Source organism: Argiope bruennichi, chromosome 6 (genome assembly GCF_947563725.1).
Source record: "Argiope bruennichi chromosome 6, qqArgBrue1.1, whole genome shotgun sequence".
Classification (NCBI taxonomy): domain Eukaryota; kingdom Metazoa; phylum Arthropoda; class Arachnida; order Araneae; family Araneidae; genus Argiope; species Argiope bruennichi.
The window spans coordinates 130,218,731-130,507,088 of NC_079156.1; the positions used below are offsets into that span (position 1 = coordinate 130,218,731).

General features: G+C 30.6%; 6 protein-coding genes across 7 annotated transcripts; 2 read left to right on the forward strand and 4 right to left on the reverse strand.

Moving 5' to 3' along the window:
* Positions 1-12,174: 12,174 nt before the first annotated feature.
* LOC129972350 (U6 snRNA-associated Sm-like protein LSm6) lies at positions 12,175-17,717 on the forward strand. The gene is made up of 4 exons (XM_056086459.1): positions 12,175-12,303; positions 13,145-13,255; positions 15,279-15,392; positions 17,594-17,717. Exons 2-4 carry the CDS (start codon positions 13,165-13,167, stop codon positions 17,626-17,628), a joined length of 240 nt encoding a protein of 79 aa, XP_055942434.1. The 5' UTR covers positions 12,175-12,303; positions 13,145-13,164; the 3' UTR covers positions 17,629-17,717.
* A 3,837-nt stretch (positions 17,718-21,554) lies between these two features.
* LOC129971507 (glutamate receptor 2-like) lies at positions 21,555-87,341 on the reverse strand. Its single transcript, XM_056085336.1, has 15 exons — positions 87,200-87,341; positions 77,823-77,966; positions 74,873-75,112; positions 73,554-73,777; positions 71,355-71,507; positions 64,706-64,870; positions 61,800-61,907; positions 58,254-58,361; positions 55,880-56,059; positions 54,003-54,367; positions 46,175-46,328; positions 29,841-29,909; positions 28,263-28,507; positions 24,438-24,558; positions 21,555-21,804 (listed from the first exon to the last, which is right to left on the reverse strand). Exons 1-15 carry the CDS (start codon positions 87,273-87,275, stop codon positions 21,670-21,672), a joined length of 2,487 nt encoding a protein of 828 aa, XP_055941311.1. The 5' UTR covers positions 87,276-87,341; the 3' UTR covers positions 21,555-21,669.
* A 1,283-nt stretch (positions 87,342-88,624) lies between these two features.
* On the reverse strand, positions 88,625-94,535 carry LOC129972181 (prefoldin subunit 5-like). Its single transcript, XM_056086210.1, has 5 exons — positions 94,391-94,535; positions 92,756-92,890; positions 91,438-91,512; positions 90,495-90,600; positions 88,625-88,999 (listed from the first exon to the last, which is right to left on the reverse strand). The coding sequence occupies exons 1-5, from the start codon at positions 94,472-94,474 to the stop codon at positions 88,920-88,922; spliced, it is 480 nt and encodes a 159-aa protein (XP_055942185.1). The 5' UTR covers positions 94,475-94,535; the 3' UTR covers positions 88,625-88,919.
* Positions 94,536-102,113: 7,578 nt separating this feature from the next.
* Positions 102,114-201,361, reverse strand: LOC129971207 (poly(rC)-binding protein 3-like). Its single transcript, XM_056084782.1, has 12 exons — positions 201,234-201,361; positions 142,020-142,143; positions 139,226-139,249; positions 139,096-139,128; positions 133,123-133,239; positions 132,902-133,030; positions 131,535-131,663; positions 131,276-131,395; positions 127,326-127,410; positions 119,713-119,854; positions 116,667-116,786; positions 102,114-111,565 (listed from the first exon to the last, which is right to left on the reverse strand). The coding sequence occupies exons 2-12, from the start codon at positions 142,137-142,139 to the stop codon at positions 111,337-111,339; spliced, it is 1,248 nt and encodes a 415-aa protein (XP_055940757.1). The 5' UTR covers positions 142,140-142,143; positions 201,234-201,361; the 3' UTR covers positions 102,114-111,336.
* On the reverse strand, positions 168,128-169,126 carry LOC129972063 (uncharacterized). The gene is made up of 2 exons (XM_056086044.1): positions 168,634-169,126; positions 168,128-168,579 (listed from the first exon to the last, which is right to left on the reverse strand). Exons 1-2 carry the CDS (start codon positions 169,124-169,126, stop codon positions 168,128-168,130), a joined length of 945 nt encoding a protein of 314 aa, XP_055942019.1.
* A 1,415-nt stretch (positions 201,362-202,776) lies between the features above and the next one.
* LOC129972234 (uncharacterized) lies at positions 202,777-226,801 on the forward strand. 2 transcript variants are annotated; one of them, XM_056086281.1, is made up of 6 exons: positions 202,777-203,079; positions 211,515-212,784; positions 212,904-213,011; positions 216,088-216,292; positions 219,609-219,805; positions 221,478-226,801. In XM_056086281.1, the coding sequence occupies exons 2-6, from the start codon at positions 211,522-211,524 to the stop codon at positions 223,674-223,676; spliced, it is 3,972 nt and encodes a 1,323-aa protein (XP_055942256.1). In that variant the 5' UTR covers positions 202,777-203,079; positions 211,515-211,521; the 3' UTR covers positions 223,677-226,801. The 2 variants fall into 2 exon arrangements, with proteins under 2 accessions (XP_055942256.1, XP_055942255.1); XM_056086280.1 differs by having other exon boundaries at positions 202,779-203,079; positions 212,904-213,146.
* The last annotated feature ends 61,557 nt before the right edge of the window (positions 226,802-288,358 follow it).

Consider the following 288,358-nt stretch of genomic DNA (forward strand, 5'->3'; position numbering starts at 1 on the left):
TATCGCCCTTGAGATCATTTAGCCAACACATAAGCACCTCTAAAACCAGTCGTTATCAATCACCTCATGCCTAGCCAGTGCAGTGGTGGCATTCCATGCCATTATATTTTTTATCTCATCGATTTGAGTCAGTAATTCATGAGCAATTTCACGTCAGCTTCACTCTAATCACCTCAATAAAAGAGTGAGCCACAAACTCCTCCCCCACCCCCATTCACTTCTTCCAAACCTTTCCTGCCTCCTCTTCACGCACATTATAAATGACGAGCAGGAAATTCATATTAATTAGATATCCAACCTTCCCCTCCAGTTCATGCCCTTTCTGACAAATTTCTATATTGATGATCAGTTTGCGAGTGCCGCCAATCCATTGGCGTGGCGTAGAGTGAACGAGATTAGCCGGCATAAAGTCTTTGAGATTCCCTTTAGTTATCTGCTGATAATGTGCTAAGATATGGGACATCCATCCATTATGGATGAAGACCTTGGTGGCCTGGTGGTAAGGTCTCGGCTTCGTAACCGGAGGGTTTCAGGTTTGAGACCCAATTCCACCAAAGAACCGTCATGTAAGCGGGTTTGCTACACGTTAAATTCGACGGAGTTAAACGTCCTCCCACTGGTGTGGTGTGGAAGTTTAGAAAGGGGGTGCCAGTTCAGGTGCTGTCCTCGTCATCTAACCGTGGCTCAAAATGACGAAGTCCGTCCCAAAATAGCCCTAGTGCTGCTTTAAAACGAGACATTAATAAAATTAAACTGAACCATTATGGATGAGGTCATATCATGAGATTATTTGTCAGAAGACAACGCAGCGCATCCGATATGTTTCGATTAATTACTGAATAACTTTTAAACCTCTTGATGGAATAATTTCCTAATAGTATAAAAAATTTATTTTTGAAATGAATTTCTCTCTACATCTAAAAAATCTAATCTCGAATCTAAAAAATTCCTGAATTGTATAAGAATGTTCACAGAATTTTAGACAGATTCCTTATAGGAATAGTTCTCATGATACAATTTTGGAAAAACTTCGGTAGATCTTCACCAAGAACCATAAACTACCTTTATTTCCAAAACTATTCTTATTCCCACATAACGAACCTCCGCTGGGCACCTCTTAATTGAGGATGAGAAGCTTCCGGCTTAGTGGTTTGTTCTCGTACCCTGATTAGTACAGAAAAAGGTGGAGGTCTGCCTTATCCCATCGATGACAAGATGTACTTCCCAAGGGAAGGGTTGTACCGTGGTCGGTGATGGCCATTAGGATGGTCGGTGTAGTAAGTTTGTGATTGTTAGTATTTTATTATTCCCACATAACATGCATCGAATATTATAGTGTAGCTCTCTATTCCTGCTACACTTTGTAATATTTTCTTGGATACGATGTTCATATTAATATTGAATTGTCCTTGAAGACGTAATCGTGTACCTTTGGTTCATCAAGAAATTTTTAGTCTAAATGTATTGATATTACGTTTCTGTTATCAATAAACTGCAAAAAGACAAACCTTTGCCTTCAAGTTGTTTAAAAACCAGGCACCAATCTTCATTATTAAATTAATTATTGCGAATTACGAAATCATTAATTTTCAACATCCCTAGATGAATTTGGTTCAACATTTTGTAAGTATACAAATTTTAGATACTAAATCTATGCACCAAATTTTATCCATCTAGCTCTCTTTGATTTATAATTATCGTGTTAACTTATATTTGAACAACCGAACAAATAGATTTCCTTTGAATGTATTTCGTTAAAAATTTATGGAAAAGAAACAAATGAGATGTAAAGGCCTTATACCGAATTTCACCCCCCCCCAGTGTTCTGAAATGTGTATCACTGATATCTGAGATTCTTACTAGAACTAGCTTTCTCTTTATGATGCATGTAAATAAGTTGAATTTTATGCATCCCATGTATATGAAGTAAAACATTCTGTTATTTCATGTCTGCTAATAATGAAAGTGAAAATGTGTCTACCTTGTACTGGCACTTTGAAGGGAGGAACATTGCACCTAGATCTGTAATATTAGATCCTTCATTTCACGCATACATTTTAATTTTCCTCCAATTTATATTTTTTTATTCATTACGCAACAAAGGTGATATTTTAAATAGTTATATTTTCTACTAGTGGCCACTGGCAACCAGCTGGTTTGCCTGGAATATTAGTTATATTTAATTTCAGAAAAATAGCTTAGGTATAATTTCATGTTCATGGTTCCGCCAAATTGTTTGATATCTAAGCCATGTTATTTTACTTGTCTTACTATTTTTTCTAAAGGGAGTTTGCCCCATGAAATCATGGCGCTATTAAAAAACATAACTATCCGGTTCATCTAATTTTTAAATTTCAGGATTTTGCAACCACTTTTTCATTTAACATGTAAACTACATAGGAGCCGGCGTACTGGCATAGGGGTAGCGCGTCTTCCCCGTGATCTGGGCGTCCCGGTTTGGGCATGGTTGTTCTATCTGTGTGATGTGTGAATGTTCCCTCTTGTAAAAAGGGGTTGTGCAAGCGAATGAGTGATGCGTGAGTAGCCAAGTCGTGCTCTTGGCCCTAGTTAGCGCTACTATAAAAACAAGAGACGCTCCCCCTCCGGCTTAAATCGCTATCTTCTTAAGAGCGGGCTTGACCGTGGCAAGTGCCATAAGAAACAACAACAAACTACATTGATCAATGACAAAATTCTTCTTCCTTTGCTATCAACAATGGGTGAAAATCACGTGATTAAGTCTTGATGAAATAATAAAAATTATTTGAATTTTGGGGTAACAATGCAATTTATTGTTTTAAATAGACAAAAAAAAATATTTTTAAAAATTTCCAAAATTCAACAAAAACTCACATGATTATTAGATTGAAGCCATAATAAAAGGAAATTTTTTAAATTTTAAATCGATGCCAAATTTATTATCCTCAAATAATGGTTTTGGAAGCTATCGCGTAAAAATTCCAAATATTTGCTTAATTTGTAATTAATTGAAATTCTAATTAAAATTTTTTTAAAAATCGTTTAGAGGTGCACTTTTTATTTTCCAAGATAAACGTGTACTGAATTTGGTAGCTGTAGTTTAAATAATATAGCCTATAGAATATTAACACACACACACACACACACACACACACACACACACACACACACACACACACACACACACACACACACACACACACCTACTGTTATTAGTATAGATGGTAACTGTTTGGTAGCCAAATAATACGATGCTTCTATCAAATGAATCAGCCACAAAGGACGTTTAATAAGAAACATATATTGTTGTTCCTCAGCAACATTGCACAATCGGTTCTTTTTCCAGATGCCCACAGAATTGAAACTACGTGAAAAAGAAACATTGTTTTTTTTTACTATGAATATTAAAACCTAAACCAGCGGAAATGGACTCCTTGTATTTCCCCTTATACTTTCCAATGAATGTACCCGCCTACCATTAGCGAACTATAATTACGAAAAAAGGCTTAATGGCGTGAGATCTTTTGGCGATTAATCGTTGAGATGTATTTAATACTCATGCACCAGAAATTCGAATGTGTATTTTGGATCCCTTCTTTCAGACAGAAACCAAAATTTGACGCGGAACAATAGTTGTATCACAAGATCACATATCAAATTTCATATATTTAAATCATTAAGTTTTAGAGTTGTTGCATTTACATGTGTATAAAAGTGCTGACAGACAGACGGCCAAACTTGATATTATTTATACTTAAGATGTTAAATATGTGTGATGCAAACCAAATTCGGAACCAAACCAAATTTCATCCATCTGGCTGTATTCGTTTTTTAGTTATCATGTTTACTAATATTCGATATCCGGAAAGACAGACTTCCTTTGAATTAATCTCGTTCAAAGTTTGATAGAAATTAATAATTTTTTTTCAAAAAGCATGTAACAAATTTTAGCCATCCTAGCTGAAGGCGTTTTCGAGTTATTGACAAGAAAAGATAATTCCCAAAATGTTTTTTTCGGATTCAAGAAGGTCTAAAAGGTTCTAATTTTGACGATTACAATATTTTCAATTTGAAGAATCAAAGTTGTAACTAAAAATATAATAAACATTTTGTTTAGTTATTTGTCTGTTGTTTGTTTTCGTCAACGAAATTATCGTCTACGAATTGCCAATCCTTCACCGTTAATTAATAAGTATCCTATTGTATTATAATTGTATTGTAATTATATATTATCTTGAAATATTATAGTAATAATCTTCAAAGGTAAAACCTATTATTGTACAAATAAAATACAAAAAAGCAATTCACAAAACATAAATGTAAACTAATGACACAAATAGGCAGAAAATATGATGTTTGCAAAACTAAAAATATATATTCAAATAAACAAGCAAACAAAAAAGAATTACTAAAGAAAAATATAATCGAAATGCACTAACCTTGCAGCAGTTCACTAAATAAATCATATTAAACGTAACAGTGCTGTATGAGATATTTTTGCTCCTAGAAACTTTAATTACAATATTGCATCATTGTGATACAAATACCCAGCATTGCAAACTTGCAGATTATGGAGCATTTTTCGTTAAGAAGTTAATGGGTTATAGTCAGTGTAGAATTCTATTTGTAATCCAAAAACCCATACTTCAATTTTTTTTTTTTTTTTTTTTTTTTTTTAACGAGCAAACGTTGGCAAAAGCTTCTTTTTCAACGATGGACCATGATTATTGACTTTCCATTAATTTTTGGCTGGCATAGGCAAAAGGATAGAATTTTTTATCAACCCCTTTAGAGAGACATACAATTACGCCTATGGTTTATCAAGCATTGGTGTATACAGAGAAGGAACTACAGTCAAATCTCTCTTCAGCTAATTAAATGTCGACTCGTACTCTTTAGTCCAGGGTATATCATCCGGAATACTCTTCTCTGCTCATTCCATGAGAGGATACACAAGTTCTATGTAGTTAGGAATATACTCTCAATAGTAGTTGCAAAAATCAAGTACACTAAGTAGTTCCTTTTTGGTTTTGCGTTGTAGTATGTAGTAGTCAATGGCTTCAATTTTAACTGGATCAGATTGATGTCAAACCAAATTAATAACATGGTCCAAATAATTTATTTGTGTTTTCAGAAACGAGCGCATCTTTAAATTAACTGTGAATTTCCATCCTTGCAGTTTTCAAAAAATAGTTTATAGATGAAACATGTTCATCCCGTTATCTGAATACACAGCAATGTCATCAATGTAAGCAAGGGAAAATTCTCTATATTGTAACAAGGATTTGTTAATCACTCACTGAAATTTTGCTGAGGAATTCTTCAAACCAAAACTCATTACCTTGAAATATTGCTGAAGATGAATCTTGAAAGAGATGTCAGCTCTTTGCACTCTGGGTCCGCAATTATGGTCCAATAGCCTTTTAATAAATCTAAAATATAGAGGATTTTCGTCTTGCTAATTGATTGATTTAAGTCAATTGCTTCTTCCATTGGGAAGTAATAAGAGATGGTATCATTATTTAATAATCTATAGTTTACGCACAGACGCATACAACCATCTTTTTTCTTCAAGCAAATGATGGGAAAAGTGCAGCATCGCTCTCCTCAGTAAGATCTAGAGTTGAAAGTTCATCTCTTTGTCCATCCTCTTTAATTTTCAATGTTTCAGGAATATGATACAGAAAAGTTTTTTTTTCTTTCTAAATTAGGCTTAGATGTATACAATGAGCATCAAAGTTAGCAATTTCACCTCATCTGTGAATAGCTCACTAAATGTAGACAATAACATGCACAGCTCGGTTTTCTGCTTCTCATCTAAGTGACTCTCATCTATTTTTTATGCACATCTCATCTATTTTTTATGCAAATGTTGGGAGTCAGATTGATCCCGAAATGTTGATCTTCCTCGAAGATAACTTCAACAGTCAAAGAACGAGGGTAGTATTTCCGTAATTTGTATACGTGCACATGTTAAAAGTATCATCAGCTAACTTCACTTTGTACAAATGAGGAGGATGGCATTGGACTTTCCTCACCATGACCACTTCATCTAGCATAGAAAAAGCCAGGTATTAACAAAACCACACTTTATCCAATGTCAAAAGTTCGTACCGATGATCGTTTGTTAAAACTGTAGCTGTACGATTTTAGCTTATCAGCTGCAATTAAGAAAGGACTCTCGGCAGTTTGTTCCATTCTGATTTTTATTTCTTGTAAATAGTCTGTTATAGCTGATTGGATAACTTTTGTAGGTAAGTGGATTTCAACTGCTCGCGAAAACTTTGGAATGGCCAAAGGTCCTGGAGCATATCTCTAGTATAGTAATTTAAAAAGTGACGTCCCAGTAATGATATTTGGCACCTCGCGATAAGCGAACAATAAAAACGTAATTGCAAGTCCCCATTTCCCGAATCTTCTCTAGCGATATGGTGCAGTACATCTTTTAACACTGCACTCCACCTCTCGACGAAGCCATTACTGGCTTTATGGTTAGAGCAAGAAAATCTAGGACAACCCTTTTAACAAATTCTTGGGTCAGAGCAGATTTAAAATTGATTCCTTAGTCATTAGCTAAGATGCTTGGAATACCAGTCCGAGAAAATATTTCGAAGAGGTGTTGCTTCAGATTACCTATACTATTTGATCCATCAGGCACAGAATGTACTTATGTCCACGGTCAGATGGAGGTTAAATTGGAACTTTCAAATCTACGCTTACAGTTTCAAAAGGGAGTTCAAAGCGAGCAGCTGTATTGTTGGAAGCCATGTCATTTAAGTTTCTTTCCTCAGCAGACAATCCAAGCATGTTTGGACAAAATCAGAAACATTGCAAGACATGTTAGGCCATTAAAAATTATACCTAATACTTGCTTTTGTTTTTTCTTAATCCCATATGACTTCCGAATATTGACTCATGCGCAAGTTTTAAGTCTGTTCCCACCCTGCTCCATGGCAATACTAATTGACATATGGGCTCATTAAGTAGATAAATGAATCCCTCAATTACTGTAAATTTTCTGATTTGTTACTTCAGTTGTTCTCTAACAGTCACTAATGATAAATATTCTTTATGCTATTTTTTTAATAATCAGGTTCGAATAAAAATTTGAAGCGTTTGAATAATTTATCCCTTCATTCAATTAAAGAATGATTTTCATTTCTATCGTTATCAAACGAGAATTCCTACAGACAATTATTTTTTTTTCTGACGCCATTTTCAAAACTTTTTACTTATGTAATATGCAAGCATACTCCTTTATTTCAATTTGGCCAGAAGTTTTATTGATTGCGCATAAAGGTTCGTATTATGATGGTAGAAGTAAAGCATCTACATTTAATTTATCTGTGACTTCTATCGTGCATTCGAGCGAGTGATTCAACGTTATTTTATTTGGAAGAGTTATAGCAGTTCTTTAGAATCTCGCTTCCACTTTATCTCCAAACATTGACGTCAATAATATTTTGCTGAAATCTGAGTCAGTTCTGATTCAGCAATATAGAATTTGTTACAATAAAAAAAATAAAAAAAAATTGAACACCAAAATTCAAAATGGAATCGACTTCTTCCCCCCCCCCTACGTCATTCTTAACATTCGTTAACAGATGAATATGAGCATCTAGTTTTAAGTAATCAGATTTGAACTTAATGATGACAGTTTTAGTTTTGGCATCCAATTTGGAATATTTTTTATTGCAATTCCGGGCCAAATAGATTTCTTTACACAAATGTAACATTCTGACTATTTTGTTCCTTTTTCATCCTTCGAATTTAATTTTGATTCGTCCCAGCTGAAGTGGGGAGGAATATACTTGGTTTCTTTTGCAATTAATATGCATTTGAACTACGCGTAAGGAAATTATCTATTTTTCGACGCTAAGAATAAATCCCATTCTTTTTTTAGAGCTCATGGGCTAAACCATTTTTGTTCTTGCTTAATATTTGTGTGAGTAGTGGTTTCCTGGTCAAGTAATTAATACAACTTATAAACTAACAATTAATTCATTTAAATCATTGACATCACGTAACTTAACAGTATTGCTCCTACTAGTTCAGTTTTGACAACCTGAGGCCACGGGCATTAAATTATTCCGAGGCCCCTTTTTAGGTAAATTGTATAGATGAGTAAAGAGAAACTTATTTGCGCTTTTCGATCCATCTTTATGCTTATTTTATTTATGTGATATTCATGAATTCAATAAAATTACTACCCTTTATCTTCATTTTTTAAATTCTAATTTTCGATAATATAAAATGATAACGTGACAGTGATTTATTTCTTTCTTTGTATATTTCCTAAATGGGATGTACATTACAGTATCCAAGCATTCAAATTTTGAAACTGAAAAATTATTCTTGAAAAATACATTTTAATTTTTATTTATTTAAATTTTTAAACAGGCAATTTATTCAATTAGAAAAACGGTTCATAAATCCCTACCTTTTTCAAGAATTATAACGGTTTTTATTATAAGCCGATAATTGTTAAGGGAAAATATTTCTATTTATATTCCTTTCTAACTGGAATAAACAGTGCCCACGTTCTTGCTGATATCAAATAATATTAACAAAATATATGAACAAGTGTTTTTGTTATATTGGTATTTTAAAAAGTTGTCGAATGCCACTGTTTTTGGAATGGTTTATTGTTCTGGGGGTTTTCTGTCGTTTTATTTTCCAAGCTTATTTCCCCCTACTTTCGCTGAAATCTTTTCATTTTCATTCAATTTATTTCTTTCGTTCATCATTAACTTTTGTTTTAGGGTTAAAAAAACTGTGTGAGAGCCTACAATGAAAAAAAAAAAAACACCCCTTTAACTCAGCAATGCGATATAAATTTAGAGCCCTCCCTTCTAGCCCTTCTAGATCTCGAGTCACTAGTCGACCGTCTCCAACGCCTGTGTGGAAAACCGCCACTGCATCAATCGCTAATCGCAAAGCAAATTAAACGCAAATTTTGTTTAGCAAATATTTTGTTTTCTGGAAATCTTGCAAACAAGCCAAAGGGGTTGGTTCAATTTCTCGTAATGTGGTATTTTACTTTTCGGTAATCTTTCACATAATCGTCTTTAATATAGATAAGAATATTAATCGCTTTTTCCAGTAATAAGTTAAGCACAATTCCTCCTTTAAACTTATTTGGAACGTTTTTCCATATTAAAAGTCCTTTCTAATGAAGAGGAAAAAAATGTATCCCAACCTTCTGCTTTTCTCAGAATCACAAGCATTAGAGTGCAAAAACCATGAATAAAGTTTTCAATGCAGTAATTATTCACATTCTCAGAAGTGCTTCTAAAAATTGAAGTCGATTCGCTAGCTACTTTCCTTTCTGTAAGTTAATCTAGTTCTTTTTCGAGTTACGTTCTTTCTAAACCTATTCTTTCTTCTACTAACTGAGATTCTGAATCTAATTTTACTTGCTCAAAATTCGTCTTTTTCTAATTTTTTTCTTTTAATTCCAACTGATCTTATTGTTCTTCTTTTTGCTTTCTCACTTTTATTATCGAGTTCACAAAATCTTCGGCACTATCTGGATCTTTTTTACAGACTTCGCTATCTAAACTAGCATCCTTTAACTCAGTCACTTTCATATCCAGAGTTATCATCTCTCCGATTTCTTCAGTGCTAAGTCTTTCTTCTTTTCTCGCATAAGACAGCATAATCCCTAACTATAATTTATTTTTCACTCAAATAAGTTTAATCACACAATGCTTTGAGAATGTCCAAACAATATACTATACAAAAGGAAAGTTGCCTTTCTCCAATTAATATTTCCAGGTAATCCTTCTGGCCGACTTCTTTGATAATCCTTATTCACATCAATCAAATTCTATCAAGCTACGCAACTTTAACATTCATGTTTGTGAAAACAAGTTTCTAGTAAATTCTCTGATTTCACAACATACAATGGGTAGAAAAAGTTTCCGAACGCAGCTATGACTTTTAATGAAAGTTGAAATTGACACAAAATACTTTGTAATGAAAATTTTAAAATTGTTTTAACACTATTTTATTTGTTATTTATGAACAAATACAGAGAAAATTAAATACGTAAGTTGAAAGGGGGAAAAAAAACACTAATAAAGAACAAAAAATGTTTCCTTGTGGTATCTACCTAGTGCCTGAAAGTTTTTTTCATGCTGAACAACTTACATTTAATGAACGGCAGGCTCCCCCTTTGACCTTTATCATTTCTCTCAAGTGATGCTCACCAGTTTTTTTTAAAAATTTATTTCTGGAAGAAATATTGCTCTATATGTCCTGATTGGCCCTTTCGAATTCAACCTTGTTCTTTGTGCCTTTTTAGTTTACGGATGATTTCTTCCCTTAAATGTTAGATAACATTTAAATCGGAAGACTGGAGAGGGTTATGAAGTTGATGTTTAATATAATCGAGGCACCACTCTTAACAAATCTTGGAGGTATGCTGAGGATTGTTGTACTGTCGAAACGTAAAGACAGTTTCAAGAGAAAGTTATTCTGTACTGGTTGAAACGTGTTGTTTTAGAATGTCAAGATACATGTACCTATCTGTAGGAGAGGATTAGAGCCTACTATGATGCAAGATTTATCTTCAAATTCTTCCAGCAATTTTGTTTTCGATGCTTCAGTATTAAGTAGTTCATCTTTGGATTCGATGGCGCATCTGAAGTTTCCGAAATAATCCGGAATGCTATACAGGAGTAAAATGATTAGATCATCGACGATTTCGAACTGCCTTTCTTTCAGCTTTCCAAGCGTTAAAAAAACTCTTTTAGGTGATTTTACTTCGTTTCCATGACGGTCAACTTTCGAAGCAATAGTTGCTTTAATAAATATGTCTTTTTAGCAGGACTTTGGATTCAAAGAAAGCTTATTGAAGACATCAGTTGACGTGGTACAGGGTTTGACAATACACAGTTCACTAGGTTGGTAGACAGAATAACGTCTACGCGACCTTTTAGATCAGCCAAAGTTTATTTTTCTAATGATGTAATGACCTCAGTCGTGGCTGTTTTCTCAGGCTTTACTTTCCGATGACATAATCCCAATGGTCGTTCTTAATAAGAACTTCAATATGAAGCTTTCAGGTATCGAAGTCGTCCTTAGTCAGTTTCTCGATGGCTGTTAATTGAGCCCTTTTGTAGCTGCTGACAGCTCAGGAATCGGAAGCGCGTGTCCCACAATTTCCTTTTTGTTTAGTGTGCCGTCTTCCGATCACTGCTTTCATTTTGCAATTTGAGTTACTCTTGGGTCCATAACCATTGTTAAAGATTAGCACATCGAGCATTGCAAAACATCAAAAGCATTTATTTATACAGCGCATACACGATCTTATTAGCACAATATATTGTCCGAATATCTCCACGATATTATTCGACATTCTAAATGTTGGCCAATATTGTTGAGATATTGTAACAATGTTCTTCGGCATTACATTAAAAGATTAACTAGGAAGAAGAAAGATTAGTAACAACATCTAACTTCAATGTAATCAGTGTGAAATATAAGTGACTAAAGCTGTTAACTCCAGCAACAGCACCGAAAGGATTTTCAATCGTATAGAATACATGCAACTTAAATATATTATATGTGGTGCATACGCGCCACCTGCAATAGATAGGTCTATTTTATCACTCGGAGGTGACGGTATATACAGCTTTGGTAGTTTATGCAATGAGAGATTATATTTTAAGATAAAAGGTGATTAAGAAGGAGAGAATAAGCCTTGATATCTAACAAAAATTTAATATGATCATCTGGATATTTGAGTGCATATAAACATTTCCATATCTTCTCAGAAAGAAATTGGACATTAATGGCGGTTGTTTACTTTTTTTGATTCACAAGACAAGACATTATTTTGAAATGATAAAATGAAATATAATCATCGGGAAACACCAAAACCATTCAATATCCATCAGAGACATAATTAAAATGATAAATTTAACATTTTAATGTGGAATTCTTACCGTTATACTGGGATGCATAAGAAAATCGTATTCAGCTGTCAGCAAGATTAGTGAACATTCTAAACATTCTTACATTCTAAAAAATTAAATTACAAAGTGTAATAATTTTAAAAAAATTGTATTTTTAATATTTTTTAAAAATAAGTATTAACGAAATAATTTTTGCGATATACAATAAAGTTGTTAAATAAAAATTATTTAAAGAGTATTAAAAAGTATCAAATAAATCTCATTTGCAAATTACCGACAACCGTAACTGTTTTTCGTTTTGGCAATTTAAAACTGATGATATATTTATTTTGAAATTAAGTTTAATGTAAGCTTTGATCAGATTTATAAGTTAACAATTGAAATACGCTATCGTCTTAGTTAGGTAAGCAAAGTGTTATTTAAGTATTATGTGTATTTGCTTTTTAAAATGAAATAAAATTCTTTTTCATTTTTCTAAGTTACTATATGTGTGTTTTTATGCTTGTAATTTCATAGGTTATTGGCAATAAATTATACTTAACTTCATCATTCTGTAAGATTTTAAGATATATGTCAGTGTAGTATAATTCTGTTTTATCTTGGAGAGTTTTACTTGATTTATGTCGTGGTTTTGATTTTTCTCCCATGTAATAATTATTCTGGAAGTTGTCTTAACTTTTGTTTTGTTTGTTTGAACACAGAAAAGGCGTCTAATTATTATATATTACACCTGTTATATCCTTTCTCCTTGTTGGAAAAATGTGGTTAATCTGTTTTCAAAATATAGTTCCTTCACCTTGCATTTTTTTATTTTTTTTATTTTCAAGATCTAGAAACAGGTTTTATAATTATCATAAAATACTAGTTATGATTTTTGTCTAGTTGCCAATTTCTTAGAATATATGAGAATATAATCTCATCAATTTATTTTGATGTTTTTTTTTTGTGGGTTTTTTTTTCAGTTGAAAAAGAAGTTAAACAATAATTAAAATTGTTGTGACTTTATAACTTATTAAAATAATTTACATTCTGTATTATATTTATTTTCATAAAATGTTTGCTTTTTAATGTTTCACTTATTTGTATTATTTGTCAATAAAACCTTTTATTCTTAGTTGAAATTCCATTAAAAGTATTATATAATTCAATTTGGGGTATTTGATAAATAACAAAAATATTAATAATATTATAAGAAAAAAATTACATTTTGTTTCTAATTTAAAACCCCATTAAATTCCTTACAGATTCTTAAGAAATCTGAAACATGAGTCGTCGACAAACTCCTATTGATTTTTTGAAACAAATCATTGGGCGTCCGGTTGTTGTGAAGTTGAATTCAGGAGTCGATTATCGAGGTGACTATTTCAGTTTTCATTCTGTTTTAATTACTATTTCAGTTTAGTTATATTTTTATATCTATATGATTCGATCATGAAAAGTTATAGTTGCATTTAAAAGGTTATTAAAGCTTAAAAATTTTGTATAATTAAATGACCCTAGTGAAAATCGAAGTTACGGATTTGGAGTATGATAGAGGTTCTGTTTCTAATGTACATATTTAGCATACACTTCCATATTTTTCGATATTTCTGATTAAAGATCAAAATTGCATTTTATATAGCATAGTGCAAATAGAACAAATTAAAGTTGTTTGCTATTGTAATATTTGACTTACTTAGAAATCAACTTTTTCTGAACTTTTTCCCACTTGCAACTATATTTTTATTTATAACATATTATATCAACCATCGATTAAGAAAATTTTCCTATAATGACTATAATTAAAAAGCAGAATATAAGTTTCTTGCTATTAAACAAACAGAAAAAATGTATTAATTCTAGTGAAAACATGTTTTGAAAATTTCAATGAGATGATTCAGATGTATACAAATGTATAGTTCATTTTACTGATGGATTTGTCAAATAAAGTTATCATGATTTAAAAATTCGTTATGAGTTTTATTGAGATCAAGATGTCAAAATATTAAAAATAATTTTCAATCTTTATCTTTATGGAGCATTGATATATTACAAATAAGAGACAGCAAAAGCATAACTTGAAAAGCAAATTAAGTTTTCTGTTTAGAATTTTGGGCTGAAAATTAATTTTTTCATAGTAGGCAGCATATCTGCAAACTAATTGGAATTTATTTGGAAAATACTGCATATGTATGGGCCAGTGTAGATACTGTACCTTAAAGTCATTAGGGCTCCATCATTTCCAAGAAATTAACCTTATCTTAAAAATTCTTAAGGTTGTTTTTCACTTTTATTTTATTATCTAAAAATTTGTGACATGCCACCGAGATTTGTGAGTAGATATCCAAAGGTTTTTGGATATCTACTCATAAAATTTATATTCTAATGATATGAAAAGCAGAAGCATGACTTATTATTTTGCTGATATCTGTAATTAAAATAATATTTAAGTATTTCATTCTCCGTTAGAATTTTGAAAACAGTCTTACAAAACATGTAATTCAGCTTAGTTGATGTTTCATAATGTGCATGGCTGCTCAGGGTTGTACATTTTTTTCTTTGTTAAATTTAATTGCCCAAAAATATACATAAGAATTTGAGTTCATGAATTTAAAGTTATAAATTTATTAAATAGCTAATTATTAATAACTGAATAAAAATTTATATAAATAAATAAAAATTTTAAAATAAAATTTAACTATTAAGTAAGTATAATTAAAATAATTTAAAACCCCAATAAACCATAAAGAAAAATTCGAATGAAATGCACCAAGTTGGTGTCACATTGGCATGTCAGCCATTAGTTAAAAGTTACCGAAAGCGGGTTGTACCTGGGGCAATCAGGAGAGAAAATGGCAAGCAAGTGGTATGCTCAAATAATGGTTCAAAGGGTTAATTTATTAGTAAAAGTAAATTTTATCTGAACAGAATGCAGAAGTTAATATTAAATACTTGTTGCTTGGTACTGGCAAATTTATTAACTTTTATAATTGTATATTTAGCCTAATTTGGCTTATTTGTATGTTGTGATATTCTAAAAAGTTGAGCAGTAGACTGTATATAGAGTATTGTGTGAGTAAAAATGGGAAAAAAAAAGTTTCTTAGTAAGATAAATATTTGCAGTCGGTAAAAGCATATAATGAGGTAAAGTTTGAAAACATTTTTCAAAAATACCTAAAAATTTCTTAAAATATTAAACTATTAAAAGGAAGTAGAATTTATATTTATTATTTGTATTCTAGAGTTTTTTAAATGTATAAATAAAAAAGAATTGGAAGTATATATATATATATTCACTCTTTATTTTCAAGTGCTGAAAAATGATTAACAATTCTTTTTTAAATTGTAAAAGTATAACCAATTGTTATGGATTTGTGGTAAAGTTTAGCATTTTTGCAGGTGTATTAGCTTGTCTAGATGGATACATGAATATTGCCTTGGAGCAAACAGAAGAGTATGTCAATGGACAACTGAAGAATAAATATGGTGATGCCTTTATCAGAGGAAATAATGGTAGGTACTCCTGACTTCTTGCTGAAATCATTTTGCTATTAGATTAATGCCTTCTTTTCCTACAGCTTGACTGCAATTATCATTAAGAGTCCCATATACAGAAAAAAAAAAGCAAATGTCAATGAAAGCATCTACTATTGATGGAGGGTATCTAAGGCTTATTATCTAAGGAACTGGCTTAAAGTTTTGATTGACAAGCTGAATAACACTCAACAAGAAGTAGCTCTTGGTCTCCAAAGATATAGCAGTGAGGGATTGTGACTTTTGTAAGGACAACTTGACCCACCAAATGTCCGAAAATAAAATTTGCCCGTATTCTTCGAAGAGGTCTTCCGAAAAGTGAATTTTCTTTAATTTGAACACCATGGGGGGGTGGAACATTGTGCCATCCATACTTGTTTAGAAAAGATACTTATTGAGATAGATGCTTTATATTTTTGCTGCACAAAAGTTAGTAGAATATAGAACCCATCACTATGATTAATTATTGAAGCAATTCTATTTATAGGTGTTTAATTGCTCTTTATAATTCTGTTAATTATTATTAGAGGGTCCTGTAATTTAATATAACAGGTGTAAGTGAATAATTAATTATTTATAGCTTTTTATTTGACACAACTTTAGTTAATTTCAATTATAATTGTGTTTATTAATTTTTCAGTTCTGGTGGATCAGTCAAGGTCTGTGTATCAGAAAAATTTAAGACCTCAGATTTATCTCTTAAGAATGGGCTCAATCTTTCCACTCAATAATTTCGCTATTGACAGCGAATTTCAATAAAATGTTCTTGATTTTCTGAATTTTATAAATGAATTATTTATTTAAAAATGTACTAAATAAATTTAATTTGTAGAGAAAATAAAAACAAAAAATTCAATTTTGCTCCATATCTATGTAAATTGACTTGATGTCTGTGCATAGCTAAGATGTTTCTGATTTCTGCTCGATTTTCCCAAAGAAGAAAATATCCAACAATTATATTAAATATCATTTGTACTATATTAAAAAGGGTAGATAAATATAGTTCTGAAAATGATGTTCGGACGAATTCTGTTCCTCAAGGAAACATTCTTCTAAACATGGAATATTGCCAAACATATGAGCAAATCAGTTAAATGAATAAATAATGAAATAAATTGCAAAATGCATATGCTCTGATCTCCTAGTTTTTGAAATTTTTAAAGTGTTAATTAAATGATTATTTCTAAATTTATATTTATTTATTTATTGGATATTGCTTATACCGCCATTCATATGCTTAGCAAAGATTCCATATTGTACAGTAGGAATATCTCAAACTGAAGATTCTTCTTGGATTTGTAATGATTTTTTTTACTTAATTACAATAATAATAAGTAGTAGTAGTTATTAGATTTAATTGTTAATTAGCTTCTAAAACATTCTTTTCCCATATTTTGCAATATGTATAATATGGTCATCTATATTTAACGAAGAATAAGAGTAAATTGAGTGCAAGCCATGCTGTCTGTGACATCCAAGATGAGTCAGGATAGTTCTGCATTTTGTCTATTTTTATTAATTGGTATTTAGTTTAAATTTTTTAAAAAGTGTGTTTTTGAAAATTATCATGCAAAATTCTAAAGTCTTTTGGTAATGCACATTCCCACCCTCTAAAGTATATATGTGCAAGTTTGGTATCTCTAGAATTATTTTTTCAGTTCCTAATAATGTCTAAATATAAGAGAGGAATAAGAATTTGATTTGTGAGCCAATAAAGTTATTGGAATGTCTGAATTTTGTAAATATTTGCCGATATTTTGAAGCTTTCAAAAACTGATAACCTTTGCTCTGTTTAAAACCTATATTTATTAAAATAATAGTTTTTATCAAAAAATTATTTCATTACAATTTTAATGAGGTTATATTTATACAATAAACATATTCTGAGTCTATTAGGAATATTCACTAGCATTTTGCAGTACATACTCTACCATCTGTTGTTGATGTCAGTAACTTAACTTTCCGAGTGAGTCTCATTACAATTTATAATTTTATTGAATTTGCAGTTTTTTATCTGGTTAAGAAAAATCAAAATAATTTTATAATTTTTGTCATTTTGAAATGTTGTGTATTATGAACATCTGATATTCAGACTATTTTTGACATCAATTTAACTTTTATATAAATGTATGTTCTTTATTTATTCCTATTATTTATTAAGATTTTTTTTGTCTTTTCAGTTCTGTATATCAGTACACAGAAAAGGAGGGTGTAATACGAGGAAAGAATGTCTTGTAAAAACATTTCTCATTTTGTAAAAAGCACTTCTCATGAAAATAAATCACTTTTTCTATCTTGAAAAAATGTTCTCAGTCTAATTAATAATCATAATTGTTGCAAATAAATTCATAACTGTTGGAAATAAAATCATGTTTATAATTGTTGCAAATAAAATCATGCAGGAGATATTACCAACCAAAATAATATTGTATAAAGAATAATTAATAAAGGACAAAATAGAATTCGAATATTTTGTAAGACACATTAACGTTACGAAATGAATATCAGTTTATTGTTCTTGATATTACAAAGCTAAATTTAATGATTTCTAGGCATTTTTTTTTTTTTTTTTCAGGATGCTGAAACAGTTATTTTAAGATACTGTTTAAAATTTTCAATCGTTTTTTTCAACTAATACAGCCTTGTCTTATCATTTGTTAATATCCTGCATAGATAGTCTAAAAACGTTTTTTTTATTCATCTATGTATGCATGGTATTAGAGATATATTTCCATATCGTTTATATTTCTATTTGAAAAAATGATGTTAAGAATTATGTTTTATGTATTGGTACAAATTGTAAAGCATAAAATTTAATATAGTCCGCAATCATATTACTAATATTTAATAAATGTTTTACTGCAGATTAACATTGTGATAAAAAAAAAAAGTCCACTCTGCTGTGACATTATGTAATGGTTATCTTAGGTGACCAAAATTGGCTGAATTATGACAATTTGAATACCACTCTGTTTGATCAATTCATTGAATCTATCAATTGATGTACATTAGTCATTTAAGACAACTGGTAATTGGTCTAAAGCATTGAAATGCACTTCATATTTTTGTCACATTTGGTAGCTGAAAAATGGATTTTTTTTTAGTGTTGTTTGAAATGTTAGTGCCAAACATGTATTACTAAATAGGACTACATAAACATTTAAGTTCTGTAATTTTTTTCTGTAGTATATTTATTGACTCATACAACATAAAATAAAATTCTTTGGTATTTTGAGTATTATTCCAATTGAAAGCATATGAATATGTTTAAAAATGTTAAAATTAATTAACTGTATACTCAACATCATTTTGTTTTTCTTCTCCCTAATATTGCTTTTGAGTGCATCTTTTGAATTCACTTTAATATGCACTTGAAGAAAAAATTGTGAAAATTGTTACACTGAATAACACAATGTGGACATACTTGTCATCTGACATTATATAATGATGAACATTATTTTGCTGTTTATGATGAAATATTTCAAGCTCTAATATTTTTAGATAAGAATGTATCCTTTATATTTTTTTGCTGTTAGAAGTTGCTAAAGAAATGTTTTTTGCATTATTTACTATCAGTGGAATCCATTTATATAATGTCATGAAAATATTGCAACAAATGTAATTGTACATGTCTTTTGATCTTGCAACCATGTTTCACTTTGTATGGCACAGTGATCTGTTCTTTCAATGCTTCATGGATCCCAAGGAATCTGGAGGTGAGGTCAATAGAAATGGTTTCATCTCAGTCTAGAAAAATACTGATAGTATGGAGGAAATATATTCCTTTCTTACTTTCCCTGCTTAATGTTACTAAAATAGTAATAATTTAAGATGTGCACTAAAAGTCCTTTCTGAAAAGTATTTAATAATGCTTGTGTAATTTTACGTTTATATTTGTGTAAATTGGATTCTTTATCTTATTGTAACTAGTAAAAGAAAAAAAAAAAAAAAAAATCTGAAGTATGTATATTATGAAATTTAAAAGAGATCCAAATTAGAATGCAAAGCTAAGAAGAAATCCTCTTTTTGAAAGGCATGGCTTTGAAGTCTGTTAGAAAAAAATATAGCACAATATATAATAAAAATCTATGAAATGAAGTAAATTTTTTTAAAATGAATATCAGGCATAAAAAAGGAATCCTGTGTCATATTAACTAAATTCGCTAATAATGGAAGGTATTAAAATACCAGACAAACCACTTAACAAAAACAACAAAAGAAATTCAAACAATTTTAAAGAGGCAGTACTGTACATTTCCGCGTATCCGGCCTAATGTGGCAGAAGGGCAGGCCGGAGTGCCATGAAGTCATTTCTTTGCCTACCGCTCTAGAAGATAAAGTTTTTATACAAAAACTTACTGTTATAATACTTATTTTCTCACTTTCTCTTAAGTGTTCATGCCACAAAAATAAAACTTCCTCGACTCCTTTATGCTTACCTTTCAGCATGATTTTTCTTACTTTTATTCCATTTCCATTAGCTTGTGCAACAAACCTCTTTTTCAATTTCTGCACCCCCCCCCCTTTCCGGCCTCCACTATACTTTTCCCAACTACTAACTTCGAAGCTATATTTTTTTTATTGTTACACCAGAATCCCGTCCCTGTATAGCGTATAATTTCTCCTTCACAGTCGCTACAACTTTCTTTCGTTTATCATCCATTTTGAAATCTTCACTGTAATAGACTTTTAAAAAAAAAGCGTTAAGCATATGCCAAGAGCAATTTACGAATACTGTGCAGTTATAATCAGGAATAGCAACAATTGAGGTCCGTTGCACACTGACGAAACAATGAACAACGAGCAGAACGCTGCTCTTTTCCTATCATAACTTGTATTTTGCGCGCGACACGTACGAGGATCGTAGCATACTCCCGCTTCCAATGTCTTGGCAATGTTGCCAATGCAAGGCTTTTCTTCATTTAATTACAATCAAAGAAAACTAAGCCGGATATTCGGGAGTGTACTGTATTTTAAAGAGTAATTGCTGCGTCTGCATGCTTAGAAGAAAGAAGTGTTTATACTACGAAATAAAAGCGGAAATGGAAATTTTACTTAGGAATTACTATCCAAAGATAGAATTTTTTCCCCCCCCTCACAACTTTAACATTGGCAAAAGAACGCGATTAAATAAAATGATGAAGGGGGAAAAAAAATGTTTGAATTCTCACAACACTAAAAAATATTGTTATAAATTGTCTAGAAAATTAATTTAAAAATTTATTGCAATTAGAAAAAAAAAAAAAAAGTACGAAGACTGGTATGACCGAATATATATAAAAATATATCGATTCCTTGATTAAAAATAATTTTACTTTATGGTATCATAATATATTGAATTTTTATAAATTGTTTCCTTTTCTGTTTTGTGGATATTGTTTACTAATGGTACATGTCGTATAATTCTCATTTCTTTAAAAATAATCTTGGATAATCTATTTAAAAATAATCTTGGATGTAATCCATCTTTTTTTATACATATAAAAAAAATTAAATACTTGGTAAATAAATGAATAATTATGAAATAATCGTTTAATACTCAATTTATCATTACCATTCGATACATGAGATTCCGTTTTTCATGCACTTAACTTGAAATTGTAGAAATAATCGTTTGCAAATAGAAACCATTTGTCGAATATGTGGGACATATCCCTAACGAAGTATTGCAGCATCGTTCATGAGCACATACTCTGTGCTCCTGGTTTTTCAAAAAATAGACGATTCTGCGCAACAAAAATCAGGAAATAGTTTTCTTTACTAATCATCCATTTATTCACATCGAGCCACTCCTTATTTTTATACAATTTCCGATAAGCAATTCCATACAACGGCTACGAATATTTCTTAAAGGCAATAAAAATTATTTTCTTCTTAAACTTCTAATTTCAGAAGAAACTCGCTTGGTTTCCGCGTGATCGTTAAAATAAATTTGCTCTGCTTTTCCTCGCAAACTACTGATCGCTCACACTCCACGTGAACGTCTACTTTTCTTGACTATTGGAGATGGAATTTTTAGTGTTATTTAGAATATATTGTGGAGTTTAAAATAAAGAAGAATTAGGTCTAAAGCAGTGATGAATATTTTCAAGAACTAATTTATTTATTTTAAGTTATGAAGAAGTAGCGATTAGCAAATAATGGAAAGAAATAAAAAGAATTTATTTTTATATAAATACTACTAATATACTACACATGTTTCGTACAAGTATGAAAAACAATCAGTATAATATTTCAGTCTCTATGGATGTCTCTGTCACTTGATAGACAATCTGCTGCTGGCGATGTAGTATTCGACGAAGGCTGTGCCAACGGATATCACGGCGAGCGCCATCAGGATGAAGAACACGCCGGATACCTCGTGCAAATTCATCGACTGGCTGTAAACTTTCTGCAAATGGAAGATTAGTATTGCATTAAATTGTAATATTATAAATTTACGAATCTTAAAAACCATTTAGTAATTCGTTTTTATTCTCATTTATATGCTTTGACTCCGGATTTTCGCATTCGTAAACCAGACCCAATGAGATAACCATTTGCCATTGTCCCGTTGGGGTCATGTGATGTTCCTGAGGTAGACGTGACCTTCCCTTGCTCGCAAGTTGTGAATGCTGCTTTATGTGAATGCTGCTTTACAAAAGCTGCGCAGCGCGATGGAATATGATGATACTGAATATCAGGTGGGATATTCTGCCCCATGTCAATCGTGCCTAGTTTCCACATTCAATTTTAGCACAGCTTGAATTCACGCTATTTGCATGCGTGGAAAGGGTTTTCTTTTGTAGTTTTAGTTATATTAAGCGTCCCATTTAAAAGCAACACTATGGCTATTTTGGGACGGATCTCGTCATTTTGAACCGCGGTCGGATAACGTGGACGACACCTGAGCTAGCATCCTCTCTCAAATCACACCAGCGGGAGGACGTTTGGTCCTGATGGATTTAACGTGCACCAGACCCGCTTACACGACTCTTCTTTGGTGGACCAGGACTGTTTTACCACCAGTGCACTGGTTGAAGGAGAGTAGGAGATGAAAGGGGCGGGCAGCTGACGTCATCGTAGATGAGACTAAGGTTACGGATTGGCGTAAGCTGAGCATGCAAACGGATTCACGTAAAAGTGAGTTTGACTCAAAGCAATACGAACATGTCTCATCTATTTATGCTCCTCTCAATCCCAATAAAACTTTTCAATGAATTAAAGTGAAAACCTTTCCCATTCTTGTAGAAAGAGAAAATACTGTCATTGTCAAAAAACTCGGCACTTGATGAATCTTTCCGCTATATATCTCCTGGAGTATTATTAAACACATTTTTAGAATTATTCTCTCTGTATATGAATATCATAACTAAAAAATGTATTGAATTGAATAGATATAAAAATTTAATGTGTGGTTCTAATGGCAAATTCTCTCTGTCTGTTTTCGCGGACACGATAAACTGACCAACACAAAGATCTAGATAAATGAAACTTAATACATAGATTTATCATCAGAAACCTCGATATGTATTAAATTTCTGACGAAATCCGCCAATGAGGTGATCATCTATCAATCTGTATATTTGCGTTTATAAATGGAGTAATCTACAAACGACTTCGAAAAATAAAATTTCAAAAGCTGTGTTAAGACAAAAATAGTAGATTTGTATTAAAATTTGGATCCAATCGCTCGAAAGGAAGAAGTCTAAAATGCGCATTCTGTTTTCTTTATTAAACTGCAAAACACAAAACGCAGCATATTGTATCGCTAGCAGGGAATCGAAAACTTCCACTTGCGGAGTTTGCCGTGACATTTGAGAGTTTATCCTTTCTTTCTTCTCAAGTTATACGTTAGGGAATGCAAACTCTTCTAAGAAGAACTAAAAAGATATTTTATTTAAATATACAACAATAACATACTATAATAATAATACTGCATGGCATTAATTTCATATAACTACTGTATTCAATGTATAAATTGATTTTTTATGTTTATTTATTTTTATGTTTTTTGTGAAAGTAACGGTTAAATTGATTATTAAGTTTGACCTGCTATTTATGCTGATTTGTTACATTTGTTTTCATCCCATCTGTCCTTTCTGTTTTCGAAGAATAACCCAAATACCTACCACTACAATGAACTCAAGTTGACAACATGTAGGAAGTATCAAGTTGCATCACCAGTTGATGGCGTAGTATATAATGTTACGAATTTGTAGTATTATTTCCTTGTGCAGTAAGTCTGTTAATAAGGAAGATAGTTTTACAGATATAGTAATAGCAATTGAATGGATGCCGAGATAACGACCATTGGCCCTTGGTGATCATTTGACAACAAAAATGAAACACCCAGAATATTTTAGAATCTTGGCAACAGCTGAATTAGGACTCGAGTTCAGGTATTTCTTCTGGAATATTCAATGGCCAATCACGGATGCCACAAACACCTTAGAAATAAAGTCGTAATAGTAGACGAGGCGAGATAACTGAGTAGTGAAGCGAAGTCTTTCTTTGAAATATTGATATTCTGCAAGCTCTCTCTGAGCGCTTTGTGCTGTTATGATTATTTATAAACAATTTGCTACTGTTTTGTGTAGCCTTTGTTTGAGCGTCATTACATCAGTATCATTTTCTGTGTAGAATAAAACATTGTTATTTGTTATTAAGCCTGTTGTATTTTTCGCGAATTTTTTCCTTAAAAATATTTTTATGCGACTGGAGACCTGAACACTGAAGAGACATAAAGACTGAAGAGAAGAAGACAATAAAACAAATAATAGAAGACACATAAGATTAAACCCCTCTAATTCAAATGTGAAAAGCCATTTCACAAATATTGATTATTAATTTTCAATTTTTTTTAAGTATGTCAAATAGTTATTGAAATATCAGTATAATTTTTAAGACTAATAGTTATTAGGGCGAAACGATTTTAAATACTTTTCCATTACTGACACTTTCACTTGCGTTTGGCTACAGTTTCATGGACATACAAATAATTTTCACAGTTTTTGTTAGTTCCAGAGAAGTAAAAATTCTCACCGGCAAAATGTTCATATTGGGATCCTCGCACTGATCTGTATAGTTGTGCCACCACTTCTCGTACAGTTCCCTCAGAGTCCCATTTTCCGTTAAGGTGAGCACTCCATGGTCCACAATATCTCTAAAGATGTCAGTGATTTAAAAAAGAATATTTTAAATAAGCTAGTAAAAAAAAATGCTCATATATTTGTTGTGAAAGTGTGTCAAATGCAAATGAGACCAAATAAGCGAGTTCTTCTTTTATATGAACCATTCTACAATCTATATATATAAAACGCTAAAGTACATGACACAGAAATCCAGCTTATTACTAATTGTCGAATGTCAACAGTCAAACACAAAACATCATTCGAATTGCAGACTGCTTCATTCATTGAACAGTTTTACAACTGTATTGAATCAAACGCTTCGTTTAGCTAATTAATGGAGATGTAGAATATTATTAGAAGTGTTCCGGAGATAGTTGGCCATGTCACCAAAGAGGACGTTCAGTCAGTGGAAAGAAGATATAAGAGAAATCAAGAAATAGGCTTCAAACAAAAAGTTTATTCAAGGGCAAAAATAGTCTTAAGAATAGTTGCTAGATAAGTAAACATATTAAGACTTAAGATTAATGTACGATTTCTCGTCAAGCACGTCAAAATCGCGCCAATCGTCCAAAAACTTTCTAAAAGTCTGAAAATTTGGATGTATACCAAAGCGGCTTTTCAAGTTGCAATACAAAAATTTTCACGATTATATTTGGCGAGAAATCTCTCAAAATTTTTTCAATTTTGTTGTTCGTATATTAATCTTAAATCTAGCCATAATTGTTGTGATTTGCTTTCTTATCTTTTAAAATAATTATCTTATGAAAACGATTTCCGTATTAAGAATTTAAAGATTACATTTTTAATTATATAAATTACATTTGTGTACAATTTTTCATTTAACTTTAATACTATTTTTTAATTTAATTTTATACTCTATCCGAAACAATGTTTTTAAATGCTATGCTGGAATTCAAGCTCTCCATCAAAAGATACAAGCACATGCTTTTGCCAATAATAAAATCAGTAGTAGAATTTCCACTTTCGCTTTCGTGATATATACACTTTTTCATTTGCAGTAAACTATTTTAATTGAATACTTTATTTGAAGACTTTAGTCGCATCAAATTACTAGGTGAAAGGTTTTTTAAAGAAGTGCATCTCATATTAATAATTAATAGTCTAAAAACTCAATAATTTTGGCAAACAAACTGTAGCCAAAAGCGACTAGTTTATAGAAAACACAGTTACACATTATAAAAAAATTGTAAATTTGTTTCTCCTCTCCTCGATGCTTGCCATTTCGGCTCTGCTACTGTTTTTATAGGCCGATGTCTTCATGATAAATTTTCAAAATTAACCAAAGACGAATTTCTGGAATTCTGGATCTAAAAGGAAAGATCTTATTTCCTTTTATAGGTGTAATAATCGCTCTCAATATAGGGTAATTGGTAAAGTCCTTTAAAGCTTCTTTAAATTTAAAATGGAATTCCATATAGCCAGGGAAATAACGTATACCTACAGTCAAGTGATTATGCTGAATTTATTGAAAAAGGCTGCAGCTCTGAATTCATCTTCCAAATTTGACAACACCCTCTGCAAACATCGGTATTGATGTTGCAGCGATGTTTTCTGATGCAAATTTTAGCTTTTTTTTTCTTGAATATACTAAAAACCCCTCAGTTTTCACACTACACATTTATAAAAGATTATAAAATTCCCTACATTTTCAAGCTTCTATTTTTCTTCAAGTTTTAATATACATTACATTAATAAGGGTTTTAAACTATTTTTTCGTTTTCAGTAGTTTACAACCACCTGGATCATCAAATTGACATGTTACCTGCATGAAAAAAAAACTTTTAATAATGCGCTTTCACTTAAAAAAATTCTTAGTTGAAACATCATTTGTTATTTTTTTTATTAATTTTTAACAGTTTCCCATAACTTTCAGACTCCTTATATTTTGGCAATTTTCATCTACTAAACGTCGTTTGGGACCTTATGTTGTCTGGTGATTTTTTATCCTCTTGATGCCTACTATCACCTCTCTGAGTTTGTCGGTCGAATTCTGCAACACCCTGTATAATAAGTCGCACTTCATTAAATCATACATTACGGTGAGAGAACTTGACGTCAAACTGATTCGACTTCCCGTTGGGCACACACGTTTCATTCATAAACACCTTTTGTTTGGTGAACGGTGCCCAACTTGCACATCATGTCAAATCATATTTTAATAGAATGCCCTATTTTTAATAGCCATTGACTGCGTTATTTCGGAACGTTCTACTTAAACGTCCGTAACTTGGTAGGAGAAAATCTTCACACGAACATTTTTAAATTTTTAAAAGAAAGGGTTTTTACGTCTTATCTAATTTTATCATTTTTAATGAAAATTTTATTTCTTTATAATACTTGATATTTCTACTGTTCACAGCTTTTCTACATGTAGCTTTAAATATCTTTACTTTTTTTAAATTTCATTTTTACCATATGTTTGTCGCAGTATGGCCAACCTGGCTGTTGTGCCATAAACCTCAAACTCAAAACTCAAAATCTTGGTTTCATAGGTGCTTTTTCAGTGTTTTTCAAAAATATAACTATTTTAGAGCGTTTTTCAAAAATTAATCCCGTACGTAATCACCTTAATTTAAAAGTTGCAAAGGAATGGAATTTCATGGAATGAAAAGGAATGGAACTTCATGCTGACCAATTTAAATTATTCGGAGAATTTTTTTTTTTTTTTTTGTCGTGTCTTTTTTATTTATACATAGTATAAAATGAAGTCCCTTGAAAGCGTCTGTATATTTAAAAGAAAAAAACTAGAGAAATACTTAATTTTTATTGGAGATATTTGTACCATTTTGTAGGGCATTTATTGAGAAAGGTTTTATGTATGTATGTATGTAAGGTGTATTGAAGTCATATCAAAATAAAAAAAAAGAGTTTTGTCATTGCAATTTTAATTATTTTCCGATTTCGGCATGCGTGAACAGCAATATTTGCTTTGCACTTATCCATGCGTGTCCGGAAACTTCAAACTGCGCATGCGCAAATAGCAGTAACTGTGGTATGCATGTACGATACATTTCTTTGTTTACGTCTGATTTTAAACAGCGATTCAAAACTCATTATACAAAAAAAAAAAGGAAATCCAACCTTGGACGGTGCACATTAAATGCCAAAAAGCCTCGTTTGTTGAGCGATAATGAAAATGTAGAGGAAAGAAAGATTTGTTTAGCGAATATCGGAGAAAGAATGTCCACACTTAGGGAAAGAGAGTCTTCTGTTGAGCGAAGTAACCGTCTCTCTTTAAATCACACTGCAATTGAATTACAGAGGCAGAGTGAATTTCGTGAGGAGCGAAGTGATCGCCCAGCCACTATAGTTTGCAAAAGAATATTATGAAGCAAGCTGAATTTTATTTTCATATTAGATTATACAGAGTTGATAAACAAGTGTGGAACCTTGGGTACAATGACTTATTTGTATATATTTTAAATTTTGAAACAGCTTTTCTATTGTATAGTTTTAGTAAATTGTTTTATCTATGAAAATATCATATTTTTACCTTTTTAACAGTCTAAATATTTCTGAGTGCGTGCTATAAAATGTATTTTGTAGTTATTTTTGATAATTTCTAAATATAATGTTTGACGTTGCGTGACATGCCCATGTCATATCGGGTGGAGGCTAGACTTCAGTTTAAAGCTAATTTTTCCTCTTGGATGTTATGCCACGGGCAACGCTGTGCAGGTACTGCTAATATATATATATATAATGGACAACTTACTTATATGGAGAATTCTTGGCGAGAGCCGGAGCAAACGTTCGTGTGGTGAAGTATCCGGGCGTGGCAAGTATGTCGCAAGGCGGGCGGTTGGCCATGTATTCGCTAGTCACTGATTCTGTCACGAAAGCGTATCTACCGCCAGAGTTCCGCACTTTCTCCACCCCCTCCAGAATGGTCTTGGACATCACATCCGGATGATCTTGCAGATAGCGGCCCAAGTCCCGATACCAGCTGACGTTCGAATTCTGCAGGTGGGAATAACGTATTCATGAAAAGATATTCTTCAATCAGAAACTGTGTACAAATGTACAAACATTATGTACTTTCTGGAACATAATTTCTGGTAATATTTTTTTATATTTAAATTAAGTCGGTTATGAAAGATTTCCAAATAAAATTAATAAAGCTGTATTAATACCAAATTTTGTAGGTTTATGGGGGTGGACCTCAATGGCGACCGAGAGAGTGTCTTTTAAGGAACCATCTTTGTAGCCGACCATCTCTAAGGCACATTTTAATTACAAGCAATTCGCAGTTAACTCCGGCTGAAGTGCACTTGCGTTTGCTATTTAATGACAATGTTTGCTGACGATTGATCGATTCTTGATGACTTGAGGAGTCTCTCTTCATAAAGGAAAAAAAAGTTTAGCAATCTTCTGGATGTTCTGACGTTCCTCTCCCTTGAAGACATGATGTATCTATTTGAAATAACGAGATACTGTATACAGTTGTGAGAAAGCAGATGTGTAACAATTGACCAGACATAATGGCTCTCCTAGTCAAAAGGATCCGCATCTGGAGGTTCATATGCACTTAACTATGTGTAGAAAAGCGGGAGACATTACATCTAGTATGAATGCCTTTAAGCACGTGAGAGAAAAGGGGAATGTTATACTATAATTTTGAACCGTGGTCAGATAAAGCTATGGCACACAAATTGTAATCTTTTCTCCAATCTTCGACGCTAGCGAAAAGGGATTTGGCTCTCTGTGTCAGATTTAGAGTGCCTTGGTGAAGTATTAGATAATTTAAAACCTGTTCGTTCGCTCAACGGATTAAAAAAAAACAATAAGCGTGCCAATAGTATATAAATGAACTGTTAAGGGATAATTACTGATAAGCAACAATTAATGAATTTATTAATAATTATTTTTGAAATAAATTACTGATAGTTCCGTGATAAGTCTTTTCCATTTTTTTCCTTGATGTGATTAAAATATAATTCATTTTATCCAATTAGGTTATTCTTATCAATCGTTTAATGTTATCTGAATTCTTTCATCCGAAAGTATTACATGAAGTGGAACTACTGCACGTGTTAAATTTATTAAGTCTGTTTTCTAGGTCTATTGAGTAGAATTTTGTAATATTCGCAGTATGATTTGAGACGATAATGATAAAATTAATAATGACGTAATAGAGTATGTATTCTAAAATTACTGTCAGGTTTAAAAAAAAAAAGATTGACGTGCAGTTAAAAAAGTTTTTCCGTGTTTAATGAGATACTGCTTAAAATGTAATCTTTTCTTCATGTTTCTTTTATACGAATTTATAAAGACAGAATTTTTAGAAACTTACCACAAAGAAAGCCATCGACGAACCCCCTCTGACGACACCAATGGCCGGCGCACCTTTCTGCAGAAGATCCTGAAAAATGGTAAATACGAGATTTTAAAAAAACAGCAGGAGTGGCCCCCCTCTAAAACATTCTCCCATACTCTCTCATAAACCAGAGAACGAGTTACATGGCATTGGCGTACAATAGTTACGAAATATTATGTATGATCTGAGCATTAAAAATAAAAATCTGCGTAAAATTTATACTAAAACTATCTAAGATCAAATTGTCTCCATGTATCTTCTCAAATGGAATGGATTGTTTAACCAGTCGTAGTAGTCTCCCCTAAACTTTCTCGCATACTCTCACGTGAAGGTGTTATCTCAGAGAATGCCTCTCATGCCATGGGCATACAATAGTTACGAAATGTTTCTTTTCTCGTATGAATTTAGCACTTTTACTGAATGTATAGTGTGGTCCGTGTCTAGTTTTTTGGCGCTTAATCCCTGGCATGCGGTAAATAGTATATAAACATTGAAATTGTGTTTCAGATGCGTTTTACCCAACCGAATGAAGCAAAAATTTAATATAAAACTGCATTTGCAGTCACAAAAACCCATATTAAATTTAATTATTTGTGTCATTGCATTTTTGAATGGTCGCGTTTACTTATTTCTGACAGATAGTCAACTATAGTTGGATTTGATTCAAAATTTCATTATCTACATTACAGATATTAAATCCGAGTACTGAATTTCATCATTTTAGCTTTTTTTTTTAGCTTTAGCTATTTTAGCTTTCTTTGTTATGGTATTTTCTTATATTTGAACAGCCGGACAGACACTCTTTTTATAAATAGAATTTACTCAAAATTTGATAGAAATTTGCAAACTTGGTATAAAGACTATAGGACATTTTCCAAAATTGTGCTTTTCCCATTTTTTAAGGGGGAGGTCTAAAACGAGGAGCTTCGTCGAAAATCTCGAGTTGGAATTTTTCGACGATTGCTATATTTTCTCTATATTACGTATACGAGAAAATAAAAGTGAGTGGTTTGGCCTTATTTACTCACTTGCAAGAATTTTTTTCTTGTTATTAAATACTTTATGTTAAAGTGGATTTAAATAATTATGGTGATATTTTATCAAGAAGTTCAATTTTAATGTACGATTTCACATTCATTTCGTTATTCCAGAATTGATTGTTAAAATTTTCCAGTTTAAATTAATATTAAAATGACCACGATTAATAGTGGCAACTGTATAATTGAAGCTGACGTAGCAAAAATCGTCTTGCAGAATGTCATGGTCTTACGACGCATCATCGACGAGAATGACTTGTTTTCGACGAATAGAAGAGTCGAAAATACGAAGAATTTTGGTTTAGTTATATTAACGTACCGTTTTAAAGCAACACTAGGACTATTTTGGGCGGACCTCGTAATTTTGAGCCACAGTCAGATGACGAGGACGACACCTGAGCGGGTACCCCCCTCTCCACACCAGCGGGAGGACGTTTGATCATGACGGATTTAGCGTGCAACGGACCGCCTTACACGACGGTTTTTCGGTGGAATCGGGTCTCGAACCTGAAACCCTCCGGTTCCGAGGCCGAGACCTTACCACCAGGCCACCGCGGCCCCTGAAAATATGAAGAAGTACCAGTTCTATTAAGTGTTCGAATGGGATGGGCGATCGATTTAAGAATCATAGGAACAGTTTGTTGGGTATCCGTAACCGTCCCTTTTCGTTAGAAATAGGGACCTGATCTAGTTGGATTTCAGTCCTTTTGATTATGAATTCAATCCAGAGATGAGAGATTATTCTCATGCCACTAACTTTTTCAAAGATTGTTTATCAGTAGACCGGTCCATCCGAACCTCCACAGAATTGATAAGACTTAAAAGTACACTAGACTTTGAAATAAGCAAAAATGGACGAAAGCATGAAATTTTATTTTTATCGTTTCACCACTTAAATATACGTTTATATTCAACTAAAATACTGCTAAAAACTATATTGTCCAATAAAATGAATATTTGAAAGGCCTAGAAAAAAACCCATTCTAATGACTTTTCGCAAAATAATATTGTAATAAGATTTCAATATCTTTGAAATGTTCCAAAAGTCTTGATTTTTGAGGACATTAAATAGAATTAATAATAAAGATTTCAATTAAACATTAAGAGAAAATAAGGTATACATTTGATATTTCGAAATTTTTTAGGTATTTAAAAAAATCGCTTTTAGATCAGAAAAAAAATATAATTCTGCTGAAAGTTCAGGAAGTAAAAATATTTCTAAAAAATTAGTATTTAATTCGAATTATAAAATCATAGACTGTTTTGCTCCAAATAAATTTATATTGTTTAATAAGTGAAAATAATGGAAAAAGTAAAACGTTTAAGTACCCTGGAATAGTTTGAAATTTTCGAAAAATATACATCTTTAAATTTTTAAAAATAATATATTTCGTTTTAAAAAGTTTTTTTCAAAAGAAATTTGACGTAATCATATTTTAATACAAAAGCTTAAAGAATTTCATAACTTGAAGTGAATAATTCGCAGAAGTGGTTAATAGAGTCCATTATTATATTCTTAATGTATTTTATGATATCTCTGTCGTTGGAAAAGCGTTTGGCACAACACTGTTGATTCCATCGGAGGCAGTAACTGCTCATCAGAGCTGCTGAGCTACAACATACCCTGAACTTATTTTCACTTTCTCGTATGCATAGAGGAAGTATTATAATTATCAAAATTTAAAAACTCGAACTGGACATTCGAACGAATCTCCAAGTTTCAGACTTCATTTCGAAAAACACATTTTTGGAAAAAATGTCTGTCTGCGACAAAGATAACTGAAAAATGCATTGATCTAGATGGATGAAATTTGGTATACGATCTTTATACCAAATTTGTAGATTTCTATCAAATTTTGAGCAAAATTCCTTTACAGGAAGCCTGTCGGTCTAGCTCTTCGAATGTTCTTTAACACGATAACAACAAAACGAAAAGAGCTAGACAGATAAAATTCGAAACACTGAATTAACATCTGTAGTCTAGATAAATTTCATGAGCCAAAATCTAGATAATAGTCTAGATAAATGAGCCAAATCCAACAAGGGATTAACCGTCTGCTGGCCTGTACTTTCAGAATCATGTAAACCTGAAAATTCAAATTCAAAAATTCAATTAAGTCAAAAAATGACTTAACTATATCAAATTCGCTATTCGATTTTGTGATTGCAATTGTAGTTCTGTGTCAATTTTTTTTTCTTCAATCAACTGGGAAAAACGCATTTAAAACACTAATTCGATTTTCGGATACTATTAATCGCATGCCAGGAGCCAGGAATTTATCGCCAAATAACTCGCCAAGGATCACACGATAGATTCAGTAGAAATGCTAAATTCACACCAAAAGTTAATATTTCGTAACTGTTGTGCACCAATGCTATGGAAGACATTTTCTTGCATGACAAGTTTATTAGAGAATATGCAAGAAAGTTTTATGGAGACCACTCCCATTCATTTAAAAACTTATTAATGGGGCAGATATTAAAATAAAAATTTTTAATCGACCTTCTTGCGACCTTCTTTTAACCTAGAGGTCCTAGGTAGCTGTATTGTCTGCTGGTTGGAAATCCGCCACTAAATAGATCGATGTAAGGTATATAAAATAGAATGAATTAAATACTTGTCAACATTTGAGGATACAAATTATTTTTCTGACAGGAATTTTTGTATTATGACCAAGTTATGTATTACAGATTTAATTACAATATTTCTCAACCAACAATTCCAGCGAACCAAATGGTTACAAAAGTCAGCAACTTTGATGTATTGTATCCTTTTAAATGATTAAAATCTGTTTAATGTATTTTTATAAGAATAAGCTAAAATAAGTAGTAATAGATCACAAGTTAATATAATACACCTATCAGGACATTTTAAATAACAAATAGTTTATATAAATAAGTTTTTATTTCTCATATCTTTCGCAAGTCTGTATAAATACACTTAATAAAAAAGAATTTTCAATTTTCTTAAAATGCGATACAATATTTCGAGAAATATTAGTTTCATTATTTATTTCATAAATATAAATTACTATTATAAATGAATGTCATAAAATTAATTTCCATATAAAATCTCCAATTCAATAACAAATAATTACAAAAATCGAAATTTTAATTTATTATGAGAATGAAAAAATTAATATTTATTATATTGAATTGATTTTTACGTAGAAATTCAGTTCTTTAGATACTGCTGAATTCGTCCTGAAAATTTTTAAATAATAAAACTTATAATAATTTATAATGAAAATAAACAATTCTTAATAATTAATAATGCAAATAAATAATTCATAATTGTTAATAATAAACATTTAAAAAATAATATTATTGGTGACTTAACAAAAATCTTGAACACATATTCTTTAATAGACGATCAGACCTTGAGAATTCTACTTTCCGCTAGGTTCAGCAAATTTTAAACGATAACGATAAAACTGTTTTATCGTCTCAGATAACAGCTGCTATCTCCTAATAATATTTCAATTCACACACACACACACACACACACACACACACAAAAAAAAAAAAAATAGAAACACTTTGGCCATAAGTAATTGTTTTAATAATCAAATTAAATTTTAATTAATTATTATTATTTTGATGTAGTAGTATTTCAGCACTTAACGCTAAGGAATAAGTGGTAAGAAGTTTTTTACCAAATTTTTGGATAAAACAAAAACTTAGATGATTCGTTTTCCTGTCTCAATCAATACTTAAGTGTCTTTATCTGTTAATGAATTATTAATAAATCAAATTAATTTTATTTAATAATCTAAATGAATTTCGATTGCAAAAATATTTTTACAAACTATAACAAGAAAAGAAATGGTCCATCAAAGAGTTACGTAATTTTAAATTTCTGATACAAAAATAATACCTTGAAAAACATAAGTTGGCATGTCTTCGTTATTGTATTAAAATATCATGATTCGAAAAGATCTACAGCAAAACAAAAGAAATTTTGATATAAAAGTTGACACCGCCAGTGACGTGTGGCATTTTTTTTTGCATTAATAAAATGTTCTAGAAAATTTGATGTACGACAGTTTGATAATACAATACCAATAAGATAAACCCAAGCTTATTTCTTTTTTATCGCGGACTAAAATATATCAGTGAATAAAAATTGTTATAAAATTGCTTAAAGTAGTATTTTTGAGGCAGCGTATTTCAGCATAATTTGGAATTACAAAAATTGCAAAACAAAACAAAACATAAAATTCTCCTTTTCAAAGCGCTAAATTAAATATCTGAAATCTTGTTTAAGTTATTTTATTTATATAGCTAAAATAGATTTATGATATAACAAATGAATCAAAAGAATTCTTAAACAATATTAATAATCTCGATAAAAAAAGTATCTTAACTCTTTTTTGAATCATAATATTTAGGAAATTTCCATCATAATATTTTGTGAACAAAAAATTGTACTCAAAATAGGTGTCATGGAAATTGGTTGTTACTGGCAACTTTTTTCACGACTACCGCGTAATAAGGAACGTAGCTGTCAAAAAATATCACAATCATTATAAAGGGAACTTGTCATTCCGCTGTTTGTTGTGGCTGGAAAAAATGCGCGATTTCTTGAATATATTTTATAATTAATCTGAGATTTCTTTGCTAATAAAAGAGATAACGAGTGATGAAATTTAGAAAAGAGGGACATTGTACTGATTTTGTACTGATCTTAACATGTAAATTTGCATGATGATTGATATTTCCATCATAATGTTTTTTAATTATTTCCTTTATATATTTATATTAGGATTTTTTTAAAATTTTTTCCTTTAATCTAAAGCATGAATTATATCACCCTGATTTATTTCACAAAAAAAAGAGAAAAAAAATCATACAAAGAAGGGTTAAGAAGATAGAAAATTGAAGGCATCATCTTTAAACAAACAAAAAAAAAAAAGATTTTGTTTTAATCAATGAAATTCTTACCTCTTTCTCCCTAATTTAATTAATTGTGTTAATGTAGTATAGATTCTGCTTCATTTCCTTTTATTTTCATCTTATATTTATTTTCAAAAAATAACAATATATTCAATAAATATGAGCATCTATTTCAAATTTGGCATAATTTTATCATTAATACATTTCTAATAATTTTATCATAAATAATTATCATAACCTTTCTGTTGACATTTTATTGATTTTAAAAAAGTCAACATAGTTTTACAGCTCAATTTTGTTTCCTATCCGAAAGGTCCAATTTCTGCAATAATCCTACAAGTTCATGACCAATAAATTTATGTTTGTTTATTGCAGCCACTTGCAGCAAAGTGAGACCTGCACGGTTGCGTGCGCTTGTTACGGCTAAAAGATTGCTTATGCCCAATGACTTTAACACTGTAGTAACATCAGGATTTCCTTCCTGAAAGCCTGAAAACAACCTGTGTGTCACATTCAACAAGTCGCAAACGGACCGTGAACTTGATAGCTGAATGGGTGTTTCACCATCTTTATTTTCAATGTCATAAGAAGCACCAAACTTGAGCAAACATTTCACCATATCCACGTTATTATTCTTCGCTGCAACGTGCAATGCCGAGTTGCCTTTCTCCGTTGTTTTAGCATTGAGAAAGTCACTCAAGTCTTTGAGCGCCACCGATTTTAACAAGATCTCTGCGATATCAATTTGTCCTTTAGATACCGCTATGTGAAGAGGTGTGTTTCCTTTTAAGGAAAAGCATATGGGGTTACATCCAACATCTAACAGTTCTTGCACAGCACGTTTTGCAGAATTATTAACAGCAAAGTGTAAGAGACTGTAACCATTCCTATCCTTGACATTGATCAGCTCTGCTTGATCAGCTATATTCATTTCGTTTCCCTTTTTCGCATTTTTAAATAAGTTCTTTACTGAAATAAGCAGATTTCTCATCCGGCTATCGGTAGCTAGAGTTAGAGGAGTTTCACCTACCAAACTTTTAGCATCATACATAACGCCTTTTTTTAGTAAATATTTAGCTATATCAATGGAACCATTCAAAGCAGCATAATGTAGAGGGCTTCTGCCTTTAGAATCAACCACGTTGACATCCGCATTTTTCTCAATTAACTTAAAGACTGTATTCCAATCACCTTTTTGCACAGCTGCATGAAGATTTACTGAATTGCTTCCACTTGCCAGCGGAACCCATCCTAAAGCCTCTAATGTAGTCTTCACTTCTATAGTTGAATAATGGTTAGGACCAAAGACATTGTAAAATCCGCTGTAGACATCTTGAAAAATGTTAACAGCTTCTTCGAGTCTTCTTTGTCTAAGATAAATCGATCCGATATGGTGTTTTACCCTCAATGTTTCATTGTGCTTTTCGCCCAGCGAATTTTTGTAAGCTTCGTATACATCGTAGGATATTTCCAAAGCTTCATCATATCTCTCCAGATTAATCAAAGCGGCAATTATATTTCCCCGAGTACATAAGATTTCAAGATGATTGTCTGCGTAAACTTTCTTTAATTTCACTTCTACATTTTCCAGTGTCTTTAATGCTTCATCGTAATCGCCTTTATTCAGCAGTACGAGGCCGATATTTCTTTCTGCTCTCAAAGTATCAGGATGGAGTATTCCAAGATATTCCTCACCTTCAAATAGAGCTTCCTTTGAATGTTTCAGCGCCTTATTGTATTTTTTGACTCATAAATGCCAATGCTAAGTTACATCGGGTAGCTATACCATATTTATCATCTGGTGTTAAAACTTTCCTCTTTTGTACGAGCACTTCTTCCAAGATACTGATCGCTTCCGAATGTCGCCCCATGTCATTTAAAAGAGTGCCGTAATCATTCCATGCCGTTAAAACGCCGCTTTCAAAAGTCTCCAGAACAGTTGTATCACCAATCAGTTCTTGATACACAAGCAGCGCGTCTTCATATTTCGACAATTCACACAACTGCCGAGCGCGCGAAATTAAGCATTCTGTTATTTCCTTTTTTGTGGAATACTTGAGGTCCTTTTCATAGAGTTCTTTTGAAACTTTTTCTGCTTCGCCAAGTTTACCTTTTTTTTCCAGCACTAATGCCAAAGTATGTTGCATGGCAAGAGTTTCGGTATGCCCCTGGCCTAAAATCCTTTCCAAGAATTTCAGGGCGGTTTTTGCGAACTCAAAAGCCTCTTCAAGTCTGCTTTGCCTCTGCAAAGTTAACACAACGAGATTCGGCAACGAAGCCGATAATTCCACGAGATCAGGAAATTCTCGGATGTATGATAGGAGAGACAGAGCATGATCGACGTAGTTGAGGTGAGTTTCGTGGTGTCCAATCAGGTGGTATTTCATCAGAACAAAAGCTGCCATCAGAATTTGTCTCTCTTTGCCACTCCGTTTCAAGAATGCTCTAATTTCTTTTTGTATCGTTTTCTTAACACCGAACGTATCTTTACTGTAAGACTCTATAAGAGATTTCTGTTTCAGTAACTGAATCGAGTCTTCCGTTTCTTCGGTGGTAGCGACAATATCTAAAAACATGTCCAGATGTATGACTTCAGTAGATGAAAAATAGGCCGACATGTGCAATATCTGCAAAGCTTTACTGCCATTTCTTTTCTCTCGGATCTCTTCAATCGCTTGATGAATTTCTTCACTCATCTCTTCTTTGCAAAATGTTATGCCGCCTGCACGGATCCAGACTCCAACTCTCCGTCTGCTTGTAGTCCAGGGCACATCAACTGCCAGACCTTAACTACTCAGGAAGGAGATAGCCTCCAGTTCGAAGTGGGAGTTCCAAATATTTACAAATCGTAAAGCTTCCAAATATAAAATGTGCAACTTATTGCGAGGAATGAAAGATTACAGCTGAGAAGAGACGAAAACGGAATAGAAACGGATAAGAAACCAATTGTTGTCTGATAACATTGACAGATAAAAAAATTAATCGGTAAAAAAAAAAGAAAAAGAAGAAAAGACAGAAAAAAAAGCCTCACATTAGAATTCAATTATGCAAAGTCACTATCTATAAAATGAATTACAGAAGCTGATTCCGTATAGTATTACAATAAATTGAAATAAATGCATCTGTGGAGGAATCCTATTGTTTACCATTATTTAAAGGAACACATAGAAATCTCGGAATTAAAAAAGAATCTGAAAGTTGAAAATAATGACTTAAATGTAGTACTGATGGTACCAGGTAATATTCAAACTCTGAAGGATATGATGTTGAAAATTGTCAGTTTTTTAGAAACTGTTTGAAAGTGTTTGGATTTCTGTTGTTGTGAAACGAGAATTAGGAGAAATATTTTGAATTTCGCGGAGATTTACTTTAAGTGATAGCCTCTTCATTGTTTAATAAGAAGATAGGTGAACGGGAAGATGAGGAGGAAAGTCAGTGATTGACCACTTTGTGGCTTGGGGCCAATTACCTCGAAGAGGATGTAGGTTTGGTGAATCGGTTATGGACCGACAACGCTAAAGACAGCAGTCGACCACAACAAATCTGGTCGATACTGCTACATTCAGTGGTGGCGGGCTGGTCGGTTGTACACAAGAAGAAGAAGTATTACAACAAATCTAGAGGGAATGATTTCCCTTCAACTTTCGTGTATACTTTTGCGTTTGTATTTATATAGAAAAGGAAGATAGGTATATATATACATTTCTTTACTTTAAGCAACTACTTCCAAAATTTCATCTAAATAGATTATTCTGACTATACTTCAAATTTCATTTAATTCGCTCCTACTTTTCTGCTTTCTGATATATGTACTATAGAGGAAGTATTAAAAAAAAATTCGAACTCGAGATTTTGACGGATCTTTACGTTTTAGACCTGCGTTCAAAAAACATATTTTTGGAAAACATCCATCTGTTTGTAATAAAGATAACTCAAAAATGCTTAAAACTAGATGAATGAAATTGTGTATACTTTTTGTATACCAAATTTATAGATTTCTATCAAATTTTGTGCAAAATCCGACCAAATGAGGTTTGTCTGTACAGTTGTTCGAGTACAAGTCAAAACAATAACTGCAAAATGAGAAAAGCTAGATAAAAAAAAATTGCTACACAGATTTAACATCTGTATTGTAGTTACCGATCAAAGTTTGAGCCGAATTCATTAAGGTGTTGACTGTCTGTACTTTCAGAAACATGTAAATGAGATAAATCAAAAATGCAATGACACAAATAATTAAATTTAGTATGGGTTTTTGTGACTGCAAGTGCAGTTTTATATTAAATTTTTGTTTCATTCGGTAGGGTAAAAGGCATGTGAAACACAATTTCAATGTTTATATACTATTTACCGCATGCCAGGGATTAAGCGACAAAAAAACTAGACACGGACCACACTATACATTCAGTAAAAGTGCTAAATTCATACGAAAAAAGAAACATTTCGTAACTATTGTGTGCCCATGTCACGAGAGGCGTTCTCTGAGATAACACCTTTATGAGAGAGTATGCGAGAAAGTTTAGGGGAGACTACTACGACTGGTTAAACAATCCATTCCATTTGAGAAGATACATGGAGACAATTTAATCTTAGATAGTTTTAGTATACATTTTACGCAGATTTTTATTTATAATGCTCAAATCATACACTGAAAGTTATTCCTCTGATTTGGGGATTTATCTATCTATTATTACGTGCTTTCGAATTGTGTTTTTATCGATTTCACATGCAAATAAATAGATACAGCGATTCACAGTCTACTCATTGACGGGTTTTGTTTGCAATTAAACACATATTAACAATTCTAAGAGTGAAATAATTTACTAAATCTCCTTTAACTGCACTACATAAATGAGTTTATCATTCTCATTTTGGAAGAAATGCGTTTGTTGTAATAATCTTTCTTGGAAAAATTGGAATGAAAAATTTTATAAAGTGTCTTACGGTTGCAATGGAAGCAATATAGTCTAAAAAACTTATGTTAAATGAAAATTGTTATATTATTTGCATTATTTTTAATAAAAAAAATAGTCTTTTGAAAATATTTCAAAATTTTAAATACCTTAAGGTGAAAATTTAAATGTTGTTTTTTCTAAATTTCATTTAAGATTAGTCTGTCGGCATCTGAAACGACAGAATATGGCATTTTACAAATAATGAAAAAAGTGTTCCATTATATTCAGAGAAAATCTTTAGCATTTCTCCAGAAGTTTAGCCTCCAACACTCGAAATGTCTCATATAGCCAAGGCCGAGCAACAACAAAGCTCCATAAAGCTTTCCTAATGCACTTTTGCATGTAGGAACACGTTTATTAATACGAAGAGACAAACAACAAATACAAAAGACAGCAAAACACAGCAACGAAATTAGAACAAACAGCACAAGTAGTAATCGTTAGTAAACAACAACCACAGCACACAAAATGGCCAGACAGCAAGAGGAGGGAATGTTCGTAGTTAATCTCTACGATTTCTCCAAACGCCTGTAGTTCTCCATTGTCTCCTCGCTTTAGCTGCATACAACTGCCGACTCACTACTGCGCGAATGGCTTCCCCTCACGCGATTTGATGCTGCTTCTACAATAAATATCAGGACTCGGAGCGCAGCACAGTTCAGCAATCACTTGAGCTCCTGACTTGATCCTTCAGCAAACGCTTGTGCTTCGTTGGACTGATTAAACTAAACTTCGCTGGAATGATTATAGACATACGACACTAAATACAGGACTGTCTTGGGCTTGAACTGCCAACCTTTTATAGTTTTCGGAGCAGGGCAGAGAAGGTTTTCAACAACCAAATATATCTCAGCTCCTATTGGTTCTATCGCCAAAATTATTAAAGTTTCTAGTATCATCTTTTTTGTCGCCGAATTCGTCGCTAAGTCGCTGAGTTTGTCGCCAAGAAGAGGGTGACTGATCCGGTATCCAATAGAGTTGATCGTTAAGCGACCTTTCCTACAATGGGACAAACTGTGCTAGGAAGCCACATTGCAAATTCGTAACAATAGTGACATTGTGAAGAATCGATAAGAGTCTTTATATATACAATTGAAAATCCGTTTGTGTGTGTGTGTGCCTGACATAATTCTGCACTCCTTGATGGATTCGAAAGAAATTTGGTGTACATATTCTTTGAAAAATCCTTGCTGAGTGAACATCTCCTGTTCAAGATTCAATCACGTGCTAAATTTCGGTAATCCTGGTCCTACGGTTCGCTCTATAGAGCATTCTGCGAGATTTTTCATTATGCATGTGGAATGATGGAACTTACAAATAGTATAAAAGACTATAAATATCGTCACGGAATCATCTGCAACCAGCGGAAGTGGTCTCACTGAATCTTTGTCGCATACTCTTCCATAAAGAGTCCTCTCTTCTCTTCTAAAGAGGATAAAGAGGAAGGTGGGGGGGGGATAAGAGGAATATTTCTTCCTGTTACCCCCCCCCCACACACACACTCCGTGTAAAATTGTGGACCTTGGGTAAGGCTCCGAATACCTTGCAAGGTATTAGTGAACGATAGTTTCGAAATACAGATCCTTAACGTGACTAGCATTTTACTAAATCTATCGATCCCCCAGGAGGGCACCTCCTAATTGAGGATGAGAAGCTTCCGGCATGGGGGTTGGTTCTTGCCACCCTGATGGGTATGAAAGAAGGTGGGGGTCTGGCTTCTCCCATCAATGACGGGACATTTTTTCCAAAGGAAGGTCTTGTGCCGTAGCCGGTGATGGTCCTTAGGACTCAACCACAATTCACATTATTCAGTGTGCCTCAGGGCCTAATATATATATATATATATATATATATATATATATATATAAAGTTTTTTTGCCAGCCGATTGATATCAAAATGTGTCCTATATTTATAATCGCAAGGTAGCATACTCGAAGCCAGACAGACAGGCTTCCGGATTTCGTTCAAAATGTTACAGACATCTGCAAATTTCGTTATAAATCCATATACCAAATTTTATCTGTGTAGCTCAAAATGTGTTGAGATTTACATATATACAGACAGACAAACACCAAAAATATGTTTTTCTGGAGAAATTTTTTTGGCGATAACAATATTCCTTCTGTACCTCCTATACGAATACGAGGAAGTAAAAGTTTATAAACGAATGATGAGCTTCTTCGAACTTACTTTTGACTTTTTTTTTTAATATTTTCAAATGATAATGAAAACTTTCTTCACTTAGATATGAGCGTGGAAGAAATATATTTATTGTTATAAGTATTAACTAATGGTTGTTTATTTCTAGTTGTTGTCATTCACCTGATTTCCTATGCTGAATTCTAACATTTTATTTAAATTATTTTTCGTACAAAATTCCACTGATTAAGTGTTTAGCTGCGTTTTATCTTTTTTATCCTGATACATTATCGTGTATCTTTACGTCTTTTACACGGCTTTTATTCTTTGTATAACTTCATATCAGACATTTTAAGCATTGTTTGAAAATAAATCAGGTAATTTTAATCATCAGCATTCCCTCCCACATATATTTGGCGCAATACTGCCAAACTTCCTTGGCAACAAATTTCTTTTTTATAGCACGTGAAAGAAGACAAATTAAATAAATTATCAGTTTTTGACGACCCCTTTATCCACTCAGATAATTGAATTATTCGGCTTCTAAATGATTAATATGGAAGGCATTAAAAAAATTATCACCTTGTTGTTTGATACGAGTGAAAAACATGAATTCATATGCATGAATATAAAACATGAATGAAAAATATGAATATATATATAACGAAATGAAATTGGAAGTGGAAATTCTACTTCGAAATTAATAATTGGCAAAAATACAAGATTAAATGCTTTGATGGAGGAGTTTGAGCTCTATCAAAGCATTTGAAAAAATGATGATGTTGATGTCGTGTCGGCTTTACCACGGAAATGGGGTGCTTCTGAAAATAAGGATCCCTCAGCACCCGAGGACAAAAGTCTGACTTCTAGCTCATATGAAGATGACATTCACACACTCACTTGCAAAACCCCTTTTTATAGGGGGCTCTTTCACACACCTCACAGATAGAACACAGGGTGAAGAACAACCATGCCTGAACCAGGACTCGAACCCAGTAACCCCAAATCAAAGAGAACCCCTAGGCCAAGGCGCCGCCATTTAAAAAAATTGTTACATATTATGAACATATTATATATTTATTTCTCTCTCTCTCTCTCATATATATATATATATATATATATATATATATATATATATATATATATATATATATATATATATATATATATATATATATATATATATATATATATATATAACCAAATTAGTAAAAATAGAACGGAATAAATATAGAATCAAAAGTGCAATAAAAAATAAAATAAAATAAGAATCCGGCCTGAAGACTTTCTCAAGGGTTACCCTTGAGCAAGGGAATTTAAAACAAGGGATTTTTTTTCTATGAGGTGTCTGACTTGTTTTTATTATTTTGTTACCCAAAAGACTTAATTCTAACTGAAACAAATAAAAATCAACTTGAAACTACCTATCTGGATTTAAAAATCGAAATTTCTAATGATAAAACATTAGTTGGTATCTACGATAAAAGGGATGAATTCAACTTTAAAATAATTAAACTCAGTAATTATCATTATAATCTAAACTCCAAAATTTTCAAAAATTTAATTTTCTCACAATTTAACAGGATTAAAGGATTTTGTAATAACAAAATTTCCTATATTGAAGCAACAAAAAAATCTCATTAAAAACTTCATTACCAATAAATTTCCCAGAAACTACTGAAATATAGAAATTTTAATGAAAGAAGGGCTGGTTCGCTTCTAATCTTTTGATACAAATAAAAATAGACTTTCCGTTACATATTAACTCAATAGATGGCGCTGAGACCCTCCAATTATTTATTGCTTTGAATGACGTGGCATTTCTAAGCAGGAACAGAATAAAACAAGAAAGAACACGATGGGACACTTTATTTGGTAGATGTTTTACTTGCAACCGGTATGTTCTTTCCTTTTTGTTTTAATAATTAGTTGTGAGTGTTCTTTTATAATTTATATTATGTTATTGTAATCTTCGCTTAAATTGGTGATTGTATTTTATTGTAATCTACTGTTTTATTTCTGTAAAAATGGTGCATCTCTTAATGTCAGGGGATTTTCGGGTCACGAGGGGCAATATTGTTGGACAAAAAGTCAGACACCTCACAGAAAAAAAATCCCTTGTTTTGAATCCCATGCCTCAGGGTGACCCTTGAGGAAATCTTCAGGCCGAATTCTTATTTTTTTAATTGTACTTTTGATTGTGTTTTTATTTCGGTCCATTTTTACTAATTTGGTTATGTGCATCTGTGTTTCAGTAGCAGTAGCATTAGTGCTCTCTAGACACAATTGTGCTTTTTTAATTTCATTCAGAAATAAGTTTTTAATTGGAATTTTCACAATACTTATATTTTTTATTACATATATATATATATATATATATATATAAAATTTTTGTGTGGCCAAATAGAAGAAAGTTTTGAAATTTTAACTTCGGTTTATTTCATCCGAGAGGTATATTATGAGAAGCGATGAGATACGTCAGTCTACATTGCCACACAAGAAAAATTTTCCCTTCGGTGTTTTTGCTATTAAATTTTGATAGGGATTTCTTTGACACGTGTAGTCTTAAGAAAGAGAAATTTAAATATCTTTTAAAGAATGTGATAAACATTAAGGATTCCCCCCCCCCTTCACTTAGAGCATGAGAAAATGCCGAAATGAGCAGTTTGATAAAGCGCATGTTGGATTAACTAAACAAAAAAGGTGGAATTGGATCAGGAAATAAGAGAACACATAAGAATGAAGTTAATGTAGGTTAATTTAAGATAAAAATTTGGAAATTAATTAAGATTTAAATTAGATTAAGATATATATATATATATATATATATTTGTAATGATATTTTAAACTCTAATTTCAATTCTAGTTAATTCAATTGAAGCTTTGTAAAAATTATTGCGTCAGCGGTTCCTACGTGCCGAGTGGAGACATAGAGAAGCGTTGAAGTAAACAGATTCTTCTAAAGGTTCCCTCTTTTTCTCTTATCAAGGTCGCCACGTGAATCATAATAGACACGTGTCAGAGATCTCACGTCAGAGATCTCACAGATATTATAAGACCAGGGATAAAATGTTCAGCTGCCCCTCATTTTCTTTTCGCTCTGTATTGTGAGTGGGCTCGTCACTCCTGCTTGTAAATAATGATGCCTTCCCGGGATGGATTAAAGAATGAAACGAACTTAAAAATGCAAAGTGTCTTCTGTATCGTCGAACCTGCCTTCTGCTTTTAAAAATTATTATATATATATTGCGTCTTGCGTCCGTACAAAATGTTATTACTCACTCCCAGAATTTCCTGCGTTGTTTTCTGCGAATAAGTGGAGATGACGTGAGAGCGGTTTCTGAGAAGAGCTGCGCTCAATGCAGAAACGTAAGACACCAATACAAAGAAGCAGAACGACCACCACAGCAGCGCCCATACGCGGTGGGTGAAGGAACTGAAAAATAAATGAAAATGAATATGAATGATAAAAATTCAAATAAATATAAATATAAAATAATTTTTAAATGTATATTGGTAATGTATAATGCATGATATGTTGATATACAGGTTAATGAGAAAACACATAAGACAATAAGCAGGGGGAAATTGTCGAATTTGCATAAGTATCGTGGTCTCAGTTTTATTAAATACTAATCGTCTCAGACAATTAGATGATCACCGGGAATTTTGATTGTTTTTTATTTCAAGTAAATCGTTTCGATGCATTTTCATATCCATGATTTTTATTTTTTCTCTGTATTATGTATATGAACTTTTATAATAGAAACAGTCTCATAACATTATAGTACTATTAAAAAAGTAGTTGTGCGGTTCAAATACTTTAAAAACTTCGTAATATTGTAAATTCATTTCTCTATCGATCTGGTAAATTACAGAGACACAGATATTAAAAAGGATCTCTTCCTAAAATTTCAACAGCGGAAGAAAATTACGTGATGAAATATTTGATGAAATAATGAAAGTGGTTTAAATTTCAGGCAACAATGTAGTCTTGTTAAAAATTAAAAGAATATATTTTTTATAAAAATTGTCAAAATGCAGCAATAAATCCGCACTATTACATGGATATCATTAAAAAAGGCTTTTTTATATTCCAAAAAGGTATAAAATTCATTTCTGAGCAATAATATTTTCGGAAATAATCACGAAAAAACGCAAAATTTCAATTTATTTAAATTCTAAATAATTTTTTTAAAAAAAGTTAAGAGGTGCACGTTTCCACCCTCTAAGGTATGTATGTGCAAATTTGGTGGCTGTAAGCAAAATGGTCTGGCTTGCAGAGTGCCAACATACGCACATCTTTATTAGTGTTAGAGATTATCAGAAACCGCATGACGTTGCCTGTGGTATAAGGAATGTCAGCGAAATCTAAGCCTCTATAAAATAAATTAAAACCATAAAAACGAAGTTAAAAAATAATATTAGCTTTGGATGCTTATTTTTTTGTGACAAATTATGTCATCCAATGAATTACATCCGATAAAAATTGAAACAAATAAACGAAAATGAAGATGGGTTAAAAGAAAAAAGAGGGAGAAAGAGAAAGAAATTAGAAAATTTCCGCAAATGTTGCCATCAGAATTTAAATTGTATAAAAATGATTTTCAAAATTCTTGATTTCCTAATTTGGTTTTCTGCCAAATCAGTTTAGAAGCGATCTTTCTCCCCTGGTTTTATATTTTCTACCATAAATCAACACAGAAAATCTTTAAACTCGCTATGAAAATAATTAATTAAAAAATGAATGGAAACAGTATTTTGATTGTTGATGAATTAAATTAGAGAGAAATTTTTGAATAATTAAAAAAAAATTTCAAAAGAGAATGGAAATAGTATGTCATAATTTTAGTTTAATTTTTTTTTAAATTAAAGAAAGTACGTCAGAGATACAAAGCAAATGTCTTGAGGAAGCAAATTGCTATCTTCGACGGTATATTAAATTTTATTTCTACGCCCATTAGAAACGTTGTAAAGGACAAATAAGTGTGAAAAATCATATAAAACACATGCAAAACATTATTATTATTATTATTTGCATTCAGTTTTTAGATTCGGACTTCAAGGTCATTGAGTCAACATTAGTACTGGATGATTCATGAAGAAGTATACAGTTTCAATGCTCTATAAATCAAGAACTATGTAAAATATTATATGTCACTTGTAACAGAATTGTATGGGGTTATTTTTAGAGATAATCGCAGATATTTTATGTGTGACTCCTAAGAAAGGGCCGTACACTTTCTTTCTTGATACTGCACAAAACAAATTTACCTTAGGGGGATCTTGCCAGGTGTTGCACTGTGAATTTGTGATTCTCTTTAACAAAAAAGGGAAAAAAGTGCTTGCGTACCTTCCCAACGACATTAAATGTTGCTTCATCAATGAAAACGAAATGATTGGCAAAATCATTATTTTCAAAACGAAGCTGCATATCGGTACAAAATGCAAAACTCCTTTGTCTGTCAAAGTCGTTCAGATTTTGCAACACCTGTACTTCATATGGAATCATTTTCAGCTTCTTTCTCAACTTTCTCCAGACGATGGGCTGAGAAATCTGCACGTCACGACTCACTCTCTGTGTTGATCTTCCAGGCTTCGTTGAATGACGATTTCTTGCGATAGAGTCAGTCGTCCAGGACTTAAACCTTCGCAAAAACAGCCCGTAATTTTAAATCTTTCCTGCCATTTATAGACATATTTTCTAACTAGGACTTCTTTTCCGAATTGTGATCAAAAATGCAATTACGCAAGAGTTACGGATTCCATTTTGATAATCGAAGAACACAAAATGCCTTCTCCGCTGCAGACACCGCCATTTAAAATGACTAGTCACAAGACACTCATGCTACTGCCTATGTGATTTCCGTCAAGGACGAGATACAAACTTTAAGAGCACATCTACCTTACGATTTGCTCAGGTGGTTCGTGTCTTTTGATTTTTACTATTTTACAGCATCTGGAAAGAGTATACTTCTTAATGGATCATACTGTATGACTGCCTGTGTGCAGTATTTCATGCGATAGATTTGTTTGACCGCAGATATGCATTGAAACACTTTCTATCTACAGTATAGAATTGGGCCGTAAAACATATAATTTGTGTTACAAGACGTGAATGTGGTTTATGAAACAATTTTTTAAAAAATTTGCTGACAAGGGTGCAGTTAAAAAACACGTGTATAGATATCATCAATTAAACATTTAACCTAAATAATAAACGCACTTAAGTTGTTTTAAAGTAAATAACAATATATATTGTTATATCCTCAAGAAAGAACTTGTTTGACGACAATTTACAAAAATAGTTCTATTAAAATTCTTTTAAGATAATGTTAGGTAAAATGTTGTTGCCATATAGTTGTCCAAACGGTTGTCTAAACTGGATGGCTGAAATCAATGGATGTATTATCTATAACGAGTGAAAAAATCGAAAAAGCAGCTTTTTTTTGTTTTTTGTTTTTTTACGATTCCCATAAATTGAAATTTAAAAAATCAGTGTAATAAAAACACATTAGTAAAAGAGACATTAAAGATATTAAATTTCGATTCAAACGGAACAAAACTATGGCTGCGCATTTTTTTTTTTTTTTATTGAATATGGGGCAATAAGAAAGGAAGAAAAAATAATACTGCTTTTAATGATGAAATTTTAAATGAATTGTGCAATAAATGAATTCGGTTGATTAATTTATCGATGATAAAATTTATCCCTTTGAGTCATTTCTAATGATATTAATTTCTTGAAGATGCGATAATAAATACTCGAGTTATAAAGATTTTTTTTTTTTAAATCATGTGAGAACATGATGTTGTTTTGGTTTGAGGTTCTTGAAGCCTCAATATGCACGAGCAGAAAAGTGGCGATGATCGCTTTTGAGGCATTCATTTTTTTGCTTTTAAAGTTATTAGAAAATGATATGATAGATTGTCATATTTGGCGACTTATTACCGAAAAAAGTGATAACTTGGCACGAAAGTCCGCATGTACCATATTCTCCACTCTGGCCAAAAAAGGACAGGCAGAGTCATAAGAAGTTATCTCCTGAAGAAGCACAGAGAAGAAAATGGGAATGAACGTGAAACAGCAAGGCAAGGTATCAAAAATTGTATATATATATATATATATATATATATATATATATATATATATATATATATATATATATATATATATATATATATATATATATATATATATATATATATATTAATTTTCAACTTTTCTAGTTGGCAAAAAAGTTTTGGAGCTCCAACGATTTTGAGATGGGGACAAAATTCGTTTTCTAAATATCGACGGGTGCATAGTCTGATAATCATGTGATTGCTTAAAACTGGTGTTTCAAGAAAAAAATTCGGGTCGCAAGAAACAAATTGTAGAACTCGATTGATTTTGAGATGATGAAAAAGCATCGCTTTTCTAAATATTGGGGATTTCGAAATGTCAGTCATGGGAGAACAAAATGTTTTTCTGCCGGATTGATACCACGTGACTTTAAAAAAAGTAATGTTCTCACTTGATAATTCGAAATTTGCGATAGCAGATTTCAATTTTTTTTAATAATTATTTTTTTGATGTTGCTGCTGCTATTAACAGCTATATAGTAAGAAAAAGAATGGAATTCAGATCTCTCCCCATTACTTGGGTTCAAAAATGATAGTTAACTTCATTGATACCAAAATTACAAATTAAATATAGTTTGCTAGTTGCATCTTTGAACTGCCATATTCGCATGCCTATGAACATATAAATAATTATCCCTTCGATGGTTTGGTTTTGGCTTAGTTATATTAACGTCCCGTTGTAAAGCAATACTAAGGCTATTTTGGGACAGACCTTGTAATTTTGAACCGCAGTCAGATGACGAGAAAGATGCCTGAGCTTTACTCCTAAACTATGCATTTGACAGTTATAAATTAATTAGCTTTATTGTAAAAATTATAGACAAAAGATTATCCATATACTTTGTGGTGCTTATGAATTACTGCTTTCATATTCTCACGAAAAGATAGATCGGCATAGATTTAACTTTGACGGCTATAGCCGGAAATTTGAAACAGGGCTATTAATTGTAAAATCATATATTTTTATGCCGGGTTTACACTCGACCAGTTATAAGATGGCCAGTAGGCAGCGTATGCGCAGTGAGGGACTGATTTATGTTTGCCAAAGTTCATAATAGATTCAGGCTTGACTATAAATTGCCGCTTTGGCGTCCCTGAAATTTGCTTTTTCGCTGCATATCATATTAAGATGATGGATATTTACACAAAGAAACATGGCAAAATAAAAAAAAAAGTTCAACATACTTAAATTTGGAAAACTGTAGAAGAAAAAATACCAAATGAGATTTAAAAAACACACACAACTTCGAATCCGAAAGAACAAAGAGCAAAAAATGACGGAAATAATCCAGGATAAGTGATCAATTTTTTCATATAATAAAAACCTCGCCAAATTCTACAAACGCATGCGCAATAATAATAATAATAATAAAACAATATGACGGCATGTAGTTGTCCCGTCGGGAGAATTACTTGCATCGACCGAACAGCATTTCTCAGCCTTTCTGCGCATGCGCTGCTTACTTGACCGTCTTATAACTGGCCTAGTGTAAACAAGGCATTCATTTATGTAGCTTGTTATGTTTTTTTTTTAATTTTTTTATTTTGTTCATATTCTCATGGACAGCTGGTTCTAAATTTCATCAAAAGTAGATAGAAAACTGCAAATGAAATGTACAGACCTCATGCCAAATTTATATAGGTGTATTTTATTATGGGTTAGAGTTAACAAGCGTACAGAAAGATGGTCAGTATTCCATGTATTTTTAGGTTTCAGACAGATCTAAAACCTGTTTATTAATATGTCCAGGTCAAAATTATTAGCATTTACAATATTTGTTCGTCACATTATTTATTATATCAGAAGGTTTTAAAATATGAATGCCAGAATCGAATTTCAGACTACGTTTTCGCGGATTCGGGAATCGGAAAATTCCATTTCTTCCCATTCAGACAGTAACTTTATATAAAAGAGGAATGATGAACCCAAGAAACATTTAGGGAAAAAAATTCAGACCCAACAGCTAATATGTTAATTGATTTGATAAAGATTTGAAAAGTTTCATATCTATTCTGCTCAATCTGTGGGAAATCTCTCGCTGACTCTTCACTTAACACTTAACTGGGGAGGTGAAATTTTAGGACTTAACTGGGGAGTTGTGGTCTACGAGACCGCATTTCATTTGCACTCAAATTAAATTTTCTAATGAATGCATTAGTATGAAAAACTGCCAACATATTTTGCAGATATTTTTCTTGATATATAGATATGTTTTAGAAATTTTTCAAAATATATTATCATTGAAAAATGTAAATGCGTTGGAACATACATTTTCTTCTCAAATTACATGTTGCAATAAATAACATTCTTGAAAAAGCATATTATTTTTTACTTTTTAAATCATACTTATTTTTTCAATATATGAAGGTATATAGAAGACAATATAATTTAAAATTCAACAATTATATGAAAAATAAAAAATAAAAAAACGACAATGGGTAAAATTGGCCCTTTTTTTTATCGGCTTGTGTGATTTTCATCGCACGGTTTTCTAGGGCATTTTAAATATACAGGTTAAGAACTAGTATAAAAATCAACCTATAAATTCTGTATATATATATATCATGGTATATTAATATATTTTATAAATTTTTCAAAATACGTTATCATTAGAAATATTAATTATGTTTGAACATACATATCAAAATCAGTTGAATGCGAACTATCATAGAAACACTCTTCTGTACAATTATCCTTATCACTAAAATCACTTTCTGCTTCATTTAAAAGTGTCTGGAGCACTGCTTCATAAAAGGATCAGTAAACTGGATGATAATTCGGGGTTCAAATTTTAGCGCCATTTGCTAAGCCTTGTTTGTGTAATTATGTCTAATTATGTTTGAACATACATATCAGAATTTGTCTGTACAATTGGCCTTATCATTAAAATCACTTTCTGCTTCATTTAAAAGTGTCTGGAGCACTGCTTCATAAAAGGATCAGTAAACTGGATGATATTTCGGGGTTCAAATTTTAGCGCCATTTGCTAAGCCTTGTTTGTGTAATTATGTCTAATTATGTTTGAACATACATATCAGAATTTGTCTGTACAATTGGCCTTATCATTAAAATCACTTTCTGCTTCATTTAAAAGTGTCTGGAGCACTGCTTCATAAAAGGATCAGTAAACTGGATGATAATTCGGGGTTCAAATTTTAGCGCCATTTGCTAAGCCTTGTTTGTGTAATTATGTCTAATTATGTTTGAACATACATATCAGAATTTGTCTGTACAATTGGCCTTATCACTAAAATCACTTTCTGCTTCATTTAAAAGTGTCTGGAGCACTGCTTGATAAAAGGATCAGTAAACTGGATGATATTTCGGGGTTCAAATTTTAGCGCCATCTGCTAAGCCTTGTTTATCACTGGGACCCTAACAGGGAGAAGCGGTCTTAGAGACCGCGCTCGAAGAAACAGCTGAATTATTTAAAAAAGCAGCTGCTGAAATCAGTTGAAAAAGTGCACGTGTATTGAAGGTCACAAAACAGGAAGCTACAGGATCAATCCATTCAATTGAGCTAAAAATAGAATAGGGGTGACAGAAAATCCATCGCTAGCGGTCTCGCAGACCGCTAGCGAGGGATTTTTAATTAACCCCAGTTAAGGGTTAATTATCAAGAACTATACTCAAATGAAAAGACAAAACTCAATTTGATATGGCGTATTCCATATGCGTACATGGGGTATTCGGAAACATCCCCTGGCACTCTGCTGGAAATCAAATGTGACCGTGATGCCCAGACTGCCCTGGCTAGACTAAAAAGTGGTCATCTTAAGTGTCTATCCTTTGAAAGCGGAAGAAAATTCCATCCCACTTGTAAAAAATGATGTGACTATCCAACTGCACCGGATCACATTCTGGATTGCATCGGACTTTCTAAGGGAGACTTAAGATTCGATTTCTTGGCGATCAACAACCTACTGGAGTTTATCTGACATATATCAGATCGTTTGAGGATAAGCAGCAACAACAGTTTCATACCGGGGATAGATGCCAGTGTCCCTCTGCAGCAGGGCCCCCACTGTGAACCAGAGACTCCCACAAGGTGACAGACTGTCGGTGCCTTTCGACTCGAGGGCCCTGACTCTGTCGGGGGTGCCGACCCAACGAGAGGCCCCGTAGCATGCAGCAGCGAAGACGAGCACTGCGAGCACGACCACCAGCCACAGCTCTGCCGGCCAGACGGTCAGAAAGGAGAAAGGACCGAAGGTGGAGGGCTCTTGCAGCATGTCTTGCGGCTTGTGCACCAGAAGGTTCAGTCCGAACGTCATGAACGTCTTGGAGAAGTAAACGACTTGACCTCGCTCTGGAGTTTTGGTGAGATCTGCGACCACCATGTCTGTCTCCTGCAAGTGGAAGGGAAGTATTTTTTCTCTGTACAAAACATTAGATAAATTGAAATGTCAAGGTCGAGTTTTCTATTGAGAGTGCATAATTAGCAACGGCTTAATACCAATTCAAGCAATTGCCATTTTAATAATTCCATGAATTGAATAAAATGACTACCATTTCAAAAAATTACCAGTTACTAATTCAAGGATTTCTTTTGTATTCGTTCAGAATGAGTAAATGTGAGTAATTATGAAAAATTGAATTATTTCCATAGTTTTGATTTCTGATTATTTTTAATATTATATTTTTATACTAATGTAATTTGCGCCATGTGACATGTTTGCTGTGATGTCCGTTCGAACTGTGCTACAGAACAAATCGTGGACCTAGAACTACTTACTATGTTTGACTTCTAATGACAATTTAAGCGAAAGCTTCACATCCAATTAGGTGAACTAATCGCTTTTGGAGGCCAGCTTATTCTCTCCGATTATCAATGTTTAAAGTAATCAAATGATTCATTTGAAATGTATTAAAAAATGTCATCTTAAACAATTGTATGGAAATGATATCATTAAAAAGGTAAATTTTTTTGAGAATTAAAACAATACAAAGATTATTTTGTAAGATAATTATTTTGGAAAATATGAATATCAGTTTCCGTAGGCAAGACATAACGATTACGGCTAGACTTAAGATTAATGTACAGTGGCTAAAGTTGGAAAAAATTGGGAATTTTTTATTGCAACCTTAAAAGCCTTTTGTTACTATATATGGTATCCGTCCCGGATCTCAAACTTTTAGCGAGATTTGTGAAGGATTGTCACGATTTTGACATACTTGGCGAGAGACTGTACGTTAATATTGTCATATCACTATCACTATTGTTTTTGCGCTTGATTAAATATTTTGTTTGAAACCTCTTTTATGTTTGCCATTCAACAACAGGTATTAAGTGCGTTTTTTGTGGCACGTACATTAGTGTTATATTATATATATATAGGGCATAAGACTTTCCTCCCAGTTTTTGGTTTTAGTTAAAAAATTTGTCGATAGATGCTGATGCAGACAATAAACATGTAAATAAAGAAATAATTGAAAATTATGTCACAGTTTTTCCAAATCTTTTAATAAATGAAAACCACAGTACAAAATGTTCACAGAATCTGCCGTTCTGTTCTCTACTGCTCGGTCAGTCACAAAACACTCCTTTTAAAGTCGAAAGATTAACCCCTTCTGAGGCTACGTATTTTGAAGATTTGCATCCGGAAAAAACAATAAAAAGGACTTTCGGCGTCATCGACAATTTTTTTTCCTAAAACCAAAAACTGTGGGAGGAAAAATGTATGCCCTGTTACATAAATTTTTTAAAAACGTTAACCGTTTTCCTGTGATACATTTTTGAAAATCGTTCAGTCTACTTCAGGACTTCCTGTATATATATCCACAGATAGAGATACAATTGGAAAACGTTGCAAGGTGTAATTAAAACAGAGATGCGAAAAGAAAAGCATGGAAATACTCACATTTCTGACAAGTTCTCCAATCATGCCAGTCCATTGACCGGTCCAATTTGTCCCGTACTTTCCGTCTTTCACTACCTGCAGTTGGTACCGACGGCCTGTGACGAGGCTCAGCTGCTCCAAGAAGTCCACTACGTAACCTTCCATCGTGCCATCAGGCTTCACCATCAGAAACGGAGGCACCTTTTGCAAAGAAAAATGATTTCATTGGCACCAAAGGACAAATTCCCAAATCAGTTAACAAATAAACATTTTGACCAAAATCACTACTATGTAAGTTGATGAGTCGAGACATTCCCTGATTAGTTCTGTGGGGTACGAAAATATGGTACTTCATCTTCTTGTATGCATTCGATCACCCCCCACCACTGCCACCCACTGAACGAAGGAGTATCGACAGGATTTGTTAGGACCGACTGCTGTCTTTAACATAATCCATCCATATCACATATCACTGATCAATTAACCGAACTAACTTCCACTTCGGGACCAGCCAAAAATCGGCCAATTTTTTTTATTTTTTTTTTAATCTTCCTCCTCATCTTCTCCTACACCTGCCATTCTGTTTAACAAGGAGAAGGCCACCATTTTGTGCAAATCTCCTCGAAATTCATATTACACCAAATGTGTGTTCCACAACAAAAAAAAGGCCAACTTTTAAATAGTTGGGGGGAAAAAATTGTCAATGTTCAACACCAAGTATTTCAGTGTTTTAGGATTTTATGACACCATTAGTACTGTGCTTAAATCATTATTCTCAACTTTTAGAGAGGTGCTTAATCATTACTGTGCTTAAATCATTACTTTTTACTGTGCTTAAATCATTATTCTCAACTTTTAGAGAGGTGCTTAATCATTACTGTGCTTAAATCATTACTTTTTACTGTGCTTAAATCATTATTCTCAACTTTTAGAGAGGTGCTTAATCATTATTGTGCTTAAATCATTACTTTTTACTGTGCTTAAATCATTACTTTTTACTGTGCTTAAATCATTATTCTCAACTTTTAGAGAGGTGCCTAATCATTACTGTGCTTAAATCATTACTTTTTACTGTGCTTAAATCATTATTCTCAACTTTCTTTTTTTTATTCTCAACTTTCTTAATTCCGAGACTTCTATTCATTCTTTTACAGGGAGTGGCAAAAGAACTCGGATAAAGTTAAAGAAGTAAAATAATATCTTTTCGATTTGTATCTTCATTTCTTTTTCTTTACCATTTTAAATATAAAATATTGTATAATATATCTCTTAGTTTATGCAGTGTTGCTTTAAAACGGGTCGTTAATATAACTAAACTAAGTCATGCGCGTTATTTTCAACTTAAAAATCTGATTTTTCTTAAGATATTTAATTAAATAACAAAAATTAAATCAGACTGCGGAATTTTTGTTCAATAATTGCTAAAATAGTTCTTGTAATAAATTATCCATATTTCACCTTAAAAACTATGACCATTTTAATTATTCTAATTTAATTGCCATACAATTTTTCCTCTATTCTTTACAAAAAAATTCGAAATTTATTTTAAACATAGTTGTTTGACCATGCTTTTTAATGTTATATTTGAACTCTAACGAATGTCATTCTTTCATCAAATACTTCGCCTCACACGTTTTTGACACGTTTAGCGTTTCATTTGAAAAAGAAATGTTTAAAAACTTTGCTGAAAGAAAAGAAGCCATCATTTAATATTTCACTTCCATTAACTGAATTTTGAATTCTTCTAGATGATTACTTTTTCAGTCAGTTTGGTCAAAACTCTTTTTCAGATTGTATGAAAGAATGTTCCTTGTGTCAAACTTTTGCTTCAGTGAATGAAAAATAATAGAAATGAATGTTCCTTGTGTCAAACTTCTACTTCTGAGTGGAAGAAAAATAATAGAAATGAATGTTCCTTGTGTCAAACTTCTGCTTCTGAGTGAATGAAAGATAATAGAAATAAATGTTCCTTGTGTCAAACTTCTGCTTTAGTGAATGAAAGATAATAGAAATGAATGTTCCTTGTGTCAAACTTCTGCTTTAGTGAATGAAAGATAATAGAAATGAATGTTCCTTGTGTCAAACTTCTGCTTTAGTGAATGAAAGATAATAGAAATGAATGTTCCTTGTGTCAAACTTCTGCTTTAGTGAATGAAAGATAATAGAAATGAATGTTCCTTGTGTCAAACTTCTGCTTCTGAGTGAATGAAAGATAATAGAAATGAATGTTCCTTGTGTCAAACTTCTGCTTCTGAGTGGAAGAAAGATAGTAGAAATTAGTGTGTTAAACTTCTACTTCAGAATGAATAAAAGAGTAGAAACTAACGTTCTTTGTGTTAAATTCTACTTCAGAGTGAATAAAAGATGATAGAAATGGATGTTCTTTATGCTTTACCGTTATACTTGTGACACGAACAGGAATGTCTCTCTTCTGGAATGCGGTTACGGGAGGAAGGATCTTCTCGTTGAGTTTCAAACCCTTCGTATCGGACCAGGTACCAATCTAAAACGAGACAGATATAGAGGAGAGATACACAACGCATAACAATGGTATAAACAGGATGATACAAAAGAACACTGATAACTTGACTTAAATATTTTTTGAGTGCCAGTACCAATGTACGTTTCTCTAACTGAATGTCAAAAAGGAATTTTACAAAAACTTGCTAAATTAAATTAAAGAACGTTTTAAGTTTAATTACAGAAACCATTTAGAAATTCGAACAAAAATTTCTTTATATGATACTTTGTTGATCATAATGGCACAAACAAGTTTCATATCTTAAAAGATAATAGCAAGTTTCTCATGTCCAGAAAAAGAAATTCGAAAGTTTTCTGGTAAAATGAATTAAACTTCTTCTTTTAAGTTTAATATTTTCATGAAAGTACATGTGTATAAACAGCACGAGATTTGGCGACCTTTTGGTATAACCGCATCTTATTGGTGAATTTTTAGTGTAATTGCATGTTATTGGTGAGCCTATGTTGTTATCTCATCTTTTTGGCTAACTTTTGGTGTAACCACATGTTATAGGCTAATTTTTGGCGTAACCGCATCTTATTGGTCAACTTTTTGTGAAATTGCATGCTATTGATTAACTTTTGATGGAAATACATATTATTGGAGAACTTTTGGTGTAATTGCATATTACTTGCGAACTTAACCCTTAACTGGGAACATGCGGTCTGTGAGAACGCTCGCGATGGATTTTCTGTGACCCCTATTCTATTTTTAGCTCAATTGAATGGATTGACCCTGTAGCTTCCTGTTTTGTGACCTTCAATACACGTGCACTTTTTCAACCGACTTCAGCAGATGCTTTTTAAAATAATTCAGTTATCTCTTCGAGCGCGGTCTCCTTGTTACCGCATCTCCTTGTTAGTGTACCAGTGATAAATAAGGCTTAGCAGATGGCGCTAAAACTTGAGCCCGAAATATCATCCAGTTTACTGATTCTATTATGAAGCAGTACTCCAGACACTTTTAAATGAAGCATAAAGTGATTTTAGTGATAAGGATAATTATACAGAAGAGTTTTTAGATGAAAGTTCGCATTCAACTGATTTTGATATGTATATTCAAACATAATTAATTTTTCTAGTGATAATGTATTTTGAAAAATTTATAAAATATATTAATATACCAAGAGATATATATACAGAATTTATAGGTTGATTTTTATACTAGTTCTTGACCTGTATGTTTAAAATGCCCTAGATAACCGTGCTATGAAAGTCACACAAGCCGATAAAAAAAGGACCAATTTTATCCATTGTCATTTTTTTTAATTTTTCATATAAATGTTGAATTTTTCATTATATTGTCTTCTATATACCTTCATATACATTAAAAATAAATATGATTTAAAAAGTAAAAAGTAATATGCTTTTTCAACAATATTATTTATTGTAACATGTAATTTGAGAAGAAAATGTATGTTCCAACGCATTTACTTTCTTCAATGATAATATATTTTGAAAAATTTCTAAAACATACCTATATATCAAGAAAAATATCTGCAAAATATATTGGCAGCTTTTCATACTAATACATTCATTAGAAAATTTAATTTGAGTGTAAATGAGATGCGGTCTCATAGACCGCACCTCCCCACTTATGTCCTAAAATTTCACCTCCCCAGTTAAGGGTTAAGACTTAATCGAATTCACCGATGAACATAGTCAAATTTTAGCAACGACCAAAATGACATCTTTGGCGATTAATCGCTGGTACACGGTTAATACATAAGCTCCTTCAGGAATCCCAAATGAAACTATATTTAATTATTTGTAAACAAAAAAGTTTAATAAAATTAGTAAAATTCTATTCATAAATTAAATTCCTTATGTATTATTGATCTTAAATTGTGGCATGGTTGTGTAAAGTAATTGTGCCACGGCGGCTGAAAGGAAAGCAAAATGAATCAATTATCAAGTATTATTTTCAACGAGATTATATATTGATATTGAGATTTTCACTCGCAAAATTGTTTTGTATTCGAATTTCTATTCATCGAATATTTTGTTCGTTTGATATACCGCTAAAAGGATCTAAACAAAATGATTTTGAAATAATTACTTTTCTAATTGTTGATGATGGCAACATCATGTGCTTAAAATAACAAAATATTAACAAACAATATAAACATACACAATTGGAAAATAAATCCTTTTATTGTTTTTAAATTCATTTGCAATTCAGCAGATTTGTGAGTTCAAAGGATCTTCTTCAAGCAATCAGCCTTGCAATGACTGTATAGTTGTATCTATGATTTTATTGCAAATTTTTTTTTCTTTGCGTTTAATGTAGCATATTGAAAAGCGCTTTTGATGGCAATGTGTCTTTATTGGTTTAAATCATCTCTTTGTTACAAGTCAAGTGGTACAACTGAATGGGTTGAAAAAATTCCTCTCGGCAAGCTGGTAGCCAAAGGTTAACATCTAAGTTATTTTTACAAATTCCTTTCAGTCCTTTTTTTTTTTTTTTTTTTTTTTTCAAAAATAATGAAGTATTATGTTTTGAAGCGGCCATAGATAGGGATTTTATTGCTATCACACAGGTCAAGCATCGATTTCAAAAAATAATATTAATGTAACAAATATAATAAAAATAATATTCAAATATATACTTGTTACAAATTTTATATTGTTAAAAATCTTTGAAGTTTTTAGGGAATACCAAAAATTTGTAATTTAGTAAGAATTAAAAGGTGTTTTTTTTTTTTTTTTTTTTTTTTTTTTTTTGCAATTTAAACATATTTGAAAAAATTAACGATTATTTTAATAATTCTTATTTCATTGAAAAGCAAAAAAAAAAAAAACCTTTTTACGATAGAATGTATGAATTTATCGTTTGATTTTTCAATTATATTGGACAGAAAAATCGTCTTTTCGTAATGAACGCTTGAATTAAGATTTTATTGGATGCCCTTTGGAATATTTCAGTTATAATTATTAACTGGAATAAAAGGGAATTGGCAAATTTTTAGGCTTAAACGCCATTAGCAAACATAGTCCATTAATTAGCATATCTTTGACGATCTTTTTTGGCAATTAATTGCTCTTATCTGATTAGTACAAGTACCCATATTTGAGTAAAAAGATATAAAGATTGTTTTTTTTTAAGTACAGTATACTCTAAGTAACGCAGCAGACATTAAACCAAAGGATTACCAACTTAACTAAATCTCCGAAATAACCATTCATTAATTTAAAAAATACATTTATATAATAAATATAATTATTTATATTTATTATAATTATATTTATAATAAATATAATTGATGATAAGCGCGATATTATTTCTTTAGCATTATATTTGTCAAACCGAATGAAACTATAGTGTTGTGAATTTAATGCAAATAAGTTGATAAATTCAACACAGAACAAAAAAGAAGTTTTCTTGTCTAGCTTCTAGAACATTTAGCGTTAAAAGCCTTACTTTATTGAGGCTAAAAGGGGTGGACTCGATGATATTTAATGAGTAGCCCTCTCTTCGACCCTGCCCATCGAACTGGAGATTTCCTGTTACTCCACGGCCCAGTAAAACCTGTAAAGAAAAGGAAAATCCACAATATATGAATAAATACATATCCAAAGATATAAATGTGTAAGCATCTTTGGAAGGAATTATAACCTTCCCGAAAAGCATCAACAGTCCTCTGCTGCAGCCTACACGTCATTTTTTAAAAAATAAAATGGTATTTCTTTAAACGTTTTGAGTGAAGATTCAGATAATTGTATTCCTCTATTATTTTGTAGCGAGAAAAAGTCAAGCTAGTACGTACCATCGGTGAACTTAAGATTTTACAAAGAATGTAGCCAGTAAGTAGTTGGATTTCATGAGGAATGTCTTCTGAGAACGAGCCGCTTTTAACATTGAAGCGGATTGTGATGCGTGAGGATAGAACCTGGGACCTTGTGGTTAGCAGTCCAGTAACTAAACTATTTTACCAAAACGATCGTTCTGGTAGAAGAGTTGTTAACTGGCTTATATGCTATTCACCACAGCATCTAACTGGCTCGTTGAAAATATTGGTAGTAATTCATTCTAATTAAATCTCTTAGCCATGACATAATAAGCAGGATTCTTTAAACAGCGTGTTTTTACTTTCTCGTACACATATATAGAAAATATTACAGGTTTAAAAAAAATTCGAACTTGAGATTTTAATGCATCTCAACGTTTCGAACCTCTCTGAATTAATTAACACACTTTTGGCATCATGTCCATCCGTCTGTTTGTGAACACTATAGCTGAGAAACGCTTTGACATGGCTGAAATTTGATATATGGAATGAGGACCAAATTTGTGGAAGCTTGTTAAATTGTGAACGAAATCCATCCGGAGAAAGTCTGTTTGGCATATCGCGTACAAGTGAATAGGATATCTACAGAGGTCAAAGAGATCATTTTATAAAATTTGGTGCACATTTTTAGCATCTAAAATATGGATACCTATCAAATTTTGGAACCAAATCTATTTAATGACTGGCAGTCTATCGGGCTGTACTTTCGCATGCTTGTAAAGGCAATAACTCAATGTAATGAAATTCAGTGTGTCAAATTCGTTGTTCGTTACTGGGGCCTGCTGAGTGTTTTCGCGCCATATACCTACTACAGGGGAACCCGGTAACTTTACGGACTTAGTGGAGTTGAAGTTCCGTAACAATATCATAATAAAGAGTAACAGTGTTTAAAGCTGACACAATGAATTTTTTTTTCACTATTGCTTAGTTATGTAACTAATCCTTAATCCTTACGTACTACCACAACCATTTTGGCGGCATTGAATAAATTCAAGGTTATCAATATTACAATTCAGCTCCTTAGACACGTTCGAAATCTGGATTGCCAATTTGGTGAGTTATCCTGAATGTTGGAATGATTGCGATAGTTCGTAAGTACCCAAATTTATTATTTATTTTTTTATTAAAAGCATGTCTTAAATTCGAATTACACCACATGGAAAAAATAAGAGTATCTTCATTACCTGATGATTAATGATATATATAAAAAAAGACAAGATGAAATATCAATAAAGGTGGGTTTACAATGACCCAGCTACAATCCATCCAGTAAGACCACGCATGCGCAGAATCTGTATAATAGTAAGCACCTGTTCCGTGGAGAGAACTTGCTATTGTCCGCTCTCTCAGCGCATGCGCAATCTTTCTTCTGCGCATGCGTGGCTTACTGGAATCTTATAATTGGCTGAATGTAAACCAACCTTAACAACAAGGAAATGAGTATCACCACACGATACGATTTTAAAATATTTTTTTAAAAATTAATAAAAATTAGAAATGTTATTTGAACCAAAATCGGTATCATTGAAAAGATAATTTCTGAAATTTAAGAGAATTTAAAAATAATTTCTGCACCATAATATTTTTGGGAAGTTATCACGGGAAAACGTCAAAATCTTGCTAATTTTTAATGAATTAAAATTCTAATAGAAATTTCATAAAGCCACTCCGTGGTGCACTTTCTCGCTCTTTGAAGAATGTGCTTAAAAATCCTGGTAGTTCTATATCAAATAGTTTGACCTGTAGAATTCCAAAATACAGACATTCTTTTTTATTATTCTTAATAATATTAAATATATAAATTATATTAAAGTTATAGTTATTATATTTAGAAAAGTCTTGACAACCCAACATAAGTAAAGAAAAAAATTCTCCTACTTTGTGTCTACTACAAAAGTGTCTGAGTAAAATTTTAAAGTAAATAAGTGTCGTATGCAGACTAATTTCAGAAGGAAAAAAAACAGCTTTGGAGAAATTAAAATGCATTCGTCAAATTAAAAATGTTGCTATTATTTTTGTATTTGTTTGAAATTTCGACTAAAGAATGCAAAACAAGTATGCAGCTGATAGTTAAAATAAAAATTTCAACTTTTGTAGTAAATACTGTAGTGAAAAAAAAGAAACCTCATTTGATTAAAAATTAAACATTATTTTAAAAATGGTTCTAATCAACAAATTGTGAGAAATGAATGCAAGGTCTATTTCATAAACATGGTTTTTCACCACCTCTTATTTTGGACCACTTACTGTACTTATTTATTCACGAAGTAAAAAATGTATAGGACAATTCAACCGTTTTGGGACTCTCTGCTCAGGTTCCTAAAAATGTGTAAAGATTCTTGAGATATTAGGAAGAATAATCTTAAATCTCGTTAAAAATCCGTGTATAGCGTTTCCGAAATTCTATGACACTCTAAATCCCGAATAAGTCTTACATCAATAATTTTTCTCGTAATGTTTTCAACGACCTCTCAAAGATGCTCTCTTGAATTTTGAATCACCCTGCTTATTAAATATCGTGACGAATTTAATGACTTACATGTCTCAGGAACAGTTTGTCGGTATCCGGCAGTCCCGAGCTGTAGTTGAAGCAATCCGCTTGCGGTGGAACTGATGCCACCAGCGTCTCTGGAAACTCTCTCGACAGTTGAGTGAAGACAGTGTGCAACAAACGACTGGCGTCATAGCTCAGCAACGCAGAATCCTTCAGAAAGATATGACACAAAGATCTATAAGTGCTCATGCATTACGTTGTAAAGAAGATTGTAAACATAGATAGTAGATTAAACACATATTTCTATGCAATGGTGGATTTAGGTACTTAGATCTAGACCATTATAAGGTTCTTTTTTAACAAAATAATTCTTTTAGTTTAAAAAATTACCCTATTTTTAATTAACGTGTTAATTGATTATTTTTCCTTAGTTATTTTTAACTTTTTGAAAATGGAATATCATATAAGTAGTTTCTTATTACTGACAGCTCCAATTCGGCAGGAATATTGTTTATATTTGATTTCAGTTAATTCATTTTTTTACTTTCTCCTATACATAGAACGCAGAAAGTACATTAATCATCAAAGCATTCGAACTCGCTTTAGGTTTTCTGAGTCCGCGTTTCAACCCCTTTAAAACGTGAGTCCACCACAGGGAGATCACGTTTTAAGCGTACCTGAATTCAAAAAGCACAGTTTTTGGAAAATACCCGTCTGTCTGCCTGTAACAAAGATACCTCAAAAACTCTTTGAGCTAGACGGTTGAAATTTGGTCTTTATATATATATATATATTGGTACACGGTCTTACATTAAATTTGCAGAATTCTATCAGGTTTTGAGTAAAATCTGTTCAGAGGTAGTCCGTCTGTCCGACTGTTCGAATATAAATTAACACGATAACAACAAAACGAAGAGAGCTGGATAGATAAAAAATTTCGTATATAGATTTCACATCCATATTGTAGACACCAGTCACATTTTGAACCAAATCCAATAAGGAGTTGACTGTCAGTCTGTCTGTATTTTCAGAAATAAATAAACGCGATCATTCAAATCCGCAGTGACTTAAATATATCAAATTTGGCATGAGAATTTGTGAATACAAGTGCAGTTTTGTTCACATTTTTATTTCAATCAGTTGAGGAAAACATGTCTAAAAAACAAATTCGATTTTCTGATATTATTCACCGCACGTCAAGGATGGCGCGATCTATTTAGTAAAAATGCTATATTCACGCCAGAAGTTAATATTTCCTAACTATTGTGCGCCAGTGCCATGTGAGGCGTTTTCTGTCATGATACATTTATTAGAGAGTATGCGAGAAAGCTTTTAGGAGACCACTCTTATTAAGACCTCTGGTGTATAGCTTAATGTTCATTGTTTGGACAAACTATTTGACATTAGAGCCATGTTATTTTCACTGTCTTACTTAAATGTTTTCTTTCGTAATCTATAACATCATATTGCTATTAAAAACGTAAATATCTGTTTCATCTACAAATTGTAACTTGAATTAATTTCTTTTTGTTTCGAAAACTAAACTAGTATTAAACACAATACATCTTCTTTAGCTTTCAACAATGGAAAAAAATCATGGATTAAGTATTTGATGAAACAGTAAAGACGGTTTGAATTTAAAGACAACAATATAATCTAGTATTGGAAATTAGGTTAAAAAATATTTACAAAAAATTGCCCCAATTCAGCGAAAATTCGCACGACTATCATTAAAAGACAATTTTTTAAATTTTAAACAGTGTAAAAATTTATTTTTGTGCAGTGATAATTTCAGAAATCATTCCAGAAAATCTCCAAAATTCAGATTATTTTTAATGAATTAAAATTCTAATAGCAATTTAAAAAGTAGCTCCGAGGTCCCGCTCCCACCCTCCAAAGTATAATACATGTGCAAAATTTAATAAATGTAGGTAAAATGTTCTGACTTGTAGGGCGCTAACACACGCACATGGACATTCGTCTTTATTATCAGTAGAGATTATTTATATCTGCGAGATATCACACTATAATTTAAGCAGATACTTGGTATTTACAAATAATGTTGTAAATAAGTGAACGTATTAAAAAATTGATTTGCTAACTTTTTATACTTCACCGCGTATTAATGAGGTCTTAATGTTTTGTTACTGATCATTTCCCTCTATTTGTTAAACAGACTAATATGTTTTGAATGAACTTGCTTGCAAACCCTTCTTAGCCTAACAGTCCTAGGCAGCTACCTAGTTGCAAATCTGCCACTATCTCTAGGGGATACCATTGATGCATTTCTTTTAGTGTGACTTCTTTCAAATCATATAGATCTTAAACACAGTGTAGATTACCTATGAAGTTTCATTTTATCGTTATTTTTGTAAATCCAAAAATATAGCCAGGTTATTAAGCAGGCAAAGTAGACAACTACCTAGGATCTATATAACTTTAGGGGGAGCCAAGTTCTCTATATTTTTTCAAATTTTAAACGTTGTTTCATTTTTGTTTTCATTTAATAATAAAGGATGTGCAATCAAACTTAATTAAGATCAAATATTGTTTAAATTAATTTTGGAACATTATTCTAGTAAATAAAAACACTATTATAGTAATTAAAGCTTGCAAATGGTAATTACTTTCATCTTATGTTATTTTATCTCTAAACGAATGCGTTGTTTATGCATTTTTTTAAATGTCCAGTCCTATTATTAAACTTTATTTGGATTATGCTAAAAAAATTTTTTTATAGAAAAAAAGTATAAATTTGAATAGTATTCTTTATGAGTGATATATTAAAAGCTTTTTTTTAAAAGTAATCTGTAAGCAAGCGTTTTGAGATTTCAGTTTGTCAAAATTTGCAAGCAAAAGTCCCTTACATAAATATTAAATCAAAAACGGAAAAAAATTGGTTTTAAAATTCTGGGAGTGCATAAGAGCCCCAAGATTTGCATTACGTAACTACTAGAAGAATGAATGCCATCAAAAACATAACTTGTAAAAAAAACCAAGTCTCGCAACTCAGTTCTTCTATCGTAAAAAGTTGTGAGATCCATGTAATATCAAGTCGGCCAATTTATTCAGTCCCTACTTAAGGGTCCTTCTGTCTTAAGTTATTACGTAATTAGCTAACCTAACAACATCTTATAGTGACCATATCAATATTAAAAATCTTTTATGGTTTAAATAAATAGATTGACTTGGCCATCGCATGAAAACACAATGTATCTTTACATTAAATTAGATTACATTAACATATTATATTAAATTAGATTGTTTTTTGCTCCTATTTTTATAATTATGTTCTCTTCCAGGCCTGCAGTCATAGAAGCATCGTCTTCATATTTTTTTATGCATTCACGAGCTCTTTTTGTTAGGTATCTGGGGCAATCTATGCTATCTACAGCTGTAAGTTTTATTTTGGGATGTGGAAGAGATTTAAGCATTGCAGTATTTAATTGTTGACACATGTTTTTTGTAAATAATAAGAAAACGATATCATCAGGAAGTTTCGAGAGGTGTTCAATTATTTCAATTAATCTGTTTTCATTTGAATTGGATTTGAGAGTTATTAATCTAGTCGAGAGTAAGTCGCAGTCTTTTTGTGTAGTCACACCTAATCTTATTCTATTTAGCATTTCAACAGAGTCAAAATCATTGAGCTGTCGCATGTTAATTGTAAGTTCAACGTATATGAACAGTTCAGTCCACAGATTCGGTACACTGAGGGAACCTAATAACTTGTTAGTTTCAGCAGTTGATAGTTTTTCAAAAGGTGACTTTTCTCTTACCGGCGGACGCTGTAAGAGATCTCCGAAAACTACAAGATGTTTTTTTCCAAACTACCCATTCTGATCGTCTTTTGTATTGGATATCATCGACACTTCGTCTATTATAAACAACACTACTTCTTTCAAATCTGATCTCAGAAGGAGCACTTCATCAGAAAGTTGTTTGTACTTCGGTATTTGCTTGTGTTCTACAGGCAGTTGCAATAGTCTATGTATAGTCAATCTATTCTATGTATAGTCAGCTATTCCTGTTGGAGTACTAACTGCCACTTTTTTTGTTTAAATAAGTCTTAACCCAAATTTTCAGAGTTTTTATTAAAAAGCTCTTTCTAGTGCCACCAGTTCCCCTCACAAAACAGCGTAAAACGTCAGCGTTATTATCGGTTGTGTCCATTTTATTTGTGATCATATCGAAGACTCTTTTTTGATTGACATTAAGTTTTGCGATCATACTTTGAAGATGTTTGCTTTCTTCTACCAGATTGATTTTCTGAAAGTCACCCATTGCGTTTGCAGTTTCCACAGCTTCAAATTGAATTATTTCAAATTAGATATTGTTAGAAACCTGTAATTTTGTGATTTAATTAATTTTTCCCAGCGAGAATAGTGTCATCATATGAAAGACCGTTTTACAGTAATCTGTATTGGATGCTGCCGGATGCCGAGCCAGTGATACGAGAGCTTGGTGACAAACATGGCGACCATTTGGTGACTTGGCGACGAATTTGCCGACAAAATGGATAATGTTCGAAACTTCGAAAAATTTATCGATATGTCCATTATTACATGGATATTTTAGTTTTTCCTTGATTTATGCACTAAACACTAACTGTATTCTAAATTTGAAGCTTCTATGTCTGCTAGAAGTGCCTTAGAGTTTTTATGATCTGTCAGTCAGTCAGTCAGTCAGTGACAAAATTCACAAACTTTGACTAGTTATAATTCTTAAACTACTGGTTCAAATTTAATGAAATTTGAAATATATTGAAATATACCGTGTTTATATAATGCCTGCTTGGTTATTGAAAATTCAGGCTTCTAGTTTTATCCACAACGAAGTTATAGGGGGTTGAAAATGGCCTGAACTGCTTCGAGAAAAGGATAGTACGGCCGTGCCGCTTGTTTTTGCTCGACTTGGCGGGGGCACTGCCGTGCCCCCAGATCAAGCAATTGATTAAATAGGATTATAATTAATTAAATACATCAAGTTTGCCTGTCTGTTGACTTGTGAGTCAATCAATTAACTATATATATATATATCGTCACCACTGATCTGCAGGTGAATTTGGAAAAATGAAAATCAAAATTTTAAGAATAATGATTTAAATATAACTTTTTGTAATTTGAATATATTCTAATACTTGCACTTCTAAAGGAAAGGAAACACCACAAAAGAAATTTTGAATCATCTAGATCCAGAAAAGTTATGAAGTCCATAAATATTTGCCTATTTGATAATCAAGTCCAAGATAAAATAGCGTGTGTAAAATGCCTCATCTTAATACTCTTTCAGTCCGACACAAAACGTTAAAACACACTGCGCATGCGTTACATATGAATATAAGTAATATAAATAATTACTTAATTGCAATCATATTAAATCAATTATCATATTAATTCTTCTAGTAATTTTTAGGGCAATGCAAATCTTCGAGATCCCTTTTCTCTTCTGAACTTTCAAAACCATTGCTTCTTTCGATTTTAGTTTCATCTTTTTATAACTAGTTTTTTAATTGCTAATTTTGACGCACTGTGTTGAGACTCTACCTGAATTTCATTTCATTCAGTCGTTTCTCCGCTAATAAGATTCAAACATGTGGGTTCGTAATGTGAAATAAACCACTCGTTGTTAATCTGACTCCATTTTATTATCTCTCTCCCCTACAATTCTATTTACATGCTATATATATATATATAGTTAGTTGCTTGCTTTGCATAGTTGTCATATACAAAAACATATATTGGTTTCGCGCGCAATTAATTCTGACTTTAGAGTTCTAAAAGCAAGTTACAGCTCTAGTATGATTAAAGTTAAAACTAGTTTTTAGTCAAAGGCGCTCGCAACACACTGAAACCTTAAAGCGCTTCATTGCAGGTTACTTTTTAAAAAAATTGGCTTTAATATACCGCGAATAAACAAATGTATAAGTGAAATTTTAAAAAAATTAGTCAAAAAAAGTGGCGAAACTTTTTTTAGCATGGTTCAAATAATGTTTAATAATAGGTTCGAGCATTTTTTAAAAAAATTTAAAGCAACGCGTTTTTTTAGAATTTTAAAATAACGTAATATAAGGCTTGCAAATGAGAATTAATTTGTAAAATTACTAGAATAATGTTCCAAAATCTTAGCAATATTTGATTTTGATTTGCATAAGTTCGATTGCATGACCTTTATTATTATATAAAAGCAAAAATTTTTAAAAACTTTCAAAATCGCAAAAAAAATAATTAAAGGGAATTCTGCTTTTCCATTTAATATAGAGCCTACATATTATCTGCAGTAATGCTCTGATTACGTTAAAATATATCCCTTATTCTTGTTTCAAAGAATAAAAAAATATTAAAACATGTAAACAAATATTAGATCTATTTAATGTTGACCAAAATACCAATTTTTCTATCACTATCACATTAAGAAAGTTCTTGAAAATATTATTTAACAAAGTCGAGATAAAATTCGATTGCATGACTTTATGCAGTGAAAATATATTATGATATACAGCTGCATTTTAAGTATGTTATATATTTGCACATTTAGGAACAATTTGTAGGCTTGAAAAGTTTTTGCTCCTGTGAATTTTATATTACCATTACAGTAACAGTACAATATTTAATCCAATTAAATCAATAATTATACAAGATATTAGATGTTTCATATCTGTCACTTTAATTTCGAATAGTATATATGCACTTACTGGTAATTCTTTACTGTTAGGTCTTCGACCCCAGTCGTTTAAGGTTTTCCATCTATTCTCCAAATCCTTCAGAAGATCAGACCCGTCGTCCACAACAGAGAACTTGGTGAGTTTTGAAATACCTTGGGTCGATCCTTTTTGCACGATGCCTACCTACAGCAAAATGATATGCAGCATAGAAGTAGGTTTCAATTTTTAAAATGATATACTTCAACTTCGTCTTTTCCATTGTTTTTGTGTGAAATAAATGTAGCGGTACTTTTCTATTAGCACTGCTATACCAATATTGAACTACTGCTTATATTATGGAGCTACTTTGTTGCCAATATTTGGTGATAGCTGGCGACAATGCTTTCTTTATCGACGACTGGTGCAGTGGGAAATGACCGTTAAAACAAACTGCTGCTCACAAAACTAAAAGTCATATAACAAAAATTCACTTTATTTGAAATCGGCTTGTTGACACCCTTTCATACCATAAACAGATTCGAAGTCGCGATAACCCTGAAGCAAGAAGATCTTGGAGGCTTTTCGTCCATTGGCGATATGAAAGGTATCGGTTAGCAGATTTCATCTAAATTTAAAATCAGTATAAGAATTTTTTTCATTCCTACTGACAATATAATCAATCTATATAGGGGTCTCTAAATTCATAGATCAAATTTTAAAGGTAGGTAAAATACATATGAAGAGACATTTTTTGTGTAGCAATATGGACTGGAAGCGTAAAGTATAGATGCAAAAAACAAGAAATACTGAGGAAATGAAAACGTCCCTTTATTTACTTAAAATTTTTAGAGTAGACGATATTCAAATTTAGTGACATAACTTAAAAAAGATGAAATTTGTGAGAAAAAATTTTGAATAAATATTGAAGTTTATTTAGTTTGCTAAGTCAATGTATAAAACAACTTTATTGGATACAAATAGCATTATGTGAGCTTCAAACGATTATTTGCCATTATTTTCGTTAGATGGAGGGATTGACGTTCTCTGAGAAAGCAGGCATGCATCTTATGTACGCGGTTGCGAATTATAAAGATAGGGTGGCGTTAAGAATGTTTCCCAATTGAACAATGTTCTAATTTTCTTCGTCTATTTGTTCTAATTTTCTTCCAAAATTTACTTAGATTACTTTCATTATAAATTGTTAAGTCACGAAAGCAATTTTAATTAATACTCATTGCGATCTCAAAACCTGGAGCTTGAATCAACTATATTGCATTCAAATAACATAGTAACTATGTGTTCTCAAAACGACACGCTATCTCATGTTGCAGCATGATTTCATTTTTTTTTAACATGCTACATTTGGTTACCGTAATAAAATTGATGTGACACTGCAGAGAATGAGTAAGCATGAATTCATTCTCTCCGATTAAAAAAATGCCTCAAAATACAGTCAACCCTGGCTTAATGCAGCTTAGCCTCGCATGCTGAGTGATTCATATTAAGAGCAAAATAAAATTTTCAAAAGGGATTCTCTTAGTGAGTGATGTTTTGCAAAATGAATGGCAAGGAGACACAGTGACATCACATGAACCGTGCTGGATTGGCCTGCATCAGTCTATGCTGAATATTTCTTTAAAGAGAATCTTTATATCAACATGGAAGAAAATTTAGCAGGTAGGTTGTCGAACGTAGCTCCAAAGACTTTGAGCATAATCAACGATATTTTATCTCTGAACAAGATTTTGAGCCTAGATGAGCTGGTGGAAGAACATAAACAAAGCTACAGGAAAAATTATGGAGCATTTTGTGTCACAACAAAAGGTAACGGAGGAGATGTGGACTGAAGAGGAAGGAATAATATATACAATAGAGCAACAACTAAGGGAGAAGGCTTGGGAAATTATTGAAGCATATGTTGAGAAGTATCACTCTGATAAGGAAGTAGCTATGCCTGCTAAAAACTGATTTAATGACAATATTGTACCCATTCTCGCCAAAATTTGAAGTGCATCTAAATACAAATGTCCTTAGACAATATTCTTGTAAAAAAAGCATGCATTATAAATAATAAATAACACTATTATAAATTTTTTGAATATTTTTTTTGGAATGAATTGTCCTATTTTACATGAATTTTTACAGAAAAACTTGTTTTGTGTAACGAGTGTTTCAAATTACGTGTAAGACTCTGGAGCGAATGATACTTGTTACTAGAGGTTCTACTGCATAAAGAGAATTTCAACAAACCGGTTGAATCAGGATTCCATGAAAAGAGCGGCCGGAACCGGAGAGCTTGTTGAAGAGCTGGTCTGCCATCTCCTCCGAGACATCGAGCAGCAGTCGACCCACGTCCGGCGGTAACTGTCGGGCAAAAGCCGTCGCTTCTTCGGCATTGTAGGCGCGCCAGAAGGCCTCCACCTCAGGAGCTGGGTCTCCGAGTTCCTTTAGGATCGCCTGTAGTTTATCCGCACCTATTTAATGAAGCGAATACCATTTAAGAAGTTTAAAAATTCAATAATAAGTAACAGAAGCAGTCTTACTTTCCATTTATAAATTTGTTTATTCATTGATGGAAATTTTGCCAACGTAACTGTCAACTTCGTCCTTTTATTACGATTACAAGATATGTAACAATTATTAATTACGAGATATGTATGATTACAAGATATGTAAAAAATAGCCTTTTTGTATTTTGAGAATAATATCTACAAGAGTACGTTAATCCAACTTAAAGGGGCTGGAAATTTAAAAGTATCAACTTGTGTGTGTGTGTGTGTGTGTGTGTGTGTGTGTGTGTGTGTGTGTGTGTGTGTGTGTGTGTGTGTGTGTGTGTGTGTGTGTGTTCCGTATTTTAAAATCACCCTGAGTTCGAAAAACGTATTTTTGGAAAATTTTTATTTGTGACAAAGATAATTCAAAAACGCTTCGCGCTAAATGTATGAAATTTGGTATACAATCTTTACCCCGAATGTGTAGATTTCTATCAAAATTTGAGTAAAATCCGTCCAGAGCTTGTCTGTCTGTCCGCTATTCGAATATAAGTTAACACGATAACTACGAAACGAAGAGCGCTAGATAGATAAAATTCGGCACACAGATTTAACATGGGTAGCGTAGACACCTTTCAAATTGTGTAGCCAAATCCAACAAAGGGTTGAATGTCTATCGGTCTGTGCTTTCAGAAACATGTAAACGCGATCATTCAAAACGCAATGACTTAAATATATCAAATTTGGTACGAGATATTGTGATTGCAAATATAGTTCTATGTCAAATCATTGCTTCAATCGATTGGGAAAAAACTGATCTAAAACACAAATTCGTTTTTCGGATACTATTAAAGGCATGACAGGAAGGAATCGCCAAAAAAACCTGCCAAGGATCATACGATAAGTTCAGTAAAAATGCTAAATTCACGGCAAAGATTGATATTTCGTAACTACTGTATGCCAATGCAAGGCAGTCCCTGGGATAACACCTTTATTAGTGAATGCCAGAAACTTTTGGGGATATGAATCCCGCTGGTTTATATTTGAAGAGAAAAAGTACTTAATTCAATGCCTTACCGTGGTCCGTGTCATAAATGAAGGCAAAAGAATTCCATTGGTAGTGTCGAAGCACGGCAACTATAGCTGGCACTGTGTCTGGCAAAAGACTTATCTGGAGGGGATTGGTCGACGGTATAGCAGCGCCCAGAACCAGAGGCAGGTGCAGGTGCTCGGAGTAGGTGTTCAGGAGGGGAGCCAATCTTGGAGGACTCTGCACCACCACCAGAGCACGTGCTCCTTCTTTGGCGGCATCGCACACTGCCAGAAAACAAAGAAATGAAATGTACAAACTGACTTAAGGTGTACGTACACACTTGAAGATTTTTTAAAAAATTTTAACTTTAAAAATCCAGTTTTTTTACAGTAGGTTATTAATATATGTTTAAACTCATTTCAGTGAGAAAAAACCATATTACACTAATTATTAATTAATTAATTAATATTTAATGAGCTAATTAGCCTATTTTTTGAAACATGATATCTTAATTTCTAATTTGTACAGACACACAATTCTAGTTGGAAATGATGCCTAATATTAGTCTTCATGTTGTCTGCCTCAATCAAGTTATAAAAATGTATAGTTTTTTTTAAACAATTTTTTCATCAACGATGAATAGAAAAAGCGAGATTTTTTCTGTCATTTTAACATTTAAACAGCTATTAAAAATTTATTTCTATAAATATAACTTTGATTGAGACGCTATTTCATACAGATTATTTTGATATATAAATAACTGTATTTGGTTCATTTCTTGTTGAGTTATGATTGTTTTAATGAAGCAACATAGTGGAAAAATATCATTCTTCATAAAATGAGTTTTAAAAACACCGTAACTAGAGTTTTTAATGAAAGCACCACAAGAAAAATAATTTTAACTCGAGAAATATTTCGAATATTGACAACATCTTGGTATCGTTTGAAAACTAAAGGATCAGAGAACATTATTAAGCAATAAAAAATATTTAATATTTTGAACGATTTTCGAAGTTTCAAGTGTGTACATACACCTTAAAATGTCTGCAGATTAAAACAAATACAATTTGTTTAAAAAGGAAAAGTTTTAAAGCTTTAAGGAAAAAAGCTTTAAAATTTTCTTTAAATTAAAAGGGAAAGTTTTAAAGCTTTTTTGTTGTTGTTTTTTTTGAAAATGTTTTTGGTACCTCATTTTTTTTTTTTTTTTGAAGTAGATAAACTTTTGCACAAATTCGTTAAGAAATTATCAAGAAAAAAGTTTTTACTGTTATTTTTATTTGTTTATTTATTCATTAATGTGCTATCGGAAAATTTATTGAAAGGTTAATGCATCAAAAAAAAAGTTTCAGAGCATATATCTTCACTTTCGTTTAACAACAGAAATTAAGTTGTATGTTTTAGTTTATACCATTCAAATCTTAACGACAGATACAGATAAAAAAAATCTGTTTTCTATTCCAAGCAGCACAGGATAATGAAACATTTTATTAGAGTATTGTAAAAAACTTTTTGCACAACTAGAATCTTGAATCGATTGGTAATAATTAATAACATACCTTACCTTTCCGAATAGAATAAGATACGGTACAATACTGTTAAAGATCGCAAAAAATATTGCTTAGCAGCTTTGCTCTGCTAAAGTGGATGCAATTGCAAGATCATCGATCAATGCACGGAATACATATGAATATTCAAGAATACAAACTAAGAATACCCATGAAAATGGATTGAGCTGCTAAGGAATCTATCCAGATAGAACATAACCGATAATTAATAATATTCTTTTTTTTTTCATGTAGGATGCAGACAAAAAAATGGAGGGTTTTGGCAATAAGAAAATAAAGCTTTACAAGGAGTAGCGAGCAAGTCAGGAGTAAGTCTCTAGGGACCTTTAAGTAATATTAGTCTCCAGAAAGAGAAGATTTTTCCTCTTTAACTTCTTGCTCTAAGTTTATTGATTTTAATTCTCCATATGAGCTGTTTTTTTTTCTTGTAATACATACTGATAAATTGATAAAATATTTAATTAGAATCCCTCCAGAGAAATATGGTATCCGTATACTGCGTATAATAAAAATAGAGCTGAAATTTAAAAGTGGTTTTAATGGAAACAGTAAAAAATTGGACACAATCTAAAATATTATTTCTTTATAAAATCAGACATTTTTTTAAATTATAAAGCAATATATTTTTTACAGTTTTCAAACAATACAATTTAAAAATGTTTACTATTTCATTCCAAGAAAAAAAAAAGCAGATGTACATCGGTTTCTGTTGGACATTTATGGTGAACACATTATGTCCTTATAAAGAATAGTTTCAGCTATTTAAAAAATATGCTTTTAATACACATGCCAAACTGTACGGTAAACTGCTAAAATAAATCCAAGATGCAAATTTTGAGTCATTACTTGATAGAACCATTAATGGTGAGCGATACAGGCAATAACTGATCTATTTGAACGAAGAATCGAAAGAGAAATATCCAGATTGTGAACGAAAGACAAAACAAGGTTCTTTTGCAACACAACATAGCTCATCCATATATTGACAGATGGAGAAGCTTTGTTCGTGTGACGGAAACTTACAGTCACATAGCTGGATGTGTTGCTTCACCCACCTTATTCACCAGGTTTTACTCCTTCAGACTACTATTTGTTTCGTTTTATAGGTTCAATTTCCACTCAGATACCAAAAATTGACTTAATAACTGGTTTGCTTCTAAATAAGGAGATGTTTTCTTTACTGTAATTCATTTAGACAGATACTGTAATTTCTGAAGAGAAATATTTTGCATAAATCAATTTTTAACTTTTATATCAAACAAATGTCTTCTTTAAATTTAAAATACAAATTGAGTCATGTTTATACATCCAATAAATAGATCAGTTTGTAACTACATCCTACGTATTTTGTATAGAAATGCGCAGAAATTACATCTCGCAGCTGTACGACAGGAAAACTAAACATTTGAAGCATCAGGTTAGACCTCACCTGTTCTGACAATTTCTAGAGTACTCCAGTAGGGCAGCTCGTAGACCACGGGCTCCAAGACGACGGAGGACAGCAAGTTTCGATCGAAAGACCAAAATCTCTCGCTGTTCTGTCGCCTGTCGCTGCCTGGAGCATTCAGCACGCCTGCAAAAGAAAACAGTGCAATACTTGATAAGCTTACTTTCCATTTCTAAATCTACAGAACTAAAATAATGTTTTTAAAAATAATTTTTAAGGCAGTACTGAATAAGTACACCAGAGGGTAGCAACGGAAAAAAGAAAATATCTCAGATGACATATTTTTGTTGGTATATTTTCATAATGCATTCTCTACTAATAATAAACATGAACACGTGTGTGTATTTGCGCTCTACAGGCCAGACCATTTGATTTAGAACTACCGAATTTGATGCATATATATTTTACAGGGGGGGGAAGAGAGAATGTTCACCACGGAGTAATTTTTTTTTTTTTTTGAAATTTTAATAAATCAAAAATTAAATAAAAGTTTGGCGGGTTTTTTTCGCGGTAGCTTCCAAACAGTAGAAACAATAGAAAAATAATTTTTACGGTATCTTAAAGTTCCAAAAATTATCTTTTCCATGATACAGAACCTTTTATCATATAATATCTCTTTCTATTTTTAATATTTTTTTAATACTTTAAACCTACTTTACACTATATTTCATAGTTGAAATAAATTCGAACCATTCATACTGTTGCTAATAATATTTCAACTTTGTTTGTCTTCGTTGTTATGATCAAAATATAAAGATTTGGCTTTTTTCCTACATGGAGTAGGTTTCTGTATAAGGCATGCATTTAATAAATTTTTTGATATTTCTTATATTTAATATTAAGTTTTAAGTTCAGAATCAAGTAATGGTGGAAAAATTATAAAGTTCTCCCATTTTAATTTTCAATTTCTGCTTTTTTCTGTGATATAATTGGATGTATAAATATTGTTCCGTCCTGCCGCTCATTTAAGGTGAAGCCGTTCTGGAGCCGAATTTCTTGGAACCTCTTCAGTCTTATTAGGAGTTAAACTGAAGTGAGATGAATGTCAACGGAATAAAAAGAAGGGATGAGGCGAGAAAGGAGGAGAGACTTTGGTTTTGTTTTGTGTGTGATGGCCGGATCCTGAACTCTTTATATTTAGCAATTTTAAATTAGTTTGGTTTTGAAAACTCAAAAGGATTTTAAAATCTTAAATCTGTTTTTTTTTTATTTATGTTTAATATTAATTATTGTCTATGTCTGTGAATAAATGTTTTGTGTGCTTTTAAAACTATGTTTTCTTTCTCAAGACATTAAAATATGTAAACAGAAAATTAGGAAAATGTAAAGCCCTATGAAGAGAAAAGCGTAAGAGTTTTAAAATAATGTTCCTTGTATATCTATCAAAATTTGAAATTTAAAAATATTTTGCTGAGGAAACTTTTAGCAACCATTAATGCCATCGAATCAGTTGGCCGTTAAAGGCAATTATTAGGAAATAAATATATTCAAAAGTTCAGTTTTTTTTTTTTTTTTTTTTTTTTTACTTGCTTTGAATGAAATGTTCAATTCAATATATTGAAATTTCAGGGAAAAAATCATTTGCATGATTCGAATGATTTTTACAATTTAGGCCTCCTAGAATTGGGGAGAAAAGTTTTTGGGGAATTCTATCTATCTGCTAAAACATTGACTCGAAAACAGATAGAGCTCTGGAAAATGAAATTTGATAAGTGGCTTTTGCATTGCAAGACTGTAGACATCTCTCAAAACCTATGAATGGGAAGTCAATTCACCAGTTTGCACATAAACATATTAACTCAAAAGCTTAAAAGTTGATCTTTGGCATATGGTTTTATTATCAAAATTGCAGATCTACTTCAAATTTGGCAGAAATCCATTGTTTGTAGACTGTCCATAGATTGCACAAGAATGTGATGAGCGTAACAAACTAAATGACAATTTGGTATGTGGTCTTGACAGATGGAGTCCAGATGGTGTCAACATGAATTTTCGACCCAATCAGTTAAAGGGAAAAAATACAAAATACACTCTCGATTTTCTTAACCATACCCAATGCTAAACACAAAACCTGCCATATATCTATTTGATAATAAAGTTCTAGACTCCATTTTAAATACCGAATTAACCTATCAAATATGTAATGTCAGATAACTTTAGATCATACTTGCACGGGATAAAAAAAAATTTCATATATTTTTCACGTACAAATTAATTTTGTTTAAATACTTGTCATGTTATCTTCTTCCTAACATTGTTACGGGCAGAAGTTTAAAACCATCGAGTTCAAGAACTCCCTCCAATCTCTTATATATGTATAAAATATTATAATATATAAAATCATTTTATCGTATGAAATGTTTATTGATTGCTTCTTATCAAAATTAGAATATGAATTGAACCAGAGGATTTTTAAAAATTTCCAGTAGTTAATCTGTTCTATAAATCAATAATATTTGTTATATTAGCACAGTGCAAATTTTGTTCGCACATGTTGATGTAAAAGAAAAGTTTGCTTCTTTTGAGTGATTGACTTAATTTTTATTTTAAACATAAGTAAATCATTACTTTAAGACCAATAACAACTATGCTAAAATAGGTATTACAATTTTAAAAAAATGAAAAAAAAAAAATCGTGATAGAGTAGCGCAATGAGTGAAAAAAGATAAACTTTTTGCTAATTAATTCAACATTAATTTTTTTTTTTTTACTTTGAAAATGTTATAGTATTCTTTCTCATGTTTAAAGTAATAATTGCGCAAAATGTAGGCAAATTCGGCCCAGTTAATAAAGAGGAAACACACATAAATTTGGTGCAATGACTTTTACTTGTATTGCGATAAAAGATTTTAGAAGTATTGTAGACTGCGTTAGCTACTAAAAAACATAAATAATAAAGATTTCAGCCATTTTTATAATTTCTTCTTATTTTTTCAAGTATTTCTGCAGTCAACGCATATGACCATAACGTTAAAATATAAGACAAAACATTTACAGTAACACGTGTAAAACATACAGTTTCTCTCAAAGGCAAATGGACACATTAATACACAATTAGAAATAAAGTGTGTGTGTGTGCGTGCATGCGCGCGTGTGTATGCACGCACACACACACGCGCGCGTCCGTGCGTTCATGCAAAACATGACATTTGAAGAGGCAGTCGTTCAATTATTTAATACTTTTTATTCTCTATCATTGTAGAGAAATAGCCAACTTTTATACATTACTAGCCGCTTTTGGCGACCAGCCGATTCGCCAATCTTAATGCACGTTAAAATTTTAATAATTAAATATTTTATAGAACTCCCATTTTAATTGCTTCTTCATTAAAATATTTTAAAACTTCAAATTTTAATAGTCATATAATTCACTCATAATATTATAAAGGTCTTCAGCCATAACGTAATACGTATCTCTCTAATTTTCTGTTAGCTCCCGTAGAATTTATACTTTAAATTAAAGTGGAAATGATTAATCTGCAATTAATATAATAATATTTTTTTACTGAAACAAAGCATTTTTTTATAATATGATTACTGATAACAGTCACTGAGCATTTAAACCTTATGGCACTAAAGAAAATCTTGCTTAATGTGTGTAGTATCTGAAGAATTTGTTCACAAAATTTTCTCAGATTCACCTTCTGCAGATCGATTAATTAATAATGTTTAATTTTAAGTAGAAAATAAACCGAATCGTTTAAAATAATCGGTCGAAAACAAGTTAAAAAAACTACTTAAAATAGTTGTCAACAATCAGAACACAATGCACATGCGTGAATTTTCAGCGCCAGTTAGGGTAACGCAAATGCGTGAATTTTTCTACGCCAGTTGGGGTAACGCTATGCAGATTAGAAATTTTTAATTTCTTTTATTCTGCTTTATTTTAATTCAAAAGTAAAATGCATCAAACATTAAGAAAATAAACAGAATCGTTTGAAATAATCGGTCGAAAAATGTTAAGCCTAACCTCATTAGCGTAGGGAAAAAAAAAGGAAAAAAAAGGGGAAAAAACTGAAGTCTTACTCATTCGACGGTGGGGAATTTTTTTTGGGCGGGAAGGTTAATTTTTAATTAATAATTAAAATTCTAATTAAAAATTCAAAAAACGGGACCCCAGGTGCACATTTCCGACCTCCAAGCTATACATGTACCAAATTTGGTAGCTGTAGGTCAAACGGTATGGCCTGTAGAGCGCCAACACACACACACACACACACATTGAGCCTTTATTATAAGTATAGATAGATTAAGATCTCTTGTAGAAGCTGTCGCAAGAGCACGGTTCAACGTACCGAAAAGGAAGACAAAACGCAGGAAAGAGAGACCATGAGAAAATATTAGGAGTTTGTATAGTTTAAGATAGGAATTTATCGGCGCAGAGTGTGGATTTCATGGGGGGGGGACGAATAAATTTCTCAAACATAGAAAGCAATTAAAGTTACAGTAAAGATGGAATTTGAGAGATTAGGAAATTGCTTTTAGAACGTCAATTAATTAGAAATTATAATCTTAATATATATAAATTACGTGTCACGTTGTTTGTCCGCGATGGACTCCTAAACTACTTAACCGATTTTAATCAAATTTGCACACCGTGTGCAGTTTGATCTAACTTAAAAGATAGGATAGCCCTTTTTTTGAATTTTTAATTAGAATTTTAATTATTAATTAAAAACTAACTTTCCCGCCAAAAAAATCTTGAAATCGCCAAATGAGTACGACTTCAATTTTTTTTCCCAACAGTCATGAGGCTAGGCTTAAGATTTTTCGGCTGACTATTTGTAACGATTCTATTTATTTTCTTAATGTTTGATGCATTTAAAATGAAACATTGTTAATGAATCGATCTTTCAGATTCATTCTGAAGTACTTTTGAATTAAAATAAAACAGAATAAAGGAAATTAAAAATTTCTAATCTGCATAGCGTTACCCCAACTGGCGTAGAAAAAATGACGCATTTGCGTTCCGTAACTGTCGTTGAAAATTCACGCATGCGCAATTTATTATCATTGTTTACATTTCAACGGAAGCGGACTCGATTTAAATTATTTTTAGGTTCGTTGCATGTTTTTGTAATTCAATTGTATTTAAGTTAGTTATATATTTTTTGTATACGCTTATAGTTTTAAGTACATCATTTTTTAAGTAGTTTTTTTTAACCTGTTTTTAACCGATTATTTTAAACGATTTGTTTTATTTTCTTAATGTTTGATGCATTTAAAATTAAACATTGTTAATGAATCGTGCTGGTCATGATGAATCTGAGAATATTTTGTTGACAAATTCTTGAAATATTACATAAATTAGGAAAGATATTCTTTAGTGCCCATAAAGTTTAAACGCTCAGTGACTCTTTTCAGTAATCATATTACAAAAAAATACTTTGTTTCAGTAAAAAATATTATTATATTAATTACAGATTAATCCTTTCCACTTTAATTTATAGTATAAATTCTACGGGAACTAACAGAAAATTAGAGAGATACATATTACGTTGTGACTGAAGGCGTTTATAATATTATGAGTGAATTATATATCAAAATTTGAAGTTTTAAAATATTTTGATGAAGAAGTTATTAAAGTAGGAATTGCATAAAATATTTAATTATTAAAATTTTAACGAACATTAAGATGGGCGAACCGGCTGGTCGCCAAAGGCGGCTAGTTATATTGATATAACTATACATTATAGTAACATTAGTGATTCCATACAAAACGGCGAACAATGCAATTACTTTATAAACAGTAATAGGATTAGTGACTCCATTACAAACTAGACAAATCACTGAAATATGTTTAGTTCCATATTTATTAAAATATTTTAAATCAAGATGGCTTTCTAAATTATTAGTATTATTTATTCTCATGTAAGTCATTCACAGAACACTGTTACCAATGAATCCTGTCGGTACTACTATGTTCAGTGGTGGCGGGGTGGTCGGCTGTACGCAACAACTGTTACCAATGTTTTGAATTCATTTAGGCGAGTCATCTAGTGATGGAGATCCGTAAATCATGCAATTGCAAAACATTCAAAGAAACAATTTTGAAAAAAGCTATTTTAAGAAGAAAAAAAATGAATAAAAAAGGAAAAACATCGTGGAATAGAGGAACTTGACGAATTCGAAGCTGGCCACATCACAATAAAAATTATCCATAAATTCGAATTTCCGAAGAAACACTAAGTCTAAAAATGAATATAGCAAGAAAAACAATATTTTTTTAATTAAAAGTATAAATAAAAATGTATTTTTTCCCAAGTAAACATTTTAAGAAATAATTTTAATAAGCATACAATATGCTGTACTTTGTATATAATTATATAATAATGCTTGAAAAAAATAGCAAACTGAATGTCATGTTCTAAACATGTTCAGAGTTATAAAAACATCAAGAAATTTAATATTGCTTTTTTAATTGCATTTTATTGTGGTTAGTTATCTACGGAATGAAGAGCCTTAAATAATTTATTCTCTTATAATAACTGAAGATACAAAAATTCAGACGAATTCAGCTAACAAAAGATCAAAAGTGCAAATTTTCTTTATAAATTTCCATTGATTTTGAATGAATTAAAATATATGTCAAACGATATTTTAACCAGAATTTTAACCACAATTGGGGAAACAGGAAAGATACTCCTCTGCCTGCGCTTAAGAGGTATTCGAATGAGGAAAAAGAATATATATTTTTATATTGCATATTTTATTTTAAAAAAATTGAAAAGTTAAACTTTGCTAGCAATACATATATTTTCACTTTTTCAACCGAGAAATTATTTATCTTATTAGAAATAATTGTTTTTAATGAAGGAAAAAAAAAAGGCAAACCCAAAAAATTAATCTTAAAATAATTAATTTGTTTTCATCCTGAACATTACGAAATGGTTCGGATACCATATTCTCTTTCAATAAATAGGGATAAAAAATAGCATATAACAGCACAGATCAAAGAAACATTTATCGAAAAAATTTCAATCGATTAAATTGTATAAAGCTACGGGGATTACTCGGGAACTTGCCAACCATAAGTGAAAAATAATTAAAGCTGAAAGAAATAATAATGAGATAAAGGAGGGGATATTGTCATATACTACCCAGAGTCTAAAATTTCTAATTACGGTCATGATTTTAACATCAGGTTTAATATGAAACTCAAACAAAGAAAAATTCAGGAATCGGAGGAAGAAAATTCGAATTATAGATGGATTCGTATTAAAAACATTCGAATTAATTTAATTATACTATTTTAAATTATTTCAAATTTGATTATTGTATGATAAATAGTTTGTAAATATGGGCATGTAACTGACTGCAGCTATAATAATTTTATTTAATAAATTCCATAACTTTAATTACAGCTTGCAACTATAAAGCAGATTTCCGACTAAATAACTGCCCTTGCTGCATAAATAAATTTATAAAAATGGCAAATTCTATTAATTATAAAATATTAGGATTACGAATGTGTGTTCACATTGAATTATTTTCATCATCATAATATAAACTGAAGTGGAAATAATTAATTTTAAAAATAAATTAGAATATTATTTTTTTATTAATTGGTTATGCTACATTTCACTTGACAAATTCTGTAAAACAATAGTTTATAATAGTATATTTATTTGATTGATTTAATGTTATATTTGAAACGAATCGTCTTTGGCAACCAGTTGGTTCGCTGAGAATAGTGACTATATTGAATTTTAGTTGTATCATTTAGATGTAACTTCTTATCCATGATTACGTAGAACTGACAGACATTAAAGCAATGTTATTTCAATTGTCTTGCATATGTTCTATTCACTGTGTACATGAACCTTTCTGATGGAAATCAACCTAATGACATCATAGCTCTATTAAAAACGCAAACGTCCAGTTCATCTATCCTGTAAATTTAGCTGTATTGTAACTTTGCACTTTTTATTCGTTTTGTAAACTAGATAGATACTAAACCGAATAACTTTAACTTTCAGCAAAGTAAGAAAATCCTGTAATTAAATATTTTATGAAACAATGAAAGTGATTTGAATTTCAGGGCAACAATATAATGTACTGCTGAAAATTGAGAAAAAAAAATATATCTTAAAAAAATTTCTGAAGTTTAGATAAAATTTGCATGATTATTAAATACATGATCATTAAAAAGAATTTTTTTAAATTTTGAAACGGTCAAAAATTTATTTTTATGAAATAATATTTCCAGAAGTTATAAAAAATGCAAGCATTCAGCTTAATTTCCAGTTAATTAGAATTCTAATTAAAATTTTTAAAAAAATAGTTCCAAGGCGTACATTTCCAACCTCCAATATATATATATATATATATATATATATATACCCACCCATATATATATATATATATATATATATATATATATATATATATATATATATATATATATATATATATGGGTGTGTGTGTGTGTGTACCAAATAGGTCAAACAATTTGCCTGTGAAACTTCAACACTCTCGCAAACATACACACATTCATCTTTATTAGTAATAGAGATAGAGATTTGTTATTTATTTTATAATCTCCCATACTAATACTTCTACGTAAGGAATTTATTAAATAATAATTATGGTTATTTTTCCAAAAATTTTATTATTTATTCTTACAAATAAAAGCATATATATATACATTCATAAAATTTTTGACTAAAACAAATCGTTAACAACAATATCTTGATAATTTAATAGTTTGCATTGAATAAAAATGTTTTGAAGTAGGAAATTAAATCAAAAAAGGGTCTTCATATGTCCATCCGGAAAGTGTGCAATACCCCGACCAAACCAGAGGCCATGCGCGAAACTTGATGGGGCGACCGCAGAAAACCCCATCCAGCACGAAGGAACAAAATACATTTGATGACATTGCACCCTTACAAACAATAAAGAACCCTCAGAAGAAAACGCATATTGGTACAGAAAAGAATAGAAAAAAGAAAAATATATATATTACAGTTTACATTACATATTAAGTTGTAAAACATTAAAATGCATAAAATACATTAAATGAGTGTTAGCTTTTTACATTAGGGGAGAGCTAAATACAAAAAGATTTGAATGTCCCTGATAGAAGATTTAATGAATGGAATTTTTATCATGTTCATGTGTTTAAAAAAAGTATGTGTAAATGCTCCACTGTTTGATACAGTGACTCCTAAAGACATGAAATGGTAGCTGGTTTCCTATTACATAACTGTGCCCAATTCAGGAATCCATGATGAATACGGGTAGTTCTGTTGGCTCATGGCTCACAAGAGTTCTTTAAAAGATAGTTTTACATTGACAAAAAAAAAAAAAAAAAAAAGGCATTCCAACATTTCTGATTAATGACGAATGGCACTCACCGATCTTCACCCTGTACGCAGCGGCGAGGACGGGCAGCAGGAAAACGAGAACGGTCCGTCCTTTGCAGCCGATCATTTCGAATGAGAGTAGCCCGTTGTGTTTATCTGATGGGCTTCATCAGATTACCGTATCGCTCGTCTGTCCGCACTCTCTCATCGGCCACATGCATCATCGCATGTCATTTTGCAAGGCAACTTTCTATTTATCTAACTCATTTTTTTTTATTTTTTACTTCACTTGTTTCACGTTTGTGAAGAAATTTTGTGTTCGATTTCGGTTCGTTTTGCCTCACTTCCGGTTGTGCCAAAATTCTGCACATTTATGTCGGCAATGGCAATACGGTATTTTTATATTTTCAAAAGGTAATAATCAAGAATTAGATTCATTTTAATTCCATAAAGTGGCGCCACCTGATATCGAATTAAAAAAAAAAACCTTCACTTGCTTCATGCTTGTGAAGCTATTTTGTAACCGATTTCGGTTATTTTTTTTATTCACTTCTTACTGTGCCACATTTCTGCAATTATGTTCATTTGGGTATAAGAGATGGCAATATGGTATATTTTATATTTTCAGAGAGTAATAATCTTGTATTCGATTAATTTTAATTCCATAAAAAAGCGCCACCTGGTAGCGAATTTGGGAGAAAAAAAACTTGTTTTAATCAGTCTTATTAGTGTGTCTTTTTTTATTGTTATAATGCAATAAACCATTCTCATTATCTACACAAATATTTATTAGTATGTTTCTCTTTCTTGATGAAAACTAAAGAATGATTATTCCTTTTATTTTTTAATAATTGTTATATTCATAGATCATTTCATTTCATAATGAATTTTATGAGCATCATTAAAAAAAATTATCAAATCTGCAAATAAAATCCTCTAAGATATTATCATAAAATATGCCCAGTAAGCTCAATAATTATGGGCTGCAATTTCCTTTCTTTTTCTTGGCATTTTTTTAATTTTAATTTTAAGCTAATACTCTGTTAAATGCAAAATATGCTGCATCCCATATAGGCCCATTAATGTTTAATAAAAAGTATATTTATAAGAATTGAAAATTGACACCATTAACAACATGTAGTTAGGTGATGCTGGCAACTACTTGACTCTATTAGGAATATTCATATAGATAATGAACATGTGAAAGGTTATTAAAAAATGCAGGGTCTTTTCACAATTTCTAATTTAAAATTTTGGGAAGGAAACTATGAATTCCAAGTTATTCAAATAAAATTTAATAGAATAAGTAAAGCATACAGAAAGACCAGTTATCGAAGGCAACTAATATTAAAATACATTACAATAATGCAACAACACTAATAAAATGAATACAAAATCTGCTTATATGCAACATCCTTACCATACAGAAAAAAATAGCAATAAGTGATTTTGTACACAAAATAAAAATAATGAAAATTCACACTTTAATAAAAGTCTTTATTGTAAATTTATTGTTCAAAATTCTTTATAAGAATTATTTCATAACTGTTGAATGCACAATAAGCATGATAAGTTTCATCTTATGGCTTAGTAGTTGACATTATTGAAGAAAAGCATGCAGTTTGTCGCACAATATTTAATGTTAAGTACCATGAATTACTGAAGTGAAATGTCAAAAATTATTGAAACTAGAAACAGCAGCAGTTTTTTTTCTTTTTTCTCTCTTTACAGATGTATACAAAAACAGATAATAAATAAGCAGTGAAAGCTCTCAGGATTTAGCAGCAGCAATGGATGCCTGTTGTGCTGCTAGGGTAGCTTGGATTTTGCTCTCCATTGTCTCAATAACAACTGAAATAGAGAAAGAAAATAAATCTAAATGCATAAAATATTTCTAGAAATATTTTTTTTAAAAACTGATATAGCTAAAAATCAGTACAAAAATTGACCCATTCAAATGCTTTTAATCTAAATTTGTCAGTAATTTGAAATCTTTTACTTGTTGTTTACACAATATTAAAATATTGCCTACTATTTTTTATTTCATTATTTACTACGTGGCTTGATGAAAATGTGAAACCCACATCCCCTTATTGAAAATAATAGAAAAGCACATATACATTTAAGATCTTGTTACAATCAACCAAATACTGACTTGCAACTCACAAAATTAGAACTCTTGTTTCAATATATTTAATATATATAATTGAAATAAAGATCAAATCTATGGAACTATATGAATAAAACTGACTAGAAAAGCTTTTTATATTATTATTATTCCCTGAAATGATCATCTCCCTACATACAACAATTTAAGTTAGCTTCAATTACATTTGAAAATTTTTTATTTTATAATTAATATTAAATTTTAAAACAACAAAAATAGTCTCGTTGAAATTTTTCCAATTATTCTCTACTAAGTGTTATCCCTCAACATCCTGCATTAAACTATGCATATTGGGAAAGGCCATGAACGCTCAGATTTTTATTTAATACCACATATGCAAGTTTTGTGGTCAGGGCAGCATTAATAAAAAACCCTTATAAAGCATTTTGGATTTTTTTTGACTAATTAAAATCAAAATTTAACAAAGAATTTTTTAAATAACAAGATAATATATCAAATTTCATTTATATTTTGATTCACTGTTTTTTTGTTTTTTTTAGTTATCACATTTGTACACATATGAAAAAACAAAACATATGAAACAAAAACATATACACATATGAAAAAACAAAATGAAAAATACTCAATGCTTTGACAGATACAATTGAAAATCTGATTTTGGATTTGATTAAAAATTAGAAATTTTAAGTTATCACATTTCTATTCATCCAAAGGTACAGGCCTATACACTGTCAACTCTTTAAAAGATTTGATTCAAAATTTGTCATGTATCTTTCTACTGTTTAGAGGCTAAATCTGTTTATCAAACTTTATTGATTTAGGTGATGATGTCGTGTCTGCTTTACAGCGGAAAAGGGGAGCAGTAGCTTCTGAGGGTAAAGACCCCCTGATATTGATCTAGGTCTTTACATTTTGTAATCTTCACTTGTGCTCTGACAGACAGACTTCCTCTAAATGGATTTCAGTCAAAGCTTGATAGAAATCTATAATTTTGGTAAAAAGACACTGTATCAAATATCATTCCATCTAGAAGTTACAAAAATGTGCTTTTCAGAATCAGGGAAGACGAAAGTGAAGAAATTTCTTAGAACCCCAAGTTTGAATTTTTTTTATAACAAAACTTTCTCTTTGCATATGCAAAAATAAAAAGTTTGCAAAATTTGAATTCTTATATATTAAGTAGAGGGGAAAAAGAAAAAAAGAAAAGAAAAAAATCACCTTCTCGAGCAATGAGTTTTTCCTTCATGATTTGCTGAACTTTTTCTATTTGTGTTGTAACAAATTTTACCTTCCTTTTGAAATAATCGATGGCATCTGGAATCTCCTGCATAAGGTTGGGGAAAAAAATTAGTTAATTTTTTTTTCCACAACTGATTGTTATGATATTTTAATCCACTCATGAACATGCAAATTTTGCACAATAATAATTAACAATTATCAACTTTTTAGAGTGGTAAGTATTCATCTTTAAACTGAAATTCATATCAAAGCTGAAAGATTATTGCCCAATATGTCAGAATTTTACTGCCCAATAGAGAATTTAAATACAAAATATCAGGCATGAAATATCAAAATAATACAAAAAAGCAGTTTGCACTGTAAATGTAAAAGTTTGAATGAAACTAATAAAAAAACTAAATATTAAACATATAAAAAAATTTATTATTTACAAGAATTATGATTATTGATTTCAGTACCATCTGATGCTTGTTTCATTATTTTTCATGGTTTTAGGTGATGATATAATATATTTGCCTGCATTTTATAATGTTTAAAATATTTCAGAAATTTTGTGAACTTTAATTTTTAAAGAATTAGACACCTGTCTGTCCATATTCAAATACATTAAAAATTCTGAATTAATGAAAAAATACAAATCATATGAAATCTTATATCGTAAGTGCAATTATTTATTATTTTATTTCATAAGAAAAAACAAGACCTGAGATTCTTGATGTCTATAAATAGCAATTATGTTGTTTTTCTTATAAATTTATATAAATAAATAAATGTGGGAAAGATTTCAAACAAGTCAAATTTCATCATATATTTTTAATATTTAAAATATAAAGATTATATATTTCTTCAAATATAACAAGTAAACTAAAAAAAAAAAATTGTCTAGCAAATATATATAAAAAAAAGTCTACGTTAAAATTACCTTTTCTACATAATATCCTGTTCCTATATCAATTAGTACTTTCTTAGTTTCATCTAGTTCTCCAGGAACATACATCGTTTCATGGATTAAGAAAGTATAATTCAATTCTTAGAAATAAAATGCATTGAAAATTATAATTTTAATTAATTAAAATAGTATTAACTTAGAACTTTTTTAAGGATACAAAAATGTAAGATATTATAATACATTTTAGTATGTAAATCGTCAATTAATCCAAATTTTAAATCTTTAAAATAATTACATAATTTTTTAATATTATATACAATATATGTAATATTACTTTTAATGTATATTATCCCCTTATTGTCTAAATTTTATAAAGCATAGATTTATGAAAACTACTTTAAAATATGCTAAAATAATTAAGAAATTTGAAATAAAATTCAATATTAAGTACCTTTTTTTAATTATAAAAAAAATCAGTTCAAAATAATTATTTTTTTAATATAGTAAAAATACCAGAAAACAAAGATTGCTTACATTATTTAAAAAATAAATCAATAGAAAAAAATTCAAAATGAAGAAACAAATAAGCAATAGAATGCAATTGGTTTAGCCAAAGAAGTGGAAAGTAAATATGCTATAAAGAGCTCATTTGGTATTTGAGAGTTAAATAAGCAAAATAATAAAAGATGATAGACATGTATCTGCTTTTTCTTTTCTTTTTCACAAGGAAGTCCATTATATAGTGACAGTTTAAATTGTCTATCACAATTATATCAGGATATTGTTGACAAAGGTTCTTCCCAATTAGGTTTTTTAAATATCGGGATTACATAAAAGTTCAATAAAACAGACAAACTCAGGCATTTATGTATATGATATATACTGCATTTAAATGCATAACATTAAAGAATCATGTCAATTCTATGCTTACTACATTGTAGGACATTATAATTTCTGTGTATTGCTTAATGGCTTAATTTCTGTGTATTGCTTAAGTAATTGGGGTAAATTAAATATAAATGTTTGATGATAAATGTAAAATTATTTTAACATACTAGTAGTTCTCATACTTTTTTTTTAATTACTGACTGATAAAAATTTATATATTTATTTATACATTTACTTAAGTACAAATAGGGTAATCATGTGTAATAACAGTTATGTGCATTTTTCTGGAGTCCACAACATACAAAATTATTACCATGTCTCTTATCAAGAGCAATCTAAGTTAATTAATTATCTTATGAAAAAATACCATATTGCATAATATCTAATTTTACAATACTTAAAAATTTTCATCTACTGACACTTTACTACTTTTGGATTTGTAGCTGCAAAATTTAAAGGATACAGAGTCTGTGAGTGGCACCAGTAAGGAATTCCCCTCTTTCATGTTTTGCATTTTTTCTACACATTCTTTAGAATCACCATATTTTTTCTGAGCTATTTTCAGCTGCTGCAGGGAACTGCCAAATATTTCTACTTGCTGAAAAAAACATACATAAATTGTCACAAATGTTTATTTTCATGCAACATATTTGAAAAAAAAAAAAAAAAAAAAAAAACCTCTTAAAGTTAACAATTAAAAATTTTCTGTAAAATGGAATGGTGCATTGCCAGTGAATAGATTATAGTATATAAGCCTGTTTATCCTTTTCAATACTGATTTTTAATATATTGCCTGATGGCAATCCAATAGCTTTTACAATATTCAATACTTGTGCATGAACCACATGCCAGTAATTAATTGCCACCAATTGCACAATAATAGTTTTTTCATAACTATTATTTGCCATAGATATGTAATTTAATATAGTTTGTAAATAGTGCACATTTAATATACAAGTACTAGATATTCTATATGATCTAAAGGCTTACTATGAGAAAAAGTAGGCATAACAGGAACAAATAAAGAAAAATATAATTAAAAAATGCCAGTGTTACAATTTACTGAACTTAACAAAAAATTTGGAAATAGTTGTGATAAAGATTCTTATTGGAATATTTTGAATAGGTGATTTTTTATGTGGCAACTTTCAGTTTAAACCACATAAGTGAATTCTGGGTTGAGAGTTGTGGCAAATGAAAAAAAGTCGCATTAGAGAATATCGCCAATGGAGACTTATATTAAAGTTGTATTTAAATTTGTTTATCATTATACATTTAAGGTATATGTACATTTAAACAACTACTGAAAAAAATCACAAACTCAATGTTCCACAATACAACTCATTGGTAATGATAATCTCACAAAAAATAATACATAAATTATTTCAATAAAATGAATGACAGTGAAATTATAATAGACTGAATTTTAATAGTATTGTTCAATAAAAAGATCAAATATTTCTCTTACTACAATAAATTATAAATTTCAATTCTCCAGAATGATATTCATTTATGTATGTTATGATAAGGATACGATTATTCAGTTATGATAAGGAGAGAAATAGTTCCTTAAAGCGATATTCAATAAATCAAATACCATATTAGAAACAATTGGATGAAAAGATGTTTGTTTCCAAGGCGGTATAAATCAACTACCGCTGTAGAATCAGATCTTGCCATGCAGTCTTTCAAATTTTTCTTCAGTGGAGATATGTAGAATAGTTGTTTCAAGGAACACTAAAATTTGCTCCATATACGAAAAGATTGACACTGATCACAGTTACAGATTAAACCTGGTAAATATTTATTATAATATCCCAGCAATAGTTTAAGTTTAGTATGTTTATGACTGAAATACAGTTCTGCTTATATTTGCATTATAAATGATTATAGAAAACTTTTAATATAATAAAATTTTTATAATCTCGGTTTGTTTTAATGAAATGTTTATCATTCTCACGCCAAAAAATATTTATAACCCAACCTATTGACACATGTGTTTTCATATGACATCTATAAACTGTTCCTAAAATATCAAATAAAGATCATTTCGACATATTATGAAATGTAAAAAGAAAAATGTATAATATTAACATACCGTATCTAATTCCTGCTTAATTTGAGTTAAGCGAGGTAAAGGCAATTCGCTCACATCTACTGTAGTAACATTTTCGCCGGCCATTTTTTAAAACAAAATGTAGAATTGTAGAAGAAAAACAAAATATTCTCACATGTTGCCAGGTTCCGATAAAAATTTCATGTTCTACTTTCCTTAAATGGCAGTGCCGATAACAGAGCAGATCTCTTAGTTCATTTCTTAGCTTTTCCTTTTACATGAACTATTTCAAAAATCATACTAATCCCTTCAGAATTTTAAATCTTTTTGAGAAATCTTTCCACTTTGCTATCTAAAATAGGAAGAATGTTCTTGAATCTTTCCTGTGCAAAATCTGCTTTTTCCAAAATAATAAAATGTTAATGGTTTTAATCTTGCACACTGTTTTATATGAAGAAAGATTCAAGTTTACTTTTACTGTAAACTTGATGTACCTCTTTATTTATTTATTTATTTTTGTATCTTATCTTTAAAAAAAATCCAACACAAGGGGCTTTTAAAGCAAAAACAATTATGGTATTCTACTATCATATCAGAATTTAGATATAGTTTTTAGTAAGTAAGGAAAATAAAAGAATTTTTTTTTTTTTTTTTTTTTTTTTTTTGCAATTAATCACTGTTTTTCTCAAAGAAAGATACAGTTAAAAAGGAAAAAATTTTCCAACGAAATATAAAAAGTAAAAGTTTTTAATTAGTGTAAAGAAAGAGTGCATGCTTCTTATTGTCAGAAGGAAATTTTACGGCACAAGATCTAAATCCTTATGCGATCTCCTTGAGTGGAAAAAAAAAACACTTAAATAACACTGTCTATGAACACAATAACTCCAAATGAGCAAGGAACTGGGCAGATGAAATCTGGTATACAGTTTTTACATAATTGCATATCTTAATGTCTATATGTCTACACTTGCATGCATAAATGAATACCTCTATTAGTACAAGATATTTTATGATATATTTCCAGGGCCCGACTTGGTCTAATTGGGGCCCCTGGCAAAAATTTCTTTACCCCTCCCCCTTTGTTTTTGTCTTTGAAAAGCAATGTTATTTTAACTAATTTATTATTTTCTTTCCATTAACTGAATTAAAGATGCATAAAACGGTCAACAATGGGATAAAAAAATAATTTTCTTTTAAAATTTAAAAAAAAACATACTAATATCATAGTCTTCAGTTAAGTACAATAAAAAATTATGCGATATGTAAAAATTGAGGCTTTTTTGATTGGCCAAATTGTCCGTTGTAATTGCGAAAATTTAGGTGAATTCCGCCCTGGAAAGCCATGGATTTACGAAATATAGATTTTTTTTTGTTCATACGATAGATTAATGAAGAAGCTAGCATAAAACTGACGGATTTTACACTGTACTAATATTTTGTTTAAAAAAAGGTTCATCAAAGACGGAAACGTAAAAAACTTTCTATTTGATTTGGGGGTCCCCTCTGATGTGAGGACCCAAGACAACTGCCCCGTATGCCTCTGCCTTAGTCAGACTTTGTATATTTCCAAAATGCTATTCATATTCTGAATCTCATATATATCGTGAAGATATAGTAACAATGTTGTTGAATACTTTGCTCTAATACGTACGATAACTATAAAACACAACGATATGGATAAATGTAATTTTATTAAGACTTTATCACTAAAATTGTAGATGTATTTAAATATTAAATCCATTTATGAAGTAGTTATAGGAATTCCTATCTATTCGTGCATGTGCGAACGCAGTTGCATAGAGAGAACAAGAGATATCCGGCATAATATGATTCCTCGCTCCCAATAATTATCGATTGTTTAATAAATATTTACGACAGGTCATGTCTCGCTCCTTCATGATATGAAAGCACTAAAGTTGTGCACAGAAGGTACCTCATGGCGCCTGGGTCATCACTATATATCCCCTACCCCACTTCCTGTCGCTAAGCCACTGTGTGAACGCATAATTTAAAAGAAGAAAAAAACATGTAAATGATGCATTGAAAAAATGCACTTCAATTTTAATATACTTTATTTCTTGAAACAATGAAACTGTTTTCTCCTCAGTTAAATGATAAATATCTGATCGTCTGAGACTGTTATTATTAGATTGAAATTTGAGCAGAAATAAATAACTTTGGGATTAGAATTAAAAGAAAAGTTATTTCTGAACCATCTAATGAATAAAGAAATAAATAATGATTTTATGTACTGCTTCCGGGCTTAAGTTTCCATTTATTATTTCAGGAATTCTGCTTCTATCTAAAAGTATAGGGCTATGACTAGAAAGTGGCGGATTCTATATCCTCGGATCTAGAACATATCCTATATATGCAGGATTGGAATATCTTGCATATATATCGAACCGATGTACACTGAATCTGTCTTATATCCAATGTCCTCTTTCGGACTATGAAGAGAAGGATAAAAGCTCATACGCATCCTCGTTATCTGACCATTATTCAAATTTACACAAATAGTAAGTATACCTCGCATAACTTTTAAATCGAAGTTCAGATAGTAAGCTAACATCTGAATATTGAAATGAAAGTAAATCTGATATCGCAAAATCTATGGAAATGAAAATCTTCCTTAAAATACAGATTAATCAGTTTTAATGTTTGATGTTTTAATGTACAAAAACAAAAATTAAAACGCGAGAAAATGCCAGATAATTTTGGAGATTATGTTTACATTTTACCAAGTATTATAATTAAAAGCGCACCGAAACTTTTATGACATAAAAATTTTATCTTAGGAACTTTTAAGATTTATATTTTATTCTATTAATTTCATTTTTAGCATCTCACTTAAAGTAATCAAGTTTCTTTTTAGAGAATTTTTTTTTCATGAAAAGAGCAGCAAATCACCGAAAAAAAAATGGCAAACATAATTGCAACAGTAATCTCCTTCAGTCTTTTATGATGAAGTGAACCTCTTCTCAGCTGAGACAAAATTTCGGAAAAGATCTTAACAATATTTATCTTTCACAGGTAGGATTTTAGACATTAGATTATATATTCAATTTTGGAAAAAAACACACACACTCTAGTTGTTTTACATATTATAAAAAGAAATGCATATTATATATTCCCATACATTTGCGTGAAATCATTTTATTTGATTAATATCTGGTTAATAGGAGATTTCAGTAAAAAATAATGTTTGTTTAAATGCTAATGATAATTCAATTTTCAGCTCTCTGATAACAGTGCCTAGGACACTTGTCCCATATGTCTTACCGTAGTTATTTATTTTTCTTTTACCAATGGCATAGAGAAATTCAATAACTTTGAATTCTGGGTTCTATAACGGATAACTGATGTTTGTTAAAACTTATTTAATTAAAGCCTTTTTCATGACATAATTAAACGCAGCTAGGCATCTGTGTGTACGTGTAGGTTTTGGATGTTCTATAAATAAGTTCTGTTCTAAATTTATGTAATTTGTTACACAAAATCTAACTACATATAAATAATTACTTTTATTTCTATATAATTTTTATGGATAGAAAATTAGGCTTCGAAGAGAACCAATTTACACAAAATTTATCAATATTCGAGTATTCAACACTAAAAATAGAGGTTGAATCCCGAGACGATTGTTGGTCACTACTTTTGTATCAATTTTCGCCAGATACAATCAGATCACATTTTAGAAATAATAGAACTTCTTAGGCAGCTTGTTAATCGTGAATTTATGGAATATCAAGATGGCCAGCATTTCTGCTCTTTAAATTTCCCTGATATGTTTCGGATGTTTCTAATATCTTCAGAACGATGTCGCTTTATTTTATTCTCTTTAATTATTGTATAATATTTTCTTAACTTTATTTGACAATTTTTTCTATTTTTTTAACTAAAATTAATGCAAAATAAAATTTTATTCTCAGAAAAAAAAAAATCCATCATTTTTACTTATTGAATTTCAAATAAATTTTATGTAAAATCCTTCCCTTTTTTTGTAAATATATTAATCAACTCTAGAAGATGCATGCCAATCTAGATAGACTTTTAGCCAACCAATTATATCTCAGAACTACTTGTCAAATTTACTCACGAAATATGCAATAAAAAATATATGCACAATGGCGGAGTGCTTCAGAATGAAATGATTTATTTCTATCCAGTGGGGTCTCCCCCTATCCAAACTGTTCATCAACACACTAATCAGAACAGAAAAATAATTTTGATTAAAATAAATCGCTATCGTAACCCGTGATATCATCGAATTTGAAGTTCGAAAGAAGAAAAGGGGCGGTGGAATAGCTCCATATATATCTTCTTAAATAAAAGAGATCCATTAAAGCTTAATATCATAATAGTGACAGGAATTGGTTTTTCATTAAGCTGCCTTTTCCCATAATACGCAAAACCATGTTCGCTAATTATGCCGATAACTTGTCGTTCTAAAAAAAAGCAAACAAAAATTTTCGGCGAAAAAATATATTTATATTTATTTATAAAGCTCAATGTGTGTGTGTTTTGGCGCTCTACAGAAAAGACCATTTGACCTACAGTTACCAAATTTGATACATGTCTACCTTGGAGGTCGGGAATCTGCACCTGGGGTTCCGTTTTTTGAATTTTTAATTAGAATTTTAATTATTAATTAAAAAATAACTTTCCCGCCAAAAAATCTTTTCATTTTCCCCACCGCCAAATGAGTACGGGCTCAGTTTTTTTCCCCAACAGTAATTAGGCTAAGCTTAAGATTTTTCGGCTGATTATTTCAAACGATTCTGTTTATTTTCTTAATGTTTGATGCATTTAAAATTAAACATTGTTAATTAATAGATCTGTTCATGATGAATCTGAGAAAATTTTGTTGACAAATTCTTCAAATATTACATAAATTAAGAAAGATATTCTTTAGTGCCCATAAAGTTTAAATGCTCATTGACTGTTTTCAGTAATCATATTACAAAAAAATACTTTGTTTCAGTAAAAAATATTATGATATTAATTGCAGATTAATCCTTTCCACTTTAATTTAAAGTATAAATTCTACGGGAGCTAACAGAAAATGAGAGAGATACATATTACGTTATGACTGAAGGCGTTTATAATACTATGAGTGAATTATATGACTATCAAAATTTGAAGTTTTAAAATATTTTGATGAAGAAGCTATTAAAGTAGGAATTGCATAAAATAGTTAATTATTAAAATTTTAACGAACATTAAGATTGGAGAACCGGCTGGTCGCCAAAGGCGGCTAGTATGCAATAAAGTAGATGTGGTAGTTAATCCTTTTCTTTCATAGTTTATTTTAGACTATCAATAAAAGTTTGATTTTCATTAGTTGCCAATAGGGTTTGACGGTTTTCCAACCCGATTTTCAAAAACCGGTTTATTAAAGTAAATTTGTCACATTTGAAAACCGGTTTTTAAATATAAAAACCGGTTTTAAGAATTCATATTATTATGTAAAAATTAATTTTGAACTTATTTGATTCTATGCAACGAACAGCAAACACATTTTTTCAACGTTGCAAGTTGCGTTGATCAGTGCTTGTGCACTGCACAGTTGCGCCTCGAATTCGTCAATTTAAGTTTTTCATGAACATCCCTTTTCACTTTTTTTTCTAGGTGAAACAAAAGTTTGATAAAGTTCATCTCTTGCTTCTCGTCGGATGTTTTGTCTATCGGTATGAAGTCGGTGCTAATAGAAACGTCAGCAATTTGACTGGCTCGTTTCGAAGAACGTGTGAAAGGAATAAATAATTCCCCGTTTTCTGCTTCTTGATCACAGTATTTAATGATATATAAAATTTTCTTCGTACCACTCCTGAAAGCTTTTTTACACCTCTTGAACTAGCCATATCAATAAGAAATATTCAGTTAAAATAAAATGCTGTCAGAAATAAAATAACACTCACATACACGTGAAAAAAAAATAGAACTAAAAAAAGTATCTAATGCGAGAAATCCAAGGTCAAATGTGCTCATCGTTCCGCGTCTCAGCCCTTAATGAAATGGAATTATCGAAATGTGGTCTCCGAATCCGATTCGTCTTGACAGGTTTGCTTAATATTGTGAAGGTGAAAATTGGAAACAAAAATATAAAGTTGTTATATTTGGTAAAAGTAACGAAAGTATTAAGTATGTTTAATTTTTATGTTTATATTTCCTATTTAACATTTTAAAATTAAATGTTATTATATAAATTCCTTCTATCAAAAATTAGTGCAAAATAAGAAGTTCTGGCTTCTGTTTAATGGAATTTTAAATAAAACACAGGGTGTTAAAATATTCCATATTTTCTTTCGCAACGTTGTAACATAAATTATGTCTTTAGCAAGCATCGGAATTAGATGAAATGTTTTTTTTTTAATTCCTAGAAAATGTGTAGATTAGATTATTTTAAATTGCATTAATATTAATAGTTAAAATAATAAAATTGTAAAATAAACGTCAAAAATATTTATTCAATAACTTTAATTTCATTTTTAGATAAAAATGAGTAAGTCGGAAGTTTGGGATAGTTTCAAAAAGTTCGGGATAGACAAGGCAATCTGAAATCATTGTAATAAAATGTTGAGCTGCAAAGGATCATCTACCAGCAATCTACATAATCATTTGAAAGCAGTTCATAAAATTATTGTCGGAAATAATATAATTGTTTAGTTTCTTGAAGACCCTGAAGAAAAACTTTCAAATCCAAAGACACTGAAAGCTGAATTTTCATTATTTGAACAAACGAATAAAAGAACAAAAAACTTAGATTTGTATTTGATGCCAAACTCAGTAACTAGTGAACGAGTATTTTCAATTTCAGGCAATATTGTGTCCAAAATAAGAAAGAGACTTAGCCACCGTTCAGTGGATATTTTATGTTTTTTTAAATCTTATTTTCGTAGGAGAAATTAAAATTAGGAAAATAATAAAAGTATTATTTGAAGTTTTTGTTTGAGTTTTCGTTATTTTGTGTAAGTAATATGTATATGTAATCTTTAATTTTGTTTTTTATATTATGATATTGATTTCGTTTTTTGTTATTTTATATAAATTAAAATAAAAAAAATAGAATAGGGAAAAATATTTTATTTTTCCCTATTCAATTTTTTTGACAAAAATTCGAAAACCGGCTTTTTTTTTTGGAAATATCGAATTCGAAAACCGGTTTCTGTATAAACCCTAGTTGCCAACGATGTTTCATTCTAATAAAAAATACAAGCTAATTATCATGTTCTATAAAAATTACTGATGCATAAATTTTTTTTTTCCAGTTTTATAAAAAATTTCTCTAACTTTACCCACCCTCCCTGAATTCCTTAACGATTTCAGGTCAGCTGCCACCTTGACTATTCTCCTAAAATATGTTCCAAATTGCATATCAAGCTAAATGAATCCGCTTTATTAGATATGGACTGAATAGCATCTCAAGAAGGTATATATCTATAAATGATGGCTGATACCTCGAATAAAAGTGTTTTTCTTTTTGTTCCGGTCTACTGTCTACATTATACCAGTCAAACAAATTCATGGAAAAGACTCAAAATGAGTCTAGATAGGGGTCGATTGATGATGTTATATCTGCATTATATGCAGATGGAACTATTTTGTATGATGCCTTTTTCTTCAAGAAGGTTAAGCCAGTTCATGTATTCCCTTTGCATTTCGGGATTGAAGTTGAGTTTTTAATTTTTATGTCAGTTCCCCTGTTGAGCCTAAATTCAAACATCTGTTAAGCCCTTTAAAGTAAAGAAATTTCAGAACAATACTGTGTATAATAACTCTTTTATTGAAACATCTTTGCATATTAAAATACAATGACAAGACTGTGAAAAATCTCTCTAGAAACTATGACACTTTGTTCAGCTCCTCACTGATATGTTTCTTCAGAACCGGCATATCGAAGCACCTGTGCACAGAACGTCGGACACATCCAACGGTCACTTCACCTCATTTAGCCAAACGATTACTATATTTAATGTTTATCTATTATAATTTAATTTGAATAATTAAGATTTTAATTAATCATGAAATGTTTACTAAGTTATTTGTTACAAAAGAGGTCTTCATTTATCTTCCAACTTCATTACAAGGTAATAATTTTAGAAAAAACTACATGACGCTTAACCAAAGACAATATAATTACATACAAACATCTTAATATTCTGAGCCAGAAGAAGGATAGCCTACAAAAGAAATAATGTCAACAAATTAACAATATATATTTTTTTATATTAAAAAGGAGCCATGGAATTTTAAAAAGAAATGCGTGAAATGGTTTTCATTTTAACTACCCAACACATCCATAAACGAATTTATGTATATATCTTATCATGGTAAACGTCTTGTACTCAAAACAGCGAAATCTTCTAAAAAGTTTAAATGGATTTAATCACCTGCCTTTTTCTTTCTTCTTTTGAAATTTTAAAAATAAATACGAGAACAAAATTTTTTTTACTATTCGTTCATTAAATAAAAAGCAACAGAAATGGGTTTTCTCTTAATATCGAAAACAATTGCGCACATATTCTAATTTTAGTTAAAATTCAAAATTTTTTTCTGGAAAAACGACAAAATTAATTTGGCTTCTTAAATATTTTTCGATTTTTCTTCAATGGATAAATTTTGTATTCTCAATAGTGAATCGAATTCCAAATATCCATTTTATTTTTAGTAATTAGTTTGATACTCCCTATTTCAATTCTTTTTCTAATAATTAGATTTTCTAAAGCATTAAATTATTTTAAAATACAACTTTAAAAAAACCCGTATCTTCGTATCATTTGATTAATTTTCATTAACATTCTTGCCACAGGTTTTAGTTAGTGATTTTGAAAATTTTATATAAAATTGCATTTGTACTGGCAGTCAAAAAAAGTGGCCAGGTAAATCCCAATAAAATATCGTCATCAACTGATAATCAGGGACACTCATTAAGGAAAAACATGGGGACAGTGGCAAATCGCAGCCGAATTCAAATTCCCAATTTATTACCAAATGTCAATTATTTGACAAGTATAATTAAATAAATGACAAAAAAAAAAAAAAGGATGGTTACTCAGCTAAAGAAGCTATATTATGAACCTGAAATAGATTAATTGAATCAAATTTAAACTATATAAAGTACAAAATTGCAGAATACTTTTTTCTTTGTTGTGTGTTTCGTTTGAATCAGGGAAGGGTAGAGGTGCTACATTTCAATAGCAACCGAGTTGTGTGCACAAGACTTCGAATGCTGACAATTAAAATAGCTCAACACTCACAATTTGTGTAAAAACATTCTAAAAGAAGGAAGGACATTTTTGACGCCAGGGACCGACTGACTAAAATGTTACATTTCTTTTTTTTTTTTTTTTTACACATCATTTTTCTGAATAGGTTTACCAACATTCTTTGAAAATTGATAAGGAGGAAACAGAATCATAGAAAGCAACCTATAACACAATAATAGATATTCAGTCATAGAAAAAAATTAACAAAATAACTTGACTAAAATAAAACAAAGATGATTTCTGGTGTACAAATGTGCTTTGGTAATGACAATGGACTAAAATAATACAATATAATATATAACTATCAAAGGCAGCTTTTGTCAATGTTTTTGGCACAACATCAGCTTTTACCTATAACTTGTGTAGTATAACAATCAATTTGTGATCAAGTGATGCCTGTCAAATGTGTGGTTCCAAATTACATATTTTGTATGAGGAAATATGTCATGTCCCATCATATGTAAAACAATGTGCAATTAGAAATTATGTGATATTAATATCTATGTTTTGTCATGTGAACCGACTTCATCTTTGCTGAAACTAAATGGCGATTTGTTTGGACACAATTTGAATACTTTAAGCACAATTTTAAACAATTCTTGGTTAGCCATTATTGAAGTTAATGAACTCGCACACATAACAAGTTTTTCAAGAAGGAAGGGGGGGGGGTATTCTTATATTTGAATTGAACGTATACTGTTTAGAAACATTACAGAGACATTTTTTCAAATAGACAGAATCTAATTATTTTAATTTAAAAAAATAATAAAGAAGAAATATTGAAGAAACACAAACACTATTTTAATACGTACATCATAAATTTGCACTGCAGTCAAATGATGGGAACAACATTCAAGATAGCACTCCAAATTTTGCACTACAACAGCAGAAAGACGTTTAACCCACATCATATTAAATGTATATTTAATTAGCATATATGAATGATTGAAATTGGTTTTTGACCAGGAACCCTGCGACACTAAAGATGAAACTTTGCCAATATGTACAGATTAGGCTGTGCAATATTAAAAAATTATTTTTTTTAAATATAAAAGCAGAATAATTAAGAAATTTATGCATGAGAGCAGAAGAAAATAACTTTTAAACACTTTTCGAAGGGTAAACCATAATCTGAAATCAATTTGAATATTATCTACCTATTTTATAAAATAAAAATAATATTTGACAAAATGCAAACACTTGACCTGCAATCAAGATTCAAAACAATTAATTGAATTGCAGTGTATAGAAACAATTTTCACATTATAAATCATTATATTGTTCTGCTATCTGACCCGCCATTCTTTTCATTAATAGACAAGATTATTCAATAAAAAAGACAACACAATATTATAAAATTAAAGTTTAAAACTGCTGCAAATATGCATTTCATAATTTCCAGGATATTTTTTTTTTAATGGAAAAGAAATGAACATCTGTTACCTTTATGCATGAGCACTAACTCATTTATTATCAAAAATATCTTCCTGTTTTTATTAAAGAAGGAAAATAGTTCCAAATTAGTTAACAAAGGAATATGATGATAAGTCTACCGTTTTTGTTTGCATGCAACAAGATAAAAGATTCAATTAATTCTTAAAAGCATTTTTTTTTTTCTTTTTCTTTTCAGAATATTACTTGTTACGTATTTTGAAAAAAATTCTTAATTTTGAATGCTCAGTTTAAAAAAAAAAAAAAAAAAAAAGCCCATTGCTCAGATATTATTAAAAAAAATAGCAAAAGAAAAGATCCCAACCTATCAAAGTGATGAAAAAGCTGCTTCAGTAAGCTTTGAATTAAACAAACAGGAATAAATTTCTTGAGAAATAACATTAGTCTTGTTAAAAATATTAAAAAAATTGCAGAGGAAAGAATGTCAAACTTTCTTTCATAAATAGTGAAACTGCAAAAAAAATGACGAAAGCTGCCTTTGAGTATAAGAACAACAAATCAAAACAAAATCAACTATAACTATATATTCTATAACAAATGCAAGTTGAGTAAATCTGTGCAGAGAATACTTTTTTTAACACTATTCCTTTAAATTTTGGAAGACAATTTTCCTCTGTGAATTAATTTAAAGTAATTTCTGAATAGATAATTTTTTTCCCCTTATACACCTTAAAACAATCAAGCTCTTTCATTCATCATAACATTACATTTCAAGTGCTCATCTAAAGTAAAAAAAAAAATTCTCTCACAGATGTTCTCAACAGGACTAAAAATACTCATAAAACACTTAATAGAAAGTAATTTTAAATATTCAGAAAAACAATCAATCAAATACATAATATTTTTTTCCAAATACAACAATATTTGAACCCATTTTACAAAACTGATTTTTGAAGCATTGAAACAAAGGTATGCAAAGAGAAAATTTATAGAACACTCTTCAGAAAAGGAGATCAATTATTAAATTCTTTATAGCAATGTGTTAAATGTTCTATCTCAATATATTACATTCTGGATTTCAGTCTTTCATTTTAATGGAAACTCCACAGTGACAAATATCTTGAAATTGGGTTTTACTGACGTCTGAATAAGATTATTCACATTTAGTTTATTTTTTGAGCATCCTGTACAACATACTTTTTTTATATATAAATTAACTAAATATAAAGGATCCGAAAGTCATTTTTTTTCCCAATTAGAAAGGTTTTTTTTTTGAAAATTAAAAAAATAATTCCCTATATTATCAAAATGATTTATAAAACTAAGATAAATTTTCATGACAATAAAATTGTTGTGAAGGAAATAATTTCATCATAGTTTAAAAATTTATCTTCTTATTCTTATAACGTCTTAAGCATTACTATATGAACAGTGATAATAATAAATTACTTGCATACCTTTCAGAAAACAATATGACTAAAATTCTACCTACGATTATATGCCTTGGATAAACAATGAATTAAATTCTTTACAAATAAATTAAATATTAAAGAATTTAAAAGAAAATTAATAACAATAATTACATTTTGTACAGATAAACATTCATTTAGAACAAATTTAAACCTGATTAAATCAAAACGCACAAATGAATATACATAAAAATTTGTCAAGTAATTTTAACTCCAAAAAATTCATGATATATTTTCACATAAAAATACATAATTACATGGCATATTTTTTAAAAATATATAATTTGTGTGAATGATGAACTAAATAAAATGTATAATACGACTGACCAAAGATGTCTATAGTGAAAGACAAAACGTTTCAAAAAATGAATACACGAAAATCAACTAACAATCTTACATATCTAACAATGAAGAATTACATAATATTAGTCTAGTAAATTATTGTTTTAACTTGAAAGTCTAATCAAATAAGTTATATTCAACATTCATTAAAATTAGTTAGATACGAGAACCAAGCTGCAGACGGTAAAATTCTGAAGTTAAGTACAAATAATGTTTTAAAAAAAGTAAATAACAAGTAGCTACATTTCCTATGAAAATAGAGTTTAAAGTGACATCAAATGCATATGCTGGCTAATTTTTAGATTATCTTTCTCTCTCTCTCTCTCTTTTTTTTTTTCAACAAGTGTAAAAATCTTCGCATTGAAGATTATTGCTATGAGGCGTGCAGTACCACCTAATAAGTTGAAAATAATAGAATCAAAGATATATATAGTAGAATATGTCATTCAACACCATTTTTTTAAAACCTTAATAAGATACATGATATTTTGGTTCAAGAGGAGGCTTACCACCATGGTTTTTAGACAGAATCATAGTGGCAGTTGACAATGTACACAGGATGAAAAAAAATTTTAAGCTTATAACTGGTAACAGACTTTTATTTCGTACCTAACTGAATGGAAAAATAAAAACAGTGAAGTTTATGCAGTTTTTCTGTTTACTTGTATAAAATAAACTATTAAAAACTGAATTCGAGTTTCATTGCTATTAATTGTGACAATAGCACCATAAGATGGAATAAATAATTATTTGACAAGGTCGTTATTTTTGAAGCATCATATTTTATTAAAATTTATCCCAATTAATATCTTTGTTTCTAAGTATATTCCGAATAAAAATAATGCCAAGTTCCCCCCAAAAATGTGTGCTACTTTCATAAATTTTAATTATAGCCACACTGTAAACAGAAATATAATTATTTTTTGCATCATGCATAAACCATAAGCCAACTACAACTTAATTCTTTTTACCATTAAAAAAAAGTGACAAATATGAATGACAAATTCTATAATTTTTGCACATGCCACTTCAAAATTTTCATAAAATTGAGCAATTTCTTAAGATTCTTTCAGTTAAGGAAAAAACATTTGTTCTTCCATCAAATTTTCATAAATCGAAGCTAAAATGTCCAATATAATGACTGAATATAAATTTTCTCAACAAAAATATACTAGATCCCTTACAGAACAATTCTGTAATGATAAATATTATTATTTAAAATACCTATAGCTACCAAATTCCACAACAATGATTTAATAGTGTAGCTGCATTTTCAAGTGGTTGTTCTGTAAAAAGTGCACAGTACTTTAGTCAATTTCACACAATGAATTCAGAATAAAAAAAAAATAAAAATAAAAAAAAATCATAACAATGAAGGGTTTTAACCCATTAATCGTCATGTAACTTTTGAAACTTTATAATTATTTGATGTTATATAATATATTTATACACAATTCAAATATCCCAAACTGAAAATTACTTTCCAATTTTGGGCACATTAAAAGATATAATAGCAGTGTATAAGATGAAGCTAAAATTTTTAGAATAGAAAATTACACTACATTGCACACAGATAATTGGAAAACACTTAAAAACATCACATTGCACTTGAGCAAAAAACATGCACTTCTACAATAAAATCTAATAAGTTTTGCATTTTGAAGTAAATAGGAAAATACCTTTTTTTTTTGTCATAAGTTTCTCCAAACAGCCTGTTCAAAATATCATCTAATAAAACATATAATGAAAAAGGTTGGTCCACCAACATAGTTTCACATTAAGTTGAATGGCACTACAATTTGTATCCGATTTTGAGAGGTTTAAAGAATGATATGTAAAACAGAAATCACCAAAGAAATGGTGCCGAAATTTGCATCTGTTTCAAAAGGGTATTCCAGAATGATATGTCGAATCCGAAATACATAGTTAGAAAAAACATTCTAATTGAAAACATACAAGATTACATTTTGGTAATTCACATTAATTACGAAAAAAAATTGGAAATTGAACCCTTTAAGAAATACAGGTATGTTAACAAGGAAAAAAAAAGCAAGAAAATATCATTTTGTACTATATTTTATTCTAACAGTACAAAAATTACTATTACCAAAAATAAAGGCAACATAAATATTAATAATTAAATATTTTTAAAAAATTTAAACACACATACAAAATTAAAAGTTGTGAATACACACTTTTTCCCAGAATTTTCTATTAAAACAATTATTTTATTTGGTTCTTTGCAACTAACATTTTAAACAATAACCAACATGAAGAGTTCATTACAATTACTTCCATTTTAAGGAAAATACATATAATAAAAAGCAACATTTATAAAGAGGGGGGAAGGGATAGTATAGGTTGAAACATATTAAATATTAAAATCAGTCTTCTTACTTTGCCATTAAAAATCAGTCTTTATCAATATGAATTTCATATTTAATCTGAACACATCATAGCATAACTTAAATTCCATATATAATATGAAAATATAATTATTGCAAAATAAATACTGATGTATAAACCAAGTACAGAATTTTTCTATTTATTCTAGATTTACTACCACAAAGTCTTTTTAAATTTGCATTCATTGAAAAACAAACTGGATGATTTGTAGCTAGAATGCAGTTAAATTCATTTTTGAGATTTAAGAGAGTGAATACACACAAATATTTCTGTATTCATGATCACATTCTGTAAATAATATTTAAAACCATAATAACTATCATGTATCACATAATCTGCAGCTTACAGCAGAACTTTGTCATATACATGTGATTTATATAAGTGCCTGAATAACTATTAAATTTTTTTTAATTAAATTCACTTCAAAATTTTTTGGTTGTTACTATCTGAAAGCACATTTGCTTGACTCAAAGAGTTTTGCTAACTTCTTTCTGAACTCTAGAAATAGCATTCCCTAAACAATATTCTCATTTTTCTATTGAAATTGTTAATTGGTGAATCCTTTTTTTGCACTTAATTCAACAAACATAAACAAAGCAAGCAAATTGCGAGATTATATATATATAGCTGTATGGAAATGAAGATGATTTACAACTCTATACTATTCATCTTCAATGCAAAAACTTTCTTCAAACACATACATACATATATATCACATGTAATTTGAAAACATCTTCTAAACTACATACATTAAATAGCGAGTATAATATTGGGAAGCTGACATACACATTCCCCCAAGACAGCATCATTTAATGAATTTTTAAGATTAAATTAAAGGGTTCAGTTTCCAAGAATAAGAGGTAGAATAAGAAAAATTGCACACTAAAAAGACCATACATATACCTTGTATCACCAAGGCTGTTTTTGAGGTGCATAACACAAGTAAGTGCAATAGTTCTGACTAGGACACACAAATAATGGCTCTCTCGGAGATTTGACTGTGGTTTCTCTTCCAGAAACATTCCACATATATAAGTCTTTAGAAAAAACACAACAAATCTAAGAAAGGGCTTTTTACGTCTTTCTCGTTACGAAGTCTTTTGGTCTCGAGTGTCTTAAGTACTCACGAGCTCTCGGACTTTGAATCGGCAAAGAGGCAGGAATTGAAATTCCTGTCTTTGAGATACGCAATGGATTCCGAAATGCCAGCAAATAAGTTTAATACTTTGCAATAACATAACATACTCCTTCGATGAAAACTATGAAATAAGTTCTCACAATAAATTATTTGTACTCAAAGAATAATGCCCATAGAAAATTTTTAAAATATTCATTTTAAAAATGGTTTTAGAAATCATTAAAATTATATACTTATAATTACAAAATAGGTCATATTTCAAAAGAATTGAAATAAAAGAAATTAACAAAAAATAAGAAGCAATTTAGAAACAAGCTTCTAAATTTGTATGTTATTCCATTTACAAATGACTGTTCTAGATTTAAAATCTTTAATGCATCTGAATAGGAGCAAAAAAAAAAAAAAAAAAAGTAATAATAAAGATGGTTCTTGGGTTTTTCACATTTTAATTTCAAGTGAATTAAAAATTCCAATATTCTTAGAAATTCCTTTTCTTTACATATGGGAAAACAAGCTATATCTTAATTACCCCAGCAAAATTTCACAAGGATAAATAATTTAATAAAATCTATAATCCACATTTAATTCATTCTATTTGTATCACATCAGTTGATCTATAAATATGATAGATGTATAAAATCATGTTAAAGCTCTTGTCTGATTTTCAGACATCCTTGTCCACTAATGACAATTTAGAATTTTAAATTAAATTTATAATAAAAACTTAAAAAAATAAATCATATTCTGGAATTAATTTTTTTATGTTTATGATAGTGATATTACCACCCTCACTTCTGAAGCAAGTTGATTTAAAATCACAGTTGTTTTCAAATTTGTACATTTAAAACCAGACATGCTACTGAATTTGCAATTCTGATTCATTAAATCTGTCTTAAAAAAGTACGATTTCTACATTTTCTCCATTCTACTCATATATACTCAGAACCCATTGCGCATTCCAAATTCCCCATCTCAGTAGGGCGAGAACTTGTTGTCTTTCTTGAGCAGCTTGTAGGGCAAGCTTTTAGCCTGGAACTGCTTGAGGTTGGCAGCAAAAAGGGCACCACGCAAGAAGGTGGGGCTCAGACCCAAAGCTGGTGTAGTCTTCACGAGAGAAGCTGCAGCCAATGGGTTAATGGGAGGGGCAAAGCTCACAGGTGTGGGGCATGATTTTGGATCCAGTGCCTTGTGTCGCTCAATGCTAGAAAAAACAAACAAAGTAAATCATCTCGTCCATCACAATTAGTACTCTATTCAAAAATACAGCATACATTTGCAGGTTACATCAGTTTTAGTTAAAGTAATTTAATAATCAATAATTAATACTAATTAATAAATGTAATTTAAAACAAAGTATTTCATATGAAATGAGTTTAGTTGTATTAATGCCCCGTTTTTAAACACCACTAGGACTATTTTGGGACGGAACTCTCTAATTTTGAACCATAGTCAGATGATGAGGACAACACCTGACCTGGCACCCCTTCGCCAAATCGCCACACCAACCAGCGGGAGAATTTTTGGCCTCGATGGATTTAACGTGTGCCAGACCCGCTTACACGACAGTTCTTTGGTGGAGACAGGTCTCGAACCTGAAACCTACCAGTTCCGAAGCCGATATATTAACAGTAGGCCACTGCGCCCCCTCATGTGAAACGAGATATGGTTCAATATTATGGATATGATTAACATACTTAATTCTGTTCAGACCATTTATCATGACAAAGCTTTCATTACACATATAAGGAATTTTTTAGGAATTTCAGTTAGTGGTTGAGTTATCTTTTCATTGAAATAGATTACTTTCACCCAAACTGATCATTTTGTAAATACAGAGAGTTTATTTCATTTCATATAATATAAAAAGAATTCCCACATAAAATATCAATCCCAACAAAGGACACATCAGATGTGAAATGCTTCTAATAGGGTAGTTGGTTCTCATTATCTGGATAGGCAGGTGCATTAAAGCAGTAAAGTCAAGTTACCTCCACTCCCATGATAGAATGTAAACCCTACAGAATAATTATACCATACTGAGTTACGACCATTATTATTCAACCTTAGTTCTTGCCTCCATGTTGTCATGATGATGGTTAATGAGACTGCTCCAAATGTTTAAGCCAGGGTGGGAGTAAATTTGACGTGTCATCTCAAATGCCTCAGTTAATGGATTCCAAAAGTTTACGTACTATCAGTACTTTTTAATAATTAGTGATAGTAATTATTAACAAGATTGATTAGATAAAAACAAATTACAATAAAAACAAGTTAGCAAGATAAATACAACATTTTTAAATGATTAGTGATAGAAATATTAGATTAGATAGATGAAAAAAAAAAGACTATTTGATTACTAAATTATTATTTTATTTGTTAAGATTTAATGTGTTATAAAATGTATATCATCTAATTTTTGAACAGACAATATATATATTAAATAATTTCTGCATGGAGGCATACATGGTTCACTCAAACAGCAAATACAAATAAACAGTGTTTGTATATTTTAAAATTCAACTATTATCATGTCATTTATTTTAAAGCATTTATAGCTTTCACACTATCTACAATATATTTTACAAGGCTGGCAAAATAGCCCAGAAAAAAAAGATAAAATCTACATAAACTCAGTTCTTAATTTTAAGCTTCCTTAATAAACTAAACTGCTTAAATAATAATGCCTGAATGAAAAGAAATTTTGATGACAAATCCAAAATATTCACAAATCTTTTCACACTTACAAAAATAAATACAATTAATGAATTTATAAGAAATACTCCAAAACAAATTCTAGTATATCTATTAGATATTTTAATACTTTGGGCAAGATAAAAATAGCTGTTTTTTTTAAATTAATATATTTGTCTTTTTAAAGCTGGAAACTGCAGATCTGCATTCTGTTTCTTAGAAAAACAGAGTGCCTTCAATTACAAAAATGAAATTGCTCTATAATTAAATACAGATTATAATACATATTATTACAAATATTCCAATGACATCCCCATAGCAAAACTGAAAACAACAATTAATAGGAAATAGAATTCAAACAACAATCTTCACTATATTCGGCCATGACTCTACTTCAAAAATTATGCTTGCTTGCTTGCACACACACACGCGCACAGAAAATATCTGGTAAAAAGGATTTTTCGGTAATCTTAAAATCTCAAAAATAAGCTTTTCAGTCACGCAAATTTTATTTATGTACAGTTTTTCTATCATTGTGAGAAATTCAAAGTAATTTCTTTGTTTTATCAAATCAGTCAAACATAGGCTTTTGAAAAAGTTTACATTATCATAAAAAATTGCTTTCTTGCCCATTAACTCCTAAATAGAATTTTATCTTTTACTTTTGTTTTGTAATATAATCACTAATTAACAGGCAGGGCATTTTACATTTTTAAACACTGCATTTTAAAATTGTTTGATTTTTTCTTTTGTTAAATAGTTATTTTGCCTCATACTTTAGTACTTGTAAAATTCAATGGACCCAGTTGGTATATGAAAAGTCTTTTTATGCTAGTTCTTTAGATCAAGTTCATTGAATAAAATCTCATTTTATTTTTAGTTCATTGTGCTATATTTTTCTAACCAAGTTTAAAGTCATACTTTTTACAACTGACATTTCTTTTAATCTTTATATTCAAACTACAGAATTTGTTTCTTTTTAAATACAATTTGCGATTGAAATAATTTTTTTTCCCCACTACAGACTGACAGTTAAAATCAGATACAGCAATATGATTTGTAATTTTATTTTATTTTTTTACAAAATAGATGTTTTTAAAACCTAGGGTATTAAAATTTTGCAGGCGTTGTATTTGAAGTAACTACTGTTATGATTCAATTTCAATAGTATGATACATCAGATGAACAATAAAATTTGATCATATGATTAAATACAAACATGTGTATATTATATAAATATATATACACAAGGTGATCAAGAAATAACGGGTGTTCAGAGCCCTGTAGCATGTCATGTATTGGACGAAATATAACAAAATTTGGTTATCATAACATTAAGTATGCGGTTTCGATTTATCAAAAAAGTACCAAAAACAGCGCCAATAGGGGATTTTAGAGCTTCGATTGAAAACTTTATTATATAATTAGCTTACATGGGTACTTTGTGACATGACATGGAAGATAAAAGGAAGGGTTGTGAGAATTTAAGTCATTCTGCTTTTTCACTACAACGCGCCTTATTAGTCAAGCTGTTTTATCAGCGAGATGAAAATGCCAGTGCTGCTCTTCGTGAATACCGGCGGTTAAGACAGTTACGTAGAGGACCGATGACCATAACTAACTTAAAAAGAATAGTTGCAAGATTTGAAACAGGAATTTTTGGTGTGCGAGAATTCAAGGCCGAGGACGTAAAGGTATCAAGCAGGGACAGGTTGAAGAAGTTGCAACAGCCGTTATGGATCAGGCGATAGCTAATAAGCAGGATGCCAGCAGTGCACGTTCAATATCAAGACAAACAGATATCCCGTTCTCGACGGTGCAGAAGATATTGCGTAAGATATTGAAATTTTATCCATATAAGATAACGCCCATTAAATGATGACACTGATCTGAATCTTGGCAATTTCTGGTTGTGGGGCGTTCTGGTTATGTATCAAGGATATTTTCCTGACATTTCTAATTTAAAAGATCAAATAACGTTACATGCCAGACGAATAAATGCCGATATGATGCGAGCCACCGGCGAAAACCTCGTGTAACGCATACATTATTGTAACATCAAGTTGGTGGCCACCTTGAGCCAAATTTGTAAGTTGCTATAATAAACGTTTTTCATTAGTATTTGGTTTGTTACTATTTACTGTTTCCATTGGCAGTTATGTATTCTTTTTCCACACATTATATGCTTGCAGCGCCAGGATTTCCCCTATCGGTGTTTTTTGGAACTAATTTTTTTTCCTTGATAAATCGAAACCGCATACTTTAATGTATATGGTCGCCAAATTTTGTTATATTTCGTAGAGTACATAATATGCGACAAGGCTCCGATCACCTCTTGTTATTTCTCGATCACCCTGTACTTAGCTTGGTAAATACTTACTTTTCAGAATTCTATGAACTTCCATGTTTTACTTCCTGATTTTTTTATTACGTTTATAAGCAAAACTTTTTTTATAACTAAATTATGAAACATATCCAATAAGCACACTGTTATAATGGCTTCTTTAAGAGTATATTAAACCCAGTAAACATTCAACTTTTAGTTTTTGCATTAATGTACACATTTTTAAAGCAACAAATAAACTGTAATTAGCATGTAGAGGTGCTTAGGACAGTGAACAGACCTAAGACTCCTAAAATATAGTGGATGTGAATGTGGACCGCATCCACTTATATCTCATCTTTCATCTCTGTTCTCACAGAAAATCAAAGAGAGCATGATGTACATTCATTGACACAAAAATAGCTGATTTTTCACAATAGGCATTGACACAAAGAAAGTCTCTACTAAGACAAATGAATTTAAGTTATGTGTTTGGCAGAATGCATACACCATCTATCTGTTATCTCATTACATAAAAATTAAATCCAACTCCTTGACAACTTCCAACTATAAAACCTTGTTATCTACAGTTACTATAGTTAATATAAACTAAGGATGATATAACAATCTTCGATACAGTAACCTTTCTTATCCGTTAAATTTGGCTTTGCATAAACATTTAGTTTTCATTTAATTTATTAAAATGTTTTATTTTAAAAGCAAGTTTAATAAAAAGCAATTCATTCTTGAATAAATTTCCATTAAATTAATATTTTCAGTTTTACCAAATAAGGGTGAAAATTTTAAACAAATACATTCCTTAATAGCAATTTAACAGCAATAAAAGTTGATTTTTGTAAAAAAAGTTGAACATTAAAAGCAGCTAATATATCATAAGAAAGTTAAATTTAAAATACTGCAGAAATAGCATATCTGAAAGGAATAGTTAATAACTCAATAATATCTTCATTTAATATAAAAGATACAGTGAAATTTGGCAATTTCTCTCCCCCACCCCCCAAAATTGTTTATTAATTAAAAAAAAAAAACTTACAATTCACATATTGAAAAAGAAAGAAAAAACAATGTAGTATGGATGGAAAAATATAAATGAATGTGAAATTAATGTTATAAATTATTCTCATTGACAAAAATTCAACATTACATGATCTATTTTTTAAAGGAATAGAAATGTGGAAAAACTAAGAAAAGAAGAGAAAATATGTAAATACTATATTTAAAGAAATATTTTCTAAATGCCCACAAATAAGCAGAGCAAAAGAAATACCTTGCATTGATAAGATACTGCGCACAATTAACTGCAGCTGGTGTGCCTGTGATGGTAATGGTTCTCTCTTTAGATCCTTCTTCTGTATTCGAAACTTTGACAACCGCACCTGACATTTGTCTGCAAAATAAATGGAATTTTTTCAAATGCTAAAAGTCATTTTTTTTTTTTCCTCAGGAAGGATGCATTAATTTTAAAGACATTCAAAATCTAAGATTGTAGCAGTTGCATTACTCTCATCTTCTCTTTTGGATACTAGATGGTGATGCCTGATTAGGCCATCCCATATATCATCCCATAGTGCATTGCAATTTTAATTAGAATAAGATGTGACGCTGAACTGTGAAGCCGCGCGCGTGAATGCCTTGTCTTTGTGTTTATGCTTGTTTAGTGTGTGAATGTGATTATTAAAAGAAATGTACCTAAAAACATTCGTCCTGTTGCTTCCTGCATGGATCATAATAATCTACATACCACCACATTGGCGCCCAACGAAAAAGAATTTTTGATGAAATGAAAGTAAAGTCATCCCGACGATTACAAGAAAATTTTCCCGTCACCACATTGGCGCCCAACGTGGGGCCCGACGGAAAAGAATTTGTGAGGAAACGAAAGTGACGTCGTCCCGACCATCACAAGAAAAGTTTCCTACCACCACAAGATTTCATAACATTCTATTATCTATCAAATACTATGGGCAAGTTTTATATATTTAATGTAATATAAGGCGGCAAATTGCAGATTGGAAGAAAATAATTTTACCATGCAGAGTCAGGAAGAACTTCATTAGGACAGAATTTATTATGCAAACCTAAACAGTAATTCTCAAAATGTTATGAAATTCATAGTTTTAATTTAAATTACTGAAGAATGCAAAATGAAATGATTATTCAATTTATGATTCTGACCTTAAGAATTTGCTGAAAAGCAGCACTAGTACTTAGATGTCAGCCTGAAATACCATACCACAATAATTTAACATCGCCACTAGTAAATCTAACATAGGAACTGATTTAAAACATAAAGTGCTTTTGATTCACCTATTTTATTTTTCACAATTTTAACATTCTACTGACGTAAAAAATAAAAACCTATACTGTTAGTCACTGGTGATTGACATACAAGCTCTAAGGCCTTATTTAGGAGAGAAGTAATAGCATTTAAATGTGTTCAACAGCTTTTTACTTTCTTGTATCAAAATATAAAAAAGAAAATATTATAATCTTCCAAAAATTCACATCTGAGATTTAGAAGAAATTCAGATTTTTAGACATTCTTGATTTTGTGAAATACATTTTTGGAACAATGTCTGTGTGTGAATATAATAATATACTGAAATGGAAGGATGAAATTTGGTATGTGGCCCTAAATTATATTTATGTCAAATTTTGGATGATTCTGCTTGTGTTATTCTGTTCATGTGTATGTAGATGAAATGGGGGGGGGGGATATGTTGTTAAAAGATTGGAGCAATATGTTATCATCTGAAAATAAAAATAGGCAAATGAATAAAGCCCAGAGATAAAGTTCAGACTAATCACAGTAAGCAATTGCCTATTACCAAGCAGCCAAGAAGCCACAGACAGGTCGATTGAAAATCTTTATTTTCCTATTTGTTATTGAATAAACCAGTAAAAAAAAATATGTTAATCATAAAATATTAGGATAATATTAACATCTTATCAAGTATAATTGGACAGATTCAATTGATTGGTAAGTCACATTATATTCACTTAATTTCTGCTTCAATTATATTCAATTATATTTCATACAAATGTAGATGGTGAACCAATCTAAAATGAATCATTAGCATGCTGATTAAGATAAAAATAAATTTAGATTTTAAACAAATTTTATCAGTTTATTAAAAATGGAATCTCATAGTGCTGCAACATGACTAAATGTGCCATTGGTAAGGAGCAAAAAAAAAAAAAAAAAAAAAATAATAAATTAGTTTTTATCATAAAAAATGTGCGTGTGTATTAAATTTTTTTTATTAACTCCATCAATAGGATGATTACTTGTTGGTCAATATATGGATAAGCATGTGAATGCAGCTTTGAAAATGCAATGACATAGATACACAAAATTTCATATGTGATTTTGCGATCAAAATTGCAGACCTCATTGGGCAAAAAAGAAGACTTCTAAAATTTATACCTCAGCTTTCTTTCTTAATATATACAACACAATGCATTATGTCACTACACAAGAAGGTGAAAATTTATACCTCAGCTTTCTTTCTTAATATATACAACACAATGCATTATGTCACTACACAAATTAAGGTGACCCCTCATGTGGACTTGGCAGCACCTTCTAAGGGTTGACTGCCTTCTCCACTCAGTGATGCATTATGTCACTACACAAGAAATTTAGGTGACCCCTCATGTGGACTTGGCAGCACCTTCTACAGGCTAACTGCCTTCCCCACTCAGTGATGCATTCAGGAAATGCATAGTTAAAGAACAGCCAAAAAACTGTATTTCCAAAATATATAAGAAAGTTGAGCGGAGAAAACTCCCAACAGATTACTTTTAGATGAAATATAAGGCACAAAAAGAATTAATATTTAGCTCAAAAACATATCCAAGTTTCCTTTCTTTCATTGCAAAGAAAAAAATACTAAACTAAAATAAAGAATAATCAGACTAAAGAGTCTGATCAATAAAAAAATATAATACCTAAACTAAAAGATTATAAAAAGAAAGCACATATAATTATTCAAAATTCCAACATTGTAATGGCATTTTCAGTTCTTAATGCTTCCTTTCAAAGAAAATAATTTGCATTTATTTGTACATTCTGTTAAAAATATACGCATAAATGATTTGATTACATGTATAAAAGAATTCCCAATTTCAAAGTTCCTTTCTTCCTGCTGAAAGTTATTATATCAAAATAATTGGAAAGTTAAGTAAAATACAATAAAAAAATTATTATGAACAAATGCCTTTGAATGTAAAATCAATCTACCATTATAAAGTTAGATTTATAATGGTAGAATGATATTAGCTAGAAAAAACAGAAAATAATTATTCATTACCTTATTTCATTTATCTTGGCTCCTCCTTTTCCAATGATGCAACCAATGAGATCATTGGAAATGCTCATTTCAGCAGTTGTAGTGGGTGAAAGGGCACGATTCAAGTTGCGAACATTGTTTGCAGCTGCTAAAGAAGCCCACACTGCCAAATGAAGGAAATGAACATTATTCAAACATTGAAACCTAGATATTTGGTAATCTAGGTTTGGAATTCAAACTATGCCAAGGAAAAAAATTAAAAAAATTTTAAAATTATAATTATCTTTCAATTATAACTTTCATAATTTTTAAAAATTTCAAGTGAGATTTTTTGATGTAATATTGTATTTTCTTATAATGACCACCTACCCTCCTCCTTCAGATTTAAAAACACATACATACTTTTAGGAATTTAATCAAAATTAAGACTGGCCATTTTATTTGATTATCAAATAGAATTCAGTGAAACTTCAATTAACTATTACCATAGCAAACCATCTAATGTCAGCATTACAAGCTAATAAAATTTAAATATAGCCAGAAAAAGTAAAGAGATTACTTAACAATGTCCCAAGGTATTTATTAAATCCGAGTTCATAAATACTATTTACAATTTCATAACAGATATACTTTAAAAAATTATTTTTTTGACAATCAGAGAGTTGAATTTATCATTCAGGTGGTCAAAAATGATTATTGTGATACATACTTTTTGCTTCTATAAAAATTTCTAAAATTCAAAAGATTAAATTGCAGAGGATTAATCAATATACTAATTGTAATTTTTGTGTCACTATAATTTCATAATGTTCTCATACAACTAAAGAGAAAATTTTGAACAATAATTTAGAGCACTAATTAAAAAAAATGTTCAAGAAATGTAAAATAATGTTTGAAAGGCTAACAGCAACAACTTTTTTTTAGCAAAAAGTTACATGTGAGCAAAAATTCGTGAAATGTTTAAGAAAATTTTTTTAAAAAAAATCTAAATTTAATGTAAAGCTGTATAATTTTGCATGCCCTTTTCAGAAATGTGAAAGTATTACAAATACTATTATCTACACAGACTTGCATAATTTCAAAAAATTGACAAAAACATCTAAAAGAGAAAATTACTGATGTATTACTATTTTAAATGGATTTTTTTAAAACTGACATACATATAAAAACAGTTTAAAAATACTAATTGCAACACAACACAAAGAAACTACACTAATATAATGTAAATCAGCCAAAATGTAAAACATTTTGAAAGCAAGAAAGTGAAAAAAAAAAAAAAAAAAAAAAATTATAGCCGTGCAAGTGCCTCAAGAGAAAAGGATGTGCTCACAGAAATGCACATCAGTGTGCATAACATCACTGAAGAAAATTGGCTCTAAAAATGAAAGGAAACAAGATTATGAAAGTTAGTGCAGGTAGACAAATATGTTAAAAAAGAATAAGGTTAAGATTTCAGCATAAGCGATGAAGTGGCTTTAGCTGTAAAGAAAATACAATTTTCTTTTCTTTTGCTAGAAATGAATACATTGAGAAAAATAATAATAAACCAGATAAATAAGAGTTGTGTTAAAGTGCAATGATGGCCAAGACTAGGGAAATCAATTACAAGGAAGCTGAAAACTAATTTAGTGTCTTTATTTCAAATCTGCCTCCAGATGCTAATTCAAATAATATAAATTAAGTGAAATTTATACTTTAATACACAAAATATAGCTTTGAAAACTTTAATGTCTCAAAAAAATGAATATGAGGAAGTATAATAGCTACTCTGCCTGATGAAAATAGGTATCTAAAAAAATATTTCATTTTGTGTATGGATCTGAAATGTTAATAACTACAGTTTTTTTGTATCTCAAAAATTTTATGATTTCATTTGCATAAACCTATTTTCCTACAAAGAATGTTAGAATTAAAGATCTTGTGTTTAAAATGTGATCTCTCAATAGCAATTTTCAGATTTTTCTCCCTTTCAAATAAAATAAATTTTCAATCTTTGGACAAAAAACTGATTTCTGTATTTTATAATGATTTTTTTTTTAAATGTGGGCACAGCCTTTTCTCTATGACAGCACACTTCCAATAGAGAATGTCCATTTGGCATATTTTTAAATATTTGAACAGTCAAAGTAGATATCAAGAATCTGGGTCTAGAATCTTAAATATTTTGTAACACAAGATATAATTTCGTTCTTATTTTGGTCTTCATTACAAAACAGAAACAATGTTCAGAACATTAAACTGTCACCACACTCGTATCATGCAGAAAAAATAATTATATACATTTAAACTGATAACCAGATTCATTAGAAAATAGTGCACAAGTTGTAGGTAAAAAAATTATCAATTCCAGCAGAGGAAAATTTGAAAGCCTTTAGACTTTTCATAAACAAGGCACATTAATATCGTATTGATATTTTCTTGTAAATAATGATGATTACATTAAGATGTATTTCCAGCAAATGGATTTGGAAGAGATAAGAGTTCTACCAAGACAGAAAATAACTGCATTGGGAAATAAAAGAATTTTGGCGTTGAAAGTACAGCTAATTTTTAAATACATTTAAAGAGTAACGCATGTAAACAAATGGCATCTCACATTAAAATGAACTGGAGTTTTCTTTGTCTTATAGGCATATTTAACTTGTTAAGGAACCTCAAATTATTTGATTAGAGTCACCAAGCTCATAGTATCCAATCACTCTTTAAAAAAATAAATGTACCAAGAAATGATTAAAATAATACGATAAAAAAAATCAAGACTGAATAGATTGTAATAATAATTATTTTGCAAATTAATAAGATTGTATTAATTTTGCAAATAAATGATTTGAAAAGAAATCACTAAAAAATTTATCAGTGGTGCTGAAAGGTCAAATATGACTTTTGTACAACTCAATATGCGCAAAGCTCTATTCGCAAGAGTCACAAATCTGCTATCACCAATTCCATTTATCAAAAACACAGCTAAATTAAGACATGAATTTACTTACTTAACAGAAATAGAGATATTGTTGTTCTATTTAATAACTAGCCGCCTATTGAGACCAACCGGATCGTCAATCTTAATGCTCGTTAAAATTTTAATAATTAAATATTTTACGCAACTCCTATTTTAATAGCTTCATCAAATTTTGATAGTCATATAATTTACTTATAATATTATAAAGGCCTTCAGCCATAACATAATATATATCTCTTTAATTTTCTGTTAGTTCCCGTAGAATTTATGCTTTAAGTTAAAGTGAAAAGTGCAAATGATATAAGATTTTTTTTTTTTTTTTTTTTTTTTTTTTTTTTTTACTGATACGAAGCAATTTTTTTTTTTTTTTTCATACGAGTACTGAAAACAGAGTTGCTGAGTATTTAAACCTTATGGGCACTAAAGAATATCTTTCTTAATTTATATAATATCTTAAGAAGTTTTCAACAAAATTTTCTCAGATTCATCATGAACAGATTGATTAATTAACAATGTTTAGTTTTAATTGCATCTCACACTAAGAAAATAAACAGAATCGTTTGAAATAATCTGTCGAAAACATGCTAAGCCATCAAAACTAAGTCCGTATCCGTTGAAAATTGTTGTCAACAATCAGAACATAATGCGCATGCGTGAATTTTCAACGCCACTTACGGTAACGCAAATGCGTGAATTTTTCTACGCCAGTTACGGTAACGCTATGCAGATTAGAAATTTTTAATTTCCTTTATTCTGTTTTATTTTAATTTAAATGTACTTCAGAATGAATCTGAAAGATCGATTAATTAACAATGTTTAATTTTAAATGCATCAAACATTAAGAAAATAAACGGGAATCGTTTGAAATAATCGACCAAAATTTTGCTAAGCCTAACCTCTTTAGCATAGGGGGAAAAAAAAGCTGAAGCCTTACTCATTTAGCGGTGGGAAAATGAAAAGATGTTTTGGCGGGGAAGTTAGTTTTTAATTAATAATTTAAAAAAAAAAGGGGGGGGGACCCCAGGTGCACATTCCCGACCTCCAAGGTATGCACGTGCCAAATTTGGTAGTTGAATTCGAACGGTCATGCCTGTAGAGCGCCAACACGCACGCACGCACACACACACACACACACACACACACACACACACACACACACACACACACACACACACACACACACACACACACACACACACACACACACACACACACACACACAGCTTTAATAGAAGCATAGATATTCAAGTTTGAAACCTTAAGACATATCACTGACTTTATTTAGTGCTTTCTGTTTGGTTTTTCAAGGGAAAATGGAAATATGCCAGAGGTTAAAAGGTTTACCTCCATCTGCAAATGAAAAAGTCTTTATTTGTAAAAGAGGTTTTTAAGTTGTCATATACTCAGCTCCTAAGTTATATTAGTAATAAATATAGTAACATTAGACTGCCCTCATTTAAATTTCATCAATTAGAAATTCTCTTAAGTTTTTAGTAATTTTATATAAAAGCCTTATGAAACTGCCACAAAAATTATTATTCTAAACCTTTATCCAATCACCTTCAACACAAGATTTGTCAGTGCAAGGGGGAGACCCACAGCTTAAAAATAAAATATAGGTTTTGTCAGGCTGGTTATTATTGCAGAGAGAAAAACTATAAAAAATAGCTTTAAGCAGTAAACTGTACACCAAATTAATATCATCAAACAAAATAGTACTTTTGTCTGTAATATAAAGCAAGTGATAATTTAAATAGACATTTTAATGTAAGTCATCAAGTTTATTTTAAAATGGATATTTTGAGTTTAAATTATACAAAAACTTATATTATTTCAACCTATTAATTTAATACTGACAGAGTCCAGTGTTATTGCAACCATTATAAATAAGCAATAACTGTGATTTATAAATGCTATTTCTGAGATTTATAAGAGTGGATTATAGTTCTTACAAATTCAAAGCTAATTTCAACATTATTTCTAAAACAGTAGAAAAATGACATGTTTTGTTAATTTTCTTTGTCAATTAAAAAAATCCATTTTTTTGAAGCTAGAAAAGGGATATAGTAATTATGAATAACGATCAAATCAAGAAGATAACTTCTGAATAAGCATTCCCATTCCAAACTTCTATACCACGTCAATTTAAGGAAAACTACATATTTGGCAGATTATGAGTGAGATCAAGTCTTGCATCTGACATTTCTCATTTAAAAATGGCAATGTTATCACTATCTATTGTTCTCAAGATAATACAGTAGGTTTTTATAGTTATTTTTTTCTAGATTTTTCCTCCTTCATTCTTAGCCAAAACTGAACTGTTATATTTAATTTTATTGCATCTTTAAATAAGCAATTAAATTAAGTATTTCTGTGATGTTTAATGATCAAAATACTCTTAAATCAAAGAAACTAAGACAATTCCTCCCCTCCCCAATAATGACATTAATCAGGCTAGCTTCAATGAATAAATCAATAAAATAATTTTATTAGATGTAATCGCATTTTAGCAACCAATAAATATCGTTAAACAGAAAATAATATAATTGAAATGATAACTTCCCTAATTAATTAATTTTATTAATCAATTGAAAAAAATTATATTTGCTTCATTTTCATATTTAGCTCTTGATATTAGGACCATTTCACTATGGTAAAAATATTCTTTGATCACATGACTAGGGACTAAATAGTTGATAGTTGCTGCTTTTTCAATAAAAGCTTTATCCAACCAACTGTTCCACTTACAAATAGCAATAATTTTCAAGAAAACAATAATAGAGGGAAAACATTTTGACACAATACAGGAAAAAGTTGTGAAAAAAGACAAATTATGTCGTTTTGGTTTTTGACAAAAACAAAAAAAGTTCATTAAAATGAAAAACTATCAATACCAAAAAATTAAGTCAACTTTTATAAGATTAACAATAAAACTGTCCGATTTTTTTCTCCAATATTTCTTAAAATAAACAAACTATCAGTTTATTTAGATGGATACATCACTTCAAAAAATGTCAACATTGATACAGAAGCATGAACAAACAGTTTGTATTTGATTTTTATATATGTAACAACAAATAGTGCTTAACATAGCTGGGATGGAAATAGTAAATCGTATACTAACTTGATATATATAGAAGTTTAGTTACAGTCTTATAAAGATAAGAACTAAGCGAGATGGTTGTCATCATAAGACTGGCAAAATTGCAATGAAATTGATGACAGTACAATGCTATGTTCCAAATTAATTTCTTAAATCATTTTTTTAATAGAAAAGAATAGCAGTGTTAAGAAATGGTCAGGCTATAAAAAATCTTTCTTTAGTTTTAAAAAGTTGCCAAAAAATGTGATTATATATTTTATAAAGTATTAAAATGCTCTTGTTTCCATAAATAAAGAAACAAATTCATAAAGTCAAAAAAGAGCCAATTCTGTAGTTAGAAGCAAAATGAAAATAAAAAATGTTAGTTGAAGCATTTTTTTGATATCAGCACGAGGCAACATACCAACTAAAATTTGGTCAAAAAATAAACCAAACATGCGAACTAAAATTTGGCGATATTGGTCCAACAAATAATAATTTTCAAATGGATAGGAGTCATTTAAAAAGTACTCCATGAAAGAAATAACGATCACTGAAAACTTATGTCTCCAAGTTAAAATCTCATCATACTAGATTTTACGCGATCGACTAACATAGTTATACACAACAATTAATTATATCTCAGAATAGTACATTAAAATAAATCTAATAAGTCGTTCAAAGAATTGCTCCAAAATCACATATTAATGAGAATGATGATGGAATGTGTAATGTACTAAAGAGGCTTCACTGTAAGTGTTTTTATGGCAGTTTCTACAATGTTCGATATATCTCTTTGGGGCACCAAATTCATCTTGCTGTATTTTTATTTTCTGTTCACAGGACCAATCTGAGTTTTCTTCTTGAACAACATATAAAATGTACCTGGCATAACTTAAATAAATTCTTCAACATCACAAGCATTAAAAATTTGTTTAGTGTTTGTGAAATTAAAAAAAAAAATTTTTTTTGAATGTTTTTTGAGTTGCAACAAGTATGGCACAATACATATTTCGTACTGCCCCTCCCAGATAACTATTCCAGTATTTCAATAAACGGCAATGAAGAAAAAGGCCTGTGAGTATTATCTTAGTATGCAATGGAACCCCTGCAGCTATTTCACCCTGGATTCCTTGCCCGCATTCTTCCCTTTCCCTGATTTTGTTTCTTTATACATCTCATAAACAAGCCTTTACAACTATGCTTTCAAGTTATCGTATTCAACGTGTGGAGAAAAAAAACGAATAAAATGCTGCCTTTGCACTTCTCAAGAAAATTAAGCACTTTTTAAGGACATTATTCCAATTAAGCATTTTTAAGGTGCTTAAAACTGGTTTTCAAATTTAAGCACTTTTCATGATGTTACGCACTATGACTACAGCAAAGAAATTGGATACATTTAGAAGACTGGACAGAAGAATCCTCATATTAAGAGAAAAAAATTCATCAAAGTGAAAATAATCCGAATGTAGGAAAAGATGTTGTTAAAATTTTAGCAAATGTATGAAAAATATGAATTGAAGGTTTGTGTCGTAGCTTCCAGAACCACAACTCTCGATATCTACTTTGACTGTGAGTGAGAGAAGAGACTACCTTGAGGCGATGGTGGAGTGTGGCCGGGCAGGAGGGGTGCGGTGGAGGCATGCTGTAGGGTTGCCAGTTGCTGCAGCTTGCTCAGCTGGGGGAAAAGAGAGGGGGGTCACACACAGTCTAAAAGCAGTGGTTCTCAATAACAGATAAAACAAATAAAAAAAAAGACACCATTCACCAGGGGGGAAATGATCAATTCATAGAAAATAATTCACCTGAAACTGCAAAGTAAAAAAATTAAGTAAAAAAAAGGTAGAATTTGTAAAAGTGAAATGGATTTTCGACAGACAGGGATTGAGAACCACAGGTAGGTGTCACCAGGGAAACGGTTAAGGAGTGGAAGGACCCAATAGTGCCACTTGGAATGTTTTTATATTTCTCATCTATGTGAATAAAATGGCTAATTAAGGCGATTATAACCTAACAAAAAATTTGTATATTTTAAAAATTCATAAATAATTCAGCTTATAAAACATTAAAAATAATCCTTAAAAATAAAAATAATATAAATTAAATATAATTCAAAACAAATATCATCTATTAATTAATATAATCTCCTTCATCTATCTCTACAAATTATTATAATCTAGTATTCATATATAACAATTATTGCTGTTAAGTTGATTGGTAAATATAATAGAAATTACACACACACTTAAAAAAATCAATAAAAACCCAATATAATAGTGCTGCCAATTCAGAGCATTGATATAATTATAAACATTCAAAGCAATAAATACACTATCAAAGTGTCATTAATCAAATCCATTCTTAAAAAACTTTAGTTGCTTTCATTCACCGATGAAGGAGAAAATATGTTCATATAAAATATTAAATATATATATATTATATAAATCTAATTAATGCATAATATTATCATTAAAAAAAACTGACTTTGTTCAGAAATTAAATGTTGGATTTTTTTTTTTTAGAAAAATAGAACAGCTCTTAAAGTAAATGTTATGTATCATTTAGTATATGAATCATCTTAAAAATTTTGATTTAAAAAACGTCATATTTATACCTTTCAGCAAAATTATGACCAATAATTAAACAATAAATAAATAAACAGTTAAAATAGAAACGAGATTCTATATTTAAAAAAAATACTGTTGAAATTCAGTTATTTATTGCAAAAATTATAGAATCAAGCATCCCATTTTTGAGTTGACAAAAGTTTAATTTGGGACAGTCATCAAATTTCACCCGTGATTAAGCACAGACAAGAAAAGACCCTCTTTTCAGATTTTCACACCATAAGAAGTAAAATTAAACAAACTAGGCACTCGCACATATTGAATTTCTCCTGAAATCAGGTTTTCAATCTATGGTTCTCTATTATTGCAATTTAATTTATATAAACAAGCCATTTAATCAAGATACAAGTAACCAATTAAACATTAAGTACAAACCATATTAAGCATAAACACCAAGGTAATGTGTTAAAGATATGTGTTTCAGAGGAATTTAAGACAGTTGGATTTGTTTTCATTAATTGTGGCCTATACACCTTCACCACAAGAAAAAAAATGCTACAAAAAGTTCTGAAAAAAGTCAGTTCTCTTTAGTTATTATCTCAGATTCTATAGTTAAAATTATACATTTTAAAGATATGTCTAAAACCACAAATACCTTTACCCTGGTGACACCTGGAAACTACACACAAAATCATGAATGTTTTTTGACCCCATTAAAACTTGGTTTGATCAATTTATTTTCTAACGATTAAATTGGTAAATGTTCATGATTTAGCATATTACAACAGGTGCTAGGAAGTGTGAGTATTGAATAAATAATAGGTAGGAAAAGCTCTCCAATATCTTTTCAAAGGCTAAAAATCACTCATTTTCTAGGGTTTTTGTATCATGTACCAAAAAATATTTTAATTTTGACAAGAGTTCAACAAATTATGCCGAATACAAAATTTCCATTCTGATGAGTCATTTATACAGAGTGAATCAAAATATCTTTTAAAAATGTAAAGGCAGATAGAGAGTTTCCATGATTCAGTTTTTTACAATAGGAGCTTGAAAGAGTAACGTTAGATTTGTTGAGGCAGTGTATGGATCAATTTAGAACGAACAAAGACCTAGTGTATCCAAAACACATTACCAGCAACAAATGAAAATTTGGTTATTAGATTTTCGTTGGACACAATGGGTCTTGCAAGATGATTAATGTGCAGTTAGTTGAATATGAAATGTAAAAATGGTTCTGAAGTTGCCATTTAACACAGCACACCCCCATTTAGACAATCATATTTGCTTACAAAAGGCAGATGAAACATTAGAAAGAATGTACTAGGTAGTTTCATATAATATCAGCCTAATAATAATGGAAAATCTTAATTAAAAACAGTAAGTAAGTGATCTTGTGCCATTTGAATAATCGTGGATTCAAAGGGGAGAATCATGGAACGAATCCAAGTACATAAATATAGTATCGTCAGTGACAACCTCACCAATATTATCTATAACCTCATTACACATACAAAATATACTTATTTTGATACAGTACCTGCCTTTATATTTTTGTCAGATATTTTTGCATCATACCTTATAAATAATTGGATAATAATGAAAAACTATTAAATATAATCTCACCAATACATCTAAACTTAATCAAAAATAGAATTTATAAATTTTATAGCTTTTTATTTAGCAATTAAGACATAACACATATAATATCGGTGATATCATGATAGGCAATTTTTAAATAGAATTACGATCATATTTGTTTGAAACAATCCAAATAATATTGAACTCAACTGGTATTTAAAAGGCATTTTATAAAAAAAATGATACAATCTGTAAAACACTACTCCACTTGTTGATATTATTAACTCATTACTGTTATTTCATTAAGTAAATGTTAAATATTCATATTTTAAAATGAATTCTCAATCAAAATAGATTATTTCCTATATTTATGAGTAATATATTAAATATATTTCAAGGAAGAGACTAAAAAATGGTTTCAAATTAAGAAGTGATATGAATATATAGATGTATTTTTTCATTGTAAAATCATACTCTATTATGAATAAAAATAAAATTCCTTAAATAAAGAACATCCACATTTTAAATATTTTTCAAAGTAATACATTAGGATTTAATTTCCTTAAAAAATTGGATAGACAAGTGAGCTATGATCAAATAGATATAATAAAGGGAATTAAGGGTTATTTAGCTTGAAAGCTCATATGAAATACATACAATAGTGCTAAGCAATGAAAAAGAACAGCAATTAATAACAAATTTGTATTTAAATCATGATATGAGATAAATCTGATAAGCAATGTAGCAGACTGCTTTCACTCTTAGTTCAATATGCTTTTTAAATCAGCTTTGATTAAAATCATCAGTTTGTGTATAAGTTTAAAAATAAAGTTATATTATTCAGGAGGAAGTACATTTTATAAATGCATGCATTTCTTTTTATAATCTAATTTTTCAATTTAAAAACCTTAGTAAATAAAATGTAAAAAATCATTAACTATAAGCATTCTGACATTGAAAAATTTTGTAATTACAAAAACGAATATTTAAAGCATAATTTAGTAATAATCGTACATGAAATATAATCCACAGTATTTTAAAGCAATATAAGATAAAGATATGAATTATACTATAAAATGAATTAAAATTTAATAAACAAAAAATGCAAAAACTTAACCTAGTAAAAAAAATGACACACACAAAATTCAAGTAAAATAAATAGTTATAGTTATGAGGAGTAATATTTTGATTTATAATAGGATAAAGTTTATCAAGCTAGATTTTATTATATACCAATAACATAACTTTACTGCAATAATATAAAAAGTAGCTGAACATTCCATTTTAACATGCCTCAGGTTTCCCAATGAAACCTACCAGTAAATATATACTAATAGTAATAGTATAAACATAGCTTTTAAATGGTACACATATTTAATTTAATTTTAAACTCACGTCTGGGTGTGGTACAGCATACTGTCCAGGCAATGCTGCATACGCCTGGGTACCTGGAAACAGTAATGGTAGTACTGCTTGCTTTGGTCGATAAGGGATGGTGGCACCTTTTGGAGGAGACTATAGAAAGAAAACAATTTTTAAAACAAGATACAAATTATAAAAACACATCAGTATTAAATGGATGCATAACATAAGCTTTAGCCGAAGTATTTGCAAACTTGCACTATCAAATAACCAAAAAGAATTGTCCACCTACCTCCATCATAACACAACATATCTGGTAGATGCAACGTGTGAGGGCATCTGCAGTACCAGAAAGGGTGACGGCACGTTCTGTTGAGTTGGGCAGCATGTCACTAGCCACTTGAATTGATGCACCAGTAGCCTGAGAAAAAAAAGTTAAGGTAGAGTCATTAACAGGTGGAAATTAATTTTAAGTATTGTTTCATGTATATTGTTCTACTATAAAACATTAAACAAATAATACAATGGATTTGTGTTGAATAAATATTTTTCATAATATAATATTTATATTTATGAAGATGAATGTTAACATAAAGTGGTTAAAAAAAAAACCTATTCAGAATACAATAAAAAAAAAATAATTGCTAAACTCTGAATAAAATTTTCTGAACAGAAATGTTTGAATTCTAAGAACACTTCTAACTTAGCACATAATTGGCATCAATGATCATTTTTGGTGCTTAATGTTGATTGATAGAGAATTTTCCATAAGATAAAAATTAACAATTGTATATGTATATATATATATATATATATATATATATATATATATATATATATATTACACACAATCGTTAATTCATATCTTTATACTTTTATAAATTTTTTGGAGATTTCAAATCATATAGTTGCTCCTTTTAGGTGGAGTATTTGTTTAATTGTTTATTTAATTTTAAATAAATGTGCCTCAATTTCACTGTAACATGTTTCTTTTCAATATATCTTTTCCTTGCTCGTAAAAAACATAATATTTTTTTCAAAAAAAAAAAAAAAAAAATGATTGGATGCTAACATTTAATATAGAATACCAACCTTATACACTAACATTTTTAGTGTCTGAATGATTAAATTACAAGCTGCAGAAACACATTGTATCGGAGACAATTGTATAACTTGGCACATATTATTATATCATAATATTATAATCACGGGTGCTGTAGGTCAGCACCCATGAATGACCCACAGCAGCTGACCATGAATGGAATTTTTTTTTTATTTATTTATATGCATATACAATGCTTCCAAAGAACTTGTATGTATCTCCTTGAACTAAAAAACATTTTCTTTAGAAATAAAAGTACACCCCTTTAAAAACAGGCAGAGTGTTGATGTTTGAAGAGTTTATGTTAGATACTGTTTAAGTGATAGGAAATTATATTAGGACTCTACTCTTATAATTAAATTAAATTTATCCTTTAGTTCTATGACACTGTCAAATTTCAGTAAAATATTAAATTATTTATCAAATAAAATATTCTATATTTTTGAATTATAATGAAATTAAGAAAAGTAGTAGCTAATATCTACATTTTATAAGGAGATTGCGAATATCCCAACTCAACAATACTGACAACAAAGGAAGAAAAAGGAAAAACTCACCTCTCGTATGTCTTTGATCTTAGAGCCTCCTTTTCCAATTAAGGATCCACACTGGCTGGCTGGTACAATCAGCCGTAATGTGACAGGTGGTTTTGGCACATTGGTGCCTGTCACACTTGCCTGAAGGTCCTGGAATGAAATGGATTTTTTTTTTTTTGTCAAACATTATTAAATACCATTCATCAACATATTTTAACAGAATAGACACAAACTGTACTTACATCTTCAAATTTTTGAGCAACCAGGGAGAAAGCTTTCAGAATGGATTCTGTGGAGCCGGTCACAGTGACAATTCTTTCGGGGGAAGAGCCATCTGATATGTTGATTTTGGCTCCACTCTGCAATAAAGAAATTAATACTTTATCGATTTAGTTCTTGAAATTATAAGGAGAAAAATAAGTTAAAAACTCATAAAATAATAATAAAAAAATTTACTCCAAATATTATTATATTTATTAAATGCCCCAAAAGCTGGAAATTTTTAAAAAAATTGAAAAATACAGAGGATCATGAAAAAATATTATGATAATCTCTCTATTACTAGTATATCTGATTATTTTTAAAATTGGTCTGGTATTCAAAATTTAATTTCTACTTGTAAGAAAAGGAAAATAATTTGTAAGATGAATATAAAAAAATATAAATGGAAGAGCAACTAATATCATATAAAAGAAATCAGTTCATATAAAAGAAATGAATTTTGAAAGCCATGCTATGCTATTTCTTAGAATAACAAGTAAGATCTTAAACAATTACCAATTTCCCCTTTTTTTCGAATATTATAAACCATTAATCATAGCTTGACTTATATTCCCTCTCTCTATCCTTTACAGCTAAAGCCCCGTTCCGACGGCCTGTCGCCTTTACGGAGATGGCCGTAAATCTGCCAACTGACTTATTGTAGGACCACACACGCCTGCGAACGCTGATCGGGAACTTCCCGTAATTTTCAGTAAAACGAACAGATATCAAAGAACCTCGGAAAAACAACAAGAGAGGGGAAAGAGGGCAAAATATGCTTGCCTCAAGAGGCAGACACTCCGTTGGAACGCGGCTTAATGTATACAACTGTATACACACAACCAATGAATTTCCTAAAAAATGTTAATATACGAGGACATAATTTACTTTTTTGTCATGATAAATTGTAAACATGATTAATAAAAACGCTCAAAGCGTTCCACAAGGCAGATCAACGAACTCAGAGCTGCTGAATAGGGCAAACAGTTATTTTTTTGCTCGTTAAAAAATAAGGTTTCCCAAAGGTTCAAGTTAATCTGATTCTTAAGTAAAAGTAAATCAAGATTTCATTTTCTTAACTTCGATGCATACTGTTAAACAAAATAAATTTTATACCATTTTGAAATTTAAAAAGCAAACTTTTCAGTGATAAAAATTTTACTTTTTCAAAATTTTTTTAAATCTAATTTTAATAAATTTTCATAAGTACTTTACAGCTCCGCGTTTCATTATTTTAAGATTCTGCACGCGTATACACGCGCGTTTCAGAGTTTAAATATATATTTCTTGTATGCACATTATCACTGCTATAGTCAAAAATCATTTTTTAAATATAAGTATATACAAATCATTCCTTAAACATAATCTCGCTACGATCATCGTTTCGATTTAAAGGTTCGAATGCATTTTATTGTTTTTTTTTCGTCTAATTATAATGCTAATGATGATTAATTAGCAAAATATCGCTTTGATTTGATACTCTCAAATCCATTAATCTAATGGAAGCTATCTGATTTTAAAATGTCGCCTAGCTTTAAATTCAATTTGATTTTACTTTTGTTAGCTTCTCTATCCATATTGGTTGTTTCTACGTTTTTTATTTTCTCATATAAGAAGTATATAAAAAGCAAATTTTATAATCGTGAGGGAAAAGAAATCGATCTCGAGACTTCAACACTTTCAACGTTACAGACGAGATATCTCGACTTTCAGATACTTCCCATTTAATCGGAAATTAAACAGGTACAATTAAAAAAATTATTTTTTGAATCGTAACACATTCATCGCTCAGGATGAATCAGATATAAAAAAAAAAAAATCTCCATGAAAAGTCAAATATCAAAGGAAATGTATGACAGATGAGATATCTCGTCGGTAGCGTTGAAAGTGTTAATGAAACTCTCTGACGATGTTTCAAGCTTCCACGAGTTCTAAGAACAAATTTGGAATTTTCTGTCTGTTTGTTATGTCACCTTTACAACAAAAATACGAATCAATTGCAATTTCACCAAAATTACAAATCTGTATCAAATTTGGATCCAATTGGGGAGAAAAAAAAAAGACAACAGAAATAAAAACTCGGTTTTCTTCATTCTATTACAAAGGGTTCGTCATATGACATTAGTATAATCATGTCGGATAACCACATCCCTCCCTGTCGAAGCATCGAGGTAATTAAATGATCGTCGCCACAGCAGAAAATAGAAAACTAAAGTTGGGATTCGGAGAATTACAACTGAAACTACCAGTATTCAACAACGTCCAAGGCTCCATTACTGGTTAGGATGTAACTTCACAATATTGCTACAGCCATCAAGGAAACGAGAGCTTACTTTCTTATCTCGCAACTTCTCATCAACGTATTTCCCTTCCAATGGGAAATATTGGAGAAAATCGAGGGGAGGACACTCCTGCTGGTTTGTTTGAGCCTTACAAAGATGTTTTTACATACCATAGTTACCATTCTAACAGCATAAATTGCACCAAATCAATTAGCCAAGCATAAAAATAGGATCTGAATTTAAATTTCTCGAATTTCCGTCCCTGTAACTTTAACCGTGATAGCTCGATTATTCTCATTTTCGAGCAAAAATTACGAAATACCTATATTTCGATTTTCAATCCCATTAATTGATCGTTTCGGCTGATAAGATCTTGTGTAATGTTGAGTTATTTTATAACCACCTGCATGCATGTAATGGCATTCATTCAGTTATCAAATACAGCAATTAACGTGATGAGGGTGCTATGAGAGTGATGACCTAGAAAAAGTAACACTTTTCTTGTTGAACCCCAGCCAAAAAACCCCGAACCCAAACAAAGCAGGAGGCAGAGCCAAGTGGAACAAGCAACTCTTTACAATTAAAGATTTATTTTTAGAAGGAATTCATTAGACGAGCACATTCATAGAGCTTTTACATAGAAATACATTTATCATGAATTTCTCACCTTCAACAACAAGCAGCGTTTCAGATGGAACCCCAGAATAGAACAGAAGAAAAAAAGTGGGGGGGGGGCGAGAGAAAAGAAGTAGATACTGCTATTAAGATTTTATTTTATATATAAAAAACAAAGTGAACTTTCTCTTTTTTGAGTTGATTCTCTTTTCTTCCAGTTGTGCAATGTAAAAGGATTTAGAGACAAGGAAGTCCAAAGCACTCTATTTGACACACAAAATGTTTTTCTGGCACATACCACTCTGCAAATACGTTGCAATTTCAAGCTCTACGAGCTCGTTAAATACGGCAACGGTTCCTATTACTATTTATCACAATTACTTACAATACAATTCCGAATATTTTAAATCTTTATGTTATATATATATATATATAAATCTGGGGATTTAATGTGAAAAATATGTATTCAATGAGAATTTAATGTGGCATTTCGCGTATTTTGAATGGATAAATGACCACATTTTAGGAATAATTTATTTTATATTTTGCACGTACATTTACAATTAATATTAAATGATATTTACATATATGTATATATTACGATAAATGTGATTAGTCCACGGATTTATGTAAGTTACCGGTGATTTGATAAATGTGATAAATTATTGAATATTTATCAAATTTATTAATTAGTTTATAAAATCTCCAAATCGGCGATTATGACTAATCACTTTTTTATAAAACTGGGGTAAAAGCGATTCTGAATAATAATTCTGAATTAATAATCATCAGTAATTATACATAATCAATTGATTGACTGTGAATAATAATTATTGATTATGAATAATAACATTTTTTGAAAACTGGGATAAAAGCGATTATGAATAATCACCAGTAATTATACAAAATCAATAATATTTTTTTATATCTGCCGTATCATATGCATTATGACGCAGTTAAGAGTTAATACATTGACGTTATTGAAATTGAAATTATTATTATTGAAATAAAGTGGGATTTTTAGCAGCAGTATTGAAAATGCAGTAGTATTGCAATAAGTATAAGCTGATATTTAGTACAGATTACAACTGCAATAAAAGTTGCACGTAAATTAAAGTAATTAAAAAACTTTGTTAATGTTTATTGGTTAGCATACCATCTGTAAGTTGTGTCCTATGATAATGGTGATATGACACGTATGACTGAAAGTCGGGCAAAACGTTCTACAATGCAGATCATTGGACCCACCAAACTTGGAATGAAGTTACTTCTTAGATAGCTTCAATCTTTTAGTTAAAAATAACCGAAACTTTTAAGTTTTTCCTTGCATATTAGAATTCACGATATTAGATTTTCCTTGATATCAATATTTTATTTCTGTACATTTTTTTCTGTAATTTTACAAGTTTTAAAAATATTCTTTATTTTAAAACTATTATTTTTAGTATTTCAGTTATTGCATTCACAAGAGTTCGCGTTGAGATGATATAAAATGAATATTTCTCTCTCTGTGTATGCGTGCACGTTGTAATTGCTATAATTAAGATAAATAAATAAAAATTAAAGATAAATGGATCAAGTCTGAAACATGCTATATTGGAATTGCCTTTTGTATTATTTATTTGTATAACAAATTTTTCGGGGGAAAATATCAACAGCATTCTTCCGTTGACTTAATTCCGCATAAAAGCATCCAGCGGTCAAAAAAAATGACAGAGGCCATTCGTTATACATCTAGACTTTCTAAATTAAAATAAATAAAATTGATTTTAAAGAATCCAAACAACTATTTAATATAACATTGATGACTTGCTACTTTTATTTATCGAGTTAGCCATTTTAAAATTTCGCATCATTAACTACGGCTCATAAAGTGAGAAAAGGTGGGGTGATTCGGAAAGTCTAATTTAAAACATTGTAGTGTGATAAAGGTTAGGCTTAATTAATCTATCTTCGTTTAGTACAACGATTAAAAACTATGAGTCGTGCTAAGATCTTGAAGATACATGCATTTTTTTTTACAATTTACAGAAATGAGATGTAGGCTTAAAATCTGCGCCAAACCACAAATAGCAACACGCAACCCATGTTGAGTATCTTTTCAATTTGCAGATGGCATATATAAAGAGCCAGTTTTTGTACACGCTACATCTATTGAGTTCCTATTGCTCTAATCTGTGTCTTCACTTAATGTTATGGTTCTATGCAGCACTAGATATCCAGCAGTTCATTAGAAATTCTTTTCGCAGTGAACGTTTAATTTAGTTGGCACACGCATTCATTCTGAAGCTGTTTATTATTACTTGTATAAATATTGTATTTAATAACAAATGCTTTTTTCCCTAAAAAAGTTCTATTCTGATCGATAAAACATCCGTTGGGAAGAACGTGTGCTGTTCATCTTATTAAAAAATCAATGCATCGACGCTAATGTGAGTCATTAGGAATTCTGTTTCTAAAAGAAGATCTAAACATTTAAAAGTTAGGACTATAGCATGTTTGTTACTCGGGTACCAGCATTCAAAACTTCTCCTCGTGGGGGATAGAAAACTCATGAATGCTGCATTGAATAAGTCGATGGCTCACAGGTTTGCCACTTGCCTAGTGTGAAATTGCTTATCAAAACATCCTATTAAGGTGCTTCCACAACCAACTTTCCCCCCTTGACCTTGCGCAGTTAAAACTTTCTCCGGACAAAGAATCCGCCAAAAAGACAACGATTCTCTGGTTCCGAAGCTGACAAATTCAACGACAATACAACGATGCGGACAAAATGGTGATAAAGAGATTAGCAATTCATATTTATATTTTAAATGGCAGGATGGGGGAAAAAGCATAATTGTAAAGAAAACTACTCTATAAACTTCAGATATTCTATCCATATTCATACTCTCGCAATAAAGTTAGTACCAAGACTTTTTGAATGTAGTTACACGATTAATATTTAAAATAATTATAATAACCAATTATTACAAACTCTACACCAAAATAATAATTAAAAAAAAATGTTAGCTTAACAGAGATATTGCAAACTAATTTTAAAAAATAAATACTCACTTCTTCCCGGAATTTTTTTATGTTATCTCCTTTCTGTAAGAAGTGAAAATAAAAACATATTAATAAATATATAATGTTAGGCAGAGTTACATAATTTTAGCAATAATTAATTAGGTAGAATTATACTTACTTTTCCAATGATGCTTCCCACTTCCTGTAAAAAAGAAACAAACCATATTAATGAAAAAAATAACATCAAATATAATTGTCTGGTGAAATAAAAATAATTACAAAAGAAAACTGAATTTAAAACAAACAAACAAAATAATAATAATATTGTATAAGTACACCCTCTTTCAAAAATGAATGTAATTGAAAGACACTAAGTAAATAGCTTTACTTAGATAAATAATGTAGCAACTTGAGAAGAATGAAAGATAACAGGCCTCCCATTTTAAAAGAAGATTTCTGAAGATTTAGTTTAGTTATATTAGTGTCCCGTTTTAAAGCAACACTAGGGCTATTTTAAGATGAACATCGTAATTTTTAACCACGGTCAGATGACGAGGACGACAACTGAGCTGGCATCTCCACCCCTCCAAGCTCTCACACCACACCACGGGGAGAAGATTTCAGAAGGAAAATAAAATTAGCATTGAATCAGTATACAAGAAATAATATTATGGTGAAATATCAGTTTATGGGGGGGGGGCGCACGCACGCACGCACACACACACACACACACACACACACACACACACAAAAAAAAAAAAACGTTTTACGCTATAGCTATAGTAAATAAACCTGAAGCGATGGAAATATTTACAAAGAAAGATACTTTGTCCGCTCTCGTAGACGCTCCAGATGACATTTTTCATCTACGCAAATATCATTCCCAATTATCTTACGGTAAATTTCAATATAAGCGTGATTTTTTTAAAAAAAGAAATTGTGCAAATGTTTTTCTAGGAATGCAATATGTTTATTCTATTAATGCAAAGGATAAAATAAAAGTGAGCAAGAAAGCCAATATTCAATCAACACGCAAGAACTTATTTATTCTTGCTATTAATTTTATTGATTTGATCAACTAGATTAATACCTTAATTCTACAAGAAAACCAGTAGCTGAGAATGACCCATAGGCTAACAGTCCACTCCTCAAACTTTCACATTTCATTGAACTATAATAAACTCCCGAATATCCGGCCTAATGTGGCGGAAGGGCAGGCTGGATAACAAAATAAACCCGAATAGGCCGAAGTTTTATGAACTCATTTCTTTGACCACCAATATCCGAAGACAAAGTTTTCATACAAAAACTCATTGTTATAATACGTATTTTCTCACTTCTTATTGAGTACAAAGCCCTCCATTTATCTCAAGCCACTTGGAATATGAACGTAGCCGCAGCCAGGTGGATCATAGAAGGCGTTGCCAGTAACGCGTCGAGTTAAAAAAAGAAGGTTCTGTACTGGTAATTTATATACGTTTATATACTGCACTGCACCTTTCAAGGATTTATGAGAGAAAAAGTTAAAGGATATAAATTGTTCACATTTTAACATAGATTCTGCAATGCCTAACTTAAATGCAGGAAACATAAACAATGTTGACAATACAACGCCTTGTATTCCTTATTTAATTACGATGAGAGAAACTAGGCCGGACAGTCGTAAACTTGATACTCTGTAGTGTACTGTACTTAGAAAATTTCCTAAACCTGTGGTTCATTGATCTCGAAATACAAAAGCACTATTTCCCCTAAAAAATATCCAGAATTATTGTTTTGAAGAATGTTTGTTTTCCTTATAATAATCATTCATACTCGATATAATAAATGTTCATTTAATTGTTCTTCTCTATCTGTCAAGCCTGGAAAGAAATGTTGTGGATCTTGCTCTGTGAATTTACTGATGGCAGACAATGTCAATCGGCTACAGGCACCTATGTTATAGCAGCAGTAGTTAACATTAGAACTATTAGGCATCAATATAGGACATAGGTTGCACCAGAGATCGACCAGCCAAAATGACCGGGCCGGTAGTTCCAAGTGTTAAAAGACAACCTTTCATCTAATATCTAGACTATTTGAAGAAAAACACTGAGCTGAATCATAATAAGTAACAGAGTAGCGCCATGTAACAAAAATTGCTTAACAGTTATTTTCGTGATTTTTAAAAGAATAACATAATTGGAATCAAATAGTAAGCAAATAACACAGGCTATCCCCCAACAACTATCAGTGGCGTTGATCTTCCACAGAAAGTATAAGAGACTTGTAACTTAATTCACCAGTTAACAATAAGAGGGTTGCGCTATTGCTTAGGTAAAGCAGTGAAGTTTGAACACAGTTAATTTCACCATCTAAAAAATTTTATGAATGAGTTTTCAACATTTATTCTATCACCCTCGTTCTCTGACCATTATGATTATTTTCTTCCATGAACAGAAGTTATGAAGACTAATAATGATAATAGTAAGTTAGGTGAGTTATATTAACGTCCTGTTTTTAAAGCACTATTACGGCTATTTCGGGACGGACCTCGTCATTTTGAACTGCGGTCAGAAGACGAGGACTACACCTGAGTTGGCACACCCCTCTCCAAACTTCCACACCACAACAATGGGAGGACGTTTTCCCCCAGCCCCCCGACGGATTTAACGTGCACCACACCCGCTTCTTTGGTGGAATCGGAATTCGAACCTGAAACCGGTTCTGAAGCCCAGACTTTACCACCAGGCTATTACAGTTCCAACTAAATAGTAGGAAGAGGTGAATCTGTGTTGAAGATAGCTACTCCGTTGTGAGTCAAAAGTTAAAACACATTTTTTGCTGTCAATGGCGCTGCTTTATATTAAAAATCCTTTTATCGGGCAAGTTTAGTGAGACTTAGCTTTTACAAGAATAGTAATGAATAAACGAAACGAAGTTTTCTTTCCTTTCCACTCCCCCCCAAAACCAAAAAAGAAATGAAGCCTTACCTTTCCCTGCATGATGAGCCTGACAGTGAGGGTGACAGCAGGAGCGATGCCATTGGTGGGGCTCTGCTGTGGAGGAATGTGATAGACGCTTTTGACAGGGACTTCTACACCTAAAGACATTTTCCTGAAACATGAAAAAGAAAATGTTGAAACGCTTAAAAAGACAGGCTGCAAGCAGATACATATATCAAGTAATCGAGGGTGGGATTGAATGTTTTTGTTAGCCTGACAATAGCCAAAATAAGCAGCGAAATTTGCTGAATACAATAACATGGTTGCCGAAAAATAAAGACACAAAGTTTCGGTCGAATCTTTTATTAAAAACTATTATCTATTTAAAATAAATTGAAATATTGCACGCATAATCTAAATTAAAAATATATTTTTATATCACCCTATTCCAAACTCGACGCACATACCTAATAAAACACTTTGCCAGGTAAAAATTATCCTGGCGTTATAGGCTTTGTAAAAGAAAAACGGGAATTTATCACTTCTACGCATAATTTTCTGTTATATCAATATATTTATCAGAATATAATGATATAACAGAAAATTTGCACTCCTACGACATGGAAAAGAGAAGCTTAAAGGGAGGAATAAATAGAATCGCAGTCAAGGTTGCTTCAAAATGAGCAAAAACTGAGATCATAGTTTATATTAAGATTACATTATTATCAACCAAATCACATTTTTACACAAAATAGTGAAAAAACTCGGACTGAAAAAAAATTTATACATTTTTAAAAATTTTGTAAAAATTTCATAATTAGATTAATATTTTGTTTTGAAACTACATGAAGACTATTTTATGACAGACCTCATCATTTTGAACTGTCATGCAACGGCTGAGCCAAAATCCCTTGCTGTAACTTGTCATATAAGCATAAGGATATTAGACCCCGATGGAAATGGTAATCACTAGACAACGAATGCTCAATGAAATCGCATTTCGAAGCTGTAACCCTCAAGTCTCGAACCCATGATTGGCCTGGTGGAAAGGTCTTTGTTTCGAAATCGGAGGTTTTGAGATTCGAAACCCAATTCCATAAAATATTCATCACGTATGTTGATCAGGTCAACATTTGACTTAAAATCAAGGGTCAAATGTATCATCATATGTCTTTGCCATCTGACTACAATTCTAATTTGCAAGCCCTTCCTTTCCAGTTTTCTACACTAAACTAGATCTACTTACACTGCTGAAATAGAAACTCTAATTTGTGATTTTGGTATCTAAACGCTAAGACTCCTTCATCCATTCATAGCAATCATTTAACCTGTTAACCAGGAAATTAACTTATATTCAATTCGTTTTGCATTGAAATATTTAGTCATACCCATTTAACAGATTAAAATAATATATTATATATGCGAGTGAGATGCGACTCTTCAAATAAAAATAATTAAGCGAATTTCGAATTATTCTGAGTTTTGATTGGCAACACTGAAACTTATTTGCTTGAGAATGAAAGTGATTTTTGTGCACTGGAGCAGGGATTTTCAACAAATGCGTTCGATTCTAAGAAATAAGATAAAATGGCAAATACGCAAAAGGCTGCCAGGGTTCAATTGGCAACGGCTGTAACATTTAAATCTATGTGAATCTTAAAAAGTGTTGCACATGTTAGGTCACAATTAAGTAACACAAAAAATATTCCCAATTTCAAGACAAACACTAAACATCACAAAAAGAGGAAATATTCAGTGATCAATAACTTGGTAAAATAATGTAATCGGATTTGGAAATCATGAGGTCAAGTCATACTAAACAAGTAAGTAATTTGTAAACTAGTAATTTTTTAGGACTATTACGTAAAAAAGGCTTTCAAAACCTTGTCCAGTTTTCCAGTTATGTTGAACTATTCCAATATAATAATTTCTAAAAACAACATAGTATGTCAAAACGCTCCATCCCATTATTATAAAGGACTTTCAAATATTTTCATTCTAATAATTAATTTTTTTTAAAAAAAATTACACATCTTAGGGTATTTACTTTTTTTTTTTACTATTCCCTTTATTGTGGGGGGGGGGCAGTCTGTATATTATATTATATATATATATATATATATAACAAATAAAGGAGGCAGAACCGCGGATCTAGAGGTTAGCCATATAAAACATTAAGATCACACTAATATCAATAATAATTATTAATATTACATTAATATCACTAAAATTACATAAAAAACCAATAAAAATTCTTTAATAAATAAACTTTTAACACTCATTTTCTGATAAAGTAAAATAGAATTCCTTATATAAATGGACGTTATCACAGACAAAACATCGTTATAGGACCGAAAATGATATAAAGCATCTGAAACAGATAACTGTAACAAGATTTGCGGTTTACATGCCATAAGGGGAAATAATTGTTTTAAATGCGAGCAACGAAATTTCCATTGAAAAGATAAAAGCTGTTATCAGTGCTTTATATTATTATTAATCTACGGTATTGATAAAAGACAAAATGGATCCCAGCACTTCAGATAACACGAGTACTTCAATCCGTAACGAACCGCACCTACTATCTCTGCATTTTGGAGCTGTTGTTCCCGTTACATATAAAAGGAATGAATTTAGAGAATGCATAGATAAGATATGATCCCTCCCCCTCAAAACCCAGATTCTAATACAATTAAATCTTCAGTTTTTGAAAGAAATGTTTCAATTTTTTTCTCCCCCAAATGAAGATGCTAATATAGACAATTATGCTCCAAGACAGAACAGGAATATACAGGGTGGTTATAATTAAACTTCATACAGCAGCATCCTACAACGCAAACGGGTGACCGAATTGCAACGAAATTTGGTATATAGACTATACAAGAGATGCGCTCACGTTAGTTTGAAAAAAAAAAAAAAAGTCCCAAAATGTCCATCAGAGGGCGCCTTTTCCGGTAAAACATTAAATTCAACGCAATAAAAGACTAAACTGGAATATAGAAACTATATTGACAATCCAGAACAAGAATTATGAGTAATAAAATGAAAAACCGGGAAAAGCAGGAAACTCCATAATGCTTCATGTGCGAAGCATCACAATGAATTAGTTAAGATCTGCTAATGAACATACTGTCCATCGACTTGAAATCTTACAGGTGAGTGAGGGTGGTCACATGGAGCACCTTTCCCTACATCATACTCGACACGATTAACAACTTCTCCTCTTGTGCAATTTCATCCTAATCTATTCATGTTTCTGCATCCCCCCCCTAAAACAGCGTACTCTTATTTTTTCCCCTTACCTTTACTTAATGTGCTTCGATGATAAGGTGATCAGAAACTAATCAATAAATGTTAATATTGTTTCTGCATTCCGTATTGGTCGTTTATTCTTCTAAAATTAATGGTCCGGTCCCCCCGAAAAGACGCCTTCTGATAGACATTATGAAACTTTTTACCGAAATTCTTTGAGCGCATGTCTTGTATAATTTATATACCAAAATCCGCTGCAATTCGTTCACCCGTTTGAGTTGTAGGATGCTGTTTACATGGGAAGTTTAATGATAACCACCTAGTATATTTGTTGGAAGGTCTGATTCAGTGATTGCTCAAAAATGACTAAGTCATCAGCCAAAAAATGATTTCTATTTCGACTTGAAATAAGTTAATAAAATAAAAAATAACATTATTCATTGCTTCATCTACTATTGCTCACATAAAGGTTTATATTCTATTTATACATAATGTGGCTAAATATGATAGGTCATGATATCTTAGTCAATTCCTATTGGCAAAGACATCACAGATATGAAATTTACATAGAAAATATAAACAAATAGTGCATCTAATTAAATAGCAAGAAATAATTGTAATGAAAAAAGTTTACAACAGATAATAATATAGGGTATATTATAACACGCAGTTAATTCCTTAAATATCTTTCTTTTTCTCATTATCTAATTACAGTATATTAATTGATTGATTTTCATTATCTCCTTTCGTTTCGCTATTTTGCTGATTCAATTAATAATCAATAAGAGACTTGGTGCTTGTAGATTATATCTAATTTTTGTATCAAATAATAGCAACTTCGAATGATTTAATTTCCGTTTATGTTACAGAAGTCATAATTCGACGCTCGTTTACTCGATGTCAATTAAAAAGCTAAATAGTCCCCTTATAATTATTAAATATTATGGAAATAATTAACATATCTGTAAAAAACAACTTAGTTTTAAACGTCATTTTTAGATATTCACAAGATAAAGTTCGAAAATCTAAAATACATTTTTTACTTTCTCGTATAGGAAATATAGAAAAAGTATTGTAATTGAAAAACAAAAACCATGACAGAAGGTCAACTCTTTGGCGTAATGGGCTCAAAATGTGATAAAGATCTATAATTCTAAAGACAAGTTTACAAGCGTAACTTCATCTATCTACCTATTGTTCATTCTCGGCAACCCTTCGCGCTTTTACGCATGCGCCAGGAGGTATTTATTTCGTCAAAAAAGAGGTGAGAGGAAAGATGATAAGAGGAGATGTTTACATTTAGCAATAGGGCGAATTCAGATTATTCGCGGAATTGGGAGGCGTAACAACCGTTCATCTTATAGCGTACCATCCCTTAGCAAAGTACAATAGTCAAAAACTGCTAGTCTAGGTTCCCGAGAGTATATAATATTTTCATTTTGGAGTTATAATGCTCATATGGATATGGATTATATCTAAATTTCGATCGATATCTGCAAATTTGGTCAAAATATAATATAAATCCAGGGACGGATATAAGGGAGATGGTAAGGATCATTGACTCCTTCCTAAATTATAGGTAGTATTTTGCAACCTGAAAGAAAAGTTGCCGTAAAGTTGATCGGGCTATATGCAATTATTCGAATTTAAAAACTTCCATCGGAAACGGTAAGGTAAAATAATAACAAACTGGTTTATTTTTATAATCCATCTTTTTGGGATCTTGCATATTCAATCTTCTTTTTTAAAAAATAATAAAACTACATTGATAAACAATCGATTCACCGTCAGGGATCTCGTGTAACATCATTGTTATGAATATTAACAGTGACACATTCTATACAGTCAAGTTGCCATATCTATAAAAGAGCATTACGTATTATATATTATCAAGGAAGTTGAAATATACTCTACACATTATATATATAATGTGTGTTTGTGTGTGTGACGATCCCTCTTAATTGATATCCTAATTAATTTCCTAATTTTATCTTAAATTAGTTCATATTAACTTCATTCTAAAGTGTTCTCTTATTCCTTGATCCTATTCCCACTTTTTATTCAATTACTTCTAATACGCACTTCACAAAATTGTTAACTTCGTTGATTCCCTCGCCGGGATTGAAGAAATAAAAATCCGTAACAACTGAGCCTCTTTTTAAAAGATACGCAATATTTCGTTGCCAAAGTCGACACGTGGCAAGGAAATCTCTATCAAAATCAAATTTCTGTCACATTTGCGCCCGTGACACTATGTAGATTGACTCGTCTCTTATCACTCCTTCCGTGCGCACAAAATGCTTCACATATTAGATAAATTGAAGTTAATTTTAAAGGTTTCTTCTTTTTGGCCACTCATCTGCAATATTATATATATCTACAGTGGTGGCCAAAATTGTGGACACTTTTGAAAAATTTATGTTTTCTAACTTTGTATGCTTATAGAAAATGTTACGCTTCACTAAATGCAAAGTCTTTTATATCATTTTAAAATGAATTTAATACTGATTTCAATACAAAAATAAAATTTTAATATTTGCAATACAAAAAATTGTGCAGCAATAACTATCGAGATGCATTAGATGCTGATGACTGCAGTGAATTGTATGGTAGCTTTATTTTTTTAAATTAAAGTTTCACATCGATGTTTTATGGAGTTGATGAGAGTTTTTAGCTCTTCTTTTGTTATTCCATGATGCCAGGAAACAATTATAACCTCGATTAGTTCTCTTTTATTTGATGGACGCCTGATTCGTACAAGAGGTTTCAAATGGTGCAATAAGTTCTTAATAGTATTGAGGTGAGCACTGTTTCCTGGCCATGATAACAATTCCATGCTCTTTGTACTAAACCACTCTTTTGATATTTTTACTGTGTGGCACGGAATTGAATCTTGCTGAAAAATAAATGATGCGTTGTTGGGAAGGAGATCACTGATGGAAGGTATAAGATTTGGCTCTAGAATAGTGTCAATGTATTTTCTTGTATTTAGTGTTTCATCGATAACATGAAGGAGACCAATACCGACTGCTGACATGCATGACCAAAACATAACACTAACTAAATTCTTCACAGGTACCTGAATGCAGTCAGGATGTAGCTCTTCGCCTATTCTGCGTCTTACATATTTTGGCCCATCATTACAGAATAACAATATCTTTGTTTCATCGCTCCATATAACTTGTGGCCACTGATCATCTGTCCAATTAATGTGCTCCTTTTCCCACTGTAATCTTTTTACGCGCTTCTGTAAATAAAAATAGGACTTTTTTCGAGGAATTCTAACTTTTAGTCCAAAATCTAATAATCTTCTCCCGATTGTTCTTGAACTGACAGAAACGACAGCAACATCATTCAATAGACTTTCTGATGACATTCTTCTGTCTCGGAAACATAATATTTTTATTCTTCTGTCATCAACAAATGTGGGGCACCTTTTTCGATCTTTTCCTGCTTTGTTTTGAATTTGTCTCCTGATAGCGAAAACAAAACTTTCCGACTCCAAATGTAGTTACTGAACTATCCACTTGTCTTGCGATTTCAGCATAGGAAAGGCCACATTCTTGTAATGCAACAACCTTAGTTCTCTTTCTAGGTGTCCAGTCTATTGTTTTATTTAATGCCATTGCTTCTTGACTAAATATTAGAAATACTTCCAAAAAAATTCCTACTAAATATTTAAAAGTTTAACAAAATTTCTTACTTGCAATTTCATTACATAAAAAACAATCTTCTTTCTACAATACAAAGCACAATAATAACTTGTTCCAACTTTAAACATGACATCAGTTTCAGTTGGCAGTTATTAACATTTGATTGATACCCAGAACAAGAACAGCGATTGGTCAGGAAAGTTAAAAATTACAATACACTTCAGAATACACTTTCACATACGAAAGAATTTTGTTTTTCGTATTTAAATTAGCATTTAAATTCTCTTTAAAATGATATGTATTATGTAAAAGTTGAATGTTTGCATTATGTGAAATATAACATTATTAACATTATTTTCAAAACATTAGAAAAAAATTTTCAAAAGTGTCCACAATTTTGTTACCCACAAACCCCTCCTGAAGATTTGTGTACCCAATATTATATTTTTGATTACGATTCCCTCCCCTCCTACCTCATCGCTTCTATAGGTTAGCCTGTATTCGTCCGTGACAAAACAAATTTCATGTCAATAGCTTGCCGAATTTTAAAAATGTGTTTCTCTAACTCAAAGAAGTCAGAAATGCGAGGTTTCATCACAATATCAATGTCAAAATAAAATAATAATTATAAAAATAATAAACCGACAAACAAAATTTTTCCTTAGGATACTAGAAAATAAAATGGAATGTAGAATTAAATGTAAGAATAGGGAAATAAATGAGATTCTTATTCAGAAACATTTCTTTAGATTTAAGTATTTGAATGGAATCGAAGGATTCCAATCTTTTATCGAACACTCCACCTTCGCAATTTCTGTAAACAAAAACTAGGAGTTTTGCTTTTTCGAATTTTATGAGTACAACCAACGAGGCCATTCTAATAATGTATCATGTCCGATCTGAGTATGATAAAACTAAAAAAATTGCAATTCCAGCAAATGCTTAATAAATCAGTTCTGAAGACTAAAAAAGTAGGTTATTTAAGTTCAAATACGTATTTCTGATAGCGCTGGTTTATAGGTTTCATAAGAGTAAGTAGGTCCCTTTAAATCGAAAACTTCTAGAAGTTTGAAGAAAACACATCAAAGAGGAATGAACTTATTTATCGTTCAAAGGTCCATTATAACCTAAGCAAATATAATCTTGCGCATCAATAAACTGTCGCCGCAGAGTAGTGAAAAGACATAAGAAAAAGTAACTCTATCCTTAACTGTAACAGGCGGGATATTCATTCGAATTTATTATTTCTTGCAAAGAATATTTTATTTAAATATGTACATATATTTTTACAAAATTACAGGAATTTTGATATATACCATACATTTCCACTGCCATTTTAAACGGCTATAACTTAATAAATATACATGATAGAAGAAATTTGTTAAAAATGTTATCTTTTAAAATCAGACATTTTAAGGAAGAAATGCATATATATATATATATATATATATATCAATCTAATTTAAACATTGTTTGCATTATAAATATTTTTTATGAGAAAAAGGGATTTTTTTAAAAAATTTAAATTATTATTTTGGATGTAAACATATTTGAGCAGTTGCGTGACCGAATAGAAGAAACTTTTGAAATTTTCAAACTTCGATTTATTTCACGAAGGGAGGCATCATTTACGTACGAAGCGATGAGCGATGCGTCAGTCTACATCGCGACACAAAAGCAGAAGAGACCACAATTTTCCCCTTCAGTGGTTTTAGAATGAGATTTTGATTGGGATTTCTTTGACACTTGTCTATTTAGGAAAGGGAAATTTAAGTATCTTTAAAAGAATATTGTAAACATTAAGAATTTTTATCCCTTCACTCAGAGCGTGAGAACCTGCTGAATTCAACAGTTTCACAGAGCACGTGTTGAATTAATTAAATAAAAAAAAAAAGTGGCAATTGGATCAGGAAATAAGAGAACAGTTTAGAATGAAGTTAATATGGGTTAAATTAAGATAAAAATTAGGAAATCAATTAAAATTTAAATTAGATTAAGAGATATCATTACATACATACATATACACATATTAACGTGAGTGTCATATACATCTGTAAATAGCCTGCTACTGTCCACTATCTTACAGAGACAATTTTACCATTAGGTCTTTCCAGACGATCTTCACAGCAATGGGGCGCTCATCTCTCGAATGAAAATACCTCTATTTCATTGGAATTTCAGAGAAAGACATCTTATGTCCAATAATTCTTAAAATATCCTTGGAAGAGATTTAAGTACAAAGGTGCACGCAATAAAAAAGTTTCCAGAAACAGAAAGGCAATTATGCTAATCAATATAAACGAAAAAAAAAGTCCCAAATATATGTACCCCTTTGTGCATATCGTCAGGGCATAGTACAAAAAGGATTAACACGGCTACAATGAATTGGACATGAAAGCGTACATTCCCAAGAAGAATGGGAAATCAATAGCTCAGAATAAGTTTTAATTTGGAGAATATATTTAACTTTGACTTAAAATGTATAGTTATCTATTGTAATAAATTATTAAGGTTGAAATAACATGTAAAGATTATTTTTTTTGAAAAAATCTTTCTGTAATTAATAAGAGCGCGCACATTTGTCTCTACTGGTGCCTTTGCAACGGCCCTGCCATCCAGAATATTAACAATATTCTAGGTTGAAGTCCAGAATCCGGTCCCTTCAGATTTTTTGATATTTACTTTCTCGTACACGGAAGAAGTAATATAATCATCAAAAAATTCGAACTCGAGATATTGACACATTTCCACGTTTTAGATATCACTAAGCACGAAAAACACATTTAAGGGAAATGACTGTCTGTCTACCCAGCAATCTATTTGTGATAAACATAATAATAAAAAATGCTTAGAGCTAAATGGATGAAATTTGGTATATGGTCTTTATTCAATATTAGTAGATTTCTAACAAATTTTGAACAAAAAGGTATTCAGAGGAAGTCTGTCTGCGGGCTGTTCGAATATGAATGAACATGATGACGACAAAATGAAAGGAGCTAGATGGAATAAATTTGGTACACATATTTAACATCTATAGTGTAGACATCTATAGTATACCTATGAAATTGTGAGCTAAGTCCAACAACGTCCATGTTGAACGTCTGTCGAAGAAGCACGTAAACGCGATAACTCAAAAATCGCGATAACTTAAATATATCATATCTGGTATGTTATTTTGAGACTGCCATTGCAGTTCATTGTTAAATTTTGGTTTCAATCGATTGGGAAAAAACGCATCTAAAACACACTTTAACCTTTATTAGAGTTAGTTTAGTTATATTACCACCCCATTTTAAAGCAACACTAGGGTCGGACCTTGTCATTTTGAACTGCGGTCAGATGGCGAGGACGCCACCTGAGCTGGCATCCTCCCCTTTCCAAACTTCCACACCACACCAGTGCAGGACCACCTTTACTACAGACATACCATCCAACATTGGTTACCCATTTATCAGTAGCACTATATTACATTTAACGTGCAGTATCAGCAAATTATTGAAGAATAAATATTTCCAAAGTATTTTAATTAATTGAAATAAATACTTTCAACATCATTAAAATTATGTTACAGGCTAAATTGGCTAAATATAAAAGATGAATAGTTTTTTTAATAACATAATACGATTTTGTTGATCAAACAAATTAATTGTTAGAATCTTGAAATTTTTTTCCTTATATAGCAAGAACTTTTGCTTTTTAGAGTCATCATCAATATCATAATAAATTCCCATAAACATTTTTATAATATATCCATAACGCTGTCGTTTTCAACTAATTTCTATAACAACCAGGGATTTCATTAGCTGTTGGAGTGTATATTAGAAAGTATGCGAGAAAGTTTTAGAGAAACCACCCCCTTTGGTTTTGTAAACATTTTATTTGATTTACAGCTTCTTTCACGACTACATTCACGCTGAAATAAAGTCATCCGCGAGTAGGCATTGGAATATTCAAATTCGGGTTTCCAGACCAATTTTCTTCCAAGTTCTTTCTTTCCATAACACTTCCCAATTTACATTTGAAATGTGCAGTCAATGCACATAACTGGACCTCCGCGTCAACAACGACCCGACGCACCGTTCCACAAATCTTCCTTTTATAGCGAACTTTGACTAGAACTATATAAATATAACTCATTTCTTGGCATTTCTAACCCTACGTTTGTTTCTTTTTTTAGTTTCCACTTTCTCCCCGTATGGTAAAAATGTTTCGCTTCGGGTTTCAGGCCAGCCAATCAGAAGTCGCGCTTTGTATTCTAGGGGACCTGCAGACAAATTGCGAGGGAAGCCCTTCAAGGATCGGGGCCAAGCCAAGCACGACGCCTCATCCAATTAGAGGAGGCACTGGAAAGGTTTCTCGGGCGACCTTGGGCTTTCCGCACCACGGGCACAGAAAATGGGCCGATAACGGACATTGTTTGCGCATCGTGAGAACGCGCGCAGAAAACAATAGAAAACATTCCCCCATGCACCACCCCCACTGATAAGAGATAGAAACTCTTTGTTTCAATAAGGTCTCGAGTGGGATTCACTTTCCTTTCATATCTTCACTTTTCGGAGAGGCGAAAATTACATTTTAACTTCTTAATAAAAGGTTGGAAATACAGAACGAAAAAGAAAGAAACACTGCAGCTGCTTATTAAAGCCAATGCCTTCTTAAGAAAATAATGTTTATAGATATATGTACTTAACGGTAAGTTGAATGCAAAATGTGATAGACAAATATCGTTCAAAACGCTCTAAAAGGCAGAAAATTAATTATTGCCCTGCCACGTAGTTATTTCTTAGATAGCTGATGTTCATTATGAAAAGGGTTTTTCAACATTTTATTTAGATTTATAAATAAATCAGAATTTTAGAATATTTCTCAATAATTGTGGAGTATATTATCGCACAAATACTGTTTTTACATTAGTTGAAAATTCAATATATCAGCATTCCAGTGATATCAATTTTATATTTGTGCAATTTCTCCTTTTAATTTTACAAGATTTAAATACAATTTTGTTACAATGCGTTTGTTTTATGTCGCTCTTGATGATCAGCTGGTTCGCTTGGATAATTTTTATGTTTTTCGCCAAGTTTCGATTTCGTTAAGTTGCCAGGCATTCACACTGCATAATTTTATTATCTTATATATGTTCTGTTTATTACGTGCATGAATATTTCTAAAGACCAATTTCACGACATTATATTGCTAACAAAAATGTAAATGGACGGTTCATTTATGTTCTATTTTTCGCGATGTTATTGTTATTTCGCGAAACTATAACGTTATTTTTTTACTCGTCTTGTACAGTACACAGACATTAAACAGAATCCTTCGTCTTTAACTTTCAACAATGCAAGAAAGTCAAGCGATAAAATATTTGATGAAACAATGAAAATGATCTGAATTTCAAGGCAACAATTATCTATTGCTAAAAAGTAAAGGAAAAATTTATTTAAAAATGATCAGAATTCATAAAAAATGTGCATGATTATTAAAAAAGAAAAGTTTTAAAAATTTTGAAACGGTATAAAATTGATTTTTGTGCAATAATATTTGAGCAAGTTATTGCCGATAAACGTCACAATCCAACTCGATTTCCAATTAAAATTTCACAACAACAACAATAAAAAATCGCTCTAAGATGCACATTTCCGACTTCTAAGATATATATACATAACAATTACAGCGACAATGCACACACACTTCATTACTGGTGGCAAAAGAAGTATAAGTAAAAAAATATTTTAAAAAATAGCAAGATCGTGAATAACTAATTTAATAACTTTCGTGCGATGTATATTATATATATATATATATATATATATATATATATATATATATATATATATATATATATATATATATATATTTCAATTTATTTCGAATCAACCACTGTACCCGCAGCTCCATCTATTTCTTTTGTCTTATACATAGTAAGAAAAAGCCATAATATTTAACAAGTGAAATAAAAATCACTTGTAAAATAAGCTAAAAAAATCTAAGTAAAAAAATGCATACTGATTAACGCATTAAAATTTTTTTAAAGTATTAAAAAATAAGACAAAAATAAACTAAACAGAAATTGCTAGAATTAAAAAAAAAAAGTTTAAAACACGAATCAACAGGCATTTCACAGCAAAATCAACCAGAAAAACTATGTAACAAGAGCAAAATGAAAGTAAAAAAATAGTCAACAATGGTAAAAGCGTGCGAGTGATATGTGTGATTAAATAGTGAAACAGATTTAATACTTCCATGAAAAAATGGGACACACAAAAATTACATTCCAAACAAAATTGGAAAATCGACTGATAGTCAAAGAGTCAGGAAATGAAATGGGTGATGCTATAAAACTAATTTTCCGAATTTTAAGTTGTTGTACGAATAAATTCTACGCGATGATTTGTTCATAGCGGGAAAATGTTATATCTGTTAATCCTTAAAGAGGACAAAAGAAACATTTTAATGGCGCAGTTAATTCTTCTAAGAACTAAAGAACATGCGTGCCAAATTCCGTTTGTACTTCCAAGAGATGTGGAATTGTTATAAGGTTGAAACAAAGAAACGAACATTCAGATTTATATAATAGCCCTTTGCATCGCATCATTTTGATGCGTTATTTATACATTTTTTAAAGAAAAATTTTGATTGTTAAAAATACCTACAGAGTGGTTAAGAAGACGAAGATTCATTTTTCGGGGAAATTCAATTTAAGCAATTATATATCCATTTAATTATATATTTATTTTTCGGAGCCATAAACAAGTCCTTCTATTTGGTGGATAATTATTCATGGAATTACTTTTCCGAGAACAAATGATCAACATGCGTTATCGTGAAAGAACAAAACTAGAGAATTTCGACATTCACAGGTATTGTTGATACAATTTTTAAAAAAATCTTTAAAATAATACGAAATATTTTAATAAATTAATATCAATATATTTTAGAACAGTTGACGCTGTTTTTTAACATAAGGTTTTTAAACTGGCATTCGTTCGGTAAATGACATGATATAAAAATCGTTATGCACAAAATGCATTGGCTGATACAATCAACGACGAACCTCTAGTCCGCATTATCATGCCATATCGCTATGATATTTCGGACAACAGATTCGAATCTTCCAATTTTTTATGACATTCAGTAGTACTTACTATTCGTTTCAATATTCTGAGACGACGACTTTTCGACGATTCTATCTCATTAAAGGGAGAGATGCGGAGGATGAGTCCATTTCCAGAATTCTTTGTCATTCTTTGACCTTGATTTTTCACCCTATTAGATACTTTTTTGTTCATTTTGTTTTCATGTGCCTGTGAGTATCGTGTCTTTTCTGACCACATTATTTTAATTCAGCCTACGAGTAAACCGAGTTTATTTTATTGTTAAACTAGCCGCCTTTGGCGACCAGCCGGTTCGCCAATCTTAATGTTCGTTAAAATTTTAATAATTAAATATTTTATGCAATTCCTACTTTAATAGCTTCTTCATCAAAATATATTAAAACTTCAAATTTTGATTGTCATATAATTCATTCATAATATTATAAAGGCCTTCAGTCATAACGTAATATGTATATCTCTAATTTTCTGTTAGCACCCGTAGAATTTATGCTTTAAATTAAAGTGGAAAGAATTTATCTTCAATTAATATAATAATATTTTTTACTGAAACAAAGCATTTTTTTGTAATCTGATTACTGAAAATAGAGCCACTCAGCGTTTAAACTTTATGGGCACTAAAGAATATCTTTTTAAATTTATGTAATATCTCAAGAGTTGGTCAACAAAATTTTCTTAGATTCATCATGAGCAGATCAATTAATTAACAATGTTTAAATTTAAATGCATCAAACACTAAGAAAATAAAACGAATCGTTTAAAATAAACGGTTGAAAACGGTAGAATTTATGCTTTAAATTAAAGTGGAAAGAATTTATCTTCAATTAATATAATAATATTTTTTACTGAAGCAAAGCATTTTTTTATAATCTGATTACTGAAAATAGAGTCACTCAGCGTTTAAACTTTATGGGCACTAAAGAATGTCTTTTTAAATTTATGTAATATCTCAAGAGTTGGTCAACAAAATTTTCTTAGATTCATTATGAGCAGATCGATTAATTAACAATGTTTAAATTTAAATGCATCAAACACTAAGAAAATAAAACGAATCGTTTAAAATAAACGGTTGAAAACAGGTTTTAAAAAAACTACTTAAAAAACGATGTACTTAAAACTATAAGCATATACAAAAAATATATAACTAACATAAATACAATTTACTTACAAAAGCATGCAACTAACCCAAAAATAATTTAAAACATCCATTGATAACGTTGTCATGGAAACAATCAGAACAGAATGCGCATGCGTGAATTTTCTTCGCCGGTTACGTAATGCAAATACGTGATTTTTTCTACGCCAGTTGGGGTAACGCTATGCGGATTAGAAATTTTTAATTTCCTTTATTCTGTTTTATTTTAATTCAAAAGTACTTCAGAATGAATCTGAAAGATTGATTCATTAACAATGTTTAATTTTAAATGCATCAAACATTAACAAAATAAACAGAACCGATTGAAATAATCCGCCGAAAAATTTTAACCCTAGCCTCATTACTGTTGGGAGAAAAAAAGAAACTGAAGCCTTTCTCGTTTGGCGCTGGGGATAATGGAAGATTTTTTTGGCGGAAAAGTTGGCGGTGGGGAAAATGGAAGATTTTTTTGGCGGGAAAGTTAGTTTTTAATTAATAATTAAAATTCTAATTAAAAATTCGAAAAAAGAAACCCCAGGTGCACATTCCCAACCTCCAAGGTATACATGTACCAAATTTGGTAGCTGTATGTCAAACGGTCTGGCCTGTTGAGCGCCAACACACACACACACACACACACATTGAGCTTTATTATAAGTATAGATGTAAACATCTCCTCCTTTCATCTTTTCTCTCACCCCTATTTTGGCGAATTAAACCCATCCTAACGCATGCGCAAAAGTGCGGAGGATTTTAGTCAAATAATAATTCAAACTGACAAAACACACACACACACACAAAAAAAAAAAAAAACTACGAACAATCGCATCACTATCGAATGATGAAGTGGTAAGTATTCCTACGCGTCTAAGAGTTCGCTAAACAGTCCCACTACAAAGAGAACAGAATTTCATTTTACACAATACTCATTTATGGTGTTTGAAATTAACTTATTCAAATATATTCATTACACTGAAATACATCATGATCAAAATCAAGGCTATTTGAAAAGACGCACTGATATTTTTAACTTTCCTCATAATGTTAATTTGATTTATAAATGTATCAGCCACTCTGCCAATGAAAAGTACTCTTTTGCTTTTAAATATAAATTTCGGATAAACTGAACATCATCAAATGGGTATAAAGATATCTCAATCATTCAATAAAGTTAATGATTTAGTTGAACACACAGAGAAAGTTTCGAAATATTTCTAAAAGGGGTTTACATGTTTTGAATATTTCGAATATCAAAGAAGTTTTGCTTATTTTTGTTATGAAGTATTACATAAATAGCTCTTTACATTTTACACTGTGATCTCAGAGATGACCACATTAATTTCAATCCAGATCACTAACTTTCAATCTCACCAATGAGCTAACTTGCAAGCTGATGTACTTTGTACTTGATGCAATCACCCGGTATTATACCAATGTAAAATTGTCAAACACTAAACAAAATGCAGGACATAATATTAGGTTAATGGCAGGACTGACAATCATGAGATCTTCCAAACAAACGCAATATTATCTGAAATTAAACGAAGCAACAGAATTTCAATAAATACACAATAGCAATAGTCCGATGTCCAACTTAAACAAGTAATCACGAAACATATCAAATAAACTATATCTGGTATTACGATGCAAACATTATACGAATATTTAAGTAAACCAGAAAACAGGCATTTTAATGCGCAAGAATAGAGCTGCATATTAAATAACACATTTAACAATATAAGAATAATGCAATAAGGGATTCGGATAGTAAATCGTTTGGCTACTCATACAACTAGAGCAGCAGCTGTTCAAACAAAATCACAAGAGATGTCCGTTTGCAAAATAGTGCTTCGATTCCGTAGAAAGAAATTTGTAGAATCAGTTACGTGGTTTCTTTTTTTTTTTTCTTCTTTTTTTTTAAAAAAGAATGATTTCACTTACAATTTAAAAGCCATTAACAATGATTTTAAAAGTATAATAAAGGGGTTTTTTAAAAATAAAATGTAAGAGCAAAGAACTTAAATGTAAATAAAAATATATAAAAAAAAATCGAAATCTGCTATCGCAAATTTCAAGTTATCATGTGAGAACATTTTTTTTTTCAAGTCACATGGTGTCAATCCGATAGAAAAACACCACGTTCTCACATGGCTCATATTTCCCAATCACCAACATTTAGGAAAACGATGGTTTTTGACTATCTGAAACCCAACCGAGTTCTAACATTTTTTTTTTTTTTTCTCGAGGCAAGAATTTTTTTTTCGTGAAAATTCAGTTTTAAACAATCACGTGACTATCAGATTTTGCATGCGTCAATGTATAGAAAATGATTCCCCACCCCCATCTGAAAATCGTTCGCGTTCCATAATTTCATCTCGAAGCCATTTTTTAAAATTTTATTATATATATATTATATATATATATATTGCAAACAATTAACTCAAAATGGTTTGGAATGATCACGTGACTATTGTACTGTGCAATCGCCAACCTGGTGATGCCCCCCCCATCTCAAAATCGTTCGAGCTCCAAAATTTTTTTTGCCAGCTAGAAAAATTAAAATTAATATTATAAACTTTCGCAACCTCTGCTCGCTGTTTCGCGTTCTTTCCCATTTTCTTCGGGCGATAATTTCTTACGACCTGCCTATCTTTATCATTTTCTAATAATCCTAAAAGCGATAAATCGCCAATTTTCTGCCCGTGCATTTTGAAGCTTCAAAAATCCCAAACGAAAACAACATCATGTTCTCACATGATATATATATATATATATATATATATATATATATAAAAGAAATTTTTAGATTTTTTTATTGATATTGTTTATTTTAATTTGCTATTCCTTTAATTTTTTTTCAAAAATAATTTTATGGTAATTATTGTATTAATTCAACTGAATGACTGCAACCAATAAAAACAGGATATTGAAATGAATTTTAGTCAGTTTTCAGAACACTTAAAACTTAAATTGTTCGTGTTAATGTTATCAAAACACGAACAATAAATATATAAAAATTCCAATTTATGTAAGAATAGTTTTTCCTCGATCTTCAGTATAAGAGGAAAATAAAATAGACCAAAGAAAAATTAGTAAATGGGAAAGAGAAATTTAATTTTAAAATCTTTATGCAATCCTTCAAAATAAGGTGCTTTCCTGAACAGATTCAATTCGCTTGACATCACATCTTATGTCATGTAACATCTGTTTTTCCTCTCATAAGATTTGCAATTGATCCTAGAAATCAAGGTTTCCTGGCACATTTGACTTGCATCAAGTGATCATAAACAAATTTATTAATTTTCTTGCATACGAAGTATTAAGAGAGAAAGTTTTATTATCTTAAGACCACCTACAGTAGATTATTTATTTATTTATTTTTTTAAGAAGTGTTGTGTTTTGAGGTACAGAAGCCTTCCGCGCTTTGACGCCAATTATTTTGATTTTACCAAAATTACGAATGAGTTGACAGATAGAAGAAATTTTTATTTACTTATTGCGAAAGCAAAATATCACAATTCGAAAAGATAATAAATATCAACATCGGAAATTAAAGAAAAGTTAAAGAAAATTGTGTTAAATAAAGAACAAGGGATTCGAAAACAAATAATTATGTCGGTTTTAAATGGCTAAAATTCCGCATGCCATTTTTACACCAAAAATTTAGCTTTCTACCAAAATATAAATGAAATGAGTGGCGGATTAGATATTTCGCGACACTAGATATTCCACATTATGAGTCCTTTCTAATAATAAGATGGTCAATTTAGTTTCACATTACACATTTTTTAACATAATTTATTTTAAACTAATATTTTTTACTAGCTTTTTGAATATGTATCTTTGATTTCATTTATATATTAATCGCTTCGGGCAACTAGCTGGTTCACTAAGAATATTAATTACGTTTCATTTTAGGAGAGTTTTTTAGATATAACCTAATGCCGATGATTTCACCAAACTGTCGGTATTAAAGCCGTGTTATTATCGTTTGTTTTAATTAAGGGGACAAGGAACTTTGGAAATAAGCAAATATGGAAGGAAGCATGATATTTTATTTTTATCATTTCATCACCAAAATATAAGTTTATATTCAATTATAATAGCATATTGTTCAATAAAGTAAATATTTCAAAGGCCTAGTGAAAAACACACACATTTTAATTATTTTCATCAAAATGATATTGTAATAAGATTTAAATAGACATGTTCTTGGTGTCTTAATTTTTGAAGAAATTAAATAGAATTGATGATAAACTTTAAAAAAGAAAATAAGGTATGCATTTTATATTTCGAGGGTTGTTTTTTTTTTTAGATAGTTAAAAGTCAATTTTAGTTCCCAAAGGCATAAAATTCTCAAGAAAATTCAGTAAGTGTGCATAAAAATATTTCTAAAAAAATTAGTCTTTAACTGGAATTACAAAATCATACACAGTTTTATTCCAAATAAATTCATATTGAGTAATAAGGAAAAAATAGTAAAAATTAAAAATTAAATCTTGTGAAATATTTAGAATTTTTAAAAAATTATACATCTTAATTTTTAAAAAAATATTTCGTTTTAAAAAGATTAAAAAGAAATTTGACATTTATTTTTTAATACATATACATAAAAAATTTCATAATTTTAAGAGAATAACTTCAAAATTGCCCAATAGAGTCCACCATTTCCTTAAGTTATGTTTATAGCGCACATGAACTTAAGAGGGGCAGATCCATAATATCATAGAACTTATAAATACGTAAATATATTGTTCATCTACCTTTTAACTGCTGCTGATTGTAGATCTATCAAGAACAACAAATTCTTTTGTAAGTGTATAGAAATACTAAAAGGACAATATTAAATTTTAAAAAAAAACAACCTTTTAATGAATTTATCGTTTGAAACAGCGTCGTGACAAACAAAATAAGTGTCGGATTTAAAAGTGATCAATTGTCAAAAAACTTTCCGGCAAAAATAAATAAAAACCTATATGCTCTTTCGCACGCTAAGTTAAACAATGGAATGCACACCCTTTTAAACGCATAACAGTGTTTTCTTACAAACTGCTTGTTCCAAAACAGATGTTCCCATTCATTTCAGGAAACGAAAAATATCAACAAAACACCACCAGCTGATCTCCGTCATCAAAACATATAAAGAAAAACAGAAGGCAACGGATTGTCTTTGTTTTTGTTCTCTATTTTGAAGTAAACCATACGTACTTACGGTAAAATAATTTTCATAACTATTTGTATGACACCATTTAAAGTAAAGAATAGTATTGGTGTTGTTACAACTTTTAAAGATTTTAAAAAGTATTAAAATTTTTATAATCTTTATTTCTACATAAATTAAGAAAAATAGTTAGGAAATAATTTTGGTGTAAAAATTTTTAATTGTTAGCTAAATATTTATTAATAAATATTTCTTTTCGCAATGTTTTTGATAAACATTTTACATTTCATATGATTTAGTTTAGTGGATTTCCGTTTGCCAATTTAGCCCAATAGAACCTCATTTTAGTTGCCTTAGATAAATGTTATATTTTCATCGCCCCCCCCCCCCGAAATGGTAAACGAAACACAAATATGAAACGGTATGATACAAAAAGTATGAATAGAAAAATTTTAAAAAGGAAATAGAGTTTTTAACAATTCAATCATACTGTTCGCTTCAGTATCCCGAGATTACCACTTTTCGACGATTCTACATCGCTAAGGGGTGACAGTCGGAAGGATCAGCATATTTCCGGAATTCTTCCTCACTTTTTTTTTTTACCTTCATTTCCGCTCTATTAGAAACTTTTACATTCAGCTTTTGTCCACGTTTATGTGAGTATAGTGTCGTTTTTGACCGTACCATATTATTTTAATTCGAACTTTCGTATTTATTGTTTATACTGCTAATTCAAGCGGCAAAAAACTTTCAGGACAGACATGAAGAATATTTTACGCTGTTAATGTTAAAAAATTCAACAACAAATAAAAACACAAATGTTTTAATTAAAAATAATATTATTTTGTAAATAAAAAAGTGAATTAGCACATTTTAACAACATAAATAGTCCATTTATTCACCATAAGTTAATGTGTATTTATCTTATAATAAATCCATTATATTGTGATTTAGTATCTTTCCTGACTATATAACGAGTTATAACCAGTTTTTAAGCCTAAGTTCCAAGTTCACCTTATTGTTAAACATCTCCTCCTTCCATCAAAAGGCACTAGCAATGTAATTCCATTAAAGTTCAACTTACCCCATAAATAATCTAAATATTTTATATTACTAAATAAAATTTAAAAGTTCTAATCTAACGATTATACAAAATTTCATGACGTTAGAGCAGTATGCGCTCCTCCAGACTAGTTCAAATAATTTTAATCTTTCCCTAAATTTACAAATTAAAGTAACTATTCCAAATTATGATGTAGAAGTGTCCGTGACTACTTTGTCACACCTCAAACGACGTTGCAGTTGCCATCTCACCCCTATTTTGACTAAATAAACGCCACATGACGCATGCGCAGAGTTTTTTCGAATCTGAGAACGAAATGTAAGAAGACCGCTTTTAACGTTCTTGTCATAATAAAATATCAAAAACAATTAGAACTCTATAAACAGAAGGGCGAATAAAACAATTATTAAACTGCTTTTAAAAAAAACTTAACGAACGGAATAAATTCATGCACACATGATACACTGAACATTGTCTATTTATTTGCATATTGTCTATTTAATAATAATCTTATTCGATGCTGGAAGTCATAATAAATATAAGATATTAAAGGACGAGCATCTTAATTTTTCGCCATGCAAATGGTGCGACTTCTTTGTAAATAAGATTATATCCAAAAAGACAATGAAGCCTCCACAAACCTGCGTCATAAATTACAAAAGATAACTTGATGTTCAAAAACATAACCTCGCATAAGGATCGAGTATCTTAATTGCAATACGCTGTCAAGAGCACTAAAAGCTGTCATACGGATGAATAATTTAAAGCTACATTTCGCTTTCCGTACAATGCATCTAACCAAATGATTCGTCAACAAAGCGCTTAACTTTAACTAACTATTGTTTTCTAGGTATGGTATGGTATGGTATAGTTAAGGTTTTCTGGCACAAGGTCCAATTTAGGACAAGCTGCGCCACCCACAAGGATATTTAAATAGTTCCATCATAAAAGTGTAAAATGTGTCAATAAAACAAGGGTACATTGTAAAACGTCAAAAGTTCAGAAGGTCTATGATTTATAATGATTTGGCACAAGAATAAAAATAAAACTCAAATTTTAAATGCTATGAAAGAAACCAATGGCTTTTAAAAAGTCAAAAAGTTTTAAGTGAGGTTTCTCACCCACTAGGTCCTGTAAATTTAAAATAGGCGAATGAAAGTGAGTTAAACGGTCAGAAGTAAAATTAGGACATTGAGTAAGAATATGTGCAATAGAATTGATCACTCCACAGTTCGTACAATGAGGGGCTCGTTCACCAAACAGCAAATGTCTATGCGTATACCTTGTGTGTCCGATTCGTAGACGAATTAATTTTACATCTGCGCATCGGTTTGGTAAAACTGACCACATATTTATTTTTGGTTGAATAGCATGTAGTTTGTTATCAACCTGCGTGTCCCAAACTTCTTGCCACTTTTCATTGATGTATCGTTTGATATAACTTGATACATCACAAAAGGGAACACGGAAATTGAAAGGTTCTGAAGCTGATTTTGCAGCTAGATCTGCAAGCTCATTGCCATGGATTCCAACGTGACTCGGTACCCAGCAGAAAATTATTTCAAAGTCTCTGTTAGCCAGTATTGATTCTTGCTCCATTATTTGTGCAACAATTGGATGACAAGAATAATCAAAATTTTGTAATTGCTGCAAAACGCTCATGTTGTCCGTGTATAAGCAAAATTTACGACAGTCGGATGAAGAAATATTTTGCAGTGCACATAAAATAGCAGTTGCTTCTGCCGTATACACTGAGCAGTATTTGGGGAGAGTATAATTATAAGGAGTGTTATCTAAAATAACACCGAAACCAACATGATTCATCGTTTTCGAACCATCCGTAAAGATTGCTTTATAATTGTTATACTGGGCACGATGCTCAAGGAATATTCGCTGAAGCGAGTGTGCATCAATATGAGATTTTTTGAAACCAATGAATGGGTTTATATGAGAAATGCATGGTGTATTCCAGGGAGGAAAGCAGAAACGGTCAATAGACAATATGCTCACTTCAGAAAGTTGTGTGTCTGAAATGAAGGATTTCATGCGTTCATAAAATGGACGGATAGCCGTTGGACGAGCATTATAAATTCGCTCTAAAAATTTGACTGAGAGTGGTGTAAATTAAAGGATGATTAGGTGTGGATGAAATTTTAAAATAATATTGCAATGACAATTTCTGGCGACGCAGAGATAATGGAAGTTGATGGCACATTACATATAAGCTTTGCACTGGGGATGTGCGGAAAGCTCCAGAGCAAATCCTCAGAGCAGAATGATGGATTGTATCAAGTTTCTTCAAAGCAGTATTGCTGGTAGAGCCATATGCTAAACAACCGTAGTCTATACGAGATAGAATCAGAGCTTCATATACTCGGAGTAATGATGTCCTATCAGCCTCCCAAGATGTGTTGGAGAGAACCTTTAGAATATTTAGCATTTTTTCACATTTCTTTCGTAGAAAGGAGATATGAGAATGGAAAGAAAGCTTTCGGTCGAAAATTACCCCGAGAAAACGTACTTCTGGTACAACAGGAAGAACTCTATTGCGTATACAAATTTCAGGTTCAGGGTGAAGACTGCGTTTTCTGCAAAAGTGGACGCAACAACTTTTACTTGATGAAACTGTGTATCCATTCTGATCACACCATTTCACAAGACTATTCACAGCAGTCTGCAACTGCCTTTCAATCAGTCTTATGTTTGATCCCTGGCAAGAAATATGCAAATCATCAACGTATAATGTGCCTAAAACTGATGAAGGAAGTATTAAAAGAATTTTAGAAATGTGGATAATAAAAAGAGTAACGCTCAATACGCTACCCTGAGGAACACCTTCCATTTGAATAAAAGAGTCAGATAATACTGATCCAACACGGACTTTAAAAACACGACAAGATAAAAAATTTTTAATAAAAAGTGGTAATTGACCACGAAACCCAAACTCATAGAGGGTTCGAAGTATCCCATAACGCCAAGTCTGGTCATACGCCTTTTCAATATCTATGAATATGGAAACCAAATGATTTCTCCGTACAAATGCATTACGGATTTCTGTTTCCAACTGTAAAATGTTATCAAGGGTAGATCTACCTTTGCGAAATCCACTTTGATGTAAAGGTATACGGTTTTCCAATTCAAGTTGATGGATAAGCCGGAAATTAACCATTCTTTCAAATGTTTTGCTTAAACAGCTCGTAAGTGCTATAGGACGATAGTTTGAAGGGTCTGTTGGATCTTTCCCAAGTTTCAAAATTGGAATTATAATAGCTTCCTGCCATTGCGACGGAAAAATTCCTTCATTCCAAATTCTATTATAGAGGCGGAGAATATTATTAAGTGATGGAACACTCAAATGGCTAAGCATATGGTATGATATTCTATCGGGTCCCGGACTGGTGTTAATAGATTTGGAAAGTGCCTTTTGCAGCTCACACATATCGAATTCAGAGTTATATGGGAGGGCATGTCGTACTTTAAAGTTAATTGGTTGTCTCTCAGCACAGTTCTTTATACTTAGAAATGTAGGATTATAGCTGTCTGAACTAGCCACTTTGGAAAATGTTTCAGCAATAATATTGGCTATATCTCTGGGTGATGAGTAAGTACAGGAATTATTCTTTAAAACCGGAAATGTAAATTCTTGGTAAATACCGTTAGCAGCCTTTACTTTTTTCCATAAATGCTTACTAGATATATTAGATGTAATACGAGACACGTATCCAATCCAATATTCCCTCTGACTGCGTCTTCGAACTTTTCGGGCAAATGCCTTTGCACACTTGAATGCAACGAGATTTTCTGTTGTTGGATATCTTCTAAAAATATTCCACCGTTTACTTTGTGCCTTCTCCGCTTCACGGCAGGCATTATTCCACCAAGGTTTGGAGAGCTTACGAGGTCTGGTAGAACTTTTTGGAATTGCATTATCAGCGGCATATAATATAATTTGAGTTATTTGTGTAACGGCCTCGGAGATGTCCAAACAATTAACCATTGCTTCAGTGATTGTGGCCAACTGCTGAAAGCTTTCCCAATCTGCCCGTTGGAATAAGTAGACAGATGGTCGTTGTGCCATCCTAACACTATCAGCAAGGGCAATCAAAATTGGAAAGTGGTCACTATTCAGAAGATCTCTTCCAACTGAAAAATTTAAAAGTGGAAATAGTATTGGCGAACATACAGCAAGGTCTAATGAATGAAATGAACGAGTAGGTTCGTGAAAATATGTCTTTTCATCACTATTTAACAGGCAGAGATTATGATCAGATATCAACTGCTCAATTTGCTGGCCACGAGAGTTGGTGTCCTCATTTCCCCATAGGATGCTATGTCCGTTAAAATCACCGAGTAATATGAAGGGAATAGGAAGTTGATCCACTAAAGAGTTTAAATCTTCTTGTAAAATCACCTCACGTGGAGGGAGGTATACACAGCAAACTGTTATAAGTGTCTTTATGTGGACTTGAATAGCAACAGCCTGCAAATTGGTATGAAGGATAATTGTTGTGCTGGGGTAGAAGTTGGAAGTGAAAATGCAGACACCTCCTGAAACACTAGCATTTAAATTTGTATTTGAATCTTTGCGGACGCAGTTGTACCCTCTAATTTTAGAGATTATTGAGGGTTTTAAATAGGTCTCTTGTAAAGCAAAACAGACAGGCCTGTGTTCATTTAAAAGTGATTTGATTTCGACGGTTTTAGAACGATACCCACGACAATTCCACGAAATGAAACCAGACATGAAAAAAAAAAAAAAAAGAAATGTTTGAAAAAGTTACGCAGGGCCGCCTGGAGGCGATTTATTAGGAAAATTATCCATTTCTACATCAGATATATCAGATGTAGATGGACAAATTGCTAAGATAGAGTCTGAAGTAATTGGTATATCAGAAGGATCTGGAGGTTTAGGAGGGACTTCATTGTCAGATAGTTTGGCACTTGGAGGAGATTTTGTTTTCTTTCGTTTCTTCTTAGCGAAACGAGTTAAAGAAAATTCTGAATCTTTAGATTGAGAAACGGGTTGAGAAGATTTTTTAGTAGTAGAGACTGAATTTCGATTATTTTCAGTTTTTTGTACGTTATTGCTCTTTACTGATTCAAGAGCTGAATGTTTACAGGAGCAGGTTTTCAATGTATTAATATCTGTAAAGTCGGTCTGAGAACTAGTGCATTTAAATGTTGAACTTATGGCGGCACTATAAGTAAGGCCAGGTTTGGGTGTTCTGTCTAAAACGAATTTTTTCGCTTCTGCGTATGAAATATTTCTTCTAACTTTCAGACTTTGAATTTCTTTTTCCGTTTTCCATTTAGGACAGTCACGAGAATACGCAGGATGGGACCCAGAGCAGTTTAAACATTTGAAGGTCTGTGTGCTACAAACTGAAGTTTCATGATCATCAGCTGAACATTTGGCACATCGACGGTTGCCACGACAAGTTCCCTGCGAATGTCCGAATCTCTGACATTTAAAACAACGCTGAGGATTTGGTATATATGGTTTAACTTTGGATTGTATATAGCCAGCACGTATAAATTTTGGAAGTTCCGGGCTACTGAAAGTTAGAATGACATGTTTTGTTGGAATGAATGAACCATTGCGTTTAATTTTTATGCGATGAGCTGCACAAACTTTTTGGGAATGCAATTCCTGAATGAGTTCATTCTCCGAACAGTCAAAAAGATCTAAATCGGAGATGACTCCCCGAGAAAAATTCAGTGTCCTGTGAGGAGTTACCTCTACAGGGAAGTCTCCAAGTTGTGTTAATTTCTGCATCGTAGCAATCTGTGTTTTTGATGAGGTCTCAATAAGGAGATCCCCGGACGGAAGTTTTTTAGTAGATTTGACATCACCAATAAATGAAGAAATCAATCTTTGAACTATGAAAGGTGAAACTTTATTAAATGTCTTTGGTGTGTGTAAGATTAAGAATCTAGTATCTTCGGTGATTGGTAAACGTGGCGAAGTGTCTGAAAAACCCATGCAAAAAGGGAAAAAAATTCAAGCCCCGACGGCACCGCCCACCATGGAGCCCAACAAGGGAAGGCAGCCACCGGCTCTGGTTGCCTCCAGCCTCGGCGCTTACCCTGATGCTAGCCAGAACTTATACGCTAAGGGCCACTTCCAGGAACGTCTACCACCCTTAACGCAGAGCCCCAGAAGGTGACCCCTTCGCTTGATCCCCTTGAGCAGACCAGCCAAATGGCTGGGATACCAGCCGATTGATACACCGGGGACCGAAATGTACCACCCGTCTAATGGGTCGCCACGCACGGCATACACGTGGGGTTTTTGGCTGTCCATGAGAAGCAAGAAGCAAACAGAGCGGCGACAGCTTCTCATGGAGAGCTCCCTCGCTTGCCGTCGAGGGAAAGAAAAAACAAAGCAGAAAGCAGAAGGCGCAGAGAAGAGTAAACCTAAAGGGAGTAAAGATCCCTGGGTACCTCGGGATTGGGACACCCGTACTCACCTAAAGAAGGTGAGCCCCTGAGGGGTATTGTTTTCTAGAGGACAATGCAATAACTCAATTTCCTCACGAAACACTTTATCTGGATTCTCATGTAGATGAGAACACTGAAATGACTGAACACTGAAAACCAATTATTAATAATAAAAGGTAAGGTTTTAATTTAATGTTGAAAAAATTGTAACGAAAAGTTTATTCTGTTGTACAAATTCATTTATAATTAATACTTCAATTGTTGCAAAAGGGGTGATTTACAACTGGATCTCATTAAATTTTTTCAGTCTTATTTTTCAAACATGTTCTGTGCCATTTCGCTTAGCACAGTGCCTATTTGTTTACACCACGCACATGAATCTTATCCAGTTGACATGAAACACCACCGCTGACGTTAAAGGTGTTTTGTCTCAATAAACTGTAAAGCGATCTGGTCCTCGTTGCTTTTTCCCGAGTTTAGAAACAAATTAAATAGAAGAATTTCTCGGGAAATCCGTCTCTCTTGCGGGAGATTTTTTTCATCCCTCCAGAGAATTTATACTCCAGTACAGAAAGAGAAAAAATTTTAATCGTCAAAAATTCCGACCTTGGGATTTCGATTCATCTTAATTATTACTTCCTTATATATGAAGTATGGGAACCGTCTCCAAACATTCGAATTCGTAAATCTTCGTGTTTCAGACAGTCCGAAAAACATACTTTTGGCGTCATGTCCATCTGTTTGTGAACACAATCACTTTGAACTAGATGGATGAAATTTGTACCTGAAATAAAGACCAAATTTGCTTTATTTCTATCAGGAAATCATCTGTCCGGCTGTTCGAATACAAGTGAACTCAGAAGTTATAAAATACAAAGAGCAAGAGAGAGAGAGAAATTAGTGTACACGTTTAGCATCTAACATATAGATCCTTATGAAGTTTAGAACCAAATCTGTTAAACGGTTAACCGCCTGTCGGTCTGTGCTGTCGCATGCATGTAAAAGCAATAATTTAAATCGATGAAATTCGTCAAGTCATCTTGTAACTACAATTGCAATTCTGTGTTAAACCTTGATGTCAATTTGTTGGCAAAAAAGTGTCCAAAATACATACTCTCACGATAGATTCAGTAAAAATGCTAGATCCTAAAACCAAGATCCACATTTCGTAACTATTATTCATCAATGGCATGCAAGATATTCGCGATCTTCCCCAACGACTACACTTTTTGTGGGGGTAGGAGGAAAGCAAACTTTATTGGAGAGTATGCGAGAAAGTTTCAAGGAGACCATTCTCGCTGGTTGAAATGGGGGGGGGGGGGGGGAAAGTGGTGGTTATTGAAACAATTCGAAGTACATCATAAAAATGAAATATTTTACCATCCTTGTAAAGGAAACTTTAATTATCAGTACTTTCTATAGAGGGTCATGAAGTCCTACACTGATTTAAAAAAAGAACTATTTCATAGAGCATTATAATTTTTTTTTATTATGTAGTAATCTAATTTTTTTAGTTCAACAGATGGCACAAGTAACGCAAAAATGGCGATTTTACATTCGATTATTATAACAATGGCGTTAACGGAGGAAAAAGTTCAATGCCTTTTTGAATTCATTTCCACTCATTCAAATCGCGCTTTAATGTTCAATGTAAATTTTAGGTTTACAAAGGAGAGAGTATTTGCAATGGCATTTGTAAATATCGATACACTAAAAAAAAAAAAATTAAAAAAAAAATCACAGAAATTGTTTTTAGTGTGGCAGTCAAAATGTTGAATATCTGGCAAGAATGGGACATTCTTCGATCTACCGAGGGTGCTCACACTGAAATTTATTGATGTAAATGGTGTTATTGAAAACAATATGAATCGTCTTTATAATACATCGAAATAATTACATGCAGTATTATAGCAATTTTTTAAACATTATTACTATTTTTTAAAATCAGGTAAAGACTCTGTGACCATCCTGCATATCAAGAAAAAATATAATTGTTTATATAATAAAAAGATATAAGGATGATAATTATAGAATAGGACAGCGAATACTAAATATCAGATTATGGCCATTTTTCAAATTAAATTTACCTACAAAAATCGCAAACATATGTACAGTATATTCATTTTGCACATAGTACATGAGCACATATTTCCACTCGCCACGATGTACCACTTTTCCCTTCGCACAGCTGAAGAATACGACGAATTGAAATTCAATAGATTGTAACGAACTAGAAATCTTCACTCGTCAGTTTTTTTTTTTTTTTTTTTTTTTTCCCCATCACTTTTCGCTTTTGGGTTCATTTTTTCAGCTACTTTTCCTTTAATAGAGACTTCCGAACTTTACAGAATAAGAAGCCAAATCCGAGACGGTGATTTAGAAAAAAAATCTTTACACTCCAAATACTTTTAAAAGCTGAATTCCCTTCCCCGTATTACGAAAAAGCAATAATGATTTCAATTTAAAACAGTGAATAATTCTTAATGGTGCTACTTTTTGACAAAATGTAGGAATTGGAAACATTTCCTAGAATTACATTTTACGGGAAAGAAAAATACATTTTTTCTTACTATTAATAATATTTTATTTATAGTAGGTGACTATGATGAAAAATCGATTTTTCGCGAAATTCAAAATATTAATTAGAAAGAAATTATAATATTTGAATAGGTTTCTTTGCAAAACCGTTTGAATTTTGTTTCTAAATCTATTTTTTTGAGAAATGCCATTGATTTTTATATTTGCATCTACATAGGTTTTAATGCTATTTTACATGTTCCGATACTATTTTTTTTCATATTTTTGAATATTTCTAACCTTTGATAGAATTTTATTATAAAAAACGTCATAAATTAAAATGTAATGCATATTTTTCACTCAAATTTGGTATGATAATTTTTCACTATGTTCTGCAGTTCCTAAATTAGAGAATAAGTAATCGATTCATTTGGAAATCATTTATATTTGTGCTGGTGCTCCACAATATGGAAAAAAAAGAAAAAAGTTTTCATGTTATTTATCAGTCGAAATCCAATATTTAAAGATTGGATAGAAATACAACTTATTTTTTAGACCAGGCACTTGATAATATATTTCTTAAGTTATTTGGAAAATTTTAAGCAAATTATTTGGTATACCCTCTAAGCCTTTATTAGCCATCCCCCCCCCCAAAAAAAGGCATTTTCACCTTAACAAAATTTGTCACTTAATTGGTACATTTTGGTTTCATAGAAGTTTTTTTTTTTTTTCATTCAATCTTTTTCATTTAAAATTCAAAAAGATAACTGTTTTAGAGCGTTTTTTCAAAAAAAAAAAAAAAAAAAAAAAAAAAAAACCGAACATAGTCACATATCTCAAAATAAATAAAATATTTTTTTAATTTTCAATACAGCTATAGTTTTAGTTACTTTTATTTTCAATGGCCATCATTTGAATTGCAAATGATTTTCGTACAATTAAAGGAATTACACAGATTAAGAACACAGGTTTCCATAAAGTAATTGCAAAAAATTTAAATGCGTTTTTTTATATTGAAAGAAAACGTGCATTTGTCTACATGAATGTGTCATAAAATAACCAAAAGCGACTGCATTCCAGTCTCTTATTCCCTATGAAAATGCTGAAATTCTTCCCTAACCGATATATCAGTGTTTCAACATAGTATAGCTGAGCAAACTGCAAGGCAGACAGCCTCTTAAAGGGGAAAAAAGGTTGCACAAAATTACACAAAAATTATTTCTTTCTCTTTCTTTCCCCGTGCACGCGGCAGTCGAGAGAAAGACAGTTGGGAGCGTACGCCTGCAATAAAACTGCTGACGCGTGTGCCCTCGAGTGCAGAAAAAACAATGGCGGAAATAAACCATGTGCACGGAGGGATCGGGTTCACGTCATTTCAGCGCTGCCGAAATTAATTCCTCTCCGTATATATTTAACCGCACGTCTCCGGCTTTTTTATTATTTTATTTGTACAAATGTCTCTTGCCACAAACTTGCTATACGATGTCAGTTACGATCACTAGTGGAGGTCTTACCGCAGAACATTCAAATCAAACTTTAAAAAAGAAGAGTTCATTTTATTTACGAGACACCTGTTCGAAAACATTACGTGGAATTCGAAAGTGAGAAGCGAGTGAAGAAAAATTCTGTTGCGTCACTTACTACTTTGACTACTGGTATTAGAAATTTATTTAATGCTAATTTATTAACCTTTTGTACGCGGATGGTGCCTCTCAGTCACCATTCAAGAAGGTGAATCATTGACGTCTTTATTTATTTATTTTTCAATTTTGATTGTTAAAAACGCCCACAGAATGGTAAAAAGATGTAGATTCATTTTTTAAAGAAATTCTTCTTAAAACAATTATATATATTTATTTTTCAGAGCAATAAGCAGTATTAGGTGAATAATTATGCATCGAAGTACTTTTCCGAGCGCAAAGGGTTAATCATTTTCATTTATGATTATTTTAATTAGTTAGGAAATTCCGAATGTGCTTATTTAAATAATAGAAAGAGTGGATAGCATTTCTTACTAGAACGGTTAATAACAAATATGTTATATACAGGTCCCACTTAGAAGGAACAAGAGGATTTATTCAGAAGCAACACGAGGAACTATCGTAATTTTGAACTGTGATCGGATATGAAGAAAGCGACACATTAGCTGGTACTCCTTTTCCAAACTTCCAAGCCGCAGCAACGAAAAGTCATTTGACTTTCAAAGAGGTTATCTAAATCTATGCGCATGCATTGCGAATATTCCATGAAATAACGCACAAGTAAACAATTACCCATTTTATTAAACAGAGTATCTAGTACTATCTAGCACATTTCTAATAAGTAAATAATAATTAATTTGCCGAAAATTATGATCCGCTGAGATCGGATGCTCCGTCAAAAAATCCCATTACTGGCGAGTACTCCGCAGAATCGATTTCGAAATCATGATTCACTAGTCCAAAATAGTAAAACCATACTCTATATCGAGACAAATACGATCCCAACAATCCTGAGCCGCCTCTCTAGACTTTATTTAGCTGGTAAAAGTTTCAGTACCTTATAAGCTATATAAAATTTTGGTTAACACCTTTTTTTCTATTTAATGTAAACATAAATGCATTTCATAAATAGATCAGCTGACTTAAAATAATACTCCACGGCTTCGGTGGTGTAAATATAAAAAATGGCGCCCAAAGAATGGAACTTTTCAGACAATCCGTCACCATATCATTCGATTTAAATGCAATAAAAACAAAAATATATTATTTTCGTGAAGCTCCACAAAATGGATAATAGGGATATTAATTACGTGTTTTCCTTTCTCACTAGATTGTAGTAATATGTTATACAAAATTTTCAAAACTCAATCACATGGCTGCCTTTTAAATTGTCATTGTAAAACGTACTCTGCTTGATAAAAAGGATTAAATATATTTTTAACCACAATAATTTAAAAAAATTCTCTAACTTTTTACCGCAAAATGAAATGAGAATGGGAAGATGATTAAATGATTTAAATGAGAAGATAATTAAAATGTCAAAGAGCGAAACAAATAATAGATAAAAAATACGCAAATATTAATTAAATATATTTAGAGAAAGATATATTTTTTTCTCTATAATCAAAGCCAATTCAAATTGATCATACGCACGCTATATATCTTCATGCCTAGTTAAGTAATCCAAAACGTGACTTTACATCATTTAAAAGAATAATACATTTAAGTACAACTAAATTGAAAAATCGATATTATGGGTAATTCATTGCAATACTATCTGTATAGCAGCAAAGTGGAGCGTATAAAAACAATTACATCATCATCCAGTGGTATAACAGCCATTCGAAACAGTAGTGTGATCAAATTTCATTAACAAAATGATTTGGTAATCGGAAGCCAATTTGTGATTGCAGATTTTTTTTTTTTTCTCAAAATAAGCTGGGCAATAAATGTGCAGCTAATAATTATTTTTTACTAACAATTAAAACTTTGGAAAAGTATTACCGAAATAGATGCAAAAAAATTTCGCCATCCTATTTGAAGATCTTTATGGCTTGCTAACGAAGTTTTTGTCGCTTTATTGTACAACGCGGGAAGGACCACATTACCAAAAGGAACACGGGTCAAAGTTCTAAAATGGACCTGAATGAAAACAGATTTACTTGTATAGGAAGTTATATAAACAGATAAGAAAACAGAAACAAAATAAATAGCAGGCCAGCTATATCAAACGAAATTCCAAGAAAATGACTATCTACATCTAAAATAAAAGATAAGAACGCATGGCAACAAGCAATATTAGTTAAATGCTTTTCAAGTTTTAGCCGAATTTTAATCTGAAATGTATAAAACAGATATAGGAATTACGAAAAAAGATTAAACAAAATATTTTAACTTGTATTTTCCAGAAAATTAATATCAAGATATAATATAACTGAAAATCGTCCGGAGTTTTACAAACCAAACAATTTAACATTAAATTTATCCTTTATGCAGATAAGCATTTAAGAATCCGCACATGATTCATAAAGTAATTTGTTACAAAATTATGATTCTCAACAGAACGGTATTCCATTCGCTTTGCATCTACAGAAAAGTGAACACAATAGAATATTTACATATTTTATTAGCCGTTTTGACATAAGATATAATTTGTTAATTCATTTTGAAGGAAGTTTCCCTAAACAGATATGCTTATGCAATTTAAAGCTAGCTGCAATGCACATATTTTAATGCATTCTTTTTCATAAAATATTTAAAATTCAAGTTCTGCATTGTTCCAAAATAATTTACTGCATTTTAAATAATCTGTTACACAATTTGTACAATCCATTCAGTTTTATATAACCCACTACTCGCTCATAGATATAATTAAAAATAGTGAAACCTATGACTACAAAATGGTAATCAGTTCCTTATTGCATAAATGCGTCCAATTCCGACTTTTCCAAAGTTTTAATAAATGCAAACATTGAATGATTTTAGGTGAATCATTTCATAAGTGATGCCATTTAAAAAGTTATAAAATTGAATGATCGAGAAATTAAAGAAAGATAATAATATTCACGATATTTCCAAGAATAATAAATAAATCTTATTGCAATAAATAAAATGATCATGCTAAGCTATAAAATAGGGATTGCACTAAACAAAAAAAGTCAATTCCGGATATTCAAAAATACGAATAAAAATACACCGAATACTCACAGAATTCAATGAAAATACGCAATGTCCTGATTGGAACATCTAATTTAATAAAAAGTCTACATCAGATACTCTTTCCTTTTATTAACTGTTCGACATTGTTACGAAAAAATCGTATGGAGTTCGACTGAGAAGATTGTTGAATCGAAAAGTTCAAGCTCGACAACAAAAAACGTCGCTTTATTCCACGAGGAAACACGAAACACAGGTAGCAAAACACAGCAGAAATATATAAAAAGTCAGTATACTTGCAGAAATCTACAATACACACACCAGTAAATCGATATGAAACAAAGCAACAGTGAATCTAAAGAGTAAGGTCGCGATCACCACTCCGGACAGAATCCACTCAAGTGGTTTATTCACTTTAGCATCTGTTTTTACAAAGATTTTCTAACAGGGCACCGAAAAATCTAGAAACATCTTTGGAATTGGGCTTCAAACAGAGGCATCGTCATGATTCTTGTATTTTCGAGAGTCTGTACTTAGACCATGAAAGTCGTCACCAATTCGCTAAGGAAGGGGGAAGGGGTTATCGACCTGACATTCATAAAAATGTCTGTAAATCTCTCTTCCTTACTATGTGACTAACTGTGCAGAAAGGCAGTATTACAGATTCGTAGCAATACGTAATCGAATCTATATATCAAATTTCCGTATATAGAAGATTTTTTCCCCCAGAAATCCTGAATTCGCTTAAGAAAAACATTTTTTCTGTATATTGAATAAAATTACCATTATTGAAACAAAAAGGGCATAACAAATAATTCGAAAGTGATAATAAATGAATCATATTGAATTCGAACAGTTTTTACAAGCAAAAGATAATTAAATTACGTGTAATGACCGATCAGAACATTTTGGATGAGTGCTTTGATACAAAATGTTAACAATGAAAGCGAATTAAATGAAAAACTGTCAACAAAGCAATTAATGATAGCATCACAACTACCAGAAAAAGTTTAAAATCTATCTATAATGTGTCTTTACCTCTTTAAGTAAAATAAAATATTATTTTGAAACGGCTTCAGCGAAATAAGTTTAAAATAACATTAGACCTTATTTTTACTATTTTTTTTACAATATAAAAATATATTTTTTTAGCACATCATAAAAGAATGAAATTATACATGTATTGACACATTTTCTTTGGAAATAAATTTCTTTGCGCCCGTGTTAAAAAATTAACTTTGATGCAAGTTTTTAATATGATAAAAATATGCCGTTTGAATTTCTATTTATCGAAATTTTTTCTTATCGCACTTCTTTTTCCACGAAACTTCAGATTCGATACATAAATTTAAACTGCACAGTTTCAAACTCGGGAATAACGAACAGAGGAACTAAGTGGGATAGTAGAGCTTTTCAATAACAACTAAACTAAATAGGGCGTTTTAAAACAGAAGCATTCTTTCTAAGACAATACTTAGCGAAAAAAAAAAAAAAATTAAAGACGATAAATTTTCAACTTTGAATAGAAATTCTAATGCTGACATTTGCTTTTTCCTCCATATAGGTTGTTTCTTATGTTGTCCATAATTTCAGTTTCAAAAGAGCTCTTAAAAGTCGAAACTGCCCCAAAAGCAGTCTGGTTTCGTCTACAACAGATTTTTTTAAAAAGAATGTTGCTTTTTTGGCAGTTAATTGGTGCTATGCTTTAATGTGTGTCATGGGATGGAAAAACAGCAAACCAAAAGTTTACAAACGAACTGTAAGCGTGCAATTTGTTAGCCATTCTTATAGAGCCGTTACAAAACAATTGCGTAACGTTTTATAATTTTTAACTGAAATTAGAATACAACAGCTGCTAATATTACAAATAATTATGTCACTGCTCAATACAGTAAATAATTAAGAATATACGCTTATACTTTTATTAATATTAAAGAATGTGTCCGCTTGCACACAAATGCTGCTGCTCTAAAATAAAGAGAGACCGTTAGACCTAAAGTTACCAAAAATAAATTAAAAATTAATAAATTTGCAGGGTGGGAATGTTTTTAATTAGGATCTCAATTAAAAAACGTAAGCAAAATTTGACGTTTTACAACCCTAACTTCTAATAATATTGAAATGTAAATATTATATATATATTAAAATTTTTAAAAAATGTCTTTTTAATGATACCAATTTAGTTGTTATGCAATTTTCTCGAACATTTTTATATATTAAAAATTTACATAATTAAAAAAATTTATTGTTGCCTTGACATTTAAACGTTTTATATTATTTCAACAAATAGTAAATCATGTGATTTTCGTCCATCACGGAGGGAAAAAAAATTATGAAATTCATTAGTCGCTTTTGGCGACCAACTCGTCAGCTGAATCAGCATTTCGTTAAATTGTGTAGTTTTAGTTTAGTTTAGTTACATCAACGTCCCGCTTTAAAGCAACACTAGAGCTATTCGGGGACAGACCTTGTCATTTTGAACCACAGTCAGATGACGAGGAATGACATCTGAACTACCCCCCCCCCAACTCTAAACATCTGCATCACCCCAGCTGGAAGACATTTGGCCCCGATAGATTTTACGTGCACCAGACCCGCTTACACGACGTTTCTTCGGTGGAATCGGGTCTCGAAAACGAGACCTTATCAGGGCATCGCGGCCCGTTAAATTGTGTAGATGTAACTTCAACGTCCACGATGCTCCAAATTGTAAGATATTAGAGTCGTGTAATCTTTTATGCGTTCTATTCAGTGTGCACACGAACCTTTCAAACAGGTGTATGAATAATGTAGGGTTATCTATCTTCTAAATTTGGCGATATTGAAACTTTACTTTTTTTATTAATCAAATATAATTTTTACCTGGAAAAAAGTCCTTTATTTACAAACCCAAGTTTTAACGTTATTTGCCGTTGAGAACATTCCATTCCTTAAAGGATTTAAAAACCAAATAGCAGTTTTAAGAAATTAAAAATAGAAAAGAAATATACACCTCCAAGGACATCACACGATAGAAAGATAACCAAAAAAGCCATCCCAGCAAATAAAATAAGCGCCTATGTGCCATTTTGTACAAATTATGATTACTTTGACAGCGGCAAATGTTGAAGATAGGTGTTGAAGGGAAAGAAAGGTCCCGGGACATATTTCACTACCTATCCGAATCGGATCGGAAGCGAAAGAAAAGAGCTGAGCATGCATGGACTTTTGCCAGTCTTCAAAGTAAAGAGTATCAAAAAAACAGATGACTCAACGAATTAAAAGCAAATGAAACGTACCTACAAGAAAATATCTTTTACATAATAGGGACAACGCGTCGATTCATTTAATGTGAACTTACTTACAAAACCAGGGTCGAAGTCACTGAAATAACTTTATATACTTCGGAAGGGGGAAGAAAAGTTGAGACATTTTTTTAATAAACTAGCCTCCTTCGATGACCAATTTATCTGCTTATATTATTGATTTTTTTAAGCTGTTGAATAATTGATATGGAATGCATTTTTTTTAGAAAAATTTCACACTGTTATTTAATGTGAAGTACTATATGAATATATCATGCTAATAATATTTGAACATTTGATATTATAAGCATGAATTCAATTGGATCAAATTAATGTAATTTTAAATATAAATATATATGTAAAATAAAAACGGAAGTGAAAATCTTACTACGAAGTTAATGATTAGCAAAAGCACACGATTAAATGTTATGATAGATGAAATCGAATTCCATTTCAGCATTTCAAAATACATTTGCATCAAATTGACAGAAAAAAAAATATTATAAAGATTAAGAGGAAAATTAAATGGAAATAAATCTAATATCAGTAAAAAGATTTTCCTTTTAAAACTTAAAATAATACAAAAACCAATTTGTATAAGATAATTGTTTTGGGAGACATTTATACCTTTTTTTTTCCATAAGTAAGTCATAGCGATTACTCATCTGCCAATAGTTAAGCCCATTTTTGCTTAAATTACATTACCAGGATGCGTAGTGTGAAATAGATACAAAAATTAAGCACTTTTTAAGCATCTTAGTGAAAAAAAAATGAAGCACTTTCGTACTTTCATGAATACATAATACATAAGAATTTTCTACTCATGACAGATATTAATCAGAATAATTTAAATTTAACATTAATTTTTTTTAAAAAAGATTAGAAAAAATATAATTAAATAACTTTTACGTCTTAATAATTTTTAATTAAGTGCACAATTTAAAAAATTTACACACAAAAAGTAACAGATTGTTTCCATGGTCTAATTCATTCAATTCCTACTATAAGTTCACATTCTCCCTGTATATATTTATATATCTTGTTCGAATTTTCAATCGTTAATAAAATACTTTTTATTCATCCACTCAAGTTCAAATACATTTTTGAAACTTGTAGTGGATGACACTTGGTGTTAATACAGATTTTACAAATATTAATTCATTAATAATTAAATTTAATTAATTTTTAATACTTTAAACAGAGTTTTAGCAGTTTATAATGAAAGTTGAAATCAACCGGCAGAAGCTCAATCGGTAAAAAGCAAGGATTTCAGTATTTTTCACATGAAGGTGAAGAATGCGAATTCAATTCTTGCGAAAGTAGGAATTGACTTTAATTATTTTTTTTATATACCGGGTGCGGCAAAAATTCGTGCAAACTTCAAAAAATCATAATAAAAAAAAAGTAATGCTCGAAAAAAATCGCGGTTTGCGGGAATATGTTCAGAGAGCCTTTGGATTTCGTTTTTTCCATTAAAAAATGTATTTAAAAATGACCGATAGATAGCGCTCACACGGTCATACCGAGACGGTTTATGCAAATCAGGAAAACAGAGCACAGTAACATTTTATTTTAAAGCAAAAGATGCTCACTCAACATTACCGCCACCACTAGGTATTAAGCAAGTGAGGGGCGTAACTACGCCTATTACAGCTGCGTGTAACATGTCGATGCCACTAACGGCCAATTGAATGGCATCTTTCAGTTCCATCAAAGTGGCAGGAGAGCCCCGGTTGACACGAGACTTCAGGTATCCCCACAACAAAAAGTTACGTTAAAATTTAAATACATTAAAATTTTAAATTGAATTTCTAATTAAAATTTTGCAAACTTAGTGAGCCTCTAACATCCAAAAAGTAATTGCCCGCTTAATTTCACTTCCCTTATTTCAGTAATGCTCTGTATTAGTCAGGCACATTTTTATATACCGAGAAAGAAAAATTTCGATGCGAAACCAAAAAAAAAAAAAAAAAAAATCGTGTTAAAGTTACAAAAAGAGAGAGAGAAAAAATATAATCTAAATCATAAAGGTTTCTTCATTTTTTTTATTTCTTTGAAATTTTAAATATTAGAACTGGAAGAATTTTTAAAAAAAATAAAAACTATCATTTGTTGAACCAATCTTGACAAATGTTAATTTACAAAGGAATGGGGACATTTAAAAAAGTACACCGCAAAAGAAATTATTGAAAACCTACGTCTTCAAATTAAAATTTCATCTCAATGGATTTTACGCAGTCGAATAAAGTAATTACAATCGCAAGAAATAATCGTACAGTAAAATCCGTTTCGTAGTCATTCGAAACAACATATTAACGAGAACGATGATTGACTGAATGTGTAATGATACTTCATGGTAATCAGAATAAAAGCAGTTAAATATCATAAATGTCTTTCATGTAAACTTTCAGAACAACTTCTCCCATCCCTGATGTATCTATTTCTTTTACGCGCCATACTGTATTCTAATTTTTCGTCGACCGGTGCTACCTGCGTAGTCTTTAAGAATACATAAAGTGTTGAATATAATGTCACCAGGTATAACAAAAATAAATTATTTGCTATTTAGAACACTAATTGTAAAAGAAGTTGAAACTTTTTTCGAGTTGCAACCAGTTCGGCATATTTTGTATTTCGCTCTTTCGGAATAACCATTCCAATATTCCGGTGCCCATTGTTGAACAAAAGAAAAAAAAACAAAAACATTAAGCATTATCTTAAACATGGGATGGAACTCCTGTATCCCTTCACCAAATACTTTCCTTTCGTCGGATTTCTTTTTTAATGTATCCAGTAAACAAAGATCTATGACTGCGAAAACAAAAAAGAATATCTTCTTTGCACTTCTCGAAAAAGTTAAGCACTTTTCAGGACTTTTTTTTCTTCCAAAATTAAGCCCTTTTGCTTAAAAATGGTTTTCAAATTTAAGCACTTTTTAAGGACTTTTCATGACGCTACGCATCCTATAAACTTTAGTTGAAGCCTATTTCTTGATTTATACATTTATATCTTCTTTCCTCTTACTGAATGAACTTTTGGTGACGTAACGAATCCTTTCCAGAACATTTTAAATAATATTTTGCAGTTCCATTAATTATCTAAGAGAAACAATGAATTCAATGCAGCTATTCAATGAAAAAATCTGAATTCATAAGATGGTTTGTTTACATTTAATTGTTGCCATCAGATAATATGTAACAAGAGCTATTTCTGTAGAAATGTGTTATCGTTTAATATAATAAATTTTTTATTACTTTAGTCAAATTAATATTCAGTTTTTTCAAGCTATATGAATGGTATTTAAAGACGTACCCTGATTCTTAAATACCCTGAACCCAATCGGATAATAGGGGGGGGAGGGGTTGACATTTGATAAGACATCGCCTCTCCAAATTTTCAGTTTAGTTTTATTTATGTTTCGTTTCGAAGGAAAGTTCCCAAATGCTATTTCGGGACGAAAGTCGTAAGTTTATACCTCAGTCAGATGACGAGGACGATATCTGAGTCGGTTATCCTTCTCCTAACTTCCAAACAGTACTTACTTTTGACGTCAGCGAGAGGACGTTTGGCCCATGACGCCATATTAAACAAGTACCATGCTCATATACACGATGGATCTGCAATGGAATAATGTTTCGAACTTCAGGCCCTCCAATCCCGAAGCCAAGACCTTACCACAAGATAACCGCGGCTTCTTAATTTTGATGGATTTACCATGCATAAAGTCTACGATAGGTCTCAAATATACGGTCTTCTTAATCTTAAAGCAAATAGTTGTCACCAATCTATAAAGGTCTTTAAATAAAATTTTATAAAATGAATTTAGTTTATTCCAAATTTTTTAACCTTCTTCTCAAATAATATTGTTAAACCAATATTATATATATATATGTAAATTAACTGAATTGAAAATTTCGCTTTATTCCATCCCGGGAGGCATAATTTATGTATAAGCCAGAAACAAAGAGGTACGTCAATCTACAGCACGACACAAGAGCGAAAGAACAAAGAGCGAGAGAAATATTTTTCCCAATGATTATATACTATGAGGTTCTGATAGGGATATCTTTACACGTGCCGATTTAGGTAAGCGAACTCTATAGGTATCTTTTAAAGGAATTTACTCGGCGTGACAGTTTTTTTATCCCTTCACTCGGAGCGTGTGAAAGTGCAGATTTAAGCATTTTTACAGATCTCGTGGCGCATTCATTAAATAAAAAGGTGGAATTGGATCAGGAAATAAGAGAACATTTTAGAATTAAGTTAATATGGATTAAATAAAAATAAAAATTAAGAAGTTAATTAGGATTTAACTTAGATTTAGAAATATCATTATGCACGCACGCACACACACACATATTATATATACTTATCGTTAATATAAATGCAAATTACCAAATGCAAAAAATTTAGTCGATTTTTTTTTATTGCAGTAGAATCATTTTTTTTATTGCAAATATTATTTTCATTAGTTTGTAAAGGTAATTCAGGTTTAAGAAACTACCATCATAAGCACCACTTCTGGTGGAATTAAGAAATATGAGCCATAACATTCAATAGTTTGCATTTCCATTGAAGATATACACAAGGAAGGAGGAAAAATAAATTATGCAATGAATAGATGTGACAATTTTTAACGGAAGAATTCGAATCGAGATGGCGATTTTTTTTTTTTTTTTTTTTTTTTTTTTTTTTAAGTTACTTTTACTTTCACATGATGAAATATTCGATCGTTAGAGTATGATGTAGGAAAGAAAACGATGGACGCTTGTTTCTGAGCGCCATTTTTTCCCTTTCATAACCGAAACTGTTTAGACCGCCATTTAAGGTATTCCGACAAGATTCGGAGATAAATTTTTTTTAAATGATATATAAACATTTTTTATTGTACCAAATAGCTAAAACAGACTTCAAAGGTCACTATTAGAAGAGGAACAAAATACACTCATTGTCTTTAGTTTTTGAAAAAAACTGTTTATTCAATGAAAATTCAGCAAACTTTTCAATGTTATAAAAAAGAGTAAGTTAAAAAAAAAAAAAAAAAAAAAATCGAAATGTTTAATTTTTATTTCACCTATATATAGCTCAAACTACATAAAATGTAAAAGACCACAAGATAAAAATTATTTTAGTAAATAAAAATTTTATGAGTATTTGAAGTTGTCTTTAATGATTTTTTTTTTTTTTTTTTTTTGTCAAAATTTGTCTGTTTGAGCTTAAAGTGTCTGTAAAGCATGTCTAAATGAAGCCACTTTAAAATTCACGGTCTATCACACCCTCAAAGGTATTGGATACATGCATACCAAATTTCATGAAATTTTATTGAATTGATTTTTGAAATATCATGTTTTCCGTGAATCAATCACAGTGAAATATTCATTATTCAGAAGATTTCATTATTTAGATATTGTATTTGTAAATTAATTCATCCAAATGCGCTGGAAATATATGTAGTTTTCACACTTTTTAAACTGAAATGCCAAAAGCAAACAAATTACAGTTGAGTAGGTAAAGATATAATATAAACATATCAAATATTATTTTGTAGAATTTTACGTTAAGAATAAAATAAATCGCTCATTTTTCGGTAAAAAATACCACTGTTTCAAATTTCATTTTTATTTGTCGCTTATTATTAAAACTACTGTATCTCTACAGTTCTATCTCACATATATCTAAGTCTGTTTTAGAATCTACTAAGTTTGGGCTTTATTTTCAAATCATTTAAAAAAAAAAAAAAAAAAAATCTGGAAAAATCCTTTTTTCAACCTAGTCGGATACCATAATGGCGATTTGGCAATTCCCCGTTTCGTGTGAAGCAGAATTTACAATAGCTCATTAAATCAAGCTCTTTTAATTGATTGAATTCAAGGAAACAGACTTATGGATTGAACTCTTATATGTTATTCATGAAATACGAATATGGCGGACTGACGTTGCTTAGCATTTACTACTTGTGACTCTATATGGAAACAGAGTATCACAGTCTTCGTTCAAATAAATTCCAAAAGTCGTCATTTTATATTCAAAAAAGATATTATAGGAGCAAATTCAATCAAAAGTTTGGATGCGAACGTATAATTTTATTTATTGAACAACATTTTGAAAAGCTGGGAATGAAACAGGCCTGGAATATGTGCTAAATCAAAAATCGTGAGGATTTTCTTAAATTTATTTTCAGACATACTTCATATTAATGCGTCAGAAGCAAGTTTTGGTTCGGTAGGGTCGCCGCAGGGGTGGTGAATGCTTGCCATGTCACTAAGGGTTTCCAAGTGAATCTGAGGTCACTGCGGAATATGTAAGCAGCAAGAAAAAAAAGTAAGAAAATCAGACAGGCACGTGTACATTTCGGATCGGCAGATTCTAATTCAAAACAGTTGAGCCAGGTTAGAACGAAAGGGTAATTTTGTATCGGTTGGGATGACACAAAGCATAAGCGATCGGATTTTCTGAATTCGGTTTCGAAAAACTTTAAAACTTTAGTGCGCGATTCCGTGAACAAGCGTGAAGAGAAGTAAAAATTATGGGATAAAATTATGTACATTTTTAAAAAATACGACGCAATAAAAAAGTTATTTATTAAAGAAAATGCAGGACTCATTCATTTTTGAAGTTACATGAGGGCTGTTACAGAACATACATATCTTCTCATTCAGAACAGATGAGGACAGCACCCGAACCGGTACACCCACTTCCACATTACATCAATACTAATATTGCCAAACCCAGGAAAATTTTCGCTCATGAATACAAGATACTGCTTTCGCGGAATCAGGCGCATCGTGGTCGAAAATAAAATAGGGAGAAAAACACTAAATATTAATTTTCACAATTCATCATTTCTCTTTCAGGCGGCTCCGTTTACATTATGAAAATTAATATGTGACCTTACTATACTTATAGTAAAAATTTGGAAGATTTTTTTCCCCGTATGTCTTAGATAATAATAAAAAGCATGACATTTCCGAACATCTAATTTGAAATTCGGGGTACTTTTCAATCTGAGACATCTGATCATTTTACGTATATAACAAAAATTAGGAAGATTTCATTTTATTTTACTTTTATTTAATATTAGCCGCCTTTTGCAATCAACTAGTTGCTTTTATGATCCCCCCAAGTAAAAATTTACAAGCTCTAAACTGCAGCAGACATCAAAAGTTTTTATTTTAACAGCCTTACATTTGTTCATTCATTATTTATATTAATCTTTCAAGGGTAGTCATGTACTACGAGATCAAAGTGTTATTAAAAATGCAGCTGTAAGATTAATCTACCTTCTAATTTTCGCAGTATTGTAACTTCACTCTTTTATTTCTTATTTAAATCATACAGATATTAAATAGGTTCATTCTTCCTTGGCTCACAACAACGAAAGAAAATCTGGCGAGTTGAGGAAGTTATGAAAACAATTTGAATTTTTCAACAATGAAATTTACTGCAGAAAATTAAGCAAAAAAAATATTTTTAAAATAATGCCAAAACTTATTAAAAGTTTACATAAAAATTAAATTGTTATTTTGAAAAAGCCTTTTTTTTTAATATTAAAATGGTATAAACATCCATTTCGCTCACTTTCTAAATAAAATTTAAAAAAAATCGTTACAAGGTGCACATTTTTAACTTTCACACACAACAACTTTCTAACACATTTTTAATTTCAAAGTGCATCTGTGCCAAATTTGGCACTTCTGATAATCACACACATAACACACACGCGCGCATAGATATTCAGTTCTATTAGTAATACTTTCAACGTTCTACTGACGAGATAGACAAATATCAATTCTTACGGCTGTTGACATTTTTATACAAAATAAATAAATGAAAAAAGTAAAGGTATTCTTCAGATATGTATTAGTAAGTTCAACCTATCTAAACTGGCATAAAAGACAAATTTTATCCCACAGAAACCTGTAATTAAAAGTATCTGAAAGACGAGATATCTCGTTGGTAGCGTTGCAAGTGATAACAGAGAATGATTCTTCTTGTATACTATTTTTTTTAAATGGTAATTTTATTTTAAATGAGCTATTTACTTACAAGAAAAATTCGAGATATATATATTCGAGATGATTTCAGAATTTCGAAGTGAGATTTTAAATTAAATGGAGGAGGGGAATACGAATGGAGATTTTTATAAATTAATCTAAAATAACACAAATTCGGAAAATGCCTTGATGCAATGATAATGCTCCTTAAAGTAAAAATAATAAAATAAAAATCTATTAGTCAAGATTAAAATGATCAGTGTAAAATAATAACAAAAATCGACTGTGTTTGTTACTCAATATTAAAAATATTTTCCACTACATAATTTTTTTTTTTTTTTTTTTTTTTTTTTGCAATAATAAGAAAATAGCTTAATAACTTTAGTAAAGGCGCAATACCTTCCGAGTGTTGTCACTAAGATAAAACAAAAAGAAAAAAATCGCATTTTGAGATGTTTTGGAACAATATATTAAGTTGAAAAGATTTTGGATTCGGTTCGGGTTACAAAATTAGGATCATGCAAGTAAATAAAAAGAATTTTCTCGGAAAATTCTGAAATGCAGCAAGAATACAGTTGTTTATCTAAAAGCCTCTTTATAATGATTTTTCTTCCTTACGAAATTCGAGATTGGCAGGATCTTCGATGTCGCAACAAAGATATTTATATACTCTTGAAATTCGAAACTTCTCACAAATCTAAATAAAACCAAGTCCTGATGTTGCAAAATATTTACAATTAAAGTATCGTCAAGCAATCAATAGGTTTCCCGATAGATACCACGGAAAAGGCAAAGGTCACTAATAGGTTTTACGAAGCAATTGAAAATACATGTACTCAAAATGTTTTATAGGTGAAGTAACAGGATATTGTTTGCTAACGGACTCTAAAACCATTTGTGCTTTTGTGCATGAGTTAGGTTGAGTTTGACAAAATAGAGAGGAAAGATGAAAGGTGATGTTTACATTTAGCAATAAAATCAATTCCGGAAATGCGCACATCCTTCTGCGCTTCACCCCTTAATGAGATAGAATCATCGAAAAGTGACCGTCTCAGGATACTAAAATGAACAGTTTAAAATGAACATTGAATAAAAAAACAAGGTGTCACTTTCAACATTTTAATAAAATAACTTTTATAGTTATTTCCATGGTGAATAAATATCATGATGGAAAAGATGCTAAAAACAAATGAATAAATATTATAATTTATTCGTTTGTTTTTAGCTTTAGGTTATTATTAACAACAACTCATTTCAGCCAGAACAATATTTTTAGGAAAAGACGCTTAAAGCTAATGTATTTTTCGGTAGCGAGTGTTATATCTGAAATAACTTAAGAAAAAAAAATACATAGTAAAAATACCATTTTCTGAAATCTGAAGACAGACAAAAAAAAAGTACCAAGAGCTTACAGTGATGAATGCTTATCTTATGCACAAAGCAAATTCTTTGTCTATTGTTTTATACATCAAGCACAGGATAATGATTTCTGAGATATTCTTATTATTTATTCTTTTCAACTATTCTATTTTTTTTCTACACATATACTGATACCTATGTTCTTGTTTTCATTATTTTTGTAGATCAGTGTTAAAATGCATAAATATGATAATCCTGCAAAAAATATCGAAAAAATTTATTGTTCGAATTTGTAAACAGAAGTTTATCAAAGCCCTTTTGAATATTTTTGATTAAAAAAAAATTAATGATTTTAAAAAATCTGGAACTAATTTTAATACAAATAATAGAAAAATATTATGTGTAAATAATGAAATACATTTAAAAGCTAATAACGACTCTTAAACAGTAAGAGAAAGATTTGCGAGACTGCGTTGAAAGTTGTAGATATTTTTAATTTATTTTAAGTATATAACAATTTAATTTTACTGGCTTATATTCGACAGAAGTAATCAAGTAAAAAATATTTTACTGCAAATTTTTGATTGAAAATATAATTTTTTTGTTTGTTTTTATTTCACTCAAACAATAGAACAAATTGTTCTTCTTAAATATTAATGAGCCTAGATTTAAGATTTAAATAAAAGTAGGAAACATTTTGGAAGGTAAAGGTGTATATTGGAATTTCAGAAACATATTACTAGGCATCATAACAAAACTTGTAGATTTTTGGAGCAAATATTAAAGATTTCTCGAAAAAGATATACAAAATAATAACACACCACATATGATAAGCAATAATATTATTTTGAAAGATATAACAGTGTGCAATTCTTTTGCTTACTTCTACAGTGCAAACATTCGTAATACATCTACATTACTTGTTGTTTCATTCGTTCAATAAATAAAGATAAATTTTCCTTTTTTTTTAATTGCCGTCTTTTTTTCGTCAAAGTTAATAATATCAAATCAAGATCACGCAATACATTTCAAATACGCAGTGCTAATTTAATTTTGCAATAAATTGCAGGAAAAAGAACAAACGTCAAAACACTGCGCCAAATCACTTGTTGCATGTCGTTTGTTAAGGTTTACTTAATTTTGCTTAAATTATTTATCTAAAATGGTAAGTAACAAAAAAGTTAACTCATAAATAAATGCAACATCTGTCGGAGGAATCTATATGCCGAAAGCAGGGGTGTTTGTGGGACCCCAAAAAATCCCCTGAAACTTTTACGGACTTACTACCGGCATTTTGGAGTTTCGAGAAGGGGGGGGGGAGAAATGAAAAATTACAATTACGAAGTATTGAATGACCTAATTATAAAAGTTCAATGAATACTTCATAATTACTTATTAATTTTTTGCAAAATTAATAACCATAAATTTTCAAACATATAAATTACTACATTTTATGCAAATATTTTAAATTACCTGAATTAATTCTTTTAAAAAAAAATTATCTAATTTCTGCTGCTTTTTTTTTATTTTCTGATGTTTGTGGGCTTGTCTTTCTTTTGTGGTGAACTTCATAATTGCAGGAAGGTTGACTTTTATTTTCCTCATTTACAGTTGAAGAAATTTCCTCGAGAACAGCACATGCAGAGGTAGAAGCAGTTTGCTTTTCTGCTAATGTAGAAGGTTTTTCAGAGACTTTTATAGGTGACTCATCTGAAATACATGTTTTTAAGTCCTCTTGATATGTTTTCCAACTTCTGTTCATATTCAGTAAGAGATCTTTGTGAATTGGATCAGTCATTGGATTTTTTGAGCCATATTTTTCACATGAGGTTTCTTTAGAAGCCATTAAATCATATTTAATAGTCTGCACTGCATCTAGGGAATCAATCTTAAGAGAGGTTCTATAGTCAGTGACAAGTGTATCCATTAAGTTGAATGCACTTTCCACTAATGGGCTATGGAAGCAGCTAAGGCAGGCTTTGACCAATTTAGCCAATGTAGGATACTTATAATCATTTGTGAAATCATCTTTTAAATTAAAAACTTTAGACCAATATTTATCAATTGTACACTTGACTTGATTTCCACTTTCATCAGATGTGTAGAGCATTTCTTTGGTGATATCAATATCACTCTGGTATAACCTTATTTCAGCTTCTACTTTTGACTTTTCATTATCACTAAAAATATGGGACATAAAAGATGATAATTTTTCAAAAGCTAATATTGTACTGGTTTTACCTCTTAGCTCTGGATCTAATGCTGTAAAACTAATTAGATATGAATTTTTAAGGGGTAATTTCTGTTTCATATGCTGAAATTTCAAAGTGAAATTCTCTTGCGTACATAAATAAAAAAATATTTCAATAAGCGAAACGAAAAATTTACACGTGCATCAATAAATGAAACGAAAATTTTACACAGCGGAGAAAAAAAATTTGCTAAGCGATCAATGACAAATAGCTAATACGGCGAAAAATCCCCCTTCTCTACTTATTGGCGCCACGCCCGGAGAGATAAGACCTTTGAACCCAGAGTCACGTTATCGCACATCTGGTCGAACGAAGTCTCGACCTTTTTTTTCTGCCGCGCCTACTTGCCGAAAAGAATCCAGAAGAGAATGTCCGAGAACCGGGGGAATGAGTCATAACTCGCAATAAGGAAAGAACAAAAAAGAAGTTTTTTCCCCCTTTTCACGCATTATCACTGCCTTTGGAGAAAGAAAGGAAAAGTTTTCACCACACACACTGACCTTGCGTTTTCTGCTTTCAAAGCAAACAAAATTACCCAGATCAAAATAAATTATTCATTATTATTCTTACTTCCTTTTGAACGACGATCCCCGGAATTTCCGGGTATCGAAGTTCAAAATCCCCGGAATTCCGGGGTTTCCCCGGAGCACAAACACCCCTGCGAAAGGAACACAATATGATGCAGACTTAAAAATTTCACCGCAAGGTCGCGTTTTTAATAACTCAGAATTGTTGAACTGAAACTTTCCAGATGGCTATTATTTTCCTCACTGTCAAAAGCCAAAAAATAAAGCATTTTTTTTAATGAAACAATCTGCACAAAATGAAAATATACTATGAACTGTTGAAGGTAGACGAGTGCACATTGTGTTTAAGATGCGACCTTATTTGCATTACATGAGATGCGTAGTTACGCTCGTCATGAATTCATTAGATTTCAATTCATATAATTACAAAAAATGTTACTGGAAATGCGAAAAAAAAAAAAAAAAAGACACACCAACATTAAGAGAAATAGATATAAAAATCGCCTTTTTTTTTTCCCTCCTCCCAAAACCTGATGTTCTGGAGAAATAATGGAAAAAAAAAAAATCAAAAAGTGTTTATTTTCCCCCTCCTTCTTTCTTTCCCCATTCTCTTCAAATTTTCCACTTCAAAGTGAAAATTTCGAAACAAGAAAATGCATCTAAAAAGTAACATCAAATGGTGAAGGTCAAATTCTTTTTCTTTTCCTAGTGCGCGTTTTGCATATTCCAAAGCAAAGAAAAAAGAAGAAGGAAAAAAAAGGTAGATTTTATTTCAAAAGAAGTTACGAAATGCTTTTGGAATACTTATTCTGAATAAAATTAAGGTTAAGCAAAAAATTATACTTAACAAATACACTGAATACAGAAAGTATTTTGAGTTTTTTTTTTTTTTTTCGAAGAATCAAGCTAAATTATTTTTACTTCTAATTTCACAATAAAAAAATGACGAGGAAAAAAACCATCAGTATAAAACAAGGCCACTTTATTAAGGAAAACGCCAAACACCAAAGAATAAGTAATTCATAAGAAACGACTTCTAATGGAAATTGAAGAATGGACCAACGGGAATGTTCACCTTTCAACTTTATCTGTAATTAACACAATATGGCGTGTCTTAAAAACTCAAAAAATCATTTCATGAATGTGGGGAGTCTTCTGTTTCACTGAATAGATCTAAATTTTGATTTTTAAAAAATTTGCAATTTGGTGGCAAATTCACATAAGGAATTTCATTTCTGTAGATCATTGCATTTTCGAGTTATCACGATCAAACGCTCGACTATACAGATTGATAGATGGTTAATTCTTCGATGAAATGAATCTAAAATATCACAAAAACGTGTAATTCTCGTAAAAAAAAAAACTTCTGAATTTTTTTTCGCTTTACTATTTGCGTTATCATTATCATATGCAAACAAACGAACAGGCAGGTTCGCCGCATACCACCAAACTTAATTCCAAAAAATAGCTTTTTAGCAATAGAAGAGTTCTTAATTCTGAATATTTTGGGAATGACTACAATTTTTTTCTTCTTTTTGTATAGTTCGTATGCTAGAAAGTAAAAAAATGGAATAGAGGGAATGAATGTAACGTCAAGTCACATGACAAATTTAACAACACACACCAAGTTACCACCTAATTGAATGCTGCTTTAAGCTGCGCTGTGATATCTCTTTCTTCCTACTGAAATGCACAATGGATTCCAAAATTAAATTGATACTACAAATTCGATACATCACGAGAGCATAATCGACTCCTTTACAAATTTTAAACAATTTCTCATTTTAATTGCATGCAAATTATACAATAAATACGGAATGAACATAATAAACACGTAAAATGTCGGACGTGTAATCTATACAAGCTATAATCATATTTAAAAGGACATATAAATGGTCCCAAATAACTTAGATCTCATCATATTTAAACCCGGCATTGAACATGCATTATCGGTTTGGCACCGGTTGGCGAAATGAAGTGTTACTGGTTAGTGATATAATTTACACACAGGGTACAGGTAATGAAAAAAAAAAGATACAATGGGATTTAAGAAATTTCAATTGGTTTTCGAACAATAAGAAGCATAATAAAAAATTATAAAGATTTTTTTTTTCAAATCCATTTTTTAATCACAAAAAAATTAAATAACTGATTTTTTTGTAATTCTTTCATGTTCCGAAAATTCCAAAAGTAACAAACTACTGATATTTTGGTTAAATCTATCTTACCAGATATTTAATTATAATACCAACAAAATGACATTTCTGGCCATGCTCTAAGTTCTACTTATCCACGTTTAACTACTGGCACCTAGGAGCCATCCGAACTTATACATCTTTACATTAAGAGTAGATTTCATGTAATAATATATATGGTAATTTCAAAATAGGATTTAATTTCATTTCTCTAAAAATATTAAACAAGAAATATTACATGAAGGAATTATTTTTCGTAACATGAAAGGATTACACAAATCATTTAATGCGTTTATAACCGAAGATAAGGACCATGAGATAAATAAAAATAATGAAAGGTCCAGTAAAAAAAAAAAAGAAAAGGTACAGCTGCGAGTGTGGCCACCTACACTTTTGACTCCTTCCTACTCTATCTTGATTGTGATGAAATAACCGAATATATGCTAGGAAAGAAATAAAATGAGGATGTAGGAAAGTAATGAAAACAAAAGCGACAAACATTTAAAAAAATTATAAGGAAGGAAAGCTTTTATAAAATTTACCGAGCCCTGACCATCTATGTCAGTATATGAAACTTTGAAAGTTCATTGCATACTCATTTCCTTTGTAGAACTTCGGTGACGATGGTGTACATAACAATAGCACACTGCCAGGGGACAAGGGAGGTATAAATGAAACGAGCACTAGTTTTAAGGGACATCATGGAGACAACAAATTACTGCATTTATACCACTTTCTTAAGAGAAATACCATGAAGAGGCGCATAAATGCCAAGCCCTAGTTGCTATTTATCCACATTATGCCAATGACACATAGAAGCCAGCCGTGGCCAAAATATACATAATCGTACTACGCTTAGATTTCATGTGATAATATACATGGTAATTTCAAAACACGATTTCATTTCATTTTTCTAAAATACAAAATTGCCATGTATGTGTCTTTATTTTATTTAATCTAAGATTTCCAATTTTATTTATTTCACTGTGACAAGTCTAAAAATATGATCAACGAATTTTGAAGGTCGAACTTTTTATAAATATCATAAATATGAACAGGCAAGTTTCATATACATATACAATCATATGGAAAAATCTCGCATCTAACGCTGGCAATGCGTTGTTGCCACCTAAAGGAGATGCTGCTGTAATTGATAGAATTTTTCAGAAAGAAAATCTAAAATTTATTGTCTATATAAATTTTATTCCTCTTTACAGGGTTCACGACGGCAAAACGAATTCAAATAAACAAATTTGCTTTGCTACATTTTCTAAAATTTGATTACAATTGAATTAAAAATCCAGAAAGGAGTATTAAGTCAAATACTAAGCGCAGAGCAACAGCAAAACTGTTAATAACTGAAACTGAGTGCCAGAGATCAATCAGCTGCAGCCTTTTTAATACATTCTAAACTAGTGAAAACGAAAATAAAACTATAACTTTTTTAAATTATTAGGGATAAAATTTATTATTCACATCATGGCGATTTTATTCATTTTATAGATATCGTAAAAGCTAAATCGACAATGACTGTACACATGTGTCATAATAGCCACTGAAATGTACCATTATCATTTCTTGCATACAATGCTTATAAAGAGAAAGAACTGTAATCGTCAAAGAATTTGATCTCGAGATCTAAATGAACATTCACGAGTTAGGCATCAAAATTATAGATCGTTTCAATTTTTGAACAAAATACGTTAATGAAAAGAATGTCAGTCTTTTCGAACGAGCACAGTAATTAGGAAATCAACAATCAGCTTGTGGATAAAATTTTGCGCACGCTCTTATCACCAAAATATTGGATTCTGTGCTACAGTTTGAATTAAATCAATTGATTGAATTAAATTTGTCAATGACCAGATTATCTGTCGCTGTACAGTTAAAAGCTAACGAAAAAACGGAAAGAGGTAGATAAATATACTTTGTCTTGGCATCGGAATTTTAAATTAGTTTCAAATTTTGAATCAAATCAGGCAAGGTGAATAGGTACACTTTCAAAATGTGCAAACGCTTTCTCTTTACTATGCGACAACACTAGACAAAATGTGTCTTATACAAGTCGGAGGGAGACAGAGAGAGATGTCTTGTGCTAGAAACAATTGATGTTCATCTAAATTACCTGGTTTCTTAAAGCCAGCAAATTTCAGCTTAGTTTGCGCCCTCGCTAAAATTTTCAAATTAAACATAAAAATTTCGTTAAATGGAAATTAAGATGGCAAATTACTGATACCAACTTAGAATGTCTTATAATAAAAATGACAAAGTAAACTGTATAATAAAACGAATATTTCTCAGGGAGAGTAAGCTTGTAGCTCATAACAATAAAAAGGCATTAAGAACAATTTGAGAGATTGTAAATAGTACAATATTACTCTAAATTTTCCTTATTTGGAAAGAAAATACATTTACAGTTCTTGAAATCTTAAATTGTTTTAAGAAGTAAGTTTGCTGCTCTATGCAAAATAGTAGCATTTCAATTCAAATGGAGTACATTTCCTTCTGTTTAAAAAATAAAAACGAACAAAAATGACAAGGAAATTTTCCTTATGATGACTTCATCTTCAATTATAGTAATATATACAAATTTAAATTTTCCTTTAAATTATTGTCATTTTAAATGAACAAAAAAGCACTAAGCTACTCTGAAATTTTGCACATTGTCTAGAAATCAATTGAAATTTCTGAAAATTTAGCAAAAATTGAACATTTATTGCTAATAGTGCTACAATTTTAAGTTTTTGGACAAATCAAAAAATTTAAAATCTATTGAAAGCAAAACATTGTTACAAGGTTCTTCTCCTTCAAATTCAGATTGATACTAACATCCATGAAATTATCAATATTACTTCAATAATAAAATAAAACTAAAGATATCTTAAAGATAGTATAATTTCTTTATGAATTGATCCATAACTTTAAGAAGCGATTTAAGATACCTTTCAACATAACAGCCTTTTTCTTAAAGGGAAAAAAGTGAAACAAAAATTAAAATAAGTACATCAGCATTGGTATTAAATCTGAATGCATAAAAAAAAGTTTTATTAATTCATCAGATTGATTGATTGATGATTTTATAATTCATCAATGATTCATCTAATAAGTAATATATAATGGAACAGAGAAAGAAATATTCCTATAAACACAATTTACAATTCAGAGTATTAAATATGTATAAATCATATACCATTCGTATACCATACCAATCATATACCATTTTATTAATTAAATAATTTATTTTCTATTCACAAAAGAAAGTTTTAACAAGGGAATTACGAAACAAATTAGATAACAGATGAAATTAAAATCCATCATATTGAAAAAGAGCTTAATACAAATGATTTCAAAACATTACATGATTTGAAATCATTTTAAAACATATAATGATTTCATATTCAAATGTTTTAATGTAATAATAATTCTAGAAGCCTCGGGCAAAAAATTACTTTCCAAACACTTATCCAAAAGCTTCTATTTGAAAACTTCCTGAAGGTATTATTTTGTTCAACTACCAGTTCAGAGAAATAAGCTTTCAAAATGGATAAATAATATTTTTTGGCATAGAATCAGGACCAATCTTAACCAAAAAGTTATGTCCAGAGGTACCAGAATAAAGGAGCACCCATTTATCATATAAAATTGGTCTTTTGACCATTTAACTTTTACACCTCGTAATAAGTATTGAAACACAATATATGTTTAATTATGAATGCATTATAATGTTAATGAATTATTGATGCTTAAATAGAAAGTCAGTAAAAATTACCAAAACTGCTTTACCTTTTGGTGCAATTCAAATTTTCTTTAATCTAGAAAAATGTCAATAACAAAATTCTGTTTTACTGATGAAATGTTTTGTTTAATATTAAATATGTTTAAATATGACTTTGTAAGGCGACACTATGCATATGAACACAGAAACAATTATTGATAAAGTATGAATTAATCTTAGACTAGAACCAATTGAAATTTCCTTATTTAAAGGAATTAAGTACTATTACATCAGTCAGGCATAAAATCAAAACTTTGAAAATATGAAAATGAGAAACTTCAGGATTAATTTTTAAGAATGGAGGAAGTAACTTTAACAGCTTGCAAAATAATACAACTAATTATATTTACATTATTATTCAATTGAATATAAAGATAATTAGTAAATAAAATCAAACATACTTAAATTAATTAAATCATTTTTCCCATTCTACTAGACAGAAATTTTTTAAGGAATGTATAAACTTTTAAAATGCAACAATTTAATTATTTATCATTAATAAAAAATATAGCATGAAATATCTGAAATAATTTGATTTTTTAAAACTTATTAATAATACAATAAATAATTTGATTTAAATGCCATGCACAAAAATTATATCTCTTAAGGAACAATCTCTATATATACTATCTATATTAGTATCAGTATATATTTAGTGTACATTACATATATATATATATATATATGAAATATAAAGATGTGATATAAAAAGAGAAAGTGAAATAAATTAAAATTATTCTTTTCAAATATAATACACTAGTATTTTTTTTCTCTATGAAAATTATCGAAATGACAGAACGGTTCTTTTAAAAAATTAAAAGAGAATTAAATTTTGCAATTACTGCATATTTACCATATATCTCTGCATGTGGTTTTCTTAAATTAAAATGACAGTAAATAATCCCGAAACATAAAAACAAATAGTTACTTTTTACATAAAAACCATTTATTTCAAATTTACAGATAAAATAATATAAACAAGTAAGAATCTTAAATAAATTTAAGATATATTTAATCCAGGTAGATATCGCTAAAAAAACATGTTTAGGAGAGTTATGATGTTTATCTGAGGTTTTATAAGTTAAATGAAATTAATGAACAAAATCTGCAATTTCAAAATGTGCTTAAATGCTGAAGTAAAATCATTAATTAAAAAAAATACATACATAAAAATAAAGAATAAATTGCATGATATTACATTTTTTGCAGGCCATATTGTAGTGGTTATTATCATCATTATTACTCAGTGACAGATACAAATTTATCTGTCAAAGATATCAAATTTAAAATTCTATTTCTGTTGATGTGTGAATATAAGAATAGCAAATAATTATTTAATCTACAATTTTGCTTTTTTTTTTTTTTTTTTTTTTTTACCAACATATATTTTATAATAACTAGATTTCTTACTAATGAAAAGAGAAAAGAATCAGGTCCTTTCCTTTGTTTCCATATTAGAATCTCTATTTCAAAAGAAACATATTAATAATTCACTAGCTCACAATCCAAAAGTTAAATGATTGCTTTATTAACATATTTTACAATTCGAATATTTTATACAACATACACTAGAATTCTATTAATCTATTTCTATCTTGAACATTCGTATGTTCAAAGTTCCTCTGTTTATTTTTAATATCTATTTGGGGAAATCAAAATTTAAAACTTATCTTTATGTCCTTTTTTTAAAAAAAATTCAGAATATAATCTTCAAAGATGTATCAAGAACATAATGGAGTATATTTTTTGATAATATTAAACTTGTACAAACCAGCTAAGGAAATAATTTCCTCTTATAAATGATACTGTAATTTAAACCGTAGGTTTAAAATTAAAGTTCAAACCTTGATTTTAGGATGAAAACAATTTTATAAAAGAAATATTATAAATTATATAAGTTAGTTCATATACAATGATCTAATATATAAAGCTTAAAAACAATCTGGTAAGGAGCATTTGATTCCTTTCACTCATTTTCATTGATTATACATAAGTATAAATTTTATTTTCACATTAGTTAGATAATTATTTTTGCTAACAGTCATCTATATTAAATGAAAATTGCAGTTTTAAAATTTAAGATAATGATAAATATTCAAAGACCAAGTTAATTTTAACTGGACATATCACGAATTATATAATCCAATTCCTTTGTAATGATTTATAAGAAAATTAATAGCATAGTTTTAAAAAGAATAATCCAACTTGTCTAAAACTGCAGGAATAGATAGAAAACAGAGTAGGAACTATACAAAATTTTTTCTTTTGGATTTTCTTCTTGGTATTTATCCACCTCTCTTATTTACATGATCATCATATACATTTTTTTTTCCATCCAAAACGTTTTATTTACTGACATATCATTTTTCCTCTCAAAATGCTACATGTTACCAAGAACAATTTTCTAGCAGCATTAGATGTAGATTCGGACTTATTAAAATAAGGAAACAAAAAAAATTTCAACTAGAGATTCCTAAATACTAATACAGAAACTAAAATTTATCTACCATATGGGTGTATAAAACATTTTGTTACCTTCATTTGTAATCAAATCGAAAATGACCACAAAAAGTACGATAAAAAACTAACTAAAAAATTATAGAAAGTACAATATACAAGTAAATGTGTTTTAATTAAAAATAGCGATCATTTGAAACAAAAAGAGAAATCGATTATTTTGTTAAAAAACCTCAAATGGGTAAAAATATTAAGTTGCATTCTTAAGTTCATTTTTATATATGAAGAAACAAGGAAAGGTAAATATAGGAAAAGTCATATCTATAAAATAAATTCTTGGAGAGATTCTTCATTCGAAAATAACTTATTTATGCGAGTTCGACATATTACTATGTTAGCCTATAACAAACCCATGATTTCTAAGAGGTTCCAAAAAATAACTTACCTGTATTGGTATTACTCAAGGTGATTTTCTTAATCTACATCTCACAGTAAATGATGTTGCGAAGTATAACAACGATCACGATCTGATGATTGCTCAAGTTGTTGTTTTTTTATTATTTTTGCTCCCCTCCCCTTTTTCATTTCCTATTCTTCACTTCATATCAATTACAATTTTTCCGAAACAAATAAAAGGCACGTAAACGAATTTACTGAAGTAAGTTCTTCAAAACCCAATGAATGATACAAGATAAAAAAAACTTATTGTAACCATAAAAAGCCGGAAAGTGTTGATATAATTATTAAATGTAGAAATTTCAGGATGAAGAATGAATAATGACGTCATGTTATGTGAGTCCGATGACATTTCACATTTATGTTTGTAACTGCTTTTATTTTAATACATTTCACGGGTTGAAATCAACTCTTTTTTAGTTTTAAGACTGTATTGTAATCCTGTAAGCTAACTCATTTTTCAAAAGAAGTCTCTTTTTATCTCTTAACAACTGAACATCTTATATATTCTGTCTTTGGGTTTTTCCTAAAAATACTGATATCAAACCCTTAAACGATTCAAAAATTCCAATACTATAATAGAAATACAAAATAAACCGTTAGAACAAAATAAACGGTCTTTCTAAACTATTAACAATAATACATAGGGCACAGTGTACACAAAGAAAGAAAATATAAGTTCAAAAAAAATTGTTTTCTTTTAATGTTTATTTTTCTTTTTCAAATCTTTAATGACTAATTTATACTTAAAAAGGATCGAATAAATTATCACATACTTTAGTTAATCATAAAAGAACTTTTAATATGAAAGTAATTAATAAGGGAAATTTAATTTTTGTCCAAATATTCTATCTACCAATTTAGTTTTCTTTTTCTTTCTTGATTTTTTTCTTTTTTTTTAATGTTTTGGCAATTGTAAATTTTAATTTTATTCTTATCAGAGTTGATACACTATTTACTAAATTGGTATTTCAATTATACGCATTTTTTTCTTTTTTTTTTCCATTTTTGCAAAAGATACATATAAGTTTTGTACTAGGAAACATATTGCTTTTAATGTGATTATAAAGTTCATTATAAAAATTTAATTTAAAAATTTTAAATGAATGGAAAAAGTTTTAATTTCATTAAAGAGTAAATTTTATTAATCAAGCTTCAGATAAGAAAATTAATTTTGATAAAAATTTTTATTACGAAAATAATTAAAATTTATTAAAATTAATTTATATAAAAACTCTATTCGCAAAAATTTATTTAAATTAATAATAAAAATAATAATGTTCTTTTAATACGGTTATATTTTTTAGCAAGACGGTTATACTTTAAATTACTTAATACTCTCATCAAACGTATTCCACGAAATTAATTTTAGAAAGCATTAATTTTTTTGTTAATTAATTAATTGTTTATCACTAATGTTTCTGATTTTTCAAAAAAATGCCCTTTATTTTAATGATTAAAACCTCAAATAGTTATCCTAAACATCAAGAATCACATTCGTACATGGTTTTCATTGCTATTAGGATATTAAATATTTTCAATAAATCATATTAGATCTATAATTAAAATCAAACTCAATTTGGATCCGACCCCTGATTGGAGTTCTTTGCCCTTATGCGAATCCGTGGCGCTGGGCTACTAATTTTGTAGATTTGATCTCGCTAAATCTCGAATTTTATTCGCCATATTGATGATTTGGAAGGGCAAGCTGACGTAGGCCTCTCATTAACAGACATGAATATATCAGATAAATTAGACAAATTACTTTTTAATTCTTGAAATTTTGTAACATTTGTGTATATAAAGTTTATATTTATCGACGGTCCGTGATATCGGTAAGTGAGATTTTGATTTAAAAATGTTTTAAAATGTTAAAAAAATTTGTATCAATGTAGTATGCATAATAGGCGTAAACATGAATGCGAAAATAAAGGGTGATACTTATATCGCGTGTCATAATTTTTATGTATATTAATATGATCTAATATTTTTGTGTAATTTATCGGAAACTTGTCAAAAGTTGCTTGTTGAATGCCAAATAGGGTATTGACACAGTAAATTTGACAATGAAATTCTTGTTCGCGGATTAGCATTTGCCAGCGTCGCATTTTTTGGGGGTAATTTTTTTTATTTCTCTTTTTAAGATTTCATATAAATCGCGTTTTGATTTTTATAAAAAGAATTCGCGAATCGTGTTATGTGTTATATACGACGTGTGTTTGTTATGTTTTGTTTATATTTGAATGAATGAAAATATATTGACATGCAAATTATGATTATATTATTATTGTGCCAGCTCACCCAAAAATATGGACTCTTCTATTTCAATCGATCGATAAAAAAGTATTGGCAATGAAATGTGCGCATGCTAATTTTTTCATTTCATTTATGTATTGATCTTTGAGTAGACATTATTCTCAAAATGTTTATATGCAAATTGTCGGGACATTTAAATCGGAACTTAATTTTTTAAAAATTATTAAAATTTTAAAGTTTTGACTTTTCTTTATCGTGGATTATTGCTGAAATCGAGCTTTGTAAGTTGTTATGAATTCTTAAATAAATTTGTGAATATTAAGATTTTTGAAATATGTATTAAGATGACCTCATTGCTAGTTCCTGATTATTAGATCATTAAAGGAATTTTGCATCTATCGTGCAGCAGCTACTTATGTGAGCTTTGTACTCTTTTTAAACGCTGTTATATATTTTTAAATTTTGCATACATAATTTAATTTGTGATAATATTTGTGATAAATTTTTCATTTCTATATTTTAAAATTTAGTTTTTTTTTATGCTTTTGATTTCAGTTTCTATAAATAATATTAATTAAATTATAATTAAAATTTGAATCATAATCATTTTTAATTTGATTTTAATTATTATATGTAATTTGATTTATTATTTTAAAACTTTTAATTAGATTTATATACTTGAAAATTAAAAATTGCTTATTTGTGTTACAATAGCAAAATAAAAAAAATTTCAAATTAAAATTAAAAAATATTTTTAAATAATATTAATAAATAAATAGAAATTTGTTAATTTCAATTCTTAAAAAATATATTTTTTAATGTATATTCATAGAATTTGACTTTCTGTCATATTTTTATATTTCATATTTTGAAATAATTAATTTTTTTATTCTGGAAAAAATGAAATTAATCTGTTTACTGAAAAATACTTAAGTTTAAAATTTTTTTTCCTTGTAAGATTTTATGTAAAAAAATTTTTTTTTATTTCTAAATTTTTTTAAAATAAATATTTATTAAAAATTAACTTGTTTTTTTAAAGAACTCTATAATTGATATCAATAAAATTAACTTTAATATTAACAGTTATTTTTTACATATTTATTGAAGTTGTTAATATATATATATATATATATATATATATATATATATATATATATATATATATATATATATATATATATATATATATATATATATATATGAGACTGGTGGTATGAATCTTTGTAGTATAATATTATATTGCTAAAATAATTCTTATAACTTAATTCTAAGAATTATTATATTAATGTTCTCTTTGTTGAAAAAGTTATGTTGCACAAACTCATCAAATTAGAGTACATGAATAATTTTCTAAAATTATAAATTTTTATGAAAAAATTACGTATTGGTTATTATCGTATTTTATTGCTAACGGGTATATTTATATTTCGGTTTGGTGAAAATATTGTGCTTCAATTTTATAGTTATGACTAAAATATGTTTGCTTAAAATTATTCATTAACTGCTCATATTTTAGCTTTTTTTTTTTTTGTATTTGGTGAATATCTTTTTTCTCTAATACCTTATTGGACAAAGCAATCAAAATCAAACAGTGCTTGAAATAAACATGCATAATTTTCTCCTATTGTTTTGTGGACATTTTAAATTTTTATCTGAATACTAAGTATGCTTTAAATTTTAGAATAAACAATCTTTAAAATTTGCTTTCTAATTAATAAAATAAAATTTAGTAAAAGTTTTTGATTATGATTCAACTAGAATTTTTTTTTTTTTTTTATTTCTCGCAATTAAGTAATTTTTTTTTTTTAAATTTGAAGAGGCAGTTTATTTTTTTTTTTTTTTAATTTTATAAGTATTCTCAAAACATATAAACATTCATATAAAATTAAATATAAATATATACATATTTATAGGTTTCTTTCTTTGTTTAAATTTTGCAGTATTAAATGATATTTGTTATCTGGAACTAATGTTGTTTTCTTACAAGTTTCAGCATAAGGGGTTGTATCCAAATTAAATAACCTTTGTAGTTTCTTTTAAATTAATTTTACACAAGCTAGCATTTTTGCAACTTGCATATAAATTACTGTTTAAAATTTATTTTCAATTATTTTTATAATTTAAAAAAAAATTGTTTTTAGTTAATATTTTAGTTGAAATTATTTTGTCGAGTTGAATCAATATTTGTTGCTATATTTTAAAAGGAATTCGACTTAAGAAGTAATTGTTGTTTAGCTAACAAGCAACTATATACTTGTAAATTTTACTGTTTGTTCCAATTGTATTTTGTAAAGGTATCTATTTTTTGTCTAATTTTTTGAGGGTATTATCAACTTATTTTGTTAAATCATGATTGATTTATGATTTAAAACAGAACATAAAAAATAACCTTTTAAAATCTATTTTGCTTTTGAAATGAATTAATCTTATTCTTCATATGCAAAACCAGATAAATTCCGTCAATTTAAACTTATCAGATTAATCCATCAATGTTTGCTTTCTGTATCTTAATTATAGAAAAAAAAAGTGTTCATTAAAATAGTAAAATTTCAGAAGGGATGGATATTAATTACATTAAAACTAAACAATTTTTTAAAGCAATTAAGCAGGGGAAGAAGTTGAAAATTATGTATATTTTGAAATCCAAAAGGGAATTGCAAGATGTATGTTTGTAAGATGTTAAACTACTAGTAGACAACTGTAATATATATTATATAATGTCATCTAAGTTACACAATGTGCAGTATTTAAGTGCAATTTATGTATGGCATTCTGAAGCTTTCGCATATCAAAATCATCATATATCTTGCTGGGAGAGTTCAGATACACAAATACATCTTAATGAGTTTGAATCATATCGCCCCCCCCCCCCCCCCCCCGCTTCTGTCTCCTAATGTGTGAAGTATTTTGACATCAGATTAAAATGATTGCTGGCTTGAAATTCAGTTCTATCATAAATTAACCCATCTTTGAATCATGGAATTTCCATCATAATATTTAGTGAACAAAAAAATTCAAAACAAGTGTAAATTGGTTGGTAACTTTTTTCATGACTATTGTGTAATGAGGAAAGTAGCTGTCAAAAAATAAATCAAATTTCACACTAATTATAGCAGATTTGAAATTGTCATTCTGCTATTTGTTGCTGTTGGAAGAAACATGCGATTTCTTGAGTATTTTTTTATAACTAATTTGAGAATTTTTTGCTAATAAAGGCGATAATGAGTGGAGAAATTTAGAAGAGAGGGACAATATCTTGTACTGAGCTTAACATGAAAATTTGCATGATAGATATTTCCATCATACTGTTTTTTTTAAATTATTTTATGTTATGTATTTATATTAAGATTTTTTTTCAACATTTTTCCTTTAATCTAGAGTATCAATTATATCACCATGATTTATTTTTTTTAAAAAATCATGCAAAGAAGGGTTAAGATTTATGGCATGTAGTATTCATTAAATTCATCATTGTAAATTGAACATGCTAATGGTAAGTTCTGATATGGAAGTTTGGAAAATGGGATACTGGCAGTTTTTTCTGAAATGTCGTGTGATCACAGTTCAAAATCTTGAGATATATCCCAAAACATAATAGCAAATTTAGTTAAAAGGAGACTATCTGGGAGATCAAATCAAAACTGATTATGTTCTTAATTAGTGTCATTTTAAAAAAATAAAATACCAGGTTTTAAAGTTTAGTTAATATGTCTAAAATATTTATATATATATTTCTCTCACAAACAGTATTAAGTTAGCCTTTTGATGTTTTCCAAATAGGAACATTCCTTCTACATAGTGGAAGCAATATTTGCCTTATTAGTATTTACTCTTTACATTTCTGATTATATAAATTAATTTAATGGCTACCAATTTTATAAAAAAATCTATCCCACCCTTCTTCAAAGGATGTGTTCATCAAGCTGTTTAGAATGAGGAGGTGGTAGGAAATAAAAGGAGATATATAAAATTTTTTGAGAGAAGTTTCTTAAGCTTTCTGTTGGTTTATTAAGAGGTCAAATAACAATTATATGAATACTGCCTAAAAGAGGAAAAAAATTAATAAGAAAATAAGAGGAAAACTCTTGATTTTGTGATTGTAAACAGTTCATTTGTTTCAGTTCTTCTCTAAATAACATTCTCTCATTTGCTTCTATGAACTTTTAAAGAGAATGGCTGCTACCAAACTTTTATTTTGTTACCTGAATAACTTTTGTATTTGTATGCATTCACTTATTAAAAGTAGAAGATGCTAAAAATATAATCTAATAAATTTGTAGTTATTTTTTTCAACTGAAAATTTTAAATTATACTAAATAAAAAGTAAATGTGATATAATTTTTAACTTTTACTAAGAAATAATTTGGAAATAATTCTTTCTTCAGCTTTATGAAATATTTTTTCTGAATTTTCTGTCCAAGTATTCTGAACTCTGTTTTAGTGATTTCAGTAAACAAAATAAGCAAAAGTTGTCAGTTTTAAATTTATTTTAATATTTTTCAATCAGCTAAGCACTGATTGTACCTCCCTCCCCCAAGTATAAATTTTAGTGCAAAGGGCTGTTTTTTTTTTTTTTTATCATGAAAAAGTTTATATATGTAATTTTGACTTATGCAATTGTTAATTAGCATTAAATAATGATTGCTAAGCACAATGATTTAATATATGTAATTGGTATTTAGATTATAACATTATTCATTTCTATCCTCATTATATTTGACTGCATAAAGCAACATAAAACTGCTGCCTAGAGTTTATATTCCATTTGCCCCCACTGTTATGCTTTTGAATACAGTAATGATATGTAATGAAGTTAGTGAAAAATTGTAGATTTTATATTATATTGCTCTTATTCTCGGTGCATTTTTACAGTTATTTTAGAAATTAGTAAATGCTGATCAGATCTAGTAGCTGATCAGATCTGTGTTCTTCAACATGAACTTTTTAATATTGCTTTTTAAAAATAAGGATTAAATCATTATGGTGGAATTTTTTTCAAATTTAATCAACATGGTACTTTAAATTACAGAAAACTGAAGATTGCTTTACTAGTGAAGAGTTTAAGCTTTATATTTGTTTAGAAGCTATATAAGATTTTTTTTTAAGTAGAAATAGTTTTTTCTTTAATTTCATTTCTGCAAACATGTTTTGTTACTCAAGATGAAAGTATTTTCATATTGTAAAATAAAAAATCTTATCTGTTTCTAAACTTTCTGCACACTTCCCAATTTTTGCGAGTAAAACGATGAAAATTAGTAATTTGGATTTTTTAGTGTAAAATTGGATTTTTGAATTTTTACTTTAATATGTATTGATTGGCTTGATATTTATTATTTTCTCAATTCTTGTAAATGATTTGAAACAACTTCTAAATCAGAGAATGAGCATGCTGGCATTAAAAGTTAATTTAAAATTCAAAAACAATAAAATAAAGTGATATTTCAATTAAAAGACACTATTTATTGAATGCAATCTTAGCAAAAAATTTACATATTAAAAGTATTAACTATCTTAGCTCATCCTCTTCATTCTGTATTTATTAAAAAAGACATTTATTATTTATTATTCTCATTTATTATTTCTTAAAAAAAAAATTGCAGGCAAGCAAAAGAAATAAAACCCTTATCAATATTTTCTGAGTATTAAAATTTGGGTTTATTTCCATTTTTAGAAAGTTTCTTTAATTGCAGTATAAATTTAAAATAAATTCCTCCCCCCCCCCTTCCTTTCTGTCATTCCATCTTGTGCTTTTGTTATTACTTTTTTTAAGGAATTCTAATTATTAGAATATTATAGTTATCTTTTTATAGATATTTTCTGTAATGCAACTTCTTTTTAAGTCTTATAGAATGGTATTTCAAGTATGTGTTGCATGTATCGCCGCATCAATTACTCTTGTGAGATAAAATTTAAATTCAAATAATAATCTATTATTGTTAAGAAAATTGCATTAAATATTTCAGATTAATGGAATGCAAATGTTTTATTCTTTCATGGAATGTGAAGGAAAACTCTTTTGTGAAATTTAATGCTTTTGTGAGAATGGCATGCTCTGTTTCTTTCTACAGCATTTTTTCCCCTTTTCTTTTTAAGCTACATTAAATACTGATTTTCTACAATAAGTTGGGCAGCTGCTTTTATAGGTAGAATGTGAAATTGAAAATAATGAATTTTACCTTTTTAGTTTTTAAAATAAAATATTTAAGTATATCAGCTAATGTTTTTTAAAATATTAAATTATTTCAGGATAAATTATTCATTTTTAACAATTGATATTGTTTAAATTTAATTTATAACTTAAAAATTATAGAAAGTTATTTATAAATTCTCTACATTATTTTATTATGAACTTGTCATTTTTTAATACAATGAATAAAAACTTTCAAAGATTTTACATATTTTCAATGCAATTATTTTCTTTATTAGAACTAAACAGATCTAAATATATCTCTTAATAATTTGCAATGTTATATTTTAAAATACTGACAATATGTTAAAGTTTGGAAATAATGGATTCAAACATATAATTATAGATATTAAAATAAATTTGGATAACATAACATAATTATAGATAATTAAAAAAATATTTCATAAAAAACATATTAGATTTTGGCTTACCTTTATATGATTGCTAATTACAGAAAGAAAAAATTATATAGTAGAATCAGCTTGAATTTAGAAAAAATTAATCTCCTATTGCATTTCATGCAGGTTTTTGACTAAAAACATAATCCACCCTCTTTATTTATCCTTTTTTTGTAAATTAGACCTGTTCTTTTTTGCTGTAAACATAAGAAATGTTATTATATATGTATGTCCAGTTGTACCTAAACATTTAATTTCTACTAAAAATATATTGCATTGAAAAAAATCTGTAGAACTATTAAAATGAGGAAGTTAAACTATTTACTGTGAAAACATCATATGCTAGTATGTGATATTTCTCCAGAACTTTTCTTCTACTTTTATTAGATATGAATGTAAGTTTTCTTACAGCTTATTTACTATCAATTGATAGGGATTTTTGGCTGATGTAAGGCCATATTGATATTGTGTTTTGCTCTGGAGAGGTCTTTTACTTGAAAATGGGGTCGTGATATTAAGAGATGGCAGTGGGCCTTTCTGGTTCCTAAACATGTTTTCCCCTTTAACTTTTTGAGTGCATTTGATTATTAGAACGCCATGAATTTGTTTTAATTTATCTTCCAATTTTTTTTCACTTTATATTAATAATTGTCTTAAATTATCTCAATATCATATAGTAGTATTTATCATAAATAATATGAAATTAGTAAATTTTTGCATTAACAAAAAATTAATTTACATGAACAGAAAATTAAATGTATTCTAAATGCCCCCTCCGAAGAAAAAAATTCCAAATAATGTGTACCCAAAGGATTAAGAAGTAATAGATCTTTTCGAATTTCTTAATTTTTTTTTATAATTCAAAAGTACTTGCCACCCATATTTAGACATAAAGAACTGATTCCAGGCTAGAAATATTAAGTAATTTTTTTTTTAATTTTCTCTTTTCTTCTTGTGCCTTTTATGTACCAAACTTAAAATGTTCTTTGTCTAGAACACCAATATCTGATCAACTTTTGAATATCCTTGTTGATTTTATTTGACACATACCATTAAATCATGAAACAGATCTTATCTGACATCTTCCTGCCTTCTTCATGGTACATAAAGTACAGAATTTTATCAGTCTTTAGATTATTAACACCAAACATTATTAATGGGTAGTTGTAAGCAATAAGTATGATCTATACGGAAATGAAAAATTGCCATAAAATCGCTGCTATCCTCAGCAGTTATTTTGTCATCCTTATAGAGCTCTTTTTTTTTTTTTTTTTTGTCACAGCATTTATTTTAGACAGAAAAGTCCAGAACTTACCTCCAATCTGTAGCAAATAGGAGTTATGACAAATAGTTTATTTAATGCATTTTCTATAATATATGCAAATAAATAAACAACATAGCATTAATTCTAAAAATACTTTTTCCTTAGATCCATAATGGGGAAGAGAAAATCAGCCAAACCACAAAAATATGTGCAGCCTTCAGAAGATGAAGATGAGGACAATGTGGATTTCTACAGTGAGCTGGAGGAGTCTGAAAACATCAAAACTCCTATCATGTCCAAACAGACTGCTGTAACATCAGAGAAAAATATACGGTCCCTCTGGACTAAAGAGAAGCCTCCAGAAATTATAAGGAAAGAAAAATCTCCTAAGGAGACAGTGGAAAGTGAATTTTGGGCTACTCACTTCCCCATCAGTCAGGATGGTATCACGTCCAATAACAAGAAGTTCGATTTTAATACTTTTAAGACAGAGTCATCTATTCCTACAAGTAGTCCCCTGGAGACATTGCTATCTGAACGTATTTTCAACTCAAACCCATGCCTGGAAGAGAGGCTTCGGGATGGGATGGGACTGAGTGGAACAGAAAGTGATCCACGTAGCATCTATGATACAGATATGGATCATCGTGGCTCTCGTCCCAAGCGGAGACGGAAGTATGTTACATACCCTGCCACTTTCCGCTTGGAAGTTGTAGAGCATGCTGAGCGCTTTGGCAAGAGTGCTGCTGCCAAAAAATATAATATCTGTGTGGAAAAAGTAAGCATGTGGTGCAAGACAAAGGACAATATAGTTCATAAAGTAAAAAAGGGAGGACAGACATCTGCAGATGGTAGCTTTGATCCAGGGTATGATGATCGTGCAGAAGATCTTTCTGCTGCTGGCACTCCTGAACGGAATATGGAAGATGATGTAGAGGAGATAAAAGAAGTTACAGAAGAAAAAAGGCAACAAGTTTCTCAGGAGTTGGAAATGCTGTACAATGAAGAATCTGATGCATCAGACAAGTTTGAGGCTGAACCTGAGTCAGAAGTTCTTCGAAGACCAGATGTTGTTTATCCTCCCTTTTTTAAGCATCGTGTAGTTATGTTTGCAGAAGAAAAGGGTGAAAAAGAAGCATCCAAAGAATTCCATGTTTGTGAAAAGCGAGTGTCACTCTGGTGTCAAGCAAAAGAATACTTAACAGAATATGTGAATTCTCATCGTGTAGAGGAATGGGAGTGTGATCTTTATGTAACCTTGAAAAAGTTACTGGAAGAAAATTGCCAAGTTACTGTACGAGATCTAATTGTACGGGCGGAGCAAGCTCAACTAGCCAGTTCTTCAACCAAATCTACTATTAGTACTGCGTGGCTTACTGATTGGTGCCAGAAGTTCAAAGTTTGTTTCCGAAGTGTCATAGAGAGCACTCCTCAGGTACTTTTATATATATATATATATATATAATTTCATACACTCTCTTCTGATTTCTGCTGAGTAATTATTTCAACTAATTGTCTGCATCATCATTAATATTAGTGATTGTTGTGTTTTAGCCCCTGACTGAGCACACGTGCCTGATGCTGGAGACGAGCCTTTTTCAGGTTGACCGAGAGGAGCAGCAGATGGCATCCCTGAGAGGAGGACAGTGTAAAAGTGCAAAGGTGCAGGAACTTATCGATTGCAGCCGCACTTTGGATGCTTCCCCAAGCACATCTGACCGTGAAGACTCTGTTTCTTCATTCTCGTTTAGCAGCAAGCGTAGACGGAGATCGTATACGTTAGCTTTTAAGCTTGAGGTGTGTATCCCGTCTCTTTCCGTTCTTCATAAACGGTGTCGGGAGCAAACATTGTCCTCGGAGCTTAACACGAAAAAGCATCCAAAGTGCTTGGGCAAACAGTCTTTTGCATGCCTGTCTTTTATGTAGTGTGCATGCTTACATATAGTCTGTAGCCTCATTATGCATGTTTGGATGTGTTTTTAGTTAAATTTCATGAAACACAGTGTTTATTTTAAATTAATGTGTTTTGATGTGTATGTATAACTAAACTAACCTACTGATTAACTTTAGGTACTTTTTTTATGAGTAAATGTGGTCATGTTGGCCTGGTGGCAAGGTCTTAGCCTCAGAACTGGAGGGTTTCAGGTTTGAGGCCCGATTCCACTGAATAATTGTCATGTAAGTGGGTCTGGTGCCCTCAGAGTCAAACATCCTCCCACTGGTATGATGTCGTAGTTTGGAGGGGGGTGCTAGCTCAGGTGTTGTCTTTGTCAACCGATCGCAGTTCAAAATTAAGAGGTCCATCCCAAATTAGCCCTAGTGTTGCTTTAAAATGGGACGTTAATATAACTAAACTAAACTTATGAGTAAATGTGGTAGGGTAAGAAATTAATACAGGGGAAAAAAGGCTTCTAAATTGTGTAATAAATGATCCTCTTATTTTCAAAATCTTACTGCCAACAATTTTTTTAGCATACTATTATGCTACATTTGTGATTGAGTCTTTTAAAAAAGTAAGTTGTTGGAAAGTAAAATTTTTAGTTTTAAGAATCACTCCCACTACAACTGACAATACTACGATTTCTGTTTTTTTAATTATTATTATTATTTGCAGCATTTAAATTTTCTAAATAATCAAGAATATATTTTAGAAACTCGATAGATTAGGCATGTAATATTAAATAATTTATACAGGAATTAGTAAATTTAATAACAAATTTTTCTAAAATGATAGCATCAAAAATTTTGTAAATGAAATTTTTTTAATGATTTTAGTTAATATTGAAATTAATAAATTATGCCATAATAGCTGTGCTGACTATTCCTAGATTCTTGATACCTTCCATTATGATTTGCTTATTCTCAATTTATGAAGAGGGGAAAAACTGGTATTTCAATATAATTGGCAAAATGTCTGTTGAAGAGTATTCTTTAAAAGTTTTCTTATATACAAGTGCATCTTTCTTTAAAAATTCAGTAAATAGCTCTCTTAAAAGTAAACAAATTTTTAAATAAGTTTTTTAGTTTCTGAAAAAGTGAAATATAAGGATTTCCAAGAGAATCTATTGGTTGGTTCATCAAGAAAAAAACTTCATTTGTTAAAGTATAAAATTTTTTTTAACAATATAAAAGAAAATTTTATATTGTAAATTTACAAAATCCTTACACTTTAGTACATTTTTTTTTCCTTTATTCATTCAGACAGGAAGCATAATTTAATTTTTCTGCATAATTAACTTTTTTTTATTAAATAAAGGTATTTGATTAAATTAACAAAGAAAACAATTAATGTATTTACATTAACTGCAGAAATATTTTCCTTATTTAAAAAATTTTAATGTGCTCTGAATTTAAGAGGAAACCCACATTTTTTGTTGAAGAAATGTTATTTTTTTGACACAACAATTATCCATAAAACAATGAAAATTTTTAAGAACACCAGGACTTGTGCATTTTGTGAAACTCATTTTATTTTTAAAGCTAATTACTAAACTAATGATTATAGCACTTTTTTTTTTTTTTGCTTTAATGCCATGTTTAAAAGTCATATTACCATGTCAGTTTCATAGGAGTCACATTGAGTTTCACAAATCTGTTGCATATTATTTCAACTGGGTAAAGTTTTTCGTATTGGTAGAATATACAAAGTATTTGGGGACAATTTAGGTGTCATTATCATTTCATCTTAGTTAAAAAGGAGAGAAAGAGAGAGATAGCTCTCTTGTATCTTTGTTATTGGATATTATTCTTATCAAATTTAGGAGTTCTTATTTATTTTAGAAAAAAGCTCTATATCTAAAGTGAAAAAGTAAAATGCATTTTTTGATACATCAGGTCCCTGCATTTAAATTGAGTTGATATTTTTCAATTCAAGAATTTTGTTTTTCCTTTTTATATGGAACATTTGGGAATTTTTATTTATGGTATTTAGCAATTTTATTGAAAGCATTTGAAAAAAAAAAAAATTGCGAGTTTTTAAAGTTGGTATGTACATTTAGTAAGGCTTTTTTTTTTTTTTTGAAAAGTTTCAAACATTTTCACATATGACTAAGTTTTTCTCATGTTTTACTTAAATTGCAGAACAATGTTTGAGTCTATATAATTAAAGTATTTAAATTTTATTACCATTTTTCTAGATTGAGTAATTAAAATATTACTTTGACGAAAATCTTCTATTCAGTGTTTTACAGGCAGATTAAAAAATTTTACTTGTTTTCATGATAAAACTGATATTATTGGAAGCATTCTTATTTGATTATATAATCTGGAAGTTGTGTGAAGTTACTCCTGTATTAAATTCAGACTTATGTTTCATAAAGCCATTTTTTTAACCGAATTTTGCTATTATCTTGAAGTTGATTTATCACATTTTCTTTTTTGTACTAATGAGAATCAATTTTTATGTACTGCCGAGTAATTCTCTTGGCCCTGTTTTCATTGATGTTCAGATTTTAAAAAGTGATAAATAGTTCTTACTTTCCTCTTTCTGAATGCTCACTGTGATGGGGGGGGGGAACTTGACATATTTAAATTTTAATTCTTTGACATTAAAAGAGATATTTATATAGTTGCTTTCTTTAAGCTTATCAAGTGTTTTTTATTCTTCTGTAGATTGATTTTGTGTAAAAATCCATTAGATAGCTGATTTTTAGCATGAATATTTGCATGTCTTAATTTAATTAGTTACCTTATCTCTGTATTGGATGTTTTTTCCTAATTATTATGTTTGCATTTGCAGGTTGTGAAGTTTGCACAGAGTCACACGAAGCATGCTACATCTCGGAAATATGGAATTGCTCGCCGTGTCATCAGCCGTTGGATAGCTGATAAAGAGGTGTTGCAGACCGATTTGTTAAATGCTACTCAGCATGTTTTGAATGACAACATAACTGAAGAGATTGACAAAAAGCTGCTTGAATATTATAAGGAACTTAAAAAGAAAGGTATTGTCATTTGCTGAATTTTTTCTTAGTTTTCAATGGGATTGGGAAAAAAAAATTATTATTGTAGGGATAAATTATGTACATTTCTCCTTAATTAGGCCTTAGACATATTCATTATAAAAAATGAAATTTTGATTATGAAAATTACTTGTGGCTTTTTTAATTAAATTAATATGCCATACTTCAACATACTCCAACTTACACCATATTTCAATACAAGAGTGGAAAAAGAATCAAAAACAGTTGCAGTGTTTATACAATTCATATATAGGTTTTCTCCTGAAAACTTATGGCCACAAAAAATAAATTTCAGGATAAAATCCAATTTGTATTTTTGTATAGATTTTAGTATATACTAGCTATAGTATATATACATTTTCTCATTACATTTTCATTTTGGTTATAAGTTCATGGATCCAATATTTGTGATTTATGTTAAATTTTTATAATCCATATGAATAAAAATTATGTAGGGAAAATAAAAATAAAATTAATGGCTTTTTATTTCAAAATAGAGCTCAGTTTAAGTAGTTAAGTTACCTATACATTTAATCTCATTGTATTTTAACTAGTGTGAAGTTGATTTGTCTTTATTAAATAACTGATAGTAAGGATTTGTGAATATGACATAATTCATAATGTGAATATGACATAAATTATTGAAGCATATTTCTATGATTTCAGATATTTACTTCATAATTTAAAAATAAGAAATTTGACAAAACTCTCAGCATATCTTTTAAAAGTGATTTTCTAACACTATTTCTTCAAAAAAAAAAAAGAAAAAAAAAATGTTTGGATTGTATTTTATGATAGTTGTTCTCTTAAATTCTTGTGTCATGTAGCTTATGAATGACTAATAAATGTGTATGGAATACTCTCAATATTTCCTTTATTTTAAAATGTTTTTTTTTTCTTTTCCATTTGTAATTTATTTTTAAAATAAAACAATATTTGAAACAAAAAATGTATAATAAAAACACAGATTCTTAAAAATTGCAATTCTAACAAAATTAATCAATCATATTCCTCTAATATTTTTTAGCTATTAACTTATAATTTCATTTCAAATTCATTTTTTAATATTTCAAAATGTATACATCCTGAATGTGTCTTCCCACCAGCAATATTTATCATTCTTGCTTGGGAAAATTGTAAAATCATACAGAAAACATCTCAATATGTAAAATATGTAACATTCTTTTATGAATAGAGCAAATAGATCGCTTACAGCATTAAAAATAATGATATTTTCAATTTTTATATACTTTAAGATTTAAATTTTTCTATACTCTGGTGGAGATTTCAAATTAACTACAAGTATGATTGAACATAGTTCCATATTATGTAAAAGTATAATATGCTTTCTAATGCATATTATATATATATATATATATATATATATAAAGACAAAAAGAATGTTTTCAAGAAAGACCAGATAACATTTTTGAATTTATATAATACTTAATTATTATTATTATTTTTTGATGAAGTCATTTTGAAAGCTCTTAAACATTTATGTAAGTTTTTTACTCTTGGAATATTTTAGTGATCAATAATATAAATAAATTAAATGGTAGAACATTTATGCCACTCATTATAAAATATTGTACTTTTTTTACTCATTAAATTAATTGCAAATATATTTAATTGTTCACTAATAATGGAGTCCCAAGTTTTGTATCCTTTTTTTAAATTTTGCTTTCATGTTTATTGCTTCAAATAGCAGATTTAATAAAATTTTCAAAAATAATTTCCATTTACTTTTAATTGTAAATATTGTTGCTGTTATTTTTTAATTGAACTTTTTCTTTTTATTATGATAAAAAATATGCATTAGAAAGCAAAAAATATTTAATATTTTATCATTTGTTTTATTTAGGATTCTGATCTTAATTTTATTGAATTCAGTTCCGTTGACTAATGAAATTAGTTATTTTCCTTGAAGTATGTTTAAAATAAATGCAAATAGAGTAGGATTAAATTTTAAATTTTTGTTCAGAAATAATTTTCTTATATTTGAATTTTATATATATTAAGTTTAATCGATTAAACATTATCAATCTTGGAATATATATAAAAAAATGATAAAATTTTAAAGTTATTTTTATTATTTTTTAATGACACATAACTTTGAAAAGAAAGGTACTTTTTATTGCATTTCAGGTTTAAAAAATTTAGGTATTGACTTTTACTGAGAAAATGATTTTTTAATTTGACCTGAAATATTTAGATTTTGCGATCTAATTTATATAGATATCTGTATAAAAAAATAGTAAGTCATTTTTAAGTTATAATGTGAGATTTTACAATATTTTTTACTATCCAAATTTTATACAGTTTGTGTCCTGAATTGATTATTTAAATTTTTTTTATATGGTGAAAAATGTATTGTTTCTCATGTAAATGAGTTTTCTTATTTACCAATAATTTTTAAATATCGTTTTGTTCTTTTCGGTTGTTTCCAGATTACATCATTATTTAATTTGTTTTTAATTTTGGTTTTTTTCATCAATTTTTTGGAAAAATGAAATAAACTTCATTAGTATTTCTTGCTAAAACTGCACATGAAGCAATTTGAATTCACCAAAATTCGACTGTTATTATTTATGAATGTGTTATCATTATCCTTTTCTAAAATAATAAAATAAAAAAGTACTTTTTTGTCATCATAAATTGTTTTTAATTTTTTTTTATTTGAGTTCTTTTAATTAGAGCAGTAGTTGGTACAAACAAATTGAATTACTTATTTAAATGTGAAGAAAATTTGTTGTCAGAAGTATATTGTGTGTCAGCTTGAAAATTTTTGACTTTTTCACTAGCTAGTATTGACTCTTCCGTGATTTATTCTTATAAATTTCAAAATAATTTACTGGCTTGCCAGTTATTTGCACAAATTTTTGCAATTTATTTAAGAAAAAAAGAATTCCTTGTTAATATATTTTTAGCTTGAATTTCTAAGACTTAATATACTGAAAAGAGTTTTCTTCTGCCTTTTGAATTTAAATGGCTAATTCTTTCTAATATGTCTGCCATAATATAATTAAAAGTGTGTGTGTGTTTTTTAATAAAATTTATGTTGAATGTAAACTAAGAAATACAAAGGATAGTCTATCATTTTGTTTACTCATCTGTAACTGTGCTGACTGTATATAAAAGAAGCAAAATATTTATTTAATTAGCATAGATAGATCACTAAATAATATTGAAATCATTTTATAACTGGAAATGCAAAATTTAAATACCCTTAAGATTATAACCAGATATTTTTCTAAACTTCCTAATCCTTTACAAATGTAGTGATTTGTGTTTTCAGGAGTGCGAGTGAGCAAATCAATGCTGTGCACAAGGGCAAACTGTCTATTTGAACAGCAGAATGGTACAAGGTATAGTCGAGCAGGTGCCATGTCTGCTACCAATGGTTGGTACCGTCATTGGATTATCAAGTGGAAAGAGAGAGGAGAACATATAGAAATTGAAGATGATGAAGCCACCGCCTCATCTAGTGTTGCTGTAAGATCAATGTGTTGTTTATTAAACATCTGAATTCATTCACCAGAATTATGTTAAAAGTTAAAGAATATCAATTAATGTAACTATTTGATGTGTTTTTATTTTTAATATATTGGCTACATGATACAGACATTCTTATTATATATGATATAGTATATTCTTTCTATCAATGCTTTAGAAGGTATAATTTCTACAGCGATTATTATCTCCTTTTAATCGCCTGTTCCTAGTGAGCTTTGCAAGAATCTGAAAACTTTCAAAACGATTTTTTTGATGATGAATTATATAATTAATTATAATTCTACCACTAAATTTATACTTCTCTTTGATTTGACATTTTGCTGGTGATTAAAACAGCTTTAGATGTAATGTTCCAAAAATGATCATGAACTAGGATAATTTAAATCTTTATTTGAAAACACAATAGAGTAATTATTATTTCTAAAAAAATATATGAAGATTAATGTTACAGCCATCCCAAAAAATTTAAGTCTTTAACTCGGTTTATTCACCAATATTTTGAGAAATATTACATTTTTGTTAAAATGATTAAGAAAAATTACATGCTTAATTGTCATTACTCTTGCATACTATTTTTTATGTCAATTATAAATAAATAGAACAGTTCATCAAAATTATTTATGTTTTAATTTAATTATTTCAATATATTAGCACAAACTTTTTTGTATATTTATTTACAGTCCATTCATTCTACTCTTAACGGATACTTTGTTTAGCATTTTTTTTTCTAATATAATAGTCCTTTCATATTTTTTTAAGAATAACAGTGACAAAATTAAAATATTGCTGTTATTTTGGTGCATAACACAGCTTTTACTCTTTCAATATTTATTATTAACAGATGTCTAAGTCAGTGTCCAAAAACAAACTTCAATAATTAATAAAAAGAAGAGATTAAATATTTTTACATAAAGTTGTACCATTTGGTGGATGTTAGAATTAAGTAACCATAAATCAATTCTTTCGAGAAAAATGCAAATAAATGTCTCCTCCCCATGACGGACTTGAACTGTGAGGACATGATTAAGTTTTTTGTTAACTAGTTATAGTCTTCACTCCACAGTATGCAGATTAGAATAGCACCCTATTTCTGACAATTATCTTAGACATTCTTATTCTGACACATTATCTTATTCTGACACATTTGCTTAGATTATTTTTGTTTCAGCTTAAAATTAATTTATCTGATCTTTATTTTAAGCTAGCAAAAGCTTTTACAAAAATGATATTTCAAAATTCTCTTATAATCTTGATAGCATACAACGGAAGGATATAGTTTTGCTGCCATTACAAAAAATGCACAAAATCTGAAAAGCTAAAATCTATATTTCCTTAAAGGCAATATTTATTTTTATATATTTTAATATTTTTTTTTTCTTTCTAAAATTGTCATCTTGTATGTTATAAAAATGAGTTTGAATTTTCATTATATTTCACAAAAGACTTGCTAGATTTTTACAACTGATAAAAAGGTTTTATATATTAGCTAGTTTTTTTGTTTTTATAATTTGTTGAATTATAATGCCTCTTTATGTATGAAAAAATGTTATGAAGACTACTTCAAGTTATATCAAAGAGAATGCTTTGGATATTTCAGTTCACTTAATTTTTTTCTTCTAAAAAAATGTTTACATCTGTTTTTATATTGCAGCCTTCCGTCAGCTCAGGTCCTCTAGATTTACAGACTACACGTAATTCTGAAGGCAGCTCTTTAAATGCTCTGAAACAGGCCTACATGACTAATGCCATTCTCAGTACTATGAAGCCCACAGAAATGGATCTCAAAATCATGAGTCAATTTCCAGAACTGCTAAACGTTATTCAACAGAACCCATCCATCCTCAGTGCAGCTGCCCAACTTCAGTACAAGGATTCAGATATTTACAAAATGTGCAATTCTTCCCTCCAAAATGCCATGAACCTGTCAAAAGATTCCAATCCTGACAGTAACAATTCTACTAATAATTTTTCTGATCCTGCATTGTCAGATAAGAAACCACTCCTCAGTGCTAAGAAAAGGCGAGAGAGATATTCACCAGATTTCAAGTTAATGGTCATTGACTATGCTGCCAGCCACTCTTACCAGGAAACTTCACGCAAGTTTGGAGTGCATCACATCACGGTTTCCGAGTGGTGCAAGGACAAAGATAGGATTCGCAAAAAGGTATATTGTGAAAACTTGCAGACCTTGCACACCAAAATCTTAAAGTCGGAAACAGCCGAGCAGAAGTTTCTTTCCTGGATTCAAGAATGTAATAAGCAGAAAATTGTAATTAAGCCTACAGATGTTCAGAACAAGGCAACTGAGATTTTGAATATCATTGGAGAGGCCGAAGTCAAGAAGAATTGCTGGTGGTTTTATCTCTGGAATAAGCGTGGCATGGATACAGAGAAAATATATGAAGAAGAAGCTGATGTTGATGTTCTAGAAAAGGAAAGCCGTGTCAATTATCCTCCAGCTGTTAAGGTGGAGATAGCCAAAGTAGCTGAGAGGCAGAGTGTCAACTGTGCTGCCCGGTGTTTTCGAGTTGCTCGCAAACGCATCCGTGAATGGGTGAAATGTAAAGACAAATTAAAGTGGCTTGCTGAGACGGGTCAGGTTCGTGAGAGGGGAGGAACTTTAGGTGGGAAAAAAATCAACTGCTTGGATGTGGACAAGGAGGTATATGAATGGTACAACAGCTCAAGGACACCAGACAGTGCACCTCAGTTGACAGAGATCCGTGCAAAAGCTCTGGAGATATTCCAGAAGCATGGCTTTAGCAATATGAAATGCAGTAAAGAATGGTACAAGAACTGGTGTAAGCGATATGGCATATGCCGCAGTTTACAGAAAGACAATCAGCTTATTCGATGGATTTTATCAAGATATGATAAAAATCTACCAATAACAAATCAGGAGTTGGTGGAGTATGCTATTTCTGAGAGGATGAAGACTGGTGTCTCTCTGAATGATCTACCAGCTGAAGAATATGTCTTTTCTTTTTGCAAGAGATATCCCAGACTGTTAGAGGCTCTCCCAAGTATTGGGGAGACTTTTCCCGAAGAAATGGAAGCTGAAGTTACAAAGTTTAGGGTCATGATTAAAGAACTCCAAGAAGAAAATAATTTTTCTACATTAGCTATAGGGAGCATGGATGAGGTCCCTCTCCTCTTTACAAACTCTGGTTCTGAAAGAAGTGTGATAATTAATAGCGGCATGAGTTCTTGGAATGCTGTAGTAATTTTATCCTGCCTGGCAGATGGCACGCTGCTGCCTCCAATGATTGTTTTAAAAGGTCCTGAAGACTCTTCTCCGCCTGAAGGGTTAAAGCATGTAGTGTTTCGGGAAAAGATGCTAGCAGATCAGCATGTCATGAATAAATGGGTAAATGAAGTGTGGCTAAGCAATGTTGCTTCTCCCAGTATGTTGCTGATGGACTGCTTTGAGCCCCACACATGTTCTTCTGTTCAAGATACCATGCTGGAATCAGGCATCACACCGGTGATTATGCCAGAAGGCTGTGCATCCAAATTGCAGCCTCTTGGTGTCTGTGTCACTCGCAACTTCCAAGAATATGTTCAGGAGATCTGGAGTTCTTCACGGAATTCTGCAGTAGATTTCTCTAAAGCGGCAGCAGGTACTTATACCGGTGAGATTGCGAGATGCATTGCAGCTGCTTTTGAGCGTCTCAGGGACCGACGGGATGTAGTACGTCGTAGCTTTGTTGTGACTGGCATTGCTGTAGCACCCGATGGTAGTGAAGATGCTCTCATTGAGAATGCAGACTGGTTTGGATGTTCGGGAGATGAACATGTTCTCTCCCCTGCCAGTGACAGTGAGCGAGACTCTGATTTGGATGCTTCTTAGGTCATTTAGCTCTGTATTAGCAAGGATTATAGTCCGGTCATCTACCCATTGGGCATGCCAGGCATGAAAATCTTTGCGAAAAAAGTATTAACACTTTTTATGAATCCCGGTAAATATTAAATAGGAAATGTTGCCTTTACAGTGAGTACCAGTGCATTTCAGGTTTCATTTTTTTGTGTGTCACTTAATGACCATCCAGTTCTATTATTTCCATATTCATGTTTCAAAACCTGTAAGTGTAATTTACAAATCATCACAAAGAAATTTTTAGAGATCTTTATGCTTTAAAAGGTATTTGTCATAGCCAAAATGCCTGAAGTGTTGGGAAAAAATTGCTCTACAGGAGTTTTGAACTTTCCTGCTCTTTGATTTTTCAATAGAACTGTAGTCTTCCTCTTTATACTATATTGACTTTTATATTTTTGTAACAAATAGACGATCTTCAAAAGATACAATACCAAGAACATCAGATTGTATATTTTGTTTCTTTAACAGTATTTTTAAATCCACTTCCATGATGGTCATCGTGTTGCCCTTTTAAGAAAAATCGTGAAAAAAATTGAATTTATGTCAACAGAAAAAATTTTCATGCCTGTGATAATGTCTGTTGCAGTTTGCCTCTTTTTATTATTTAAAATGTGTATTTTTCTTATAATTTATTCATATTTAGTCATTCATTTCATCAGATATATATTTATTTTCTTTATTTGTAAAATGTATACATATTTTAGCAGTCTCATGTTTTAATAAGGGGGATAACAATGTTTAAGGGGGTCCTTACGGGTATTATTTTATGCAGCTTTTTGAAAATGTTATTGATTTGTATGTTTGGGACCATCATTTGCTTATTATTTAGTTCCCTCTCGCAGTTGCCTCTAGTTGTTAACAATCTGTTGTCTAGAAATACTTGTCTCTTTGTTTATTGTATATTTTGATCACTGCCTTTTGCTTTTGTAGCATATCATGATAGTATGCTCCAATTGCATTCTACTGAAATCTATGCAATTTTTGAAGATGATTTCATGTCATGTTTTTTATAAGCAGTACAGATGTTGTACATGACAACAATAGATTCCCAAGGTAGGGCATCCAAAGTAGGATACAGAAATATTGTGATGATTATACAATAGAAAAGTATTCTATAGAATCTAATATTTTATGTAAAGTGAAAATCCAACCCATCTTTGAAAAATCATTTTTTTAAGTCCAAAAAATTTCAGTTTTTTCTTTCATTGCCTTATATTATTTTAAAAATAACATTTTGAAGTAACCAGTTTTTAATATAGTCCTGCTGGATGTGTGAATCAAACAACCAAACTCTACACACTCTATATGCCTAATGTTGCATTTATATGAATGCGTAGTGCCTCATTGTGAATAATCTTGTTTCTAGTTTATCAATATTAGTTATCAACCTCTTTCCCCAAAAAAATTGTACGCATTCTTATTGAAAAAAAAAAAAAAATCTTAGAAAGTGTTGTGGGGGAGAGGGAGGGTAAGATTAGGAGCTCTTGGTGATCATTGATTGATGAAATTAGAAATAGACAGCTATAAAAAATTTTTTGATCAAATATTTGCTAACAGCGGAGTTTCAATGAAAGATAGATTATAATTTTTATCTTTGAATGCAACAAGTAAAATTTTGGAACATTTTCTTTACAATAATTTATATATTGGCTATTTCTTTTTAAATTTAAATCTTTTCAGAAGTGGGGTTTCAAAAGTTTTGTAATTATATCTGGAGAAAAGCTAGATTTTATGATAAATAATCTCATTAATAAGATTTTAACTTTTTTTTAGTAGTAGTTGCTAAATTATACAAACAGTTTACTATATTTCAAACTGATTCATAAATTAGGCATTGAAATGTCGGTTTATGCTTTAAAAGATGATTTAGATGTTTCCTATGTAATATACTAAGTAAAACCTTATTGTAAATATTTTTTAAGTGGAACCAAGAAAGTGATTCAAACTGATTTGGATGCTCTGCCCAGCACCTATTCTGTGTCCTTTATCATCACTTGTACCTTAAGTGTGGTCATTTTATTTATTATGGGTTCTGCCTCAAATCATGAAGTCCAGATGACTCAAAACAATCCAGTTGCATTTCAGAACATTGATCTAGTTTTTTTTTTTTTTTTTTAATGAATGTAAGAAAATTTAATGCAATTAAAATGATGTTTAAAATTTTTTTATTAACGCTAAATTATTTTATTTATGAGGTAAAGTATTTCTCTCGATATGCAGTGCCAGCACTGTCAGTGATTGTCTAATATGGAAAATAATTACCATCCTATTTTTGATTGCATAATTTAAATTATGAAATTATTGATGAATTATTATTTTGTTATACTAACCAAAGATTTTTTTAATTTTTTTGTTCGTTCTTAAACAATAATTTGATACCTCAAAGTTTTGAAATGTGAAAAAAAATGAAAACAAATTGCTTTGAGACAGTCTGACAGAGTTTTTTAGATGTTGTATACATATTATATATACATATATTGATATATATAAATAAATAATTATATATATATAGCTCTATTTTTAAGCTTGCAGCAGTTGATATGTGGCTAGCTATATTCATTAAAAAAAATGTTGTGCTTAACAATGCCATGTTAGTGTGAAAGATGGAGAAAAACAGTGACTAATATTTTTGAGTTGATTTGGCCAATGAAGTCTTCCTAGAAATTGAGGAAAAATTGACACTGTCTGTGAAATATTTTTTAACACCAAAGGAAAATTGTGGAATTGATTGTTAAAAGGACTGCACAGGGTTTCAACTCACTCTGTAGTGATTCTTTCTTAAGAGAGCGCTTGATGTAATTTCGTTATGAAATTGTTTTGTCTGTGTGAAACAATTTTCCATGTGATGATGTATGTAGAAAGGATATCATTGTAAAATTTTCTCAAGATTTTGTTATGAAAATGTTCCTTTTATGATCATTTCAATTTGATAAGCTAAAATCATTAACTATTAATCAAATTTGTCAAATTCCTAGTTTTATTTTAATTTCTCTATGCTTGGATATACTTTTATAGTTGGTTTTTTTAATCTTTTCATTTAAATGATGAGATTATTATTTTAAAAAATATTGTACGAAAATAATTTTTGTATTTTCCCATTTTTTTTCCCCCGGCATGATGAAACTTTTTTTTTTTTTTTTTTAAGAAAGAAAACTATTCCTGTTATGTTTTTAATATATACATAGGTTACATGTTTGAATTGAAAGTTAGATCTAAATTAACTAAAAAATTAAATTTATTAAAAAAGTGACTGGAATAGTTTTATTGAATTTATAGTTTTTCACCTAAGGGAAAATTTAATTAGATAATTAATTTATGTAGGAACAAATGCTGCTGTTGAAATTTCTATTTAATTTTAAAACTATACGAATCTTTTTCTAAACTTTTATTATGAAACAAAAAGTTTCATTTATTATGCAGGCTTATATTTCTTATCTTGTTTAAAAACAATTTTAAATATATTTATTATATTAAATAATTAAGAATTTTTAAAATTAATTAATTGTTAAGAATATCTAGAATCCTTTTCTTTCTCTTTTTTTTTTTTAATTCAATTTTAAGAAAGTGTTATGCAATGCTGAAAGATGTATGCATAAAAATTGATTTAATTAGGAAAAGGTTTTTTAAAAACTCAGAAGTAAATATATGATTATGTCTATTGTAAATTGTAGTGTTCTGTGTAAGATGATTTAAATCTTAAAATTTGCAATTTGCATTATAATTTTGTAAAAGTTAATGGAAGATTTTTTTCGTTAAAAAAATATTATATCTAAAAAAGGATATTTTTATACAATCTGTTGTTTATTATTAAATTTGAATGGCCTGAGTAACATCCAAATTATGTTTTATAATACCTTGGACAATTATACATTATATTCAGATTTAGAACTATTTTAAGTTATTTTTATCTAATAAATTTCAGATTTAAGACTTGAATGAATTTGTGGCATGATTCACAGCCATGACTGGTATCTTTTATCTGATTAGATAACCCCTTCTGTACAATATTAAAACTGTAATAAAGAAGAGAAATCTAGATAGTAGATGTGAATCACAGACGTGAATCATTGGTAATAATTCACGTGTTAGTTTTTGAATTTGATCAAATCAACATTTTTAATAAAGGAATTGAAATTTTGTAACGTAATAGAATATTTTACCTCTCTAATTTTCAAATAACTTGCAATGAAACATTTTGAAATTGAATATTAAGAGCATTAAAAAAAAGATCTGGTTCATCGTGTCTTGGAGGGTTAATATGAAGAATGCTTTGTTTGACGCTCCTAGAAATTACTATTTGTGGCAGTCCATGGTCTTCTTTGGTGTTGTCTCTGTGCCTTAATTTTCAAAAAATAATAAATGCATGGAACATTTTTGTAGCAAAATTTATCAGCAGTTCTATTGCATATACTTAATTTTGATTATTTATTGAACATGGTTTCCTTGGGTAATTGAAATGCATTTTGTATTAAATAGATGAGTCTCAGTGTTTATTTGGATGTTTGATATTTTTGAAAAAATGTAATCATGTTATAGGAAAACTGAACATATAAAGCAGTAAAAAGAAAAAAGGACAAGTTTGGAAAGTTATGCATCTACCTCATTTTAACGAATGCTATGCTTATTTATATCTTATTTAAATGTTTTCATGCTTTACCATAGATATTTTGCAATTAAGACAATTGTTGTATGCTTTTATTTAAATTAGATAAAGTCTGAATTTCTGAAATATTTCTTCCAGAACTCTTTCAAGTATGAAAAAAAAACATTTCACTACCTCAAAATGAGAAAATGTGTAATAAAGTGATACTTAATGGTAAATGAAAATAGTTCATTATCAATACTTAAAAAAGTTTTAGATTTCTGTAATTTGATCAATTTTTATAAAAACTTTTTTACCAAGACCCAATCAGGAGTTGTAACATTTTTCAAAGTAAGATTGTGAGTAAATTAATAGAATAGTATAAATTACCTTGTTTAATTTAAGAAAAATCAATATACATGATTTGGCTTGAAATAAAATGTAAAGTGTATTTTATTACTTAGAAACATAAAATGAAGGACCTTGCTGTAAATATTTGAAACATTTTTATTTATTTATTTTAATTTGCAAAAACACCCTCAAAGTAAAATATGGAAACCATGTTCAAAATAAGATGAATAATTCCTTTTCTTCTGTTTTCCACAAAATTATCTCAAACCGAATTGGAAGGGTGAGGAACCTTGTGTAATTTTTCCCAGTGACAAAAAATAAAACTCTTCGCCTTAAGCACCATGTAAGGATGAAAGCCTTGATGCCTTGACGCAGTTCTTCAGGGCCTGTCTTGTTCAACAACTGCTTTCTGTGTCTGTAAAGTTGTCTCTCTCTCTTTTTTAAAACCATTCAATGGTCTTTTCTAATGTGTATAGCATTTATATGAGAATGCTGAATTGCTGCGACTGTTTCACAAATTTTTTTATAGTTGAAGAAAATGTACAACTCAATCATATATGAAAAGAATTGTTATATTTGTTCATAAAAATATTGAAAAAGAAGCAGGGATATCATATGAACGTTCAGCTTTTTTTTTTTTTTTCACTCTAGAATATTTATGTATAAGTTGAAACAAAAAAAAAAAAAACATAGTGTATTTTACAAGTGATCATCATTCCCTGTTTCTATAAAAAATGAGATTTTTTTTGAAGCTTTGCTACAACTTTTTATGTAGTTTTCTAATTGCAATTATTTTTATCTGTATATATACATAGCTTTTAGACAATGATTATATATTATATATATATTTTTAAGATAACTATATGTTGTGCTGTTTATTTAAGAATGTCTGTGAATGTTTGTACAGTTCTATACCAAATTTTTATAATTTCCATTTTGGAAAAATTATTATTATTTTATTGTATAAATTTAGTAATTGAGTAAAATTATTAATTTTATGTTTTTATCCCTTTTTAAATGAATTGATATTATAGAGAATAAGAAAAAAAATTATGAATTGATATTCTTTGTAGTGGCAATGTAAATTTTATTGCAATGGAGAGCTTGGCACCATTGATCTTGTTATAATTGAAATGAAAGAATGAGCAGTGACCTGATTTTTCACAACCAAAAAATATTTGAGAGATGTCTAATGAAATTTTTTCTCAGTTTCTTAAAATATTCTTTTAATTTCAAAAATAAAAAAATGACACTTTTTTTAAAAAAAAACTTCAGTTTAAAATTCTAGTTTTCCAAAAGAAAATTGTTATTTATCTTAAAGAAGAGAGTTATCAAAATAAAATCAAAGGAAATCTTGATAGTTGAAAGAAAGGATACAAATTAGGGGGATGAACAATATTTATTTCAACAATGGTTTATTTCTAGTTCTATCGGCTATAAAATTTTTATTGGTTGGAAGAAGAAATTCAGAAAATTCATTTCAGTAAAACTTCATAGAGTATCAAATTTCATCCTATAATTAATAATATATGTGAACTTTTAGCCCTTTCAGATTTATTCCTAAACTTCTGTTTGCTGTATGTTGTGAAAATTGAATGTTACATCTGGAATCAATGTGAGTAAATTCATCTGCTAATAATCATTGCTCATCTGATAACCGAGAAATTTTGTGCTGTTTTATAACAGCTAAGCATTTTATTTATTTCAAGTTACATTCCTTTATATGTAGACGATTCTGCATTTGATCTTTGACCAAAAATAACGACCAGTTTATAGTTATCCTGTTTCAGATGAGTCTGGAAAGTTTGAGATTAGTAGAGTGCTATTAGATTATTTTATATCAGCCAAATATTTTGTAACATAATTTTGTAAATAACTCTGTTTGTGTGAGTCTTTGTTCATTGTTTTGTTTTGGTCTTTTAGTCTTTCTTCTCAAGTGCCAAGAAAGTGCAATTTAGCATTCCATTGCCTTCTCTGCCTTTAGGATGCCTTTATTACAAACTTCATGTCATTTAGATATGTACAATACAATGAATCCTCTCTCTATCGGCCAATGAGATCTTTTAGAATATTTGGCCTTTTCGGGAATGCCAATATATTTTATTAAAATGTTTTACAGCTAACTGTTTAACTCTCTGACAATTATTATTTATGTCACATATTCTATTTAGATATTTATTGCTTATTACAATCCTTATAACAAAGTAAAGGATATCCGGGAATCTTTCGTATTACTGACTTCATAACAGATGTAAAGGTAAAACAATGTTACCTTACGACAAACGAGAAGACACGTTATTGCTTACGAACGTGTTAAATAAAACGCAAAATGTCAACTTCAAAGGAGTTCTACCTGAGATGATTCTTTTGCTTTTAGAAGCAGAATGTGCTTCAAAAACTTGACAAGTTGAATCCTAAAATCAAAGTTGCATTTTCATCATATTTGGAAAATATTTCCTTTAATTGTTTTCTGAAATCATGATTTTTTTTTCTCCGGACCAAATATTTATTTTAATTATTATTTAGATAAAATATTCTTCCGACCGAAAGGGAAATTTTATTTTCAATTTTTCTTGAAATTAAAACACGATTTAAAAAAAACATGTTTTTGTTCGGTATTCGATATTCTTTCAAAATAGTGTAATTTTTTTTTTTGAAATGCGAAAAAAAAATATTATTATTTAGATGAATTTGATTATTGTACGTAAAATATTGAATTAAGAATGAAATAAAATCGAGTTGTTAATTTGTGACATCAAACAAATTATTTATTTGTAAATAACATATATATTTATTTAGTTTGAATCATTAATTAAAAGTTGTATCATCGAATAATTCATTCATGGTGTGTGGCTTTAATTTATCATAATCATACAGAGTAAGGTAATATTTTTGTTGTTAAATGTTCTCTAGCATTCATACTAGATATATGTGAAAAATAAATAAATAAAAACTTTATGAAAATAATAATCTTAAAATGTCTGCGAGCTGTTTCTATTATGGCTGCGAAGATACCCCCCCCCCCGCCTAATTTTTTTTCCAGTACCGAAAGCGCGGTGGTGCCGAGCCCTCCCCTCCCAAGTGCAACGCTTCCGTAGTCAAGTGTGTGTGTTCAAAACACTCGTCCAGCAATGTGTGTGTGTCTGTGTGCATGAAATGCGCAGAAACAGTCGCAGCTGTTCATTTGAAGAAGTCTCCGCTCTATATGTGTGTGTATTTATGTGAGAGGAATTTGTAAGATAAATCGTAACTTATTTTTGTATCGAAGTAAATAAAAACTAACAAACATTTGACTCTTGCTTCACTGTCTCATTGATAGCTGTAGACCACTTACTCGATTTTTCGGTGCGAATCGACAACAAGGTACTGTCGCTGACGTTATTATTAATGTTGATGGTGAAAAAGCTGCTATATTGAAAGTGGCATGGTAACTTGTTCTCGATTCTTGCCACATTTTACACATAGAATAAAACTGTTGTAATACATGCAGAGATATGATTCTTCGGTTTTGTGTTTATTTTTACCGCATAATTTTTTTGTCACTTTTTAAAAATTCTGCATTTTAGTTGTACAGAAAGAACTATCTTAAAAATGAAATGATCAGAAATTTCTGTAAAACATGGAATTACAAAAATTCTTAGCAAAAAAAAAAAAAAAATCAGTTAACAAATAGTCAAGCTCTTAGAAAAAGCTGCCAAATTGCAGAGAAATGTTCATCTTTAAAAAATGAGGTTCTAGATCTCAAAAATTATTGCCACATCTTTAACACAAAATGAAGCTGCCTGTTTCACCAATGTGCGCGATTTCAAAAGCAAACGTGAAATGCTTATTGTGTTAAATCAGTGAAAGACTTGTAAACCGGCGGCAGTGGTCTTCCCAAAACTTTCTCGCATATTCTAATAAGCTTGTCGTGTCAGTGGGCGTCACTGGCGTTAATCTTTTTTGGCGTGAATTTAGCATTTTTACTGAATCTATCATATCCTTGACGAGTTTTCTGGCGGTTAATGCCATTAACAGCATCCGAAAATCGAATATGTGATTTAGACATGTTTTTCTTAACAGACTGGAACAAAGATTTGGCACAAAACTACACTTGTAGTCATAAAATCCCATATCAGATTTGATATATTTAAGTTATTGCGTTATTGAATTGTCGCGCTGACATGGTTCTGAAATTTCAAACGGGTAACCCGTCATTGGATTTGGCCCAGAATTTGACAGGGTGTTTGTCTACACTATAGATATTAAATATGTGTACCGAGTTTTATCGAGCTAGCTGTCGTCATTTTATAATTATCTTTTTAACTTGTATTCTGACAGCTTGTCAGACAGACTTCTGAACAGATTTTACTCAAAATTTGATTGAAATCTGCAAATTTGGTGTATATGTTACGGCCAAAGCCCGAAATGCGGCCAGTTCGCGAATTGGCCGCGATATATATATTTAAGAACGTCACATTTTGACTGCGACTATTAGGACTATTTAGAAATGGATCTCGTAATTGTAAACCTTGTATCTTATATAAGGCTAGAGCTAATCGTTTAGAGATTTCTCATAAAATTTGGCAACAGAACGAGTCGAAGTTTTCCCCAAATAATAGTCAAGTTTGTGGATACGAAACTGCTAATAATTACTCCATCCAACTTCCAGAAAGTTGCCGGTTGTTGGCTCAGTTGCCGACTGCGTGTTGAGAATCTCAAATAATATGATCAAGTCTTTTTCCGATTCATAAACCATATGTTTTATAAATAAAGGAATAGATTTGACAAGCAGAAAGACACCATTTTTGAGAAAAAGTAGAATATAGAGTCAGATGCAAAGGGGCTACGATTCTTTCTTATTACGTCAAGTTTAATGGAATTTACATAAGCCATAACCTCACAGTTGCATGAATAGTAGCATGCGATTGAAAAATCCTTTGATACTTTCTTTAAATTACTCCAAAGGTTTGTTTTCAATACGGCATTCTACAAGAAATTATCGTAGCATCATGCTGCATGCTACTACTATTCTTTTAACTATTCGTGCAAAGACTGGCTTCAATAATGCAGGAATATACCTTTGAAATGTGCATCTCTATTTATGAAACACCCTGTATGCAGTAGTGATATTTGTGAAGCATTAAGGTATGTTTACGCCGTCTCTTTAACAAAACTGCATCTTTATCCAAAGCCATAAAAGATCACATTGCAGAACAATATGCGATTTACTTTACTATCGTATATATCAGGGATGTGATTGGCCAAAACGCAAAAGAGGAAATCCAAAAAGCGAAAAACATAAAAAATATGAATGAAATAGTCAATGTATATGTAAATTATCAAAGCTGCAGCGCAATCGGCCTTTTTTATTCATTTCAAAATATTTATGAAAATCAATAGCGCACAACTTTCATAAAGGCACACTTTAAGGAGTATATTGCCCAAGACAAACTTAAACGTATATAGATATAGAACAACAAATATGAGGGGGAAAGATAGTACTTTATTATGAACATACTCTACTGGCATATTTTAGAAAACGAATCTTTAATGGTAAATAGACCTGGTGGCATATCTCAAGGCACATTACTGGTTTTTACTTCCTCTTATACGTAACACAGGGAAGTTTAGTAAGCGTCGAAAAAATTCGAACTCGAGATTTTGACGAAACTTTACGTTTTAGAGCGACTTGAGTTCGAAAAACACATTTTTGGAAAATTCCGTCCATCTGTCGGTGACACAGATAACTCAAAAAATGCTTTCAGATAGAGAATTAAAATTTGGTATATATGTTACGGCCAAAGCCCGAAATCGGCCAGATCGCGAATTGGCCGGCCAATTCGCGATCTGGCCAACGTTGCTGTAAACTTACCGGCCAATGTCCGATCTTTTCTTGATTTCGGGCTTTGGCCGGCCAGTTCGCGAAATGGCTGGGGACGATCGGCCAAAGTAGAAAGAAAGGAACCAAGAACACATTGTTTTACACCCTGTTAAAAATGAAGTATTTAAAAATGAGTACTTCTGTGTACTGTTTTTTTTTTTTTTTTTTTTTTTAAGTACAATTGTTTCAGAAACGAGTTCAAATATAAGTGACACCTCTGAGCTAAAAATAAGCTTGTAATATATAAAAATATGATCTCGTGTTATTCTGTTCTCATATTAAAGCCATAGTAGAAATTATTCAGTGAACGTGTATACTTTAACAACGTGATAGCGTGAAGATTAGATTTGCGCCCTTCAAAATGAAATAATTATATCTTGAGCAAAAGCGTTGCGTATCGTGTATGAATACAAAGGGAAATTGAGTATTCAGTTTTCAATTACCTTTAAAGGTGATCCTTAGTCTTTTTCTGCTCCATGGACCGAATGTTAAAGATCCCAGATCACTTTGTCCCCCGAAATGTCGCTTCAAAAAATATGAAATTTTTTGCAAAGGGCTAATTAAAACAAATATGAAGGACAAATAGTTTTGTTATTAATGTCATTTAAAGACATTTCTTTGTTGGCGCCATCTGTCGAATTTCACCTACAACATGTCCTTATTTATATTATTATTGTCCTTACATGTCCTGTCCAACATGTCCTTATTATATATATAATTCGTGTATCTCGAAAACGGCTCTAACGATTTGGATCATATTTTATATTTAGATAAAATTTTACTTTTTAAGTTTATCTATATAGATTTCTTTCCTGAAAAGTTTTTTTACACACAAAAAAAATAATTCTTAGTTACTAAGTATTGACTTGTCTATATTTGACCTGCATAAGCGAATAAGAGATGGAGTTGTGGTTAGAGCTTTGGCCTCCCATGCATTTTTCTCATATTCGATTCCGCATTTGCAATTCAATTAGATTTCGCTTTTAACTTTAAATGAACCATAAGATAGGATTTTATTTCCAATTTTACAAAAAAAAAAAAAAAAAAAAAAACTGCCGAGTGAAGCTGGTTTTCCCGGTTCTTAAATAGAACCAGGCTAACCACCTTTAATAGTTAAATTTTATGAAGATTGAAATAATACTACTCGTAATTTGAAGTATGGAATGACATTTAATGCTGCATTTCGCATATGGTATAGCAAATTTCAGCACATTTTTTTTAAATTATCGATCAATTTTTAACTCCATTAATTATATAAAATTAAAAAAAGAAATGTTAGCGGAAAATAGTGTCAACATAAATTTTCCGCTAAAGAATTGCCGCATATTAATTTGGGTATAAATATATAATAAAATGATGTAATAATTTAATTTCGTTAAATATCTTGCAAATTATCGTTTGTAAAATGCATATTAGTGGCATAATTATTTAGATTAACGTTAAAGTTGCATCCACTTGCAATACTGATTGCAATAGGAGCAGCATAATGGAAGCTTTGAATAGAAAGGTTTTTGATTTTCGCAATCCATTTGCAAGGTCAACTCTACTTCTGGGAAAACCTAATTAGTATGTATAAGGTATATTTTGCATAATGGGGGCAAAATGTTTAAATCAAATCAGCAATCATTAAAACGGAAAATAATTTCCTTATGTATTTTACAATAAATTCGTCAATTTAAAATTTGTGAAAAAGGAATTTTATTATATTCGAAAAAAATATTAATGTGGGAAAATTTAGTCAACTAATATTTTTAAGGTTGTGTTTAGGCGGATTGTAGCGCAGTTGAATGCTACATTTTCATAGACAAAATGCGCAACAGTAATTTTATTAGTTAAATTTATCTGAAAAGTTTAAAGTCGTCATTTTCAATAAAATAATTGATTTTTTTATGTATAATTTTTTTTTTATCTCGTCTTATAAGTTTTCTAAACTATTTTATTTTTTTCTCTACATGAATTACAAATGGAGTTACAGCTGTTTCATTACAGCGTCACAAGCAAAATATCTCGACTGGCAATAACATTCCGAAACCTGAAGTAATAGATTCCATTCGTTTCCTCAATTAAAGTACTTTTTTAATTCATTGTAACAATTTTCACAATTTCTTATATCATTAAATTAAAGTCTGTTTGTAAAAGTAGTTAACATAGCAATAATAATCATATAATTTTGCAGTTACTATGTAATTGCTTTTACAATTGGAAACTGAAGTAATGTTGGAAACTTGATAGAAATGCAAAGACCAAAATAGCAGTAATTGCTTTCTTTTCATTGCTTTCTAATAAAATGATGTATAGATAATGTCTGAAACACCCTAACAGCTGGGGCAAATTCCAGATGACAAAATTTGCTGGAATTAGAGTTGACGACAAATAAAAAATAACATGGAACTTTATGACTAAAACTGTTTAAAAAAATGATCTACATGTCAAAACATAGATTTGCAACGAAAGTTCCACTGATATTTTGGGCATTCATTGTCCCAAGAGAGACATTTGTTGAACTGCAGACATTTCGACTAGGAATTAAAATTGCCATCATTTTTTTAAAAATTGTGGCTTTGCTGGTTTGCTACCAGTTTTTCAAAAATTAGGCGTGTTGACAAGACCTAATTTTAAAAATTGCTTAGGGGATCATTTTCACTATGAAGATTTTTGATTCCGTGAGACATTTTGAATCATCCGCGAAACATTCCAGAAAATCAATAGGGGTGGTCTCTCCAAAATTTTCTCGCATACTCTCTGATAAAGATGCTATCCCAGAGATTGGTAAACCCCTCCCATACCTATTCCCATGGTATTGATTTACAATAGTCACGAAATATTAACCTTTAGCGTGAATTTAGCATTTTTATTGAATCTATTATGTAATCCTTGGCGAGTCTTTGCAATTATCCCTAGAATGCGATTAATAGTATACGAAAATCGAATTTATGTTTCAGACGCGTTTTTCCCTACCGGTTGAAACAAAGATTTGACACAGAGTTACAATTATAATCGCAAAATCGCATACTAAATTTGATATATTTAAAGACATCGCGTTTTTTAGTTATTGCATTCACTTGCTTCCGAAAGTATAGACTTACAGACGGTCAACTCCTTGTTGGATTTGGTTTTATATTTAACAGGTATCTGTACTATAGCCGGCGTCTTGACATAGGGGTAAAGCATCTTCCCCTTGATCTGGGCGTCCCGGGTTCGAATCTCGGTTCGGGTGTGGTTGTTCTTCATCTGTGTTCTATCTGTGAGGTGTGTGAATATGCCCCCTTCCTCTGTAAAAAGGGGTTGTGCAAGCGAATGTGTGAGTTTTATCTTCATATGAGCTAGAAGTCAGATTTCTGCCCTCGGGTGCTCATGGGTCTTTAGCCTCAGAAGCTACTGCACCCCCTTTCCGTGGTAACACGGACACGACATCATCATCTGTACTATAGATGTTAAATCTGTGTATCGAAACTTATTTATCTAGTTATCTTCGTTTTGTTGACTTATATTCGGACAGACGAACTTCCTCCGAACAGAATTTACTCAAAATTTAATAGAAATCTGCAAATTTGGTGTAAAGACAACAGCCGAAATTTCAACCGTCTACCTCAATGCATTTTTGAGTTATCTGTGTCACAGACAGACAGACGAACATCTTCCAAAAATCTGTTTTTCGAACTCGAGAAGCTCTAAAGCGTGGAGATCCCTCAAAACATTGAGTTCGAATTATTCCGGTTGCAAATTTGAATTTAACGTAAAAAGTTGTATTAGAATCAAACTTTCTTGAGCCAAAAACCTACATTCGGACAGACGGACTTCCTCTGAACAGAATTTACTCAAAATTTGATAGAAATCTGTAAATTTGTTATAAAGACCGTATATCAAATTTTAACCTTCTAGCTCAAAGCAACCACAGACAGACGGACGGGCATTTTCCAGAAATGTGTTTTCTGAACTCAGGGAGATCTAAAATGTCGAGATTCGTCAAAATTTCGAGTTTAAAAATTTTGATGATTACTATACTTTCTCTGTACTACGTATACGAAAAAGTAAAAATATTTTCTACCTTACTAACGATGAAATAGTTTACTAAAATTTACAACTTAGTGCGAAACAGTGAATTTTTACGATATTGTTTTAACGTAAGATATATTTGCAAAATTTTTGCTTGCGCATTTCTCAGAAGTGTCACGTTTCTTGCAAGGAATTTGTCAAGACGTTTATATAATAAATAATTATCTTCAACCGAATGTATTTTTTAATGTTTTTTCATATTTATCTATTGGCTGCTGTCTTCTGAAATGCCCCTCGTGATTTTGACCAACTGCTCGCTGGAAGTTGTAACAAAAACGCATTCTTTCTTTAATGTTTTGATGGCACGTCCGACGTCGTCACCTGTATTACAATACATTAAGTAACCTTCAATTTACTAAAGGAAACAGCCAAAAGCGGACTTTTGAAAAGCCTAACCTTCGTCGTCTTCCTTTTACCCGTGTTTGTCGAAGGAGAGCGTGGGTGGACGGTGTTCAAACAGAGCACCCTCCCTCCGGAATTGTCAACACCGCCGACGGACGACATTTTTTCATGTTTGACATGCAGATAATAACCACGTAATAATGTTCACTAAAGCGTCAACACGTACGGTGATGCATGTCCAAGCAAACCCACGCTCCGCTGGCGATAACAATGAGCATTAGCGATATACGAGGTCTTTACTGAAAGAATCCGATTAACTCTAGCGAGTGATAACTACGTATAAGCATCGTTAACTAAGTTAAAAGCATCGATGCACATTATCATTTCACACAATTAAAGAAGTTTGAGATTGATCTTAAATTATTTCAAAATTATTGTGTCAGTCAGGCGAAAATACGTCTTTTTCTATGTAACGCAGATGACGGATGCGACGTGAAATTTTCTTGATTCCTATCCTAAAATATATTGTAATTACCAATAATTTCTGCGCCGGTCACGTAAAAGACCGACTCTTCCAAAGTACGTGGATGGGAAATAAGACTAAAATTGAATTCATACATTTGATTAGAATATTGCACCTAACACTATGTAATGATCATTTTGTATTATGAATTCATAATTTCTATCTCTGATTAAAAAAAAAAAAAAAAAAGATGAAATTGTGTGTAGGTGCTCTTTAAACCAGACCATTTGACCTCGAGCTACCAATCTGGACCAGATAATGAGGCTGAAAATGTGCACTTTTTTAAAATTTTTTAATTCATTAAAATTAAGATTAATAATACGACTTTTGATGTTTTTTCGCTACAACTTCCAAAAACATTTCCGCACAAAAATGATTTTTACATTTAATTTTAAAATCCAAAAAAACTGAATGTATATATTTGATTAGAATTTTACGTCTAACACTATGTAATGGGTATTTTGCATTATAATTTCTCTATTTCTATCTCTGATTAAAAAAAAAATGAAATTGTGTGTAGGTGCTCTACAAACCAGATCGTTTGACCTAGTGCTGCCAATTTAGACAAGATCAACTTATGAGGCTGGGAATGTGCACTTTTTTTTGAAATTTTAATTCATTAAAAAATGAGCTAGATTTTGATGATTTTTCGCTGCAACTTCCAAAAATATTTCCACACAAAAAAGATTTTTATACCATTTGAAAGTTTAAAAAAATATATCTGTTCGATGATGTCAATTTGGTTGCTGTAAAATTCTTTACTTGCAATTTAATTAACTTTTAAATATTTTTAAGTATATTTCACAGCAATATTTCCATTGTTGTGAATAAAACCGAAATCGTTTTCATTGTTTCCTCACACATTTTATTGCGTGATTTTCTTCCATCGTTGAAGGCTAAAGAAGTATTCTGCTTAATATTGTTACGAAATTTCCGAGTTCGTTTGGATAGTGGAAGTTATATGGTGTGGAGAACGCTCAATCAGCAGGCGGCAGTAGAAAATAAAACAACGACGTTTATTTACACGAAGACACACAGGACAGCACAAAGACGACCACTATATACAGCATGGAGAAGACAATTATCTTCAACCGAGACGTGCAGCAACAAGACTCTACTGCAGACAGTAGCGCACGGCTTAGTTCACCACTAGCTTGACTCCGTCACTGCTCTGCTAATCTCTGGAAGACACGTTCATCACCGTCGATTTCGACTACTACGGCAGCTGTAGACTGCCTCCTTTTATAGGTCTCAGGAAGCGGGGCTAGAAGCCTCTCAACCAATCAGGAACGTTCGAGGCGTATCTTGGTTCGTACTATGTGGATTGGGAAAATTCTAGATGTTTCGGGTATAATCTATTTTGGTGCCAAAGTCGCCAAATTCGTCGCCAAGTCGCTAAATGGTCGCCATTTGGGACCTCCGACGCGGCACCCGGACTCCGTCCAATACAGATGACTGTAAAACAGTCTTTCTGATGATGCAACCAACTATGCTGGGAAGCAGCATCCCAGATTCGTAACAATATCAATGAATGCAGTTTACAGGTCGAATAAAAAAGTAGAAGTTATACGATACGGTTAAAAAAAATTTTTGGAATGAACCGATCATAACGTCATAATGTTTAGAAACTGATCTACATTAGAAAAGTTCATATGTTTAGAGAATAGAACAGTTACAAGTCTATTAAAATAACACAGATTTAATGCTGATAGTTTGATGGAAACATAGACTTGAACTAAAATTAACTATAACCAACCAGCTGGTCCCCAAAGGTGACTAGATAAAAATGAAAGCAATGTCGTGTCTTTCTATGGTCCTGGAACTACAGTAGCCAAGTAGCAGTGTTTTGGCTTCATGGCAGTAGAATCGCGGTGAGGGTTTCAATCGTTATAGGGTTCATAACATGTTAAATTCGATCAAAAGCCCTCCTGAAGAGGGAGTTGCCTACTCAGGTGTCGTTCTTGTCATCCGATCATAGTTCAGATAGATGAGGTGCGTCGTAAAATCTTTTCGACTAGTTTTGTATATTAATATAACTAAAGTAAATTATATCTCGGAGATGAATACAAATGTATACAAACTTTGTGGTGCTGTCATTCATAATTTTCTGCAAGTTGTCAATTGAAGTTTCCATTGCCTTATAGGTAGTAGAATACTATATACGGATACCAGGCTTGAAGCCATGTCTGCAAAAAATTCGCTTTACATTTCAGTTTATTCTAAAACATCTCCATAATGATTGCGTTCGTTGTTTCCTAACTTGATAACCGTAACTGGAAATGGACAAAGGCCGCGAGTGTATGATTTTCTTGGTTGCCAAGATTATATAGTATCTTGAAGAGACAAAACATTGGTCTTTTTGTATGCCTTTTTAAAGTTAAATATAATGAAGGGGCGAAAAAGGTAACACAACTTGGTTGACATTTATTATTATGGTCAAACACTGATGATAACTACAGGGTGAAAATGCAGTGCTATATCCTGAATAACTTTTATTCTAGTAACATCGGTAGCTGATTCACAATATGTTTTATGTCTAATCCTTTTATTTAACTCTTCCACAGTATCAAAATAAACGCGAATAATACATAAAAAATAAAACTCTTTTTTCTACAGTTTTACACCGGAAAATTTAAGAGCAAAAAATTGAATTATCTGAAACAATGTGAAGAATAAATCTTTCAAATTAACCATATAATTATGTATTTAGTACCTTAAATTCTCGTATATTACTGATCCTGCATCACGTATTTATACTGAAACAGCCTTAAGGCAAGCTTACACAGCAGAATCAAAAATAGAGGAACGAAAATGATTCATGCTCCATGAGGAGCTTTCAGTATTGCTGTTCATTCGAAATGTGTGTTTTAAGATTAACATTTTCTAAAAATGATGCTGTAATCTTTGTGGTAGCATATGGAAAATCTGCTGTCAAACTTCTGTTATACCTGCTATCTGTTATTAAGCCTGTCTCTTAATATTGTTATTAAGAGTCAGTTTAGTTTAATTATAGTAACATTTTATTTAGAAGCAAAACATTGGCTGCTTTTGGAAGATCTCTTGATTGTTTAGCTGTTGTCAGATAACGAGGAAAATAAAATACCTGAGGCAGCACCTACCTCTCCAAACGTTATTATAGAGATTAATAATGGATTTTTGATCCTCAATGATAAATTTCGCGTCCATCAGGTCCACATTTTCTGCAGACAATCTGTGGCATCAGGTATTGAGCCCATAATCCTCCACCTCAAATTTGAATTCTTGCCATAAGATCACTACGACCTTATAGCAAGAGAGAAGTTTAATTATCTTAATCTTGGACATCTTAACAAGTAAAATTTCTTTCGCTGTTTTAACCAAGGTCTTCTAAAAGGTTTTTTAAAAAGATTGTATGTAAATTGTTGACAAATACGGAAATCTTGGAAAATCTGGCTGAAGATTCTGATAATGGTAGGAAGGAATGACAAAAAATAATAAATATCAGAATTAACAAAAAATTACCCTTAAGGTGAATCCAGGTATGTCCTAATGCAATGACTACTAGTCATTCTCGGATTCGGAAACTCTCGGTACTTGTACCAGGAGGCGTTTATTTCATCAAAAAAGGGACGAGGGAAAAAATGAAAGAAGGGGATGTTTACATTTACTGTTCATTTTTGGATTCTAAAATCTTTCGCGCTTTTGCGCATACTCCAGGACCAGTTGTTTCGTCAAAAAAGAGGCGAATAGAAAGGTGAAGGATGGGGATGTTTACATTTAGCAATAGGCCGGAATAACATTATCACAGAATTAGGCGGCGTACTAACCACTCATTTTTATGCGAACCACCCCTTATTGAAATACAGTAGTCGAAAAGTGATCTCGCGATCTTGAAACAAGAAGCAGCAATAGGATAAAAGATTATTTACGGATTTTAGAGGCATAATAACTACTCATCTTTCTAAGTATCACCCTTTAGCGAAGTAGAAAAGTCGAAAAGTGCATGTATCGGGATACGGAAACGAACAGTATACTTCTTAAAGTACAAGAAGAATTTATCTAAGTATTACTGGCACAATCAAAAGAGAAAGGGACTTTCTTTCAGCTTCATTAAAAATAAGGGCGGGGGGGGTATTTAACTCCAATCATTAGATCCATATTACCATCAGACCTTTGGAAGAACCGAGTTTCTAACTTGGAATCCACCAGGTCCGAAAGTGAAATCCAGTGATGGTCACAGCAATATTTAATATAATAATAGTATTATGTGGGATATTTGCTTTCACCAATCTTGTGTGCACTAAATTTAAACGGAATAATTTATAAATTAAAAACACGAAATGTTTTCCAGAAATTACACATGCCAATGAAATTTGCTAGAATAAATAATTAGAAAAAGCTTAAAAAGAAGAATTTTTTTTATCAAATTAAATTTTATTGCATTCCCGCGAGCAATTTGTATTGCCAAGGCAAAACTCAAGTGGCTGAAATTCCGTTTTGAATTTCGTTCATTTACTTCAAGATATAAACAGATGAAAAAAATGTTTTTAAATATTCAATTGTTTCAAACATTTCAATTGCATTGCTGTGCAACTCTGAAAGAATTCTTGAAACTTGCATACCGATTTATAAATATTATTTTTTACGTAAGATTTTCAATCTGTTGAGCAATTTATGAAATATGTTCTTCAACAAATAACGTTTCAGCATTCTTTTTAAACTTAGTTTAAAAACAGAAACGTGGAGTAAATTTATTTGTGCGGGCTTTTATTAGCTACGCAGACAATTCTAATCTTTAACAATATTTAAGCAAATGTAATACTTTATATATCAAATTTTGGGTGGTCTTAGGAGTGGTGAGACAGATAATTGGAGAGCTCCGTGACATCAAATGATGTCACGAAGCTCATCCAATTAGACTTTTTAAGTAATCTCCTACGAATTTATCATCATTTTTTACTTTCTTGTAAGCAAAGAAGAGAGAAAATATTGTAATCGTCAAAAAAATTCAAAGTCGAGATTTTAATGAATTTCTATCTTTTAGACCACCCTGAGTTCGAATAACACATTTTGGGGAAATATCCGTCTGTCTGTGACAAAGATAACTCAAAAATGCTTTGAGTTAGATGTCTGAAGTTTAGAATACGGTCTTTACACCAAATTTTGTAGATATATCCATTTTTGAGTAAAGTATATTCAGAAGAAATCTGTCTGTACAGCTATTTGAATATGACTTAATTCTATAGCTATAAAACGAAGAAAGCTAGACGAGTAAAGTTTCTGTACACAAATTTGTCATCTGCATTGTAGACGCCTCTCAGATTTTGAGCTAAATTCCACAAGGGGTTTGTACTTTCAGAAGCATGTAAAGGCAATAACTCAAAAGCGTAGGGAATTAAGTATATCAAATTTGGTATGTGATTTTATGATTACAATTGTAGTTATATATCCATTTTTGATTCCAATAGGTTGGGAAAAAATAGGTTTAAAGTACAAGTTTACTTTTACTAGAGAGCATGAGAGAAAGTTTTGAGAAGACAAATCCCCTTTGGTTTACTCTGAAAATTACAGCAAACAATTTATTCTTTCGCTGTGAACAAATATAGACAATATTGTGCTATTAAATCTCGCTTTTTTAGACTTTTTTAAAATTGTGTTTATTTTGTATTTTTTGTTGGGAACAGACAGCATCAATATCATAAACGTTTTAACAGTAATAAATACAATACTGTCACAAATCCATGCTATTGATGAAATTTGTCAAAATACGGGTCCAGTTTTCAGGATTTTTCTAATATTAAAAATAATATGTCAGTAAATTTTAATGCAACCATTTGTGTTCCAAATGTTAATTAATCTAATTTTAAGGAAGTTGGCCATTTTACTAAAAGCGGCATTTGTTTATGATTCGTAAGTGCTTATTTTTAATGTGTCAAAATCATAAATATTAAGACTTCTTTTTTTATTTTTATAAAACTGGCCTCCTCGAATAATTCTACTTTTTAAAGTTTTTTTTCTTTTTTTTTGTTTGCAAAGTGTACAAGAAAAAAAAAAAGCTTAAAAAAAGAATTGTGATCGTCTAAAAATTGTACTCGAGATTTTAAAGAATCTGTTAATTTCAGATAACCCTAAAGCCCCCCGATTCCTTTCTGGAATTATATCCGCCTCAGAACAAAATGACTCGAAAGCGGATTATTCAAAACGAGTGGATCTTGACATTTGGTCTTAAGATCAAAACTGTGAATCTGTTTCAAAATTTGTATGAAATCCATCTATCCGTTCGTGTGTCTTAAAAAATGCAAAGAACTAGACAGAGGAAATTTGGTAGATAATATGGAGTCGGCTAAGCCCTACCGATGATGGGATGTGCCTTCCACGGGAGGGGTTGTATCGTGGTCGGCGATAACTCTTAGAACTCAACCTCAATTCCCACCAATGCTTTCGTGGCGGTAGATCCGGTGATTCAAATTTATCTAAGTGCCTCAAGGTGGTTCGGAGTAGTCAACTTGTGATTGCGATATAATTTTATCCCCAGAATAGAATATCTGTATCAAACTGAAAACTTAATCCTGTTTCTGATTCATTGCTTATCCACCTGTCTATTTATGTGTTCATAAACGTATAATTAAAACCAGCGGGAGTAGTCTCGCCAAAACTTTCTCATATACACTCTACTACTTGGCATTGGCGTATAATAGTTACGAATTATTAACTTTTGGCGTGAATTTAGCATTTGTGCTGAATCTGTCGTATCCTTGGCGAGTTATTTGATGATTCATTTCTGGTATGCAGTTAATAATGTCCGAAAATAGAATTTGTATTTTAAACGCGTTTTTTTTTTTTTTTTTTTTTTTTTTCTTTTTTCACAACCAATTGAAACAAAAATTTGATACAAACTGTACTTGCAGCCACAAAATTCCATACCAAATTTAAAATATTTAAGTCATTGCGTTTTTTAGTTATTCCGCTTACTTGCTTCTGAAAGTACAGATCGACAGATGGTCATCCGCTTGTTGGAGCTGGTTGAAAATTTGACAGGTGTCTAACTATAGGTGTTAAATCTATGTACCGAATCTTATCCAGCTAGCTCGTTTCGTTTTGTAGCTATCTTGTTAAATTACATTTAACAGACAGACAGACTTCCACTGAACAGATTTTACGTAAAATTTTATAGAAATCGGCAAATTTGGTATAAAGGAAGTATACTAAATTTCATCCGTCTAGTTCAAAACGTTTTCGAGTTATCTTTGTCATGGATGGACAGACATTTTCTAAAAATGTGTTTTTCGAACTCAGAAAGTTCTAAAACGCGGAGATTTGTGAACATCTCGCGTTTGAATTTTTGACGATTACTATACTTTCTCTATACTACGTATACGAGAAAGTAAAAATGTTAAATGAATTGTTTGTCTTAATTAATTTAAGCCATTAACCAGTTTAAACCGGTTTGAAACAATCACGAGACTTCTCTATCGTTATTTATCCCTCCCTTACTCTCTTTATCTCTCTCTCTCTTTCTCTCTCTCTCTCTATATATATATTTATTTATATATATATAAAACTTTCATTTACAATTTTTTTTAGCTGGCAAACAAAGTTTTGGAGCTCGACCGATTTTGAGATGGGAAAAAAAAAAAAAAAAAACATTGTTTTTCTAAATATTGACGCATGCTCTGATAGTCTCGTGATTGTTTCAAACCGGTTTAAACTGGTTAATGGCTTAAATTAATTAAGACAATTCGTAAGAATTCAGAGAATGAATAATTTGGAAATCAAGTTGTAACTTTAGTTGGCGATAAATCGCCAAATGTGACAACCTTCTGCATTATTTTCTAATAACCCTAAAAGCGAAAAATGGATGCCTCAAAAGCGATAAATCGCCAATTTGTTGTCTACGCAATTTGAGGCTTCAAAAACCTCAAACCAAAACAACATCATGTTTTCATATGATAATAACTCTAACGGATTATAATCCGCTCAAACAATAAAAAATATCTGAAAAAGAAATAATTTTAAAAAATTAGATAAAAGCCATGCTAAAAAAATATAACTAAAAATGACGTTTTTCAAATTTCGACTTTTTATTTTAAATTCTTTCTTATTTAGCACCTACCACTTAAGAAGTAAATACGGGTCAAAATTCGATAAATGTCAGACGGTCTGCTCGGTAGAGCGTTTCCAAATTTTTTTTTCATCATGCATCTCACGTGACTCTCTTTATAGATAAACAGTCTTTAATTCCAGCGCATTTTTTTACTTTTTCTGTTGACAAATTTTCATTTACATTGTAACTGAAAGCTGAATGTTTTATTTTTCCTGAATAATTTTATCTTGCGTTCTCTTCATTCTCTTTATTATAAAGAATATTTTACGTGCATAAAATTTGATATAATGGATAAATAGTGCTTCACAAAAGCAATCGTGTACACTAAACATTTGTAAGAAAGAACCTTGTAGAAAGAACAGAATTTTTAAAAACGCATGCTTATAAAGTTTTTTTATGTAATCCCTATCTAATTATGAACAAAATCTATGGATTTAAGTATGGAATATATAATTAAGTACGTATATATATAAGTATGGAATAATTTTAAGGAAGACAGGAAAAATTAAAAAAAAAAATGGTTGTGCATCAATATTTTTTCGGATAAATTCGTCAAAAAATATTGGAAGCATATTTTATATTTATTTTTACATAGAGATGACATTTTAAATATCGTTTGACTTTTCTGTTTGCTTACATATTTTGTAAGAAATATTCTAATTACCAAGAAATGATAAGTAATTATTAGGAAACAACAAATAATGTTCAAAATCCTATTATTGGTCATTATAAAAGGAGTAAATCAGTTTGAAACATTGAGAATAATAATTGAATTTATATTTAGTAACTCTTATTTGTTTACTCTGTGATAAACAACTTCAAAAGAAATTTGAATCTTAAAAAAGATGAAAAATGGCCATCAGGCGAAACTAACAGCTTTCATTTGAGCAAAATTATGAAGATATCGAACATGAGAGTAATAAAAATTTCTTCAGAATTTAGAAAAAATTTTCTCCTTAAATTTCATGGGAAACTATAAGAGATTTCTAGGATTTATTGGAGCGCATAAACATTCACCAAAGTGAAAATTGATTGAAAATGGACGAACAGAAAAATCAGATTTTCCATAGAGAAATTTATGAGAAATAAGCTCTTATCTAATTGAAATAACATCCTCTTCTTAGATAAATTCAAGTTTAGCATTTTTTTTTAACAATGGGCGTTTAATGTAGTAGAAAAAAAAAATGAGTAACTAATCCTAGAACTTAGTTGGACGAGTGATGCATTACAATGGAGGCGTTCTTGCAAAAACGTACATGTCGCCGTCCGAGATATGCAATTTGTTGTTTATTGATGGCATAATGGGCCATTGTTTTTGTTTAAATATTTTAAAGAGGGATTTAAATTAATCAGCTTAAAATTTGGACATCAGAAACAGCTCTTTTGCCGAAATAAGATTTTAAGCACAAATTTCTCTCCCGAAGTCCCTTCATCTATTTTAAAATTCTAAGAAAAACCACTATAAAGAACGGATTCAAACTCAGCTGAGCATATTTGGTGTATGGAGATAAGAGTTCGAAAACATGACATTCAGATGAAAAATGAAATAAATAAGTGATGTTCCAAAGATGGGGTAATAACGCTGCAGAAATTACCAACAAAAAGAAAGAAAACTAATACACTTATTGCTTAGCCATTTGAAATGTTGGGGATTCTAAAAATGTTCGAATACTAAAATTACCAAAATATTACTAAATAACTGATCTGTACAAAAATAAATATATTAATTATAATTAAAGAATAAAGTGCATAATGACTTTTGAAAGGTAATATTGTATCTGCGATTTGAACATTTATTTACTTAAATAATAAGTCTTACATAAGAATTCTTAAAAAAATATCTCACTACTACGAATCCAGAATATCATTTCCCTACCGTTTTATGGCTGAAAAGAGAATTTTACCACTTTTCTTAATTGGAGACAAATCAAATGATCTCCAACCTTAACGACAAAAACGAAGGCTCTAAAAAGTGGAAGATCCTATCTCTATTAAAAAAAAACCAAGATCTGAGGATTCTTCTGAAGAATTCCATTTGATGTAAACCCTAACGGAAGACTTATAAAGCACAAGGCGCTAATCTATTTATTTCTCTTGATCAAACGGTAAAATGTGGATGCTGAGGGCTACTAATGTTATTGAATTAGTAATTTCTTACCTGCTTGTGTTGTTAGTTTCTATAATTTATATTCTTCGTACGTATCCTAGCTTTGTTTTGGTTAATTGTGCTTTATGTTTTCTTCAATGTTCGTGGAATAAAACCACATTTTCCACTATCCACCTTGGACTTCATTCGCTATATAACCGAATTATTACGACTTTTCATAACAATATCGTCCGATAATTTATACGGTTAGATAAAAACTGATATCCATTCAACTCTGGAACTGAAGTAGCCCATTTTCAAAATATGAGATGACATTCGACTTATACATCTTCTATCCAACATTCAAAATTAAATTAAAGCTTTGAAAGCTAAATCAGGCGATAATTTAAAATTTTGTTAAAAGTGTGAAATACAGTTGCAACATGCAAACGATAAATTAAAAAAAAAAACGTTTATTCAACTTAAAACTCGAAATCTTTTTCCATTTGTTTAACAAAATTACTAAGAGTTTAATTTGAACATAAAAACATTTATTAAACAACTAAAATGCTCTTATTTTAATGAGATTATTATTTTTACATCGTTTTACATCGAATGATATGTTGAAGGAAATGTAACCGTGAAAATGTTTTGTTCACTGTAATTTAATACTGTTGAAACACATACAAAAAATAAACATCTGATTTTAGTTAAAATGAATTAAAAAAAAAACATTTTTTAAAGATAATCTTTTGGAACGTTGTTAGTTTTATTGGTTGATGAGCCATCACTAATGGTGTAAAATTCGAAATATACTCTTGATTCAAATGTTGAGAAGTTTTCCTAGAATTCAAATCACTGATGCGACATTTCTTGTTCAATAGAGACAGAAAGAAACAATTTGTTTTTTCAAGAAAAATTTTAGTTGAATATATGACTAATGTAATATGCAACACAAAATAAAGGGAAGAAAATTATACATTATTATTCTTTTTTAATTTAGATTTTTCAACAGTTTTTTTTTTTTTTTTTTAACTTATGATAATTTTCAAAGAAACTGAAATGTATAATTTAAGAAAGTGATGTTTAACGGATTAATCGAAGAATTTTTTTGCATTGTTGTTCTTTTTTCGACAATTATTGAATAGGACATTATATAGATTAATTGATGTACACTTAATTAAATTATGATATGGCACGCCATAAAACTTTTTGTCCAATTAATCAAATAATCATATTCAAAATATACAATTGAAACTTAAGGTCCAGAATTACAGAGTAACAATATATTATTACCTAACCTTTAAAAATCTCGGAGTTATTTAATTTTTAGAGCTGAAAAGATAGCCGAATCAATAGTTTTAACTTGATAATATTTATAAGTTGGATGCTATCAGAGCATTATGACATGCGACAAGCATGATTCAAATGTCGTTCAAGTCTCTACAGGACGTATCGGTAAACAAATTTGACACTGAATTTCTTCTTGGGTAATTAATGCTCATTAAGAACAGATGTTTAAAATTTTTATTAGATATTAAATTGAAAATTAATCTAAGCTTTTTTTTTCTCAATATAATTCTGCAGCATATTAACAAACAAAATCATTTTTACATAATTTTAAATTAGATTTTGGTTTATGACGTTAGGTTATTTAGTTTTAGAAATTCTTTAAAAATATTTTTAATTATATTTAAGTATTCTTTTTACTGTTTTAGTAATTGCATTTATACACACGTGCCTTGCAATAATATTAAATAAATTTTTGAGTGAACGTTCTCACTGCTCTAGAATTAAGAGCAAATTAAAAGAAATAAATAAAATAAAAGCATTAATTAATCAAGCCTGAAATCTACAATATCATTATACGATGTCCAAATTTGATATAAATTTACAATTTTTGAGCAAATTTCACCAATCGAATTTTAATGAATTTTTAGTTACGGTATCCAAATACCATCTTGGTTCCAAAATGGTTTATTCGAAATTAGGGAGATTTACTAGAACACTGAAATTCAACAAAATATCAAGGATGGAGGTTTTATTATTATTATTATTTTTTTTTCGCTTATATGAAGTATATTAGAGGAAAGTAGACCGCCAACCAATTCGAATACGAGATTTCGACGAAACTTATTTTAGGAATTTAGGACGTATTTTAGGAATTATATTTGTCTGGCGCGATAGTTCAAAAATGCCTTGAGTTACATCAAAAAAATTTAATAAGTGGGCATTACATAAAATTTGTGTTACTTTCAAAGCTTCGATGAAGCTGTGAACATGATAATTAAAGAACATAAAGAGCGAGATAAAAACATTTTGTACTCCATTTTTTTCAAAGAAATGTAGTTATGTTTCATATTTTGGACCCGATTCATCATCAAATTGGCTATCTGTATATTCATGAATAAATGGAACAAGTTAAAGACACAGAAACACATTGATTTAAATCAGTGTAAGTCAAGCCAACTTAAGTTAACTATAAATAACAAACACAGCAATTAAATAAATGATGTACATAGTTTCATTTCTAAAAGTGTAAAATCAGTATTGAATTTCAATGAATCGAAAATACATAGCTCAAAATGCATATTCATTTTTCTCTATTTACTATGAAATACAAAACTCATCATATTATATCATTATACGCTAAAGTTGATGGGGGGTGGGGGTGGAATAAAATCTATCCGTGACCTTTGTGGTTTTGTAACTCGATGCTCTTCGTTAGGGCTCTTATAAACAAGGACGGTGCTACATTATTTAAAGCGTTGGAAAAGCTAAGGGGATAATGCTCCACCTGGTTGATGATTATAATATCTCTTTTTATGTTCAAACAATAAAAAAATCTCTTTGTACCTTATCTTATACATTTTATCCTCTCTTATTATAAAAAGAACTGAAAATATTAATTCTGGTTTACATACATTCCATTACGCATTCGCTGCATTTACAATAATATAAATAATAATACATAAATAGTTTATATAAAGAATGTTTATATATCATAATAATATAAATAAAGTAAATAATTTTTGATATACAGAATACTAGAAAAGGTTGGGATTTGAAATGATTGTAATAAATTCTTATTCTTCAGAGTCCCACTGATCCATAGCTTTGTTGCAAGAAGCAAATCCAATTCTGCAGTTGCTCTTTAACCATTTGCACTTGAATGTCTAATTTGACTTTATTTTGAAGGAAGCATCGTTTTCACATTCTGCCTAAATAATTATTATTTTAAAAGCGTTATAATATAAAATATTAATTTTTAGAAAATAAAACAAAGCTATAACTGCAATTTTGAGCTTTCTACTACAAAAAGGGACTACAGGAAAAAGAATTCGGAAAGAATGAAAAGGAACACATTCATATGTATAATCATACATGATATTACTTTTCATGTGTAAAAGATTAGATATTTTTATTCTTCTGAAATACAGAATTTTATGTTGTGCTCAGTATTTTTCTCTACACTTTCTATTTACATTTGCATTGCTTTTAGTTTATCCATTAGAATTTATATTCTTTTTTTGTGCAGCGATAGATCAAAACCGTTTTTTGTGTTTCATTTCACACACACACACACACACACACACACACACACACACACACACACACACACACACACACACACACACACACACACACACACACACACACATGAAAAATACGTGGCCTGAAAAGAAGAAACTTTTGAAATTTTTAGATTTATTGCACCATAGGAGTCATATAATGTACAAAGGTCATTAACTTCATATAATGTACAAAGGTCAAAGCGATAACAGATGCGTCAGTCTGCATCGCCGCACAAGGGCAAAATGGCTGAAATTTTCCCTTCAATGATTTTATTTTATTTATTAAGAAAATCTGATAGGGATTTCTTTTACACGTTTTGACTTAGGCAAGAAATTATAGGTATCTTTGAAAAGTATCTATGAAAATTATCCCTGTGTGGGAACCACCCACTCAGCAGTTTTATTAAGTACATGTCTGAATAAATTAAATAAAAAAGTGGGAATTGAATCAGGAAATAAGAGGACATTTTATAATGAAATTAACATGGGATAATCTAAGATAAAGATATGAGAATTAATTAGGATTTAAATTATATTAAAGAATATCATTACACACAAGCGCACACATGCACACGCATTTATACATAATCCAAAACCCTTTTGGATGTCTTACCAATTGCCCGATCGGGCCCAGAATTTTATTTATTCAGAATTTACGTACTGAATTTCCATTATCTGTCACTAATTACCGAATTACCATGTTACTAATTACCCAGTTCATATACAAATGGATAGACAAACATCGAGTCTGCCTGCAGCAGATTTCGTCTGAAATTAAGCACTTATATATAATTTTGGCGCAATTGTATACTTCTAGCTTTGAATGATCGTTTTCAAATACACACGAATAGAACAGATGGAATGACAATCAACGAATTTCATTCAAAATATAACCTTAACTTTCAGTATATGGTCTTAAGATTGCATACAAATACAATCCATTTAGCTCGTTGAAGCTAAGTTTTTGAGCTATCACAAAAAAAACAACAACAAATGATTCGAAAGGGGCTTATTTTTTCGATCCCTGAGGGTCTGAAATTCAGATATGAATTAAAATCTCAAGGTCAATATTTTTTAAAGATTATAATACATTCTCTTTATATACCTTTTACGTCTGAATATAAAAACAAGCTTTCAAACTCTTTTCACAGATTTTTCTGTCACATATACTTTATTTGAAACAAAGTATACTTATAATTGATTTTAAACGATAAAAAAATTGCTTTAATTCAAGGGTGGAGCATTCTGAAAATTTTCTCTGAATACATATGTGATTTTTTGCTCCACCACTTCTCCTGTCAATCTTATAAATTCTCGAAACCCCTATTTTCGTAGCAAGGGAGTGGTCGCCTGAGCTTGAATGACACCTGTATTGTTTTTATTCGAAACCGTTTAAGACTTTTATTCGACAATTTCACAGTCGGTTAAACCTTTTGGATACCTGGAATTACCTTTTTTTTTCCTGATTTCTGATTCCAGTGGACCATAAATGTAGAAAATGGCCCAAAACGGCAACTGTTAGTAACTTTCACTCGAGAAAAAAAAGAAAGAATTATAAAGCGAGATGGTTGGTTAGCTTACTTTCATGAAACCTGTTTTATTGTTGTTTAAGATTCTGAATCAACGGCTGCAAAACGCATACAAACAAACAAAAATCAAACGATTTCTTTCTTTCTTTTTTGGGGAGGGAGGGGATTAGAATGGGTGGATTCTACGTAAGCATTTAAAAACGCTAATCAGTCAATTCCTTTTGATTCATGCATGGGATTATTCTAGTTAAAATAAAAAGAATTAAAAATGTTATTTTACATTTTTAGGCATAAGTGCCCTAATTTATCTCCAACATACCAGAATGGCAGTTTTTAATGTCCTTCAAAAGATTAAAATAATTCATAAAGTGTAGTATTATCATCCATCTTGAAAGTTATTATGAAGAAGGAATTTTTTATCAATGCCAAATTAATTGAAATTATATCTGAGCTGCCATCTGGAAAATAAATAAATGTCATATTATTAGACTTGAATACAAATTTGCTTTAAACTAGTTTATTGCTTTCAACATTTGGTTGCATTTTAAATTTTGCAGACTTGGAATTTTTTGCGTCAATTATCATATAGGATTTTATATTCTAATTAAAATACATGATATTAATATATAAATATAAATAGATATATATCTAAATATAAATAAATGTGTAGGATATAAATAGATTTTCTTTCTCATGTTAGTATCGAAAAGATCCGATATTCGAAATATAAATATTTTTAACAATTGTCCCATTTTTTTCAAAAACTGCGTTATATGGAACATTTTATATGGAAACGATAACATAGGAGAATGTTGATAGAACACCTTTTCACACCTTCGTACTTTAACATTGTTGCAACACACTTTAGTTTAAACAAAGTAAGTAAAAAAATAGAACATTGTTGTAAATTGAGCTTAAAATCTTTTTTTAAAATTTATTAAAATTAAGGAAAAAATAATTCAGAACTAACATTTAAATCACTGGAAAGCTATTTTTTAAGAATTTTAAAATGATGTACAAATAGTTTAGTGAAAGTAATATATTCATAAGTTAATAGCCAAAAATCTTCAAATTTCAATAATTTTAACTAACAAATTGTTTTTGAAAATTTCGAAAATCCTTTCTTTGTAATATCTACTAATTTTTTCTTACATCTTTTACTACTACTATCCTAATGAGTATTTACAACCGAAGATGTAATTTTGCACTAAATTTGATAACTCAAAGTTTAACAGTCCGAGGTGTACAGCGTTCTGAGAGATTATAGTATTATGCAATCTCTATTCTATTAAAGATGAATGTGTGTACATTACCTCTCCACAGGCCAGACCATATTTTCAATAATACGAATTTGCTGTTGTAAAACTCTGTAGTCTAGATATAATTATCTTTTAAACACATTTTTAAGTATATTTAATAACAATATTTTCATTGTTTTAAAGGAAGGCATGACAATTTGATTGAATCATGAACATGAAGTTTTTTCTAAACATTTTAAATGAAATTAAATCCACATTTCCGATGAACCATTTAGTCACCAAAGGCTTCTAGTTTAAAGATGAATATGTGTGTGTGTATGTAGGCTCTCTGTAGATCAGACCATTTGACTTACAGTTACCTGATTCGGCACATACATATCTTGGAGAAGGGAATGGGCACTTTGGAGAGATTTTTTTGAAATTTTAATTCATTAAAAATTAATTATCAAGATATTTTTTACCTTGATAATATTTAAAAATATTTCTGTACCAAAAATAATTTTAAAAATTTATTTTCTCTTTATGATCCAATTAAACAGTTGAGCGAATTTTTGCTAAATTTTGGGAATTGTTTAAAAATACTTTTTTTTGTCTAATTTCCAGCAATAAATTCATTACATTATTGCCCTGGAAATTTTTCCTTATTTCATCAACTATCTGTTTGCGTGATTTTCTTCAATTGTTGAAAGTTAAAGATTAATTTTATTTAGTATCCGTGTTCTTTACGAGACAGATAAACAAATGAAATTACAATACAGCCAAACTCATAAGATAGATGCGTTTACAGCTTTCATAGCGCCGTGATGTCATGGAAGGGATCTCCATTAGAACGTTTCATGTCAACAATGAGCGGAGCTTAAGTAAGAAAATTCAAGTCATACATCTTGAATGTCTGGCAATTTCAAGGTATCATTTATATGAAGTTACATCTAAACAATTTAACTGAAATTAAAAACAACCAACATCCCCGGAGAACCAGCTAGTCACCAAAGGCTACTAGTTTATAAATAATATCCAGCCTATAAGCATATCACGTTAAAATTATTTTCCTCTTTCAACTGCATCCATAATAACCTGCATTTCTATTATTTCTACAACGTTATTACTAGAATTCCGTGCATGAGCTCTGTAAAAGAATGCCTGGTTATTGCTCATTATCTGAGAATCTACTTGTTTAAAATTCATTTTAGGGACGTCAATTCAAATGCGATGGACATTCCTGAGAAGCGAGTAAATATTTCATTTACGCAAAGCAGTTGATTACACAAGACCCGCGGTCACCAGGTGAGTCGGTGATCGCGTTCAAGGGAAATCTGGGAGATGAAAGCGAAACCTCCTGCTCGAGTTGCTCGGGTCTTGTGAAACCAAAACATGACATTCAAAGACTACTTCTGCGCTAATCGAAGGAAGCCTTCATTTTTTCTTTACTCTTTTAGAAAAGCAGCTCATTAAGACTGATTCAACCTTTTATAACCTTAAAACGACACGTGTCTTCAGGTTCTTTTTTTTTTTTTTTGTTTTGATACTAGCCTCCTTCGGCAACCATCTGGATTAATGATTAAAGTTTTTAATTATTTTATGGTCTTAATAGCTTCTACAGAAAAATAGTTTTAAGGTTAAAATTTTTATAATTACAGGTTGCAGCAGAAAAACTCGGACAAAGTTATTACATCGTAGAATAGAAGTTCATTCATTTCTTTTCAATTTTTGTTCATTTCTTTTTGTCTACCACTTCAATTATAAAATTTATTTTATAATGCGTCTTTTAGTTTATGTATTGACTTTTGCCCTTTTACAATGTCAAACAAAAGATATGCTATTTTAAAGGAAAACGAACAGTGTGAAGTCGTTCGCTTGCTTAATGTGCCTCGGCAAACAATGTCTGATGCAATCTATCATTTCAAAGAGCTTGGAAATGAAGGTCAAAGTCCAGGAAGTGAAATAAAATACATGGTGAACTCTTTCAGTAGCCGTAAGGTTATCAAAAATCGAGTTCAATGAAATTTGAAGGTTTCGATGAGCAAGATCGCTGGTGAACTGGAAATAAGGGACCGATCAGTACAATGAATGGCACAATCAGAGTTTGGACTGAAACCTTACAAGGTCCAGAAATTTCAACTTCTCACTGAAGAAAACAAACTCGTGCGGCTCCAAAGACGCCGAAAACTTTTGAGCGGGTCTGGGGCGGAATTTGGGAAAGTTGCAAAACATCTCTGGTTTTTGTGGATGAGGAAGCTAAAAAAATTCAAAAAGTGTACCTGTGGGACATTCTAGAAGCTTTTATATTTTTCGTGGGCCAAAACGCACTTCGGCAATGCAAAGTGGGAGTTTCAACAAGGCTCTGCATCAGTTCACGAGGCTAAAAGACAGAAGAGTGATGGAAGGAATATTTTCTGGACGTGATATCATCTGGAGAATGGGCACAAAACTCGCCGAATCTCAATCCCATGATTAAAGTGTATGGTCCATTTTGGAGTCTAGTGCTTGCTCTAAACGACATAACAGTTTGGACTCTCTAAGGCAATAGCTTCTTCGGGAATGAAATAGGTTAAAAGAAGAAGATTTGCAGCCCATTACTGAAAATTTCAATAAGCGTTTGCGCCTCTGCATCACTGCGAAAACCGGCCACTTTGAAACCAATTAAATTTATTAATCAGTAAATGTCTTATCTTATTATTATTTGTTATATTTTGTTAATTAATTTACTTTTGATCAAGTTATATTAAAATTTGTTTGTCCTGCTTTTTCTGCCGCGCCCGTATATAACTCATACTCTTTTAGAAGTTTTACACATTTCAGTTTATTGTATCATACATTTCTCTGATTCTCTGTCATTTACCCTTAAGTTTTAAATTTGATTCTAAACGGAGGAGCTTAAACTTAGTTAATACAAAAATGTTTTTTTACTAAAACTAACCATGTTTTTTAAAAATATGTATAGAAAACATGGTATCTTTTATCATCATGTCTTACGTGTGCTCCCGAATATTTTAAGCATGACTATGGATGCCACGAGTCTCAGAGTTTTATTTTCAGAGTACCACACATGAGAATTGTGTGCTTCATTATATAATAAAGAAAATCAGTACTTATATATTAAATGCTGATTTTGAGGAGCGATAGTTACGAAATGCTGAATATTCGGTGTGCATTTAGCGTTTTGATTGAATTTAGAATGTAATCTTTGGTTATTAAGTCATGGCTTGCAGTTAATACACAAGTACCAGAAGATCGAATGTGCGTGTTGGAAGCCCTTTCCTCTAACGATTGAAACCGAATATTGTCATAGAGCAACAATTGCACTACAGGATCCTATTTCAAATTTCTTATATTTAGGGCATTGAGCTTTTAAGTTATCGAACTCGTGTATTTGTGAAAGTACAGACCCCCAGACGGTCAATTCTTTAACAAATTTAGATTAAAGTTTGCTAAAAATCTACAAGCCAAATTTTATTTACTTGCGTTGTTACATTTTTGAATTAGCACGCTTACATGCAAATAAAAGTAGACCGACAGACGATCAACGCCTCGACGAATTGGGTTCAATATTTGATATGGATCTACATTTTAGAAGTTTAAACCAATGGTCCAAATTTTATCTTTCTAACTCTTTGCGTTGTGTGTTGTTGTTGTGACTTATGGCAATTTACAAGCCCGTTGACAGTTGTCTGTGAGCGATTTAAGCCGAGTGAGTGCCTCTTGTTTTTACGGTAGTGCCAACAACCCTTTTTATGGGGCTGACTTCATTCATGCATTTAATTCATTCACCCACAGATCGTAATTTAGACCTGAATCAGAGAACGATCACCTCCGAACCAGTACTCCCAGTGATTTTACTCTCGACATGGAGAACTCTGTGACTACGGCAGATTTGTGCATGTGCCAGCCACCATACACATAACTCACAACCTAATGGATGCGTGTCCAATGCCCTACCAACCAGGCTATCCCAGCCCATTCTTTGCGTTTTGTAGTTATGGTGCTGACTTGTACTCGGGCATCCAGACAAATCTCTACTGTCGGGATTTCGTTTGATTTGATAGAAATCTATAAATTAGACGTTAATTCCATAAACCAAATTTCCTTTATTGAATTAATCCAAAGTGTTTTTGATTGATCATGTTCACAGACAGATAGATATAATTCCAAACTGACTCTGGTAAAAATTCGTAAATTTCTCGAGTTCAAAGTTTTTGATGATTACGATATATTTTCTATACATACTACTTATATGTTATTCTTTATGTTATAAAAAGAAATATAAGTTGTCATTTTATCTCTTTACAGATTTATAACTGATTGAAATCTAAAACAGAAAGGAAATTACATTCGTAGGAAGGAAAATTAAAAATATCTCCTTTAAATGAATTCAAGCGAAATCAGAAACATAAGGGGACGGGGGAGATCTGTGGTTTTGGAAGCAAAGTGAAAGCAAGTCCCCGCAACAAAATTTTAATGGGATTAATTTAAAATTCATTTAAATTGTCCTAATCAACAACAACAATCAGATAACAAACGTAACTGCGCGTGTCAACTAATATGCAAGAAGATATTATTTTGGATACATTATCACACATCAGAGTCAGATTAAACTCAGTAGGAGTCGTTATGCAAGGTTATTTTCATTCTTCTGAGTATCAAGTCTAGCATTTTGAAAATTATATCTATTGACAAAGTTTGATTCATATTAGTTCGAGTTTCTTTTTAACTCCCTAAATTTGATAGCATTTATTGAATTTGATTTAACCTTTATATAATTTTTAAGTAATAAACTGAAATATCAAAGCAGATCTAATGAGTTTTTCTAACGTTTAATGCTGATTAATCAAATCAGTTTACTGATTAAAAGAGAGCTCTCATATAAAATAATTTAAAATTAGAAGTGTTTTAGGTAATAAACGTGAAATGAATAAAATTAGATGTCAGCCGCACTTCCTCTTTGGTATAAAAACCATATAACAAATTTCATCCGTCTAGCTCAAAGCGTTTTTGAGTTATCTTTGTCACAGCAGATAGACGGACATTTTCCAAAAATGTAAGTTTTGAGCTCAAGGAGGTTTTAAATGTGGGGATGGGTCAAAATCTCGAGTTCGAATTTTTTGAAGATTACTATACTTTCTTTGTACTATGTATAAGAGAAAGTAAAAAAAGAAAATGAAATGAAATAGTCAACATTTAAAAACTTATACAATACATCTTCGTACAAATTCTAACGCAAAAACTGGAATTACATAGTTAAAAATTCCAAATCACAAATAAATCATTTGTAATGTTACGAGTTGCAAATGTTAGAGGTGGATTCCAAACTGAAATGAATGAGGTGCAGTACGTAGGCGTACTAAAGCAAGCGATTAAAAAATGTCCACTCTGCGTCATTTAAGACTTCTGATCACTTTGACACTTATTTACATTGACTATTGTGAAAGCACACATTTAACTTTACAAGACTTAATTTTTCATATGCATATTTCATATGCATGCCTGAACAAGCGGGAAAAAAAGTCTTTCCTGTGTAATTCTAGACTTCTGGTCACTTTGACTTTTACTTAAATTGATAGCACAAGTCTAAACAAGACTTAATCGTCCTCAATGAAATAACATTACTAAAGTCATTATTTTCTACAACAGAGAGATTATAACAGTAAGAAATAGGGTGTAGAATTCTGCAGAAGCCGATTTTCTCCAATTTAAATCGAATTCATCTTTTAAAAATTTTTTATTATGAAACATTCTCCAAAATTTTAAAAAAAAAAATGACGCTTCATTAAAAATGGAAAAATCTAGACAATGAATTAAAAATAGTGGCAATCACGGTTAATCTAGAACATGTGATTAATTTAGTGACAGATGGGGAGGTATACGTTGAGAATTTCTGCTATAGAAAAAACAAATTGTTTCGACCTCCTTTCATACCTTCATGTGGGTGGGATTGAAATGCCCGGGATATGTAGATCTCTGGTATGAATGAAAAAACTGACCTTTGCCGTTCTCTTCTGCCAGAAATGTGCCCCCAAGCATAGACCATAAACCTTCGCAGCCCATTGAGTCATTCAAAGTAAATCACCATTTAGCAATCGTTTTTTCCTTATGCTTCAGTGGGAAACGACCTTCGCTCTTACAACACGACATTTTGACCTCGGAATGGGACCATGTTTTTATGGCAAGAGTACTGGGGAACTTTTATGTCAAATTTCTGTCACATAAAAAGAATATTTTTATCTCGAGTTCATGATTTTGCCTTCCGATGCTTATAAACCTGTTAAGCTTTTATGGCAATTCAGTTAGGGTGAAGTTAAATTATCAATATAGCTTCAAAACATAGGGATGGATTGTAAGGCTTAGTTAATAATTATAAATATGATCTTCACATAAATAATTGAAAGATATGAAGGGAATTTGAAATTTTAAAAATATATCTTACAACATTCTTGATTGTTTTAAATACTGCATTTATACCCAGTTGAAATTTTACTTTTCATTTAAGAAATGTGCAATAAGCGGTTTAACTGTCAAATGTTCGAACTCGAGATTTAGGCAATTCGAATTTCAAGTTTTAGACTTCCCTTAGTCAAAAAATATGTTTTTGAATTATATTTGTCTATATTTAAACACAATAAGTCAAAAGGATTTGAGCCTTGACGGATGAAATTTGGTATATGGCTTTTATACCAAATTTGTAGATTTGTTTCAAATCTTGAACGACATCCATTCAGAGGAAGTCTATCTGTCTGGCTGCCAGAATATAAGTGAATTAGATAATTACAAAACAAAGAGAGCTGGACTGATAAAATTTAATTTACAGAATTATCATCTAAATTGTAGATTTATATCAAATTTCGAACTAGATTTGTCAAATTGTTGATCGTTTGTCAATCGTTCTGTGCCTTCTCATGCATGTAAAAGTAATAAAATGAATGAAGGAAGATAGTTTTCCGAAAAGAATCATAAAAGAAATATAAAATTAACACAAATGTGCACTTAAAGTGAGGGTACAGCTTTCGTAGTTCTCACAAGGCTATAGAATCACCTCATGACTTTGCCTAAATGAACCAGGTAATTGCCGATGGCGCCAGAGAGAAATTAAATATAAATATATATACAGTGGTGGCCAAAATTGTGGACATTTTTGAAAATCATTACGTTTTTTTAACTTTGTATGCTTATAGAAAATGTTACATTTCACAAAATGCAAACTCTTATATATCATTTTAAAGAGAATTTAATTCTGATTTAATTTCAAAAAGTATAATTCAAATATTTGCAATACAAAGAAAGTTATTCTTACTTTGTATTGCACGGTGATAAGTGGATTGTAATTTCTGACTTTCCTGACAACTCACTGTTCTTGTTCTGGGAACCAATCAAATGTCAGTAATGGTCAGTAGAAGCTGACATCATGTTTAAAGTTGGAACAAGTCATTATTGTGCTTTTTCTATGGAAGGAATGTTGTTTTTTATGTAATCAAATCACAAATTAGAAATTTTGTTAAACTTTTCAATATATACTTGGAATTTTTGTAAATATTTTTAATATTTAGTCAAGAAGCAATGACATCAATATGACAAGTAATGACAATAAAAGAATATATTTTAACACCTAGAAAGAGAACTAAAATTATTGCTTTACATAAATATGGTCTTTCCTATGCTGAAATTGCAAGACAAGTGGATGGTTCAATGACTGCATCTGGAGTTCGAAAGTTTTATATATATATATATATATATAAAAAGCAGGAAATGGCTGAAAAAGGTGCACCACATCATCTGATGACAGAAGAATAAAAAGACAATGTCACCAAGATAGGAGAATGTCATCAGCGGCCATCAGAAGTGAATTGAATGATGCTAGCATTTATGTCAGTTCAAGAACAATCAGGAGAAGATTATTAGATGTTGGACTAAGAGGTAAAATTCAACGAAAATATTCTTATCTCAATTTATAGCAGCGTATAAAAAGATTACAGTGGGCAATTGAAAAGCATTCATTGGACAGATGATCAGTGGTCACAAGTTATACGGAGTGATGAAACAAAGATATCGTTATTCGGTAGTGATGGTGAAAATATGTAGGGCATAGAATAGGTGAAGAGCTATATCCTGACTGCATTCAGGCAACTATGAAGAATTCAGTTAGTGTTATGATTTGGTCATGCATGTCAGCAGATGGTATTGGTCTCCTTCATGTTATCGATGGGACACTAAATGCAAAAAAATACATTGACACTATTCTAGAGCCAAATCTTACACCTTCCATCAGTGATCTCTTTCCCAACAACAACACATTATTTATTTTTCAGCAGGATTCAGCTCCTTGCCACACCGCAAAAATAACGAAAGTGTAATTTAGTACAAAGAGCATTGAATTGTTATCATGGCCAGGAAACAAACCTGATCTCAAAATTATTGAGAACTTATGGCACCGTTTGAACTCTTATACATATGAAGCGTTCATCAAATAAAAGGGAATTGATTGAGGCTATAATTGTTTCCTGGCATCATGCAATAACGAAGGAAGAGTTTAAACCTCTCGTCAGCTCAATAAAACATCAGTCTGAAGCTGTAATAAAAAACAAAGGCTACCCTACTAAGTACTGATAACTCACTGCAGCCATCAGCATCTAATGCATCTCGATAATTAGTGCCGCTCAACTATTTTTGGATTGTAATTTTTTTTTAATTTTGCTTTTTGTATTGAAATCAGCATTAAATTCTCTTTAAAATGACATGTAAGAGATTGCATGTTGTGAAACATTACATTTTATATAAGCATAAAAATTCAGAAAACATAAAAATTTTCAAAAGTGTCCACACTTTTGGCCACTACTGTATATATATTTTGGTGAATATAAGGATTCTGAAAAAATTGCAAATAATTTCCATTTTCTTTATTTTACTGAAAACTTTCTTTTTCAGTGGAATTTTCTTTCTCTCCCAACATCTGTTTCTTGCTGGCTTTTCTCTCAATTAAAGTTGACCAAATCGTATTTTCAATCTACCAAGTCCCAGTTGCCAAATGAGCGAGGCCTTCAAAGAATGCTGAAATGGAAATGATGATGAAAAATTTGCGTATAAAAGTCAATAAGAAAAATGAGGGCCGGGATAACCTGATTGGTAGGGCGTTGGATTCGCGTCCCTTGGATTGCGCCCGAAGACTCTCTTTGTGTGTGTGGTGGCTGGCGGATGTATAAGTCTGTCGTGGTCACCAAATCCTCCACGTCGAGAGTAATACCACTGGGGGTACTGGATCAGAGGTGATCGTTCTCTGATTCAGGTCTAAATTACAATCTGTGGATGAGTGAATGAAATGCATGAATGAAGTCCGACTTGTAAAAAGGGTTGTAACGTGTGCGTAGCTAAGTCGCACTCTAGGCCCTAGATGGCGCTACTGAAAAAACAAAAGACGCACCCTTGGCTTAAAATCGCTGAATTTTAAAGACAGTGGGCTTGTCTATGACAAGTGCCATTAGAAACAACAGCAGAAAAATGAACTTCTGCTCAGTATTTGAATTCATATTATTGAGATAAAAAAAGCAATATATTTTGAAAATAAAGGCGTTGAATATATTATTTTAATTTTAATAAGATAATTTGAAGTATATTGTTACCTTGCCCGGTTAATAAAGTTATCTCGTGTGTTTTGGCAAATTTATGGTACATGTACAAATACTCCGCGCAAATTTGATTTTGAAATCAACTGTCCACATTACAGAAAGTAACATGAAATGTCGCCACAGCATATAACAAAACAATTTGTATTTAGATGTTATACGCCACACAAAGTATTGCATTTTTAATATCATTATGACATGATTCGAATGGACTCCATCATGATTTAAGATGAAGCCATGCGCATGTGTTTTGAAGCGACGAACGATTTTTTTAAAATGGTAATTAGGGTGTTTATAATTGCGCATGCGCCTTCCTGGAGGTGTCTAATTACCAGGCAAACGACTCGTTTCCTTTTGTTATCGAAACCAGGGTAACAGGTGTGAACGCACACGATGGTAGTTGACTCCAGTCCCGAAAATAATCCCCGCATTCCCTAGATCTAAGAATAGTATTGCGGAAACACAAAAGATGGGTTAGGGGTTCCCTGGATGGAATTCTTTTCGTGTGAAGTCACACAGAACCTTGTTACCTTTCGTTCCAACATCTTTCGAAACCAGGATTGATATAAAATGCTTTATCTTTTTTCTTCTCATTTTTCTTTGAATGAATTACAGACAGTAAGAAATATTGCTATAATAAAAGGCAATTGTGGAATTTAGATGAATTTTACCATGTTTTAGACCCCCTTGACCTCGAAAAAAAAAAAGACGAATTGAAGAAGATTTAATTTGCTAATATAAAGCAAGCAGTATGATAATAGGCAAGGTTTGATAAGCCATTTTATTTTATTTTTTAAACTTAAATATACAGCAAAAGTTAATACGCTAGCATGCAGGCACATACGCTCGCGCGCGCAAATATATTTAATATGGTTACTCCACATATGAATATATACAGAATAAAATGAAAATGTATATAAAAAAAATAAGCAATGAAAGTATCGTTGAAAAAAATGCATTTTAAAATTTACGGAAATTAAAGAGAAAGATTGGAATTCAGAAAATTAACTGAAATTACTGAGACGTTTAATGTATAAATGGTTATTGAGCTTAATTATAATCCAAAGTTATTGAGAAACAATTTTAACAGAAAATTTGTTTTAAATTAAAAGTTTGGAAAATCTTTTCTTAATGAGTACTTACTTCTATCCAAGAAGTAATAATACGCAATATTGGGAAAATTGAATACCAATGATCTGCCCTAAAAAGCCTTTTGGAAGATTTTTCTTTAACTTGCCGCTTCAATCGATTTACCAACATAAGTATTACCCTGATAAATTTCATTTTTGGAATTATATCTCTAGCCGAGAACATGGTGACTCTAAATCATTCAGGACAAGAAGGATAAGTATTGAAAGTGCCCCATTGTGAAAGTATGCTAGAAATTGGGAGAAAGAATACACAAGTTGGTTTTTGAATTAGAATGTTTATTTTTCAATTGTCAGTGGCGTAGGTAGTTTGAATAGTCAGTGGCTTATAGTAGGTAGTTAATACATCAATAGTAGGAATAGTTTTTCAACAGTCAGTGGCGTAGTAGTAGGTAGTCAGTGACTTAGGTAGTAGATAGGTTAATGTTAGAAGTTAATTATACTATGATATTCAATATTATAACAGTATCTTACAGAACGCTGGCGTCCTGGCATAGGGGTACCGCGTCTTCCCCGTGACCTGGCGTCCTGGGTTCGAGACCCTGTTCGGGCATGGTTGTTACTTGTTCTATATGTGAGGTGTGTGAATGTGCCTCCCTGTAAAAAGGAGTTGTGCAAGCGAGTGTGTGTGTCTCATCTTCATATGAGCTAGAAGTCAGACTTCTGCCTTCGGCTGCTCAGGGGCCTTTACCCTCAGAAGCTACTGCACCCCATTTCCGTGGTAACGTGGACACGACATCATCATCATCATCTTACAAAATTTCGAAAATAAATTTAAAAAAAAAGTACCAAATATCTTTTCTGCGATATAGTTTCAGTACAATTTTTTTCTTCTAATTTTGATTAAAAAAATATATTTTACTAGAACACTTTTTTTTCACTCTAAAATCTAATCAAATTCGAATCATTTTAATTGTCCCTGAAAATCTTTTTTTTAAAAAAGAGAGTTTGCCAAAATTAGAATGTGACCACTTTCACTGATTTTCCCGATTTTCAATATTTTTTTCCCAACTGTTTTGAAGTTCATTTTGTAAAGACATTTTCCATTGCTCTCATGATTACGGTTATATCCATAAATATGGTGATAATATTAATTAAATTTACCCATTATCCCTGCTGTTTAATTAGAGAAATATTTAAAACTAATACAGACAAATCAAACTTAAAATATTATCAAGCCACGATGTTTCGGATTAAAAGTTCGAATCGCCCATAAAAAAACTATTTTTTCTCTTTTGATGAAAAGATCCAATGCTTTTAAAGTAGTGAATGAACAGAAAAGGTTATTATCGTCTTGGTTTTAGATGAGAAAAATTATTTAAGAAGATACCACGTTTAAAGAGATACCTATGCCCATGTAGAAAGTCATATAAAATAATTTTATTCGATTAAAACATTTCATTTCATTATTGGTCATCAAAAGTCCCCGTGCTAGTCGCTGCTTCAGATCTTACTTCCCAACACCAGTTGAATAACCCGAATTAATTACGAAAACTAATCACTGAAGACTCACAAACTCTCATTTGTGAAATAAAGCGATCTTTTTTTCGCGTCTCCCTGCTCCGCGAAAGATCCTTGATCGCTGGTCTTAATGAGGCGGAATAAGTCAATAATTTCTGCTTCGGCGAACAGCAGAAGAAGCCAGTTCATTCACAAAAGCGCCGAACGTATCGAGTGTCCACACTAACCCAGCAACGAACAAGTAAAGAAGAACGTGATTTTTTCTTTTCTTGCCAGAGTGGCAAGTCGTTCAACCCTTTCTTTGGCAGAAGGATGGGAAGGAGGGAGGGGGTACTAACCGGTTCTCATACAGGGGACGTTCTTCAAACCACCCTGGATGTCTTCTCTTACCCACTTGCTTACGTCCGTTTGCTGTCATGCTCACTTCCGGTAAAACGGCCACTAAGCAGCAGGCTTCTTGGAATGATTAGGTCCCAAGATCCGGTCTCATTCTCATAGGCAGTTCTCAGGCCAAATAAGAATTTTTTTTCGGGAGGGTCCGTCCGTCCAATAAGCATTTTCCTGTCTGTCTCTCATTTGAGCGTAATGGCTAAGATTAGGGAGATATGTCGAACGCTTCATGTGCTTTTTAGAAGTACATCAAGTCTGGAATTTGTTTTCCATCCGGTGTTAAATCATGATAAGTGAAAGCTAACAAAAGGAAATGATTGAATTTCAGTTTCAGAGTCTAAATTAGATAAGGCACGAGTGTTATCTTTGTGTAAGATACTCTGTCAGGATAAGCTCACATGGAAATTGAAATGTTATTGTAATTCGATTTTTCTGTTTATTATGGGGTCAAATCATAATAGAATCTACATTATGATTCTGACATTGCCTGCACGAATTTTTTTTAACTTTATAATTATTGCAGATCTTATCTTTAAGATAATTTTTAAAGATCAGTGGTATAGTGCTAAGAAAGACAAGGATATTTATGTTCTGAAATCCCGGCTTGGGGAACACCCTCGTGACGAATCGGCAGTGCCTTTATATATCTTTTTTATGTTAAATGACATAAATGACGAAAGGATGAAAAACAAAGCAGCCCTGGGCGCCATTTGCACTGACTTAAGCACTGAAGAAGGCTCGGAGGGGGGAGGTATATAAAATTCAGTAGAGAATTTTGTGAAAACGCTCCCCATCCAATTTCCGGGAATACTAACACGAGCGGACATCCGGGAAAACAGAATTTCACTGTGTCAATTCATTTCATAAAACAATTGAAGCTGTGTATTATATCGAGTCTAAAACAGTTGGTTTGACCTAGATTGCTATGTCGCTTCGACCCTCTTCTTAATATATGCCTTTGAAATAAATCAGGTCAGAAGGGTGATTATAAATATAATATTAAACAGTTTTTTACAGATCCAAAAATCAAATATGATTCAATATGTGTGTTTATGTGTTTGAGTGAAAAATAATATTTCTTTATGGTTGCCTATCCTTTCTACGCCATTATTTATGTCCAGTTTAAAATATTGTTTTGCAAACATTGAGTATTGTTAACAAAACCTGATACTACATTAATTCCTGGCATGTGGTTAATAGTATTCAAAAATCGAATTTGTGTTTTAGACAAGTTTTTTTCAATAAACTGAAATAAAGATTTGACACAAAATTGCAATTGAAATAAATAAAAAAAATCCCATCTCTACACCTGATATATTAAAGTAAGTGTGTTTTTGAATGATCGTGTTTGCGTTTTTCTGAAAGCACAGACCGACAGATGGTAAACCCCTTATTGTTGCCCCTTGGCTCAAATTTTGATGGGTGTCTGCACTATAGATGATAAATCTGTGTACCGAATTTTATCTCTATTTCTCTTCGTTTTTACAGGTGCCGTATTAACATATATTTGAACAGCCTGACAGACGAACTTCTTCTGTACAGATTTTATTCAAAATTTGACAGAAATCTGCAAATTTGGTGGAAAGACCGTATACCAAATTTCAACCGTATAGCTCAAAGCTTTTTGAGTTATCTTTGTCACAGACAGACAGACGGACATTTTCCAAATATGTGTTTTTTAAAATCTAAATAAACCTATAACGTGGAGTTCGAATTTTTTGACGATTACTATACTTTCTCTATAGTATGTATACGAGAAATTAAAAACAGTCATTATATAAAAATGTGGGCGATTGAAAAATTTCGATTGCAAATTTGAATTTGACGCAAAAAGTTATATTCGAAACATTCCAGCCCTTTCTTGAATCAAAAACGTGTTGACCATTGATAGTCGAGTAGCTGAGTTCTGGTCTTGCCTTGAACTTTCTTCGCTCTTGAAGACATTTCTACCACAAAGTGTCTCTTAATCGATGTGTAAATTGTTTAGGAAAGCCGTACAAAAGTGAGAGAAAGACGAATGTGTTTTCAACAGTTCGGTCATGGATCTGTTTATGACCTGACTGCTGGAATAATCAGGACCGGCTGTAAAACGGGGCACCTAGTTAGAGACAAATTTGATTAACGACATATTTTTGGAAGAAACTAAAAATCTAGACAAAAAAAAAAAAAATCCGGCAGAAATGCTCTTTTTTCGATTTTCGAGCATTTAGGCACATTTCTGGGCTTCGTCGAAAAGTAGAATAAAAAAAAAAAGCCATTTGATCATGCATTTAAGATGTCTTCATTTTACTTTTTCGCATACCAAGTGTATAGAAAATTCGAACTCGAGATTTCGACGAATCTCTATGTCTAAGACCTGCCGGAGTTTGTAAAGCTCATTTTGGAAAAATGTCGATCTATCCGCCTGTCTGAGACAAAGATAACTCAACAATATTTTGAGCTGGACGGATGGTACATGGTCTATGTACCAAATGTGCAGATTTCTGTCAAATTTTGAACACATTTGAAAGTTTGCCCGTTCAAGCAAAATCTGTCTGTCCGTTCAGAGAAAGTCTGTCTGTACGTCTTTTCAAATATAATATGAAACGATAACTAGGGAACAAAGAGAGCTAGAGAGATGAAATTTGATACATAGAATTAACATCTAGACATCTTTTAAATTTTGAACCCACTCAACGAGGGATTGATATCGTCAGTCGGTCTGTACTTTTAGAAATATGTAAACGGGATAAATCAAAAACGCAATGACTTAAATATATGAAGTTTGGTTGGGATTTTGTGACTACAAGTGCAGTTTTGTATCCAAATCTTTGTTTCAATCGGTTGGTAAAAACGCGTCTAAAACACAAATTCTATTTTCGGATACTATTCACCACATCCAAAACGAATGGTCAAATAACTGGCGAAGGATCACACGATACACTCAATAAAAATGCTAAATTCACGCCAAAGGTTAATATTTCGTAATTATTGTCCGCCAATGCCATGCAAGGCGTGCTATAGGATAACACCTTTATTAGAGAGTACTTGAGAAAGCTTTGGGAAGACCACTGTCGCTGGTTTTTTTCAGTGAAGAAAATAATTTTCCAATTTATAATATTTGAAACAAATCTGCAATTTTCAGGATATAACTCATATGATAAATATAATCCTTACTGCTTTTTTGCGTTTTTCAGTTCCGAATCCAGGTTCACACAGGCGAGAAGACAGAATTTCATTGCAAAGATTTTATCCTAAACTTTGATATAAATCTACAGTCTTGAGTATGTAACAATATAGCAAATTTGTTACCTCCAGCCCGTTGAAGTTTTTAATCATCAAGTTCATAGATAAGACATAGTCCTAAAAATTTTTTTTTTCTGGACTTAGGAAGATTTGAAAACGTGAAGATTCATCCAATCCCGAGTTTGAATTGCTAGACGGTTATAGTTCTTCCTCTCTGCATATCGTGTTCGCTGCACGACTCACGCCTGAAATCAAGGCATCTGTCTAGTTAGGTGACCCCTTCTTTGCTGTCTCTTAACTGTTGTAAAGAAAAATGGCTTGGTACAATTACATATTATCTATAACACACAGGCTCGTAATGCGGCAGTCAACGTGATATTCGTTATGAAATTTTTTTTTTTTAAAAATCAGTTCGTCCTTTTCGATGATTAACAACAGCAATGGCACAATATTTGTTTTAACTGGTTGTGAAATTGATCCGCTGTATAATTATTCCCACTTTGTGTATGCCTACACCGACTGAAATTTTTCTCATCCGCACAATATTTTCACTTTGTTCTTCACAACTGATTATGAGTAAATATCTGGGAAACCAAAATCCTCTAGACTTTTTTTTTTTTTTTTTGTAAAATCGTGTATTTGTTCAGAGAAAATATTTAGATACGAATCATATACAGATTACATATGAATATTTATTACATATGAATATTATAAAAACAGAAAAATCATGAGTGCCCGTAGTTTAACATGCTATTCGAATGCGTTTGTGCAAGTTGAGGTTCGAACTCGCAACGTTAGGGTTCATAGCCGCATAACAAAGCCACTAGACAAAAGTATACACTCTTCTCCGGAAGTTGTTATCTGGCTTATGATGTTACCACCACAACAGTCCCCCCACAGTGAGTCGGTAGAGTTTATAGCGCCAGTTATGGCGAGCGACGAACGTAATTATCGCACCAAGCGTTATGGCGAGCGACGACGAGCGTGTGTGAGTGGTTGCTGCCGGTAGATGGAGCCACTACAGCTGAATGAAGGATACGGTTGTTCAGAACCAGGATCACCAATGTGCAAGTTGAGGTTCGAACGCGCAACGTTAGAGTTCATAGCCGCGTAACAAAGCCACTAGACAAAAGTATACACTCTTCTCCGGAAGTTGTTATCTGGCTTATGATGTTACCACCACAGATTCACACAATAATTACATTGTTATTATTGGATGTAAGCCGAATGTATTCGTATTGTGATAATGTCATATAGTGACATCTCACAAAATTTTAAGATGTTATTATTCTTTGGCAACAATGCAAGTACCACAAAAAATTTACGAGGTGGCGCTAAATGACATTGTCAACTTGAGATCAGACAGAAAAATGTTCTAATATTTATTTATAAACTTTTTTGTGCGTGTCTGTGTAAAATCATGTTTTATCAGGAAAGGCACCTTTATAGATAAATTCAAAAAGCAAAACCTCATCTAAATTCAAAATTTGATCCAAATCGTAAGAGCCGGTACCGAGATACTCGAAATAAATTTATATATATATTTGTTTATATATATATATATATTATATAATGATATTTTAAAATCTAAATTAAACCCTAATTAATTTCCAAAGTTTTATCTTAATTCAGCTCATATTAACTTCATTCTAAAATGTTGTCTTATTTCTTGATCCCATTCCATTTTTTTAATTTAATTAATTCAACAGAAACTCTGTAAAATTGTTGACATCCACATGTTCCCACACTCCGAGTGAAGGGATAAAAATTTATCGATCTAACATCTTCTTTTAAAAGATCCCCTTACCTAAATCGATACGTGTAATATATATATATATATATATATATATATATATATATATATATATATATATATATATATATATATATATATATATATATATATATATGTGTGTGTGTGTGTGTGTGTGTGTGTGTGTGTGTGTGTGTAATGATATTTCCAACTCTTGATTTAGACCAAATTAATTTCCAAAGCTTTGTCTTAATTTGGCCCATAGTAATTTCATTCTCTTATTTCCTGATGCAATTCCACTTTCTGTTTAATTAATTCCATTGAAGCTGTGTAAAAATTACTGCTTAATCAGTTCTAAGTATCAAGTGAAAATTATCCCTTTGGTGCCCTTGTCAAAGGTCAACACATGTATTCCATCGACACGTGGCTGGAAATCCCATGTTATATAAGACTAGCGATCATTTGTTCCGTTCCCTTTTCTTACTTCTGTTTTTGTGTCGCTGTGTGGTGGAGAGGCTTTGTAAATAAATCATGCCCGTCTCCCGGGAGAGAATAAAACGAAATTAAAAATACAAAGTCTCTTCATTGCTTGTCAAACCTGCATTCTGCTTCAAACAAAATAAGCTTACATATACATATATACACACACACACACTATTAAACACGAAAATAAAGAACAAAGAACCGAGGAAAAATTTTGCATAGAATTTTAACGCGACGTTAAAATATTATTGCGTCAGACATTGCAAATACTTATAAAAACTTTCTTTTATCACATCTGCATCTATTGTATGCGCCTCTTCCCACCCAACCAATGACGTCACTGCTGAATGTATCAATTTGCAGGTGTTTTTTAAAATAGCCGACATAAATATGTTTTAATTCAATTATGAATTGAATCATTCAAGGAAACGCAATGCTAAATATCAAACGATTTTTATTTAATCACCGGTTTTCATTCTTTGTAAAACAGCGCATCTGACATTTTACCAAATTATCAGGAAGAGGGGTTAAATCAACCTCTCTACGTAAAGCAAAATAGTAATATTACTACATAAAGCTTTTTGTTCCTTTTACAACATATACCATCCGATTTACTAGAACTCATTCATTAAATACGATTGCAATATTGCTTTTTTATAGTTTGGGGAAGGAAATAGTTTGCGTTATTTCCAATGTGTAATTTTTTTTTTTTTTTTGAGGAAGTGAATCTTTTTTTTACAAGGCAATCATTATTACACTAATGCATGAAAGCATTATTACTTCTTTTTTTGTTCCTTTAGGAAATTTCACAATTAGAAAATGATAAAACAGTGCTATGGTAAAGATTCTCTGGTAGACGCTTACTATTTTATCAATCGCATTTTAAAATCATGACGTAAATCAACATTTAAAAAATTGTTTAAAAAAATCCGTACATAAAAATGTCTGAAACGCAACGACATCCTCTTTAATTACGTAAATATTGATCAAAAACATATACCGTTCATTCACTCTCATTGAGAATCAATAGCTAATTTCTAAGCTATTAGAGAAAGAGTTCCAATTGGAAAATGCTTTAAACAATGGAAGCAATTATATTTTGTATTGTTTTAATCAATAAATGAATTCTATATTACGAATCTTTTTATACGGTTCCGTGATCGTATCATTTATATTTAGGAAATAATTGTGATTTTTTAAAACATACAATAAAAAAAATATTATTTTATGGCTAAAATTACCAGAGTTGTGGCTGTTTAATCTAAATGGGAGTCATGAACAGATTTACTTTTAAGGAACAATTCAGAAAAGTAATATAACAATACACAAGCTTAATTTTCAAACGATCTCTTAAACTCTTTTTCCAGATCACGAATTTATTTGAAGCTTTTATATTTAATGTTTCATAGCTTTATCAGCTTTATTCACAGAATAATTCTTTTTTTTTGTTGTTGTTGTTTTTGTTTAAAATGTTATAGTTATACAAGGGTACATTTTGGTACATCACAAATGGTACATTTTGTGATATTTTTTTTCAGAAATATATTTATAAATTAAAATAAGATAAAATATAATTTCTCCTGTCATTTATAGCATTTATCCAATTATATGTACTTCTCTGACGGTTTAGAAATTAGCACGATAAGAGCGAATACTCTGTATATTAAAGCATAAAGTTGCTTAAAAAAAGATGCACATTTTTGTAAAATTGTTTTGAAAAATGCAGCGAATTATATTTGAATCTACAAAATTTGCATTTAAGTGTGGTGTAGGTACTCAAAAATTTCAATACGACTCGTAATTTCAACTATACCCGATAAGGGAAATAGCTGTTTTGTTAGAAAGTTATAGCAGATAGCAAGTTTGTTAGAAAGCTGGGGGAGATGGCAGTTTTGTTAAAAGGCTAAAGGGAAATAGCTGTCCTGTTAGAAAGCTATGGCTGATAACAGTTTTGTTAGAAAGCTATGGCAGATAGCAAGTTTGTTAGAAAGCTGGGGCGATAGCAGTTTTGTTAGAAGGCTAAAGGGAAATAGCTGTTTTGTTAGAAAGCTATGGAAGGTTGCAGTTTTTTTAGAAAGCTATGGAAGATAGCTATTTTGTTAAAAAGCTATGACAGATAGCGGTTTTGTTAGAAAGCTATGGCAGATAGCAATATTGTTAGAAAGCTATGGGAGATGGCAGTTTTATTAGAAAGCAATGGGAAATAGCAGTTTTCTTAGAAAGCAGTGGGAAATAACAGTTTTGTTAGAAAGCTATAGCAGATAGCAGTTTTATTAGAAAGCTATGGGAGATAGCCTATTCTTAGATAGCTATGGCAGATAGATCAGAAAGTAACGGCAGGTGAATCAGGAAGCAATGACAGATACATCATAAAACTATGGCAGAGGATTTGAAAGCTAGTTATAACTTAGTTGAACTCGAAAGTTATGGTGGCAGTAAATATAGGAAGAACATTCCATTGTTCTGTATACAGGGTGTTTCAAAAACCTTGACCGTGGCTTTTATTCCTTAAATATTGACCATATACATATACTGTAAATTACAAAGTTGCATAAAAAAAGGTGTAAAATGTTATGAAATCGATTAAAATGTCCAGGGGATTAAACTTTAAAAAAATACAAAATTTAAATTTTTATAGGACCCCGTACAAAAAAAAAATTCCCAATGAATAGAATGGGCCTCATTCTCTAATAAGGTCATGTACAAAATTTTAGCAATTTATCACAAAATGATGCCTGGCTATGAGTTCGCAAAGAGGAAAAAATCATGTCGGATGTTCGCGTTTTAGGGGTCGTACACAAATTAACAAAGAAAGTAATAATTGAATAAATAAATAATAATTTTGTTATTGATTGATTCAAAAGTATTACAAATGTGTAGAAATAATAACTTAAAGGAAAGATTACATAATTTTTTTTACAAGTTCATTGACTGTGCTACTTTTAAGTTATATTCTGTCATTCATGATATAAAATTTTAAAGTATTTTTCAGTAAGCATAGATTTTAAAATTTGTATTTAAAACTTGTAAAGATATCAAGCATATTTTATTTCCTTATGATGCATTCCTGCGTCGTGTCATTTGCACTCAAGCTGTAAACATTTGCATTTTAATTTATGATTGATCCTTCGCCAACTTTGTTTTAACATATCTTTCAGAGTTTTCATGATAAAATTCTGAAATTTTGTACGTGACCTTATTAAAGTATAGAGGCCAATTTACTCACTAGAAATTTTTTCGTACGTATAAAACTTTAAATTTCGTACTTTTTAAAGTTTAATCCCCTGAAAGTTTTAAAAGATTTCATAACCTTTTTTTACACAACTTTGTAATTTACAGTATATGTCTGTGATCAATATTTAAGAAATAAAAGCCACGGTCAAGGTTTTTGAGATACACTGTATATAGCAGAATAGTAGAACGTCGCGATTTAGCATAAATTATTTTTCATTCAAGAGCTGCTTATTTAACTAAAGTACAATCAAAATGTATCGTTAGAGATAATATAATCAATAACGAATTTACAATAGATATCCATTATTTTTGAACTCTTGCTTTTTCAATTCGAATTCCATTCCATTGAGTACAAATATAGTCAGGCGTCCTATGCCGCTGTAAATAATTTTTTTGTTATAAAATTTAAATGATTGAGATGAGAAAGAGAGAAATTAACTATAAAAATTATTAATGTGACAAATTGGAATATTTTCATTTTTCATGATGTCCCATTTTATATTTTTGATCGCAATAGTGGTCAGAACAAACCAGGCGACTTACGGTAGCCGGTGATAGATATACTATTCCCGTTTGAGCTCAAAATACGAAGTAGGTCAGTTGCAGATAAATATATCCCAGATGTAAAAACTTTTATGTAAACAAATCAGCGGGAGTATTTTACCCCGTTTCTCCTGGCGTTGACTGTACTGTATACTAGCACAATATGGTGCGATTTTAGCTTAGTATAATTGTGAAGAAATATGGATTACATCTGTTTCACCGCTTGAGTCAAAATTTAGTATTGATTGATTACTACATCCAAATATCTTTTATCTAGATGTACTTTACAGTTATGATGCTCGAATACAAGAAGGAAGACAAAATAACAGTATTGTCTATATCTTCTCCAAAGTTTAATTCAAATTTAGATAAGAGATCAACAATTTTAAAGTAAAACTCTTTAATTAAAATTTTTACCATCCAGTTTGTCGTGCTTTTAAATAGTAATTTCAGTTCTATAGTTGTTTGTAAATTAATAGTAGTTTATTACTATATTATTATTGCAACACAGTTTCAGTACTTTACTGTTATTATATTAGATTATAATCAGATTTTTAATAGAATAGTAGTTTTAGTATCTTAAGTAGAATTAGTTCCAAACTAGATAAAAGTCAATAATTTTAAAATAAGGATTATACAAAAACTTTACTATTTAGTTTTTCGAACTTTTAAGTAGCAGTTTTAGTAAAATTTAGGATTTCATTAGTTGTTGTTGTTGCGTACAGCCGACCACCCCGCCACCACTGAACGTAGCAGTATCGACAGGATTTGAGGATTTCATTAGTGTGTGGCGAATTGTGATGAGCTAGGAGAGAACCTGGGACCTTGTGATTCGCAGTCCAGTCACATGACCACAATACAAAAGCAATTGCTCGTGTAGCGTAGCTATTAACTGGCTTATAAGCTTTCACCACATGTGCATTTTTATTAGATTAGTAGCTTTAGTAGATTTTAGTAGTTCATTAGTATATTCATAATAGATTAATAGCTTTAGTAGTTTAAATAGATTTTGTCCAAAATAAGATAAAAAATACATTTTTTAAAGAAAAGATTATAAAATAAAATTTCATATTTAGCTTGGTGTGTTTTTATCTTATAGCACTCTCAAATGCACGAATAGATGGATCAATACACAATCATAGATTTGTTTCAAAACAAGATATAGTTCTACAATTTTAGTAATAAAAATATGTGAAATATATCACAGATCTAAATAATTTCGTTTTTGAGTTATTATCCTCACACAAAAAAATTTAATTCCCAAACTGGTGCTTTCGAGTCCAGAGAGGTTTCAAATGTGAAGATTCGAGTCATGTCAGGTATCAAGATCGAATTTTTTGGCGATAACAATTTATTTATAAATTTCGTATTCAAGAAATTAAACGAAAAGATAAAGAAAGATATCAGAGAAATAAATTTTGCATGCATATTCTTCATGAATGTTTAGGATTATGTACAGTGGTCAAAAAAGAAAAAAAAAGAGAGAAAAGGAACACCTTTGTAACTTTGTTATTTATTATCGCATCTTCACAAAATTGATATCGATGGAAATGACTTAAAGAGACAGGTCTGTTCAGATAGACAAACTGATTAACAGACATAATTAAAATACTAATTAACTTATTTAATTAACATAGTTAATTAAGTCAGTAAAATAGTAGTGAATTAACACAAGTAGTTTATAAATTGGTAATATAATAATTAATCAACTTCTATCACGACATTTTTCCATTACGACAGTCGAATTTTTTCTATAATTCGATTCAGTAGACCTTTTTATGTATATGCATTCATTTTTGCTCCGAAAATCGCAGTAGTTCTTGGGATATATTTAATTTTGTTTGTTAAAAATGAAGCCCGAAAAGAGCCAACCCACTGAAGACCGTATACTAAGAAAGTCTCAACTTGTAAATAGCAAAATAAGACATTTTTCCGTGTTTTTATTCGCTGGAATTTCGGAAGAATGATTTAGATGCATGCTTAATATGATTATGATATTTCAAAATATAAACATTTTTTTGGTTTAATTTGAATATTAATGCACTTCCATCAGTTTTAAAATCCATTAATCATTTAACCATTTTAGTTGAACTCGCATTAAGAAATTAACATATATATAAATTAATATGATGAATGAAATACGTTTTTTAACATTTTTTTTAAATCGCTGATTGGTGAGATGCGAATACCATAGGAACATTTTAAGCCAATGAAATGATCAATATTTATTAAAAGGAAGGAATTTTGTTTTTAAGTGGAAAAGATTGTTAATTGAATAGAAAATTTATTATTTATATTTAAGAGGAGTATTTTTTATAATAAAAATATTACACGCATGAATTTTACAAAGAGTTAAACAATACTTTAATTATTTCATGCTCTAAGTAAATATTAAATAGTTAAAGATTTATCAGTTAATAATATTTGAAATAAACAATTTTTACTTGTTCGTATACGAATTAAACAGGAAAAAAAGAGTCATAGTCTTTAAATAAATTTACGATTAGATTTCAGCAAGTTTTCACATTTCAGGCAACTCTGAATCCGAAAAAAAATCATATTTGAATTACATCCGTCTGTCTGCTAGTAAGCAAACTCAAAAATGGAATATATTGGAAGGAGGAGATTTGTAATGAATTTTAACATCAAAATCATTCATTTGGTTGAAATTTTAAATAAATTCATTTAAAAGATGTCTATTTTACCACCTAAATCTGGACGAACACAATGAATGAAGAAAAAGGTGAGACGGATGAAGTTTTGTTCAGATTTAAGCATTAGACTTGCATATCTAAGTCAAATTGTAAAATTCTAGTTATATTAGGAGATGATTAGGTTAGTTATGCCGTCTAAACCTTCTTTATGGAATTTTTCATTCGATCAGTCGAAGAGATGACACTTAAAGTATATTTTGGATTCAATGCAATAAATAAAGAAGCTTAACAGATGTATATTTTATAGTATGCAAAAAAGTTATGGAGTTTAATATCATGAATTCTTTGAAAATTCTCGATGGACTAAATGATACTTTAAAGTCTTTTTTTAAACAGTTAATATTTATAGATTGGTATGTTGTTGACGAGGCTTGCAAAAACCACTCACTGAAATATGAAAAAAATGAGTACCATAATGAATTACTGGAAAAATGGACAGAGTGACGGACATTCTTATTGTTATGCAATGATTGATGCAATCAAGACGAATAAATACAAACAAATGAAGCCACGCACATTATCCTGCTACAATTTCTCGAGCTAGATATTCGAAACTGTGTTTTTTCATATATTCAATTGCAATATCCTCCATCTAATTAAAGAAATTTGTGAATGAATGCTAAACATTAAGCCATTGAATATATAAATAACAGATGGTAATTAGTTTCCTTATTTTAGTGTTAATTAATCTATTGAGTGGTAAGAAATGGTACGGATTGTTTTGGATCTCTATTTATTTACTTGCGAATGTTAACTGCCGGAAAAGAATAAAATTTAATTAAACATTCCTATAGTTAGTTGGTCCTGCAATCAAATTTCATACGTCAGATTGGGGAAAAGAGATTCATGTTTTTAAAAAGAAAGCAAAGTTCATATTAAATTAAAATAGTCTGATCTGAAAATAAAGAATATTTAACTAACTGCGATATTATAATAATCAAAGAAGCTGGTGCTTCATGAAGAGTAGATCTATAGGTTAAAATAAATTGAATAAATGGTCCCTCAAAAAATGGGCGTTGCAAATCGATTGTGGGAATTTTACAGTTTTCGTGAATATTTCGAAAACTATTCGGGGTTCGTGCACCATTTTTTGAATTCAGGTATTTTAGCATGTCATGTTTGCTACTATGCGAACATTTTAGTTCGCCTTTTTCTCATATTCACCTTTAAAAATTCATAAAAATATATTAAATTTGTATTATTTATGCATTTACTTCGTAACTTTATGAAATATGATAATTTACTTTAGATGAGTGAACATTTTGTTGAGAAATTTGTAATAGCTTCCGAGATATCGCTGACAGTTCAACAGACTCTTTTGACATTGGAAGTGTCATTTTTCAAAACCCCATAACTCTCCAAATTAGCATCAGAATTCCATAAAATTTTACCGAGTGGTTCATTTCATGACGACAGATCAATTTAGCAATAAATAAATAAAACCTCTGTAATGGAAAAATTTTGAGATAGGTGTTAATTAACTTGGGTTAACTTCGAGAAAATTAATTCTTGACTTGTTGATGATAACTTCGTTAATTAACTTCGAAGTTAAGTAATTAACAGTAATTAACAGGTTAATCAATTTATTATTTGGAACAAACCTGTCCCTTCGATTAATGTCCATCGATACCAAATTTGTGAAGATGGGATAATAAATAAAAAAAAATTATAGAGATATTCAATCTTTTTTGTTGACTAGTGTATACTTCGGCAAATAGGCGAATATTTTAAAGCTAAAATCTTGCTATACGATATACTTTTATATTATTTTTAACGTTTCTAGCGGTATATATTGTTATAAATTTGTAATATTACTTCCCTGTGCAGTCAGTTTCATGGTAAGGAAGTGAGTTTTACAGATATTTTAATCACTGCTGAATAGATGTGAGGTTAATGACTTCCCGGCTTTGGCAACAAATTTGGCGATCATTTGACCCATTTCGTGACAAATATTGAGAATCCCGTATATTTTGGAATCTTGGTGGTATTTTCATTATGATTCGAACTCTAATGTTTGTTCTAGAACATTCAGTGCTTTGCCAGGGGAACTATAAAAAGCGGAAGTGCACAGACGAAAGAGTAGTTAAGTGAATTCTCTCTTTGAAGTGTCGATAGCCAGTGAATTCTCTCTTTGAAGTGTCGATAGCCAGTGAATTCTCTCTGTGCTCTTCGTGCTGTTGTGCTTGTTTATAGACGATTTATTGCTTGTGTGAAATTGATTTTTGGAGGTGCTATTTTGTGTACTCTTCATGTGCATTTTCTTCTCTTTGTTTCGTGTTTTCATACAGAATAAAACTTTGGTACTTGTTACTAAGTCGGTTAGATTTTCGCCACACATCTACCTGATGAATTTTTCCGTAACATTATTTATTGCTCAATTCTAAATTATTTAAAAGTAGGAAACGTGGCAATTACTTTTATTTTTATATATATTATAAAAATGAGGATGAGATTCTTTTCTATGAGGGACATCATTCCTTTGCATACATATGTGCAAGAAAGCTAATAGAAATGCATCAGATTCGACAGAAGTATCAATTCATGCTAGTTGAGATCTCAGCTTTGGTATTATATTATGTAGAACATAAGGTAAATTTTTAGTCAGACAGAGGCTGAATGAATTTGGAATTATCGTGTGAAGACAAGAGAGGAAAAAATAAATCGATTTCTATACCAAGAAATGACCTTTCATTTCCTTATCATTTTTTACTTGCTATGCCAACGTTACTTGACAAACGTTAACCACATTTTTATATTTTAATTTTTTGTTTGATCTGCTTATGATTGTCTATATTGTTTTTTTATTTAGATCTACGTAATAGTATGTTGTCTTAATAATAAATGTAAAATAAATAGAATTTTGCACAAAGAAATGGCTTTTCACTTCCTCACCATCTTTCATTTGCAAACTTTACTTAACAAATCTTCACTGCATTGTTATATTTCCATTTCTGTGTGATCTGTTCGTGTTTGCATATCTTTTTTTAGTTTAGATCTACATGGTATTATATTATCTTATATAAACTTCTGTTCGTATTTAAAGATTTTATATGCAAAATAATCCTCTAAATATTTAAATAACAATCATCTGGGGAACAGGATCTAATCAAACCATTTTATATTAATCCACAAGGAAAATCAATTTCATTTCGAAATTCTATTTGTGAACCAAAAAGCTGGATTATATACATTTTCTTTTCAGGATCAGCAATAGTTAATTCTCAAAAAATAGAGATAAAGTAAAAAAAAATCCTTTAAATATTTTGTTTATTCCTACCTACCTGTTTATACCTACACTCAACAGTTTGAAATCATTCAATTGTTTCGAAGATTTTTATCTCTCTGTTTTGCTCCTGCATAAGAAATTTTCACAAATTACAAAGCTCACGTGTGTATTAACTTTATAATGAATAAATTAAGAATAAGAGAAATTACATTAAAGTGATTTCTTGAAAATTTTGCATTTTTTTTGCAGCAATTGTTATTTCAAGAAAAGCAAGTTGGTTATTTTCTTTTCTTTATAAAATATAAATTACGCCTTAACCCTTTATATACCGAATTATTTTATCATCAATTTTTCAAATTTATTTTTGGAGCATTAGTTAAGTTTTGGTACGGAATAAATTCAAGGAAGAAGAAAATTTTTAATTAATTGAAATAACTTAATTAATTTAATTAATAATTAAAGATTTTTAATGTTATTTTAAGTTAATATCTACTGCTTTCCATTGGAAATTTCTTCTTTGTGTTCTTTTAAATACGGTTAGAAGAAATAGCCATATTACAAAAATATCAGCGGGATTTAAACGCTACTTTGAAGTACCGTCGGTAAATAAAGAGTTAACACGTAATATTTTTAAATATTTTTTATCAGATGAGAAAGCTGTTACTTTTAACAAGAATCTATTTTACACATCTATTAAAATTTTAAAAAAACCACAGAACAAATTGCATAAAGTGCATGAAAAATCTCATTTGATATAAAAAAGTGTCAAATATTTTAAATACATGTAAGCACTTAAAAATTTTTTGAAAGGCCTGGAATATATATAATTAAAAATAATATAAAAAATCTGAGGGGGTAGCTGAAATATTTATTTCTTTTTCCAATTATGCCCAGTTATCCCTAATTGCGATAATATTTAAAATTTAAAATTCATGGATTTATTATGTAAGTACATGCTTGCGTTTTATATATAATTCCACCCGCGATTTGTATGATACATCCGGATGTTACTGAATTTTAATTTTTTTTTAGCAAATAAGTGCTTCTCGTACAAAATTTTGCGTAAAAGTCTACATTCGACCAAAATTTTAAGGAAAAGGTGGAAATCTTTCAAATCACTATTTATTACTTAATTTCAATTGAAACAAAGTAGTGGAACAGTTTTCAGGAAATAAATTTTATTATCATGTGAGAACATGATGTTGTTTTGGTGTGAAGTTTTTGAAATCAAAAAATTCACAGGCAAAAAATTGGCGATTTATCGCTTTTGAAGCATCATATTTTAGACTTTAGGGATATTAGAAGATGATAAATAAGGTTGTCACATTTTGTGACTTATCACCAAGAAAAAATTACAACTTGAATATTTGCCTGCATCCAATTCCCCTGTCCGTAGAAGCACAGAGAAGAAAAAGGGAATGAACGCGAAACAGCGAAAGGATATATATATATATATATATATATATATATATATATATATATATATATATATATATTTCATTTTTGTATATGTTTATATTTATATATATATATTTTCCAATTCCACTTTTTGTTTAATTAATTCAACTGAAGCTGTGTAAAAATTACTGCTAAATCAATTCTAAGTATCAAGTGAAAGTGATCCCTTCTGTGCCCTTGTCAAAGGTCACCACGTATATTGAATTGGCGCGTGGCCGGAAATCCCATGTGATATAAGACTAGCGATCATTTGTTTCGCCTCTTTTGCCCTTTTCTTACTTCTGCTTTTGTGTCGCACTGCACCTTCTTGTAAATAAATCATGCCTGCCTCCCGAGAGAGAATAAAACGAAATTGAAAATCCAAATTGTCTCTTCACTACTTCGAACCTGTATTCTGCTTCAACCAATATATATATATATATATAGCAAAACATAAGTTTCCCACTTCAGAGGGCTTTAAAATGCGTTCTTTTGGTCCAAATAAGTTAAAATTTGAACAACAGATTATTCAGATGATGAGCTTTATATTTATTAATTAAAAAAAAATTAGCGCACAAATTCACCAATAGATGGCGCTGTAACACATATGGCATTTATTTGCATATATTGAAAATGTGAAACATAATTTGCGTTACAGCGCATGGCTATTACTATTTTTCTTTGGATAAAAAAAGATGGATTCTGCACGAATATTAGTTTTTTCTCTGTTAATGGATAATCAGGTCTGTGCACCTGTTGCAGGACGGGGATTTAGAGGTCAGTAAAACTTTTGCATTTCAGTTCCTTGCTTGAATGGTGGTTGACACAACTTGGCCATGGAACATTCTGTGGAGTGATTGGGCCCACATTTACCCCAATGGGCAAGTGAACACCCACAACTATCGAATTTGGGCAAAAGAAAACCCTCACGTTATCCAGGAAAAACCCTTGCATCCTGAGAAAGTGACAGTATGGTGTGGTTTTACAGCTACCTTTATTATTGGACCGCATTTCTTTGAAGAGATGGATGGAATGGAATTCAAACCTGTTCCGTCATAGGACAACTGTACCATGATATGCTAAGAGATTTTGTAATCCTAACTCTTCTACAGCGTAGATGCCTTCAAGACATCATTTTTATGCAGGATGGTGCACAACCTCATATTGATCGTCGTTTAAAGCGATTTTTAATACAGCATTTCATAGAAGCACGAGTTATTAGCCGTCATTTCCCAATAGCATGACTTCCTCGCTTGCCAAGCATCAACCTTTGCGACTTTTGGTTGTGGGGTTATTTGAAGGACAATATCTACCAGATCTGAAGGACAACATTCGGCGTCATATTCTTAATATTCCGGCAGACACACTCCGGTCATTTATAGAAAATATAATTCCGAGATTAGAGCATATTGTTGAAAATGAAGGAGGACATACTGAGCAATTTTAATTTTACTTTATTTAACTATTATAAACCGTATTAAACGGTTTTATGTGTATTACAACGCCACCTAACGGTGAATTTTGTACTATTTTTTATTTAATAAATGTAAAATGCATCATCTCAATAATCTGTAATTCAAATTTTATCTCACTTGGATCACTAGAACGCATTTTAGAGCCCTCTGAAGTTGGTAACTTATTTCTTGCTAACCCTGTATATATGTAATCGTTTAAAACCGGTTCTAACTAGTTTTACACGAAAGAAAATTTTGTCCGCGAGAAAAAATATTTAGAACTCGATTAATTTTGAGATGATTAAATTCCATCACTTCTTTAAATATTGGTGATTTCGAAATATGAGTCATATGAGAACATGTTTCTTTTTTCTGATTGATACCACGTGACTTTAGAAAAATAATGTTCTCACATGATAACTTGAACTTTGCGATAGCAGATTCCATTTTTTTTTATAATTCAGAAATTCAGTCTCAGAAATTCGCTTCTATTTATATACTTTTATTTTACTTGTTTGTTTCATATTTGTAAAGAGTTCATATTGTTCACTGCCGAGTTTAAATCCAGTCGAATTTTGCGAAAATATTGTATATAGTTACGAAATACTAAGATTATTTTTGGGTTCCGAACAGCAAGAAATAAATAAAAAAAACAACAACAACAATCGCATGCAGTTAAAAAAGGTTTTTTTCATACCTATTTTACTAAACCATCTGAGAATAAAAAATAAAATAAACGTAATTAAGGATTCCAGTTTGATTTCAGATGCATTTTCTCTTATTCACACACTTTGATTAATTTCTTCTTCTTTTTTATAAAATAGCTTGGCAATTTGTATAACTACTAACATTCGCATTTAACCTTTTACACTCGGGAAAACAACTCAACGCATAATTAATTGCCTAATACAAGGATTTGTTTATCGCTTCGAAAAATAACTATATACCATTGATTTAAGAAAGATCTATCCGAAATATTAATCTACATCTTCTTACCTCTCTGCAGGTATTTGTAACAATCAAAATTAAATAATAAATAAATAAAACGTCAAAACAACACGTTGTGTTGAATGTTACTTTAGAGGAGCCATCTGAGTTCAAAGGATTAACATTTTGCACTTGATGAGGAGATAGATATGGAAACTCTCAAAAATTAAATGGAATTATTGCGAATGGAATAATTCGCAATAATTTAAAATGTACCTATTTTCGTTCACCGATCCCCATTCTTATAAAAAGTTCTATAAAGGTTGCTTTTCATAGTGCAGTCGTTTGTTTAATGCTGAACATGCTTATGAATAGTTTTTTGGAATAGTTCTGTATCTAAATTTTCATTTTGATCTAAAGATTAGTATAACTATCACATTCCAAATTTCATGCATCTAGCCAATACAATTTTTGTATTTGCGAATGTATTTCATATACTGACGAACATGTATAATTCCAAAATATTTTTGATTTATAAAAAAATAAAATTTCCTTAAAAATGTAGGGCTCAAAAGTTTTGAAGATTGTAATATTTCCTTTATGTATTTCCGTATGTCAGAAACAATAAAATCTTTATTGACCGAAGCGCAAAAGCAATAAATCATTCACTCATCATAATAGCATTAATCATTATTACGAACAATATCCTTTTAAACCATCATTAAGACAATATTAAAATAATTGCTTTTAGCATCACAATCGGTTATGAAATTATGATTAATTGTGACACACTTTTTAATCGT

Bases quoted from the DNA above. Each gene is read 5' to 3' on its own strand.
- LOC129972350 (XM_056086459.1), top strand. From the start codon at position 13,165: ATGAGTCGTCGACAAACTCCTATTGATTTTTTGAAACAAATCATTGGG. The intron at 13,256-15,278 runs GTGACTATTTCA...GCATTTTTGCAG, and splicing joins TTCAGGAGTCGATTATCGAG to GTGTATTAGCTTGTCTAGAT. The intron at 15,393-17,593 runs GTAGGTACTCCT...TTGTCTTTTCAG, and splicing joins CTTTATCAGAGGAAATAATG to TTCTGTATATCAGTACACAG.
- LOC129971507 (XM_056085336.1), bottom strand. From the start codon at position 87,275: ATGATCGGCTGCAAAGGACGGACCGTTCTCGTTTTCCTGCTGCCCGTC. The intron at 73,778-74,872 runs GTAAGGCATTGA...TTCATTAAATAG, and splicing joins CATTTATGACACGGACCACG to GTGCGGATAAACTACAGGCG. The intron at 58,362-61,799 runs GTAAGGCTTTTA...GTCTCGTTTTAG, and splicing joins CCCCTTTTAGCCTCAATAAA to ATTGGTACCTGGTCCGATAC.
- LOC129972181 (XM_056086210.1), bottom strand. From the start codon at position 94,474: ATGGCCGGCGAAAATGTTACTACAGTAGATGTGAGCGAATTGCCTTTA. The intron at 92,891-94,390 runs GTATGTTAATAT...TGTTTTTTTCAG, and splicing joins TTAAGCAGGAATTAGATACG to CAAGTAGAAATATTTGGCAG. The intron at 90,601-91,437 runs GTAATTTTAACG...AACCTTATGCAG, and splicing joins CAGGATATTATGTAGAAAAG to GAGATTCCAGATGCCATCGA.
- LOC129971207 (XM_056084782.1), bottom strand. From the start codon at position 142,139: ATGTCTTTAGGTGTAGAAGTCCCTGTCAAAAGCGTCTATCACATTCCT. The intron at 139,250-142,019 runs GTAAGGCTTCAT...TCTTTTTTACAG, and splicing joins GGCTCATCATGCAGGGAAAG to GAAGTGGGAAGCATCATTGG. The intron at 133,031-133,122 runs GTAAGTACAGTT...ATTTCATTCCAG, and splicing joins TTGCTCAAAAATTTGAAGAT to GACCTTCAGGCAAGTGTGAC.
- LOC129972063 (XM_056086044.1), bottom strand. From the start codon at position 169,126: ATGCAGAAATTAACACAACTTGGAGACTTCCCTGTAGAGGTAACTCCT. The intron at 168,580-168,633 runs GTCTGAAAGTTA...AATTCGTTTTAG, and splicing joins AACGGAAAAAGAAATTCAAA to ACAGAACACCCAAACCTGGC.
- LOC129972234 (XM_056086280.1), top strand. From the start codon at position 211,522: ATGGGGAAGAGAAAATCAGCCAAACCACAAAAATATGTGCAGCCTTCA. The intron at 213,147-216,087 runs GTGTGTATCCCG...TTGCATTTGCAG, and splicing joins CGTTAGCTTTTAAGCTTGAG to GTTGTGAAGTTTGCACAGAG. The intron at 216,293-219,608 runs GTATTGTCATTT...TTGTGTTTTCAG, and splicing joins TAAGGAACTTAAAAAGAAAG to GAGTGCGAGTGAGCAAATCA.